General features: G+C 43.5%; 13 protein-coding genes across 24 annotated transcripts; 6 read left to right on the top strand and 7 right to left on the bottom strand.

The window, feature by feature from the left end:
* The first annotated feature begins 12378 nt into the window (after positions 1-12378).
* Positions 12379-24063, top strand: LOC148820244 (chitin synthase chs-2-like). The gene is made up of 19 exons (XM_088934098.1): positions 12379-12444; positions 12921-13056; positions 13544-13726; positions 14080-15143; positions 16319-16411; positions 16856-17023; positions 17218-17401; positions 17828-17929; positions 18023-18164; positions 18563-18763; positions 19701-19985; positions 20077-20256; positions 20576-20993; positions 21390-21415; positions 21596-21660; positions 21929-22039; positions 22360-22577; positions 22944-23058; positions 23445-24063. Exons 1-19 carry the CDS (start codon positions 12410-12412, stop codon positions 23457-23459), a joined length of 3741 nt encoding a protein of 1246 aa, XP_088790224.1. The 5' UTR covers positions 12379-12409; the 3' UTR covers positions 23460-24063.
* A 6778-nt stretch (positions 24064-30841) lies between these two features.
* Positions 30842-34109, bottom strand: vsx1 (visual system homeobox 1 homolog, chx10-like). The gene is made up of 5 exons (XM_088934224.1): positions 33722-34109; positions 32851-32932; positions 32507-32630; positions 31819-31999; positions 30842-31492 (listed from the first exon to the last, which is right to left on the bottom strand). The coding sequence occupies exons 1-5, from the start codon at positions 34107-34109 to the stop codon at positions 31242-31244; spliced, it is 1026 nt and encodes a 341-aa protein (XP_088790350.1). The 3' UTR covers positions 30842-31241.
* A 21394-nt stretch (positions 34110-55503) lies between these two features.
* On the top strand, positions 55504-69701 carry entpd6 (ectonucleoside triphosphate diphosphohydrolase 6). Its single transcript, XM_088933755.1, has 14 exons — positions 55504-55615; positions 56172-56504; positions 59250-59326; positions 59718-59861; positions 61699-61774; positions 62846-62881; positions 63647-63735; positions 64150-64229; positions 64951-65015; positions 66376-66477; positions 66796-66936; positions 67143-67199; positions 67508-67620; positions 67719-69701. The coding sequence occupies exons 2-14, from the start codon at positions 56246-56248 to the stop codon at positions 67812-67814; spliced, it is 1335 nt and encodes a 444-aa protein (XP_088789881.1). The 5' UTR covers positions 55504-55615; positions 56172-56245; the 3' UTR covers positions 67815-69701.
* Positions 69702-69830: 129 nt separating this feature from the next.
* LOC148820241 (barrier-to-autointegration factor-like protein) lies at positions 69831-72652 on the bottom strand. Its single transcript, XM_088934095.1, has 3 exons — positions 72439-72652; positions 71803-71947; positions 69831-71633 (listed from the first exon to the last, which is right to left on the bottom strand). Exons 2-3 carry the CDS (start codon positions 71926-71928, stop codon positions 71487-71489), a joined length of 273 nt encoding a protein of 90 aa, XP_088790221.1. The 5' UTR covers positions 71929-71947; positions 72439-72652; the 3' UTR covers positions 69831-71486.
* Positions 72653-73020: 368 nt separating this feature from the next.
* On the top strand, positions 73021-99463 carry pygb (phosphorylase, glycogen; brain). The gene is made up of 20 exons (XM_088933808.1): positions 73021-73475; positions 77526-77627; positions 79729-79807; positions 80629-80732; positions 81604-81735; positions 82522-82633; positions 84136-84218; positions 85277-85420; positions 85998-86090; positions 86394-86540; positions 87596-87759; positions 88981-89095; positions 90404-90505; positions 92339-92486; positions 93240-93298; positions 93631-93772; positions 94638-94845; positions 96834-96968; positions 97423-97489; positions 98402-99463. The coding sequence occupies exons 1-20, from the start codon at positions 73233-73235 to the stop codon at positions 98552-98554; spliced, it is 2532 nt and encodes an 843-aa protein (XP_088789934.1). The 5' UTR covers positions 73021-73232; the 3' UTR covers positions 98555-99463.
* A 3541-nt stretch (positions 99464-103004) lies between these two features.
* On the bottom strand, positions 103005-130001 carry abhd12 (abhydrolase domain containing 12, lysophospholipase). Of its 4 annotated transcripts, none has more exons than XM_088933813.1 (14): positions 129826-130001; positions 129072-129219; positions 118417-118538; positions 113743-113848; positions 112692-112811; positions 112173-112203; positions 111850-111895; positions 111559-111688; positions 110771-110808; positions 109033-109112; positions 108549-108631; positions 106994-107072; positions 106366-106493; positions 103005-105903 (listed from the first exon to the last, which is right to left on the bottom strand). In XM_088933813.1, the coding sequence occupies exons 2-14, from the start codon at positions 129215-129217 to the stop codon at positions 105870-105872; spliced, it is 1143 nt and encodes a 380-aa protein (XP_088789939.1). In that variant the 5' UTR covers positions 129218-129219; positions 129826-130001; the 3' UTR covers positions 103005-105869. The 4 variants fall into 4 exon arrangements, with proteins under 4 accessions (XP_088789939.1, XP_088789936.1, XP_088789935.1 ...); XM_088933810.1 differs by having other exon boundaries at positions 129851-129992; XM_088933809.1 differs by having other exon boundaries at positions 129764-129948.
* Positions 130002-130740: 739 nt separating this feature from the next.
* Positions 130741-135277, top strand: gins1 (GINS complex subunit 1 (Psf1 homolog)). Of its 3 annotated transcripts, none has more exons than XM_088933815.1 (7): positions 130741-130991; positions 131545-131609; positions 132040-132120; positions 132251-132341; positions 132764-132880; positions 133862-133936; positions 134651-135277. In XM_088933815.1, exons 1-7 carry the CDS (start codon positions 130917-130919, stop codon positions 134717-134719), a joined length of 573 nt encoding a protein of 190 aa, XP_088789941.1. In that variant the 5' UTR covers positions 130741-130916; the 3' UTR covers positions 134720-135277. The 3 variants fall into 3 exon arrangements, with proteins under 3 accessions (XP_088789941.1, XP_088789940.1, XP_088789942.1); XM_088933814.1 differs by having other exon boundaries at positions 132040-132138; XM_088933816.1 differs by lacking the exon at positions 131545-131609 and having other exon boundaries at positions 130826-130991; positions 132040-132138.
* Positions 135278-135359: 82 nt separating this feature from the next.
* On the bottom strand, positions 135360-164014 carry ninl (ninein-like). 2 transcript variants are annotated; one of them, XM_088934295.1, is made up of 27 exons: positions 163826-164014; positions 160461-160664; positions 159529-159625; positions 157395-157597; positions 154191-154257; positions 153351-153538; positions 152563-152715; positions 152047-152214; positions 151075-151211; positions 150222-150362; positions 149688-149862; positions 149184-149294; positions 148858-148947; positions 146905-147046; positions 146183-146304; positions 145567-145907; positions 143140-144360; positions 142341-142445; positions 141400-141469; positions 140601-140873; positions 139419-139532; positions 138957-139103; positions 138200-138349; positions 137973-138086; positions 137390-137602; positions 136753-136866; positions 135360-136162 (listed from the first exon to the last, which is right to left on the bottom strand). In XM_088934295.1, exons 2-27 carry the CDS (start codon positions 160641-160643, stop codon positions 135971-135973), a joined length of 5031 nt encoding a protein of 1676 aa, XP_088790421.1. In that variant the 5' UTR covers positions 160644-160664; positions 163826-164014; the 3' UTR covers positions 135360-135970. The 2 variants fall into 2 exon arrangements, with proteins under 2 accessions (XP_088790421.1, XP_088790422.1); XM_088934296.1 differs by lacking the exon at positions 143140-144360.
* Positions 164015-169510: 5496 nt separating this feature from the next.
* On the top strand, positions 169511-209196 carry cul9 (cullin 9). 4 transcript variants are annotated; one of them, XM_088933802.1, is made up of 42 exons: positions 169511-169688; positions 171751-172431; positions 178473-178627; positions 178928-179458; positions 181255-181396; positions 182435-182625; positions 182848-183235; positions 184273-184465; positions 186032-186233; positions 186590-186780; positions 187005-187216; positions 188469-188706; positions 190309-190414; positions 191149-191376; positions 191660-191750; positions 192067-192238; positions 193056-193161; positions 193259-193354; positions 193543-193718; positions 193846-193979; positions 194150-194335; positions 194625-194651; positions 194908-195026; positions 195570-195752; positions 196300-196457; positions 196667-196868; positions 197053-197224; positions 197587-197732; positions 197894-198020; positions 198368-198570; positions 199618-199880; positions 201523-201898; positions 202070-202210; positions 202298-202462; positions 203088-203251; positions 203580-203673; positions 204399-204473; positions 204779-204889; positions 205439-205556; positions 205838-205971; positions 207226-207317; positions 207783-209196. In XM_088933802.1, the coding sequence occupies exons 2-42, from the start codon at positions 171765-171767 to the stop codon at positions 208000-208002; spliced, it is 7695 nt and encodes a 2564-aa protein (XP_088789928.1). In that variant the 5' UTR covers positions 169511-169688; positions 171751-171764; the 3' UTR covers positions 208003-209196. The 4 variants fall into 4 exon arrangements, with proteins under 4 accessions (XP_088789928.1, XP_088789930.1, XP_088789931.1 ...); XM_088933806.1 differs by having other exon boundaries at positions 169516-169688; positions 194622-194651; XM_088933804.1 differs by lacking the exon at positions 194625-194651.
* Positions 209197-209667: 471 nt separating this feature from the next.
* On the bottom strand, positions 209668-213424 carry dnph1 (2'-deoxynucleoside 5'-phosphate N-hydrolase 1). Its single transcript, XM_088933807.1, has 4 exons — positions 212598-213424; positions 211255-211326; positions 210338-210448; positions 209668-209845 (listed from the first exon to the last, which is right to left on the bottom strand). The coding sequence occupies exons 1-4, from the start codon at positions 212737-212739 to the stop codon at positions 209724-209726; spliced, it is 447 nt and encodes a 148-aa protein (XP_088789933.1). The 5' UTR covers positions 212740-213424; the 3' UTR covers positions 209668-209723.
* A 34-nt stretch (positions 213425-213458) lies between these two features.
* Positions 213459-218095, top strand: mea1 (male-enhanced antigen 1). The gene is made up of 4 exons (XM_088933801.1): positions 213459-213577; positions 215079-215420; positions 216947-217055; positions 217647-218095. Exons 2-4 carry the CDS (start codon positions 215106-215108, stop codon positions 217808-217810), a joined length of 588 nt encoding a protein of 195 aa, XP_088789927.1. The 5' UTR covers positions 213459-213577; positions 215079-215105; the 3' UTR covers positions 217811-218095.
* A 100-nt stretch (positions 218096-218195) lies between these two features.
* Positions 218196-249131, bottom strand: ppp2r5d (protein phosphatase 2, regulatory subunit B', delta). Of its 2 annotated transcripts, XM_088933799.1 has the most exons (17): positions 249014-249131; positions 247858-247941; positions 236338-236518; positions 231546-231745; positions 230817-230927; positions 230456-230548; positions 229551-229681; positions 228831-228890; positions 228629-228737; positions 228474-228527; positions 227448-227618; positions 227070-227197; positions 224639-224740; positions 224165-224237; positions 223633-223695; positions 222867-222983; positions 218196-222171 (listed from the first exon to the last, which is right to left on the bottom strand). In XM_088933799.1, exons 1-17 carry the CDS (start codon positions 249038-249040, stop codon positions 222034-222036), a joined length of 1842 nt encoding a protein of 613 aa, XP_088789925.1. In that variant the 5' UTR covers positions 249041-249131; the 3' UTR covers positions 218196-222033. The 2 variants fall into 2 exon arrangements, with proteins under 2 accessions (XP_088789925.1, XP_088789926.1); XM_088933800.1 differs by lacking the exons at positions 227070-227197; positions 227448-227618; positions 228474-228527; positions 228629-228737; positions 228831-228890 and having other exon boundaries at positions 249014-249116.
* A 2967-nt stretch (positions 249132-252098) lies between these two features.
* znf318 (zinc finger protein 318) lies at positions 252099-269307 on the bottom strand. Of its 2 annotated transcripts, XR_016094201.1 has the most exons (11): positions 268580-269307; positions 267193-267362; positions 265843-266587; positions 263806-265461; positions 263322-263421; positions 262846-263147; positions 259404-259595; positions 259029-259122; positions 258515-258633; positions 255375-258017; positions 252099-255269 (listed from the first exon to the last, which is right to left on the bottom strand). XR_016094201.1 is itself a non-coding variant. In XM_088933798.1 (10 exons), the coding sequence occupies exons 1-10, from the start codon at positions 268859-268861 to the stop codon at positions 255609-255611; spliced, it is 6069 nt and encodes a 2022-aa protein (XP_088789924.1). In that variant the 5' UTR covers positions 268862-269307; the 3' UTR covers positions 252099-255608. The 2 variants fall into 2 exon arrangements, 1 of the variants encoding a protein (XP_088789924.1); XM_088933798.1 differs by having other exon boundaries at positions 252099-258017.
* Positions 269308-271522: the final 2215 nt, after the last annotated feature.

Raw genomic sequence — 271522 nt, 5'->3', positions numbered from 1 at the left:
GAAATGGATCCGAAGAGGGAGCCTCAGAAAAGAAGGAAGGCTCTTGAAGTTGTGGGAGATGTTCTGTTGGTCTACATGGACACTCTTGTCATGCTTGGTTTGTGGAAATTCTCCCCATGGGCCAGGAGACATGTCATTGAAGGCCTTGTTTACACTTTATTCGTTTTTTTCACAGATACTACTATAATCCTTTGTATGGGGTGTTACAACGCGGAGAATGTTCGTCTGTATGACGGGCTGAGGAACCCACTCGTTAGGCAAGCTGACACACCAGAGCTGGGGATGCGCTGGGCTGACAAACAGGACAGGGGATGAGCTGGGCAGGCGGACTGAGTGCAGACAGACCAGGGAAAGCTCAGTGCAGCTGGGTAGATCACAACAGGGACACTGCTCAGCCTAGCAGGTCAGGTTGGTTGCTAAGGACGCCAACCGTGGACACATACTGTAGCGACAAGGAGGCAAACGGGGATCTGGCTGGCTGTCCGGTTCTGTCTCAGAATCTGGATCAAGGAGTCAGACTGATTGAGGTGGAGTACTAAAAGCATAAATGGCAGGCTGGTTCCTACCATATACTGGTAGGAAGCTCAATGACAGAGTCTCTGACTGTGAACATGGCAGGGCTTATGTAACCAGCGCTGATGAGGAAATGACCCATTAAGGGCAGCAGGTGGTATGGACAGCCTCCCCAGTTACATTCGCGCTATGCCAGGAGGTGTCACGCCGTCTGTAGCCAGAGGGCGCTCCTTCTCTGTCCTGTCCCTAGTTTCTGGTCTGCTGTCCTTCCGGTCTCTCTCTTTCCCTTGGGCTATATATTTCCGGGTCTTGCACTCTGCCAGCGCTCAGCATTGATGTTCGGATGTCCTGAGACCCGCCTAGCACCAGGTCGCCCCACGTCCGCTCCCTGAGGGCATAGGTTTCTATACGGCATTCCTGAACTCTTTGCACTATGAGCCCGGGCCTTTTTCCCGTCTCGCCGCTACGCATATGGGTCTTTTTCCGCTCTCCTGCTTCCCACGGTTAGTCCCTTTGGACGCCCGTGACAGGAGGTGTGCGAATATGGCAGGTTGCCTTGGAGACTGTGAGCTCTGCCTCGCCCAGACATAACCCAGAGTGTGTTGTCTTCTCTTCTTCTTTTGTTTCCTGCCTCTGGTCACATTACTCCAGCCTTAGCTTGTGTACACTGGTTTTTAGGTCCACCTTTACTGTCATTCTTTTAATTTGTTTTTTTAAAACAGATGATTGATATCATCATACATTTTGGTATATTAGGGTATAGTTCCCGTCAGTCATCGCAAAAATTTCACAAATCCAAAGAATGCATTCACAGTACATCCATAATTAAGCTCCTGACTGGAAACACTTTAATTCTCCTAAATGTAAATCAGGTTTGTTGTCACCTCAATTAAAAACAAAATGTCATTCTGATTACTCACTCACCAGTCTACTATATGACTTATCTCTTCTTCAACCGATAGTAAGGTGTTATTAGATCTCTGCAGATAAGTGATTTGGCAGAAATGATTGCCAAAATAGCTTTGATAGTTGTGCGTGGTGACTAATACCTGTATTGTATGTACAGTAGCTTCCTCTTGTAGGGATGCAAGGAGTCACAGAGCAGTTCAGTGAATGTCTGAGATGAACTTATTAGTGAGATTTCTAGCCCCTCTTGTTTCTTTGAACATTTGTTTTTTACAGTTGTACAAATCGAACAACTAAATAATTTATGTGGAAGAGTTATGGGTGTAGTTATTATCTTGATTTTGACATACAGTAATTCTGACATTTCCATCACAAATATATTGTCAACAAGATCTTAGATACACAACTGATGCTATTGTGGACATCAGTTGCACTGTGTCCTGTTACAAACGTCTCGTGCCCTCACCACCGTGAAAGGCCTTCAGACTCCCTGCTTCTTTGTGGATGAGCTCAACCACCAGCCTCTTTTTACACCTCCTCCACCTCTGTCTTGTTCAGGCACTGTGTGAGTACAGACATATTGCTTTGTTCACGGCCTCCTTCACTCTGGCAGGCGCGGTACTGTCTGTCTCACAATCATTGTCCCATCCTGGGAGTGACGGGAGTTCCTTCTTTGCCCCAGGATGCTTTCCTCGTGCTCTTACCTGGACACAGATGGTCTGGGGCTGCTGATTATACAGTACCCAATCCCCATGTATATTTGAGTGTCCCTGTTTCACATGAGATTCCAATGTGGCTGCATTGCATTTGCATTGTTTGGGAGGTCCACTAAAAGCAACATCATTTACCAATATCTTGCTGCAACTACATAAACCACAATGAGTTTTAATAATTTAGTGTTATCTGCAAATTCACACTTTTTGTGTTGACTGTGGCACATCACTCCATCTTTGTTTGGAACTGTCAAACCTTATTAACCTTTCATATATATTTCTACATTCTCAGGAATACATTAAAAGTAGTTTTATCATTTCAAACGTTGATTTTTTACAGTTTTACATTTTTCCTTTTTATTAACTGGAAGTATGAGCAATTTTTGCAACAACCTCATTTATTTTATGACACAGTTTCTTTACACTCAAATCCGGACCTATGATAATTACAGTCCGCATATGTAACTGTACCAGTATTTTTATTTGTTTGTACCAGTGTTTTAGGGACAAATTAATACCTTCAAAAAGAGAATTCAAATATTTTTTAAACACGATGTTTTACCTCAGCACTTGTCAGATGTCATTCACTGTCAATGTACAGTATATAAAAATTATATTGCGGTCATCGCAAAGTATTGGATTTGTATGTGCATTTTGTACCACTGTCATCTTATAAAATAACATTTGTTAAACATACGTTTACAATACTTTAGACATGTTCACATTGTTTAACATACTGAAAAAAAAAACATTTAAAAAAACAGAAACAATACCGTCCTTAAAATCGACACGGTCCGCTTGCGCCCGGTTTGCAATAACTAAGCACAGCTGCATTGCTGTCAGTGTTAAGTTCCTTCTTTTCCATGAAGTTTGGTGAGTCTCGATGACAGTCCTTATGGTTGCACCGATCCAAATTCTCGTTTTGACTTGATGCTTATACGATGAATAATATTCTTGTGCGCTGTGAATTATGGAGTGACATCTTATTTTTTTAATTAACTTTTAAATCTTTGTAACGCTTATTTTGTCAATAATATAGATATATCACGCTTATCAGTAAAAAAGAAACATGTTCGTTTTTCTGGATAAGAAGGGCACGATTGGTTACAGTACATTGGCTTGGTTCTGTTACTAGTTGCAACCTTATTGTAGCTTTACGGATTTAGTGCATCTAATTTAGTTTTTACATGGTAATTCTCCCTTAGAAGCTTTTCGCATTGGTGAGTTAGTATCTCTTTAATACTATAGAGAATTCGAGTTCTGTGGCTTGTGCCCTCGTCACTAACTTGTCTACCCCATGGCTTCGAACGCGGGTCTCCGGCGTCGCTCAACAGGGGTATTGCCGACTGAGCTAAAGAAGACCTTCCTCAACCCAGGCGGCCAACATCCCTGTTATGAGCAGGGCGTATTCGTTACGATACGTATAAACAGCCTTTACATTACTTTGTATATAACTCCCGTATTATTTTTTACATAACTCTAATCTTGTTTTTGCAAAGGTCTGTTATGGTACCAAACTAAAATAAATTGGGTTGTTCTACAGTACAGGTTTTGACTTAAAATAGTTCCCACACTGCTTGTAGTCCAGTTCAACTGAAGTGAATTCTCTTTAAGTTTCTGTAACTTGTATTTTATTACACCTCTCTCTAATTCGTTCTCCTGTACTGTGAAAACATAGAAACAGACTTTAGATTTTTCTCACATTCCATTAGACAATTATAATCATCTCATTTCGTTTAAAACAAAGTTCTGCTTTGTCTATTTAATCTTCTGTTAATTCGACTAAGTGGTTATGACCGGGGTAAAGTTAGCTTGAAGTTCGAAAACGATTTTGGCACGCCTGTAGCGCTTTCACGAAACCTCCTAGGGTTACGAAAACACTTGCTTTGTGTATAAAGTACATTGTAAATGTTTTAACAGCCTTCACGTTGTCGTTTTTATGACATTTTTTTGACCGCGCACGAATATTCTTTTGTCCATATCTTCGCAATGGAAACACAGAACGTCTTCAGACCAAATGCATTTTAAAGACCACGACTTGTGAACATTTCCACAGCCTCTACATCACACTATCAGTGAGCTAATTATCTTTTTTTAAACCTCCGGTTTTTCATCGATGCGTAATTATGCACTAACTGGAACGCGGGGGACCGCTGTGTACACACGTTCCCTACGCACGCGAGAAATACTGCTCAATACGGCTTCGGAATGCTGTTCACAAGCCAATAGCATTTAAACCACAGCACCCACAATGCTGCAAGTAAGTGTTTCACATACTAGGCAGGTCCTCTGACCTTTCACAGCTTTGTTTTGGGTTGTGAAACATTTCTTTATTTTTTAATGATTTTTTTACTGTAATCAAGTGTTGTGCTCACTAGGCAGGCCTCCTGACCTTTCACAGTCACGCTTTGTTGTGTGAAACTTTAATTCTCTTTTTAGGATTTTTTTAACATGGCAACTTCCACTGAGAGGGGTGGGGGGTGGGGGGTGCTCTTCAATAGCTTTTTCATCTATACACACAAACGGATGTAACCAAGACACTCAGAACCAATAGAATAGAAAAACAAGAATGCCCCCGAGACACCTGCACCCCCCTCCTGGACCACTCTGGTATCAACACCCCCAAACCCATCCATACCAGCTAACAAGACTCAGAATCGGTGCAACCCTCCAACCTGGACCAAGAGCAGGATGGGACAAGAACCTGCACCGCACTACATACCCCTCATCCAGACCAGCAGGACAGCCGGACCACAGACAGCACCATCATGTAACCCCCCTGTTCACTCCAACAGAAAAGCCGAAAAAAAGAAAATTAGCTCACTGATAGCTTGATGTAGAGGCTGTGGAAATTTTCACAAGTCGTGGTCTTTAAAATGCATTTGGTTTGAAGGGGTTCTGTGTTTCCATTGCGAAGATATGGTCAAAAGAATATTCGTGCGCGGTCAAAAAATGTCATAAAAACGACAACGTGAAGGCTGTTAAAACATTTACAATGTACTTTATACACAAAGCAAGTGTTTTCGTAACCCTAGGAGGTTTCGTGAAAGCGCTACAGGCGTGCCAAAATCGTTTTCGAACTTCAAGCTAACTTTACCCCGGTCATAACCACTTAGTCGAATTAACAGAAGATTAAATAGACAAAGCAGAACTTTGTTTTAAACGAAATGAGATGATTATAATTGTCTAATGGAATGTGAGAAAAATCTAAAGTCTGTTTCTATGTTTTCACAGTACAGGAGAACGAATTAGAGAGAGGTGTAATAAAATACAAGTTACAGAAACTTAAAGAGAATTCACTTCAGTTGAACTGGACTACAAGCAGTGTGGGAACTATTTTAAGTCAAAACCTGTACTGTAGAACAACCCAATTTATTTTAGTTTGGTACCATAACAGACCTTAACCATAACAGCAAGTGAATGCTGAGAAAACATTTACAATGTACTTTATACACAAAGAAAGTGTTCTCGCAACTCTAAGAGGTTTCGTGAAAACGCTACAGGAGTGCCAAAATCGTTTTCGAACTTCAAGCTAACTTTACCCCGGTGTGTTACCGGGGGGGTGTTACCGTTGCTGTAATCTTGTTTCGTCTTGTTGGCGGCTTCGCTTTTATGTTGCTGTTATAAACTGTCTCTTGTCCTTTGGATATAGATTTTATTCTGACTATAGTAAATACTTTATAACCAGTTTTTGCTTTTGTAGAATTCCTTCTTAAAATATTGGAGGTTTTTAATTGTTTAATGACTGTAATTGTAATATGCAAAGGAAGAAGTAATAGGTTTATTCCATGCTGAAAAAAAGAAGAAAGAGAACACAACGTTTCGGCCGTGGAGCCTTCTTCAGGTGTGAGAGAGACAGGGCAGTAGGCAAAGGTAAAGTAGCGGGAGAACAAAGGTTGGGAGGGAGGAGGAGTGAGAGCCGGGAGCAGGGGACAGAGAGAGGCCAATCAAGAGGTGTGAAGTCAGAATGGGTGCAGAGAGGTGTGAAATGAAACTTCCAATTAATGGAGAAAATTTAAAAGAACAGTAGTCTGTCGTGAATTGTAATATTATTAGTTGTTAATGTAATTGAAGATTACTTCACTGTCGAAGTAGTAAAAGACTATTACGAAGTAGTAATGAAACGTTACAAGCGACCTTTTTCTTGTGTTGCAAACTACGTAGTAATGGTTTAAAATTAAAATCATGTAGTTACAAGTGCTAAACGCACATCATGCTTGGAGAAAACGAAACACAGAAAAGAACAGCGATCTCAAAACACAGTTCGCCAGATCAGATCAGTGTAACGCGTACCATTCAGTTTTGAGTCTTTCAGATCCATTTACTAGAAAACAGTAGACAAGCCACATTTTCTAGCTAGACTTGTAGACTGCTTGAGTTGATTTATTAGAGGTTAACAGATTCATACTTCACGTTATTACTTTTCAATCTTAAAAATATTTCATCTTTTAAAAATATTTCAAAATATTTCATTGTGAAATGTGCGCTTCTTGTTCTTGTTTGTAAGTTATTTATCTGCTCTTCAAAGCTGGTTAATAAAAAAATTCTAGTTATATAATTCATTTATATAATTGTTCTTAATAGTAAAATAAGTTTGGGTGGGCAAATAAATGTAATCTGGGGGCCCCATCCAAGATCTTGCCTTGAGCCAGCAGAAGCTGGGCTTGGTTTACCACACCAGTGGACTTGAAAGTCATAGCTGTGCATTCACATACCTGAGATGAAATTCAAATGTTAAAAATTAAACCACTACTGTTTGTGAATGGATGGGTGCCAGTGATAAACTTCCATAGAAATTACAGAAAAACTCTTGCATAATAATGACTGAACAGCTGAAATAGTTCCTAACCCTGGTGTGACGCAAAACACAAAAACTGTACTGCAGCACGCGATCAGCAAAAAACGAATATGAGGTCAAATCACATATGAAAATAACTGTTTAAACATAAAAAGGACCAGATGTGGACACATGCTGTTACCAGCATCACATGAGTTAGAATCCATATGTCAGTCCAGCTTCTTTTCCTGGAGTATCAGGTTGGTTGGTTGTAGTTCATTTTCAGCCAGGCTCCACTTGGAGCACACTCAAGAAAGACTAGTTCACCCCACGTGCCCCAGATTTGGTCATTCCTGCTTGTGAACAAGCCTGGTTTTCTTACCAGGTTTTACCAGGAGTAACATGGGCTGAACCAGTGCCAGCTGTCTTCTGTCAACATGCAGTTTCAACTCTCAGAGGTGTTTAGAGTGGCACCGACAAGTCCACAGCTTGCTGCTGTGATTCAAGGGAATGTCAGCGAAGCTGATGTTGTCTGAGACAAGACGAGACATTTTCACTGTCCTACCTGCAAGACAAGCTTTTACAATTTATTTTATTTTATTTTATTTATTTTAATTGCTAGGTCTTGGAAGCTACAAATCTCCATAAAGATGCTCAGATCTTTCTGTCCTGGAGTAATCCCTACTGGCAAGGTTTTTATATTTCTATTTTAAAAAAACTTTCACAAAATAAAAATATACCTCTGTAAAATGATTAATTCCTCTTCAAATAAATAACTGAAATCCCAAAGCTCAAAAATATCTCCAATCAGTAGGTATAATTTGAGGCAAATGAGTTCTGGCACATGAGTTCTCTATTCTCTGGCACAGCTCTGGTGAAAGAGTATTAAAGGTAACTAGGATAAAAAAATATTTATTAACAATATAACAAAACTAAACTACAAAAAACATTCCACAAATACAATATTACAGCGTTAAACTATTTACAAAACAAGCCTATGTTCTTAAAACCCAGAAAACCCAGGATGCTAAACCTGTAACCAAAAATCCAGTATGATATCTACTCAGTGCTAATTCTCCCTTCCTCTATAGGCTTGATGCCCAAAAGCGAATAGATACCCATCTTCTTATTCTAAAAGTGGACTGCCATACAATGGGAGAATAGAGAATTAAGCCCGAGGATTCCACAACAAAGGAAATTATAATCTCTTTAAATAACAGGGCAGCAAGCTCTCTTAACAAGGCTCAAATTACTGAGCTGTAATCTGATCTTCAAATTCCTCTAACCTGACTAAAACGTTCTTCCATCTTAATTTTTTATTCTTTACAATGATTATCCAGAGTACTTAAACAGAGCATTCTTCTTGACCCTCTGTCTCTCGGCTGACCTACAGCTAGGCAAACATCTGCTCTTTTCATCTTTGTTTTTAAGATAAAAAAATTGTTTACTACCCAAAATGGTCTTTTTGCAGTTTTCACACAGCTGTAAGGATCATGCTTACTGTATATTAAAAGTCAAATTCCTAATGACTAGGCTCTGCTTTGTGGAGTCTAGTGGCACATCTTTGTCAGCTCTTGTTTTTCTGGCTCTAAATGAAAATATGAAAAATGTAAGAAAGACCATCCCAGCAGAAACAACAGATACAGCAATTTTACATTTACACATACACAATACACGTTATTCACTCAGTCAGTTTTGGACTCACGTTTACATTTTTAAAAAAGGATTTTATTCACTCCCCTATGACGCTTGCATCAACCAAGAGATGCATGGGGAGGTGTTTCTAGGCCTGCATCGAGATTCCACGGTCTTGAGGGGATCATGGACAGAAAGTGCTTCCGCACCGAGATTGTGCAGCTCCCTGACGATTATGAGCAGTGCGCTTCTGAGTCAGGGACTGCTAAGCCTAATGGCGGCTTTTTCATTCTCCCTTCCTTGGGTTCTGCTCTGCCTCCAGCGACTTCAGGCACGGTTCTTCACCTTAGAGGTACATCTGCTGAGAAAAGAATGTTATGATGGTCCCAGTTGGCAGCCAACCTCTGCTGCAACTTCTGTCAATAGCAGATCCCTGCTGCAACTGCAGCGGCCACTGCCCCCAGTCCACTGCCGCAGTTTCCTCAGTCCGTCTCCCCCCTGCAGCCAGTCCCTGACCCAGCCTGCTATGGCCTGCCTTCACCAGTCTACTGCGGTATCTTTATTTTCACAGCCTGCCACGGCCACTTCAGTGCCACCCATCAGCCTAGAGCCTGCAGACAACCCCTGGTGCAGTCTCTACTGCCCCACCGGCCCACTACAAACCAGCAGCTCGGCGCCACATCGCCCTGCAGCCCCATTGCTCTGCAACACACTCACAGCGCCAGTTCTGTGGCAACTTCTACAGCTTCCCCAGTCAACTATCAGTCTTCTGCCTATCTCTGACTGCTTCAGCTCAGCTGGAAACCTCCAACCCTCCCAACCCTAGCTTTTTAGGAATTCCTCCTGAATCCCTCTGTGGCTACCTTCAGTGTACAACCGCAGCATAACAGATGTCCCATCAGAACGCAGATACCGACTCCCTGGCTCCAAAACCAAGAGATTTAAGGTCTCATTCATACCTGTAGACATATCCTTACTTAACACTCTATGCAAATATCTATGCATATTGTTCTTGTTGGTGGTTTGTTTCTGTCTGTCTGTACACCAACCCTGCTGCTGTAAAACAAATTTCCCCCTCAGGGATAATAAAGACTCTGGACATGCAAAATGGACATGTAATGATTAAGAACGGCTATCTCAGGGTTGAGCACAGATCTCAGAGCTGCTTTTGACTCCTTTGATCATTGAGTCATATGCTCTATTCTCTCTTGGTTTAAACCTTATTTAGCTCATAGGCACCAGTTTATAACCTCAGGGTAATATTCTCCATTAAACAATTCAGTCATGTCAGATGTTCCACATAAGTTCTGGCAGCCATTTCTTTAGCATTTACTACATATGATGAGATCAAGAGATCAATCAGATCTTGACTATATAATTTTTATTTACATACACAATTCTCCTGACCTCAACATCATAAGCAGAACTGTTTCCTTTCAGCAGAATAGTCACACTTTTGAACAGTAGTTTTTAAACCCCATGTGTAAACAGCACTTCTTGTTCTGTAACACAGTATGTACAAACATAGAAGATAACATGTGGCCAGTAGGTCTGTAGAATTCTATGCTTAATATCTGAAACGTACCTGTTTAATTCTTTTTTTTTTACTCTCACTGTTCAACTTCTGACCATAAATCAGGGTTTCTGATTCCTTCTGTGGATGCACTGCTGTATAATATGCATACTTGCACTAATTCACCTGTGAAGAGCACATCTGTGGCTTAGTTGGTGCAATCACAATGTTTAAGACGTGAGCTACAGGTCTGTACTTTATTCACACAATGAAACTGGTTTGCATGAGAACAGCAGTTCTGTACCTTAGTTTTGTAACTGCTGTATTTAATGAGTGAATGTCAGTGCTTTAGCTAAGTGTTCAGAAGAGCACATCTGCAGATAACACAATCATGAAGTTTACAACAAGGTGAGCAGCAGATACAGTATGCTGTTCTTTCTTCTCACACTGACACCCTGTCTCCACTTGCTTGTCTCACCCATGACAGTGCAGAAAAGCTTGTATGTGTTTTAATGTTTTCTTCCACAGACTACTGTAATGTTAGGCTGGGTGTGTTCTTCTAAATCTATTCTCAACAAGCTGCATAAAGTACAGCCCAAATTACAACTATAACTCAAACTCCTAAGCACATTATTCCTGTGTTAGCTCCATGCACTCAGATCATCTTATTGTCATTCTTTTTAATTTGCTCTTTTTTCTCTTTTGTGACATACTTTATGATATTTCACTTGGAAAAAAAACCTAAAAATGAACTAAAAATGAAATAATTATTCATATTAGTATTATCATTACTGTTTACAATGCGAATATTCTAGTCAATAAATTCCATAATTTGAAAAATTCTAAAAACTGTAAGGATGAAGGATGTATTTCTGGATATGAATAAACATGTTTACAGGTAGCACTTTGTTTCCTCTAAAAGTAGATTAGAGGAAGTGCCACTTTAATGTTAATAAAAATCATATTTTTCTGTTGACTCACACTGGGAAGTCAAAGATATGATCTTTTTTCTTGACAAGACTTGGCAAAGCAATGAGAATTAGTTTTGTTCTAGTTCATGTTATGTCCTGACGTATTTCTCCCGAATGTAGCTTCCTGCATGTATTATTATAGAACCCATTAAAAGTTTAATCTGTAAACTTAGAATTATAAATCAATGACAGGCTGGATTTTCCCTTTTCAAAAATAACCACAAAATTTGATGAATATTATGCCAGCTTGAGGAGGTAGTCAGGAACATGTAAAGGCTTATTCCATCCTGAAAGGAAAGGAAACACAACGTTTCAGTCTCAGACAGCTGAAGAAGGATCCACAGCCGAAACATTGTGTTTCTTTTCTTTTCCTTTCATCATGGAATTAAACCTATACTGGTTCATTATGCCAGTTCTGTCTATTTATGAACTGGAGGACATGACTTTCTAAGCAGGCTTTCTTAGACATGACATTTCATGACACTTCTTCAGAATAGGCATAGCCTCAAACTTGTTTTCCATGTATTCATGGTTTTAGAAAGGAATGATTTTGTTGATCTTGTTTTAAGGCAAACAGAATGACATTTATAAGACAATAAAAATAACAGGCTTTGTAGATACAAAGCAAGGGATGTGGGGTAAGATATGGGCATGAAAGGTTTGTTATAAAGCTGAATTTTATTTATAATTTTATTACAGAATTCTTTATTTTTCTCTGAAAAAAAAGTTTAAATCAAAGTTCAGAACAGCCCCAAACTGTAAAACTGCACAGAAGGGAATAACAAATGCATATTCGGGTCGAACCATGGATCGATCTGGAGTATTCAAATGAATCAAATCGCTGTGTTTGAATGGATTCAAACAGCCTGATTAGCACCATGACTGCCTACGGTTAATTTAGGTATCTTGGTTCAGGACAAGGGATATTCAGGGCTATTTATCTTTTTAAAAAAGAATTGATTGGGGAGGGAACAGAATAGTCAATTAGACACTTAAGAAATTACAGAAAAATTATAAAATTACACTCCATTGTATCACTTCGAGTGACGCTATTTTAAAGCTTTAAAGCATTCTCCCTCTGTATTTTAATCCTTTTCCCAAAAGCATTCTTTCTATGTCTAACAAGAGACGAGAAATGCCAGCTGTCTGGGAGTCTGCAGGGACTTTTCTTGGCCTGGCAGTCTTCGAATGGGCATGAAATAGATTTCATAATAACTGTGTAGCCACAGGAATGTTAGGGTATGGCAAGGGCAGGGATTATTTAAATTAAGATGAGCATGTACACCCCTTATAAGCAATCATTTCAATCAGGTCTTACCAGAGGAGCGCCACTGATCACCTACTGTATAGAGCAAACTTGTTGTGCTCAAGACAAGCAGCCATGAATGATGATAAGACATTCAAAGAAGAATTCAGGTAATTTTATTTTGTCATAAACATAGATCAATTAGATTATTCTGCTGTTTCTACAATTACTCATTTGTTAATAGTATTTAATATGATATTATTAATATTATTGTTGGTATTAGTAACCATGATTACAATATTACAGTGTCCTTGCTCAACAGTCGTAAATGACCAAATCACAATTGAAATATATATCATGTAATCAAAAAAGCATAGACATGAACTAAATAAACATACAGTAAAAACAAACATCTTTAATATTTTCCCATGAGAGTATGCATTAAAGTACCTTAAGTGAATAAGGACAGGCATAACTGTGATTTTTTAAATATGAGAAAAGGAGAATTTATTTACTCCTCAATTATTGAACAAAACAAATGTTATTTAGTCAATACCACTATCAACAATATAACTAATTATCCATAATTATTTTTTTGCCTCAATACCATGATCTGTTTTAACATGGGTCTCTCTTTATCAATCAGGCAGTCCTGGGATCACTTCAGAGAGGTGCCCGACATTCAGGATGAACAGAAACCCAGGAAGCTGTTCAGGTTCATCCACTATGTTATCTGCACTCTAATTGGACTGACAGTCTTTGCTCTTGGCTTTTTCAGCAAGGTAAGGCAGTTACTGTCGATTCCCCTCAATCCACATGATATCAAACCTGATTCTCATTAATTGCTTCTGTATCTTTAGGGTGGAAAAAGTGCCTGCTTTGTAATAAAACAAAGACTCATAAAAAAGCAGATTTATATACCGGTGTTATCAAACTTTTGCACACACAGAGGAGGTTTAAAATCTTTAGAAGTTTCTTTGTGAAAGAGGAAAGAAGTTACAGCAAATGTGCTCCCAAAAAATGCTAAATCAAACCTATTCATATTCTTTGGTAACAGCTAGTGTTGTATACACTGTGCTTGAAATTGTGGTGTAACACAAAGCTACTGTAATTAAAAATAAATTAACTGCTAAATGTGTATTAGCAAAAATATTTACCAATGAACTAAAAATGCAAATTCTTAGCTCTTCTGACAGAATTTCAGTTTTGCTAATATTTGCCATCCTTGACTGTAAATGAGACGCAACTACTGTGCTCTTTTTTTTACAGTCCTCCCTGCTCCTCCTAATAACAGTGTCCAGCAGCTCTTCTACCACCATCTCAACAAGAGCCTTCGGACTCCTGCTCTTAGGCTGCACTCTGATCGTTCCCAGCATCCTCACGTTGACCAAGAGCCTTTGGAAAATTGCCTTTAAAGACTCAAAGACACCCTCAGCAAAGACCATCTTCTGGGTAAGACAATAATCACCACAACAAATGCTACTGTCTGTTCTACTAATTGTATATCTGGATTATTCTTATACTGCATGAATTGGGAAACTGTAAAGCATGCAACAGAACAGGTTATTGATCCAGCTTCTGAGTACATTTTATTTGTATTTCCATTATACCATACATGAGCACTTTTAAGAATCATTCAGAGTAGAGAAACATGCTGTATATAAAGTAAGAGTGCTGAAAAGTGATTGTAGTGATGTGTGTTTGTCTCTCTCCAGTTTTCCAGTTTTCTAACAAACATAAAACCAATTTTTCCATATGGTCTACTGTCACAGTGTTTATTGCTACTCCTTGGTTATGTCTCCTAGGTGCTTGCAAGTGAACTTCTTGTGGCTGCTGGTGCAGCGATTCTCACCGTCGTCGCTATGCCTCATTTAGACATCCTAACGAATGTGATGATACTGAATGGTGTTTGTGCATTGCCTGCAGTCCTGCAAGTGGCCAGTCGGGCTGTAGAAAAAGATAGCTACAGACGGTTCATAGCACCTCCTCTGTTAGCTGTTGTCCTGCTGGTAGCTGGTTTTGTGTTTCTACTTATTGGTTACCAAATTGAGATCAGTGGGCAGAAGGCCAGCAGAGATAAGTACATGTATGCTGGCCTTGCTATAGGAGGGACATTGATCGTTTCCCTTAACTGGTGGGAGAATTTTTCAACCAGGTTTAACATCAGATTCCTTCAGGGAGTCATTAAGGACATCCACCACTCCAAAAACTTCTGCTATGTCATCTCCAGCACTGTCAGAATCCTGGTCACTGTGGCTGTTGTAGGGATCTATGTCCCCCTGTCAGGACAAGACTGGGCTTCTGTCAAAGCAGTATCAAGAAACACAGTCATAGTCACTCTGAGTCTGTTTGGCATCCAGGCCATTTCCTCAGCCCTCTGCCACTGGTTTGTGGTGGTGGCCTGTAAACTTCACGCTCTCCGGCGTGGCTTCATCGTGCCCACGATTCTCACGTCCCCGGCTGTGTTACTGGCTTTCGTGTTGGTGTTTGTGACACGTTATGAGACAGCTCTGAGCGACTCCGGTGCAGGCAATTTTTCTCTGAATTTGTTCTGTCAGACTTTTCGCAACTTCACAAACCAGGGGATTGTGGCAGTAGAAACTCTGACCAAGGACATTACCCAGAGTATGTGTAACAGGAATGCGATAGTTCAGGTGGATAAAGTGGGCTTGTCACTGCTGGCAGCTTCAGAATTCAGCTGGTTTGTCGGACTGCTGCTGTCCACAGTCCACGTCTGGAACACCTCAATTCAGCGCATCGAGAGGACCTCAGAGCTCTTTGTGAGGCGCCTGTATGAAGCTGCCTTCATAGACCAGTCCCTGCTGCTCAACATGCGCTTTGAGATTCTGAAGAAAGATTCAAGTGACAGGTAAGACACGTCTCTTCACTCCAATATGATGGGTAGAGCAGTCAAGACAGCACAAAACTCTTGAGCTTAGATTGTACTGTTTCCATGCGCTGGGTACAAAGTTTGCCACTAATAAGATTTTATTTTACTTTTATGTAGACTGGGTGCAATGTAGTATAGGCAGTATGCCACTGACAGGTTGTGAGGTTCTGTCATTGTACCCTTGAGCAAGGAATCTTACTAGTTTTACTGGGGTTTGATATTATTATCATGAGAAACAGATGTGAAGAGTCCAAGCATGGAAGTTACACTGGAAAATGGAAGGATTATGATATTCTAAACTATTTTAACTACTCTCAAAAAAGTACCCTTTTTTGCACTCATGCACTGAAAACATCTGAATAGCTATGTGAGTGTCACGGAACAGTTCTTTACGGGCCCTGTGAAGACGACACAATCCGGAGAAGTGAGGAAACACTGGGGAGAAAGTCATGCAGGAGACGGAAATGGAGACAGGGGGCGTGTCCTTGGTGCGCAAGTGTCCAGGGGGTGTAAATCCGGGACGAACAATCCAGGAAGAAGTCCAAACGTGGAATCCAAAACACAGGCATAAGTCCATGGCCAGGCGATCCATCCAGGAGATTAAAAATGGGAACCGGGTCAGGACCGGTGGGGTCGAACAGGAACAGGAAGTTAAAAACATAATGGAGGCAGACGCATCAGGACCCGGGCTCGCGTGAACCGGGAGTCGATGTAGAGCCCCGATTATCGTCTGCGTCTGGCTTTTAAGGGGGAACTGAAAAGGGGCTGGAATAAGGAACAGGGGCGGGGAATGAGGCAGAACAAGGAAGGGCTGGAGCGTCCTTAAGAGGAGAGGTAGCAATCGTGACAGTGACAGGCTATGCCTAATAATGCATAATATGTCTGGACAAATGTTTTAACTGAAATATCCAGGTAGATGGGAGTCAAACCCCTAGTGAGGATCAGACAGAGAGACTAACTTAAGTTAATTGGCTTAGAAGAGATGCAATAGACCCAATTAACCTTCATGCACTTTATCAAGCAACTGTAACACCTGTGCAAGAGCTCACATCTCTGATTACCCTAACCCTAACCCCACCAGCTGCATCCCCACATGGACTCAGACACCCACAGGTGCCTCTAGCTGTCTTGACTGTATTTCTTTGTCTCACCAGGGGTAACAAAGACCCAGTGAAAGTTTACCTGTGTGCTACAATGTGGCACGAGACGTATGATGAAATGATGAAAATTCTCATCTCAATGTTCAGGTAAAACAGTGGAAAGCAAATTAAAACAAAAGAATATAGAAGCACAGAAGAAAACCGCTTGTTTTAAAAGATTTGCCATTTACTCATATATTGGAAAGTGGAAAACTCAAATTTCAAATTTTGAAAATAATGGTAATAGTATACTTTAGAACTAGTTCAAAAGTATTATGCTCAATACTATCTTTGGGGTGTCACATTAGATAGCCTGCAATGTACTGTATAAAGTGATGTTCAAAACCCACAGAAGGAAGCGTCATTCTTTGATCATCTCCTGATATCTGAGGGCAGCCAGGTGCAGACACTGATACTGAGTGGCGTGGGTGTGCTGGAGAACATTGTGCTGTTTGCATTGTGGGAACCAGGACTTGAACATTTAGAGCAACTGGATTCTGCGTTGAGTGCACATCCACACATTAACAATAGTCTTCTGTTCTTTGTTACAAGGCTGGACAGACACAGGCCGAAGAAACATAGGAGGACAGACATGATATTTGAAGCCCACATTTTCTTTGATGATGCCTTTGAGGAGATCGAAGATGCACAGGGTGTCAAGAAGCACTGTGTGAATGAATACGCCGAGACCTTGGTGGAAGTTATCAAAGAAGTCTATGTGTGAGCACCAACCTCCTAGTGTTTGTCACTGAACTGTATTCCTGCCCTCTTTGTCAAAGATTATAGCTCCACTGGGTCTACTCAATTAGTAAAGTGCCACCTTAGTGATAAAACACATTTTTACTGACTCCCCTCAATGCTCTTATTGACAAATAATTGGTAAAACTCTACTAATATGCTTCTTGTTCTTACAGGGTGTTCAGTGATGAAACACACAACATATTTAATGGAGCCAAACCCCTCTCTGATGCTGGAGAACAGAAAATCATACAAACTCCCTACGGTGGCCGTCTTTGTTACAAACTTCCACGTGGAAACCTGCTGATCGTCCACTTCAAAGATAAACAACTGATTCGGCACAAGAAGCGCTGGTCTCAGGTACGTCGTCCACACCTGACCCTTCCTGTTTAACTGTAAGGATTGTTGGTAATGAATAAGATGGTGCTGTGAGAATAGATTTATACTAGCACTAGAGGAAATGTTAATCCAGGTTTAATAATCATCTTTAGGTATTCTCAAATTATGTAGACATACAGAAAAGTGTTACAATATAGTAAAATCAGGTCCAGTGAAACAAAGTGGGATGATCCAGTTTTTGTACTACACCTCCAAGATAGCAGGCTTTGTCATGATCATCTACATCAGGCTCTGCATTTTGCACACATACAAGCCACTAGATTGTGCTATGTCTTTGTCTGCCCCAGCCTGTGCTTGGTGTTGTGTCATACTGTATATACAGGATATTATCTCCCTTTATATAAACAGAATGACAGTAAAAACCAAACCGGTGTGTATTTCTTTCAGATCATGTACCTGTACTATCTGCTGGGCTGGAAGCTTGACAGGAAGTACTTTGAGAAGCAGGAGAACGGCGAAGATGTGAAAACTCTACAGGAGCAGCTGAAGGTATGAATGACTTGAAAACACAGGAGAACCCTGGATTTCTGGATTTCTCAGCAGACTTCTGTCTCGTTAATCACTGCATCTTCTGGCCCACAGAAAGAAAGACACAACACATACATTCTAGCCTTGGATGGAGACACTGACTTCCAGCCTGCGGCAGTCATGCTGTTGGTGGATCGTCTCAGGCTGTATGCTGATGTGGGAGCAGCCTGTGGCAGGATTCACCCGACTGGCACAGGTATGAAGGGCTGCCTCTCTCGAGGATCAGACAGCTTCACTGACTGCAGGGACAATGTCCTGAGCTCAGAGCGAGGCGTTCCCTGTGTTTTCATTCTGCCTTTATGCACCTTAAAATTACATTTTTAAATAGTGTGACAATGCATATGAGCAGGTCTTTAAGGCATCATAACAAATTGAATTAACCTCGAATTTTGAAACTCATGTTTTTATTTTTTTATGTTTTTTCTGTTCAGACAATATAAGTATTTCTTTTGGAACCCCTCATTTGCATGTAAGAGCATATTTAATACACATTCATGCTGTCAGTTATAATTGTTGAAGCTCCAGGTATAAGAGTGGCTCTGCAGGGGTTTTATCCCTCCTGAGATGAAGCTGCAGCTGGTGCTGTTGTTCTAGGCCCTATGGTGTGGTACCAGAAGTTTGAATACGCTGTTGGCCACTGGCTTCAGAAGACAGCAGAGCATGTGTTTGGCAGTGTGCTCTGCAGCCCAGGCTGCTTCAGTTTGTTCAGAGGAGCTGCCCTCATGGATGACAACGTCATGAAGAGATACACCACCAAGGCCACAGAAGCAAGCCAATATGTGCAGTATGACCAGGGTGAGTGTCTCACAGGGGTCGTGAGGGGATCTCACATTTTTTTAGTTTTACACAGCAGGTTCATGAGGTACAGATACTCTTAAAGAGAGAAATAAATTAATTAAGAATTAGTCCTGCTAACAGTTTGAGTACAAGGAAATTAATAGTGTAAAAATATAGATCACTCCTACTGATCAGGAAATACCTCTTAAATGTACAATAGCTTAAAAGACCAAACTAACACCAGATTTAGATCACACAGATTAAATTTGCATACTCTGTACAGGAGGAGTGAATTCCGGAGAACAGGACGCGACCAGTCCAATTTCAGACATTCATTCTGGCCAGTGCTAATTCGCTAAGAGCTAATACAAAGTGAGACTGTTCCCATGAAATACTTAATTTTCCAAAGGAAAACATATACTTTGAACTGAAGATAAATGGAGACTACTATCCGTCCATTTACAGAAATGCTTCTTAATACTGTATGAGTGACAAATTGCACAGCAGATTTACAAAGAAAATTAAAAATCTCCACAAATCTGAAAAATACAACTCTTTTTGTTAAGCTCAAGTTGAGTCCATTCAGTGCTCAGTAGTTGATATGTTTTGGTTCATCAATGTGGATTCCAGTAGGTGAGCAATTTCAGGAGTTTTGGCTCAATATTGTCTTCTTTCTTCTCCTCTTTCCTAAATCTCTTCCACTCCTGCGTAGAGAGTACACATGAGCCTGGCTGGTCAGAAAGTTCACGTCTCAAAGTCGGCCAGATTTCCGGTGTGCCCACTCACTTAGGGGCTGCTAACAGACCAGATAATGTGAGCTGCTCATACACATTCTGTCTAGCCACTCAGACGATCACCATTGAATTGTTTCATGCCATTCACTCCAGCGCCACATTGGGCCTCTAAGGAACTGAGACCATGAAAGTAACAAACTCATCCCAAACGTGCTCACCAGGTGAGGACCGCTGGCTGTGCACACTGCTGCTGCAGCAGGGCTGGAGAGTGGAGTACAATGCTGCCTCAGATGCCTACACCAACGCCCCCCAGGAGTTCAAAGAGTTCTACAACCAGAGGCGCCGCTGGGGACCCTCCACCCTGGCAAACACCATCGACCTTCTGGGCACGGGCTCACTGACGGCACAGAAAAACAGGTCCATTTCCAGGCTTTACATTGTCTACCAGGTATTCACCATGATCTCCACCATCCTGGGGCCTGCCACCGTGTGTTTGATGATTGCAGGTAAAGAGCGCTTCACAGCACACGTGTGCATTTGCTGGTGTTCTTAACAGGAAGAAGGTTTAATCCTGTTCGCTTGATTACTTGCTTGCAGGAAGCTTCTCGTTTGTCTTCAACATCGATCCTAATGGGGCCCTTGTTTTGGCTATCGTGCCCCCTGTCATCTACCTGATGCTCTGCTTCAGACTAAAATCTGACACCCAGATCTCCATCGCTGCCTTCTTGAGTGTTATCTACGCGTTCCTAATGACAGCCACTGTCCTCTCGATTATAGGTAAGTGATCCGGCAGGAAAACAGTATAATGAGCTTCAATCAGATTTTTTTATTCTAAATGCTGTCACCAAAGATTCAAACACACTAGGAAAACATATTTTTCAATAGAGCAAAATAAATCACACACAAAGGTTAAAGATGCATGTTTCTGGTATGGTTGTTCTTCATTATCTTGTGATCTGTTATGAATTATCCTGTTACTTTCCATCCTGCCATCAATTCTCAAGACAGGTGATTCATCACAATGTTCTGACTCCTCATATTCTCACAATCTGCATTGCACATCCAGTGATCAGAACTTTTTCTTATTGTTCTTCAGGAGAAATGGTCAAGGAGCAAACGTTTGTGACTCCCAGCGGTCTGTTCTTCATATCTTTAGTCATTCTCAATCTAGTAACAGCAGCACTTCACCCACAGGAGTTCCCTTTGCTTGTACACGGGCTGCTCTACTTCATCAGCATCCCCAGTGGATATCTGCTGCTGACCATATACTCCATAGTGAACATGGACAATGTATCCTGGGGAACTCGGGAAACTGGCAGCCAGGCCAAGGCAGGCCCCCGCAGAGCCCCTCAGAAACATGTGGCCTTTGAGAAAACATGCAAATGCCTCTGCTGGAACATCGAGATACAAGTGAACAGAGATGAGAAAGTAGAAGCAGCTCCAGAGCTCCAACTACAAGCCCAGGAGGACAGAGCTGGAAGTGGAACCAGCCCATCAGAGCTCCACAACCCCAGGTGTGCAGGGCGTCAGACCTGGTCTTTTAGAGCATTGACAGTATGTTTTGGGGCAGAATATTTCTTCACTTACTCTCTAAAAATGACTAAATCCTATGCCACCTACTTTGGCAAAAGTAAAAGAAAAAAATATTAATTTGGTTTCAGAAATCAGACATAAAGGATAACAGAGCCAATTCAAAAATCTTATATAAAATAATTAAAACCCCCTTGTGTTTCTACAAACAGATGAAGAATTCACAGAAAAGCACTGCATATTTGTATTGCGTTAATTTTTATTTGAACCCTGTGGATAACAGGAGATGCAGTATGAGAGTTTTGAGAGTGTTACTGGGTAAATGCTGTAATTTATGTCTATATTTCATGCTAATTTGTTCTATATATTTTTTGTTTTAGTGAAGAAGATTCCACCCCAGAAGACAGTAAGTGTGAAAAACACCTACAATGTTATTCTTTAGTGTACACATAAATAGTTACTGTCAATAGATAACATTATTCTTTGAGCCACAGAAATATTATATTTGATTATTTAGCTTGTCACACAGTAGTTCTTCTCTTTATATCAAAATGCAATTCTTTGACCTTCCTGTGTTGTTTTGCAGTATGGATGACACAGCTACAAGAGAAGTCAGATGATCTTGAACTGAAGGAAGACACTCTTGACGATGTGAGCTCCTCAGTTTTAATCTGGCTTTCACGGTTCTTGTGTATTTCTCATTCGTTTTAGATCCTCAAATCTATATGATAATAATCTAGATTTTTAGATAATTCCTTTCATGATTTGTCATCTCAAGTCACTTCATAAAAAATCTTCAACAACAGACAGATTTAGAACAGTAATCTGATGGAAAGAATTTGATGGAGAGAAACTGGTTGATTCTACAGTTTTGCATTTATTGCCACCTTTTCCTTTTCCTTTCCCTGTTTGTCCCTAGGATGAAGTGCTCTTCTGGGAGGATCTCATAGAGAAGTACCTAAAGCCACTGTCTGAAGACAAAGCCAAGCAAGCCCAAATTAAAAAAGACCTCAAAAGCCTCAGAAACAAGGTACAGCTCTGTGCAACCTGATGGAGACTGGCCTTTTCATTTGCACTAGGAGAGAAACAAAAGGACAAAGAACAGTTTGCAAAGTGAAAAGAGTATGACTACAGCACAGTGACTCCCTGTCATGTGGTTCTTCCAGAGACAATCCGTAGTGGACAGCACCATCTTTCCCTACAGATCACTCACATCACAATTCATCATGCACTGGGTTCAGTTCCGTTCCACACATCACAGTTTTACCACTTTCAACAACATAGTTTCTCTGAAACACATTTATTGCATTTACAGTAATTATGGGTCTTTTCTTCTCTATTTCTTTACAGGCCACTTTCACTTTCTTCATCATCAATTGTTTGTGGCTGGTGGCCACATTCTTCCTCCAGGCTATTGGCTCTTCAGTTAGTATCAGGATTCCAAAGATTTTATCAAATGGATCAATAGCAGGAGGCCAGAACATTTTTATAGATCCAATTGGGCTGATGTTCCTGTTGTCCTTTGCTGGCCTGCTGCTCATTCAGTTCATTGCTATGGGATACCACAGGTACGTCTGTTACCACTTTCCCAAGGTTTAGGCATTTTATTATTTTTCACATTCTGCTCTCATTCATTACTGTCCATCCTAGAATCTCTTTACCATTGAATGTAGGTCTTCCAATTTAATAGAACAGCCATCCCAATCCCAGTTTCTTCCTTGATTTGCACTGCTTTAATTTGTTGCAGCTCCTTGTCCTTAATGCAAATCCTTGTTGTTTTATTTTTGTAATTGTAGTAGTTGCAGTCTGGCCGAATAAGTATATTTAATTCATTACTGCCAAACTAGTTTACACCCCATCCAGAGTGAAGAACTCTTAACAGCCTTCTAAGATCTTTATTAACTTCATATGTCCGTATCTTCTGGTTCCTTCAGAATCTACACACTTATACACTTCATAGCCTACACGGGAACAGAGTCAAAGGCATCAGGAAGAAAACAGTCCCAGAAGTCCCAGAAGACCCTGAAAAATGCAAATCTGATAGAAAACGTAATGTATTTTCTGAATCGTTCTATCCAGTTTGCAGTTTTATAAACTACCAAGCCAAGAAGTGTAATGTAATGTCGATAAATCTGAAAAGAATATATTGCTGTTAAATCAAATCAAGACTGAATAGCCCCTTTTATAAATAGAAAATTGTAAATCAATTTGTTAAAATAATTATACCTATTACACATGAGTACAGAGTGTATTGTTGTGTATTTGTGTTTTGTGCAATTGAACTCTATTACTGTATATTATTACTGTATATTTTCAGTATTAAAAATAAAATATTTATCAGCAAAAAAAATATATCATTGCAACACGTTGTATTTTCACTTACATAAATTATTCTTTTCAGATAAAAGATTAATGTAAACTTTATGTTTCTCCAGCAAACATGTCTTTAACTGGAGTTAAAGAATCTGAACAGCAACTCTGACAGCTCAGCTCAGTCTATGCAGTTGACGTCAGCTGGGACTAACATCGCATCTCCCAATTTCACCTCACAGTCTCTTTCTGTTGAACCGCAGCAGAGCTAAAAGACATCAGCCGAGGGCTCGAATATTCAAGGAAATACCTCCTATGACAAGTACTTGACAATGGAGATAAAATATATTAGCATTATATTTCCAGTACTTTGTAAGTATGTAGAATTTTAAGGATTTCAAGTTTTAAATCATACGTAATTTTAATTAATATTGTGTGCAAATATTGTGTGTTCTGTTTACTCCTATTCTGTGATTTCAAAACATTGATTGTATTTAGCTATATTAAATTTATGGGTTTTGAACAAGTACTGCATTGTGTGTTGTACCAGAAAGTAAATTTGACAAATGCAAAAGAATCTGTTTTTCTACAAAAGCCTCAGAAAAATAAGGGAACGTAGCATAATTATAAAAATCACAGATACTGTAAAGTCTATTATCCTATACTTCTGTCTCATTGATGAAAAATAACTTCACAGTTTTACAATGATAAACACGTAGAATATGCTATGTTATTAATACTTATTCTATTATTATATTCTATTATATATTTTGCAAAAAGTAACATTATTTATTTATAGAACTTCCAAATCCATAACAATAAAATATTGAACAACTCCTGTCTGTTACCATTACTTAACTAACCTGTGTCTGTTGTGTGGATTCTTGCTCTAAAGTAATGCGCTACAGTGACTTTTTCATGAACGTAACAGTAATTTAAAAAAACAGTTTGTTTCACATCATTTGCAAAATCTCATTCTGAGTTTCATAAATTTTATTGTAAAAAGAACCGAGTTTGTACAGTATGTGTTTATTGTCTGTAAAGTCAAAGGTTTAATTTAAAAATAGGGGTCACTGTCCTAGAATTGTCACTTTGGGATCTGGAGATATCCTTGTCCTGATCGGAATCCCTCCTCTTAAGGGCGCTCCGACCCTTTCGTATTTTACTTTATTACATGCACCTGCCCCCTGTTTTGTTGTTCATTATTTGATCCCGGCGCTCCTGCTATTCCCGACTCTGCATTGGAAGACGGACACCCGGAGGCCCGCCTACCACCGGTCGCCCTACGTCCGTGGCTTGAGGGCTTAGGCTTCCGATCGGCGTCCAGACCTGCTGAGTCCGGGGCCCGGAGCGTCTTACCTAATCATTCTGTTTTTAGCCTCCTGTTCCGGATCCCGCTCAGGATTTTCACCCAGTCTTGTCTTGGATGGATCACTCGGCATTGGATTTTGGACTGTGCCCAGATTTCCTGTATTGGACTTCCCTGGACTTGTTCACCTGCGCCTGACCCCTGTCGGCACTGCCCCTGTTCGCCATTCCTTCGTTTCCTAACTGTTTTCCCAGTAGCCCTTCTGCAGATTATAGCATCTGCACAGGGTCCGAAACTACGCACTATGTGGGAGTCAGGACCGGCTCCCGTTACAATCCTGTAGATATTCCAGTAAACTGGAAAGACTGGATAGTGTCCGAGTGTTCTTATCCACTTCAGTTTGTTTAGGAATCCTGCACTAACACGGAATCATTCACTGGCCAGACTCTCTGCAGACCTACTAGTCTTCTGGTTGCTTTTGCAGATTAACCAACACTTGAGCCTAACCCAGAGTACTGTTCATCACAGAAAAATAGTGTAACAATTTTAAATTTACATGCTACAAAAGGTCTAATTCTTCAGGAATAGTTTCCTGGATCTGTGCACCTCTTTCACTTTATGAATCCCAAAGATTACCTCTCGGCTGTGGTAGTGCTGTTTCTAATCATTTGTTATCCCTCCCAAACGTCAGTTAACAGATTCCATTTGTGAAGAAACTATGTGAAAATGTGGCATTCCTAAATCTTCACCGATTAACTAATAATTCTCCTCAAATTAGCCCATATACTGTACGAGCATGAGAGGCCACATAGCTGCCTCTAGTGGCGAGTCGGTCTACCGCAGCACTGCGCACGATACAGTTTCTGTACCACTGACACTGTACCGATTCATACTGACCACTGACAGGTTTACATGAACCTCAGTTTGAACAACGACTGTCTTTTATTTATTGTCAACCACAGATTTTAAGCTGAATGTATATATCAACTATTTTACTTAAGTAAAAAAGTGTTTCATGCTTTTTTACACAGTAATACAATACACACACGGATAACATCGGTTAACATCCGGCCGATAGGTCTCATTCATTCTGTACACTTGTAGTGCATAACACCTGAAGCATCTTTTCACTTATTTTTTATGCTCACACTTTTCAACCTCTGAACATAGGTCAAGGTCTCTGTTGATATACTGCTATGTATTATATGAAGAGCAGTTGAAGCTCTGTACCTAAATTAAACACATTAATACACCTGTGAAGAGCTCATCGGTAGTTTAAATGCATTTCTTACGTGCGCTGCAGGTTTGTAATTCATTCCGACACTGACACTGTTTTTAATGAGAACAGCAGTTCTGTATCTTTGTTTTGTAATTGCTGTGTTTAATGAGTGCTTTAGCTGAGTGTTGATGACACCATCATGATCTTTACAACAAGGTGAGCAGCAGATATACACTTTAATATAATGAAGGCTTCAAATGCAAACACTAGAGTAAATATCTTGTATCTCCTTTCCAGTGCACGGTATTTTGTGATTAAAACTGTTCCCAGGCTTTGCAACTGAGAGTAAGCCACAGTGAGGTGTAGCACTGACACCTAGCTGTCATGAACAGTTTCTACAATAACAAATAACGCGGAAAATGACACAAGAATCCACAGCGTATTTACACGGGGTGTATTCTGACCTGAGGCTAACATTTTAACCTGTGTGGAAAGAATATCTTTGAGCAGTTTAACTGGACAGCTGGAGGGCATCTGGAATAGTTTGATAGCATATTGACGAACTAATTGTCTGAAATCCTGCCAGTTTCACAGATTATCCCCTGAGTTCATTATAATTATTTTTTTCGGCTCAGGTTGAGCAGCAGGGATGACTGAGATTTTGACAGGCGATACGCTCATTGAAACATTAAAGAGTCACAAAGTATTTGGAAGCTGTATTTAACTTTTACTGTCTTATTTATACGAAAATAGTATAGCCCCTGTGAAATGAATGCCGTGAATGGTGGCTGATTCATCTTCCGTACGAGATGGGTGTTGATAACAGAAGGGGTGCTTCCTGTAGGTGGGCTTGTCTGCACACTCACCCACTTCAGCACGGTGGCTCACACTTCTTTCATTTTTACGAAAGAACAAAATAAAGAGTAACAGCCTGCTGTTTGAACTGAACATTTTTTGAGATGCATCATACAGTATGACTTTATAAAATGAATGACATTAAACACAATAAGTGTGTGCAGTTCTAATGTGGATGGTGTGGTGGTGCAGTGGCCAGCATCCAGCATCCAGCATCCAGCATCCAGCATCCAGCATCACTGCCTTGCAGTGCTGTGGCTCTGGGTTCAATTCCAGACCTGGGGTGCTGTCTGTGTGGAGTTTGCATGTTCTCCCTCTGCTTTCATGGGTTTCCTCCCACAGTCCAAACACCTCCTGGTAGGCTCACTGTCTCCTTTTAAAAACATGCCATGTTGTGAGTGTGTGTTGTGATGGACTGGTGTCCTGTCCAGGGTGTGTCTAGCCTTGCTCCCATTGATTGCTGGGAGCTGACTTCCCTGTGACCTTGAGTTGGTTGAAGTGATTGGAAAGTTAGATGGGGAGTAATTAAGATCAGGGGTGGAATAAACCCAAAGAATGGGCACAGGTGTGTTGAAAAGCAGAAAACGCAGAACAGAGTAAAACCATTTTTTTAATTTTTTCCAAAATACCAGCGGAGTGTTGCTCATAATCAGCTGAGTCAGTGAAGGCCAGTTCAGAGCTCAAGACAGACAACATTTTATTGCCTGTTTTCTTTCCAAGCTGTAATTAGTTTAGTACACACTGGAAAACCATACCCATAGTTTATCCCTTGGAAGATGTGTTCATTAAGGAAAAGATTTGTTCGCTTTTAGTATATGTTTAGAGGGAGTGAAGTATTTACAGTTTTGTCTCTGTATCATATTTAATTTTAAAAAGAGACTCTATACCACAGGTTTTGCACAGTCAAGAACAATTTTATTATTGGGTTGGGGGTTGAGGAGTGTACATTAATACTTTGTAGATTTGTAGGGCGTTTCGGTTTTTGGCATTTTAATTTGATTTAATATTCTTCATTTTGAATAATGTTATTAGTGCCACTAGATGAAGTGTCTCTAATCTCAGATTTTACTGCTAATCTGTTGTTTTTTTCATCCACGACAAAAACAATTACTAAAATAACTTGTTTTCTGATCAGTTTATCCTGCCCTGTATTTTGAAATTGCCTTGAAATTCCCATTGATGTATTCTAATGCACTTTAATGTTGATTAATGTATCAGAGAATTTGTATCCGGAGCACTACAAATGTGCCTGTGTGCCTGCGCTGTATCATTATGTGATTAAGAAAAAGAGGGAAAAAATATCTAGATCTTTCGAAACAAAAACATTTGAAGAGGTGGTAAAAACAAATCAATACTGGAAACATGACTGTAAGACATTTTATTAGTTTGTGGTTCAATATATTATATGATCCAGATGTAATTGAATAAAAATTAGCCTGAGATAATTGAAAGGGAACAAAAATCTTAATAAGTAACTCGCTTTACCATTGTTGTTGTTGTTGTTGTTGTTGAGAAAAGGCAGATTAACATAAAAAGAGGGCTAGAAATATATCATTCGTATACTCTAATGCCATTATTGACAACAAATCAAGCCAGAATTAAAAGTCGATTCCATACAAAAGCTCATGACCTACGAAATTAAATTAGATTAGATCTCTGTAAAGCCTACTGTCCCTTAAAGAACAATAGAACTAAAAAAACACAGTTATGTGATTTGTGACCATTAAATGGGAATTAAGTATGATTACAGACAGGATTTTAAAAAATCATTTAGATTAACTTCCCACACAACATGACTAGAGATTAATGTTAAACTTTAAAGCAACAAATCAATTAGGGTAGTGGCAGTGTTATCTTGTTTATTTAGCAGGGGGACTCTTAATTCTAATATCCTACAGATATTAGATCTGTCTGGAATGAAATGAAAATGAAATGTGTTTCATGGCTTTTGGTGGAATTCAGTGGAAAACATATAGGTTATGTACAGTATTACTGCCACTGGAAAACTTTATATACTCTCCAATCTGTCAGAAGAACTGAATTTATTTCACATGTGGGACCTTTTGTTTTCTCGAAAATGAGCCCTGAGTTGCTCAGAGCTGAAGAAGACAGCGAGTGAGAAACCTATTTAAACTGTTATTTTACTGAAGCCAATTTCATACTGACAAAAGTTAGCGACTGGAAATGTAATTCCCTTCGCATTCACCCTCATCAAGCAATGGAAGACATCTATTGTGTGTGAAAGCAGAAAACGATCTGCTGGATGCGAGGCTCTTCAGTATGATCTTGGCACGGCAGCTCTGTCTGGGAGGGGTTACCGTATTTTCTACCTTAAGAATCCTTTTACAGGCCATTAGGAAATTTTAATTGACATCTATATTTAAACTGATATGACAGTAAATTAAAATGTAGCACAACAACAACACTGCTAAGAAAATAAGTAACCTTCTTTGTTTCATCTATAGAATTCTTGTGACTGAAGAAAATCTGGTTTGTTTTTATTTTATTGTTTTTTTAGACCTAGACCATTTGTTCTTCAGTGATCATAATATTGCAATAAACCTCACATGGGCCACAAGTAGCTGAGAATATATCTTTGTCAGTAAAGTGCCATCAGTTGACCCCATTATTTAACTCAGACTTAGAAACAGTAGACACACAGCAGGCTTTAAGGCGCACAACAGCTTACATGAAGTAAATTACTATCAGAAAAGTAAAACAACAGAATTGTTACACATGAAAGAATGGCATTTGGTTTAGCAAACTTGTCTCTTTGCTAAAATCGAATTAATCCTAAAATTGCATTCAGCTTTTTTTAGGATTCTCTATCTTCTTAATTCCAGAAATAATCTTGATCATTTGTTTTCATAGTTAGAAAAATGTGATTGTTTTATATTTGCTCTACTGGGAGCATTGTGATCTGTCTCTACTTAAACATATGATTAAAAAAACATGTCTGTGTTGTGTTGAAAAGGAAGCCAAAATGATTCAGGTTCTTACTTACTCAATGTCATTCTGCCAGTTAACAGCTAATATCACTCACAGCTGAGTGAATGCCACCATACTATCCTCACTGCAGCACTAAAGAAAAGCTCCAAAAATTAGGTTTCAGACCAAGAATGATAAGGAACACATTCTATAATGTGCCACAGCACAGGTCCAACAAGATATTTAAAGGGGAGAAATCCAATTATTTAAACATAAACTTGAAAGAGCTGAAGTATACATACATCATGATGATAAATTTGAACGAATTATTTGAGATTGTCAGAAAGCAATTTCAAAACGATGGTGTTTTTTATAAATTACTGTATAAAAAAAACTTTCATCTTTAAACCGACAACTGCTTTGCAAATTACAATTAAATAGCCTACCTGTAATCTCTCCTAGTAAGTTAGAAGTAAAGACTCCGGGCTCGTTTAAAATATGGATCAATAACATTTCAGATAAGACAAGATTGCACAAAATATTCTTTATTTCTGCTTTTCAGGCTTATTGCTGTTGTTGACATTGATTTTACGTTAATCCATATTAGATGACCTGATAATAACTTTGAACATCCACACAAATAAAGTGCTTGAGATACACGTATCTTGTGGAACAAGATATGTCGTTTATAAAGTTGCATTCTTTTTAATAAATCTAAACAATTTGTCTGTCAAATATATGGCTTTCAGTTTCTAAAAATAAGTCCCCATCGTGTAGTGCAGAATAGTATAGCATATCCAGAAATCTCTTCTGGTAAATTCGTGTTTTTTTTTCCTTTCAGTAATAATTTCTTGTGAGTTCACAAGAAGAACTGGATAGAAAATATTGTAGTGGATAATAACTCAATGCTTGAAGAAGTTTAAAAAGCTTTTAAAATACTACCCTTTTATACAGTGGACAAAACGTGATCAGAAAAAAAGACTTCACATTTTCTAAAAATCTATGTCAAAGACTGTTGATTAACATGTGCCTGATATTCTGTTTCATAAGGAAGTGCATTTTTCCAACGAAAATTTTTAAATTAACAATACAACGCAAGTATATAATTCACATTTTTAAATTAATAAACTTTAAATTATACATCATATTATTTTCACTTCATATTCTTTGCAAATAAGAATACAACCTGGGGAAGCTGATGTAAACTTGGCTTGCTGTAGTTCATAGACGTTTCCGCATTTGAAGCCTCTCTTCATACAGTTTTTAATTGATCCGCACCTCAAATGTCCAGGACACCTGCGTTATCTCGCAGAGTGAGACACGCCTTGTCCAACAGCTTTTGTGGGTCACCCTTAAACCATCAATTTCTTGTTGCTCCACTTTTTTGTTGTACCTTTCACCTGTACGATTAGGTAGCTAAGAGATCGTTTGAGATGTAAACTCCAAACTGTTAAGGATTACAGCGAGCCATTCCTAATTTGATTACACTTATTAAAACTCGCAAGAGTTACGACGTCTTTACAGATTGACGGTGTGAGGGTGACCTTTCAAACGTGCTGGGTTTACAGCACTCCAGGAACAGGTCTGGGCCATGCCTGATCTATGGGAAATTTAGGTTTCGCTGTCTGTCTCATTGTGGGAGTCCTTGGAATGCGCTGTTTTCAAACTGCAGTTTTTTTCCTGCTTGGCCGTGCTTGAAAGGTCTATCGCCATGTCTTCGGGTTCATCGGTGGTGTTCGCCTGATTTGACCACTGGTTGTCGTTCCCCTTCGTCCTCGTTTCGTCCGAGGAGGAATCGGGTTTGCCGGCCTCTTCCGTGCTGTGGTTTTTCTTCGTTATCTCCAAGGACTTCTTGTGCATTCCTAAACGGGTCAACGGGCAAAGAGTAAGTCAACCACCGAACTGGCGCCAACACTGTGATAGTGACATCAAGCAGGCTGCTACACGTGTTAGAAAAGTAAGCTGGAGGTGTGATACGTGTTTAAAATGTTACTGGATAGCCACAGCTGTCAAACAAAATCCACCCCGGTAAAGCAGTGGACGCGAAGAGTTGGGGGGTATTTATGGGTAAATCTTAATCCTCCATTTCCCTCCAGCTGGCTAAAACAGACCGCCTAGGGCTAGTCTGTGGTACTACTGTACGTTGTCAAAGCACCGTGGGACAATGAAGGACAGGCTGGTCCCTCACCCAGTAGCCAGGGAGCGCAGGAACCCATCATACCGCTCTTGGCCGAGTTGATGATGGACTCGGGCAGGGGGATGGAGTGCCGCACCATGGCGCCGTACAGCCCGTACTCCGCCATCACGCTGCTCCGGCCCCAGCACTTCTCTCTCTTCCTCCACTTCGCACGCCGGTTCTGGAACCAGACCTGGAAAGCAGGAGGCGGGAAGGTTACTGCGAGAAAAAGATGCAGGTTTGCACGACGGCCGCTGCTCATAAGCAGTGGCGGGAGGAAAAAAAAAAAGTGTAGGACGAGTTTATTACATCACGTTTCCTAATAAGGTTGCGCCGAAAGGAGTTTTGTAATTATACACGTTTTTTCCTTCAATCGAAGGCAAAATAAAGGGGATACAGGATTGAATTAATATGTCTAGGGATTATTTCGAAAAAGTGTCAAATTGTGTCGTGCGGGTTAACATCAAAGGGTATTTAAAATCAATAAAAAAAGGTTCTAATAGAAACCGCCGCGGTTTAAAAGTGTTCAAAGGTAAAATCATGTTTACCTAACGAAAAATAAAATCGCTGCACGATAAACTCAGTTCTTTCCGCCTAATTCTGAGGATGTGCTGAACATGTGAAGATGCTGGCGTTACGACGCACTTATCGACGAGGGCGGCGTTTTCTCAACGGGGGGCGGCTTGGCGCCTGGCCGTACCTGTATCCTGTCCTCAGGCAGTTCGGTTTTCATCGCTAGCATCTCTCTGGCATAGACGTCTGGATAGTGGGCTTCCTGGAAGGCCTTTTCCAGTTCCTCCAGCTGGTGGGCGGTGAACACCGTCCTGCAAGATTGGGAGCGAAGGGAATTCGCCAACGCGCTCAAGAGTAGCGCTGTTTTTACCACACAGCACCGACCTGCCGAGAATGCCAGCGCCACTTCTTTTAAAACAGGACATCTCGTTGTGTTATTTACCTCACTATTTTAATTATTCTACGCCTCGTTTATTAATTAAAATAATATTTTAAACTTTTTTTTTTCCTTTTTAATACAAAGGGAAGTACCTGTGTCTCCGTTTCTTCCGCTTGTTCTGCGAGTTTGCTGAATTCTTCGCGTCGCTTCGATCCCCAGATAGACTGTCGTCGTCTGAGGGTTGGAATAAACATTTCATTAAAACATTACAAGTCGTTTGACTAACTTCATCCAATCATTGAACACAAACAGGCCACTAAACGCGTAGACTCTTCGACACAAAAAAAATGGAAAAAATAAATGTTTGCAGATAAACCATTTTTTTCTTAAAGCTGTTTTTAAAGTAACCCTTTCTCATTATTTAACACCCCCCATTAAATGTTCATGTTTAAATGTAGTTTAATACAATATTACAAACTATGCTAGTAACTTTAGTTTACATTAAAATATGGCGTTTCTACAAACGAAATTATTCAATAATTATTTGGTTTTAAAATTATTTCCTAGTCCAGACGGAAAGGGTAAATAAAAGAAAACGGTTTGTAGTTCGCTGTATTGATGAGATTAATATTTTGACAATGAAGTACGAATTGCTGACGATCATAGTGTGACTTTTCAAATGATCTGACCCTTATGAGCTTGTGAGCGCTTTCTGTTTTGGTAGCATTTTGCAACTCTATCCTTCTGTACATTTTACCCCCCTGGGATAACTGTTGTTACTTCGCTGGCAAATATTTAAGAAAAAGAAAACGTAATGAAACAGTCTGCTAGATCTTCATGTCACAACTTAAACGGGTGCTGGAAAGTAGTAATACGCCCAACGTGTTGATGGCCATTTTTAATTTTATTTAATTGTTATTTCAGGAGATGGGAAAAAAACACATGTATTTATTTAACTTTCCCGTTAACTTGAGTGGCGCATTAAAAGATGTCGAATTAGATGTATTTAAAAAATAAAAGTACCGGAGTAGTTTTCCTTTTGCTGATCCATATTTTGCATAAAATGGTTCTCTGTCCTCGACTGCAGAAGGGTGAGATGACTCGGGAGAAAGCAGGGACTCCCTGGAGGTTGGTGAGCAGCCAGGCTGCACAGAAAGCCCAGCCCGAGGGGCAGGGAGCCACCGGCGAAGGTGAAGCCCCCTATCGCGGCACTGTGGCTGTCGCCAGAGGCAGCGGCTCCGGGACCGGGCGAGGGCTGAAGCTCCGTCTCCAATCCCAGGAGGTCTGTGATAGCAAAGCCTTTGGTCCTGAAGCCAGATCCATTTACCCGCGCTGCTTTGTCGTTTCCGACACTGGGTGCTAAGACTTTTCCCTTGACTTTCCCATCCGTGGGCTCGTCTCTCCCGGTCATGGTGCTCGTCTGCGCTGAAACTTTGCCCTTCGTGAACCACAGCTCGGATGATGGACCGGGAGAGGGCACAAGGAGATCAATTTATCCTCGGTGCGCACTCCACGGATAGCTCCTGGGCCCAATCAGCTCCGAGAAAGGATCTGCTACTGTTAGAAGAGGCGTTTCCCTTTTTTCAATCCTAAAGGATTAATTGCCACCAATTTTCCATAAAATCCGATCAAGATTTTTCTCTCTCTCTCTGTCAATTGGTTGCAATTCTCTCTATCTGAAACCGGCAGATTTCACTTACCTATGTGTCTGTTTGAGACATTAATTCAAAGATGCTACAACCTTAAAAGTTTCGAAACCACACGGCTGTAAAATCCACTTCATAAATCCTCCTTGACATTATAACTAATTTTAACTTAATGTTGAATGCCAGTACCATATCAGTTTTGAATTAATCTGTCATCTAACCACTTATTCCATTGTTGAATTCAAAGGGGTTTTCAGAATATACGAAGTTTTTATTATTTATATTACTTAACACTGAGGCCATAACAATAAAGAATTCTATCGAAAGGTTGAGTCAGCGCAACACGTAAAATTGTTCACAATAATATACCAATTAACATATACTGTATATTCGGTCGATATGATGTTTAACATTCAGAACAGAGAACTGGGGAAGTCCAAGTGTCTCAGAATATTTCCAATATTCCATTTAACTCCTCGAGTGCTGCGTGTCAAAGTGCTAGATTTGATTTGTGCCTTTAATTTTAGAGAAAAGTGTTCATTTAACTGTAGCGCTGGCCTGCAAATGCAGCAAATTCGTGCTGCTCCGGGAAACTGAATGTGAACTCTAGAATTATTCATTAGACTTACTGTATTTATTCACCCCACATCGTTGAACCACCCACTACTGGTTTACATTACAAATATATCTTATCTTCATCTTTTTTTTATTTAAATAACAAGTTCAGATAAATAAATGATTTGCCTAGACTCTTATGCATTTTGCTTCACAGTCTCGTCTGTTTATGCCAGCAATTACAAACATCTTACATTAACCGCTTCGCAGATCTCCATTCGGTCTCTTTCCGCTAAACGTCTAGATTAAGCAACAAGATAATTACAAGGGAACCCGCATTAACTTTAACATTATTAAAGACGGACCCCAATCTCCCTTTACAAGCTGTTCCCGGGATTAACGAAATAATAACTTTCATTTAGGATAATTGTAATTTGAATTGCAGGGGTATTTGTGGTTATTTATTAATGGTAACAGCTTATCTTGGGTCAAAAAGGAGAAGTTTATTTTGCGGGAAGTTTCAATATTAGTGTAAGCCTTAAAAGAGCCCTCCTTGCAGTACAAAATCAGTAATAAAGTTTTCAGGGCCCTAATTAATGATCTTTAGTACGAAATATAACAAATAATTTTAGCATTCCTTTAATAGTAAGCACGCCAGTTAGGAATTATGCCCGGATCTAACACTCGTTGCTTGTTGATTATTTTTCTCCTGTCCAAATAATAATAATAATAATAATCAGAAGCAGCATCGAAAAGTAGGTTTGTTTTTTAATCCATTTTCGAAAAAACGACAGTTACCAAATTAAAATGAAAGGATATTATATATGGTTTGCTACGTTTTGAAATATACTGTAAATCATATTTGATTCAATATATTTTAACACGAGTAGGCTTATAATATCTGCAAAATTACATTTTAAACGCTGAAAAAAGCATTTTTCAAGTCGCTCATTTCTAATTACGTTTATAATCCCGTATATAAAATGAATGACGATGATCTTCATGAGAGAGCACACTGAACACCGTGTGCGTCTAAAATACTGTAAAATACTTTTCTACTTTCGGTAGATTCAAGCTTTCATCGTATTCAGCTTCTTCATCAACAGTTTAATATTAATTTATTAGAATAACACTCCGGTTTCTATCTTAGACTTTCACTTAGTGCACTAACATGGAGAAAATCTCCTGTTGTAATTAGAGTTGGTAATCCGACCTCCCTCCCACTACCAAATTTCCTGTCCGATCAGATATTAGTGGATAAAACCCTAATTTTTGACGTGGCCCCGGAATCAGCTTAATTTCAGCCGTTTATGTTAAGGCTTCTGCTTTAGTGGATGATGAGGCCTTTAGTATGTTTATGGAACAGTCATTTTTTTAAAAACTGCACCCAAATCAATCAAACTCCCCTTGGTTTCCCTGAGGAGTGAAGTCTCTCAGGTGCGACGCGACGGGACACGTTGCACACACCCTTTTGCACAGCTGTTGATTAAGAAACTAGCCCCTAACACGCTATTGCCTTTCAGTCTTTTGGAGTGTAAAACAGTTAGAGGATATCTTGATACATGCTCATCAGATAGGATTATCCTGGATTAAACTAATCAGTCAATGTTTCTCTGCTCATTATTTCCCAGAGAAGATTTTCAGGCGATTCTCCACCGCCAAGATTATTAATCTCTTAAAGAGCGTAACATCAAAAAATCGCTTTTTGCTCTAATTTTCTTCTCCTCCGCACATCACATGTAGCGTGCTGTACGAACAGACGGGCCACGTGCCCCCGTTGTGTTGTAGATCCCTGGGGGAATGGAGAGCTATCCACTATGCTATCACAAAAGCACAAGGAATGGTTCCATAAGGGTCTTGTCTGAGGAATTAGATCAATTTAAACTCATGTATGGCTCGTCACTTACAAACCGATTGTGCAGCAAAGTACAATGGAACTGCAAAGCCAAGATCTCATGTCCATTTTGTAGAGCTGTTTTATTTTCATTCTTGAAGCCTTTATTTTTCCCCTTCCATAATATACTCGTGTTTATAGCCCATTGCTTTCCAGAATTCCCCTGGTTTACCTCGCGGTTTTTAAAATACAGCAGGTTGGGGTCCCCAAGAGACTCAGCCTGGGGACGCTAATGATGCCGGTGTAGTTTTCATTATATATGAATTAAAAATATGATTAAAGATAATGTTGATACATATTTTAAATATAAATGTATAATGATGTGGTTTTTTTTTACAAATAACTTGGAATAGCAGCATGCAGGGTATTCAGTAACACAAGGATTCTGCAATTATATGCCCCTCCCATCACCTACTTCTGCCACAATTGTGGTCTCTAAGAAATTCTCCTGAAACCTTGTACTCAATGATAAGCAGTTCAGTCTTCACAGATGTTTAATCTGTAGTACTGCTGGAAGATGTTGTGCAATTAGAGGTCAAAATCAATGCCTAAATGGATTACAATGTTTGACATTGTCCTCTTTTTCTTATTTTGTATAGAAAAAGACCTTTAAATACATATTGACCCAATTCCTAGAAAGTCAAACATGCGTCCATTCATTTCCACACAAAAATCAACAAAGTGCAATTTTCTGCCAACTTCAAACTGATTTATGTCAATTCTGTCTTATATAATTAAGCGATATGACACTGTCATTTAGATTGGAAAGAAAAGAGAGATGCCTGCATGTAGTTGTGAAAATAGAAAATGGTTAAATGTAACATATGAATGCTTGCTTGCCAACCAGAATTGGAAAGTTCTTCTAATTCCTTACTGTGATTTTGAACATGAGCCTAACCTTATGTTTTAATTCAGCTGGAGGATTATAATTATACCAAGAAAGGATTTATCGATTACTGCAGATAAATAATATTCTTTCAGATTAGGGTTAGAGCCCTCAGTTCTTTCCTGATGCTTATCCTGATCCTGGATTGCGAGCTTTACTTATTTTTTGTGTGCATCTATTTTTCCTGTTATGTTTTGAAATTAATTATTCCTCTGTGTAAAAACAATTTTACTATGCTTGGTGAAAAATATTGGGTTTCCAACTTGATCTTATACAATTTTGTGACAAAACCTTAATAGAAAATGAACAAAAGTCTTGTCAAAGTAACAGTTACAGTAAAAATACAGTACAGTACAGTCCCTGGACATTCATTCTAGCATCACTGTATGTCCACCACTGTTGTGGGTTTTGTTGCATGGTCTGAGTTACAAAAAGTCCTGTTGAATGCAAAAGGCAAAAGCGAACTGTACAAGTTCCAAGACAGCACTTGAGATTTTTTATTTTATAATGAACTGAGCACAGATGGCACAGTGGTGCAGCGGTTAGCATCGCTATCTGTGTGGAGCTTGTACGTTCTACCATGTTCAGTTGGGTCTTGTCCAGGTGCACCGGCTTACTAGGTCGGTAAGATGTGCTGCTAGGTCCATTGGCTTCTGGGAAAAACCGACTCTGGTGTGAGTGTGTTTCTGTCTGCCCTGTGATGGACTGGTGTCATGTCCAGGCTGTATCCTGCCTTGCATCTGTTGTATACTGACATAGGCTCTGCGTTCTCCATGACGGTCTTTTGGATGAAGTGGTTAGAAAATGGATGGATAGATGAACTGAGCACACAGCCAACTGCGAACAGTTTCCTTTATCTAGCATTTTGTATATTTTGCAGTATGTATCGATGATACACCTGAATTAACACTTGAAGCTAGTAGGATAATCTGTTTTTTTCTGCACCTCATCTTGGCTGTTGAGGCTGCCCGTCAGCTGTTCTCAAACTGAAACCACAAAATGTAAAAATAAAATGTTTCTTCCTTTGTCTTTCAGACTCTGATATGGATGACTTTCACTGTCTTGACTGAAACAGCACTGCAGGCCTATAGCACCGGAGATCCTGAGCTGAACCATCGGGTTTGTTCTGCGAAGCCAATGTAGCATCAAGCATACAGTATCTGTTCCAGAGAGCATCAGGTGAGAGAGGGGAACAACAGCATTAAAAGTGGCTTGATGCTGACTCTTTAGAAATGATCACCTCCAAGTGCCCTTAAGGGACAGTGAGTCTTAACAGGCTTTGCTTTGATAAGAAGAGAGTTATACGTTTAGCAAAATCTCTATGCACAACTGATTTTTTAAAAGCATCTTATACATTGCAATAGAACAATTTAATTTATTAATTTTAGAATAAAAAAGCATTGGCTGATGTTTTTTATGCACTGGAGTTGGTGAACATAAGTCATCCCACCTTATTCAGACCTCTGTTCACATGTAACTCTACTGCACTGAGGATGCAAATGTGAGTTTATGTTATGGGATAGAACTATTTAGCCTTACAGTTCTATATATTATTTTAAACAGTATTGTTTTGGATGTTTTGAAACCTTGATCCAGCATAGCAATGCACCATGATAAATGTAAGTGCTTGTCTGGTGTATTGACAAACAATTCTCAAAACCTGTATTCTTTATTAAATCTTAAATTTGAATGCCATTATTCACACATGGTATTTTCTTCATTGTGGAAAGATTAGTTAATATAATTTTGACTTTACTGAGAAATTTAGGATTTATTCATCCGCCTTTCTTGATTCATAGATCCAGATATTTCTCTTGGGTGATAATATTTTCTTATGTACAGTACCAGGTTACCAGATTCATTGCTGGTATTTTATATTTTGTGTGTCATTATTCAATCCCTACAATTTCCTACCCTTCCCTTCTCTTTATATATACCCAGATATTTTGTGATATGTTTAACACTTTCCATTCATTGTCATGGCAGTGTAGAAAATGTAATCCCGTCCTTCTGAAGAAGGTCATTCTGAAAAAAGGGTACTGTAAAAATCCCTTCCTGTTTCTGTTGGCTGTCTGGTCTCGACCTTTTCCAGCGCAACCTTTTGTTTACCATAAAAATAGGGAAGACAATAGAATTAGCCACATGCCATACTACTGCCAATCAAACAACACACCCTTCCCCATCTAAACATAGACTCATTATTGTAAATGCAAATGTGTAGAAAGAGACGAAGGAGATTAACCTAATTCACAAGTATAAACACAGTTCTCAGACCAGGATTAAAGTTCACGAATGAAGCAGTTCCTGATGATTGCTTCTAGTCTGTCTCGGGCCGATCTTTATTTCTTTTTTTAAGTTTCATTTCTCATTCCTTGCAGCAGGGCTATGTACTGTGTCTAAAAGGGCGAAAACCACAATTAAAAAAATATATTATAACCATCCAGAGTGAACAGACATGGTGGTTCATAAGTTGAGAAAGCTCACGTTCCGTCTATATTTCACTTTGCGGGACTATTATGGAATCAGTTTTGGAAATGGACTTGAGCTCAGAGCTGATCTTAACTCTGTTGAAAATATGGTCTGTTATGTAACCTCTTCACACACCTGACAGAACCCAGCTTCCAGTGCTGAAGAACCCAGTGGAGCACAACTGCGGAGCAGACAGCAGTCAGCGGACTGTGCCTGCAAAGCCACGGTTCTTATTGGCTCACAATGTTTGGCTGAGGGTCATGAGGGGCCACCTCCTCTTTTCCCCTGAGCTCCTGCTGTTGTGTCAGGATGGAAACTGACATGACTCACGACAAGGTTTATTGTTGTTTGCAACGCTCACTAGCTCATTAGGGCTGATTGATAGGGCTGTAATGGCCGTCTCTGCTCACGGACGTTCCCGAACCTCTCGAGCACCAAAACCTGTTGGCCTGGGTGCGTCCTGCAGGGAACGGGCCACGGACTTGCTGAAAGAGTGTCCACTTCAATTAGCTCCACAATGCCACTATTATTTTTTCTGCAGCATGCTTGTCTGATTGACTTAGCTTATTATGTGGTGATCTCGCGTCCAAAGTGTGCTAATTAAAAAGAAATCATCAAGTCAATTAGGAAAAACTCTCATTAAGGGGCATGCTGCATCACAGGGAAAGTTGTGCGAGCCAGGCTCTCAGCTGTCTTGAGGAAATATTTAGAGGCACAAACTAATTACCCAATCACAAGAGAGGCTCATTGTGTGGGAAGTGGAGCTTCTTACTCAGTAGCAGTTCTGAAGGCTCATTGTGGCAGGTGTGTAGACTAATGCCATAGCCTTTTTCCACTTGTCCTCGTGGGTTTTGTGTGCAGATGATGTTACTTTAAGACTTCCATCCATGCATTTTCTAATCACTTCTTCCAATTTCAGGATCGTGGGGGATCCAGAGCCTATCCCAGCAAGCAACAGGTGCAAGGCAGGGTACAGCCTGGACAGGACACCAGTCCATCACAGGGCACACACAGGTACGAACACACACACTTAAAGCAGGGCTAAGCACCCAGGAATTGAACCCAGGGCACCAGTGTTGCGAAGCAGCAGTGCTAACCACTGCACCACCATGGCAATCACGTTAAGACTGTTAACGTTAATGTCTGTTTTTTACTCCATACTCATGTGCACTTGATTTCTAATCCACAATAACTACTCGTGTCAGTGAAGGAGAGGGGTAATATTAGCATGAAGAAACAAAGCCTGTTATCTTACATCTTACACACGTTTTGTGTGCACATTGTACTTTGTCAACAATCAAAATGCTTCTTTCTTCTTCTTTCTGAGCAAACAAAAAGACCTGAAAAAAGACGACAAAATGGTCATTTTTACAATTAGGGTGTTCATTGATTCATTAACATAACCTGGAAGCAGGAATGTGTCTTAGGCTAAAGGACATAAAAATAGTAACATGTACCAGTTTTCCAGATTTCAGGAGACCTTCCCAATATCCCAGCAAGCAATGGGTGCAAGACAGGATACACCCTGGGTGGCACACAAATCCATTGCAGGGCACAAAGAGATACAAACTCTCACACCAGGGCCAAATTTCCCAAAATTAACCCAATTAACCTAGCAGTACAGGATGTCTTTGGAAACTGGGAGGATATCAAAGAACCTGGAGGAAACCCATGAGAACACAGGGAGACCATTCAAACTCCACACAGACAGCACTACAGGTCCAGCAATGATAACCACTGGGCCACCATGTCGCTCGTTCTTTGTAATCATTTAATAAAAAGGTCAAGTGTGCAGGGGACGTTCTTGGATTACTCATATCACCTCTTTTTGTGAACATACGGTGAGTGTCACGTACGTTTCTGCATCCTTGTAAAAATGCAGTAAACCATAGCGAAGCATGGTGAAAACATAGCAAAGCAGAAAAGTATGTTATAGCATGATAAACTATCTAACATATGCAAAGATGTCTCAATATCATGTGTTTTTGTGTGTGATTGACTTTTCTGATTGTCATTTCTGATTATTTCTGATCAAAAAACAATTTTCACGTGGTTTTGTGTCTCATTAAGTCAACAAGTCATTTGCCATCTTCCGGGGACTGTTTAAAAAGCACTTTTGGGTCACCTCCTAAAAAAGTACCCATTCAAACAGCAGCAAAATGTATTTTAACATTTTATTACTGTACTCCTAAGATATGGATAGACTGCACAACAGGTAATCAAGGGATCTGTCGAACTGGATATTGAGTGGTTAAGTCTGCAGATTTTCAACGGATCTTGATGTGGTCAATGAACATCAGGTTATTGGCCCAATTAAGTCATTTAGAGATCAGATGTACTGCAAACCTGAAAAGCCTCTGGCTGTCAGTGCCCAGAGCTCCAATGTCCTCGAAACAGGCTTCATTCAGGGGAGAAGAGCTGATATAGCCGGATGAAAGAACTTTAGAAAACCAGTTTTCAATCTTCAACATCCATAATTCATGCTTTTCTCCATCTGGGAGTGTAAAATAAGTCTGAAAAGAACATCTCATTTTAATTTGAGCAGTAACTGTAATATTAAGAGGCTTCTTTTGGATGAAAATCTATGCATTTTTTCCTGTCTTTGCTTCCAGTAGGACAGCTCACATATGGTATCAAGCATATGGTGTGTGTTATGAGTGGGAACAACTGGAAAGTAACATTTTACCAATGGATTAAAAGGTTATTTATGGCAAATATCTAATTTCCCCCCCAGCAATAAAAAAAATCAAATATTTCAATGTTTAAGCATCACCCGGGACAAGGCCAAGCCTAAGCTTTGATTAAAACTTTATGATTGGTAAAAAACAGATTTTTTTTCACTTTTTCAGGCATACATGGTCATCTGGAGATTTGTTTTCACTTCAGATTGTGTTCATCATTAAAATTTGGAATAATACCTGTATCTACAGAAGGATTTACACGAGATTGCGAGGGGGAAAATATTGGGATTAATGCTAAGCACCGAAACATCTAGGAATAAACCATTTCTTCGTGCGATTATGAGTCCTGAAGCACACTGCCGCACTCCGATCTGCGGGGAAGCTTCTCGTGCAGTGCAGCCCCCTGCGACAGATGTCTTGTGTTAACATTCAATGATTAAATGTCATCGCCAAAGCCACTCCTCGTTTCTGTGACACTGAACCCGCTCTTCTGCGCAATCTGTCTTCAATCTGTTCTTTCTGCTGAGAGCCTCCGCTCCAGGCTGCACTCCATCTCTCAAGGCCAGTTTTCCACACTGGCAGAGGCTGATTACCTGGTACCGCGATGCAACTTGTCTGACAGGTGGACAGATCTTCGGCTCTCCACTATTTGGAGGACGATTGCAGCTTTGGCGAGTCTTAGATTTGTCTACCTCTGTATCCAGTGAGCATCACGCCCAGACCCTTGAAGTGATTATCCTGCGCCCCGAAAGGTGCACGGGGGAGAGCCGTTTAATAGGAGTGTCATTGATCCTCGTTCCTGGGAGGGTCGTTTTATTTGGTCCACTTTGCAAGGCCTCGCCAACTGTGGTGGCAGGATTAGAGCAAATGGGGCTAAGAACAGATTGGAAAAGAGGGGGAAAGGAAAATAAGAAGAAAATCGGTTTAAAAAATGCAAACATTAATTCACGTTCTGACATCGGGTTTAACCCTCATCCCCGGGCTCCGTTCAGGACTGGAGGGATTGGAGTAACATTAACATAAAACAAATAAACAAAGTGGAAATGATTTGACTGTAACAGTGCTATTTTGAGATAATTTTTATTTATTTCCCTGTTTTTACATTCAGACAAAGAATAAAAAAGGAGAGGGCTGGCCGAACCTCTTCTTCTCCTGGCACCAAATTGTCATGAGTCAGTTGCACAGTTGCACAGAAGCTCAATTTGCTTTATTTAAATGAGAAAATGTTAGCTTGCTAATGACATTTAATAATGAAACAAAAATGTATTGGACTCTCCCAAATTTTCTAACTTAACCAAACTAACTTTGGAGAAAATGATTATTACTTCATCTAAAAGCATTCTGAGATGGATTTAAACAGCAGTTCGATCTGCGAATCTAGATGAATAAGGTGCTGTGCTGAACAAGGCAGTGCGATTGTTCTGCTCTGGAAGAACTGGAGAGGTGTAAAGCGCAGAGGAAAGGCATCTGCTGACAGTCCCTACTGACACTTCTGCAGGTTGAAAGTTAGCTTTGTGCTAACCTTGTGTTCCTGTCCCCTTAGTCAGAGGAATTTTCAACAAAGTCCTCTATTTATCTCCTTCAGTGTAATAACAGTCTGCAGCATGGTTGTCAATGGCATAGAGGAAACCACGCAGTAGAGCATCAAAGTGCAAGCTGCTGTCAGACATAGAACAGAAGCAGTTCTTTACCTCAGGTAAAACAGTTGCTTCCTAGCAAAATGACAGCACATGCTTGGTGACAAGGTTCCCAGATGTCACCATATACAGGGCACATTGCTTTCTATTTATAGCACGGGGTAAAAAACACATGACCTCTATTTCTGGTTACATTTGAAATCAATGAAGTTTTTTTTTTAAAAGGAATACATTCTCAGAGGTGTTTTAAATAAAGCTGGACCTTGTTATAAAATTAGCAATATTTTTACTGTATTTAAATATATTTAAACACATCTCAAATTAATGTAACATTTGTGGGCTAATAATAAAAACCAATTTCGCATAAGAATAGTAATAGATTAAAAAATACTAACATTAACATTAACATAAATTAACATTTTAATAATATTAAAAGAATGCTCCTATAATAAACGCACCACCACATTTTATCAGTTGTGTTCCTGCCAAATCCTGAACTGAAACAGACAGATTAAAGACCTGTGAATGGGATTTACTGTATATATATATGGGTCCTTTAATCAAAGCAAGGTGTCATGGGATTCAAAGATACTTGTTGTGCTGTAAATAAATAATTTGAGACCTTCTAAGGAAAAACCACTTCTCAACAGGACATTCCAGGAATCAGGGCCTGGTTGGGTACAGCGCCTTAGAAATTAAATATAAAGACTGGCTTACTGTATATCTGTAAAGGGCTTAAGGAGAATTTGCTGTTCCCAACAATAAAATAACATAGATGAAATTGAAAATGCATTTGATCACAGCACATATGGGTTAAGTTACACACTGTGTGTGTCATTCTTCATTAGCATCATGGCTTCTATGGATGTTTATTTCCTTCGGAAATAAAATTGCTAATGGAGCTGGACGGGTATGCAAACACAAACCTAAATGCTCTGTGTATGATTAATTATCCGAGAAATCACCGCTTGCAGCTACTGTACAAATATTTTGTTTGTAGAGCATGTTTCCTTGGGTGGAGAATTAGAGAGGCTGGGAGAGAAAGTCTCAATTTAGGCTTAAAATGTACTTGAATTGCTGAATTATCATATTTCCATTAAACAAATCATTGCTTGGGCTATATGAAGGTTCTTGCCTCCATGACAGCACCTTGACATCTGAACCTTTCAGAGTGGTGGAGGATGCGGGCATCTGTCTCCTTTGCCCTGTTGAACACTGAATTGGGTTACTGGGATGGGTGATATGCGGAACCACAATTTGGACCAGCATCACATATCAACATTCCCAGTATCATTAATTGCAGTTCAAAGGCATCGTAAAAAGTTCAAACAAGTGTCAGTGTGAGAGCAAATTCAATTAGAAGTACTGTTTGATGATTTCTGATTAACTTCCCATCACCTTATTTGATATTTCTGGACATTTACCAGGTCTCTACAGCCTAAAAATTGAAACAGCTAATTGTTGCAGTTTATACACTTGTAAAGGCAGACCAATGAATTATGAATTCTAACGAGACTTCTTAAACAATCAAAGCCTCTCAGTTGAAAATCTGCCAAGCTTTGGAGTACAAAAATGCATGCAATGGTATGTATTTTCAATGTTTATAGTGTAAAAAAATCGTTCTGTCCTATTAGTCAACAGGCTTAAATAATATATGATTTAAATGCATAAAATAAATGTTAATTTTTCAGTGCCGTTATTTTCATCGCGATCAGCAGACAACAAAAGCAGTGCACTCTGTGATGCAATGGCATCCGATTGATCCTGCCTCCACTTCATTTTGCTGCTTATCTCATTGTAGTCTTAAGTCCAAGTTAACTCGGATTTATCTCTCATGCAAAAGCTTTAGGAATGAGGATAACTGCTGCTTTGAATGAGTTAATCTAGTGGCACATTAATAAGTCTTGTACTGGGTTGCTTAATTTAAAAGCAAACGTAAACAGTCATTTGGCTTAGGGACCAGCGCTCTGCATCTCTAAATGAGCCATGTTTATCTGAGTAATGCATTAAGTGATTTGAATTGTGCTTTCATTACGATTCCAGTTATCTTATTTATATTTAATGGAAAACAGTGCAATTAACAGGCAGCCATTAACTTAGAAATCCCAGATTCTGTATCACGATATAACTTGTACCTAAAGCTGTGCTCCCCCCATACAGCTAGGGGCAGTTTCATTAGGGACTGAAAGACAACCTTCACCTGTAGAAATGCCTTCACCTGTAGAAAGATTATCTGGCAGACTTCCATGCCCAGGGAACTGCCCAACTCTTACAATTTCACTAGACAATGATGCAAAATTGTCTGACAATTGACAATTGACAATTCCCATTCCTGTCTTTACCCCAAGGAACTCCCCATCTCTTACACTTTCACTGGACAATGATGAAAAATTGACACAATTCCCATTCCTCTATTTACTACTGTGAACACATTCGGACACTTGTTTGCTGTGCTTTTAATCAGCTTTACCCTCACTTCTGCTCAAATCTGATTGAAACAGATTTAGCAGTAAAATCTTTTTTGTTATTATGTTGATATTAAAAGGTCACGTAACTGTGACTTGCTTTCCTAAACTTAACCTAAGTTGGCATGATGGATCATTTAATAAAGAATCCAAATTCAGCCCAAGAAACCTGAAATATGTTTCTGTAACAATGGAAATTAAACTTTGTGATTGTGACAGCAGCCTGCCATTATTCAGGTGTTGCTTTTTTTCTCAAGCCAGTTGACCAGCAGCAGATTTCTGAGATTTCTCTCATTCTCTCTCTTGACTCTCGTTCTCCTGTTAATCAATTCATACGTGTAAGACATGTTAATCCTTGTAATTTTATTGCTTGTACTATCATTTGTTTCCAATTTGTTTTTCCCTTGTTGTATCATGAATTTAGTCATTGATTTCCTTCACACAGGAATGCACAAACCTTTCTCACATCAAAACAGTAAATGCTGATCTACATACTGTGGGTTTAAAGAGTGGTTAAAACATTGGTTTGAACAGAAAAATGTTGACTTGCATGAATTCAAATGCTGGTTTATGCAAGTCAATGTGCTGGTTTTCATTGGTTAAAACATTTGTCTCTATAGCTAGAATGTTAGTAGGTTTAAAGGCTGGTTTATATATAATAGGTCAAACCTTAGTTTATATGTTTTACAAATACAGGCTTAAGTATTGGTTTACATGAGTTTCTGTGTATATGTTTGGTTTGTTTTTGTATACATTTCAAGGGTTTAATACAAACATATATATATGTATCTCAATATAATACTAAATACATTTCTATAGTTGTCATCTGGAGAACAATTGTAAATGACTGATTAATATAAACAGGCATCTGCCATAATGGAGAATACAGGAACCTGTTTCGCCTGAAACAACCAAATGCAACATAGGATGTGACTTTGATCTAACCATCAGTTCAGCAGTCAAGCAACAATCGGAAAAAGACAGCAAAAAAATTGCATTGCATCTCTTGGTTTCTGCAGAAACATGCTCTGTTGCTGTCACTTGATTTACTTATTGAAAATGTACATTTTCTAAGTAGATATATACTGTAATTGGCTGTTTCCATGCTAGTGGTCACAAGGTGAAATACCAGGAGGTATTTGGTCCACTTTAAAAGTCACCACAGTGAGGAGGAGTGTCAGGAGAGGACGACAGGGGTGTATTATTAAATTATTATACATACAGTATCAACCACATTATTTTTATGCAGAAAGCTGTTGGTTGTCCTGTTCAAGTTATTTAAGGCCATTTTTAAAGAATGAGGAAATATTCCTGTTGACAGAGAATTATTTCTTACACTGATCCATCCATCCATTTTCTAACCACTTTAAAATTGAGTTTGTTATCCAGTCCTTTGGATTTTAGAATCTGCAAAACATACATCTGATATGTCCCGTTTCCAGACAAACAGAAAACAAGTTGAAAACACGTCGTCTTCATTTTAAATTTACGTGGCGAGTCAATCAATGTGCCGAGTGAGTGAGAAGTGCGTTCATAAGCTGATTTGCTTATTGTGCTTTGTGATTATATGCCATAAGGTTTTTGGAGCTATTTGAAAGTGTTGTATTCCCCTTCTCTCGCTTAGATTTGCGCCCCGTGGGACACACATTTTGAAGCTGGTCGGTTTGAAAGTTGGCCCAGTACTTTTCTGGATATTTTACTTTGATTTACTCAAAGCCTCATACCGCGAATTCTAATACAGGAAGCTTGAAGACGCCGGGGGGGAGGTGCTGTATGTAGGTCGTTTGAAACCTACTAGAACGCAGTTTCTTACTAGAAAATAAATGCAGAATCGCAGTAAGGGTGCAGTCTAAGTGGGTGTAGGTACTGTAATTGGAGGAATAACACAGGAATTTGGTTTTGCTGCTTTTTACGATTTACCGTACATAAACAGTCTGGATTTCGATGATGATCGGAAATCTTATGAATGTGGTGAGACTACAAAGCAAGTGAGAAGAGGCCCAACTGAAGCGGTGTGGGTCCTAGACCGGCAGTTGTCTTTTCCGACTGCTTTTCAGTTTCCCTGCCGGTAAGACCCGAGAAAGCCTTGCCCCCCTCTGTAATTTACTTCTCGGCTTTTTTTTTTTTACTCGTCATCTTTTTATAACTCAAGAATTTAAATCCACAAGATAGGCATTAACGTTTATTTTTTTATTCTGTAATTCTTTCAGATTAGCGCGGAAATCAGAGCACGTTAAAATTAAATTATATTAAATTATCCCATTATTTTTATTATTTTGTCTACTCTTAAAACATTATATAATGTTTGGGCATTATCCACTTGGTATTATCGTCTTGTCGGGTTTTTTTTTTGTATCTAAAAAGGTACCAGTAAATGAAAATTGGATAGGGACAAGATGATAATGCAATCAGCCGTAAATGAAATTCTGTGACGCTTTGTGACCGCTAATCTGCATTTTCAAACGGGGGTTATTGTGCTGTAACTACACAGACCTTGGGAATCCGAATCAGTGAATTTGTCTGCATTCCAAGTAAAATGTTAGACATCTTGAAAAGACTGCTTTAAGACACTGGGGGAATTATAAAATGATATACATTCTGATGAACGGGAGAGTGTATATAAGACCCAGCCTCCCACCCCAACTTCTGTGGTTTTGTGACATTTCCTCTCGCTGCAGAATCGGTTTTTTTACAGGAACCTTAAATGTTTCGTTGCACCTCGTCACACGTGTGCGTGTGCGTGTGCGCGGCAGAAGCCAACTTGACAGACCGACACTGCTGCGGCCCTCAGGCGTGACTGCCTCCACCTCTCCCGTCCCGGCGGCACCGGGACCCCTCCCTCTTCTCCGCTGTGCTGGTCCACAGGCCCGGGGCGGGGAACTCCTCAATCCCACTGCTGTCTGACGGGGATTGCTGGGGCTGCTCTGTGGTTTGGGAAGAGGAATGCCCGATGGGTTGGGGAGAGGGGTGTTATCACCTGGGGAGGGAGGCAACAGGCAGAGGAGCGCATGGAAGAAAATGAGATTGTTTGGAGTCGTTTTCTCCTGGGGCTTCTCCCAAAAAACACGTCTCGCCAACATCGCCCATGAAGACTTGCCACCAGATATGTCAGCAAGATTAAAAACTCAAGAAATCTTCAAGAAATTACTCCCACATTTTCTTGTATCCCTCTAAAGGGGGTGAAACAGGAGAGGCCAGCCGCCCTTGCGTCATTAACTTCACACATTGCGTTGCAAGCCTTTTCACTGAAGTTGATTTTGTTCAGAGAGAGAGAGATCCGGGCTCCAGGAAACCGGTGAAAATGAGGGAGGACTTCAGTGAAAACATGTGACCTATGTGGGAAATACATATAGGGCATGTACAGTAATTCCAGCGGGATTATTATTAAATAATGTGAGGGACTTATAGAGATATAAGGCAGGGTAAGTATATTACAATAATTATTAATAGAAGATTCCACTTTCATCAGTTAAGTCTTAGATGCCCAGTGGATTAGGGAGCAAAGATGAACATCTGGAGGCTGGACATGACGTCCATTTTTTCTTGTAAATTTATTTGAATTATCCCTGTCCCTTCATTGGTGAGGAGTGCAAACGACGAAGTACATTATGTATACAGAAAGTGTAGGGTTCAGCCTTTTCAAAACTTCATAATACAAATCATGACACTGTGAGTCAATCATGAATTCAATACAAATTTATTTGAGTTGTGTAACGTATTCTCTGCGGTTTATCTGGCATTTTAAGGATAGCAATATTTTAACAAGCAAAATAAATGAACACACTCTTTGAGCTGTGGCATGAAAACACTGCAGCCGTGACGTTAATTTTCATCCATGTGCCAGCTAACTTGCTGATGAGACCAAAAATTGCATTAGTAGCATTTCTTTGAAGCAGCAGAAATCAGATAAAAGAAAATTGCTTAATCTCATTGGATTATTAAAGGTGAGTTGGGGGCATTTTTGTGTTGTAGAAATAAAATTAAAATTTATGTTTAATGGGATTTTCAGGGAATTTCACTTGTGTTCAGTGAAAAGCTACTGTGGTAATAATGAACAATACCTAATTCTCCTAAAGAAGGTTTAATGTTTTATCCCAAAGAAACAAGTCCCTATTTAATATAATGGGTTCAGGCCCTTCCTGAGTAGAGTGTATTTACAGTAACCTAGAAGGTCTGCATTATGCACTCTTTAAAGAAGATTAAAGAGTTTTCTTATTACTAAGGTTGTACTGTCCAGGGCTTAGTCTGGTCATGAATTGGAAAACAAGCCATTATGGATTAATAAAAGGTGAAGAGTGTTTAAAACTCTAAACTGCTCTACCTGGCACTTGATACTGAAGGATTGTGTTGTGTTTCCAATCTCCGACTCTCATAACGACTCTCACCAGGGGAGGGTTTTACTGATGGTTAATCATGCAGATCGCCCCATACCAAACAGCTAGCATTCACATTTAACATCCTACAAAGATTACATGAGCTACAATTATTGCACTAGAAATATTCTTCGAGACCTGCTCCATGATTTCTGCAGGTTACTACTGTGCCTTGTCTTTGTTAACTTACTGTACTGTATATTGTCATTATATGAGCAATGTAATTGTGGTTTAGAAAATGCCTAACATGACCTAAGCACCACAAGGGGTCATTGCATTTGCTGTTACTGATAGTCCATGGAAAATAAATGATCAATTATTTATGTTCTGTCCTTTGCTGGCAGACCTTAATTTAAAGTGACACTCAAGAACTGTGCTATGTTCATACCTGTGACACAAAGTGGACTTGGACAATTGGACAAACGAAATCCCGAGACAGGTGATGAGGTTGTTCTGTAGTTCCCAGATCCGGACAGCAGAAAGGTTGCTGGATTTTTAGATATTCAGAATTGAATATGCGTCTGCAAAGGACAACACATGTGGAAACTTTTTTTGTGTTGATTTGTTCCCCCATCCAATCGTTCATTTAACTGAACTTTTTATCACTTCAGCACACTTCATCTTATTGTTGTACACTGTGGTGAATTAAAGGCTTCATATACACCTGTGTAATACTGATATTTTTACTCTCTTGTCAAGAACCACAAGCGCTTTCATATGATTTAGATGTTTTGCGGCAATTTCAAGTGTTTGACTGCAAAGCCTTCTCTGTCTATCAAAATGTTAAACCAGCAGAAATAGGTCTATTGTTTTAGCACCTAAAAAGAAACAAAGAAGCAGATGCAAATTACGAAACAAATGTGTATGTGGGAGGTCAAGAAGGAGGTGGGAGAAGATTTAGGGGGGTAGTCATTTTCATTTTCTGTGTTAAGCCAAGTCCTAGATTTGCAACCCGCCTAACAACTTAGTTGGATTAGTGATCTTTTTTTTTATTGAAAGTGACCCTTAGTGACCAGACATAATTGTTTATAAATGTCATTTGTATGTAAATCTCTTGTCCGATTAGAATCCACTCAGTGTGCTTTTATTGTTATTGTCATTATTATTATTAAAAAAGTTGCTCCTGGAGAAAAAGATTACCAAGCCATTAAACATGTTGTCTGACCCATTAACTGACAAAAACCTATTAAGGGCTTAAAAATGAAATTACATACTGTACATTGAAAAACGCCTGACAGCACTAAAGCACCACAGATGATGATGTCCAGGTTAAGATCTGTATCATTTTCATTGTTACATTTGAAAAATAATCAGACCTCACTGTGAGGTAATACGGCATATTGGTCTGAAAGAGAGAATAAAAAGAGAATCTCATTGGTTCCATCTTTTCTTTGTGAAGAATTCCAATTTGTTTTTCAAGTCGAAGACGAACACTTTGTGCAACACCATTTGCCTTTTTATTTAAAACAAGAAAACAACCCAAAGTTGGATCATCACCATCGCTTACAGTCGAATGCAGAGCCGGGGTTCTTTGATTTATTTTACCTTGTTTCCTTTATCTGTTTCTTTGATTGACGTTGCCAAGTCGAGCACGAAGAAATCGGCAAACCGCCACTTAACAAATTAATTACCGCGGACAATATAAGCTGCTGGTTGCCAATACAGGGGGCTGCGGCCCATTGTGTGCTGGCTGATAATGGGCATCTGTAATGACTGGTAGCTGCACAATAGGCTTACTCATGTGTGCAGCTATCTGGGGTGAAGCTGCCCCGCCCACCGAAAAGACAGCAACAGTTTGTGCTGCGCACTCCCAGCAGCTGGGCCTCATCATTGAAAGCAGATAGATCCTGTTCACGAGACAAAACAGTTTGGCTTTCCTGTCCTCGTAGCCCAGATAGAGACACACCAGGAGCATATGGTCTTTTCAAGGCATCCACTGCGTCTAGAAACGTGTTGAATAAGAAACTCATCTAATACCCCCAACCCCACCATTCCCTGGTGTGTGTATTCCCCAGACACCTCAATCTGCGCCATTGATTTGCTAATCTAGATCTATTCTGTGCAAGTGTGCGTGTGTGTGAGTGGGCGGGAGAGTGTACACACCGCGTATGTGTGAAACAGACCGAGAAAACAGACTGGCCTATATTTCAAGCCTAATGATTGTTAATTGAGGTAATGAATAGAAAGCTTGAGGGGCCTATTGCCCCAGCCTGGTAAATTTTAACAAAACTATTAATTACTGGAAGGAGAGGTGAAGTGCTTCTGACACAAGTCAGCAAGAGACAGACCAACTGGTGCCATATTGTCACAAGGGAAAATTTGAATGTAATTGGCTTCAGTGTCTTTCTTCCAGGAAAAAAAAAAAGGGAAGAACTAAAAGGTCAAGCTTTTGAACCCTCGAAGGCCTTTGACCACTTTGCAACCTGTTGTGCTCCACTCATAGACACGAGGCACGGATTTCGGCACCAGCACAAACCTCCATCTGCGGATTGGCTTTGACGTTTAATTTTTCTGTCTCTACCAGATTTAGAACATTATACAGATAGAATGCAACATTATTTCTCTCATTGTGTTAGAAAATATATTATCTGGACTGGATACATACCTGCCATAACAGGAAATACAGATGGACTCTGAATGTATTTAATATTGTTACTATTTTACCATTTTCACGTTACATTCCTAGAATTGATCGTCATGCATTCCTCTTTTCCAGTGCCTTAACAGTAGTTTTCTAATACTGTGTTATATAAGAACTACATCTTGCAACATTACCACATACAGCATTACTGCACACAGACAGTGACAGAGGCCATTCAATTAATTGTGTGACTCATAAAGGTAATTTTGTGAACCTACTTGTCAGTATTTTTGTCTTTTTCTTTCCCACTAATTGTTTATGTCTATTTACTTTTTCCTTTTTGGTTTTTGTTTTGAACGTGTGGAGTAGGTTGTGAATCACCTCTTCAAAGTGTCATGACTGCAAGCTCAAAAGCAACAAAATGTGAAAACTGTGAAAGGGTCTGAAGTCTTTTACAAGGCACTGTAGATGGCCTATAGTTTTCTATAGAAAAGTCTCCATCCAATATAGACACCAACCTAAAAAATCTAATATAGAAAACTAAATTTAATAAGGGACACCTACTAAATATAAACTAATAAAAATTACTGTACAGTATAGCCTAGTGTACTACAATTTCTATTGCTTATAACCATACAGTGTACAGTATATTGTAATACAGTAAATTAAGGTTAATTATCATTTCTGTATAAATTCCTTTTTTTTGTTTTAGATTTTTTCCAAACTGTTCCAAAATTTCTTAACAAGACTGGGAAGACCTAATGCAATCTTAAAAATCAAGCATGATAAAAACAATTCCCAAGTGCGGGAAAACATTTTGTATTGTTGATGGAAAATATCAAGAAAAATCAGCTAGTTAATTACTCTGTTATTTCAACAGACTAAGGAACTGACATTCATATTGCAATTTATTAAATTCATATTATTCAAAATAAAAAGCAATATAACATTAATATCGAATTAGTTATGAATCGGAATTTTATATAAATGGCCTCATCTATTGTTCCTGAAATAATGTAATAAATCACGTTCGTGTTCGTTTTGAAAACGCGTTTATTAAATAAGAGAAAATAAACCACATTAAAATAAGCGAATCCCTGTACTTTTATAAGAGAACTACACGATCATAACGATATTAGATTTTAAGATCACTCTCATTTTTCTGTCACTACACAATTATGTATTACTTAAAGGAATAAGATAAAAAGCATAGGCTAACATTTTGTAAACGGAGATCTAGTAAATGTTTAATGATCTGGTGTAAAGGTGTCCATGGTAATTTAACTGATATCGTTCAATGATTTCACAAGTTAGATGTCTTGGACCGGCTGTCCATCCTCACGTTTCACTAGAATTCCTCCAGCGGGCGTCATTGGGCTTAGGATCAATACCGCCCCCTGTCATTCAATGTCTGTAAGATATGCTTTGGAAGACAAGTGAAAGCGTTTTAGCGAATACAAACCCTCTGGTATGACGTTCACCCTTTGAGAGGCGAGGCATTAAAAAAAAATGTCATTTAGCCATGTGCAAAACTGTCGCACAGCACGGTTTATCGCATGCAGCTCCTGCGCTCGGCCTCGCCGAGACGGACGCGTCCGTGACGTCATCAAACGGAGCCGGTCGCGGGTTGGCTCTCAGGAGACCTTTAACTTCAGTCATCGCGAGGAAGACGGAAGTGTTCAAGTTCGGGACGTCGCGCCTGCAAGGACTTGAGAATAACGAGTGTACAGGTAATGATACATATGGTTGAAGATTGTACGGAATTGCTAGGTTATGTTCTTGGAGCCTAGGAAGGAACGAGCCTACCTTCTGTAGCCTCAGTTTTCGGAAAGGCAGGTAATGAATAGACGTTGGCGTGTGCATTTCTTCGCCGTAAAACGAGTGAAATATTTTCTAAACAGGTTTATTTTTATTATTTTGTTCAAGCGTGTTTACTTATTAATGTTGTGAGTATTTTAAGCATATCCTGTATGGAATGAAGTACAGCATACATCTGTACAGCTGTAATATACAGTATAATACGGTAGTTATTATTAAAGACGTTGTATTAAGTCTGAGAAGGTTTCACAGTTTTGAAGTGACAGGAGTTCCTTGTTGAATGTGGCCCACTCATTCATTTCCGTGCTGAAGCGTTCCTTTCTGGCAATACGATTAGAAATCAAAGGCAGGAAAAACAGATCTTGATGATAATGTTGATCTCTGAAGCCTCCGGTAACCGAATCCAAACGGAAAATGTCTCAGCGACCAATATGTGTGACGTGTCTTGTCTTGTGTTTTTCTTTTAAGGAAAGTATATTAACATGGCGGGCAGTGTTTAAACCCGGGGTGACGTGTCAGTATGTACCTCTCACTCCGGAAACATGAGGGTACCGAAGTTAGCCAGCGCGTTCCTCTTCGTCGCCTGTGTCGTGGCCTACCTGACGTATGTCAAGCGGCATGTTGACCTCGCGAAGCCGTCGCTGTACCAGGAGCTCCCCGGCTTCAGGAGCGCCGAGCGTGAGGGGTGCCAGCCGGCCTCGGGGGACCTCAATCACAGCAGCCTCCAGTATGGGATCATGTTCGACGCGGGGAGCACTGGAACCAGGATTCATGTCTTCCAGTTTGTGCAGGAAGTAAATGGTACAGTAGGTCACTGGCGTCGCAGCCAGATTTCTGTATTCTGAAAAGCAGTATAGTTGTTTGCAATTTTCTTTGAGCGATCTATATAGCATTCCAGTGGGATACTTCTGTTTTTTTCCTCACTATAAAGGTCTGTCATGTTAGTGTAGACGATTTGCCCCGGTACCTGTGAAAAATGATACATTGAAATTGGTGCTTTAATAATAGCGTATAGGGCTGGGTCAGTGGTCTGCCTTGTCGTGCTGTGGCCCTGGGTTCAATGCCCAGGGTGCTGTCTGTGTGGAGTTGGTGTGTTCTCTCCATGTTTCTCCAGGTGCTCCGGTTTCCTCTCTCACTCCAAAGACATGCTGTTAGGTCATTTTACTTAAGTAAAAAATTAGCCCTGGTGTGAGTGTGTGTCTGTGTGGGCCCTGTGAAGGACTGGTGTCCCATCCAGGGTGTATCCTCTCTTGCACCCCTTGCTTGCTGGGATAGACTCCAGCTCCCCTGCAAACTAGTACTGGATAAAGCACTTAGAAGGTGATTTGATGGTTATAGTATATAAGATAGATAAGATTATACTGTTGTTAGGAAGACTGTCAAGGCCTTTGTTATTTCTGTTAGGAGTTTTCCTGCTAGGGTAACTGGTAAAATACTTAAATGCAGAAATTTAGAAAAGACATAGAATTTTTTTAGGTTAATCACAAGCTGTCCATGCTGTGATGTGATGCCTACTTCAAGATAACCAGAAATGGAGAACGCTGCATTATTTTCAGGTCTAAAAAAAATAGGTTCGTGTGAAAAAAAATCTTTATTGGTGCAATCTCATCCGTCCTTCGGATGAGACGTGAAACCAAGTCCAGACTCTCTGTGGTCATTAAAAATCCCAGGGCGTTTCTCGAATAGAGTAGGGGTGTAACCCCGGCGTCCTGGCCAAAGTTTCCCTTGGCCTTTACCAATCATGGCCTCCTAATAATCCCCATCTGTGAACTGGTTTCATTAGTCTGCTCTCCTCCCCACTGAGAGCTGGTGTGTGGTGAGCGTTCTGGCACACTATGGCTGCCGTCGCATCATCCAGGTGGGGCTGCACACTGGTGGGGTTGGAGGGGATCCCCATTACCTGTAAAGCGCTTTGAGTGCAATGTTCAGAAAAGCGCTATATAAGTGTAAGCAATTATTATTATTATTATTATTATTACAATCGGTTCCGGTGTAGCATCATTTTTTGGTGTGTAGCCACTCTGCAGTTCTGCAGATGCATAATCTCTCTTGATATTGTTAAAGGATACACTAAAGGTTTAAATTCTTATTATCCAAGGTAAATTGTTAAGTTATTTCAGATCTTTAGTAGCAGTTTTAACCCGGATCTAAGGACAATAATAAAGCAAGATCTTTTTTTTCTCTTAGGTACTTAGATTTGACTTTGTTTGCACTCTTCCAATACAAGTGAGAAACATGGCAAATGAATGTTGGTGGCACCAACACACTAACTTACCAGATCGCATGGCCTTGAGGATCAGGGTAGTTATCATATTGAAATATTAAGCTAAATCACATAAGTGCTGCTTTAGCTTTAATGTTAAATCTGTGATTGTCATATTCCCGTGTCCTTTAAGGTCCTGGGCTGCCATCTGTACATTCAAGTAGTTAAATCCCTGGAATTTTGTGGTCACTGTTTTGTGAACGGTAAGCCACAGGCTCTCACATGGCCTGAGAGTACTGGCTCTGATCAGGCGTCCCTTAGACCTAGTACACTCTTCGCAATGCATAAAGGGATTATGGAGGCAACCAGCATTTTGCATTTAAATGCTGAAAAAGGCAAAGGCTGATTAACAGACTTAAAATAGATGAACCTGTATCCTACAGTATATCCTGTATCGTCATTCTTTGTAGGTTTCTGGTTTAACTGGTATTGCCAGAAGTTAGGAGAGGTCTGTATGTAAAAAGGATATACTATTATGTTGTTAACAAGTAAGAATGCAAGAATTGTTGCCATTCTGGTCCTTTGTGCTTGTTTGCTAGCTAACTCAGTTAATACAAAATTTAATCTAGCTGTTTCTTGCCGTTCTAGACACCATTAGCTGTTTCACTTCAAATAGAAAAATTGAATTTCCAAAGTAGTTTATATTCAGTACCCAAGTTATGTCAGTTATCAACTCTTCTTATCACCTCAGCTGAGAAAGAGCTGGGGCAAGTTAGAATTTGTGCACACAATGCTCTGACTTACTTACCTGTGAGAGCTTTTACACCTCTTATCATGCTACAATTTCCACACAGTCCTGCAGGAGCTTGTGCTCTGCAAGCGCAGCAGTTCATCTTTAGATAAAATTGCTGCCAGCTTGCAGGCGCCTGCAGGTCCCCATGAGTGGCGAGTACTGTATGTCAGACCCTGTCAAGCCCATCCCACTCTTCCAGGGACCAGGCTGGCTGTGCAGTGTTCCCAAGACATCCAGATATTGACTGACCAAAGGACAGTCATTCCCAGTTCATGTCTGAGTTAGAAGGGTATGGGAGAGAGTTATAAACCTCAGTCCATTGGGTTTTAATATAATGTCAGGACAGTGTGCCTGACCAGAGGTCTTCACTTTTCAGCCTTTCTGTTCAAGCCTATACAAATTGTACTGTGTGGACTGTGTAAAAAAAGTCAGCACGGCAGAGGCATTTCTACTGAGCTCACTCATAGTGTTGACTCTCTGCAGGGCACTTGAGCAATTATGGATCAGCTGAAATGAACACTTGCCGTGTTCTTTTGTTTTTGTGTGGCAGAGGCTCCCAAACTGGCCCATGAAACTTTCAGAGCAATAAAACCAGGGCTGTCTGCTTATGCTGACGACCCGGACAAGGTAATGCAATCTCTGGTTTACCTGCAGTGTTCTCCAGTGTTATTGACTTGATTAGAAGTTAAAATATTTTTTTTTAGAGTTAAGGCAGCCCTGTACAGACAATAGTAACACAGTTTATTTAACCAGAATGCTAAAAAGCAATAGTTACAGTACATTGCTAAATATATACCAACCTATAAAATCTATAGTTTTTGAGTTATTATGAAGTGTATGCTAAGGACAACAAAGATTTTTTTTCTTTTATTTTGACATTTATTAGGGTACAGTGGGGGGACGCTTAAGTAATAAATTATCTTTTTTTTGCTTGCTGAGTGTTCTCTTTGGACAGTATAATGAAGGGTGTTGTTTTGGCACTTGAGAGTGGTGAGTGCTATTTCTGGCTAATCCGCAGTGTACAGCTGGGCTCCAGGAGCTGCTGGAAGTGGCTAAAAGCAGCATTCCCTGCGTCCTGTGGAAAAGCACTCCTCTGGCACTAAAGGCAACAGCTGGGCTGCGTCTGCTTCCTGGAGAAAAGGCCACGCACCTGCTGGATAAGGTGGGACCTCTCACACCCTCGCTCTTAATATGCCTTTCTGTTTCAGTTGCTACTTTTAGACTGTTAGTCATTGAGTCAATTGCAACAAACTAAGAGCAGCATACTAACTTGGGATGATCCTGTGGTTAGTACACAGCCCTCTTCTGTACTTGACATATTTTCAGTTGCAACAAATCCAAGGTAACAGCTGCTGCCCTCTAGAGTGCAGCTCGTGCTGCTGCAGACGAAGCAGTTCTGTACTGGACTAACCAGAATGCCGAAGCACAAGGGAACGTTCTGAGTGTAGTAGCAGCTTATTAGTGAAATAATAGTTAATAAATAATGATTTAAAGCATCAGTCGCTGTGAAATTTATTGTAATAATCAATTAATTAAAAATTGCGTTCTTACTAATCACAGTTCAGTAGACCTCGTGTCCTTATCATGAAGGAAGGTACAGTATCATCAGCCCTTGAGATACTAATGCACATAGAGCATGAAATATGCCATAGCGAGCTTTAAAATATGTATTCTGTGGAGGTAAGCAAACTGAAGGTAAGGTAAATGCTTATAATTGAAAGGGACATTACTCTTTAGTGTGTTCAACATTTGCTAGCTCTTACTTAGACAAGCAAAATGCTGTTGTAAACTTCCAAAAGCTCAATGTGGGTAAACGGTGCTCTGGTGTACTTTCATGTTGTCTCCTCCACTCATTCACTAAAAAGAATCATGATCAAAAAGTGTATGGTTCCAGTAGCTTAATTTCAGTAATTAATTGTCCTTAAACTGTAGTGGCCCAACTACCCTGATTCACAGACATAAATGAGAAAAACTCACAACAAGTGCAACAAGGGAGCACATGAAGAGCATAAGGTTTACCTTTATAGAATTGTGTGGACATAAATATAGCCTATAATAAAAACACATTAACGGTGAGTACTCTTAGGCATCTAAAGTGTCTCAGTATGTCTCTGTATCATTTATCAGTGAAAAGTTGTGCTTCATGGTCTCATTCAAACCCACAGCAACATTTGTTGTACTGTACTAAAAACAGGATCAGCTGGTCTCCAGCTTTGTTCTGCTGGATTGTTCATTGCAAATAAACACACAACTGGGAATGATCCCTAGATAATACTACACTAGCTTATACTCTTACAATTCTGAACTTTGTGTAGCAGTAAAATCTCTACTTTTATTTTGAATACTGTTGTATTCTATAGAAAGAAAAAGGTTTAGTTCCTTCAGCCTGTCAGTGTAGGACACTCCTTTAAACCCTGGCATGTATCTGACTGCTGTTGTCTGGACTGATTTAAGAGCACCAGTATTGTCTTTTTATTGTCTTTGTCAGTGCAGTTCTTCCTTAGGTCTATGAAGTTGTGCATGCAGCCCATTCATAGTGCGACTCAATACTCTTATACAGGATAAACATAAGAAGAAATGATAGGAGGTCATTTTGCCCACCTTGATTTTCTTGTTTGCTGTGCCTATAACAATGATTGGAAAAATTTGATTAGTTATATAAAAATAATCCCACAGTTGGTTACATACTCCTATAATCCTCTGTGAAAGAAAAGGTCTCCTCTTGTCTGTCTTTGGTGGTCCTTAACATAGTCCGCTTGTGTCTTTATTATATTGGTGCTGACTCTTTCTGAATTTACACTCCAAGAATCAAGTGCCCCATACAGTCCTCTCTGTTCCAGTTAAAAAAAGACTGGGCTGTCAGATCTATACAGGTATGAAGTTCCCTTTTGTTGCTTAATTACATGTGAAACTGACATTCTGTCTTTCTATTTTGGTGGGTCTGTGCACGAAATAGTAAGATTGATGAAAACTGTGCTTTGACCACTTTGATTCCAAAGGTGAGAGAAACCTTCAAAGCATCACCCTTTCTGACCAGAGAAGACAGCGTGTCCATAATGGATGGCATTCATGAAGGTACAAGTTACTTAAGCTCGTGTGCCTAATACATACTCATTCAGGGACCTGTTGTTCTTGCAAATGGTGATGTAGTCTTGATAGTGTTAAGGAACACTTTGCAGCTCATCCTCGTGGGTTTTCTGGTTCCAGTGACATATATTTACAAAGATCTAAAGATGTAATTTTGATAAACCTGACTACGTGCTTGTCTCAGTGTAACCTAGAGTTACTGTTCTATTGATGCTGGGTTAATTAGGTGGACAGGAAAGTAGTAGTACAGTAGTAATCACCTGAACAAATTAGTCACAGATCTTATTTATAGCTTTCGACCCACTTTGTTGCAAGCTACATTTGATAAAGTTGGGAAAAATACATAATGGATGATTTTGTGGAAGGTGATTTCGGTAAGAATGCTGAAGCTTAATGGCCAATCTTCTTAACTGTCTGCTACAGTACATTAAAGCTAAGTTCCCATCTTTCCATAACCTGATTATCATTGCTGTATTACAAGTTAGTTTTCCTTTCATGCAAATCTCTTTATTGAAGCACACGGTAAGGGACGTTGACCTGTGTTTAAGCTTAAGAGAAAAGATAAACATTCTCACTCTAAAGCTCAAAGAATGAACGTTTCATCAGAACAGAAGGGCAAAAGTGCATTTTTGAACTGTGGTTTAGAGAAACTAAAGGTCATTATATATTGTGAGGTGGGGCATATGTTATCAAAAATGGTTTTTAATCATTCTTGAGTTTGAAGAATGTCAGAAATTCTCTTAATGTATTTAGAGAGAGTATCATTAAAAAGACTACAAAATGTACTGTTGGCCAGAGATAATTGAAAATGTAGATGGTAGTATAATGGCCAGTAACGACCAAATATTATAGCAACTGCTCTTATTTTTTTGTGGCTTTGATACCTTCCTCATTTCTGTATAAGTGTTTTATGTTCTTATTTAATTTTTTATAATCATCATATTATTGTAATGGATATTCACAGTGGAGTAAATCAAATTCAAAGAACATGTAATGGAGGAATAATAGGAATAGTATGTTATATCCTCAGATATGACTTTAATGAACTTCTCATTACAGGTATTTCAGCATGGATTACTGTCAACTTTTTGATAGGTAAGATGTTCTTTGTTATTAAATATTTGATTCCTTCTTTTTAATGACATCCTGAATAAGCTCTACATTACCTTAGTATTATAACAGAAACATTGGAAACCTTTTAACTTTATTTTTTTTCTTTTGATTTACTTGAATCGGAAGCTGTTTGAAATGGCCACATTTGTCATCAGCTCTTTAATACCACTGTCATATATTTAGCACTGTTCTAATAAAAGGCCTCACCAAACCCCTTGCAATGGTTTAAAACCACCAAGAGATCTTGTTCATTTCTTGGTGTCATAGTTTCAGGAGACAAGCGTTAACTGCCTTGGCTTTCTTAGGACACTAAACGCTGTGCTCGAACGGTCATCACCATAACCTTAAACCTTCAAGGGGACAGACTGGCTGACTAGACAGACACCCCTGTGGTGTTTGATTGTGAAACTACATCCGTTTGAGCCAGTGATTAAACTGCAGTCTTGTAAGTCTTATTTTCGTCTTGGCAACAGTAAGTGTTTTTTGACAAAGATGTTGTTATACTAACAAATGTTATCAAAATAAAGTGGTGAGCTGATATAATAAATGAGGGGGGAGGAGGTTTATTAATCAAGTTTTGTAGATGAACAAATGTGCCCGACCCCTCTGTCACGGTCTCCGCCCTGTCGGCACACGGGTCCAGCTGCCGGGAGAGTTGGAGAGGAGGGCGTCGCCCCTCGTTGGGTCGGGTCTGCGGTGTTCAGCCGCTCGGTGCTGTGGTGAGCAGTGAGTGTCTGTGTCCCACAGGTAGCTTCCACGGCCCCGAGAAGCGCACGGTGGGGATGCTGGATCTGGGAGGAGGCTCGACCCAGATCACCTTCTCCCCACGAGATGAGGCAAGTCCCATTCCGAGCAGAGCTGCTGAACGCGTGACCTTCCAGGGCACCTTGTTATCAGTCCTTAAATATTAGCTTAATGTAAAATTCTAACAACGTTTACCTGTGAGGCATTCTTATCAAAATGGAGCAGGCTTTAACAGGAGGATTCACAGGAAGAGTTCTGTACCACTTTCCCAAGAGCCTCCATGTAATAAAAATACTGTGTGCTTCAAGTTAAAATTGATGGAAAGAATAGATGTTCATTTTTCTGCAGTGGTGTAGCATGTGTCTGTCAAGCTCAGATGTAGTTGTGAGAAACAAGCTAGTGAGTGGAAAAACTGGTTGTTGTTTTTTTTTTTGGAGATTGGAGATACCTATAGAATCCTGCAGCTCGGCAGGTTCACAAATTGATGTTCTCTTATTTCTCTTCAGAAAACAATCCAGACCTCTCCTGTTGGTTACATTACATCATTCCAGATGTTTAATAGCACCTATACACTCTACTCCCATAGGTAGGTGGCATTTCGTCTTCAGAACTGGCTATGTGAGTACAGAAGGGTAAAGAGGAAAATACTGGGCTTTGAATAAAAAAAATATTAGGTTTTGGAAGAACTTACAAAGAAGGCAAAATGTGTATGTTAGTTACACTCACTGGCCACACTATTAGATATTTTCTGTCAAATGCACGGCGCTGATAGACAGGGTGGCTGTCCTAAGGAGCACAAGAAAGATTTCCATGAACTTCCTTGACCAAAACAATCCTCAGGTATCAGTACTATTGGAAATTGATGGGAAATGTATTTCAGTGCCTTAGACCGTTACCCAAATCTCAACGTGTTGACGACACTCCTGCTGGAGGAAGTGTTTAATGGGGTCATGAGTATTTCACAGCCCTGTTGGGTAGGGTGACTGTCCCATTATAGCCCATGGTTTCCAGTTGGTTTTCCAATTTCTTTAGCTCAAATCCTCCTGCAAAGGCATAATTTTAAAAGACAAGGTCATCTGCTGAAAAAAGTTCCCACACAATTGAGAGCACTATGTCTATGGTTCTGAAATTCCTAAATTGTCGTCTTTGATTTTTCTTTTGTAATTTCACTTTTGCTACTTGTGCAAAGGGAGCCCATATAACCCATTAAGTACACAGTCTAACAGCAAAGTACGGGCACATTCGGATTTTAAAGTGTGTTCTCTATCGTCATATGTTTCAAAGTCACAGAACTTCCTTTCTTTCAGCTACTTGGGTTTAGGTTTAATGTCAGCAAGACTTGCGATTTTAGGAGGAACTGAAGGGCAACCCTGTGAGTATTTTGCTTAACCTTCCTCTGTTAAACACCGTTAAATGAGTAAATCGTTATGTTACCTATTAATAGCACAGAAAATATGAATTATTTGGTTGGCAGCTGTTGTTTATTTTATGTAGCTCTTTAAACAACATCCATCAAATGCCCTGAATCCAGATTTGAAGATTTAAAGGTTATTAAATTAGTTTTTTAATCTGATTTGATATTACTGATGTTTGATATCTTTCAAGGCTTCGATGCTGGTTGACATTTCTTCAGTGTTCCAGCAGATGGCAATATTTTAGCTCTGCAGATTGCAATACTGCCAAAAGCCAGGAGCAGGACAACACTTAAAATTGCATTTGTCTTCCCAAATGTTTTCTTCCTTTTGTCACATTTTGCAAGCTTTAATTGTTCATAAATCATAGTTTCGGACTTTAAATATGAAATTTAACTATTTCTATATACAGGAATAACTCATATGTCGGTACTTTCAGCATTGATTGGCGAGGATGTTGCAGCTCTATTTATACCAAGAATCACTCCCTGTTGCCTGATGCCTTGATGATATATATATATAAGGCAACAGACAGCTGAAACTGTCTGGGAAGTGAATAAAAGGACACATTCCTGTTATTTCATAGAAAGTTAGACGTTAATGTGCTCATCGAATTGAATGTAAAAATAGACTTTTAACATGAGTCTTAAACTCACATCCTGCAGGATCTAGTAGTGTATTCTGATTTTTGTTCCATCCAAGATCTTGATTATCAATTTGTCTTAATTATTTAACTGCATAATTGTAATACTATATTTTTAACCAAATTCTAAAGTTTTGTATAGTTAGTTGTTCCTTCAACTAAGTTAAAGTTTTGATAAGTCAAATAAGACCCAGGCACTGGGCCACCTAGGAACTGAGTCTGAGACTCCTGATTTATAGTGTGAGACATATTTGGGTTAACATGTTCAGTGTTTTGTGTGTGGTAATGTGCTTGGTATGAGTGAAGTGTAATTTCATCTCTGACCCAGGGAAAGTGTGGTGTGGACGGCTGAGGAGAGAATGCAGGCCCACGCTGTATCCGTTATTCTTTCTCCTTCTTTCTTGGCCTGCTAGTTTTTTTATCAATAAAGTTTGATAATTGACCAGTGAAAGCCCTGTTTTCCTTTACATGAATGCCTAAAACCTGAAACCGAACCCAGGACTTTACAATAGGATTAACCATTGCGGTAGTTATTCCAGTGAACATTGGTGTAATGTTAAAATAAGTAGTTTTTATCAGTAGCACTGGTGACCCAGTACAGAGCCAGGCCTGACAGAGGACCAGGGGTGTTCAGGTTCTTAGCACTGAGCTTTACTGACAAAGTGATGTTTCAACAGTGGAGAAAGACCAGGAACTGGTGAGCCCTTGCTTGGCCCCAGGTTACAGAGGCCAGTGGGAACATGCTGAAGCCGTCTACACAGTGAGGGGTCAGAAGGCAGGTAGGCCGCATGGAACGACATGTCCTGCTAAAGTCTGGTGTGTGCAGCACTGCTCCTGCTGGGACCCCATCCCAGTCACCCTGGACTGTCCCAGCCCTGAGCCACACAGCAGATATTGTATCACCACAGTGGCCTAAAGGGCTGAATGAGCCTCCTTACATTCCACACATATTACTTCACAGGATGGATCTTTGAATTGTCCTCATGTATCCTTGTCCGATCACTTGCTGTGTTTTTTTTCCATTGGTTTTTCACGTTAAATAATAGTTCAGACCAAATGCGCTAAGAATAGCTTTCACTTTTTCGATTCTGTTTCAGGAGAACCTATATATGAGTCTTGCCTCCAAAAAGTGGAGAAAATGCTCTATAGAAAATTGAAAAAAGCAGAAGAGGCATCAAATATGGACTTCTATGCTTTTTCATATTACTATGATAGAGCTGTGGAAGTAGGTTTAATCGGTAAGTACAATGAATTTCAGTCCCTTTCTTTTCTTGTAAGAACTGTTGCCCAAAAGATTTATGTAGAGCTATGAAGTCAAATCCTACAAGAATGTGAGGGAGCAAAATACCCAGACCATGAATTGAAGAGCTTTTATATGCGTTATAAATGCCCTGATGAATAGAGATGAAAAGTTTATCCTTCTGCTTTTTTTTTCTCTGGGCAGATGAAAAGACCGGAGGGAATATAAAGATGAATGATTATATTGAAGCAGCCAAAAGAGGTATGAAAGCAGTTACCATCTTCCTTTATTATGTATCTATTACAGCTTTATTAATTTAAGGCTGATTGTGGGGAATATTCTGTTACATTGAGGAAAATGAATAATGCATGAATGTGGCTCAAGACTCTATTTTAAGAAAAATACACTGAAAACCAAATATTCTGAAGCCATGGGAAACTTTTCTCTCTTAACAGTTCTGATGGGAACAAAACACTGTATTGCACCCTTCCAAAGGGATAGGGAGCAACATTGGAAATCAGAAATAGAAAATGAACGTTTTGGCTTTTGTCGTCTTCTTGCCTTTTCAGTGTGCAATGGTATGGAAGTCACTGCCGGAGAAAATCCCTTCCTGTGCCTAGATCTGACTTACATATCCGTCCTGCTACAAGAGCTGGGGTTTTCCAAGGAAAACGTTTTTAAGGTGAGGGCCAAAAAAGAAGAGACGCGCTGTACAGTACGTGATAGAAACGCATTGCGCCCTGCCGAGTTAAACTCAGTGAAATGTGTGTTCGCTTGCAGCTCGCGCGGAAGATTGACAACGTGGAGACCAGCTGGGCTCTGGGCGCTTCTTTCCAGTACACAGCTCAGTCTGCGGAGCGATTCAGAAGTGTGTGAGGACAGCGAGACTGTCTGGGAAGCTGAAGCCGGGAAATAATTGATTGTAACTCACATTATGGTACTTCATTAATAGGGTTCTTTGTATTTGATGTTAATTTTGGTCCCGTGACTCCACTGTGAAATAAGCTGATTTTTTTCCCCAGTGAAGAACACTAGAAGTTGGCTAATTATTGTATATTGTGTTTTTCCACATCAGTGTCTCAAACAGTTCACAGGTGACAATAGTCACTCATCCCAGGGCCTGTTTAGCTTGAATCTCAAGCCAGCAGTTTCAGAGTTGAGATTAGAGTGTTTTCTTTTTTTATAATGGTTTTAGGTCTTTTTTACTGGCAGTTAAACAACACATGCGGACAAACGTTCTTTTCAGCAGAATGGAAGTCAATGTAGTGTAACATAATTACAAATACAGTGTTAATAATAAATCATCCTACATTCAGAGAGCACTGACAACTTTCCACTCAATTGTGATACCGCAAAAACTTGATTATGATGCTTACCATTTAAAAGGATGTGGGCAGTTGGAAAATAAGCACTGAATACAGTCATATTAAAAATGTGAATGAGTACTGTATTACATGTGCTGTTTTGGGCATCATTGACATTATCGATTGTTTTTTAAATTCTACATATGCAAATTCCAACTCATTAAACAGAGTGAAGTGGCTTTGAAATGAATTTTTACATGCTTGAGAAGGAAATGTGTTAATGTATGTGGTATTTGAATGTATTGGGAAATATACAGTAGTTAGTATGTCTGAAGTTGTACATACATGTCAGTTTCTGAAAACACAGAAGTTCAGATGTTTCCGTGGTCTCAGAGAGAGTGATCTCTTTGAGAAGGCCATTTGACCCTACTGGTTTGCTTGGTTCCTAGTAGCTAAGTCTTCCAAGGATCTCCTTCAGGTGCTTCATGAAAGTCAAGGTGTCACCTTTGAAAACATGGCTGGGTAGTGTGTTTTAGACTCCCACAACCCTTAGTGTAAAAAAGTGCCTCTTGTTCTCACTTCCAACTAGATTTTCCGCTCAGTTTACAGCTGTGCTCTCTGATGAGTGTTTTACCACTGGCTCTGAAGAGGTCTAGTGGGTTGAACATGTTGGTGCCCTTCAATGTTTTCAATACTTGAATCAGACTCCCTCTCTCTGCTCAAGTCTTGGAAGTAAGATGTATTGGTCTGTAACTGCTTAGTTTGGTTTGTTTTAATGGACTGGCGGTAGCAATTTTCCTGTCAGTGGTTATTTCCCCTCTTGAGTGACTGTTAAGAGTTTTGTTTATAGATTATAAATTATTTGCTTAGGTACAATTGGTAAAATACCTTCAGGCCCTGTAAATATGTTTATCCTGTATTTATCTAATGACTGTAACACTTTTGCCTCTTTTATACTAATACAATTGTATTTCTTTACTTCTTTGCCTGATGCATGTTGTTGATTTCTTCCTTGGTGACACATTATGTGAAATATTAAAATTAATATCAGCTATTTCTCTTTCATCATCTAAATGTTCATCATCTCTGAGATGCTTTACTTAAAACATTACTGTGCTGTTGTAGAACTGAAAAACATTTTATTTTGACCTCAGCTGACTTATCTTGTCACTCTATTTGTAATGTTTTTTACCAGAAAACGCAAGTAATTGTTGTCTGATGTAATAAGTCTTACATGTGGCAGTATTTAAATGTCTGATTACTGTACATGTTGATAAAGCACTATTCTGAAACTGAAAAGTCCACTTTGCAGACCGTGAATATGAATAATAAATGCATTTTAAATGTAATGACAGTGCATTATATCTGAAAGAAAATTAAAAGCTTACATTGTTTTGGGTGACTTTGGTTTGCTTTTTCAAATTAAACTTGCTAACTCAAAGCATGAAAACAATCATCAGTGCTTGTGAAGTCATTTCAGAAAAGTCTCTGGGTTTTGAAATTTACTAAAGCACCTACAGTAGGATGATTATGGTAGTGATGGTTGCGGTGACTGAAACAAAACTAGTATTGGTCTGAATTAGGCAAAGATTTATTAGACAAAACAGTTGATATTGTGAAGCAGTGGTCTGTATTTCTGATCCTGCACAGCCACAGTCCCTCAATGGGCAGTGAACAGAGATGTGAAAAGCATGTTACTTTAAGTAGGATGAATAAAGAAACAGATCCAGTTATTTCACTCAGAGCTTGGCTGCAATTTGAGTGTTAATATCTTATAAGGAACTTGATCAGAGGTCTTCTGAAACTTTAAATATACCATATAATATATTCATGTTTACTGGTGTTGCTTGGTCAAAGAGTTTTAAAATCTAGAGTACCTGTATCATTCAGAATCCATAATGTCTCAGCTGTACACCAGATAGCATTCTTGTTCCACACTTCCAAGACTTCTAAGGATCTCCTGTAAGACTTACTGGTCTATTATTACTTAGACTGGATTCGCCACCCTTTTTATGGACTGGCTGGGAGGGAGACTACAAGACAGTGTGGCTCTCCAGGAGGAGGGCAGACAATCCCTTATTGTACAATATTTAAGAGCATCTACGAGTGCTTTTACAGTGACACAAGCTTCATCACAAGTGGCAATAAGTTGCTCCCTGAGGAAACCGGATCTGAAAAGACGCCTTGTCCATCTGACTATCAGCCTGCAAGGCTCCAGTCAGTGTAGGCCAGGGATGGACATTCCGTTTTCCAAACTATTTGGATGAGGAACGTTGCCTGCTTTGATGTCCGAATTGGTTTTTGGTTCAGATCTACCTCTAAAACTGGGCTGCAAGGACTGCTGTTCCCCCACCCTGGTGTCAGCCTCTGCCATATAAAGACGCACCACAAACCTTGCATGACTTCACCCCCCCCATCCCTTTCCATATCCTATTCGGACATTCAGTGATGGATTAGGAGAGTGTTTTACAGCAACTTACATATTTTTACACACTTACATAATGGTTTGGGTCAGCTCTGCATTCATTCTGCCTGCAACAGTTATTCTTAGTTGCCAGTGACAGCATAAATCGGTTTACTGCCAAGCAAAGAATTTTAATCAGCAGTTGAGAGCCTGCAAAGCTGTGAACTCGGGTTCAGTAGGATAACTCTGCTTGTGCATGAGGTACACTCATCGTACTTGAGTCCTTTTTCTACCCTCTTTCACGTTCCCAAGGTGGGAAAGGAACATCATTACTGTGCTGATGTTACATGCAAGGGATTTTTAACAAATAGTATTAGGATGACAACTTTAAATATAAAAACAATAATCTACATACCAGTCATCGCCTATACTCAGCTCTATATTCAAGGCCAGTAGGCACAAGGGTTTTGACACTTCAGAACACTTTCACCGATGGTGTGCCAGAAATTGTTTATTACATTCAGTTAATGCAGACACTTATTACCTTCATAAAAAAAAGTGTAGAAGACACTTTGTGAAGGTGAGTTTTTAGCACTTTTACAGTCTGCCAACTGTACTCAACCAAGTTTGAAGGAGAGGTGGTGAAGCACTGTGCCACCCAAAGCTGAACTCAATGGTGGGTGAGCATGATCTTAAAACCTACATCTCACCCAAAATTGTGAAAATGCTTTATTTCAAATTTTAAAAAATACTTATTTAAAAGTTCAAATGGCTGAATCAGTTTCCCCAGTGGAATCGTACTCTTCATTTGTCAGTCAAGATCTGCAAGGACAGCGATCCTCACAGGAAGGCATCACACCACTCCTTTAAACACTGATAACAGGACGTTGCTTGTCTGTTGTTGGCGCCACACGCATCCTTGAGCCAGTCTGTGAAGAGCTCGCCATCCTTCCTCAGCACAAGGAACTGCCCCAAGACCACAAAAGCCTAGGAGAGACACCATGACTTCTCCTTACATGCCCAAATCATGGAAGCAGACATTAACAGTCACACAATAGTTCATGCTTGCAAGCGAGTACTTTTAGCCCAACTATGTGGACCGTTTATAAACTCCCTTACGGGTGTTCCACACTGATAACCACTAGCTTCGCCTTACTTTATCAAACCCTTGCTCTTCCAGCTTCCGTCCCAGAACTTCACCGATCCCCGAGAGGGCGGTCACAGGCTTGTCCCCCATGGGCTCGGCGATGAAGCTCCTGTGCTTCTGGGAGGTGGAGGACATGTCTTCAAGCACACGCAGGCTGCACAACAAGAGAACAGCTGGAGGTTTCTACTGAGGGGCAGACTTTCATCAAGACAGAAAGGCCCTCACTGGAGGACACATATGGATTACCTTTACAGATAAGAAAGCACTGAAAATGTCCATATGCAACACTGAGCCTCCAAAATAGCAGTCAAAGACTGGGAATGCAAATTAAAGCTAAGTCAGCAGGAGCAAACTGCATTTCTCCAGTTTTCAGGTCAAAGGCTTTAGCATTTAGACATATTCAGCATTACAAGTATAAATACAAACCATGCCTAAAGAATAAAATTTATCTTTTAAATACAAGACGCCCGCCACGGGCTCCACCAAAATGTCGGGGCTGTAGCTCGAGGACTCCCAGTACAGTACTTCACCACCCAGCTCTTCCGAAACTTTCGCTGGACAGCTGGCATTCCACGTGGACTCCTACATTATTCTGCAGGGTTAAATATTACACAGCGCGATTACAAATCCTGGAGCATCTCTTACCTTTTATTCCCCCTAAGTTTCCCCGCTAGTGTGACGGGAAATCAAACCACATTCAAGTGTCCTAAAGGCTGTCCCTCCCTCTCAGGGTCCATCTTTTATCGGGAGAAGACATGTGACCCCAAAATTAGATCACCTGATTAGTGTTTTTTTTCCCCCACCCGGCTCTCATTGGTTGCAAAGAGATGTGTATATTTACTTAAACGCACTTTACATAAAAAAAAAACAATTTATCACATCATCAGAAGGGACTGTTTAATCATACTAACTAATCTGAAGCGGGGCACACATGCGCAGATGGGTCAGGTTAAGTTATGCATATGCATATGGTGAAAAAGCAATGAAAAAAAAAAAGGGTATGATCGTTATTCCCATTTCAGTAGCTCCTCGTTTAGTTTGACGTGGTCTGTCAGCATCATGGGTCTGATAGCCAATACCAGCAGGTACTGCTCTCCGTACACGAGCTCGCAGCCGGCTCGCGCAGGCAGGGGAGAACCCGAAGGAGCGCCGCGCGCGCCGCCCCTTTAAACGCCGAGAGGGCCCGGCTGAGTGTGACGTCACAGGGCCGAGCGCCCCCCCCCCCCTGTCCCATCCTCTGCGTCAGCGGCTGCTCGCCCGTCCTCCTCGCACTGACAGGCAAGGCACCCCGCAGGAGAGCCGGACCTTCCCTGAAGCCCACCGTCGTGTTGCTTCACGCTCCGTTTTCTTCTTCCACCCTCCCCCACCCCCAAAAAAAAAAACAAAAAAAAAGGGGGAGCCGCTGACAACGTTAAAAACCAAACAAAAACAACTGAACCATGACCGCGCCACTGACGGACAGCGAGAAGAGGAAACAGATCAGCGTGAGAGGCATCGCAGAGGTCGGGGATGTCTCGGAGATCAAGAAGAGCTTCAACAGGCACCTCCACTTCACCCTCGTCAAGGACCGCAATGTGGCGACCCCCCGAGACTACTACTTCGCCCTGGCTCACACAGTGAGGGACCACCTGGTGGGGCGGTGGATTCGCACGCAGCAGTATTATTACGAGAAAGACCCCAAGGTAAAGCGCTCTCCTGCAAATGGCAGGAAGTCAGCTGTCAAGCCAGCCTTTCCTAGTGTAAACCTGGTGATTTTTTTTGCACGACAGACTCGTTTGTGCACGGAAACCGTTGCGTGTCGGGTGCAGCGAGCGCCGATGCGATGATTTCCCTCATGCAGCCTTTGCACTGGGGGAGCACAAAGTCAGTGCAATGCAATTGACGTCCTCGGGCAATTGCGATGGTGCAAAATTCCGTTTTGGGGTTGATCGATTCGTGCGTTTGTACACGATGGAAAATAACGATTTTGTGAACAGACACGAAAAAGCGGGCGGTCGTGAAACTATTTTCTACGACGAGAGAGTTCTTGGGAGATTTTAAATGCGAACACACCACATAATTGGCTTGGTATTGCTGGTTATACAGGTCAAATTAATTCTCTTCCTGTTCCCCCAAGGTCAGGAAGGACGTGATCACATCACTGACAGTCTGGCTTGAACAAATCGCGTTCCTCTGTTTCTTTCGGTGAAGAATGTTTTTTTTAAAGAGATACGCGGTATCTCTTTTATTTTCATTTGTTTTTCTGATTGCAAACAGCATTTTAGACCAACCTTCATGAATTAAACGAAGCGATGTGCCTTTCCAAGTTATCACTGAATTACATGTTACTTCCCCCAGAATAAAAGGTTGTCTCTTCATTATTTTCCACATGAATAATTGTGCAGGTGCGATTCTAAAGTACAATGTGGGGCTGCACTGATACTGGATTATCTGGGTAATCCAGACTAATGTTTTCTGCTTCCGAGTCTGCCACTTCTCAGCCATCGTCATGCCTCGCTGCTACACTCGAGAGCAGAATGCCACTGCTGGAGACCAGTCCTTTTCTGGAAAACATCATCTCCTTATCTCCTCAGCTCGGAGGACTGGAGTTCCACGAGCTGCACGTACACATCTTTCCCCCACTCTGTTCCCTGAATGACCGTATTATCCCTTTCATCGAATGACCAGTTTGTCTTTAATCATCTGGCCCTTCCCTGACGAGGCAGGTGCCGTCTCAGAGCTGTGGTCTTAGCAGGGAGATCTTCTTGTGCAGCATTTGTCAGTGTTAGGGGGAATCTGCCTGGTTTAATTACTGTCTGAGAATCCCTCGAGCCCAGGTTTACAAGAAGCGACGCGGCCGAAGTCATGGTCCGCGTGCTCCTCACAAACGTACAGGAGTCCAGTAGGTCTGACTGTGGAAAAACGTCCGTGAGGAGTCTAGGGCTGCACTGGGTGGTTGTTTTGGTTTTCCAAAAGGCACACAAGAAAACCACAGTGGCTGCAGTACGTGCCAAAACTGCAGTGCATCAGTGCCAGTGACCGAAGAGTCTGTGATTCGCCCTTCACAGGACGGGTCTGCACTGTGGCGGGCGCTATGCTCACATAGTAGGACTCGTTTTGAAAATTGCCTTCTCGATCTTTTTAAAATGTCGCACGGGTTCAGGAAGTTTCCATGGATCTTATGCTAGCCAGCAATCCCTGGATTTCCTTTGGATCAGTCCAGCCCAGAGACCTTAGATGGCACAAGCAGTGTGTATCTATACCCCACAGAGATCCACCAGCCTGTTGGCTGTTTTGAACCAGTGACAAGACAAGGGCTGCCAGTTCCCTGTCACTAGGGCTTACCGGGGTTCTGAGAGGCCTCTGCGTGCGCTAACTGAAGGTGACAGTGCAGATAAGAACTCTCACCTCTTATCCCAACACACTGTGTTCTTTGTGTAGAGACATCGTGACCTCAGTGTTTGGCATGCAGCCATTGGGAAACCAGCAAATGGAAGAACCTGTGTTTTGTGCAGAACCACCAGCTTCAGACTGTGGACTCCAGGCTCAGAGCCTAAACCTTTGAGCTCTGGTGCAGGTCACTGGCCCGAGCCAGGGAATCAGTGGCAGACCACGCTTATTATTTCCTCTCGGCCTGCATGAAGAATTCCTAAGAATGTGTAGGGCCTCCGTTTTTAATCAGCTCGCTACTGCAGGTGCAAAGCCAACCACTTTTTTTTGTATCAGTTATGAAAATGCCAGGCGTCTCACAAAACATTTGAGCAACAGATATTTCTCCTTATTTTATTATTAAGGCCGTGTATTTTTTTTATTGTTTAGTGGAAGTTAATGTCCGTGATTCATGCACATTGTATATACATAGACATTAAAAATGAAACAAATATTGTTGTTTCTGATATTCATGTATTGCAGTTCCTCTGGTCTGTATGGTTATGTTACGTTTTCTACTTTCTTCTAAGATACACTTATAGTTTTTGTTATATGCTAATAATTCACATGATTTGTGACTTGCATACAAATTGTTGTTCATCTCAAAACGTTAACTGTACCAGTAATGGTCTAAGGCGCATGTCATGATCCATTTCCTGAATAGCTGATACTGTATAGCAATAGAAATGTTATCAGTGTTTGTCCTAATGGCGATTTTTCAAGTCATGTTTCATCAGCAGGAGGAGACGGGTTGATCGATTTTTAGATGAAAGATGTTCGAGGAGGGTTAGCCAAATGAAGAAACTTTCTAATGGGGTTATTGATCTTGAAATGAACCAAGATCCTGCCACAAACGCAGTAAAAGGGCTAAAGAAAATACAGTGGTCATTGTTTCTTTGTAGGGGAACTTCATTAAAAAACTAATTGCGACACAACTCAAGCACTTCATGTTCCGCTTTGTTTATTTTACACTGCTGTTCAGCAGGAGGATTATTTTAGTGCTGAAGGGTGTGTTTGTTGTGCGCAGGTAGGAAAGGCAAAAGCATTTCGGACAAGGGGTTGATGAACAGAGATGGATCAGCACAGGTTCAGAGAGACCAGTCTATTCCCAGCACTTCCACACACATTTGAGGTTGTGAAATCCATATGTAGTCGTTATTCTGTGTCGAAACCGTCAGCCCTCCAGTTTCCTAGCTGGTCTTCTGCCGAAGGTGAAATCTGTCTTTACCTTTGAAATAAACATTCATTGCAAGTTTCTGTTTACTAACACCATCCATCACTGGTAATGTGATTTTCTGAATCACAGACACCGAATGATGTTAATTGTGGTTCTACCTATTATCTTGCAGTTCTCACTGTTATGGCCTTTAGTGTCTTTTAACATTTATGGATCCTGGCCCTGTCAAATTACGTCATTAGCAAGAGGAATCCTTTAAAAGAGTTCAGTCTTCAGTTCCAAACATAAAGACCTTCAAAACGGATTATAAGAAAATCATACCAGCGATTTTTCTGTCCATGAAACAGGAGGGCCAGTTTTAACCAAGCGTTCTGTGGGTGAATTCTGAGAGGTTGGATCTTTTCAAGTCTTATTTTGCCCTTTGAGATTTCCGAAGGTTTGCTATCATGGTCATATGGGCAATGGGAACGACTGCTGAGGTAGACTGGTACAGTACGTTCCAGTCCTTGTTGATCTGAGTGCCAGAGTCGGCTCACATGCAGACCGTTACTCAAACAGTATGCGTATGGTGTGAGCAGAGGATAGATGGTTTTGTTTTGACATTAGGTTAGCTGCAAAAATTATTATTTAATCCAACTGAAATATATTTGATCTATCTAGGCAGTAATATCAATGAGTATTCAGGTTACCTCCTTAAAATGGGTATTCTTTCTGGACCTCAGAGCAGATACTGCAGTAATTATAAATATGCGCAGCTGTGTGACACTGTGACTGAGTAGAGCCAACTTTGACATTTCTCCAAAGGAATGATTTCTGTAGACAAAACGTCTGTTTTGAAATACAGCAGCTCGGGAACTAGGGTGTGCTGAGAGAAAGTGCCACAGCGACTGAGTTTTGCATCATTATCCGTGTAGAAATCTCTATGCTTCAGACTTCCTACTTGTTAGTAGCTTCCCTGATCAAAACCTGCAAAGTAAAATGAAATGACATGGCTGAATTGCTTTGCCCTGTGTACTGCAGAACTGTATTAATATCCTCAACCTTGTATCAGATAAAGTAAAATGTATCCATAAAATGTTGTTATGCAACGCAGATTCATCATATCAGTGCTGTACTGTACATCAGATGCCTTGTTTTGGTCTTGCAGAGAATCCACTACCTGTCTCTGGAGTTCTACATGGGCCGGACGCTGCAGAACACCATGATAAACCTGGGCCTGCAGGGTGCCTGTGATGAAGCCATCTACCAGGTAACGATGCATCTGACGCTCGTCGACTGCCTTGCGTGAGCTAGCCTGCACGGCCCTCCTGTTCCAGACCGCCACTGCGGGCTCCTGATCTCAGGTGCTTTCCTCCCAGATACTTGGTGAATGGCTCTGGGTTTTAAATCCCTACTCCTTCCGAAAAAGATTTCCTATCCATCGTGGACACAAGGAGACTTCAGACACACAATAAAATTCCTGCTAAGAAACCTTTTGTCCCTGTAGAAACAAAGCTTGGTGTCCTTTTACGTTTTATTAGATAAATATTTTATCATGTCTGCTCACATATTCAAGGTATACAGGCTGAGGTGCCCTTCGTCGCTGCTCCGAAGAGCTTAATGCCCTTGTCAGTGGTTGTGTGAGGGCCGTTGTGTTAGACTGACACCACATTCTTTCACACTTGCCTTTAACCAGCATTAACGAGCAATAAACCTCACCTAAAATACAAAGTTGTTTTGCCTTAAGATTACATTTTTACAGGTGGGCTTTTTAAATCTTTTTTCAGTCTTCCTGTTAAACAAACGTTTGGAAAACGTCTCCATATAGATAATAAGGAATTACTGGTATACATGAACAGAAATGCTACAAAGCCAGCCAGTCTGAGGTATTTGAACAATGCACACACACACTTCTCCTCGAAAAAATGGTGAAACTTGGAAAAGAGTTCTTTTTTGTTTTCAAACAAAAAGCAATTGTTTCTGAAGCAGGAATAATCTTGAACTCTGCCGTTATACTGGTTTCTGGAGACTTTCTACACAGATATTTTAGACTTTATAAGCAGACTTTATAATAATAAAAGGTGGGGCAAACAACATGCTGTAGTACAGTATTCTCACATTGTTGCATTTTCTTTTGGAGATAAAGTAGTATAAAAGGTTGGTACAGTATTTCTGTACACCTGTTACAAGTTAATTTAATCTACATCCCCACTGCATTGGTTTAGTAATTAATAAGTGAGGAATCCCAGAAGGCGTTGTGTTAGTGTTTTACAAGCATGTACAGAGAGCCCAATAAAGATGAAAGTTTCTTGCAGTAAGTCTTGCAGAGTACAGCTCTGTGTCTAATGTTGCTGGGAAACTGACCCTTTTATGCAAATGTGTGGGGAAACTTAGACAGCAGCCTATTGCCTTACACCACTTTGCAAACTAGAGGAAGGCGTGAGCTTTTGTGTTTGTACAGTGTAAGCTCAGAGCTGCTCACAGCTAAATTCCTGTTAGCGATGCAGCAAGCACAGATCCTTTGTGTTGTGAAACAGATAACCCTTGTTTCTGGTTTATATTGTATATGTAAGTCTGTATATGAAAATATATTTCTAAACCATTTTGTTTCTGTAATGATATTTTTCCTGAGAATTATCAATGTGAATTAACTGAGAAGAATTAATGATAGTTCAAAATTTGCCACAGGAACAGACAATTGATATACTGATTGTGCAATTTATATGATCTAGAAATCTAAAAATGAATGCTTTTTACTTTACTTGAGAAGGTTCAAGTTTATTGTTTACACTTATTGTTAGATGAATTCATAAGATTGTTGTTTTAATTATTGGATTTATTCAGCTAAGAACAAAAATGATTTCACCATTTATGGCGGCAGTTTTTAGCATATGCCTTAACTACATACATCTTCTGCGAATCCTGTACATGGACTCTGCCAGTTCATAGGTGGGGAAGAGTTTTATTTGTCAGAGTAGTCCCTTCAGACGTCTGCCACTGCATTGTGAGGTTATGGATGCCCTCGTGATGATGGTGTTGGCTCAGCCTCCTGCCTCAGCCGGTGTCCTCCTTTCCATCCAAATGGGTAGAACGTAGACCATGTGAGACACTGGCTGTGAGGTCACACTTCAGCACAGGCTCTTTGACACGCTGAGCCCTCCCCACGCTGGGGCACGGCCAGAGCCCTCGCCTCTCTTGAAACATCTTTGGTGGAAAATTCAGGGATTCGCACTTCTTACAGGCTTGCTCTCGCGTGTGTGGGTCTGTTCGGTCTCCCTGTCTTTTCCATGTCTTATTCTCCTGGTCTCCCTCTGGTCTGTATAGCGCCCGTCACGCCTGTGCCCTTTGTTCTGTGTCTTTCCCACCGCCAGCTGGGCCTGGACCTGGAGGAGCTGGAGGAAATCGAAGAGGACGCCGGGCTGGGCAATGGAGGACTGGGCCGGCTGGCGGGTGAGGGGCGCCTTCACCTCGCAGCAAGTCTTTTTACGCACTATCCTGTTCCTCACATGCCTCGCTGTTGCAGTTAGAGAAGAACTCTTTCCATACCTCGCTGGGCAGAATGATAACAAAAATAGAATATCAGGAAGCAAAGTGGAGAATTCCCCAAAGAAAATGGCAAAATGTGAACAAATTAGCATCAGAGGTTAATAACTTGTTAAATAGATGTTATTCTAGCTGCCTCAGAGGCGGGAGTCCATAGCTTGTTAAGGGAAAGAACTCTGTGTTGTTGACTTTTTTTAACAGTACTAGCACAAAAGTGCAGGCACAACAGAAGGATCTTTTCTGGTTAAATGCTGTCATGTAGATAGATATTACACATTTAGTTTTGCCTTGAGTGCCGTTTTCTGAATTACAATGCTACTTAATGTTGCAGTGAGCTGTTGTTGGCTTTCTGTGACCTTATCCTGGCCAGGAAAGAGGGTGTCACCCAAATGGACTGAAACTGAAAACAGAACACTTTCATTTTAATGCCTAGTAATGAAGAGAACTGCATGAAAGATTGATGAAGTGCAAAGCTTGTGTTACTGACATTTCCAATGAGAAACAATATTTTGTTCCCACCTCATTGTTGTGAAAGTACTGTCACATTTGAAGTTCAAAAAGCAGGGAATTCAGGTTTGTATCCGTTTTCAAAAAGTAAACCCCTTCATCTGAAAACTGCTCAGCATGTTTATGTTTTTAATGAAACCTGATATATTTTCCTGATATTTGTGAGAATGTTCTTTCTGACATCTAGTCAGTCGTTCATTTGATCCATTCATTTTTTCAAGCTTGCTTCCTGGACTCCATGGCAACGTTGGGCCTAGCAGCCTACGGTTATGGAATCCGATACGAGTTTGGTATTTTCAACCAGAAGGTCGCAAATGGATGGCAAGTAAGTTATGGAAGAACCAGCAGAAATATTCTGACAGAAAGAACTGGGTTAAAGTTGGGCCTGTCTGGACAGCTGCCCAGTGTACTGGACTCAACCTATTTCGGGCTCTGTTGAATTATCCTGTTAAGTTTGGAGTTACAGCCATATTCAAAGAAGGTTTTTAATTAAATCCATTTTTACTTTATTTTAGGATTCATACTTCCGCTAGTTTAAGGCGTGGGATGTGATTTTATTGCCTTGGTAACATAACCCTGAATGGTGGACTCTTGAATCAAATTGATTTAAAAAACGGCAAAAAGTAGACATAAGGAATAGGAAAATTGGGAAAAAAAACATTTTCCTGAGAAAAGAAAACCATGGTTATAATAAAAATGTAGCTTCCAGTGTAGTATTAAATTTAAATTTATTTATCAACTCATCTTGGGTGTCAAAATATAACCACATAAAATCAGAGATTTTATCCGTTTTCTTTTCAGAAGCGTACAAACAGGCCTAATGTGACCACAAGTCACTTTGATCTGAGTTGAATTTCCAGTGGTCTGTTGTATGAGGGTGTGTGTGTTTGTGTCTGTGTGTGTCCTGCGATGGGCTGGTGTCCCATCCAGGGTGTGATCTGTGTCTGTGTGTGCCCTGCGATAGACTGGTGTCCCATCCAGGGTGTGACCTGTCTCTGTGTGTGCCCTGCGATGGGCTGGTGTCCCATCCAGGGTGTATCCTGCCTTGTGCCCACCGTTTGCCGGGATAGGCTCCGGCTCTCCCGCGACCCTGTGAAAAATAAAGTGGTCAACAAACGTGGAAGGATATGCGTGGCAGTGGTTCGCCTGACATGGACATACTGTGTTTGAGGCTGCAGCTGCTGTTTTCCCCTCAGGTGGAGGAGGCAGATGACTGGCTGCGCTATGGTAACCCCTGGGAGAAGGCCCGCCCAGAGTACATGCTCCCAGTACACTTCTATGGGAGAGTTGAGCACACCGCTGAAGGAGCAAAGTGGGTGAACACTCAAGTAAGCAGAGGGCCTTGACGTCCAAGAGGTCCCGGTCAACTAATTCAGTATGAGGCCGCTTTTCCTGGCCGCATTGTTGTGACCAACAGCTTTGAGTGAATGGGCTGTTTGCACGCAGCGTACGACGTGGTGACTCTGCCATGTCGAGTGGCAGAGCGGCTTCACACAGACTGTGTCACCGAAAGCCATTTGCTAGTTGCTCTGCTTTATGGGTCCCAGAGGTTTGAGCGTGGAATCGCTGTAATTGTAAATAAAGAATTCTAGGGGGAGGCAGCTGGATTCAGAGCTTTCATTCAGAACCCCCTGTTTACTCAAACTCAGAACAGTGACTTCATATCGCAGAAGAAGAAATAACCTCTTCTAACACAGCATCTTATTTGTATCTGAAACATAAAGTTAACACACACAAATGAAAATTAATATTGCTACCAGCTGTGTCACTACATAAAAAGAAACTTTACATATATTAATAGATAATTTTGAAGTTTACAAACTCCAACTTCATGTACAGTACCACCGTATATTAATAGTTCAGTGAACTCCCAGATTATTACAGGAATCAAGAATACAATGTTATTTACAGCAAATATATTCTAACCAACCTGTAAATGAAGAATAGTGCTTTTTTCCCCCGTTCATGTGTCTGTTCTCCTAACTAAAAGGTTTTCAGTCTTGTGCTGCACTGTAGTAGATGGACCCATTCAGCACTACCATACAAGCAAATCAAATCTTACGTATCTGCCCCTTCCATTGTGTGTTACCTGAGCTGTGTTCCCCTCCTCACAGATAGTGCTTGCAATGCCCTACGACACGCCAGTTCCTGGGTACAAGAACAACACTGTCAATACTATGAGGCTCTGGTCTGCCAAGGCGCCCAACGATTTCAACCTCCAGGAGTGTAAGTGTCGTGACATGTTGTTTTTATATTGGTTGAAGATGGGATTGAAGGGGACAAAGGCAACTGGAGTTTTATTTCAAGGCCTTAACACCTGACTAATTTCTGGCCTTCTCTGGGAGCTTGTGATGGATGTTATGTAAAGCGGACCCAACTGGTGTCTTGTCATCAAGCAATAAAGCTCGAACACCAATAATATAAATGGCCTGGTGGAGTTTTAAAACATTGCAGTGGACTGTACAGTGTAGTTTCCTCACATTTTGCCAAAGTGAAGATATGTTTGAGACTATTGAGCAGAACAGATGTCAATGAGTAACAGATTTTATGTTGTTATGTAGAAGAGTCTTAGAGTTAGTTTTGAGGTTTGTTTTTGTCTGTGAGAAGAGCATTTAAGGGAAAAATGAGGTGTTCATTTGTCCTTTGCTGAAGTGATTAGTTAAAGATGAGATGAAATGAAATCTCAGAAGAAGACCTGTGGATCTTGTAAAATTAGCTTTTTTTTTTCCTTACAAGGATGAACAGAAATGGGGAGAACAGGCTCATAAGTAAAAACTTGACTTTTTATATTGTGACATAACTGTCTTGTCTTGTTTTTGGAGTTTGTTTAGCCCTCTCACGGCGAACGCCAGGAACATTATGCTAATGTCTGCTTCCCTGCAGCTCGGCTGAGACTAATGGGTTTATTTGTGCAAGGAGGAATGTTACTTCAGTTAAGAGCTGCTTGGAATATCAAGTGGAGCTCAGTGGGATGGCAGTGGTGCACTCTTAGGCATCACAATTTAATGGCAGCCTGCCAGTGTAACCGTTGGATACTGTACATTCTGGTGTGGTTTGGTGTGTTTAGTTTGGCCCTGTATTTGAGAGCTCCCTACGCAGTGTGAAGACCTTCACGTCGCTCCAGAAATGGCCTCCCATGGCCTTGTGCTGCTTTATTACTTGCATTTATACAGACACCTTTTAGTGTCTCTGTCATTTTTAGATGAGTAAAGATCCAGGTGGCGAGCCCTCCTTTCTGTTTTGTGAGTGTGTGTACAAGGTGGCTCGGTGGCGCAGTGGTTGGCAGTGCTGGCTCGAGTCGCAGTACCAGAGGGGTTCAAGTCTGGACAGGGGTTACTCTCTGCTCAGAGTTTGTAGGCTCTCCCTGCGTTCAGGGGTTTCCTCCATGTGCTGTGGTTTTCTCTCACAGTCCAAAGACACACTGGCAGGTTAATTGGCTTCTGGGAAAACTGGCCCTGGTGTGAGTGTCTGTGCATACCTGTGTCTGTCTGTGCCCTGCGACGGACTGGCGCTCCATCTAAATGCAAGGTCCACAGAATAGATTCCTCTGCTGAGTTCTTCTTTTCAGCTAATGTGGTGTGACACATTTCTCAACACCAGTCCACAGAACCTTGCAGATGCTTTCCGGGTACAGGTCAGTGTGGCTTGAATCAGGGTAAAGCAATATCTGAAACTGCTGGTCAATACATATATTAACCAGCTCCTTCTGCCTTTTTTCTTCTTTGCAGTCAACGTGGGTGACTATATCCAGGCTGTGCTGGATAGGAACCTGGCTGAAAATATTTCTCGCGTCCTGTACCCCAATGACAACGTGAGTGTGAAAAGCTGTCTTCCTGTATCCTCAGGCTGGCAATAGTAATAAGCTAAGACTGAGAGTGACGGTTCAGTAACAAAAGCTCAGTCAGAATGTTGGCTGAGCAACAAACACACATCCTTGCTGAAAAATCTGCAATTGTATTAAAACATGTTCTGTTTGAGTGAACTTGTGATTTTTTTTCCAACACAAGCAAAGGGATTAAAACATGTCTCTTACTACCCAAGCTTTTGTTAGGGAAACAAGTTCGTACTTGAATTTAATCTCACACATAAAGCATGCAAAGTAATCTGATTATAAAAGTATATAATTATATGTCAGGTTTTTTTGCATTCTTAAGCAGATATACAGTATCTAAGTCGGTTCAAAAAAATCGAAAACATCACAGAAATGGCAGTGTACAATATATCCTTCAGCTTAAATAATGTATTTCTTTATACAGGTCTTTCAGAAAATAAGTATAAAAGTATTGTGACCAGTAACAGGTGCTAACTTGTTGCACAAACCTCTTCTTATGGTTTCTTCTACAACAACACTTGCAGACTCTATAGAAGCTTGTAGGTGGTTTTTGTGAACAACCAGCGGTGGTTTGATCCAGGCCTGTAAAGCCTGGGGTTCTCTGTGCCTGAAGAAACACAGTTCAGAAGGTTTTCTCCAAATACAGAGATCAAAGACTGGTCAAAGACCTGCAGCACAGTGTCTTTACACAAATTATCCTCAGAGGAGCAGGACCTCAGACTATACTGATTGATTGTCCTGTTTTGTTTAAAATACATATGATGTACATGTTTTTATAAAGTGAGGACCTTTACATGAAGGCTCAGGGCTGAACACTAAGGCATGTATGGAAGTTCGTTGGCGTCTGTGAAAACTGGCCCTGGTGTGAGTGTCTGTGTGCCCTGCGATGGACTGGCCTCCCATCCAGGGTGTTCGCATGCACTGCACCTGCTGCTGCAGGGCGGATGTCCCCAGCAGTGGCTAGGGGCTGGTAAATGTGCTGATTCATGGGCTGTGGCTTTGAGGGGAGGCAGGAAGTAACTTGGCTGTGTGCTCAGTTTTTTGAAGGGAAGGAGCTCCGGCTGAAGCAGGAGTACTTTGTGGTCGCCGCCACACTCCAGGACATCATCCGCCGCTTCAAGTCTTCCAAGTTCGGCTGCCGAGACCCCGTCAGAACGAGTTTCGAGACCTTTCCGGAAAAGGCAAGGGGCTTTACATCCGCGGGTGCTCCTGGTTCTTGGGAACGCCAGCGTCACTGCTCCTCGCCAGGGGCATTGCCCATTGAGCTGAAGCTAGGACAGGCCTCGGCCATCTAGAACTCTACCCTGACTAACCCTGGCTCAAGGCATGTGCCTGGAAAATCGTCAGCTTTCTTCTCTGCAGCTGTTGCAGAGGCAGCATGGCTGGATTTCATCATTCAGTTTAGTTTAGAGATTAGTGCGCAGCAGTCTGGTGACAGGATACACAGAATGCACATTCTCCTTGGCTTACATGCATGCATTATTTCCCATTGGCCCTTACCGATCATGGCCTCCTAATAATCCCCATCTATCCCCATCTCAGGCCAGTCATAAATTTGTACCACAATGTTCAGTGTAACCCTTTGACTACGCTACCTCAAGTGCCGCCTCACATATTGATGATGTGAAACTGAATTTCTGCGTGTCTTCTAGATGTTCAGAGTCATAGCCCACAATACTTGACAAATGTGTGTTTGTAGAAGACATGTTATTCTGCTTTACGTAGCAGCTGCTATGATGTCCGAATTCCTCATCCTAGGTTGCTATCCAGCTTAATGACACCCACCCTGCCCTGGCCATTCCGGAGCTCATGAGGATCTTCGTGGACGTCGAGAAGCTGGAATGGGAGAAGGTGAGCCGGACTGTAGGATAGAGATTGTTTGCTGTTGGGATCAGCATCCCGCGGCACCAGAGCTGTTTCACACCTGCATGTGAACACCAAAGTTATTTTCCCGTCGTGTTTATAAGAGCCTGTACTTGTGCCGAGTCATCAGTAGCTCGCAGAGCGCCTGTAGCGTTAAGCCTTTGTTTCCCACTGAATTCCCAGAAACGCAGGCGTCTCCCTTGCTAGCTCTCTGTTTCCCGCCCCAGTGTGTCCTAGCGCAGGCTCCCAGCCCGGCGGCTATTGAGAGGCCTCTGCTGTTCCTTCCCGCAGGCGTGGGATGTGACGGTGCAGACCTGTGCCTACACCAACCACACGGTGCTGCCCGAGGCCCTGGAGCGCTGGCCCGTCTACATGTTCGAGAAGCTGCTGCCCAGACACCTGGAGATCGTCTATGAGATCAACCGCCGGCACCTGGATGTGAGAGTCGAGCCGCACGCTGCTCCCCTGTCACTGCAGGGCGCTTGCATTTACACCGCTGCCGTTAGCGGCGTGGATAGGGGCGTACAGCGTCCAGAAACTCATCTCGTGCCCACAGCTCTGTCTTCCCACGCCACCCTCCGTGTGTGCACCTTCATTTCCAAGCACACAGAAAAACAATTGTTTCATAATGTCATCATCAGGTATTTTGCGCAAAAGTGCTTATTATAATCAACAGTGGGTGTACAATTTTCATTCTCGTACATATGTTGCATTCACGATTAAGTGGAAATAAATCTAAAGCATTTCACTTTGACAGGACAGTTCACGTCAGTGGGATGTTGCTGTACACCAGCTACTTTGTTCAGATTCCTGCAGTGAAATGCAAAGTTGTGTTCATGAGTAGGTTAGCATCGAAATGCAAATATATTTCTCAATTGACATGCTGCGGTAAAATTAAGGAATAAAACCAAAATCTGGTGCTAAACCAGAATAAGTCATTGTGCCAAATTTGTTGCAGAACTAATAGTCCTTGCTGTTCCAATGCAGGATGTTAAATGTTATTATTTTATAATTAATTCAGTCTAGAAGTAAGTAACTTTGTACTAGAAGGTTGTGCTAATGTAGATTAGGAAGCCTCGCATTTAGTTAGGCCTCATGAAGAGTACAGCGGTTTTAAAAATAAAAGGGGAAAATGTTAAAGTGAGCTACACGGTGGTGCGGGGATTAGCATTGCTGCCTCTCAGCGCTCAGGCTCCTGGGGCGCTGTCTGCGTGGAGTCTGTATGTTCCCATGTTTGTGTGAGTTTCCTCCGGGTGCTCCAGTTTCCTCCCACAGTCCAGAAGCACACCTTCTTTAAAGATTAGCCCTGGTGTGAGTGCGTGCAAGCCCTGCGATGGACTAGCGTCCCGTCTAGGGTGTACCCGGCTCCCCCGCGACCCTGACCTGGCTGACGTGGCGATCGGCAGTGGTGTGAGGCGTGAACGTGCTGCAGGGGGAGCCCGGGGTTGTACCCCACCCCTGTGTGTCTGACCTGGCTGCCTTCCTCCCTGCAGAGGATCTCCGCCATCTACCCAGGCGACATGGACCGGCTGAGGCGCATGTCTCTGATCGAGGAGGGAGACCCCAAGAGGATCAACATGGCCCACCTGTGCGTCGTGGGCTCCCACGCGGTCAACGGCGTGGCCAGGATTCACTCTGACATCGTCAAGAGCACTGTGTGAGTTCCCCTGCTCCGCCTGGCCCTCAGGGAGAGCGCAGAGACGTGGCCGGTCCCAGTGCAGCTCCAGTAGCGTCAGACACAGTACTAACACTGTTATTGAGCCCCTTTATCTAGGAGGGTTACTGAAGAACAAAGAGCTGCAGAAAACTACTGGCGCTGCAAACAATGCAGCGTAGAACAGTATACAAAACTATATAAAGATTTGATTAATTCTTTTAATTGAAATATATTATGGGAGAAATGGCACAGTGGTTAGCATTACTGCTTTGCTGTGCTGGGGCCCCGGGTTCAATTCTGGACCTGGGGTGCTGTCTGTGTGGAGTTTGCATGTTCTCCACGTGTTCGCGTGAGTGTCCTCTGGGGGCTCAGCTTACTTCCCACAGTCCAGAGATATACTGGTGGGTTAATGGACTTCTGGGAAAATCAGCCCTGGTGTGAGTGAGTGTGTCCCACCTGCCCCATGATGGACAGGTGTCCCATCCAGGATTTTAAGTTTCCTGCCTTTAGTCCGTTGCTTGCTGGGATAGGCTCTGGCTCCCCCGCAACCCTGAATTGGATAAAGTGGTTAGAAAATAGGTGGATGGATATATATATATAATATTCATATGAAGGCATTTCCCAATGTCTTCAGAATTGTTCAACATAATACAGTATCTGAATACAATATACAGTATACAGTGTCTTCAGTACTGAGGTCAGCCATGGGCCTTAAAGCTCAGTGGGACAAAAGCAGCTGTGGGGGACACAGACTACAGCTGCACAGGAGGAGGTGGGGGTCGAAGATGCTCCAGTCCTGATGTTTCAGGGCGTCTGGCTCCACCACGGGGCGCCGGATGAGCCGTGAGAGAGGCAGGAGAGCGAAGAGGCGCGATGAAGGGGCTGGTGGGTAAGGACGGTGCCTGTCACCGGGGCTTGTGCACAGAGGGGGTGATGGGAGGGTGTTGCACAAGAGAAACTAAGCAGTGAGAACACTTGGCCGGTCAGAGTCACAGAGTCGTGGAAGAGATAGGGACGTACCTGAAGGCTGACAGTAAAGAGGTTAAGAGGGTCAAATTTAACAAACACTGATTTGTTAGTTTGGAGGGGGGTCGCTATTGGGGATTGTGGAGTGTCCAGAAAAGCTCTGTATAAGGGTAAGGGGTTATGAGAAGTAATATGTTGTTCTGCGGGCTGTTTTCTTCTGCTTTGCTGATGCTGGGGTGGAACGCCGGCGTGCAGTTTTAAGGATTTCTGCGACGTGGAGCCGGAGAAGTTCCAGAACAAGACCAACGGGATCACGCCCCGGCGCTGGCTGCTGCTCTGCAACCCTGGGCTGGCCGACATCATCGCTGAGGTAGGCTCTGGACTGGCCGGCCGGCGGACTGTCTGGCCGGCACCCCAACGTCGCAGTCCCGGGGGGCACGGCGGTCCCAGTGCAAGCCCCACAAACACGGGGACCGTCCTCGAAAGGACACGTCTGCATCGCACATATCCAGCACTACAATATCGCTGCTTAACCGCATTGTGGGAGGCATTGGAGTAACTGCTGAGGTCTGATAAGACAGAATAAAGCTGCCTTGTTTTCTGCAGCGACTGATCCCCTTCAGTCAGGTGTTAAGGGGTAGAAGTAATTGCAAATCAAAGGACAGGACAAACACCCACAGTGTGAAAGCAGCTTCTCGCTGAGCCTGTGCTGTGCGTAAGAGCTTGTGGTGTGCCTGTTCTGCAGACCCAACACCACATCGCTGTGCTTACCGAGCTCAGTGAAGACTGAAACCGCACAGAAGGCTATCTTCTGCTCTCTTCTGATGAGCAACTTCCCACAACACACTGAAAACACAAGTATTTTTGCTTTGCAAGAGCCTCTATGAAAAGATTAGGTGCCAAAACATTGTCTCTTTACTTAATTTATTTATAGTCTTCAGTTTAGAAGCAATACTAAGCTACATTTTGTCAGTATCAGTTTTGTCTAATTTCTAAGAATTCCCTGATTCCTCACAAGCAGAGTGGCCCTTTCCCCCTCAACTTTCACTGTTTGAGATCCTCAAGCTCCAGAAGGCTTTGTCCTGTACGTAAATCCTATTCTATCAGAATTATTAGACCAAGGTTGGGCTCTTGTACCATGTTAGTGACTGGTGTGAAAAATAATTCTGGTGCCAATCTCTGTCAGTAAATACAGGTGAATGTTTAACACTAGTAGTTCTCCTGTGGTCTGGGGATGCCTGTGGGGTCCTCAGAGACTGTCCAGGCCCCCCAGAATCATAGGCAAACTTTTCATCCCAGGGCAGCCTACTGTGTAAAATCAACTATCGCCCCCAGCAGATCTGTGCTGTGAACATTTCTGACAAGCAGCTATGTTTTTAATGTTTTGCAATTAATAATAGCACCATTTTTGTTCAAGCTGGGAGCCCCTAGCGATCTGTTGCAAAAGTGTCTTCTGTCCAGAGGAGGATTAGAGTCTATGTTTTACATTGCATGTTGTAGAATATTGAACCCAAACAATGTGACCATGTACTGTAATTTGTAGTCCATGTAATTTATTTTATTTCAGAGTGGATTGATGAGATGCCAAAATGCTGAGCAGAAAAAAAACCCAACCACGTTCCTAATAGTTTTTCAATTTTCTAATATTGTAAAAATATTAATGGGATTTTCTTTTTAGAAAATCGGAGAAGACTTCCTCACAGACCTGTACCAGCTGAGGAAGCTGCTGGACTTCATAGATGACGAAGGTTTCATTCGAGATGTGGCCAAAGTGAAACAGGTAAGACTGGTGGAAAGGGAGCCTCTGCTCGGAAACGTTTGGTATGTCCTGACCCTAAGACAGAAGCAAGCGAAACAGAGAGAGGACTTGTTTCACTTTATCAAACAGCACATTCTGAACATTATTGAAGGAAACTGCAAGAATAACTGATAACTTGCTGGAGGACGTAGGTGGTCATAAAAAATGCCTGCGGGGTTGATTTCAAGTGGAGTCAAGAGATTTTAAAGATTTGAAAGGAAGTGATGTACTGTAAGCCTTGATGAGAAGTTAGACAAAACAGAGATAAGCAGCATGGGAGGAAAAACTATTTGATCCTTTTTATATCGCAAAATTGTTGCACAATGGCAAAAAAAAAAATCAAATGCATTATTTATGGCGCATTAATGCACTTGTGGGCATAGTCATCACCCCCCACATTACATTATCAATATGGGGCGCATGCCATCTCTGTTTTCAAAGAAGATATTTCAGGTTTTTTTTTCTGATTTAGTATTTCCTGAGACGTGAAGATGTTTTTTTTCAATTGGCTGTTCGCGAACGTAGGCAGCTTTTCTCCTTTCACATTTGTCTTGGGTCAGTTAAAAAGTACCCTTTACCTCGAGAACAATCGTAATATGCAAACTTCCACCCACAGTAGAGACCTAAGGCTCTTAATGTGAGCGTACTGAGTCAAAGCTAGGTTTGTCTGTGGGGATGATTGTAAAGCACAGATTAAATTGGTCCACCCTGAGACTGCTATTGTCTTCTTAATAACAGTTTAAAGGCAACAAAGGGACAGCTAGGAAAATAAAATACACAGTTCAGAGCTTATTACATAATAATTGTCTTCAAGGCACTCTAAACAGTTGTCTTCAGACATGATTCTTGAACCTGGTTTTATACTCATCTTAGCTCTTTAGTGAGCATCATTTGACACAGACATGCCTCATCAGGAACCAGGTGTTCACACCCTGCACAGTCCCTGTTGAAACACCTGCCAGTCTTACAACACTGTGGCTTGCCAGTGCTGTGCTAGAGGCCACAGGGAAATAAGATTCAAGATGGAGTGCAATTGTTTTATTTTCCAAAAGCAGGTTTAAGGTTCAGAAAAGTCTCTTAAAATCCAGATTTTTCTGTAGAACTGATACTGTATGTACTGATCAGTGAGCAACTGAAGTTGCCATGGCAGTTCTGTGATTGTGTACATTGTATTGTAGAAAATCCTAAATCCAGGGGGTTCTGGTTCTATTGGGAAAGTTTCAAAACAGAAGGCTTCTTCAACATAAATATAATACAGCCTTTACATAGGGTGGCTACAGCTACCTGCTTCTCTAGACTCAAGTTGTGTTCAACACTGAACTCAGTTACTATCTACTTACATTGACTCCAAAGACTGAAGTCTCTTAGTTTGCCAAACCTGCTCTACTGACAAAGGAAGTGAAACAAAAACATCCCTACACACCCAAAATGCTGTGTGAAAAACCTCACATCCCAAGCAGTAGACCAATCTAACAATTTGAGCACACAAATGAGGTTATTTACACGTGAACAAGTCTTGCTGCTACAAGCAGTCTCACACACATTCATATATACACTTCTACACACATAGAACACATTGTGGTGTCATGACCCTTATTAATACTGTTTTCTGATCTAACCAGGGTTCAAACTTCATTCCAGTTGCGGGTGTCCACATCCTCCAGGAATAAAAAGATCATAGCAATTGTACCATGGCAATTAGTCCCTCATTCGTTTTGTGTTATATTTGAGGAAATGTTTAGTGTTTGCTCTGTTCATGCGTTTGGAGTTATGATGTCAACATCATGCATCATGCATCATGTCGTTTCTTCGCAGGAGAATAAGCTGAAATTCGCTGCTTACTTAGAGAAGGAGTACAAAGTCAAAATCAACCCAGACTCGATTTTTGACATCCATGTGAAAAGAATCCATGAATACAAGAGGCAGCTGCTCAACTGTTTGCACATCATCACTTTCTACAACCGTAAGGTGGTTTCTGTTTTTGCCAAAGAGCCAGTGAGGACGATTTGCAGGTAGACGTGCAGGTGTGCGGTCCTGGTCAACAGGAACGTGGGGGTGAGGCGTCTGCCCCAGTGGAACAGTTCATCATGTGTTTGCAGAGCTTATTTCATTCGAGAGCTCTTTTGTGGCAGGTGACTTTGATCTTGACATTCCTTGCCTGTGGTTTGGTACGGTATGTGCAAAAATGTGACCTTCCAGTTCAGAAGCTTTATGAGATGAGAATTTATGATTTTTCTCCTCTGAGAATCACATTAAAGCTTCTGCTAGCAGAAGGGCTCATGGCAGGAGTCCAGAATTAATGACATTTGGGTGCTGCATCCCACAGGGTGGAGAAGCAGTGACTTCTATGCCTTTTACGTGCAGTGGCTGTGTAGTGAACACTTTTATTCAAGTGGTAGGTGGGTAATGTCAGTAGTCAAGCCATGGTGGTTCATGGAGTCAGAGGTTATCCTGATTTCCATGGAGTTAAGTACACGGAGAGCATGCGATTCCCTCACCCCCAGATGAGACGCCAGTCCACAACAGAACTGGTCTCCATTCACACAGCTGGGTGGACTGGAGCTATTGGGCTAAATTACCTCATTCATTGTGCAACTGCAGTGTCTGCAGCAGGGACTTGAACCCACAACCTACCAGTCATGAGTGCTACACTGCTATGAATTAAAAATGAATTGCAAAAAACATTGATTTTCATTAATATAGTGCCTTTTTTTAGGTATTAAAAAGGATCCTAACAAGCACTTTGTTCCAAGAACTATAATGATTGGAGGAAAGGTAAGTAACCTTTGTACGTTTTTAATTTTTTTTGTACCTTCAGTCTGTTTAGGATAATGATTAACAATCCAACAGAGAAACCACCTGGATTGAAGGCAGAATGCCTCGACACTTTCACTATATGTGAAAAACAGATGCAAACTTTGGAAAGGACATTCACAAAAATAACTATGACTGCTTGAGGTGATTCAGGGCTGTTGCGTTTGTCATATTCGGCTTCTTAGGTTTGTCTTTGCAGCATGAGCAAGAGTATAGTCTGTCTGAGCAATAAGGGGGGGGTCTCTCAGCCCCCGAGAAACAGCTTTTTGGTGACCTGCTGTCTTGGTTTCCAGGCAGCTCCTGGCTACCACATGGCCAAGATGATCATCAAGCTGATCACCTCGGTGGGCGATGTCGTCAATAACGACCCTGTGGTGGGAGACAGGCTCAAGGTCATCTTCCTGGAGAACTACAGGGTGTCCCTGGCGGAGAAAGGTAGGCAGACCGGGGGGGGAAGATGCTGAGGAGAACCTAACACTAAAGGATGCTATCCTGCAGAAGTAGTTTCCAGGCGCGTTTGTCTGACTGCCCTGCTCTGTCCCTCTGTCGAGTGTTTATTTCCTACACAAAGGCCTAATCAAAATGGAGGGAGTCTGAAATATTTGAGGATGAAGACAATATTCCCTTGTCCTTTGGTCCTTTTGCCGTTTTGTTTTTCTTCCTGGTCTCACCCAGGGTCAGTCAAGAGTTTGTTTGAAGCCCTAAAAGACAAACAACCATAAGAGAGCTTACAAACAAGACGAGACCAGCTTATCCTTCTCGTTTGGTGGCTAGCGTGTGCTCATCACCCATTGTTGTGATATCAACTAAAAACTTAAAAAATCTTAAAGGGAACCATTAAGATAGGCCAGCACACTCGCTTAAGGGTGGCATGCAAACAATTGGCTGTTTCATTTCTCACTATAATAGAAACAGATCCTCTGTTTTTCAAGTACAGAAGGTACCTGTGTAGTCAGCACACGTAGGTTGCAAAGGAACAGATAGAGAATTATTTCATGCAGAAAAGAGAAGAGACGCAACATTTCGGCTGTGGAGCCTTCTTCAGGTCTCACAGGTCTCACAGGTGTCACAAGAGGGCTCCACAGCTGAAATGTTGTGTCTCTTCTCTTTTCTGCATGAAATAAACCTGACGCTTGTTTTGGCTTTTAGATACTGAATAAAATTAAACAGAGCTCATTTTCGAGACGGCCCGGTCGTGCAGTGGTTAGCATTGCTGCCTCACAGCGCTGAGGCCCTGGGTTGCCTGTCTGCGCGGAGTTTGCATGTTCCCCCCCGTGTTGACGCGAGCTTCCTCCCGCAGTGATCCCCGCGGCCGACCTCTCGGAGCAGATCTCCACGGCGGGCACCGAGGCCTCGGGCACGGGCAACATGAAGTTCATGCTGAACGGCGCCCTGACCATCGGCACCATGGACGGCGCAAACGTGGAGATGGCGGAGGAGGCGGGCGAGGAGAACCTCTTCATCTTCGGCATGAGAGTGCAGGAGGTGGAGGCCATGGACAAGAAGGGGTAAGGGGGGGCGGGGCGAGGCGGGGGAGCCTGGATCTGCAGCTGCTGCAGCTGCTGGCTGCCGTGTGGGAGGGGAGGTAGAAACACTGACCCTACTGAGCAGCTTGGCAATGACGTTGGAAGAGAGAGTTTCTCTGATATCTGCCGCTTGAGTAACGCACCAAGACCAGACTCCTCTTCACATAGTTATCACACATTTAAAGTCAGGATCTGCTCTGCATTTAACAATGTCTAGAAACCCTTAAGACTGTTTTTAAAAATCACAGCGTCATCTTCTTTCCAAAGCCCCTGCAGCACAACTCCTGGGCCTGTCTAGATTATGCAAGCCGAAACCCCAGTTGGGAGGCCTATCTGAGAGCAGGTCTCGCCAAACACAGTCCTCGAAAGCAACAGCCCAGCAGGTCTGAGGGTGTCTTTAAATCACTGGCACCTCAAAAATTCAGGAAGAGGGTTTTGGTAGTTATAAGGCTTACTTGAACTCTGCATGAGTCTGAAGCAGCTGATGAAAACTCTTTTTGCGGGTCTCAGACGCGGGAGTCCGGGGGTCTGGGCCTGTGGCACACAGAAGAGGAAGCTCAGGGACGCTGGCCAGCTCTTTGTGAGAGAGGGGGCAGCCACGCAGCCCTGGGATCCCCAACCCTGCATGAATTAGCACCAGCCTTTTGATTTCTGGGGTTTTTTAAAAAGGTTTCTGCAAAAGAAAATGCTGGCACAAACATCAGAGTTCTGAACGTAGCGTAATTAACTGCAGTACACAATGGAATACAGTATTGATTTGAACACTTGTTATTTTAAAATTTTCATTGTTCCTTACAAAATCTTTTGACATTTGTTCAATTTTGTTTATATTGGATAGTAACAGATATTCAGCCCTGTAAACTGATTCTGCGCTGTCCTGAAGGCCACTGTGACCCAGGGAGCAGAGCACTGGCTCTCGGCTGCTGTTCAAGCCGAGTTTCCCCAAGCGTTAAAGCTCTTTTCCGACATTCCTTTATTTTCACTGAAGAATATTTAAACCAGAAGTATTAAGTGATACTGATACATATCTTCATCTTTCTTTTATAAGTAGACCTACAAATGAGAAACATGCTTTTTTATGTTGCTTTTTGGTTTAAAAATATCTGCAAAATCTTATCAACTATTCGCTGTAAATTCTCAAGAATATTATTTAGTGTGTTGTTTAAGCCTTCATTTTTACTTGCGTTGTAATGTCCTCTATTTACCACCAGATGGCAGTACTTGTTAGCCTACAGCACGCCAGGGTTTCCAGTCCTAGTGTTAGAGACTGGTGTGTCTACAGGATTTCTCTTTAAAGCTACAGCGTCTGATGAGCTTACAGAAACTGTTGAGTTGGTGCAGTTAAGCGAGCTCACTGGATGACTCAGGTTTTTAAAGATGAGTTTAGGCTCGGACTCCCCCACGACCCTGTATTGGATGAAGCAGTTGGAAAATGGATGAATGGAAGAAGAGTCAAAATGAAAGCCTGCAGACACGCTTTCCTTCCGACCAGGCTCAGATCTGTAAACAGGAGTTGAAATCAAAAAGGATTTAATGAAAAGTTTAAACTCACAAGTCAATATGGGGGGTTTCATACAGTAATATGTTATTCCAATCTGAGAACTATGACACTTTTGAAATATTTTCTCTGAAGAAGCACAAGTAATATAAATGACACGATCATTTTGCAAATACTACTGTATTAGCTGTGGTCTGAGTTGTTGGTATTGTGTCTAAGATAACAGGTGATTGGAATCTTAAACATGTGCATGAAACCATTGATCTTCATTCAGTTGAGTAACCCCGGCCACAGGAGAGAGTACTGCCGGGTCCGATGATGTCACCAGCCCTCGGAGCCTGAGAGCGATCTGATTGGCCTGTGAGCAGTCGGTAACCCCGGCGACAGGAGAGAGTACTGCCGGGTCCGATGATGTCACCAGCCCTCGAAGCCAGAGTGCGATCTGATTGGCCTGTGCTGTGTGTCTCTGCAGCTACAACGCCAAGGACTACTATGACCGCATCCCAGAGCTCCGGCAGGTCATAGATCAGATCAGCGGCGGCTTCTTCTCCCCCAAACAGCCAGACCTGTTCAAGGATGTCGTCAACATGTTGCTGTACCACGACCGGTGAGCTGGGGAGCGTTTCCCTGCAGCTGCTGGCTGCCGTGTGGGAGGGGAGGTAGAAACACTGACCCTACTGAGCAGCTTGGCAATGATGTTGGAAGAGAGTTTCTCTGATATCTGCCGCTTGAGTAACACACCAAGACCAGACTCCTCTACACATACAGTAGTTACCACACATTTAAAGTCAGGAGCTGCTCTGCATTTAACAATTTTGCAAGATTAAACCCCAGTTGGGAGGCCTATATGAGAGCAGGTCTCGCCAAACACAGTCCTCGAAAGCAACAGCCCAGCAGGGAAGAGGGTTTTGGTAGTTATAAGGCTTACTTGAACTCGACCGATCATCCTGCATGAGTCTGATGCAGCTGATGAAAACTCTTTTTCCAAAAGAAACATGTAGCACATCCGTTGGCTCATGTCAGGGAAAGCTCCTCACTGACATTTTTCCTGTTTTTCCCAGATTCAAAGTGTTTGCCGACTATGAGGCGTACATCAGCTGTCAGGAAAAGGTCAGCGACCTCTACAAGGTAGGGTTCAAACTGTGCAGGGGAAGAGCACTTCTTACGTACTGACAAGAAACCTCATTCATACTTCTTACCAGTCCAGGTTAGCAGTTACAGTATTCAGTCACTCTCACTTCTCTGATTCTGAGGTATTTTGCTTCAGCTGGGGATGTGGTAACCTAGTAATGCAGCAAAGGTATTGTTTGATCTGGGAACTGAAGCTCAGCTCTATAATAGTACTCTGTACTTCAGTTCCCCTTCCACTGCTGCTGGCTCTTCAGTGAACCTAGAGCGCCTTTCAGACGGGCCTACAGGAAGTGACTTGAGCTTTACTAATTCTTCTGCAGAGCTCTTTATTACTGGTGCTGCGATTTTTAATATATTCCAAGGTAATTGGGAAAACACCGAATGGCGCTGTTTCTAATGTCACCACACATCGATTCAGTCCATGACTCTGGGGTTTGTGCAAACGTGATGCGAGTTAGAAACCCTGAGGAACTGTGAGGCGTGAGTGAAAGTCAGACATCTCTCCTCCCCGGAGACAGAGAATCAATAGTTGTGTGGATCCGTCTTGTGCCTCAGCAGTGCTCATTGAGTAAGCTTTTGGTGTGGCTAAGTTAAACACTAAGCACAATGCTTGGGATCAGTTCTCTTCTGATTGAATCCACACCTTGTATTCGGCACCATGTGAGGTTTCAGAGGTGAACTTCCTGCTGCAGTCACCGTGTGGGCTGTGGTGACATGAAGCAAGAACAAAAAAATGGAGGCAGTAAATGTTTCAAAAGGAAACATTTTATTAAAGGTTAACAGCAATTTCCCGTACAGGGCTGAAGCTGCATAGATGTGCTTTCTAATCTACAATCCCCCTTGTGCCGGAAGGTTCTCGGAAAAACCAACACAATTCAGTTTTCAGCTCCTTTTTGTTGCTCTTCCCAGAATCCAAAGGAGTGGACAAAAAAAGTGATCAGGAACATGGCCGCCTCCGGCAAGTTCTCCAGCGACCGCACCATCACCGAGTACGCCCGGGAAATCTGGGGCGTGGAGCCCTCCGATGTCAAGATCCCCCCACCCACCGTACCGCGTGAGTGAAGGTTCCCAGGAGGCAGGGCTCCTGTCCGCTGGCCTCTCCCTGGCTTGGTTTAATAATGCGCCCAGCCTTCGGCAAGACAGGGAACGGGGCGGTAGGCACCGGGTTTGAGCGGTGGAAATCGGCTTCAAAAGTATAGTAACTTTACAGACACGGTCTTGCATTGCCTTGTAGCAGTGAGATTCGGCTTTTCCCTGCCTGGCTTTGCACTGAAGTAATCACGCCTGAGTTACAAGGGAATGGAATTCAATGTAGCGTAGCTTGGAAAAAAAAGAGTTTGTCAGCAATTTCCTGTCCATATTTACAACCAGTATGAAGGAGTTATATTCCCCAGAGAAATTAACTTGCACTGAAAATAAAGCTTAATTGAGTTCCATTGCCTGTAAATTGTTGGACATTGCTCTGTACTAAACATTTCTTCCCTGTATGCTTAGTTAGTGAATGGGTTTCGATCTTCTTCTGTACACAATGCTCAGACGGCATGGTCTGAGGCTCAAAGGAGGACCATAGAACTACAGCCAGGGATGAACGTAAAGTCAGTGACTTAGAGATTTTTAAGTACTGTACTCTTCAAGAGCATCTTGTAGAACCAATAGGGCTTACTTACAACCAATGGCTTTGGACTGCTATCTGTCTCAAATGATTATTGCAACTAAAAAAATGGAAATTGAATGTGTTTTGTTCTGCTTTTACTGTATTTTAAAAAAACAGCATTATTTTAGCTGTGTGCTTGTGAATGTGTGTGACACTCTGGAATCTTCTGTTGCAGCTCAAGGTTTTCTCACCTTACCTTAACGGTTAAGTACTGTACTCTGTTTTTATGCTGTGTGGTTCCGTGATCTTATGACAACTTGGACTCGCAACAATAAACAGATTGAATTAAAGAGGTCCACTGCATTTTGGGCGGAAAAGTGTATTTAATCAGAGGATTTTAAAATTGTTCCGTCAGTGGAGTGGAAAATGAAAGCTGGAGTTTCATTTTGTAAGCTGTAAGTTGGTAGCAGTTGACATTTTTGTGTAATACACAGAGAGAATGATAAAAAAGGCAACTTGCAAAATATATTTTCTCACCAGTGTATCTCGCCAGATAAAGTGAAAATACCAGGCATGGAGGGCCGGCGGGAGACTTGTTTTGTTGCTGTGGGCTGGGTGGAAAACACGTCAGACTCCCTCTTTAACATCCCGGTCCGCCACGAACATCAATTTAAACGTTTAAATGGAAGTTCCAATCTCACTCACCCGGTTTCAATCACAACCATAGCCAAAATTCGCTGCGTCAGTTTCTCACGCAAAGCAACTCCTTTCACATGCGTGTTCCATGCCTCCAGCCCATCTCCACCTGGGTTAACCCCGCTCTCTGGGGCTCTGGAGCTCCTCGTCCTGAGGCTAGCAGGCTACCCCTTAACCAAATGGGTTAAGCCAAAACCTATTATACTAAAATACTCAACAAACATTCACAAGTCTTCCGACTGGATTGACTTCGTCATGAAGACCGAAACGCACAATGTGGTTAGCATTGCAGCCTTGCCATTCCACACCTGGGGTGCTGCTGTCTGTGTGGCGTTTGTTCTGCCTGTGTCTGTGTGGGTTTCCTCCAGCTGCTCCGGTTTCCTCTCCCAGTCCAAAGACATGCTGGTAGGTTAATTTCCTTCCGGGAAAACCGGCCCTGGTGTGAGCGTGTCTGTGTGCGACCTGCAGTAGCCGGGTGAACCTTGCCGTGGCAGCCTCTGGCCTCCCTGCTGCTCTGAACTGGGAGAAGTGGTTAGAAAACTGGACAGATGGATGTGTAGGTGACCCCGCAGTGCCAGCCCCAGGAGCAGCCTGCATGGTGGCACACAGAGGAAGACGGCCAAAGACACGGTTGCTCTATGCTGTCATGCCAACCAGGTTTTGCTTAAACAGCCAAGTGCCTTCACTTCCTGAGATCACAGCAGCAAGGCTTCCTGTTGGACTGCAGAAGCCCACGTATCCAGATCTTTTAGCACAACCTTACTGCGGTGTCCATGCTCAACACTCAGAACGGGCTGGGACACTACAACCCAGGAATCTGGATACACAAGGACCTCCTCTCTAGAACGGCATGGTGCTTCCAGTACTGGTCATACTGGTACCAAAATTACAATCTTGTTTGACAATTTTAGTTTCAGTGCAGCTGTGCAAAAACTCAGTCGTATACATTCAGCTCCCGCTGCATAAAGGAGGGTTTTCAGCTTCACATAGGTAAAAAGTTTTCCAAGCCCTCCCTTCCTCTGTGTGCCCTTTGTGTTCCAAGTAAATATTCTCAGAACCCAACGGCTCTGCAGTGACCACATGCTTCATCTGACAATTCTCGTCTGGGCCACTTCACTCCCTGCCCACCCTTCAGCTGGAGGGGTGCCTCAGGGCTGCTTTACAACCCCCAGCAGCCCCGCCTCCCACTTCTAGAGACTTCTGGTGGAAACTGTGAACTGCTTTTCTCTGATTCCGTTCACAGTTTCCACCAGAAGTCTCTACAAGCTGTATTTACTAGGCAGAGAGGGTTACTGGACTGCATGTAAAACGGACCTAGAGCTGCAGACAAGCCCTGTGCTGTAATTGCAGTGAAACGGGGTGGAACGGCTCGGATCTCCTTCCCCCTCTGCACCATTAAAGACGAAGAATGGATCAAATACATTAATTTGCCGCTTGAAAAGGAGTGCTGAAACAGCAGTCCGCCCTGGCATATAGATTTGCAAAGCATTCGTTCAGTAAGCAAAAGCAAGGTCCACTTCACTGGCTTAAACACAGAGCCTCAACAATGGATCCCACACTGGTGCCGGCAGTGCCGCTCTGCAATGCTCAGTGTCAGCCCTGGACAAGCTCCACTTCTAACAGACTGACGACGTGAAAACGGGAAGTAAGTCTTTAGGTCGATCACTTCGCTGGCTTGCAGTCTGAACAGGCTGTGTTCTACTGGGGTGCTATATTGTGTACATTGCGGATATTCAAGTCCCTCTTATTTCATTCCACTGCAGTTGTGACGTGGATGTTGTGTTTCAATTAAAATCACTATTCTCACAAAAGTGAAAGGGCTGTAAAGATGCATAAATTGTGCCACCATTTCTCAGCAAGTATAGTGCAAATATTCAAAGACAGTGCTACATGTGCAGATAGATAGCTGCTGTTTTATTTCATGCATCCAGCCATTTCCTGATCCGCTTTATCCAGTACAGGGTCGCAGTGGAGCCGGAGCCCATCCCGGTGAGCAGTGGGTACAAGGCAGGGTACACTGTGGATGGGATGCCAATTCATCACAGGGCACACACACACACACCAGGGCCCAATGGCCCAGAAGCCTATTAACCTACCAGTATCTCTTTTAGACTGGTGGAGGAAAGCGGAACCTCCTGAAAAACCTGGAAAAAAACCACAGAAACACAGGAGAACATACAAACTCCACACAGACAGCACCCCAGGAATTGTACCCTGGGCCCCAGCGCTGCAAGACAGCAATGCTGACCACTGTGCTACCATGCCACCCACTATTTTATTGCATCCTATTTTCAATTATATTGAGACCATATTTCTGACTTGCTCAACTATGGCCAGTCACACAAAGCTGAAAGCCCTTGAAGGTGATCACAGCGGTACTATTGGAGTCACCCAGCTATTCCTCAGCTGCTGTTAAGGAAGTACTAATCTCATCCATGCTTGCAGAAAGCCACTAATTCCTGGCAGTAATTGTGTCAACCCAGAGCTTTATCAGGATATATAAGGCCGAACGTTATACCCCAGATACCCAAGAAAGGATGTTGTTATCCTAGCCAGAATGCCTCTGGGAGGTGGTAAGAAGATAAAGCACAATGACAACATCTACACGGACACAAGAAGAACATGCAAACTCCACACAGAAGGTGTTCCAGACCAGAACTGAACCCAGAATCCAAGAGCTCTGTGGCAGCAGAACTCACAGCCACCTCATACAACCCATTATTCATCTAATTTCTCCTGGTATCCTTGCCAGATTCAATTTCCAAAAGGCATGATATCTAGAGTGATATTTTAAGTGTAATTCTTTTTTAAAATAAACATTAAAAACTCTAGAACTGTTTTAAAAAAAATTAACAGGGCTGGGAATGGTCAGCAGTATGATACTTTTTCAGATCACTGTCCATCACCCACCAACTGTTTTATTAGCCATTTCGGCTGGTTAGACACAGCAAGTCTGAATAGAAACATTCACACAAAGCCCACAGTTGAATACCAGAAAAGTCAGAAGTATGAATGTAGTGAGACATGTTAGTATAAAATGCCAATATAGCAGGTAGCTGCTGTAAATTTTTAGATTAAACATTTATAATAATACTAATAATGGCAGTGTCTTTGCACGTTAAATGAAATTCAGTTTCAGTGTTAATGTTCCACGCTTGTAATGTGGATGAAGATTTAATGGCTACTCAGAACATATAATTAAAAGACACTGGCCTGTTATAAATATATTCATGAAAGGTTTTCATTATGTTTCTGAACAATGATAAATTATAGCTGACATCAGGCAATACAGCAGTAATACAGTATCAGTAAAGAAACATCAGAGTCATTGTATTTAATGATCTGTTGTTAGTTACAGTACATCTTCCAGTAAATGCCCATTAGTGGGTCTTTAGAGTAAGATATTGGAGTACATGAATGAAAGACCCTGTGAGTCTCTAAAAGAACCAAGTGAGACAGGAAAACAAACACAAACCCTAGAGTTTTAAAACATCATCTGTGGTTCATCCAAGGCTGCCAGCTGTCCAGGACCATCCTGCAATTTCAAGTTTTTATTTCCTGTTTCTCTGCCCAGGTGGTTTGGTACGTACAAAGCAGGATCTGTGGCATTTCCTTTTTTTTTTCCACCAACTCGTTTAAAAAATAAAATGTGTCCAGAGCCACCGAGGACAAATACAAGTCGTGTGCATGTCAGCTGTTTCTTTTTTCTACTTGCAAAGGAGTTCTGCAATGAAGCTTGATAGACTGAATCCTCCAGGTAAGCAAACCACTACAGCTGGCACTCCACTCACTGCATACTGCCTCTCTGCATGCCTGTCTCTCTTAGACTACAAAGAAGTGCTCACTTGTCAACTCCTTAAACTGGAAAAAGAGATTTGCTTTAATGTATAAGAGGTTAATAAATTAAACAAGACTTACCAGTGGAAATCTGAAGCATGAAGGATATTATACAGTAGGAAGCTGTACAGAAGCTACAGCCAATGGAGAAAAGCTGTAGTTGTTCAGAAGCAATTTCATGCTGTCTGCCACTTTTTCATGACAGCAGGTGAAGTGCAGGGTTAACAGAAGCCGTGGCTTTTCTGCAGAAGAATCTGCACTGTCACAAGGAAAAGGAGCATTTACATGATCTATCGCTCAGCTGCTGTTTGCTTGGCAGGACCTGCACACGAGAGAGATCTTAACCACAGGGGTGAGGAGCCTCACCGTGCCTCTCTCACACCCAAACACACAAGGCTGTTCCAGCACTGTGTAGAACTCCTTCATGTTTCAAATCACTTACTGGTACATTTCCCCCTATGCCATAAAAAGTAACGAGATTTAAGCAAGTAAAATAAAAAAAATCAAATTAAAAAACACCCTTTCCTTCTAAACTACACATTAAACCCAGATCTGACCTTATTTTCATCTCCTGTAGATTTTCAATACTAAGCTAATTTTGTGAGAATGTGACACCTGTCTGAAAAGTACAGGTGACTATTGCACAACAGAACCTGGAGAATTCCTACTGAGAAGCACTCAGCATGTGTAGTGCAAATTAAATTGTTCAATTCCAACGAAGCAAGATGGGTTTTGCTCTCCATTAGTACCTCACCTGCAGATTATTACTTTAAGGCTATACAAATTCAGAAGAGTTGTACTAGGAAAACAGGGAAAGGCTGAAAGGCAGCAGCTCAGAAACTCAATCTCCTGCCAGGTGTTCCTGTGTGTTCGAAGAGCTCTAGTTATTACGAGAAGTTATTGTGGTGCTTGATGCAGTTGTGTGACCTTGTTTGTTACACAGGTGCCTTTGCAACACTTAATTCTTGAATGAAATCTAAACTACTGCCCTTCTATAACTGAGGGGGTAGTTTATGACAGGTCAGTATCGCAAAAAGCATAAATAACAGTCTCGCACATATGTACGGTTTGAAAAACACAGTAGGGAAAATTAATGCCCACTTAGAATACAAGACAATTTATACATTTTAGATAGGTCTACTTTGCTGCACTTATCATTTCAACTACAAAGTTCTATGGATTTTCAATTATATTTCCCAGGGCATCTAAACTTTCCAGCACTACTGCTGTTATTTGTCAAGCTTTGAAAGTCTATTCTAATTTGAGTCACTTCTCTGGCATGGACAGGGGATTTTATCCAATTAAAGTATTTGCACACAAACAGATTATAAGAGTGACAGTCTGACACTCAGAAATTACAATTTGTAACTTCCAGAACACTTTGTTTAATTTGGGAACTCTTCTTAAAAGAGGTCTGGTCCACTTAACAGGGATTCTGTTGGTATCCCTGGCAACAAGGGGTAAGATCCTATGGAAAATGAGCTAAGGATTGGACAACATACAGTACGCCTGAACCTTTGCCAGATCATTCCCTTGTCATGCAAGGGAATAAGTTAAGGATTAGACTCAGACACAGCCGTTTGTAATGGCCTCTAAACAGACCAAGAGAACATTACCGATAAAATCCATATATTCAGAAATATATAACAAAATGACATTTTTATAGTGGGTACCGTTGACATATCCTGCTGAATTCTAACATGCTCTTGCCTGGATCTCTGCGCCTGCCAAATTCTGTCGGAACCGGAACCAGGTCCGCCAGCCGACGACAAAGGCTCAAGAGTAAAAATCCAATCCAGCCAAGTCTAGTCCAGTTTCCGGGCTTTCGCATCTGCTTGACCGGTTGTGAAACCTTCCTGTTCAACAAGCAGGCGAACTGGTTTCTCATGTCTAGATGTAACACGTTGAGATTTTTAAGAAAAGAAAACTTCCTCCCCGTTGTTGCGGAGCAGCTAAAATTCCCGGGCGCCCTCAGATCCTTTGTCCCTTTCAGACTTGAGGTCCAGTGCCAAGGCGCTTGATAGTGCAGGTCATCGTCTTTGTGCTTGAGCTGTTTCTCACTGTTGCATCCATACAGACCCAAACGCGGTTTCTGTCGTGTTGGCTCCCATGTCCGGCTCTGAAGGATGACAGAGATGAGCAGAGCGGCTCGACCTGCATGCGTGGATCACTGTGTGTGTCGGGGGCCGGGGGGCTGGCGCAGGAAGAGGTGTGGGGTGAGGAGGAACAGTCAGGCGCCATGGTGGCAAACTATACTTGCGAATGGGAGGTGCCTAGGAAATCACTGGACAAACAAAACACAAGAATCAAATTAAAAATGAGGTCTATTTCAATAATAAGATCTAGAACATTTCCTTTTTCACAGAAGTATATACCTTGACAGATCCCTAAAATCAATCCACAAAAACAAGGGCTTGTAAAGATAATCTTGTAATCTGATCTGTTGTAAAACGTAACTGCTTCATGACCCAGGCAAGCTGCAAGAGTTAATTGATTCCTTGTTCACCGGTTTCATGATGAGGCTTAAACTAATGTGGTGAACAGCAGCAGTGGATCATTCTGAAACAATATCAGTGTCGCTTATTTTATGACCAAAATCATCTAAAACACACTTCAGCTTGTTTTAATACTGCATAATCACATAACAGTGGACATTTCTCAAATACGCAGCTACAAAGTATATTCCCCTCTGACTATCGCTGCCACTCAGTCGGTCCATGGTCAGCTCCAGGAGAGAGAAGGGTACCTCAGTATATGTGGCAGCTCTGGGCTCCTGTAGATGAATTTGTGCTTGTAGCCCAGGGCCTTGGGGAATGGAATGAACTGAACTTTGTGTCCACTCAGGCCTTTGGACTGTGTCGCGATGTTATAAAGCTGTGGGAAGACATGAAGAAACAGCTGAAGAACAGCAGCAGCCGTGTCAGGCTCAGAGCAGCAGCCTGTGTGCACAGGAGTGACCAATCGGTGCTCATGTGGTGTGCCTCGTATCATCCCACATGTGTGTGACAAAATACCATTTTAAATAGCTTGAATGTGTCATGTAAATTCTACTTTAAAATACCCCTGCTGCCGCTTACAGAAGAGCTATAACACTTGTGCTCCTGGGTTTCCTGCAGTGCTGATGATGATGGTCTCTTTTGACCCCAGATGTTTTTGTAAATACATTTTTTTTTCTATTTAAGCATTTCTGGAGCAAATCTTTAAGCACACTGGACAATACTATTTCTCTTTTTTCCTCTGACTTTTAAATTAGTTTTAGAAACTCACGTGCTGCAAGTGAAACATGTCCCACAAGCCTCTGATATCATATAGTTAGAGCTGCTGTGACTAGGAAAACACAAACACCTCCATGATCCATGGGAAGAGAAACACACCTTTTTTCCTAGGTGAAATGGCACAACAGTGTCATCTTCTGCATGGAGAATCAGCACCGGACATGAGATGTGGTTCATACTGGGGAAACAAGAGGGAGCTGACTGGGGTACTGCTGTGTTTTTAAGTGCCGAGTACAGAAACAGCGATTATCTAAACTGGAATGAGTGCAAAAGTCATAGGGAAGAAATCTTAAGAGCCATGGCTTGAGCCGTGACAACAAAGACAGTTCAAAGGTCTTCAAAATCCATATTTCACACACATCATCCACCCCAAACATATGCCCACGCAAAAACATTAAAGGCAGGTCTAAAATACGACTGAAGCCACATATAGGTAATCCCCAGTTAAAACACTGATATTGCGTCTACCAATTCAAATAATAAAATCTGAGCCCGAAACCGCAATCAGTTCCAATACCGATCTGAATAAGAAAACTATAAGGCTGTGAGTAAAACTAATATTCCAGTTGTATTACACAAGTTTAAACTGAGTGGGTATGATGAAGTTTGATATGGACCTATTGTTAGGCCTAAAAAGAGTATGATGCGTTTACTTACTTCACAGTACAGGACACAATAGTAACTTGCTTACTGAGGGTTAATTTCTGAGAAGAATGTGTGGTCTTGATGGGGTAAAATGTAAAGCAGAGGGATTTTTTGTTCCCTATACATCAACAGAAATGAATACGTAGGAGCCTCTGAGATTCTGGACAACAACTGTCCTTTTTGTACAACAAGCAGGTGCTTTGTGAGTTTGAAACACCTTCAGTTTTGTTGCTTCAATGCAGGACATGTCTCAGCAGCTGAAGACAACTGGTCAGTTTACCTCAGCCTTAATCCTCCAAGAGCCACACTTATTCTTACAATTATGCGATTATGTGACATTGTATGCAAAAAAGAAGCATAACAGAAGGTAAATGGTGTGAAATGTTATAAAAGCTTGTGTTTTCATTAGAGCTGGTACAAAGGTGCTTATTAGGTGCGCAAGATAATGACAGACCTGCACGCTTGTGTACTGGTCTCCATGACTGCGTGCACAACGCCATTGCATGCAGTGCCACTGCCGACTACAAGGGCGTCGGCTGAGAAGAGTGGATGTCTTTGTTTTAATCATCACTCTCAGTGACTTGGAATCATCCCAGACCTTCGAAATTCCACACAATTCCTACTCTACACTATTGCTTAAATTGCTGCCCTTGGGGATGAAAGAAGTATTCAGAATTGAATTGAACTGAACTTCAAACCAGACTTCTAAGCCCAATTTAACAAAATATTTTAGCGCCCTACCATCTAAGACAGAAAGCTGTGCCATTAATCAGTACCTGACATGGTTTAGGTACCTGGAACTGCTGAGCTAACATTTTAAAGAGTCATTAGTCATCACTTGGCATGTCTGAAAAGTTATTTAATGATGATTTTGTGACTTACAGGGAAAAGCTAGCTTTTGTTTCAGGCTCAGCAAAAATTCGGTAGCTTCTTGTCTAAAACCAGCAGGAGGTTTGCCAGAACCTGATCTCACACGACCTTCAGTTGAACGAGAGAAGCTTCTACCTACTTTTCATCGCTTGCAAACCGAATGTCATTGGCGGTTATAGCGTCCAGGAAGAACCAGTCAAATCCCGGCAAATTTCTGTAAATCTGAAAAGGAAAAAAATAAAATAAATGGAGCAGGTGAAAATGGTAACACCTCGTGAAAAGATTTCTAGTCCGCACCTGCACAGATCCTAAGTAACATAAGAATTTAACAGAGGTGACATTGATCTAGTGATCTCACTCAGATGTTAATATTTTATGTTCTTAGGGAGCATTTGAAAAGCACAAAGTAAAGTTCCTTTGTACGGAAAACAGAAGCACACAGAGTGATTGAAAGAACAAATCAACTCCTATCATAGCATTTCCCAGCAGAGTGGCAAGCTATATAACATATAACATATAACAGTTCAGGTCGAGCCTATTGTGACTAGACGACAGCACCCAGTCACAGTCTGTCAAACAGGACGCGAGGAGGGAGAAAGACGAGATGGGGGATATGGACTTGCCATAGAGAAGGGGTGGCTTTTTGCTTCTTCTCTTATGTTGGTGAAGGGAGACTCTAAGATCAAGGCATCAGGAGGGCTCCCTATGACAAAGACACATCGCAGTTATCAGTCCATGGAACAATTTCAGGATACGCAACATTCAGATTCATAGATCTACAATGGTAATTATCAGTGAAAAACCAGATCTGGCTTATTTAAGGCTCGTCATGTAGGGAGGATTATGTGACACTTAACACATCACTTATAAAACAGTGCAGTAATTAGAGACGCCTGTAACAAAAGGCATGAATTTTTAATCTCTAATTATTTAACAGCTGTCCTCGCTAAGGTCCCGTCAGCAACATTAACAAGTTGGGAGTGTGGATCACTGTCTTGGTGCCTGTGCAGAGAAAAACTTTCTTTTGGTACTGCTGGTTCCACATAGTGTTGCTAGAAAATTTCACAGCTCTGTTTCTCCGTATTTTCGTCTTTGGTAAACTGTTCCCGTTTCTATTTTGATTTACAATGCCAGTTAGGCTCGTTCTGGGTGTTACAGTCAATGACTGAGCTGATCGAGGACATGAGCTCAGATCTACAGTACAAGGCACTGGACAGAAAACGCAAGAAGACACAAGAGCAGCTGGGTATGAGTTTCCATTACCAGACAGACACGTGAGCCTGCGTACAGTGTCCATTTACCCTCATTCTCTTTAATTCCAAGGTTTTGTCTAACCTTCAGCACGGTGCAAAGGTTTGAGTTATTTGATTAAAAGCCATGATGTTCTTTGTGCTTGCTTTAGATAGATAAGTCTTTATTGATCCTGAAGGGAAATTGATCATTTATATTGCTAATACTGTCTGTACAGCTTTCACTTGTCTGAAGGACAGAGTGAGAGATTCCCTGCTCAGACACTTGATGACCGTCACACACAGACCACTCTAACAAAGGACAAGGTCTCTCAGCAATGGCCCTCCCTACACACAGTTACACCGGTGTGCTAACCAACTGCTGCCTCTACTTACAGTGCCCTGTGGACAGATACAATTATACAGCTAATAACCCAAAGTCTCTCCTGGATGAGGAGACCTTTTGTCACTACAGCCCCTCATTCTGGATCCACAGGATGATGCACCATAACTTCCCACAGTTCAAAGATATACTGACAAGTTAATTCTGGGAAAACTGGCCCTGGTGTGAGTGTGTGTGTGTGTCTGTGTCAGTGTCTGGTGATGGACTAGAGTGCTGTCCAGGGTGTACCCTGCCTTATGCCCGTTGCTTGCTGGGATAGGCGGTTGGAAAATGAACGGATGGATGAAAATCCTGTGAAATGTTCCATAAAGCTGCCAGCTTCTACAGACTTCATACATATCGCCACATCTACTTTGCTTTCCCAAATGTACCTCAAACTGCTGTCCCGGAAGTAAGTAAATCTCTATAAATTAAAAATAATTCAAACATTTACGAGGTACTGTATAATCTGTGACATACTCCTATAGCGGAGCCTCACAGGTTTTTTCCCGAAAACTAGAACAAAAAGAAATTTGTCAGATAAGAATCCCAGATGAAGCAAAATGCCCTCTGTGCAATAGAGTGTGACAGAACATTCACTCTTCATTTTCATGCTTCACATTAATTCTGTCTAAAGAGCACTGGGGATCTAGCAAGCCTGCGATGACAGACCTGTTCCTTCAGCCAGATTAGATTTGGGGTATATTTAGCTTTGCACAATGGGTCTTAACATAATGAGTGCATGCTTACCTGTGTCACACAGATATCTTACTAGGTTTGTTGCCACACTGGAAAAGACAACAGGATAAATCTCATTAGTGATGAAGAGTTTTCCTTAGAGCCAAAACAAAAGTAATATCCACCCTGCAGAGACATCAGTGGACCAGTAAAGAAAACACACATCGTCTGTTCTGAATCAGTGAGGTGAAGCTCCATGCCTTAGAATCAGGCTCGAACCCCATCCAATGCCTGTAACACAGGGGGGGATTAGTCAGTCTTTTCTAAATCCAAGTATTATCTGTTATTTGTGGATTAAACAAAATTCAGAATTTTGTCAAATTCAGCTGAAAAACAGCCTTTGCAAGTCAGCACTGTGCCGTCATGCTGCTGCAATCATGCCTCCCCATTAATTTAACAGCAAAGCAAAAATGTCATTCTCTTTATCCTGGAATTTTAAACAGAACTGAGCCCCCTAGCCAGGATATAATGGCTTTTCTCTAAACTGTCCCATGTTCGGTAATGGCAGGAAGACACCCAGGGCGTTTCTCAAAACGAGTAGGGGTGTTACCCCAGTGTGCTGGCCAAATTTCCCATTGGCCCTTACCCATCGTGGCCTCCTAATAACCCCCATCTATGAACTGGCTTCATCACTGTTCTCCCCACTGAGAGCTGGTGTGTGGGGAGCGTTCTGGTGTATCATCCATGTGGGGCTGCACACTGGTGGTGGTGCAGGGGAGACCCCATTACCTGTAAAGCGCTTTGAGTGGAGTGTCCAGAAAATCTCAGTGTAAGTCAAAAGGAATATGATTAAGACTCACCCTGTCCCTAAGGAATGGCCCCAGATGTATAAAGGACTGTTCCCGATCCTCTGTTTCACCCAGTTGTAGAGCACGATGGCGTCGGCCGTCATGGCTCTCTCAGAGGGGCTGCCCTCAGAGTCTCCCCAGCCTGAAAGAAGCAGTCACACCTCTGACACCCCACTGCCCTCGTGCTCCTGCCACCAGCCGCTCCAACACACTCGCAGAGCCACTGACAGGAAACACAGGCAACGGCCTCATTTCAGAGCTTCACGCTACTAGAAGACAAATGGGCATGTCATTGCTACTTACCTCTGTAATCAAATGTGACTACATGGTAGCCCAAGGAGCTGAGAACCTTTGAAGAAAAAGAAAACCACTTCACAAAACGGTATTTTAAACCAGACAGAAAGCTGCCTGATTCCGAAACACTAATTAAAATAATTCACATCAGCAATTTACAAGTATCTTTCAGACACAAGAATTTCCCCAAAACTGTTTTTAAAAACTTGAAACATAGGTTTCTGTAAATGTGTTACTCACTATGATTATTGAGACCAAACGGAGATCAGAGCTGGTTTTCTAATTCTAGATGACACGGTCAGAATTGTAAGCAGCGGGCCTACAGGTCTTACCTTATACAGCTGTACTCTGTGGTCTCCTCCCCTGCAGGAAGACAGTGACATTGTGACATTACAGTTCATTACATTGTGACATTACAGACTGTACAACTCTCCTCACAGCTCCACCGTTTCACACAACGGATTGAGGGAGTACGGATCAAGATGCCCAGCCCTGTTGTCGAAGCCGATACTCTGGCTCCTTCTCAAGACACAAATGGACGAGAACCTCCAGTCAGGACAGGAGGCACTACTGTACACAAAGAGTGGAGGGAGCGTGGAACAAGCTGACTAGTCATGTTGTTGAAGACAATGCTCTGGCTCCTTTCAAAAATCACCTAGATCATGAGATCATGTGATGAAATAACTGAATAGCCTCCTCTCATTTATAACCTTTCTAATTTTGCACTTGCGCCTTATTTTGATTTTGATGTGATTTATGTTTCTTTGTAAGTCCTGTAAGTCTCTGTATATGAGGGTGTCTGCTAAGCAAGGGAATCAAATTAAGAGCAGGTCAGTGCAGTGAGGCCATACCTGGTCCCTGCGTTGCCGTGCAAGTACAGCATGGCAGGATGGGAGGACTCTAGAGTGCTTTCGTACCAGGCCTGGTCCTTCCCTTGGGCATCTTTCCACAGCACGGCAGGGACTGTGTGCCTGAGGACAGGAGAAGGACACCCACAGGTTACCAGACCTCAGTGCAAATCCAACCTTCGAAACACTCCAGCAGCCATAAGTTGTTATGTGACAGATAAGAAGATGTGGAGCTACCCAGGCCTCTCTGTGCTGGGGCCCTGGGTTCAATTCCAGACCTGGAGTGGGTGCTGTCTGTGTGGAGTTTATATGTTATCCTTGTGTTTTCTCCGGGGGCTCCAGTTTCTTCCCATAATCCAAAGACATACTGGACTTGTGGGAAAAAGTGGTCCGGGTGTGCCTGTGTGTGTGTGCCTGATGATGGATCCTGTTTCTGGCCAGGATTGTCTCCAGCTGCCCCGCAGTCCTGATGCGGAAGACGTGGTTAGAAAATGGATGGATAAGAACACGTTGGAAAATGTTTGGCCACCTGAGTCTCCCAGGCAGAGTGTCCTCCAGACCTGAGTGCAGGTGAAGGCCTTGACCACAGCTGGCCAGAGCCTGGCAGCAGTGAGAGAGGAAGAGCTGCCAGAGGAATCCTCGCTTCCTCGCTTTGCCACTCTGTTCACATCTCTGCGTTTCTCTACCAGCCTCTGCACTGAATGTTTCTCGTTGTGTTTCCAGCTCAAAGCTGGCTTGGTAATTCTGCCTAGGAGGAAGACTGTGCTTGTCATCAGCATAGAATTGTGGCTGTCGCGTTGAATTTGCTTGATTTAATGGGATGAAGCTTGGTACCTCCTGGGAGTGACTGCCCTTCCCGCTGTCAGGGAGGAGAAACTAGCGAGCAGTCCAGGCGAGACCCGGAAGGGCCCCGTGCTGCTGGCACACAGCCCCCTGCGAGCGTGCTCGCACTCTTGGACACAGTCAGCGGTCTGGAGCACTCCCACGCTCTTGCAACAGGAGGCTTAGGCAATGATCACAAAATGTCCCAGAGCCCCCCCAGCGTTTCTCTTACCAGACCCCGACGTTGACCCCGTCCTCGGGCTGGAAGTAAAAGTTAAAGGTGTGGTTTAGACCCTGGTCCTGAGGCTTCTTCAAGTCAATGAAATATGGCACCCGCACTGGAAAAGACAGGGCACAGCAAAGTCATACACAAGAGCCTGTGCTCACAACACTTTTAATTTTGTTCCATACTAACCATGCCATCTACAGCAACTCAAAAGTTAGCCACCCCACTATTCTCAGAACTGTTTTTATTCTGTTCTCAGAACAGCTGTTATCCTGAGCTGTAGAATGAAGTGCTCTGCAAAGAATGGTATAATATATGAAAAGAGAACTGCAGATTTACTTGGGAGAAAGACAGGACAGTACCAGATGTCCCAGAGGACTTTAAAGGTGCTCGTCCGAGTGCAGTCTGAGCAATTTGATCAGGAGTTCGAGCCTGAGTCATGTTACTAGCTGGTTGGAATTCTTCAAGTGGATCCACCAGGACGTACACCTGCCTGAATACAGGTTGAACTCTGTGAATTGTAGGTATGTGTCATGTCACTAGCTGACTGTGACTGGGATTCCTCAAGTGGATCCACCAGAACGTACACCTGCCTGAGTACAGGTTGAACTCTATAAATTGAGGGTATGCGTCATGTCACTAGGTGACTGTGACTGGGATTCCTCAAGTGGATCCACCAGACCGTACACCTGCCTGAGTACAGGCTGAACTCTGTGAATTGTAGGTATGTGTCATGTCACTAGCTGACTGTGACTGGGATTCCTCAAGTGGATCCACCAGAACGTACACCTGCCTGAGTACAGGTTGAACTCTGTGAATTGTAGGTATGTATCATGTCACTAGCTGATTGTGACTGGGATTCCTCACATGCCCGCTCGCTGTTGGCTGAACGCTGCTGAGGGGATGAGTTGGCCCGGACTTTGTCGGCTCTCAGTGTCAGAGCGCCAACCGCAGCCTCCCTCAGGCTTGCAGGCATGCTGTGCTATAGGGGAGGAGTGCGCCTCCCTTCCAGTCAGTAGTCTGTGTCGTTAAAAGACAGCTGGCTTGAAGGTGGGTGGGTCAGAGGCGTCTGCCAACCCTTCCTCCTTCTCTCCTGTGTGCAGTCGCAGTGATTGCCGCCAAGATCCGAGTCGTGAAAACACACACGACCGGTGATCCCAAATCAGGTGGGAATAACATGAAAACATAATTTTCCCAACAGATTCAAGATACCCTCAGAACAAAATGGAAATAATTGCAAAAAAGCTCTCAAACCCCCAATGTTATAAACAGCACTCTCTAAAAGATTAAACACCTAAGGAAATAAACTGTTTTTTTTATTGAGGAAATTCTTTCTTTCCCAGTCTTCCTGTCGGTTAGCTATACAGTGATGTGAAAAAGAAAGTACACCCTCTTAAGATTCTATTGTTTTACATATTAAGACATCATCTCATATCAAGGCTACTGAATGCTGACTTTTTTTCTTTAATAAACAATGACAAAGTAAAATTTGTGTGTGTTATCTGTCACATAAGGTTAGATTTCTCTACTGTTTGGACCTGGTGAGGACTACTGTAGGTGAAGGTCAGATATGTCTTAATATGTAAAAACATAGAACTGTAAAGGGGTGTACTTTCGTCCTCACATCGCTGTATATGTTCCATGACTCAAACAATCTGAATGAGAAACAGCCTCTCCTTTGGCTGGAGTATTAATGCGACACAGAGCTCACAGTTTCCCCTCATTTCTCATCATGATGCTGTGCAAGCAAACCATAAAATACTTCCTATACGCTTCCTAAACCTCTCTGTAATCGACCACGCTTCACAGCACACTCATGCCAATTCAGCAGCCCTTCCATCTGTAACAAACAGATCAAATAAAAAAAATACACTAAAACATAAGAAAACAATGTAAAGCACTGTGTAATGATTAAATCGACAGTTTTCAATTTTGGAACAAGTAACAGGTCAGGGAAAGGGACAGCCTTCGTTTACTTCGTTTAAAGCCCTGCGCATACAGAACCTAAAGTTAGCGCTGAAGTAACAGTAGCCATAACTACTTCATTGAGACCATGGCTCTTCAGAGACAGTGGAAATCTGTGGCTGCCTACGTCTCTGAGGGGAACACAAGATACACCCGCTGAAACGTCATCAGTGCTGCAGTGGCTGTAGTGTGCATGTGTAATGTAACCAGCTCAAGGGACACAGTAGGTTTCAGAGCTAGATAATTAAACTCTCAGGCATTCAAAAAAATATTGTCCTAATAAAAATTAAAAATAAAAGGCATATCATCCATTTAATTATAGCTGCTACTCTACTTGTGGCAATACCAATGAAAGCCTTTTCAGAATTTTGTTAGAACCAACACCTTAATGGTTATATTGTTCATGTTGATGACCAATTAAAACAGTAATTACTGAGCTGCCTGGGGTAACATTATACAGTGGGCTATACTTTACTTTTATGCACTTTTACTATCCGGTTACCATAATGTGGTAAAAAACCTACAGGGATCAAAAGGTTTACAGTTAGGGAGAAAAGCATGACACAGAGCTCCACATTGTGTTATATTTCTTCTGCCTTACAGCTGGTGACCTGCACACTCTTCACTGACTGCACTGCCCTGCCCGCATCATCCCCTCGAAGATCCTTGTCCTCTAGACCCTCCTTCCATCTCTCTCTCACCTCATACCCCCTCTCATCTTCTCCTGGGGCTGCACACCTTGAAACCATGAAGCAGGGCTGCCCCATCTCCAACCCCCTGTACAGGCTGCACCTCTTTCACTTGCTGTATTAGTTGGATTGCAAACCTGCGCACCACTGTGTACTAGTCAGCTGGTGCTCTGTGTAACTGTTTCTGTTCAGTGATTGCTTTGGACTTAAGTCATCTTGAATAAAGGTGTCTGCAAACTTAATTATTTATTGTAGCCAATCTACAACTTCAGTGCTACAGTATATCTCATTAACTTGCTGCTGTGTTGAAGCAACATGTCTGACAGTGCAGGGGTATTACTGGAGCTGATATGTCTTTTATATGTGCCCTGCATTCAAGACTTTCTCTGGGGACACACTTCCCATTCATTGATCTCTGCTAGAGTTACAAGGTTACTTAAAGCGCACACACGGGCAAAATCATTCCCAACAGCCGTTTCACTGTTACCACACCACATACAGCTCTGCCCTTGCAATTCTGCTCCCTGTACATGGTCTGCTAGCAAATACCAGGGTTCAAAAAAGAAGGCACAGGAAAACGATATAAAGAATGATCTTAGCACAGCCGGCTACTTTCACAACAGTAAAATAACTGTCTATTCAGGAATTTGTTTTACATTTTTGTTCCTTTTTTTTCGGGTGTTTCTGATTTATTGCTGGGGCATCCTTCAGCACTCAAAACTCAAGAAAGAGAACTGAGACAAAAGACATTCTGCTGGTTCAGCATTTCCTGATTCTACTTGCTGATTAGATCAACGTGCAGGTTTATCACGTAAGGAAAACTAACACATATCACTAACTGAATATGATTCTGTATGGTCCTATTTCCTGCTGGCTTTTGTGACCTACTTTGGGATTTCAAATTTTTGCACGAAACAGAATCAAGGTGACACACCTCCTTGTTTTAAAAACATGAAGATTTTTTAAAACATGAGCAGACACTCCAGCACCTGATTATGCAGTTTAAAACCATAACCCTTTTAAATTGAAATACATTTGTGAACACAAGTATTTAATGGTATCTAATGGACACTCTGTATTCAGTACAAAACTAATTTGAAAAATGCAACTAAAATTATGTGAAATAATTTGAATCCTGCTACAATGTTTCCTACCTTTCCTGCTAAACTGGTCTTCTCATTTGTTGCCATTTCCTGACAAATTAGATACTTTCCCTCTCAGAAACATTCCTGGTGCTGACCACTGTGCTAAGAAGAGGGAATTCATAATTATTAGTCATTTATCTGTCTGACTCTATTATGCAAATCAAACTACATTTGAGTTACTTATCTTACTGGAGTGGGTGGCACAGTGGTGCAGCGGTGAGCAGTGCTGGGGCCCAAAGTTCAATTCCCGTCCTGTTCCTGTGCTATATGTATGGAGTTTGCATGTTCCCCCTAATTTGTGTGGGTTCCCTCCCACAGTCCAAAGAAATGCGGGTGGGTTAACTGGCTTCTGGGAAAATGGCCCCGGTGTGAGTGGGTGCCTGTCTGTGTCTATCTGTGCCCTGCGATAGACTGGCGTCCTGTCCAGGGTGTATCCTGCCTTTTGCCTGTTGCTTGCTGGGATAGGCTCTGGCCCCCTGTGAGCCTCGTACTGGTTAGATTAAGTGGTTAGAAAGTATATGGATGGATCTTACTGCAGCAATCTGTGTGAAGTACTTTGCTCTACTTCATTAACAGCATCTCAGCTGGGAATTGAACGCACAACCTACAGGTAAAATCAGAATCCTCACATACATTACTTTTATGTAAAGGGACGTGTAAGAGCCTTTGAATGGTGACACGAGAAATGAGGGCTGTTGGTACACTGTGGTTCGAACGAGCCCTGTGCAACACATTTGAAAGGAGTGACTCATGGAAGTATAAACAATGAGCTTGCAGTTTCTAACACCAGCAAAGCAACCCGCCACCCTCACAATGCACTGAGCTATTGACACACAGAAATCATAAAACCAATAAAACAGGAGGCATGGCCACTGACTCACCAAAGTTTAAAAAGACCAACTTGGCCTGAATTGATGGGCACAGTTTAATGATGAATGGAATGGCTATGTAGACTCCCAGCATCCACAAGAAAAGCCTCTTCACTTTGTACATTAGTCCATTTCTGAAACAGGAGAAAAGAACTACTTACATCAAAACAGAAACAAACATTGTGTTCAAACTCTTTTCCCCCCCCACATGGTTGCGTTGACTTTATCTTACCAATATCCTGGAATAAATATGATTTTATCCACCAATAGGGACCACTCTAAAGAAGCACTTGAACTGCAAGAGTTCAAGAGATGTGACTGCAAGATGCACCTGTGCAAAGTGCTTACGGAAACTGGCAAGAGAGACAATTAATCCTTCAAGGGCTGCTGACCGACTGACCGACCGGCTCCTTATCCCAGGAGACACCAAGTCGTCCATTTGTATACACGATGGCCTAATTTGCCATATGTTTTTTTTTCCCCCGATTCCTGACGAGAAATTAATAAATAAAACTTGCGCACGCACACACGCTCCCTGTCTATCACAGTGTGACGGCACTGACCGCGCTCTCATGTTTTGTCCAGCCACGTGATAGACACCCTCACAAAGCCCTCTTCAGTCCAGACTGGCAGAACGGCCACAATCCGATTCATCCAATTAGCAGGAAGTCGCACAGGCTGATTAAAATACATGACAATACTTGCCTCAACCGCAGCCTGAGCACAAGGCTGGAGTTACTGGGAAGAATCGCTCTGTAAGAAACAGACTGCGGCCCTAATTTAGGCTTTCCTGAGATTAAAAACTCTTTTCATGACGATAAAATGTGCTGAAGGAGTAACAAACCAATGTTGCACAACATGCTGAGGTGTGCAGCTTTTCTAGGCTTGTGAACCTCATGTGAGCACCAAATGGGAAACAAAATGTTGAAATGGAAGTCTGAAATTAAAAACGCATGACAGAATGGTGAAACTGTCCTACCTAAAGCAGGCTGCCTTGGGGTGAGAACATTCTGATAAGTTCTCAAATTCACTGAGTTTTTTATTAGTACTGACGCAAAGTAAACCAGTATAGTATCATAACTAGAGCGAGGCAGAAAAACGAAGCAAAGCTGAGCTCCTCTGGTCTGGGATTGCACGCCTCTGCATTCCCCTTTCGATAGCTGACACACCGCGTGTTGCTGCGCAGGAAAACGCTTGAGGAATCATTCTGCCAAAGAAGTTTCTTCCCCCTCACGAATAATGCATCTCTCCTGAAAGAAACAGCAAGCTGCCTTGAGACGCCCCTGAGAAGTCCTGACAGGACAGGACAAGGGCATCTCGAAGAACCACAGGACTGCCGGTGCGCCGATTCGGAGACACTGCAGGGCCAGGCGAGCTCCACGCCAAGCACCTCCACTCTCTCATTTACTTCAGCCTGGTGGATAGGAAAACGAATTCTACAAATACAAAGCAACAGGCTCTTGCTTAAAACCTACAGTTCTCTCTTTTTAGTGCTCAAATACATGGAATTTCTTTATACAGTACCTAGTCTAAAAAGGAGGAAATTCTCTCGCAGTGTTAATTCCTTCTGTTTCTGTTTCTGAATGCTCATTATCCCTGGTTTGCTTCCCCCTGGAAGTGGACAATGATTTAACTACAATTATTTTAATCCTAGTTAAAAAATCATACAACTGTTTGGTCATTGTGACTGCCTCGAGTGACAAAATAAGATATAGGGATAATTTGCGCAAATAGTCCAGAGACTGCACATTGCTGTGTCTTACAGAACAGAGTAATTATGGCAGGAAATGTACACAATTGGATACATCTGATGCATAATAAAAACTTGCATTAAACTGCAGTTTCTAAGTGCAACATCTTTATCAGTGGAGATCTTTGGTGACTGTCACTGTAGGGCATTTCAACAGGTTGACCATCAGACTGATTCAAATAATAGGCCTACGTTAACTGAGGTTCAGTTAACAGATAAATCTTGCTGCAGTACACACTATCGAGATTGCTTTATTGCAAACCAAGGATATTTATACTATAGGATATTTGGACTTGCCCTTTATAATTGCTATACACCCCTGATATGGAATAGCCAATTGTGTGTTTTTCAAGAACAGAATATTTTTGTCAGCTCTTCCAGAAATAATTCTGTAGCAGTCCATACAAACATAAGAAAAGCAGACCAGATGGCAGTCTAGTTTTAAAAGCAGAGTGACACTCTTTGTTGAAGAAGTAAATTAAGATTATAGTAATCACTTCTTTCAACAGGGTTTGGATTCCTAGCATGCCACGCTGCATTCTTCTAGAAGATGACTTACCCTTAGCAACTGCAACCATGCTAACCAACCGTGAAAACCTCCTACCTAATTTCCATTCAACATCCTTCAAAATTGTGCCAGGCTCTCCAGTTGTTGTGAATTTTGTCCATTCATTCTGTAATTCTAGTCTCATTATGCTTTATTTAATGAAAAGAAAACCTGCATAGAAGATCAAGCATTAAACTATACGGACTCATCAAACCCATTGGTCGATTCCCATGTAATTCCCATATTTTAACACCTGAGACAAACTAAGCTACTTACAGGAGCTACTGTGAGCAACACTTTTGAAACTGCTGGGCGGCTGGCATACTGTATGTTAATGTGGCCCAGGAATGAGAGAGTGTGAAGCAATGGGGTTGCTCTGTTTCCAGATGGCAGGCGATGCTCTGCAGTTTGGCTGCTCCGGAGCGTCTAGTCTGAGCCAGAGAAAAGAGGTTGCAGGTTCAGGGCATAGTCAGGCTTCTGTGTGGCTGGATCATAACCAAAGCCGCAAATTCAGGCAGTGTGCCCGGCCCGCAGCCGGAGTGATAGCCCAGGGCAACGTGCTTCACCCCACGAGCTGTCCCCGATTTAAGGAGAGGCTTGGATGCCAAGTCCTAGTGATGCCCAAGACTGGCAAGGATGAGCTCAATGAGAGGGAAGAGAGGTCAGATGAGGCTGCGGGCAAGAGCACAGCGACTTACAGACTGATTTACCACAGCAGCTTCACTGTTTCAGAAAGTGTACTGAGCCCCAGTGAGAAATGGCACATTTGAACAAAGTAAGGATCTCAGAAGAAGACCGTCCTGCAAAGGACAGAGGACAGGACGCTTCAACAGCCTAATGATTTTCCCTTCCTCCTCACTGGGTACGACACTGAGATCTTTTTGTCGCCATGCTTCTACATCCAAGGTATGAGCCACTGCTGAGTTTTAGTGATTGACGGGGAGCTGCAGGAATGGATGTGGTAAAAGGCAAATTTGATGCAGTAAATTCTAAAACAATGATACAGTAGCAAGGCTAACTGCGGCCTCATAGTTCCAGGGTCCTGGGTTCAATCCTGGTCTTTGGCACCTATGCGTGTGGGGTTTGCATGTCCTTTCCAGGCTCATGTGGGTACTCCTCAGTTTCATCCCACCCCGTAAAGACACACACGCCAGCTTTAAACAGCCTCTCCAAGGCGGCCCTGATCATTACTCCACCGTGAGCAGAAAGACTCTGCGACACATCCGGCTCACATGGCAGTTCTCAACAGCAAGATCAGAAAATAAAGGCTTTAGGATGATGCATCAAGCTTTCACTAAAGAAACTGGCAGATTGATATGTGCTTTAAACAAAGTTAGCCCATGCACATCAGCTGATATAAACCTCCTCGGCTGTAACCCATCATTTGACTAGCAAATTCCACTGCTGATCTACCTCCCACTCCCACAGGCAGCGATTCTTCATGTTCCAGCATTACTTGCCAATGCTGCTTGGTAGCATTAATCAGCTCAAAGTGCCAGCAGAACACCCACTCTGTCGCCACACAGAGGAGAGCCGAGCAGATCTGCAGGAGGCCGATCAACCAGCAGACAGACTGATAAAATCACAGAAAGCACCCAAGTTATGCGCTCCATTATTAGGCATGAGCGGGTTTCATTGTTAAAGACCAGAAAAACAGCAATCTGTAACAGAGGAACACTCACCAGTGCAAAAACAACTCCCTGAAATACTCGATTGAGTTACCTTATACAACTTGCACTGCTCTGACCAGTGGAGTCTCGAAGCAAGATTGGGACATCTAGCTTGGTCGGACACAAAGGGATTTGATGAGGTCATCGAGCTCTGCAGGGCTGGGGAAGAGACGCTCCTAGCAGCGATTCTCACTGGGCCTGGAACGCAGCCCAGTGGGTCTTGCAGAGCTCTGTCTGAGCCTGTGTGTACCGCACAGTTCAGTAGCTCACATTGTTTCAGCTGGCAAGGCCCCACCAACACCCAGCAAGAGTGTTGTCTGCGAGCACCTCTAATAATCCGAAATGAGTGAAGCAGACTTGGTACAAGAACTGCTTTTTTTCCCTGATAATACAATACAATGCGGGACAGCACGCCGATTTTCTCACTGCTTCATCCAGTTCAGGGCCGCCAGGGAGTGGGAGCCTAGCTATGCACGACCGAGCACGCCCTGCACAGGGCACACATAGACGCAGACACCCACATTAGCTCTGCAAAGCAAGATAAGAAAACATCATGCTTTCACTAAAAAAAATAAAAGATTGTTAAGCGCTTTTAACAACGATTTTTAAGTGCTTTGTCAAGTGCTTTTAGCAAAGTTGTGCTCAGAGCCAAAGTATAATCTTTGGACCGAGAGAGGAAACCAGAGCACCAGGTGGAAACCCACACGAAACAGACAACACACCAGGAATTGAACCCGAGATTCCAGCACGGTGAGGCAGCAATGTTAACCACTGCACCGCCCGGACAATGCATAACAGTTTCGATTTCAGGGAAAGAAAAAAGAACGGGAGAGACACGTCACCCTACTGCAAAAATTCACTTACTTACATCCATCTGCAGCAGGAGTTACAAACATCATTTGCTGTATACGAAATTACTGTATATTTAGAATTACACCTTTATCTTCTTGCAGAATGGAACGCAACAGGATTTGCTACAATTAAGGGGAATAAGAAATAAGTATCCATTGCTTGGAAAAGAGGAATGCGGCATACTGAAAACACATAGATAGGCTGAGCAGGGACACAAAACAAGAAGCCCAGTTTCTGTCCTTTGTTTTAATTTGACAGGCAGGCGACTACATGCGACACTATGTATCTTCCTTGAGAGGTCAGAGACAGAGAGATCTCAGTAATCAGCCTGCGGGGAGAGGGACTGCAGGAAAGCCAGAGAAGGAGATAATTTCCCAGTGGGCTGTCACTGCCAACAATCCCAAGGGGAACAGGAAGTCTACCGAAACCCCTCACTAATGAGCATCGTGAATCTTCAGCCCATGGACTGGAAAAGGCCCAGGCAAAGATGCCAAGGTGTGTCAATTGATTTCCATTGCTGCTGCTGCTGCTGCTGCTGCTCTGTGAGACCACTTTTTAAAATTCTCCAATTAAGACAAACAGAATCCAGGTTAGGACAGCAGCCCCAGGAATAAGTACCAGTTTCAGGAAGAACATTCTTATTTCGCCACATCACACGAAAGAGAAATGTGTGTGTACATATATAAAATGATCTTTTTCAACTAATGGGATTCGCACGAGGAAGAGATTTTGGTTAAATCAGTCTACTGGCTGCTAAACCACATGTGATCATTATCCACATTGAATGACAAATGAGAAAATCTTTTGGAGAGCCTCCTAAAAGTTGTTTTTTTTCCCCCCAAGAATGTACAACCTAGGGATACTCTCTAGGAAGAATAATTCCAAAGTCTTTACACAGTCAACTGAGGTAGTTATAGGCAGGTTAATGAAACAAGAGCTGCATCTTGTCTGAACTACATTCCCCAGCAAGCTCTGGGGAACAGCCTGCTGGCCGTAGTCACCTAACCAGCTGGGGTGCAGGCCATTCCTTGCAGCTTTCTGGGGAATGGTGATTAGATAAGAAGGCAGCTCTTGTCTGAACCTACCCTCCTCTCACAAGATACAGCCCTGTCAAGAGCTTTGGACTTTGCCCTTAGTGTTGAATAACGTGCCTCTGCATCCTGTCTAAGCAGTGTTTCAGGTCTTGATCATGCTCAAGAAATCCGACTGCTGTCAAACATCAAAAGCCACAAGTCCAAACAATAAATGTGTCGATTGCTCAAGTCAGAGAGCTATGGGCAATCAGGTGTTCTTGAACAGTAGAGGCTGTTTGCACAGTGGATAGGATCACACATGCAAAGGACAGCCTCACTAGGCAAACGATACTTCATCGACTCTTACTGCAGATGGTAATCAAGTCACCATTGATGTCTCAAATTTCAGAACACACTCCAACCTCTTCTCTAGCGTCCAAGTCTTTGACTCTAGCAGCAGACACCAGACCCCCCCGATCCCCCACAGGCCTCATAATGACATTAAAATGTCTCAGAAAGACATGGCCTTTCACAAACTGTCCTGACCTCAGGGTTCTCAGTTCCTTCCTTCATCACTATTAGAGTTCCTACACTTTGTAATCTGCCTGTCGTGCATTCACCTACTGTACTGTATGCCTACACAGCACAGGCCTTTCGTCTCCTCCACCGCCTTGATGATTCAGAGCTCCCCGTTAGTCCCCCGTGCCTCCCGTTATCCCACCTTTCCAACGAATAAATTAACATTCCCATATCATCACTCTCTTCATTAAAATGAAAATCCGGCTGAACCAGCTCTTCCTGCCATGCTGTAGTATTTACCATGACATTTCCTACTTTACAGTTTGCCAATGGCAATATTTTTCTTTCTGGAAGCGAGACCGGGTAGAGGTAGGTGACATGTCCCTGTGCATCATGTTTCTCCAAGTCACCAGCCTGTCTTAACCTTCACACAGTCTTGACATTTCGCAGTACAACTGTCCAAATAGTGACAAGAACGCCACTTCCTTCCTGTTGTTTCTGCCTGACTGGTGCTGCACGTGACAGGAGGACCCGCTCCTGAACACACCTGAAGCCAGGTTACAGCTCAGTGCTCCTGGCGGACAGCAAGGTGAAACGAGGGCTTTCGAGTCACATTTCACTTAATTCTGTGAGCTGTTGCTTCATTTCCAAATTCCAACAGACGGGGGTGGGGGGGAGGTCACGTGTCTGTGAGCTTGTACCAGCACTCCCACAGCACGAAAATCAGAATTCCCTCAGCAGTTTCAGTTCTTAGAAATTGGAGAGGACAACTGCAGTGCTTTCTTTACAATCTGGCATGATTCTGGTTTTAAATAGTGTAGCTTGAGCACACACCATACTGATGATCATCAGTTCCTGTCTTAAACATAAAAAAAATCAAGACACTTAATGTTAATTGTATTTGGTTTACTGAATCTTGTAAGAAATACAGTAGTCCTCTTTCACACTCACTATAAAAAACATATTAGAGGTGGTTATGTGTTGAAACGTACAGTCTCATACAGTTTAAAATGCATTTTTGAAAGAATTCAGTGGGGTAAGCCAGTCTCATTCCCCATGTGCAGGCCGTCTATCTGAACGTGACCTCCTGACACTTCTGACAACTCTGCGCAACCAACGACATGCAACAGCTCAGACACTAATGGATGCCACCTTTTCTTGTTTTGTCACATTTTGAAAACGTTCAAACCTCCCTTGTGCTATTTCCCCATTTCAGAGGTGAACTGGTGTTGTTATTATTAAGCAAGGGCAGCACCGTGGCGCAGTGGCTGGCACTGCAGAGCTGGGCCCTGGGCTCAGTTCCAGACCTGCGGTGTTATCTGTGTGGAGTTTGTATGTTCTCTCCATGTTTGCAGTTCACTCTTAGTGCTCTGGTTTCCTCCTAGAGTGCACACTGGCAATACATCCTGGTGTGCGCGTCTGTGTGTCTGCCCTGGGATGGACGGGCATCATGTCCAGGGTGTACCCAGCCTAGCGCCTGTTGTTTGCTGGGATTGCTCTCAAGCGACCTTGAATTGGAAGCAGCAGTTAGAAAACGGATGGACAGGCGGATTATTACGAATTAGGCAATGTGTGACTGTGGAGCTGGCTAATGGGGACTAAGGAGCAAAACCAATTATCAAACCATATGAGCACAGGAAGAAGGGAAAACATGCAATGCCCCACATACAGCAGCCTCAAGGGGCAGGGCGCTGATGCGAGGCAGCAGCACTGACCACCTCACTGCCACGGCTCCCCCTCAGGCGAATAAACATATAAGGTGCCAAAACATCAGTGGATGACATCAGCACGCAGTGCATCAAAGCCCCATATTATACTGCACCCTAGACTTTTATTTTGAGCTCTGGCACAAACTTTGCTAAATTTAATTTATATTTAATTTATTTTCTGAAGATTGCTCACACTACTTTTATGGATGCTCAGACCTTTCCAGCATAAATTAGGATTTTAGCCATATACAATTAAAGAAGACAAAACAGTATTTTATTCGCTCCTCGGTGAAGCAAGTTGTATGATAATCAGCACGTTAGCTTATCACATCCACATTTCTGCATGTTAAACACTAAAATTTCCATGAAATTTTATTTGGATAGATTTCAATCTAGGAAAATTACAAGCATTCGATTTCTGCTCAAATATTTCAAGTTAGATGTTAACCTTGAAAAATGTTGAAAACCAGTGCTTTTTGCAGATAAAACACAACATACAACACCTGACAAGCAAAGACACCATCCAAAGTTCTTTGAACTGTCTGGCTACAGGATGACCTCTGATGTCATCCGTAAAAGCAACATCTTGTGTCCATCATCCTTTTAAACACCTGAGATAACAGCCATACGTGTGGTAAGGAGATCTTGCTCAGGAGCTAAAGTGCTACTATAGAGAAACGAGACAGACAACAGCCCTGAGGGACATTTACAAGAGGGGAGAAAAAGGACTGAAAACTATAAAACATCCTCAATGTCAGGTTTTCTGCTCTTCCAAAACCCATCTGTGATTTCTAGTTATTTTACTGTAAAACACATCTGTCTTTACTGAATTTGCATCCATCTCTTAACCATTAAACAAAATATGTTCTAAATAACGGCTAACTTTGTACATCCCCCCCCATTTTCTTGCAAAATACCTTGATACACAGGTATTGCCAAGGCAATGATGATGTGATATGAGTATTTTCATGCAATAGTCAACATGCTTTTGCCTCTTATTCCAGAGAAAAACTTGTAACCATTTACACAATTTAACATATACTGTAAAACATATACTGTTGTGTCCTCATTTTGTTCTGTTTTGGAAACCTTGAAGTTCAATAAAAATTGGTTAGCATAAAGATATTTTACATGTCAGTACCAGCAGGACAAGTATGACCTTGGTGTAGTTTTTAAAGGGTGTTCACATTTTTTGACTGCAATTTGGGCCAAATGCTTTCAGATTTTTCCTTTGAAGGTGAGAACATAAATGTTCATCACATCTCCAACAGAACGTTTTCCTTACATGCCCAGGATTCACACTAGAGACCGAAGGAGCATTTCTCCACCTGGTGTTATAAATAGGTTGGTTCCGTTTGCTATTCCTGCTTTGCTGGTTTTTCCAAATACAGTAATTACAATGAATCTGCATTCAAATGACTTCACTCTGTGATTACTGCAAGCTTGGCTGACATGGTGCAAATCCAGCAAGTCCCTCACGAGATCCTGGTGTTTTCATCCACAACGTTGACTGTTTTTCAGTTATCTTCTAAGGTGCAGCAGAGCCATGAAGAATTCAGGTGCTCTGAGAATTTTGTCATGAATAACCTACGACAACATGTTTCTCTCCTGGAATGCAGCTCCAGCTCAGCAAATGAATATGAAATAATTTCTCTGTCCCCATTACATCCAAATAATGGAAGTCTCTTTTAAAGAGAAACGACAGACTTTGCAGAAAAGAGATGATGAGTCAGCAGAATATGGATGTATTTTATTGTAAGCTCAGAGCACAATGACCTTCCTCTGTGGTCTCCTTTAGACTAGGTAACACATCAAGCAAAGAAGCCTTTGCTTTTTCCAGCCTGTTATTTAACCAGTGTTAGATTAAACACAGTTACAAAAAACGCAGGGTGATACACATGCCCTCGGCTGATATCTTGTATCACAGCTGTATTGATGGTCAGGTGTGTTATTTTTTCTAAGACTTAATACTACCACTACTAATAATTATAAGTTTAAAATGTAGAATAAAGAGCTCTCCGCTTAACAACGGTACTCAAAAAGACATAAACCTCTGTATTTACATAATATCATACAGATGATCTGATGCTCTTTCGCTGAACCGAGATGCAAAACGTTTGTCACCTGGTCCTAGGGGATTCTAAATGTACTGAGAACCGCTGTATCCGGAAAAAGACTATCACAGATATAAACAGCAGTGTTACTGCTGTTAACTATAATATAATACACAGACGTTTCAGTGGACACTTTTTTTTTAAAATACTGCTGCAGTATAACAGTAAAAGGCTTCGCGGCGATGCGCCTCATTTGGTTGTAGGCAAAATTTCACACTTCCACGATTGCGGTGCCTGGTTGGAAAGGGACTTCTGAGTGACAGCCCCCGCTTGTCGCGCTTTTCATATTGGGACAACGTACTCCTGAATGGCAGTACGTGTTACCCCTATTCCGAAACGTGTTTTACACCCCAAGAGGGGACGACTGCATTGCGCTGTTCATTCGTTATTTAGAGCACTGACAATTTTACCGGTATGTTTGGTTTAAAAACAAACAAACAAACTCCTGGGCTCAGCTAACCCCTCAAACAGTCCCGAGTCCGGACCGCCTCACCTCAGTTTCCGCAGCATTGCTTTGTCTGGGTCGGGCTCCGCCGGTCTCCGGCAGCACCTCAGATGCGCGCCGCTGTCCAGCACCGTGCTGGTGGTGGTGACAGAGCTGTCATGATCCACGGCGGGCGAGTTGTTCCTCTTTCGCATCCCTGAAATTCGCAGGACCAGATTAATCTACACTGTTGTGCCGTAAAAAAAAAAAAAAGAAGAAGAAAAGGCAGTTCTTCACGGCGCGGAATTGCTCGGGATCTCTGGAGGAAGGAAAACGAGTTGAATTTGCTGCGACGTCAAAGCCCTGGTCCCGGGTCCTACAGAGGTCAACCCCGAGGCTGGAAGAGAAGCCGGACACGACGCTGCTGCTGCCTTCTCCCCCCCACCAGCCCAGCTGATGTTTTAGCAGTTTGTCGGACTGTACTGTCAGCAGCCGAGCAGGAGGACCGCAGCGACCAGCTGATCTGCACAGCCAATCGGCGCAGCCCCGTCCGCCATCTTTGTGCGGGGCAAAACAAACCTGCCTGACAGCCGAGCCGAGCCACAGCCCCGCCGACAACATCGCGGAAAGCAGCGCTAAACACGGTGCACATGACTTATCTTGGGGCTGTTTCCACGGATTACATCTCAGGCGCAATTGAACCGCTGGTGTGAGGAAACGCAACGGAACAAGTCTTTATTTAAAACCTACCCGCCGCTCACCTACATAGTCGTTTGAAGGAACCTCGTAAAATACCGTTTAACTGTTTCGACTTCGTTATTACATTGTGGAAATTCAGCTTTCTTTACGTTTGAAAGTCCGCTCCTGGCTGGTCGAGCTCCCCTCCCGTGTCTCCAGGTTGTTGTTTTTTTGGTGTCTTCAGGGGAAGCGGTCAGTTCACCCAGCAGTGATGGCGACTGTGATTTGGGTCGGCAGGAGATGTGATGACGGGTAAACCAGATACACTAGTTCTGCAGGTCCCTGCGACACCCTGGTCGACTCAATCCTTTATTTCCACCAACACAAAAGACACACACGCACGCCCCTTCCGCTCACAGAAAGCCATGTGTCCGTGAGGGACTGGCTCAAGGCATATGAAATGAATACATGAAGCCACTATCCCTCTCTTCCACATGGTAGTCTTCACCAAAGACACACGGCACGGAATCCCCGTGATTAGTTTAGCTAGAAAGGAGTAGAAACTTTCGATGCTTTCTGTTTCAGACTATCCTTTAGCTGATTCAACAAATCTTCTACAAGGAGAAAAAAAACAACTATTATTTCCTGTAACGGCACGTAGCGAACCCATAAGATGCCCCCCCCCCCAATAATTGATCCCCACCGCACGCTTTTGGGTTTGGGTTGCATACGAGCATCAGAACAATCAGGAGTGGGTTCCTATTCATAAAACTGTTTTTTTTTTTCAAACATCTGATTGTAATGTCTTTCTCCTAACTCCAGGAACTCGCGGAAGCGAGTCATTCAATCCGGCAGCAACAACCCTTTGACGATTAACCCTCCGCCGCCCGGAAGAAATGACTGCACCCGTGTCTTCAGATTGCTCCGATTAATCCGTACTGTAAAGACGAGCAACAGCAATATCAAGAGAAACAACGGCATCTCGGAGGCCTTCCTCAAAGGCCACGGCTGGTATACATATCGTTCAGCAAGCAAGACGGTTTGTCCCCGGCTGGGACCCGTAGTTCTGCGGCCTGCGCAGCAATAACAACCGTGCCCGCGAAAATCGCAGTGCTGTAGGTTTGTGCATCACGCTCGAAAAGTAACATCCCTTGATGAAGAAACCGGGAGTCGGCATCGAAAGGTCGCCGTTTCTCTGAACCGATTCATAAAACCGGACGCGTTTTCTTCCGCCACATGTTTGGTGAAAAAGCGATAGAGCTCGTCAGAGAGCTGGATCGTATCGGCGATGGCCAGTTACCGGCGTTTAATGTAAGTTTAGCTCCGTGTTCGCACGCCTCGTCTGCCGTTGTTTCATGTCTGATATATCGAGTCTGGAACAAGATATTCAGCCGTGTTGCTGAAGGTGACTCCCTTGCGTCCTTTAGTAACCGACTGGATGAGTTACTTGGTTCAAGTAGATTAAAAACTAAATGAGCCAGTTTACCTCATATCGGCGGCAGACGATCTTGTGTTCTTTGTCTCTCTACAAGAATTTCAGACGAACGTTATTATAATCTCTTGTATTTGAGTCATTATAGTCATTTTCACTATTCCTGGGAACATCAAAAGGCTCTAACAGTTGTTTTTTTCTGATTTTATGTGAGCTGCATGTCAAACAATCTACTTTGTTGACATGGTAGGAAAGTCTTGAAATGAGCAATATCATCTGCAAAATTATTGTTACACCTGACGGACCTCGATATAGCAATTTCAGTCCACTCGTTGAACATTTTTGTCATGAATGTACGTTAACAGTGTAAACTGATTTAACTTCACAGCATATTCATGTATAACATAACAGGCTGATTTTCTGTCGTTGCAGGAAGATGGGATTAGACAGGTTCTTGAAGAGATGAAGGCTCTCTATGAGCAGAACCAGAGTGATGTGTGAGTTACAGCTGTGTTACAGGCTTTGCTTTGTGGTTTTTATTTCGTTATGTAAAAGAGGTGGCAGGGAGCCCAGTATTTCTGTTCTGTTGCAGAGATGATGTTTTGTATGCATAAGTAAAATAAAGACAAGCCTAACCTCGGTATTCAAGGGCTGCTGTCCAGTTTGCTTTATTGGTCCTTAGAAAATCCACAGCATATATATGGAAAACAAGGAAAGACGGACAGCAGTTTATTCGGTTCATCACATAGTGAGTGAATTAAGGGCTCAGACAGAAAGACCACCAGAAACCCTCAGATCCTGCAGGACTGGAGTACTGTAATACGAGATGGGGGGGGGGGGGGGGGGAAGGGTCTGGTTGATAGACTTAATAGTCTTTTAGACAGTAGTTTTTAAACTACATTTTGTGTCTAAAATGCTCTGTTCCAGGAACGAGGCGAAGTCGGAGGGAGTGAGTGAACTGATCCCCACCATCAAGTTCCGCCACTGCTGTCTGCTCCGGAACCAGAGGTGCATCGCCGCCTATCTGTAAGCGCCGGGCTGTGCGTCCGCTCTTCTTCACACCAGTACTGCTGGCTCTTAGTCTTGCTCACGCGTGCTGTCAGTGACGGACCTGGCTTTGTTTCACCTCTCCACTCAGCTACGATCGCCTGCTCCGCGTGCGGGCTCTGAGGTGGGAGTATGGCAGCGTTCTGCCCACATCCATAAGGTTCCACATGAGCGCCGAAGAGGTGAGTGCAGGGACAGCGATGTCCTCCCGGTCCCGGCTGTGATCGCAAACCTGTTTCAGATTTTAAGACCCACGCCTGCCTGAGTGTGTAGAAGGAGAAGCTGGTGTGAGTGTGTGTGCGTCTGCGTGTGCCCTGCGATGGACTGGTGTCCCTTCCGGGGTGTATCCTAAATTGTGCCCGTTATTTGCTGGGACAGGCTCTGGCTCCTCTGTGATCCTGAACTGGATAAAGCAGTTAGAAAGTGGATGAATGGACCTTCTGTGGAGTTTTGCCTGGCCAGTGTCAGACGCTGTCTCCTAGGACCTCTGTTGGATGTGAAATGCCCTTAGTGCAGTTTGCTTGTGAGCCTTGATGGGGCAGCTTGCTGTCAGCTGGGAAAAATGCTGGCCGACAGCTTCTCGTAAACCTTTGTCCCCACTTAGCTGGAGTGGTTTAACCAGTACAAGAAGTCCCTGGCTACCTACATGAGGTCTCTGGGAGGAGAAGAGGGCCTGGATATCACACAGGACATGAAGCCCCCAAAGAGTCTGTATATTGAGGTAAGAATCGGACAGCTGTACTGGGAGAAAAAGCCCGATTGGAATTGAAGTTTTGTGGGCTGTGTTCGCCTGGTGGGCATTGTTATATATAAAATTATTGTAACTTTTCTGCCTCCTTACCCCCAAATGAATGAAAACTGTATTAAAGCTTTGAGAGCTGTAGTCACCTTGCAGGAACTGGACCCACAGTATATGAGGTGAGAAATGTATCAACAAGCAACCATTGTAAACTCCTGTTTTAACCACCAGGGGGAGGTGCTTCCCACAGTAATCCAAAGCCCTGGCCTCAGTTGCGCAATATTGACATTCAATATACATGTATGGCCGCAGACAGATTGAACCCTGTGTTTCTGGCTTCAGAAATGCCTACGTCCTGTGTGTTTTTTGTATAGGAAAGGAAATATGGTGAAAAGAATTATTTTCTCTGCTTGATCATTTGAAGTGGTTGCTGCTTCTGTCCACACAACCTGTAATACACTGAAGGAAATTAAGCCAACACTCCCACTAGAAAAAAAGGGACTGCTCCACAGCTGTCTGACTTCCTACAGTCCAGCTATTGGACAGTGAAACTCAAAAACTGGTTCAGCGTTGATGGTAATTAATGTCCCTGTTCAGCTTCGTTAGAGCTAAAAAAAGTAACCAGAGAACTACAGACCTCTTAGCCTAACTGGTCAAGAGTGGGGACCAAAACTGCATGAGACAGAGTAGAAGGTGAGAGTCACTGCTGTGGGGCACCATGGGTGGGTCAGAGGACAGTGGACGCAGCCCTTGTTCCTCCTAAGGTGACGAAGGGTCATAGCTTTGAGTGGAGTCCCTGAAATATCAAGTACAAACGTGGAGGGTGAGACGCAGGAACATGATTGGAACAGATAACTACTTCAAAATTCTCCTGCTCATCAACAGTAAATGTGTTCGCAGGCAAGAACCCCTGAAAATCTGTACGAGATGTTTTCTGATAAGGCTTGTGACTTTTCTCCAAAGGTCCGATGTGTTAAAGACCACGGGGAGTTTGAAATCGATGATGGAACCATCATCCTCTTGAAGAAAAATAGCCAGGTATGAGTCCACCGGGGAGACGAGAGGGCGTGTTAGATTGAATTCCTGAAAACAGGTGTATTTATTATAATTCTCAATATTCTACAGTATTATATAAAGTTTGGAAACGGTATGTACTTAGTCCGTTTTCTAAAGGCTTTATCCAGTTCAGGGTCGCCACAGCCTATCCTAGCAAGTGATGGGCACAGGGCAGGCTCCAGCCTGGACAGAGCCAGTCCGTCACAGGGCACACCAACACAGACATGCACTCTCACACCAAGGCCAATTAACCCACCAGCACGTCTCTGGGCTGCGGGAGGAAATTGGAGCACCCCAACTCCACACAGACAGCACCCCTGGTCGGGAACTGAGCCCAGAGCCCCAGCGCTGCGAAGCAGCAAGGTTTAAGTGTTTGATCACTTCTAACAAGAATAAAAGGCAACTACCTTGGAACAGTTCCAAAAAGTATTTTAAATGCTTTATCCTTTCATCCAATAAATCCCTTGGTTACAGGGTTGTGTATTAAGCATATAAAACACATGATATTATTAAGAAAAATGAACTGTTAGTTTGTAATAAAAGGATATGCAATTTATCATCTTCTAACAAATGTATTAATGTCATTGCATGAAAAGACGCTTAGGAAGTATTCTGCAACCAGTTTCTCTTCCACCGTACAGCTTTGGGAAAACCTCGTTAGAAAGCTGTAGCTGGTAACAGTCTGGTCTTTTCCAGCACTTTCTTCCACGATGGAAGTGTGAGCACCTGATCCGACAAGGGGTGCTGGAGCACGTGCTGTCCTGACCGACAGGGGACCGACCCGCAGTGGCTTTTAAAAGGTCTAAAATCCTACATTTCCAACACCGGTGTGGGGGGGTTGTCCCGGCTTCAAACATGGACACTTGTGCTTGAGGGACTGTCCCTGGGACCCAATGGTAATGGTGTTTTCCAAGGTCAAGAAAAACAACCTGTACTTTAATTCCATGGCATTCACATGAGCTGAACATTTACACTGTGGTCTTGTATGTGTTGTTGGAACAGCAGGATGGGAGTGACAGTATTTGATAAATGCAAGGTTAGAAAACTAGTGCCACTCTGTACCCTTTCAAAACCCACAGCTCCTCTGCACCAGGGTCAAATTATTTAGCTCTTTGGGAACTGCATCTCTTCCTCATGAAGGATAGGGGCAAATAGCTTGATAAAGGTAGGGACTGCACTTATTTTACATGTAACATTGTCTTAATGGTTTTTTTGCATGTTTTTGTTTAACATTGAAATATTCTTCTCATGGACTGATTTTAAAACCTCTGACAAATCCTAGAGATTACTGGAGAAAACCAAATAAAATTGATTAAATACAAAGCATCCATAGTCTTTTTATCCTGAAGCTACCAGTCTGTAAAACACACCACCGAGGTCCAGAGGGTCTGAATTAAACTTCCTCTTTTACTTCAAAATATTTTAATACTTAAAACATGAATAACTTACATACAACAAGGTCTTAACAGCAGTGCATTGAGTTTAGAAAGGTGTGTGCATATATTCAAAAATATTTTCAGAAAAACCTAAATGTTTTATACACACTTGTATAAAAAAAACTGTACACGTTCCTGCACATTATGAGCCAATTAAGACTTTTGTAACACTTCATTGAAAAGGAGAAAAATATTCCCCTTCTATGCTGGTTGAATTATACATTATCTCTTCAGTTGATTTAGATACTTCACAAGTGCCTGTCTCATGTTGTCTAACCATAATACTTAATGTAATTTTACATCTTTACATCAGTTTTATTTTGATATGGAAGTAACATCACACAATCTCCCAGTTTTTTTGAGAAAATAAGAATGCTGTGAGATACAAGGTGGAGCTGTAGCCCTGTCTGTCCAGGCTGAGACCCGGAGCAACTGTGGGGAGCTGTCCAGGGCCGGCTGAGCTCTGCTGCGTCATGGGGCTGTTGGCGCACCAGCTGCCTCACATAATGACTTCGCTTTCTTGCAACACCTGTCTTCAGACAGAAAAACGATTGCCCAGCCCGGGTGACCATTCGGGACGCTAAGCCATGAGCGTCGCCGGCGCGATCTTCCGCAGCAGCCTGTTGAGGGCGGCGATCTTCTCCTCGAGCACGAAGTTCGTCTTCTCCACGCTCTTCTGCCGCTGTTCGGTCACCTGCAGCGCCTTCATCAGCTGGGAGTTTTCCACATAGAGGTCCTTCAGCAAAACATCCGACTTGGCATTCTTGGCCAGCTGGGAGAGCCAGGAAAACCTTGATTAATCTCTTTTCCTCATGCGCGCTGCGCTGAGCGCGGTACCCGAGGCCTGCTGCAGTGGATTACACTGTACATCGCAAGGGTAAGGCTAGGACTGCATACTGTCTAATGTTCTGCAATGACTTTAGAAAAAAGCAAACCAGTCTTATTCAACAGTTCTTAAACCAGCCAACTTCCTCAATGCTTCATCAGAAAATCAGAAGGGATAGTTCTACCATTTGGGCTTATTCACTTGATAGCCTTCCCGAATACAATTGACAGAATAACCTTTTTTTTTTAAGTTGTAGCACAATTGTTATTCGAGTTCTGTCTCACCCGTAGCTACAGCACATTAGTACTAGTTAGAAAACAGAACTCCTTTTGTATTGTAAAGTCCTATAAGGCATCTTTCTAAATGACAACCACAACACAAAACATTCTGGCAAAAGGGCGGTTGTGAAGTGTTACTTCCTGTCAGATACGATGACAGTTCCCTGACCCCAAAGGTTTATGCCAAAGCCAGACTTTGCCTGCCATCAGGTATCCCAGAGTACCGCGGCCCTGCTCTTCTCCCGAGCTGGGCCTCACCTGCTCCTTCAGCTGCTCCACCTTCTCCTGCAGCAGCTCCCGGAGAGTCTTCAGTTTGAGCTCCACCTCCTTCATCCTCTCCTCCGTTCGTTTCAGCACTGTCTCATAATGGTCCTGCGCAGGAAGGAGAGATTTCATACACCCGTCACCCCACTCTTTCCAAACCTTTCAAAAAGAACATGACTGCTTTCTAGGATTTGTGACAACTTTTATGCCACTGGAATCAGGAATTGTATCCAACCTGACCAGCCACCCCAGCCTGGAAGGGACCAGGTGCAACCGTGACGCACGTTCTTTCCCTTTCACTGTCGCTGCAGTCTGCAAGCAGCACAGGGCTTGCATGAACAGCCCTCTCAGATGGTGACCCCTCCGTGCGCTCGTCTTTACCCAGCCCCCGCAGGCGGTTTCAGGCTGCAGGGCGGACGTTGTAGCACAAGCAGTCGAGCTGTACGGTCTGGATTAGGAGCAGCAGTCGCTGTGAAGCCGCTTGCTCTGGGAAAGCCGCTCAGGAGCTCCCCTCCTCCCCCACGTCACCGACGTGTACTCGAAGAGCTGGAGGACCGCTGTCCTGACAGCCCAGAACAGGAAGCTCCCAGGCCAGGTTCCCACTGAGGCACGGTGCCGCCCGGTGCCGTACCTGCTGCAGGCCCATCTGCGTGCTGGCCTGCTCCACCTGGGCCCTGAGCTGCTCCTGCAGCTGCTGCCCGCGCCGGCGCTCCTCCGCCAGCCGGGCCCGGAGCTCGGCCTCCTGCTCCCTGGACAGTGCCGCACCCGCCCGCTCCCTCAGCTGCTGCGCCTCCCGCGCGTGCTGCGAGCGCGCCAGGGCCAGGGCCGCGCCAGCCTGCAGGAGCTGCGACACACAGACACACACGCCCTTACTCCCCGCAGACCTGCCCCTCTCAAGAGCACGTCCCTCCTATTGTCGCAGTTTGCTCCTGCCAGGAGCTAGCTCTGCTTCCGACATCAAAGAAGAGACCAAAATAGTGTAGCTCCTAAGAAGCAACAACAGTTGGAGACTTCCTGTGAGCCTTTTACTGATGCAGTTTTACACATTTAACAGTCGCGCGACTAGGTAAACTCTACTTAAATATTTTTTAGCAAAGCAGAAATGTAGACCAAGTCTATCTGCAGCTGCAGAAGATATTTGAGACTAGGGCAAAAGAATCGTAGGCTGCACCCTAAAGGTTCAAGACAACACTTCTCGGTTCCCCAGGCAGTACCTGATCCTGAGATTCCTGCAGCTCTGCCTCCAGCTCTGCCTGCTTGCTCTTCAATGCCTGGCACTCCTGCGTCACCTGGCCCAGCTCTGCCTCATGAGCCTGCAGCAGCTCCACCTGCAACAGGCACAACCTAACTTGTGCATCCTGAAAACCGGACTCCACATCCACACGCTGTCAGGGGCAGCCGTCCAGCACGCAGCGTCCATTTCCTGCGGTGCCTGGCTTACCTTCTGCAGGAGCTCCTCGTGCTGTGATCTGAGGGCCTGGTGCTCTTTCCTGAGGGACAGGACCTCCTGTTGCTCACGCTGCCGATGGGCGATCTCAAGCTGCTCGTTCTCGTGACACAGCCTCTGGACACTGGCCTCCAGCTCCTGGACCTGCTCAGATGCACATGCAGCCTTGAGAAGTGTCATAACTATGGAAAAGCTACTCCCATGGGTATAGCCTGGGTGCTGAAGATAAAAGCACCCAGTTTGTAACCCCAGAAAAAAAAGTTCTATATGTCCGTCCATCCTCAAACAGCTTAATCCAACACAGGGTTATGGTGGAGTCAGGGTAAGCAATGGACGCAAGGCAGGATTCACCCTGGATGGGACGCCAGTCCATTACAGTCCAGACAGACAGAAAAACACACTCATACCAGGGCTAATTTCACCAGAAGCTAGTTAACCAACCAGTATGTCTTTGGGCTGTGAATGGAAACTGCAGCATCTGGAAGAAACCCATGCAAACACTGGGAGAACATGCAAACTCCACAGCCCAGAGCCCAGGAACTGAACCCAGGGCCCCAGCACTGCGAGGCAGCAATGCCAACCACTGTGCCACCCTGCTGCCGATACGTTTTCTATGTGAAACAGAAAAAACATTTCAGTCGTGGCCTAGAACTGCTGTGGTTTGCAAGTGCACGGTGCTTCTTTGGAACAGGTATGGCTGCTGCCTCCCAGCTACCTGGTGCTCTTCCAGATGGTGTAACTGTGTCACTACCTTGTCCTTGGCCTCCTGCAGCATCTCCTGACTGGCTGCGGCGTCCTCAGCGAGACGGGTTTTATCTCGGCCTGCTGCCCGGAGCTCAGAGTGCAGCTGCTCTGTCTGGGAGTCCAGGGCTTGTAGGGAGGCCTGCAACGTCTCCATCTGTGGAGCAAGGCCACACAGTGCGAGGTCAGAATCCCTCCGAGGTCCGACACCTCAGCCAGCCGCTGTATTTGGAAAGATCTCCGCAGCTCAAAAGAGTTGCATCATTATTATAATACATGACTGACCGTTTCACTCTAACAAACCGAAATGAGTGCCTGACGTCAGACCTGAATTGCAAGTTTGCTTAGGACTGTTAGTTGAGTTTTGTATACTTTCAAGTCGTTATTTTAATTTCACTGTGTAGTGGGTGTGTAACTTATTTAAACAGACCCCACACCATGCTGTGTAACTGTGCTGCAGCCAGTGCCTTACCTTGCGGTTTCTCTCCTCCGCCTCCTCCAGCAGCCTCTGCCGGTCCTGCTCCAGCCACTGGTGTTTCAGAGCCAGGCTGGACAGCTCCGACTCCAGGTCCCTCAGGCGCGACAGCTGAGGCATATTTCAACACCCAATCAGTACTTCAAATGTGCTTTCACAGCTAATTCGAAACAGGTATAGAGTTACGACTCTAATTAAAAAACTGTGCCAATCTTGAGAACATGGAGTTGTTTCACTCTGGTGCTTCTCTTGGGGTTAGAGCTGACAGAGCAGTAGAAGATATAAAAACGTTATTAGTAATTCAGCTCGAAGCAGATGATTAAAGGTTCTGTCCTGACATCCTATCTTCAGGCTTGTCTCAAACATCTCTTCTAAGAAAGGGATAACTGCTGGTAGTAGGATCTGCTCACGGTCTCCAATGGAAACCTGTCCAGCAATCAAAATGAGTCCTGCATTCATGGACGATGGTAAGGACCAATATATAAAATAGTTATATTTAACTTTTTTATTATAAAAGCTTTATATTTTTCAGTTTTGTATGAAGGTGGATATTGGGTGTTTGAGGGAACATTTTTGAGTTGGATGGAACTGAAGGAACCTGTGCCTGTCATGAGTTAACAATGAAGGCCTCAAGCCTCTTTTACCGTTTCTCCAGGGCCTCTCGACTGGAGGTGTAACTCCTGTATCCTACTCTTGATTTGGCAACATGAAAGGGAACGGGGGTCTTAGCTGATTGGGGTCTCGGTAAATTGCCCAAGGATGACCTAACTGCCTAACTTTCTGACGTTGTCTACACCTTACAAGGTAACAAACTGTTAATGACCAAACATTTAATGTTTTTTGTGAATGGACATTTTGCTCATTTTCAAGAATAAATGTCTGTGGCTGCCCTTAGGAAGGTTAACCTGTAAACCCTGTCTGTCCTCCTTTCTTCATTGCAATAAAGAAACCACCAGCTTGATTTACCAGAGTCGTCTGCTTTACTGAGGAAAGGGTCAGACAGAGCCGATCGCGGACTATAACACAGGAAGTAAGTGGAATTTAGTTTCTGTTCTACGAGTTTTCACCCTACGACTGTTTTCGAGGAACGAATTAGGCCTGTATGACAAGGGACTACTGTGCAGACAATAACGACTGCGAATGGCCGCCACCCTGCTCACGGCGCAGTCCTGGGCCCACCTTCTCCCTGGCGGCGCGGAGCTCCTGCTCCATCAGCTCACGCTGTCTCTGCCAGCCGGCCTGCTCGCCCTCCAGCCTGGCGACGGCCTCCCGCAGTTGCCCGGCGACCGCGGCCTCCTCCCCTGTCTGCCGGGAGGCCTCGGCCAGCCTCTCGCTGAGAAGCTGGATGGCGCTCTGGTCTGCCCTGATCTGGGAGGTCAGCTCGGCGTTCTCGCTGCTCAGCTGCAGGTTCCTGTTGCTCAGGTCCATCACCTCCTCCCTGCACCTGGTGTTCTGCCCAGGCACACACACATAAGCACGTCCTTATTTACTGGTTACTTCAAACAAAACCTAAATGTCACAGAACTATGCTGGCTTGCAGGATATTATACTTCAAGATCAAATTAACAGACTTTCTCCAAATTCTACTTTAACGACGGGAAACAAAAGAAAACTTAGACCGCACTTGGGCAAACCGCAGTATTTTCTGGGGGTTTTACAAACTCTAATGGACAACGTAGATTCTCCAATCCCAAATGCTTCCTGTCAGATGTCTTCTCTCTTCCTCACATTCCTCTTTCTGCATCCCTTCTTCACCTCAGGTCCCCCTCTGCAGCTACCCCTTGGTCAGCACGGGGATCTTGACCTCCTCATCCTACCCCCAGACTGTTAAGCATGTTATGCCAAAGCTTCTTATGGCTGATTCCTCAGTAATTCCTAAACACATGTTCCTAGAAGGTCTTGTCATCCCTCCTGAAATGCCATTAAAGTGTAGTCTCTAATGCTCTCTATATAACAGTCTACTTTGGAATTCACTTGCCTCTTGGGATATTAGCTCCGATTTAGCCTGAATTGTCTCCTTCTCACTCGTCATCTGCTCCAGCTGCTTTCTACAAAGTAAAGAAGTTGTAAAAACCTTTTAAACCTGCAAACAAAGACGGAAACTGCTTGAAGGGATTAAATGTTTCTGGCAGTATTAAAGATCTCACAAGACTCAAATCTCTCACAAGATGTTGGTTTATTACGCAAACACCCTTCTGCAATAAATATAATAAAACATCTTGCTTCAGTGCAGCAAGTTTTTTTTTCAGTTTGTACTTCTTATTTAATCAAAGAGGGTAAAACAGAAAAAGCACAGGGAAGGTTCTTGAGGTTAGACGTGAACCGGACGAGGTCATCATGAGCAGCATTTTATTTTTTTTTGTTATTTCTGCGGTAACACCTACTAACGCTTTTTACATGATCACCAAAATCTCATTTGACAGTTCATCTATTAGTACAATCTTCTTTAAAACGAGTCTCCGGGGCTGTAAAGTGACTCGAGGTGTTAAGGTGCTAACTGGTGCTCACATTGAGCTCCATCATCTAGACCTCCTGGGTTTGAGCCCAAGTCACGCATATGGGTGACTGGGACCTGGGTTCGTTCCACAAAAGAAGGGTTCCTGAAATCGCCCAGCTTTTGAAATATCTCAGGCAACCGCAGGCCTGTGCCGCCATCGTCGAGCGATGCTGCTCTTCCTCGGTGTCCAGTCCTGCCTTCACCGCAGGACTGCAGGAACCCTGAGGGTCAGTGGGAGGAGTCACGCCTCCCGTTCTCCTCTCCTGTGGTTACAGGGCTTCTGGCTGTGAGCCGAGACGACTCCAGACTGGGCTGCTAAAGGCCAAATGAATCTCAGAGGCGAGGGACCCCTTTTACTTTAGGAGGAAATTCATTACGCAAATTCATCGAATACAAACTGAAACAGCGTGTCTGAAACATACCGTTTTCTATTGACATCCACCTCTAGCTTCTGGGAGTCCTGCTGCAGTGCAGACAGCCTGTCTTTCAGCGTCGAGTTTTCACTGGTCAGCCTGTCCAGTTCCGCCCTGCAGAATAAACATGAGGGAATATGTGAGGAACCACAAGTTTCGAGTGCCAAATGCCAAGTAAGACTACGGCAGGAGAGCAATGTGTGTTGTGTGGCTTTCACATTTCTTTTCAACACTAAAAATGTTTTTCATTATTACAAGAATTTGATCATTCTCTAATGATAAGGCCTTGATATCATGCATTGTGCTTTGAACCTGCAACAGACTTTAAGGTTCTACAGTGGAAAACGTTTTTCAGGTTTCCATCAGTTTGTAACAAAAGGGATAAAAACGCACAAATGGTCTATTAATTATACAACTTTGTGACTGTAGAAAGTGTGCACCCTCTTCAGCTTTTAAGTTGTTACAAGGTTTGCAGTTTTCCAGCTTATGATGTAAAATTAGCTATTAACAAAAAATCTTTTTAGCATGCTTTTTTGTAAGAAAAAATAAAAGTCTGTTAGTACAGTGCAATAAAAAGTTAATACGGATTTCCAAAATGCTCATTGGTACACGTCGATGCTTGACAGCAAATTAGAAGTTAATGATTCAGTCTTTTGCTTTTCATCTTATTAGTTAGTGGTATAAAAGTTACCTAAGAAGAAAAGGAAAATCACATACAGGATGCAGTCTCTGTTAGTTATTAATATGATCCAAGGGTGCATTTCAGTGCTGTAGATTAGTCATCCTTCAGCTATCAAAGGTCACAAACCTGTGTGTACCGTCTTCACCCATTACTGCCTCCAAGTCAGTTACCAGTTTTTCCATGTGAAAGAGCTGTTCCTTCAGTTTGTTCTTCTCCATCTCGAAATCTTGCTTTGCCTGACGTAGCTGCTCCTGTGCCTCCAATTCTGTCTGCTGCAACTTTATGACCAAGTCCTCCCTTTGCCTCCTCAGCTCAGACAACTCATCTCCTCTGGGCACCAGCCCAGCGAACAATGGCTGGTTTGTGTCTGTGGGGTTTCTCGGGAGTTTGTCACCGATTTTAAGCAAGTCCTCCATCTTTCTGATTTCGGACATTAAACGGTCTTTTGCTCCGATCTCGGAGTCGAGTAGGACCTGCAGTTCATTGATCAGGCTGTCCTTCTGCTGTAACTGAAACAACAAGCCTTTAGTTTCTCCCGTTGGCAGTGACAATTCTCCATCTCTCACTAGCTGATTTGAAAGACTAGCCAGCTTTATGTAGACTGGTAGGAAACACCTGTTCTCTTCCATCTCTGAGTCCACATCTGTCACAACCTCAAGAATTCCCTTGTCTTCCTGCTCCAAATGGTTCTGAAGGTTTTGTTTGCTCTTCCTCAGATCCTCTAAATCCTTATCTTGATCTTTATTCTGGGCATTCAACTGCTCATCAACAATACTTTGATTTTCCAGCTTCTCCACAAGTCCTCCTTTGTCCTCCCCTACAAACGTTAGTTTGTCTGTTGGCAGAAGCAGTTCTTCTTCTGTGTTTTTCAAGAGATCCTGAGCATTTTGCAACTTTCTTTGCAGAAGAAGTAACTCATCTTCCTGGGCCTCTAACTGTGTTTCCTGCTGGTGACAGACAGCGGACTGATCACTGTAGTTCTCCTGAAACATCTTCTTTCCCTTCAGCTGAGATTCAGGTCCGGCCTGTAAGAAATTCCGATCATCCGTCTGCTCCACGTGCATGCCGAGAAGCCCGCCTTCTCCCTTTGCCCCCGTTTCCAGTTCCTCTTCCTGGAGTTCCACAGTGAGTTGTTGGATTTCAGTGATCTGTTTGTTTTTCCCGCTTTCCAAAAGTGGCTCCTGCTCCCTGGATTCCCACCGAATCCTCTCCCGGTCACAGTGCTCCTTGAGGCTTTGACGTTGACTCTTTTCGTGGCACAGCTGGTGCACCAGTGTCCTCAGGCTTTCAGCATGCTGGGATTCCCTTTCGGACAACCTTTGCTCTATTTCCTCCGCTGCTTCTTCCCTACAGACAAACACTCACGTCTTACACGTTGACGATTATTAAAAGGGAAATATGAAACTAGGCTGCATGCAACACTCGGTGCTGAAATAGGCGGAACAAGAAACCATCCTTTTTTCCCCCCGAGTTTACCCTACAGAGCTCCTTTTCTCATTTCTCATACGAAAAACAAAAAATATAGATCAAAATACTGAGATTTTTCATTTGATGTTCTATTCTATTGTATTTTATGTTCTATTTCAGCTTAGTCAGGTATAGCTCGATGCTTAAATTAGGCACCACATATTTTTGAGGTTGACGTGACTACAGTAATGTTCATTTCTACAGCCCAACAAACATGAATTAAATGTGACATTTCTTTAAAGTGGATCCTCTCAGCAGTTGAAGGGGGTAATTATTTAGCATTTTGTGTTATGTGATGCATTTCAGAGTGTCCGGACAAGAGTATTCTGTTGTGATAGTGTGTAAAAATTAATGTGGGTGGTACACTGGTTAGCATTGCTGCCTCCCAGTGCTGCGGCCCTGGGTTCAATTCTAAATCTGTCCGTGTGGAGTCTGCAAGTTCTTCCCGCCTTTGCATGAGTTTCCTCCGGGTGCTCCAGTATCCTTCCACAGTAATACTATGTACTTTTTACTCAATAAAAAGTAATACTGGTAGGTTAATTGGCTTCTGAGAATATTGATTCCGGTGTGAATGTATACATGTCTGTGTCAGTGTCTGCCCTGCGCTGGTCTGGCGTCCTGTCCAGGGTGTACCCTGCCTTGTGCCTGCTGCTTGCTAGGACTGGCTTCGGCTCCCCCATGACCCTGAACTGGATGAAGTGGTTAGAAAATGGATGGACGGAAACTAATGATGTCAGATTTCTCACACAACCCTGGCAAAAACCAGTGAGACGGGTCCGTCAATCCCATTAATGCGTCATCAACGTTAAGTTTTGGGTGAGGAATCAAAACTGCAAGAAAACGGTGGCATGCAGTGAAAACTGGTCAGTGTAATTTGAACTCTCCGCGTGGGTCGATCTGCATTCAGCAACACTAGGGTCCAACATGCACCGGGGATCTGCGGTCCTGAATCTTCAGCTAAAGATTTCATGCCTTGGGACACTCACTCCATGGAAAAGCTTTCTTGGTTTTTCTTAGCACAACGCCAGGATAAGAAGTCTGCCCATGTGTGCTGCTATAAGGAAGGAGAAAACAACGACCGCTAACCTCATCTGCTGTAACTCTCGCTCCAGCTTCCGCGTGAGCTCCTCCTCCAGCTGGTCCTTCTCCGCCGTGAGGCTCTGGACCAGGTGGGAGATCTCCTTGGCGTAGCTCTGCTCCAGCTCGGCCCTCTCTCGGAGGAGTCTCTTGTCGTGCTCCGGCCCCCAGGAGGGCAGCGGGGACTTGAGCCCCGCCACGGCCTCCTGCAGCCGCTCGCTCTTCTCCTCCAGCTGCCTCTTCTGCTCCTCCAGCTCGCTGATCTCCATCTTGAAGCCCTGCTCGATGTCCTTGCGCTCCACCTCCATGTTCCTCTTCATCAGCTCGATGCTCCGCTCGTAGAAGTTCACCTTCGGAAAGATGCAGACTCAGGCTTCTGTGTCGCAAATTCCTTTACAGTGGAGCTGCTGCATGAAGCCACTAGATGTGTCCTACAGGGAGAATCCCTTTCTGCTTATTAACCTTCTAAGCCCCCTCAGAATACACCAAGAATTTCTTAGCCGACAAGCACGAGCCACTACATGATTTTAACAGAAGCTTTGGAGTATCGATCATGTCTGCTGTTTCATGGCGACAGCATCGACTCAAGCCGCAGCGCATTCCCAGACCCAAGCTGTGTTTTCACCTTGGTCTCCAGCTGTATCTTCAGATCCTGCAGCTCCTGCTGGTGCTTTTCCTTCAGCTGCTGCACTGCCAGCTCTGTCTCTATGCTCATGTTTTCCGGATCCTTCTCAGGAGAGATCGGACCTACAAGACACGTCCAATACTATGACAGATAGCAAACGTACTTGGTCTGCGCTGCACATCAGCCATAACTGCCTGAAGTGATGCTCTGTTTTCAGACACAAAATAACACTGTACTCTTACGTAGCAGCACCCAGACTCCAGCAACACCGCCCAACAACCCTCCTGCCTCAAGAACAGCCCTTCTCCTTTGGACCCGAATCATCGCATGAGGAAAATAGTACAGAAAAGTTGCACAACACAGAATTATTCCAGAGCAGTGGTTCCAAATCCTGGTTCCAGCTTTTAAAACAGGTTGGAGCTTTAACTGTTGTATTTTGTAAGTGTGATAAAATCCCAAACCTGTGAGTAGAAAAGAAATGCAAATATTCAATTGAAGCAACTTCTCAGTTCAATTAAGGCTTCAATGATCTAATGAAGGGGGATGGAATGAAAACCAGTAGGTGTGTGAGAGTCACCCGGACCAGGAACTGGGAACCACTGCCCTAGAATGAGCTATCAAAGGTAAAACAAAGGCAGGGCTTCAGCTTTCACCGCTGTTTATGAGGGGCTCATAGCTTTCACATATTGCGGAGGGCGGAGAGCACAGGCCGCGAGGTTTACCTGAGTCAGTGAGCGCTGCCCGGCCCGCAGCTCGGGGGTCGCCGGACCCGGTGTCCTGTCTGTGACGTGACCTTCTGTCTGCCACCTGGCCCCGCAGGATCTCCAGCTCTGTGTGCAGCTCGTCATTCCTGTCCCGCAGCTCCTGTGTCGCACACGGCACAGACAGTGTCAGCGGAGCTCAGACTGCACCGCCAGGCTCACTTATCCTTTCAGCATTGGTCACCAGCATGAAATAATGCAGACTACTCGAAAACCACAAGGATGCTTCCAGGTCAAATCACCTCAAAGGTCTGAAAGACAGATCCTAAGAGCCACTGCTGGGATGTGGTGGGGGCAGGAGTGTTCTGCATTTCTAATGTTCGATTACACAGTTTTGTCAAATATTCAGAGCATGGGAAAAATGTGCACTAGTAAGCACAGTGCTTGTGAGCTGAGTGGCTTGTCTCATCGGAATGGCAGAAAAAAGGCCTTGTGCCATTAAGTGCAGAAAGCTGCAGCAGTTCTCTGTTCGCCATTGCATCAAAAAATGTTTAAAAAATGCAATGAAGAGCTTGAAGTGGCCAAGCAGGAACTGAGGAACTTCAGCAGAGAGATTCCCTGCCTTTTCTTGACTGATCTTTGTGTGAACAAGCATTTTGCGTACTCAACAGTTTAGAGGAATCAGCTGAAAGAAATACAGATTGTTGAAAAAATAATGAAAAAAATGTTAAATCTCGCTGCAAAGTCCAAGGTGCTCACCTCCCCCAAAATGTTTACAGACTCCTTTTAAATGATCAGTTACAAATATGACTCAGCTACTGACAGTCAAATAAACAAAAAAAGACAAATAAGACATGACACAATTGCACAACACCAATCTAACCTTTAAACTAAAATCCATAAACAGTTGAAAAAGCTGGTTTTCTCAAAAGTTATTTTCTTCCCAACCAGAATGAAGGTTACGTCATAAAGAACTTTTGAAAGGAGTGACAAACCTTTCTAAAAACTCAATCCTTTTTCAGAAAACAGAAAGGCAAACAGAAATGTCTCAGTCTATAACATGCAGAACATTCACAGTGACTTTTTAACATCTAATCTTATGCTTCAATTTTACTCAAAACATTAGGGTCGACATATTAAATAAAGTGTAGCACATGACGCATGGCACAGAAAATCAAACTGCTCACCTTCACCTTCTAGACTCCCAAATAAAAGCAAGCATTAGAACAAAAGAGAGAGATATAAGGAGGATTGGACTTCCGACCAGTGAAGGTGGAAGAACTGTAATGATATGGGTGGGGTTTTGATGATTTATGGGTGTAATCTTTAACGATTAAAAGTGGCTTCAGTTTTTAATCCGTTTCAGCACACATAATGAGAAAAGAGAGAAAAAGTGAAAAATAAAGTCCTAACAACAATGGAAAATTAACCAAAACCAAGAGGCTAGGAATTCAGATCTGCAGCACATGCAAGCTATAAATGTGCAAGAAGGTCATCAACTGGCCTTCCTGGCTTTTGTTCAAAGCAGCGAGTGACGCCTCCGACATGCCAGGCGCCTGCGAGAGATGCACTGCTCCTCCAACCAGCACTGACTCTCCTGTCAGACACCACAGAGGTCACCCTGTGTCAAAAGATGACCGGCTCCGTCAGCAGAGCGTGTTAGAGGGGCAGGTCTGAAGATCCACTTCCCAAGCCTGCGGGATCACTAGAGCCAGATCTTATCCTTTATGTAGAAGGAGGCAAAGTGAGAGAACAAGGCTCTCCATTGGTTGGGACGCTGGTCAACTGCAAGGTAACTCCATAACAACGCTGACGCCTGTTTACAGAGCCAAAGGAGCTGAATCAACTGTAGTTAACTGCCCTGCTCAAGGACATAACAGATGTTCACGTTGGCATGAACAATCCTCCAGTAATGTGTCCAGAGCTCTCAGCTCCCCAGAACCCTGAGGGCTCCAGCTGTGTTCACACACTTACCCGGCACTGCAGCTCGTACTCCTTTATTATCTCCGCGAAATGCTCCTCCTGACCCAGCAGGCCAGAGCCGTGGGGATCCAGAGCTCCAAACTGCCAACCGATAAAAAAAAAAAATTCAGTTGTCTAAACAAATATTGGACAGAAAAAGCAAAATCATCTTAAGACTTTCTGTGAATGGATATCTAATTCACGATTACCATCAAGAACTTCAACTGCACAGCATTTAAAGTCTATATATATGAAACGGCTGACAGTAACATGAAAAACTGAGCATCCACATCAACACACTCAATAAACAAACATAAGAGGTGGTGTTTTATGTTTACCTTCGACATGAGCAGATTGTCCAGGTCCTTCTGCAGTTTGGAAATGGTTTTCTCCGACTCTGAGAGTTTTTTCCTCAGTTCATTCACCTCCTTCTCCAAGTGGCTGTTCTCCTGTTAGATAAATGGGGTAGGGAACACGTGTGGGTTAATCCAGATTACTCGTTACACCAGTGGTCAGTCTGTAATCTCTTTCAGAACGAAACATGGAAACAAACGTCCCTCTGAGCAAAACACAGCCTGTGCTGTACAGCAGCAAACACTGCCAGATAAAACTGGGCAAAAGACTGAGGCTGCAGTCACAGCCTCATAATCCCTGTTCCTAGTCTTATGACTTTATATCAAGGCATCGTGAATATTAAAGACGAAGTAAAACCCACCAGGCCTGTCTCAGCATTGTTGTGCCACACATACAAATTGCACTACAGCCTCTATAATAGACATCATCAGCTGACAGCTGATTCGCCAAATGATGCTGCAGTGTGCAGTCTGCCAGCGTGACCTCACCTCAGCAGCTGCAGTAACGTCTGCTCTCAGGCTGGTGTCCTCCGCCCACAGAGTCGCCAGGTCTTCCTCTAGCTTAGCCTTCTGCTGGTTCGCCTGCTGCCAGAGCAGCTCATTCTCTCTCTCCAGGTCACTCCTGATGGCAGACAGCTTGTCCCTGTAGTCCTGCTCAAGGTCTCTAGAATTCAGGGGAAACCACCGAACGATGGAGGGTCACTCTCTGCTGCCCCTTCTCTGTGGGCAAACCCTCCATTTGAAATCAAAAAGATTTCTCGTCGTTGAGGATCGCTCCAGGTTCATCTCCTGCAAGGTGAGGAGAAACCCTGCTACAGCTACAGCCCCGCAGACACCATGTGGAACCTGAAACCAGCGCAGTCTCTTCACCCAGAGCTCTGTGCCACGTATCCCCTGGTGGAACCAGTCTAGCAAGCAACCAGGGTGTGTTGCTTTAGTCCAGTTCCCGGCGAACCTGACGAGCGGGACAGGATGTCAGAAATGCCTGGCATGTTTAAGAAGGAGAAGGAACTCAGGTCTTACTTGATCTTGCTTTCGTTGAGAGACTCCATGGCAGCGTGCCGGTCGTCCACCTCCCTGACCAGCTGCAGGTTCCTCTTCTCGGCCCGCTCCAGGTCCGCCTTCAGCTTGTCTCTTTCCTTGCAGGCCTGCTCCGCCTGGACACTGCGCCACAGACAGACACGACAGCAGGACAACTCCTCAGCCTCCTGCTCCCACTGCAGCACAGGATCTTCCCTTCTCCAGCTCGGAGCCATTTAAACAGCAAGAGCGCCCCTGCCGGTGACACTTAGCCAGCGTGGCTTGAGCGCCACAGCGATGCTTTCAGGCCATGGTGATTGAATCTTGGTATAAGTATATCGCCAACATACTTGCGAATCCACAGAAAGAAAATCAAAGTACAGCAGGGTGTACCTGTGCTCTTTTTTTAGTCGGAAATATGTGTTGAATACAAATATTAGCGGCTCTGAGCTTAGAGATTGGAGAAAAAAAGACCAGTCCTGCCGAAGTGCTCTGTCTGTCAAATGAACAGGCATCTTTGCCAGCTGAGGCTCTGGAGCAGCCAGAAACAGTTGGGAAGACTCCTTATAACGTCACTCACTTGACACCAGATAAGACACAGAAATGAATGCCTACTGGTAGCAAACATCCTTTTATTATGGACATCCTGGTTAAAGTAGGAGAGTAGACATTCTTCTACTATGGACCTTAATCACTTTGGTGGAAAATGAAGTGCTGTACATTTATGATGAGGGCTGCTGTATACCAATTGCAGTTCGATTTCTTATTGCTTTTTTTTCTTATAATATAAAGCAAAAAATTATAACCTGCAAATGCCCATTATTAGGTAAAAACGGAACAAAAGGATGAGTCTTACTGCAGGAACTGGATTTCACTTTTGTATGAGATGAGTGCAGCTTGATGGATTCCATTGGCGCTTGAGAGCAGCTCATTATCCAAAGCCAGGGTCAGCTCTGCCAGGCTGAGCTTCTCATCCAGGGGGAACTCCAGGATCTAGGGAGACGCGTGACAGGATTATTCCACTCATCCCACAGGGCTCAGGTGAAGGAGTGAGAGAGAATGGAACCGGGGGCAGTGAGTGCATGGACTATTCAATCTCTAATCGATTGCTGCGCTCGACAATAAATGTGATCGAGCCACTAACCTATCAAGCAAAAACTCATTTTCAAATAAAAAGGTTTTAGGTTGATAAAGACTACAAACCAATTTTTTTTAAAAACTGCACGTGGACAATTCCTTCTTGCCAGGTGAATCAGCTTGTTTCCTTTCAGCCCGAAAAGTGATTTGATGAACACAAGGATAATGTAGCATTTCAAGTGAAAAACACCTCAGTCAGACTCGCTCAACCAAATAACAGATAATCACGTCTTGCATTATTAACTCTGAATCAGAACAGAATACGATTATTATGGCCCCTACATCTGCTCCAGTTCTATTTAATTTCCTTTCATAGATGAAATATTGACTGTGGAGTCTAAAAATAAACACATAAAAGCGTAAAGTGACGTCACTGGGCTCTATGAATACAATACCATTACAGCCACAGAATCTTTAATTCCTGGAGGACACATCCAGAGCTCATCCCAGGGTGAACGGAACTTGTCTAGCTGGCACCGTCACAGAGCAGCCTGACCTAAACCAGCTTCCGTGGAGTTTGAGCCACACAGTTCCTGACAAACTGGCTGAGAGACTGTTGCCGCAGAGAGGGGAAAGAAGGGCTGACTGAATGACCAAGCAAGTTGGAAATGAAGGTCTTTAAGACTGCAGTACCTAGCACTGCAGTGCGGACTCTTCCGAGGGGATCCTGGGCTCTGGGCTGGGAACGTACCTGCAGGATGTCCTTGCCGTTCCTGATCCCCTCGCTGCTCCAGATGCCGATGACCTGCTCCGCGCTTGCACCCCCAGAGCCGTCGTCCAGGCAGGACAGTAAGCGGGGCCCCACGGTGGTGGAGAGGACAGAGGGGCGGGCCGACCTGCTGGCGCTGTCCTCGAAGGCCTGCGGGCAAGAGAAGACCCACCGCGCTGTCAGGAGTCCCGTCCCACCACCCACCGGACAGCCGCAGCAACGCAGGCGCAGGGCTTTACTTCCACGACTGCGAGGCCTGTTACAAGCTCATTAAGAGAGAATCATGCAATCTGGAGAAGTTAAACAAAAAACTCTTCCAATTGGCAAAGAGTTAACTTGAATCTTAATATTCCGCCCTATAAATCAAGAGACCAGAGTCTGCACTATTTCTGTTATGTGTCTCGGCCTTCCTCGGGACCCCGTTGCATTCATCTGGCTGGCCATGTGCAGAGTGATCGGGCAGCGCTGGCGCTCGTACAGAGAAGGGTGGGCTCAGACCTGGCTGAGGGAGCCCCACTGCTGGGGTTTGATGGGGGTGGAGGTGGTGGGAGCGGACAGGGGGGCGGGTCTGAAAAGCCCCTCCTGGAACTCCTTCAGGCTCACTCTGCCATCCCGGTCCTTGTCCAGCCTTGCGAACAGCGCATCCAGCTCCTGGAATGCAAAACGGTTCTTAATGCCTTATTCGCTTGGCACTCCAACAGGAATGTCTACAGATTGAGAGCTGCATTTTAAAAGCATCTGATTAAAGTAAGTGGAGCTGGAATGAATGGCTGGAACACTAAGCACAGCCATAAACTACAATAAATTGCTTATAAAACATTTCAAAATTCCTGTGTGATAACTCAAACCTAAATTTAACACCAACATGCATTGTAATGCTAGATTTTACAAATCTGAATGATTAAATTCCGCAAACAACATACTTCCTTCCCTTTATAAAAATCACCTTGGACGGCATTTTAAAATCAGGTACTGAAACCCACCAAGGAAGCAAAATGAACACAGACCGGAGTGAGAGAACAGCCACCAATTAACTCCTGACAGAAGAAAATTGCTTATTCCTACGCCAGAAACCTGAAGACATATTTCACTGACCATAAAATAAACTTAGAGATTTCTGTAAGTTAAGAGTTCTTTGTGTTTTAGCTACAGGAAATACTCCTACCAGCCAGAATATTAGTAAACCCCACCCATTAGTGTGTGAGGCCTCAGACAGGGCAGATTCCAGCGGTCTGTAAGAAAACCCAGCTCCAGGGATGGCTCTGGCCGGAGATCAGCTGGAGTACCTCAGACTGCAGGCCGCCGAGGCCAATGCTGTCGCACACCAAGGACAGCTCCTGCCTGTTGAGGTAGCCACTGCCGCCCACCCCCAGCTCGTCCCAGATGGCCTTCATCTGCCCGTCCGTCACGTCCCGGGGGCCGGCGGTCTGTCTCGGGCTGCCGACGGCGTCCGGCTTCCACCTCCTGGACTGGCCTGAGCGCCACGGGACAGGCAGGAGAGAGGTAACAGCGCGCCGAACCCAGAACAATGCACCTCAGTGTGGGGCAACAGGACAACCGGCCTCTGCTCTGAGTGAGGGGGGATTCAGGCAAGGTCAATTCTGCTCCATCGGACACGTTTGCCGAGACTGGAGTGCGGAAATAATAGAAGGGATTCTATTAGGAGATTCTGGAGTTTGGAGATTATTCAGAGATCAATACAAGACGCTTGTTGGTGGGGGTAGAATTTGTTTTCTCAAAAACCCTTTGGAACAATCATCCATCCACAGATTTTCTAACCGCATCTTCCAATTCAGGGTCATGGGGGAGCCGGAGCCTATCCCAGCGAGCAACGGGCACAAGGCAGGGTACACCCTGGACAGGACACCAGTCCATCCCAGGGCACACACAGACACAAATACACCGACATTTAGGGCCAATTTCCCAGAAGCCAATTAACCTACCAGCAAGTCTTTGGATTGTGGGAGGAAACTGGAGCACCCAGAGGAAACCCCAGCAAACAAAGAGAGAACATACAAACTCCACACAGACAGCACCCCAGGAATTGAACTCAGGGCCCCAGCGCTGTGAGGCCCTTATGGAACAATGACAAACATTCAAATACATTCATATTGAAGAATCAGTACCTTGTGACTCAAATGTCTCATTATATGCTTCCTTATTGCCTGCTGTTTCTTCATCCGATTTCAGACTCTGAAAGGAAGAGGACGTAGGGTTAAACACCTGAGCTGTTTATTGAATTACTGTGTGGTTTAAGCTGTCAAAAACATTCTCGTGTTGTTACCATGCATGTTTAAACTGCAACAAAGCCACATGCTTTTCTTGCTGGAACACTGCATTGTTATGCAATAACTAATAAAAAAAAAACAAATACAAGCTTAAGCAAACAAAATCAAGAGGCCGGCTTACTGTACAGGGCAGTGCCAAAAAGAATTCCATTCTGTACATTCGCGTGTACTCCACTGAAACTCCCGGGTGGTGTCAAGTTCAGTCAATTCCAGCCCACTGGACAAAAAGATTTGGTTTTCTTTCGTTGCTCAAATGCGGTTGCTTTTTTTCTGCAGCTTGCAGGTCCCTGCCTTTCCTTCGGTGAGGTCTGTGGTCTAATCCACACATGTGGCCTTTGAATGGGCTCAGGGGTCTGCGACACCAGCCCGGCAGGTTTTCGAAGCGGCCTTTAATGTGCAAAGTGGAGAGGTCTGGATAGCATGTTAGCTCATCCTAATCAAGCAACTGATTGATCCAATTGTCATTCAGTGCTCGGCTGGAATGAATACCAGAAGAGATTCTGAATCTTCAGGACCACAGCTGGAGATCCTTCAGTTAGCTAATGCTCCAGGGACTGCAGCCTTAGTCCTAATCCTGGGAAGCTGGTTACAGGTTTTCAGTCCTGCTGGGATCTCAACGGCCTGAATCTGCTATTGGCTTTATCTGTTTCACAGCTTCTCCCAGCTCTTCAAAGGTGCTTTAAAAGAACCTAAAAACCTGTAAGACACAGCAGGCCTACTGCTGCAGGAGTGGGGACACCTGCTGTGTGATTTATAGCTCTTAAGATTGAAAAGATTGTCCTGCTGTCGCAATCTAATGGTTCTGAAAGTAAACCTAGTTTAGCACCATAAGTGCTCTTCACATTCAACACATAAAAATCCACGTTTCTTTTTCATTTTATTCTATTTTTTATGAAATATCTCCCTCTAGTGTTAAACAAAATGTTCTTTTAACTTTGCTTTTTTATTCTTCCAATTCAATCAGGTGCTATTGTACATACAAAGCTCTGCTGCCAAAATGTCAAATGCATGGTCACTGAAACAAACAATAAATGAGAAACAATTTCAATAATAATTTACAACCTTCTTCTTCAGGATTATAAATCTCTGTTTCATCCCTTCTTATTCCACTTTCATTATATTTTTGCATGTATTCGTTTTTATCCTTAAATTTCTGACAAATTGCTTTTCAAGAAGACCATTTGTGTGCTTTCTGACTCTCCACTCTATTACAATCCAGAACATCATCAAGTCCCAGCTCTCTCGCGCGGTCTGAAAGTGCTTGATTGAGTCTGTCCTGACACAGGAATCAGGATCCTCCTTTGAAGTTATTCTATAAATTAAACATGCAGACATAAAAAGATAGCTTGCCCCTTATAGAAAGCCTGCCCTTATGTCTATAATATGCGTAATCCAAGATTACATTCTAGCCAGATATTCTAAGTAAGCTTTACATTTCTAATGGTAAAGGGCTGGGTGTGGTCCTGCAATAGACTTGTGTCACCTCTCGTGAGGACAGAGCTTGTGTGCTTGAGTCTCACCCTGGTCACTTGCTGCGACACACAAGAGTATAAGCCTTCTTGTAATACTGATTACAACACTGAACTCCTTTTTCAATTCAATCTTTAAATGTCACAGATGCATGTGTACCAGGGACTAATCTGCAGCACGGATCAAAGGAAACATCAAAAACAGCACACAATTATGCAAATGCTAACTATCAAACAGCCCGATGCTTCGCACTGGCTGAAACAGCGTGTTTTACCAATGCAAACAGGCCTGCATGCTAAGACTCTGGAAAACATTAACTGTTGTGATATCTAGGGCTTTCAGCACCAATCCGGACTGGCAATGTCGTACTGCAAAGTTACATAATGCCATACAGATTAAAATGAAGAGAACATAATCTCTAGAAACAGAGGCGTATTGAACGATGAAAAATATCTGTAAACACGCTCAGCAGCTTTCAGTTAGACGACATCTGCCCAGTTTTTGAGAGGTAAGCAGTATTATTACAATAACAGTGAATTCCAGAAATGTGCTGTTGATGCTTAGTAAGCAGAGTGTAACGAAATGCACTCATTTCACTAAGAAGTGCAAAGAACCTGAAAAGGCATGTTTGCAAGCCGTTCAGCAGAAAGGGAACTCAGGAAACACACAAGAGAGTATAAAAATTCCAGGGAAAATCCAGGGAAAAATAGATTCTGGAAGCCCTACACTTGCCCAGTGCTTTGTGGTATCAGATCATTAAATGCTTCCCAGATATACATGTTCCTCCAGCTTTTGACTCCTGCCCTCATCTACAGTATATACAGTCCACTTCAATTTTCTTAAAATCATAGGTGCATTCAGACTGGTTCCTATATCCCCTCCTTAGCAGCACAAGGTCCCCGGGATGCAAAAGAAATGTTCATTTAAAACCATTCAAGAAATCAAACAGCAGACACTTATCTACAAAAGGGATTGGGGGAGAGACTGAAACCAACTCCCCAGCCATGTGGTTGAAGCCGACTCAGATATTTCAAGAGACTTCTCAGAACATTACTCTAGTAGCAACCAAATGAGCCAGATAGACTAAATCTAGTTTATAGCATTCCTTCCGCCCTGAGGAGAAGTACAGTTTAACAACACTGCCCTGGTAGAGAGGGTTTTCAAAACCACACTTCTGCTCCACAGAAGGGCCGGAGCCAGCGTCAGCTGGCATCTGGAGGACAGACATTCCTCCGGAGTGCAACACGCGGCCCCGCGGGGCTGTCTGCCCTGCAGTAGGTGCCTTTCATCCGACGAGCCAACTGAGTGAAGGAGCACAGCTGCCCAGATTTCGCTGAAACACTTGGAATCATAACACGATCCAGAGCAATAAACTGGCAGCCCACCTCTAACTTGGCAAGACACGTGGATCGGTGCAGGCTCAGGGAGCGCGGAGTGAAGCGGAAATGAGTCACGGGAGAAACGGCCCCCGTGCCCCCCGGAGACGGGCTCAAACACAAGGGGCTCTCTGATGTGCAGCCAGGAGCCGCCCGGCAGGAGGCCGGGGGCGGCTCTGGGCTGCCTCCCGCTTACCTCCACACTCTCCAGCGAGGCGGAGCGTCTCAGCTGCTCTGTCCGGGCGCCCCAGGAGAAGGGCTCGCCCCTGGCTGCCCTGGGGCCGGGGGTCTCGGGGTCCTCGGCGATCTCCACTTCCGAACCGCGGGCCTCGGGCCGAGACCGCCGTCCATACCTCTTTGTCCCCTTCACGTACTTGGGCCTGACCTCCTCTGCGAGCACTGGGAAGGGCGCAAGGAAGAGCCTCAGAAGTCTGGTGCCGTTGGCAGAGACCCTGCAGTGGTTATTCCTTCCTTCCTGGATTCTGAAGTATGTCGGGACTCGAAACCTTAACCCTTTACTTTCATTCCTTCATGCGCAGAGCTCACCAAGAGATGAAACACGGAGACCATCAGAACAGAACCGGGAGGACTGGGTGTTGTTTTCTTAAACACCATCAACTGACAACTGGAGGTGGCAGAGTTCCACAAATTAACTGAAAATCTGCAGCGTTACCACCTTTGTATTAAAATGATCAACGAGATGACAGTAAGCAGACAAAGGATTCGGGAGTCTCCATCTAAATAAAAAATATATTGTGACTAACAGCTATGCTCACCTAATGCCCTTAACAACACAAGATCACACATGGCAACAATCACCTGCAGGTCCAGACTAAGCTTTGCATCGTTACACTCAGGGAGAAGTGTGCTTCTTAGTTTTTCATAGTTCATAGTGACATTTTTCCTTAAATACACAGAGAGCGTCTTATAACCTGATAATGCACTGGGGAATTCTTGTGTATGGTATGTGAAAGATACCTCTATGCAGAGCTTTCCTTCAAAGGACAGTGCTCGAGTAACATTGTGAGTAAAGGAAACAGAAATGCGAGTCAGATTATCAAAGGCAGCTGGGGCAAAGTCTCTCCTATTATGTACAGATTTCTGCTCACAAGTTATTTCTGAAAAGGCAGCCTGTGATTCCGGTAGAATTATGCTATAGACAGGGGAAACTCAGTAGATCTCCCACATTCCAGAGACTTAAACCCTTCCATATGGTGCTGCATAAAAATCAACATAAATTAACTTGTGCTATTTCATTCTTCTAACATTGCATAAAACAACCACTATTTATGTTGCCCAGGTCATGCCACTATTCCCATTTTTTTTACTCTAAATAAGCAACTGTTGTATGGTCACTCCTTTCCGCTATAGAAATAACATCTTGTATTCATTTGTCTTGTACCATGTGATGAGGTTATTAGCTAAATACAAGTAGCAGCAATTACCCAAATACCATCATCTATTTTTTTAACCGCTTCTTCCAATTCAGGGTGGTGGGGGGAGCCGGAGCCTATCCCAGCAAGCAACAGGCACAAGGCAGGATACACCCCGGACAGGACACCAGTCCATCACAGGGCACGCACAGACACAGTATCGCACACATTCACACCAGGGCCAGTTTTCCCAGAAGCCAATTAACCTACCAGTATGTTTCGGACAGCGGGAGGAAACAGTAGAACCCGTAAGAAACCCAGTAAACCTACGCAAATGTGGGGAGAACGTACAAACTCCACACAGACAGCACCCCAGTTCCAGAATTAAACCCAATTCCAGGACCTCAGCCATGCAAGGCAGGGGCGCTAACCACTCTGTCACCATGCCGCCCTAAACCAAATACCACTGGGTTTAACTTGAGCTCCTACACGTCCGCACAGTGAATGGCAGGAAGTATGCCTTCTATGAGAAGCACATGTCTGAAAGCATTGGCCGGGCCTGCTTACAAGACTCAGCATATCCACTGGAAGAAGTGGTTAGAAAATGGATGGATGGTATTTGGCTCACTGCTACTACTTGTATTCAGCTAATAACGTCATCACGTGGTAAAATATAAAGATGATATAATAAATTTTAAAACCCAAAAGAATTCAATGCATTGTGCAACAAACAGATTTTTCTCTCCTCTCCTATATTTTCACCAAATAAGACTTTAAGTCCATTTTTAGGAGGAGACAAAGAATACTTTTTACACAACAAATCTCAAGTAATTTTAGTATACCAAGGACACATTGTCTCAACTGTGCACCTGATGGCTTAAACTATCGAGTCTGGGAACTAACCAAGGTATTTCTACAAAAACCTGAATGGACTGCACACAGAGAACCCCTGCTTACCTGGCTCGAGATAGCTGCTCTCTTCCTCTGATGTGCTGAGCTCCAGGGAGTGTGAAAGAACCGCTACGAAGCCTTCTTTGAACTCCTCGAAGTTCACCTGCCACAGACAGTTTTAAAAGCACTTCCAGGAGGTGGGGACACTAATGACACAGCCCACCCACCAGAGCACCGACTGGATCTCATACAAGTGATCGTGTTGCTCCAGGTTTGGAATCTTTACACAGGCTTATGGTCGCATTCAATCCATTAATCTTAATCACTTCATCCAATACAGGGTTGTGGGGGAGCCAGAAGCTATCCCAGCAAGCAATGGGCACAAGGCAGGACACACTCTGGATGGAATGCCAGTCCATCAGAGGGCACACACAGACACAAACACAAACACACACACAGACATGCATGCATACACACACACACGCCAATTAACAAGCCAATTAACCTACCAGTATGTCTTTGGAATGAGAGAAGAAACCAGATCACCCAGAGGAAATTCATGTGATCATGGGGAGAACATGCAAATTCCACACACACAGTGCCGTAGATCCAGGATTCTACCCAGGGCCCCAGTGCCGTGAGGCAGCAATGCTAACCACTGTGCCAGCATGCTGTGCTACATTCAATATCAACTTTTAAAATCCTTTAGTGGACATTTAAAGCTTTGAACTTCTCCCTGGCTCACAGTAACTACAATGCTGCTGAATGCCTAAAAGTCTAAAACCTTAAAAAGACCCTTCCCTCTTTCCACTGGCTCTCCTGACTATTGGGCCTTCTGTCACTAGAGGTCTTCTCCCTCTCAACTAGGGTTTGACCAAACTACTGAAGCAATATTTTTAGCGATTGTACTATGGAACCCAAACACATGTGCACACAGCACGGTGCCCTGAGCGCTTTTCACCAGGCTGGTCCAGCTCGGGAGAGCGAAGTCTACATACCCGCGCGTAGTGCCCGGGGCCCAGGAGCGTGCTCAGTATCACCGGCAGGTGAGGCTCCAGGTGCAGCTTGCGGCACAGCTCCGAGAGCTCCTCCTTGTCCAGGTAGCCCGTGCCCGTGGTGTCGCAGCTGTCAAACACCTCCCTGAGCTGCGAGACGTAGTGGTTCTGCTCCTCCTCGTCCATCCCGCCGCATGCTGCAGCCGCCTGTGGAGAGGGGGAGGCAGCTCGGTGACACACAGCCGTCGGCCTGCTGCTCCTGCGGAGACTCGCTCACTCACAGCCCCGCGCTGCCAGGAAAGAGAGGCTCCAAATCAAACAGCGCACACCTGCAGGAGCGCTGGAGCCGGCCCAGCCAGGAGAAATACCACACCGAAGAACACAAACAGGACTGCCATGCCCTGCTTCAAAACAGCAGACTGGAAACATTTACATGGTGAAAGTATTTTTTTTTAATTTGACTCCTACAGTACAACTTCCACACCCGTCCAGGGCAAAAAAAAAAACCTCCAACACAGCAAAATGGTTTCTCATAATTTATTTAACAGCCACGTTTTGGCCCAACCGCCTGTCTCACAATAAATTCCAGCGCTTGTTCTGAGCTCCCAGCTGCAGTTCTATAACCCCCAGATCTGCTGCAGAAGTCGAGGGCTGAGGCAGCAGGCGCACAGAAGCTCGGCATGGCACCTCATGCACTTTTCTCTGCACAGATTCCAACCTAAACGCACTCTTCCCAAGACTTCAGCAGACTTCAGCCCACGACAATTTACACATGATGGATTCCCCCTGGGCAGGCATGGGGGCACGGAGGTTAGCATCGCCGGGGTCCTGGGTTCAGTTCTGGGCCTGGGGTGCTGTCTGCATGGAGTCTCTCCCCGGGTTCACCTAGGTTTCCCTCGGGTGCTCCGGTTTCCTCTCACGGTCCAAAAACATGCTGGCAGGTTAACTGGCTTCTGGGAAAACTGGCCCTGGTGTGAGTGTGTGTGTTTCCGTGTGTCTGCCCTGCGATGAGCTGGTGCCCTGTGACAGCGAAGAACTGAAAGTCAATCATGTTGCCGATATTTTGTTGTCTTTTTCAGTAGTTTTTTTAACAAATCTACAGCACGAATGAATCGACCAAAACAACAGGGATGGATGTCCATTACAGGGCATGCTTGCAAGTCAGAGGCACCAATTAACCCCAGGGGCATGCCTCTGGGGGGCTGGAAACCAAATGCTCTGGTAAACACCCACTTGACCACAGGGGAACATGCAAACTCCACCCAGACGGCACCTCGGTCTAGAATTGATTCCGGGACCCAGGAGCTGTAAGCCAGCAGCTCTTAACCTTATGCCTCTGTGTCATCCTAATTAAAAGGGACAAGTTACTTTAAAAATACATTTTAAATGATCACAGCAAAAAAAGGATGAGCTAAGGAGAACTTCTTAGTTGAACAGCTGTACCTAAGCAAAGTTACAACGTGGCAAATGCAATGTTATGATAAACAATGATGTGACAGTGATCACCCGCGCCCTGTCTTTAAACAGACGGTCCAAATGAGAAAACCGACAGTACTGTGTACCGAAACTACACAGCAAACACAAAAGAGCACAAGCTTCCCTGTATCAACACAACTACTAGATTGTATACAAATCATCTTAGGCATAACTTAAAAACATGTACAGGCTTGCAGCTTGGTATTAAAAAAACTCTTAAAAAACGAAAGTCTGCAAACATATAAAATCTGTAAAGACGAGCTTCCAGCAGAACAAAACCACATTCATGAAGGTATGTAGACGGGGCATAAGAAAGGGAGGTCATTGCCTCAAGGATTTTGAATCATGGATGTGATTATTGACTGAGGTGCTTCTTTGAGGAGCTTGCATGTTCTGTCCACGTTGGTGTGGAATTTTTGACTGGGCGCTCATTGGAGACCCTAACAGCACAACCCCTCTACGAATTCTTTTGATTTACAGCAAAACTGTCTCAACCGTCCTGTCCAGTACTACACGTGCAAGCCACTTATTCCAAAGAATGAGTTAAACTGTCCCCAGCTCCAAACAGAGCAAGCGGATTGAAGTCAAGTCGTGCACAACACATCCGCAGGAAAACAAACAAACTGTCGGGTCCTGTCCTACAAGCAAGCTTCCGCTGCAGGTTCTGTTCCCATCCCATCCGGTCAGTACCGAACCAGCACTGACAAGAGCGAGCGAACAACACGTTACACACAGAGCAAAGCGCAGTTCTGTTTCCGAACCAGAACACCAGACAAGATCGTCGCCCGCACCTGGCACCGTGCATCCCGCTGGCTTACCACCGATTTCTCAAAAAAAAAGTGATGTCCTGATCTAACAGGTAAATGGGTGTCATGTAGAGTAAACCGGGTTGTTCCCACACGTGGGTTTTGAACATGCAAACCCATTTATTTATAAATGGGTTTATAAAAACCCATAATATTATAAATATAATATTACATCTATATTTATATTCATATGTGTGATATGAGTGTGATACGATTTTCTGTGTACTGTTCTGTTCTAGTTTGTTCTTGTGCGTCCGGACTGTGAGTAACTCTTGTATTGTATTGTATGTATTGTACTATTATTATATAATTCGTTACACTGTGGCTGTGTTGTGTGTGTTAAGCTGCTGTTGCACTGCAATTTCCCTCACGGGATCAATAAAGTATCTATCTATCTTATTCAGGCGTCCCACAATCACGCAACCCGCCCGCCGTGGCACGTATCCAAAGGATGTAAACGCTGCGTTAACGGCTGCTGTTGCGAGAGCAGTGTGGATATGGAGATTTAAAATACGAGTCGGATTATACATTACACAGAGCAGTCACACAAGACGCACTGAACCACCAGGACTGCGATGCGTTACATAACTTGCATTAATCTGAAAGTACAGAAAAGCAGCGGACAGGAACGGCTCGCATACCAGAGGCTTGAGCAGGGTCGAGCACAGAAGAGGATTAAGTCCCCAGAGACAAAGTGATAAGGCGGTATGGCTTCCTCCAGGAAAGAGCACACTTCAGCATTGCAAAACCTCAATGTAATAACACCCATCACAGCTGCGGTATTCAATGCATCTGTTTTCTCCTGCCGGTCTGTGTGCTGTTCTCTAGACACACAGCACTCCCGGCAGCTCTCCACCACCTCGCTTGAGCACACACGAACAAGCGTGAGCCAACACACAGTACGCTTCACCATGGGAACGGAGCCCTACAGCAAGCCCGGCTCACAAAAAAAGACCGAACCAGCGAAAACCTCACAAGAAACAAACTTTATCGAGACCCCGCGGCACTTTTTGTGCGAGGGAAACAGGTATTTAAAAATCTGATGCATGTATGTGGAAGGGAAACAAAATGAAAAACGACACTTACAGTATGCTATTGCATCTCACCGCTCAGTTCTCCCCCCACCAGCGCTCCCAGTAAACTTCACAGGGTCCGGGTGCACATATACTTCGGTCCCATCACCGTTCACCGGCTGGGGTCATTGCAAATCCCGGGGGGGGGGTCTCGCAGCCCCGCGTCTCGTCTGCTCGACTTGACCGAGACGATGTCGCGTCTGGCCGGAGCCGCTACTCCTCCTGCAGTAGCGCCGCCGTCCGCCCGGCGCGCCTCCGCGCACTGGCTGCTCGGCCCGGGCAGGCGCGGTGAAGGCGAGGCTGCCTGCCTGCCAGCCAGCCCGGGGCCAACTCGGGCAGGAGAGGCAGCCCCTGCTGGCCGGGCGGGGGAGTGCAGGCGGCGGAGGGCCCTGCTATAAACCCCCTGACCTGCGAGCCGGGGAGAAAAATGCAAAGGTCTAAAAGACGAATTTACCCCCCCCCCCCTCCTCCCCCACCACACACACACACCTCCCCCTGCTGGTAGCGATACGCCTTCCTTATGGAGTAATGCGGTTCATTTGAATATAATCGCCTTTTTTTTCCTGTACGGTAATCATTGCGAAAGTTGTGATCTTTGACATTAAGTGTGAACTCTGTTATCCTAAAGGGGGAAAAAAAAAAGAAGGTTCCTTAGCAGAAAACGTGAAAATTGATTCCTCTCCTGACGGTCCTTTCCGTTTTCTAAATGTGGACACTCTATTCAAATTCGACGAATACGTGATGGTCGTCTAATTGTAGAATTGCTCTATGTTCTGGTTTTCTTTATAAAACTCAGTGCCGTTTTTTTTTTGTCTCGTAACCAATGTTCACCAACCAATCCAACGCAGATTTATCGCTATAATCTGGTAAATTTGCGCTCACTGGTGAGTAGTCTGGCGATATCACAGTGCGTGGCGTGTTACACTGGGCTCGTTGATTGTAAGCCTGGTGCGCTGCATGTATTTCACCTTGGGGTCGATCATTTGGACAGAATCCGGTGACATTACCGCCTGTGTTCACGGTGGTACTGTGTTCTGTTTGTATATTCAATGTGAGAAGGGAGGTGGAGCAGCTTGTGCCCTGAGGGCTCTAGGATCCTGAACCTCTCTGGAACTCTAGTTTGGAGGGAGTTTGTTATACCATTTACCCCTAGAGTGAAAACCGTCACACAAGTCCACGTCACAGGACCTAAAAGGACCTTGTCAGGGAGCACAAATATGGGGCCCTTGCAATGGGCTGGAGGGGTCTATGGACTGCAGAGTCACGTGTCTTAAGCTGTGTCCGTTATGGTAAAAAAGCTGTTACTGTGGTTGTGAGACTGATCCAGTCTGATGTGCATGATCTCCGCTCTCTGTTTTGAAAAACAAAAACGTAAAAAGTGTCGCATTGGTGTCAGCTGTGGGATGACGAGATGACACTGAGTTCCAAAAGGAGCGAAACTCCGACAGGAGCAGCCAGTGATGGCGGGAAGGGATGTGAGACGTAGACAGAGCGACGAGGGCAGACGGTTCATCCACTACTGCCCAAGCCTGGACCTGCAGGCAAGAATATTCCATCTCCAGGCTGGAGATTCAAACTGAAATCTAGACAAGGTACTTTTCGAATGGCTAAACTAGTAAAGATGTTCACCTGGGTGCAGGCTGAACTCTTTGACCAAGGGTTCGAGCCTGGGTCAATTCACTAGCCAACCGATTCTACGTTCCCAAAGCAGTGGCACACGACTGGGGACCACTGCCGAGGGTAGGGTGGGATTATTCGGCCGGGGGTCTCGTGGCTCTCGGTGACATGTGAGTTCTATAGCCTCCTGGGCACTCATGAGATGCAGTGCTGACAGTGAGGGACACCGCTTGTGTGTGATTTAAGACGAGGAACAGGCAGGTTGGCGGAGTCTGACAACACTTTCTCATTCCGCCCGGTGTGCATTCGCAGGGCGAGTAGCTCCTAGTCAAACAGCGAAAAACAACAACAAAAACTGACGATTTTATTAAAATACTTTAAAATGGCAAATAATCAATTCAGTATTCTTTAGCAAATATTTCATCATAATGAAACAAATCTAAAAATAATGCATATAAAATAATTTTTAAAATAATATAAATGTATATATAAAAGGTGGCACGGTGGTGCAGTGTTCAGCATTGCCGCCTCGCGGTGCTGGAGTCCTGGGTTCAGCTCCTGGGGTGCTGTCTGCGTGGAGTTCGCATGTTCTCCCAGTGATTGTATGGGTTTCTTCTGGGTACTCCTTTGTCCTTCCACAGTCCAAAAACATACTGGCAGGTTAATTGGCTTCTGGGAAGGTTGGCCCTGGTTCTCCCCTGGCTCTGGGCTCCCCTGTAACATGGAAGAAGCAGTTAGAAAATCGATGGATTTTTAGTATAAACAAATACATATGAACCAGAAGTTTAAAATGTTAGATACCTATCAAGGACAATTATAAATGATTGGTAATCGAACTCCACATTGTGTTAATCAGATGTTTATGGAGTAATTTCACAAATCATCACTCGGTAATCACAGAGATCAGCAGAAATGCCGGAGGAATATAACCTCACCTAAAGGAAACCTGCTGCATGAGAAGACCAATGAGACATTTACAGTGTATCCATTTTAGGTGTGTCTGCAATTCGAGCTCTTTGTAGGAAGAAAGAACCTGGACCACACATCAGAGCTGTGAATTAATATCTGAGGCGGATTTAAAATTTACAAATGGACAATCGACACCAAAAAAAATCAGACTGTGAGCCTCCACAAAACACAAAACACAGTGCATCTGATGAAGAGAAGGAAAATATCTGTTTACACCTTGCATTCACACACTATAAACGCTTGGGGGTTCACATCATCCAATGCCAATGGGAAATTAAGACAAATCTAAAGGCATCACAAATAAAAACGAACTGACCCAACACCGTGCTTTACTGTCTAGAAAACGATTCTGGTGTGAAACCTCACCTTTTCTTCATGGCAGTGATCCAGAGCATATTACTGTAAAAGTAAAGACTTCACTAACAAAAGACTTGCTGGGGTATTTTCCTCAATTGTAACTCTGAAATATTTTGCAGCTTGTAACACATCTTGTCTTTGCAACATTTTTAACTTCATCTGATAACAGTGTTATTGTTTTAACTCACTGCAATCATAAAAGCAATAACCATCAGGGGCCTTATATCTGAGTAGTAAAAATGATGTAATTCATTATCACTTCAGTAATGTTTGTATTTAGCACAAGAGTGGATTTTTTCCTGTATTTGAAAGCAGAGGTAGCTTTAATGTATGACAGTTGTAAGATTATATACATGCTTGAACTTGAACTTGAACTTTATTGCCATATGTAACCGGTACTGGTACAATGGAATTCTTACTTACAGAAGGTCTCTCGATTGTAAAACAAGTGTAAAAAAACAAGACAAAGTGCAAACAGTGCATCAAGACAATGTACAAACAAACAATAGACAATGTGCAAGTAAACATGTAGACAGTTTGAATGTAAACAATACAGACGTGTAAACAATGACTGGAGATGTGCAATAGATAAGAAATCATAAAGAGGTAGATGGTGATGGTGTAGGTGTGGTCCGAGGGGGATGGCTAAATGTGTTCGCCAGTCTCACTGCTTGTGGATAGAAGCTATTGAAGAATCTAGTGGTAAGTGTCCGTATGCTGTTGTATCTCTTGCCTGAGGGCAGTGGGGTGAAGAGCTCATGCCCGGGGTGTTGACTGTCCTCTGTGATGGCCAGAATTCTACCACGGCAGCGGTCCTCATAGAGCTGTTTAATCTCGGTGAGACCGCAGCCGATGATCTTCTGGGCCATATTGACCATTCTCTGCAGTGCCTTTCTTTCTCGAGAAGAGGAGTTGCCGTACCACACGGTGATCCCGTTGGTGAGGACGCTCTCGATGGTGCAGCGGTAGAAGTTCACCAACACATGTATTGGCATCCCCCATCGCTTGAGGCACCTCAAGAAATAAAGGCGCTGCTGAGCCTTCTTCATGATAGAGTCAGTGTTCACAGTCCAGGTTAGATCTTTAGAGATGTGAATTCCCAAAAACCTAAAGCTGGTGACTGTTTCCACTTCCGTTCCATCAATACTGAGTGGGCTGTGAGTGTATGGCCTGTGTCTCCGAAAGTCCACTATTAGCTCTTTCGTTTTCTTTATGTTCAAGTCCAGGTTATTGCTATGACACCACCTAAGCAGCTGTACAACTTCATCCCTGTAAGTGGACTCGTCATCATCACTGATCAGTCCTATTATAGTGGTGTCATCGGCAAACTTAATGATGCGGTTGTTGCTGTGTCTTGCTGTGCAGTCGTGAGTAAATAGGGAGTACAACCTTGGACTCAGACAGCAGCCTTGTGGGGTTCCAGTGCTCAGGGTGAGTGGTGTTGATGTTTTATTGCCTATCCGCACCACCTGTGGTCTCTCGATAAGAAAGTCCAGCAGCCGACAGAGTTGCACAGACCTAATCCCCTGAGCTTTGTCACCAGTTGACTGGGTATGATGGAATTGAATGCTGAACTGTAGTCCACAAACAGCATTCTCACATACGAGTTCTTAGTGTCCAGGTGTTCCAAGGCTGTATGCAGAGCCAGGGAGACAGCATCATCCACTGATCTGTTGTTCTGGTAGGCGAACTGCAAGGGGCCCAGGGACTCTGTGATGGAGGAGTTGATGTGTGACAACACCAGCTTCTCCAGGCATTTCATCACCACAGATGGTAATGCTACTGGGCGGTAATCATTCAGGCATGTCACTTTTGTCTTTTTGGGGGTTGGAACAATAGTGGTTTTTTTTATATGATAGTATAAGTTAAATCAGTGTTTCCTGCCTCCAACCCTGGAAGTCTGCTGTGTCTGCTGGTGTGTATTAGTCTCTCATACTCTCATACTCTTAGTCTCTCATACTCATTGATTACTTTAATTGATCTGCTTGCTTGTTTAGACTTTTGGTAAACTTGTTTCTACACTCAGGCCCGGGTTTCAAAACTCACCCCTCTTCAGGATCCCAACAGCTTCATCATACTCAGCTTTAAGCAGCTTTGTCTCAGCTTGTTCAACCCTAATTCTGATTTAACAGCTTTTAATAGTCGATTACATTCTGTTGAACAGACACGGACAGTTATGACAATGTATGAAACACTCCCACAGTGAGTTTTTTTTTTCTCCAGAGATTCGGTTTGCTGGATTTCAAGTAACAGAGCTTAATTAGGAAAGTTCTGAAAAGCAGAGATTGGTACAAGGCTGATACCGATGATATTTCCCATTTGACCCTGTAAGAGCTTAAAGAATATGCCTGAATAGATAACTGGAATCAATTAGTCTGCGATTAGGAAAAGGTAATCGCAGAGTAAATTAGAGTTTTTGCCCCACGGCTGGAGCAAAACCCTGGAGGTAAGGTGACCCCTCTAGGACCAGGGTGTGGAACGTACCTAAATCTCCTTCTGTTGCGTTTCAAAATCCTTGAAAATGCTGAGCAATATCTTGACAAACAGATCACTTTAGAGAGCTGAGATTTGCTATTCGGACTTGTGCAACTACACGGATCTATGATAAGCACAAGCAAGTTGCATGGGTGTGGGATTTCAATGCTGCAGTGTGCTGTCTTGTGAGAAGGGGTGTGTGCGCTCCAACGGAGGGCCCTTGCGCGCGTTTTCCCACTGCCGTTTATCCCACTCGGCGATCCGTAGTGACGTAGTGCGCGATAAACTTGCAGAAGTCGCTTCCATAGTCCGGTTCGATACGGGTTGCGTCCGCCGAACCGAACGGAGCAGGCTCGGGGATTGTAGCAGGCTGGGAAAAGCCAGTTCGAGGCGAAGGGCGAAGTCTTGTCGGCTGAGGGGATCAGCAGAGAAGACGGGAAGGCTGCGAGTGACTGGAGGTAGGGGAGACGCAGCCTTGCCCCCGTCGTCGGGTGGTGTTGGCTGTAGGCCGTGCCGCGGCTCCGAGCTCGAGTGAAAGCGCTGCCGGCCGAGCGGAGAGCCGCGGGCGTGTAGGGGGGGACGGCGGTGACGTGGACCGCGTTAGAAGCGCAGTCCAGTTGCCCTCACTCCATCTTATCCCGTCCCGCCGTGATTCTTTATTATATTCATTTGAGCTGACTCATTTAGCTGGGGTTGGTCTGATGTCATGGCAGGAAAATGAGCCACACGCAAGGAATAGAGGAAAAAACAAAAAGAGCTGTTGGTAACTGTCACAAAGAGTAAAACGAGGTTGTGTTACAACTGCGTTACCCAGCCTGTTGGACGGTTTTTCTTCGAAATCTGCGCAGATGTTTCCCCTCTCGGTAGCTTCAGTTGCTTGTCGGTGCTGAAGCCGGTAGCGGCATCTCAAATTATTTTTCAGCAGGATTGGATCAGCTCCCGGGTCAACTTTAACACAATCTCAGACGGAGCACATCAGTGTCGTTACTGATCTTTGCTGGGTGTCGTGACAGATTTTTGCACCATTCATACATGTAGCTGGCTTAAAAAAAAAAGCTACGCTTTCGGTTTCCATCTAATACAACTCTTTGAACTAGAAGACGGTTTCTAGTTTATAAGTGGCGATTCAATTAAAACGAGGGATGTGTCTGAGTGAAGGGGTAGGGTTTGGCACGGGGTAATGACACATGACATTTTAAGTGAGTTTCTGATGACTTTTTGAGCTGTCTGTTTACAGAAAACAGCTTGGAGACGGGGCTGAATCGTCGAGGTGTTGAACTGAACGGAAATGCGGCCTTTTAGAATCGTTTTCGTCTGTTTCGTTTTTTGTTGAGGAAAGTTGGTGATTTTTCAGACGTTATTCCATGCAGACCTGTTGAAGTACCGCTCCAATCGGTTTTTTAAAAAATCATTTTCCAAGTTCCAAAAAAATGTTTTTTGTTCAAATACCATTTTAATAGTTTATCACGCCGTCTGTAACCTCAGAATGCGGGGTTTAAAATTACATGTATAAATTCAAAAAGGAGAGCTTGTTCTTCAGTTTCTGATAGCTTTTCATTGGTTAGTGTTCCCTGGAGAACTGCACCTTAGATTGCTGAACATTCTCGTGTTTTTGACTCGATTAAACGAGCTTTTATTTCCCACTGTCTGCGATGTAACTAATTTTAGAATGATCATCATTTGTGGAGAATGTCCCTTGTTGCTGCTTGAATGTTGTGTGTATTTGGGACAAGAGTGGTTAACAGTTCTCTTGGGTTACTGTCATATTTAATAGTTAACAATAAAGGATCACATACACTGCACAGATGGGAGCCCCTGAATTGCAGTACCTAACTGGGTGATCTGTGTGAGTACCCCCACTATGCAGCAGGTCTGGGAACAGCGCCATCTACTGGTCCACCGACAAGCACTTGTCATGGCAACCTGGTTTGCCCTAGCAGTGTCCCTTCCCAGTAGTGAGCAGGCCCAGCCTTGCTTGGCTACCGAGTCCCGATGAGGTCGGACTCCAATGTGATGACGCCGCTGGACACAGCAGCTCCCACAGCTCCCTGTTTGATTCCGGCTCGGGAGTCGAACCCGGGTCACCTGCTTGGAAACCAGCTGTTGCGAACCACTAGGCTTATATCATCAGTAATATTTTTTTTTTCCATTTGCATTCATATGCGAGGGGCCACTCAAGCATCTTGTTTGGGAAGCTTTAAATGTGGGTTGTATCCTGTTGCTCTCTTGCTACCGCTGAAAACTTGTCTCATTGTATTTGTGTATAGCCTTTGTGCTCGGTTCCGCAATATGTATAGATGCACTTAAATGTGGTCTCGTAAGAGTCCACACTGCTCTTGACCATTCAAATTGGTAGCAATTTGAATGCTCTGGGCGCTATCAAGCATTAAACCTGGCGATAACGTGAGCCCTATGTGTTTAAGCTCAGTGCTGCACAGAGAGTGGGCTGTGTGCAGGGAGGGCGTGGCGAGAGCCCGGAGTCCTGTGCTGACCTTCTGCCCCCCCCCCACCCCCGCGCAGGTCTCAGGCCGGCCATGGTGGGTGAGCGCAGGAACGGGAACCTGCTGGTGCAGCTGGGGCCCAAGCTGCAGGCGTACCCCGAGGAGCTGATCCGGCAGCGGCGCACGCACGACGGCCAGACGGAGTACCTGATTCGCTGGAGCGTGCTGGCCGTGGACGAGGGCGGCGGGTCGGGCGGCGGCGTGGGTGAGGCCGGCGGCGGCGGCGGGGTGGGGGGCGGCGGCGGCGGGGGCAGCGGGGGCGGCGGCTCCTCCAGCGACAGCAAGACCGAGAACATTCTGATGTGGATGTCGACGGAGGACGTGTACGCCAACTGCCCCACCCTGCTGGGCAAGCGCAAGAGCGACCCCCAGAGGGCGGTGAAGGAGGAGCAGCCCAGCAGCGAGTTCCCCTCCGACGTCACCTTCGACGAGGTGGAGCTCTGCGACATGAAGAACGACGTGAAGAACCTGGTGCGCCGGGCGCACAAGCAGATGGCCAAGAAGAGCGAGATGGACACCGCCATCAGCATCACGCACACCATCCACGTGCTCAGCGCCTACGCCAGCATCGGCTCGCTGGTGGGGGTCTTCAAGGAGACGGGCGCCCTGGACCTGCTCATGGAGCTGCTGTGTAACAAGGAGCGGCAGACCCGCCGCAGCGCAGGCAAGATGCTCAGAGCCCTGGCCTCGCATGACGCAGGTAAGCCCAGCACAGTGCCATCCATCCTTCTGCTCCTCTCGCTGGCACGTCCCTTACCGCTACCTGCCCACGTCTGGCTTTGTTCTTCCCCTCTGGCCACAGCACCGATTAGTCCTTGTGACTTGTGAATCTGTTTGGATTGGATTTTGGTTTTTGCCACGCAGTTTTTTTCCCCATTCTCTTTAGGCACGGTTGGTTAGTATTGACTTTTTCCAGCGCTGATGGAGATGTGCTAGAAATTATACAGCTGATGTGCCGTATTACAGACCCACATCTCTAATCTAAACTTCATTATGTTCAGTGAAATTCCCAATACCTGGACTGAAATGTTGTCCTTTTGACTTTTTTAATTATTCTGTAACTTTATTAGTATTGAGGGTGGTGTTGCTTAGTCCTCAGTTGTGCTTTATCTTGCCTTTTTCAGAGTTTCGTTTTCAGCGAGTTCAGGCATTGCAATCACTAGAATGCATCTCTGTTTCCAGTCTGTGCTTCTCTCCACAATGCACAGCTGCATGGTTGCAGTCTGACCTCTTCTCTTTTAATGTGTTGTTTATTTGTCAGGATGTTGCACACCCATTGTCAGATGAGGCCTTATTTTTTTTTTTAGTTGATGCGTTTTTTTAAAACCCATCATAGCCCGCTCTGTAGTTTATAAAGTTTTAAGAACTCTAACCCATGCAAGTATACACTATCTTAAGCTGCCTAAAACAGATTTAAAATAAGAAAAGGTTTTATTCACGATTAACAATGCAAATGGTGAAAATAAGAAGCAGTAAATTAGTCAGTCACTGTGACCCACGTACTTGCACGTTATGAATGTATTCTTGAAAACATAAACATCTTTCATTTCTTTAATTACAGATACTTTAAATACATAACAAAAGATTATTGCCTCGGGGCCAGATAGTTTTATTGATGAGTGGGGGTAGCATGTTTTTTTCCCATTTACTTGGCCCCAGCTCGTCCGATGTTGATATCTTTTAAAAGCATAATTATAGGTGTATCATTTTGTTTGGCTCATATATCAAGCAACCTTTGAGTTTTAGTAAAGACTAATATGAAAACTCCAAAGAAACTGTCAGTGGAATAGAAACTAGGCTATGTTTTGGATTGTGTTTTTCTTTGTTTTGTTACATAACTGTCACAATAAGCTGTCATTTTTGTCAATTTTATTTGCTGTAAAAGATTAACTTATTCAGAGGCAAAGGTGCTTTGGCTGCCCAGTAATTCTTACCGTGAGAGAGCACTTGCAGTGTTTGGAGCTTGTTAGTGATGGCTGGGAAAACCGCCTAACTGCTATCTCCCATGAGTCAAGAGTTGTTAGGTACTGTATTTCTTTATCTCTAGATAGGATTGGTATTATGAGGAAAAATATTTGTGAATTAGTATTGCTTAAATTGTTTAAAGTTTTATACAGCATTTTTCCATCTCCGGAAAATACAGCTAGATTGAATCCTGTGCCTGGCTTAAGAGATGTAGAGGTATTGACAGAATTCTGTGAAGAATGGTTACAACAAATGGCTTTTCACAATTCCTTGTTTGCTCATCACCCCTGTGCTAAAATCAGACTGTTTCCGCATGTTCACAATGCGGCTGCAAGACTAACTTCTCACACTAAGCAAACCCAATGCTTAACATACAGAGCTCTTCAAGGATCAAGGTCCTTTCTATTTTCAGGAGCTGCTTGTTCGATGTCTTGCAGTGCACACTCTCAGATCTGCAGATTATACGTTTTTCTAGCACAACCATTTACAAAGTCTATTGCAAGAGTTTTGCTGTTGTCCTTTCTGTTTGTTTAAGTACATTGTACACCAGGCAGACCAGCACTCTTGAATTCTCTTAAGTGTAAGTTAAAAGCATTATTCGAATGCAGTTTTAATCCATTTGAGATATGTATTTGCAAGTATGTACATGTTTTTTCATGTGGTTTTAACTCTGTAGCTCTGAGTAGCAGTGACCTAAAGAGTAGTTAATGAAAATAAACTTGCTTCGCTGCAGCCTCTGAAACTTTCAGTGCTTTGCCATTGTATGTCATCTGGTGTGGGATTTATCAGGGAGTTCACATTTGTTGTTTTGGAGAATGTTTGAGAACCTTGGACTTGAGTGAATTTTAGTTGGATCAAAATTCTTTAGTAATGAAGCATCTGTCCTCTAAACTGAGAAGGAGAAGGGCGCATGGCCTGTCAAATTTTCATTATCAATTGTAGTGTGCCCACACTGGGAAAATATGTGGCATCGGTTGAAATTATTAGTCACTGACTTATAAGACTAATTGGAATTGGTCTCTAATTGGAGGGGGCAGCCTGTGTTTAAGCAACAGCAGTGTCTTGATTAAATGCCTTGCTTCTTAGCCATAAGCAATAGTTTGCACATTCACACGTTGTCAGCATGATGTAAAATTGTAGACACTCCTTTCTGTAAAACAGAAACTGAAATGAGATTTTCAGTTGGCCAAACAATGAGATCAAATAGTGTTATTCTAATGCTGAGGTGCAAACCTGCCTTGTGAGAAGGATCATCATTCCATTTTATCTGTTTTTGAAATGTCTTTTGCATAATTATCTAGCCAAGAAAAATACCAGTTCTCAAACCATTCATGCAAACAGACTACATAAGCCAGCATGTCTGCCGTTTGAATTTTAATTGGTCTACCTCATAGTTTTTTAGGAATACCCGTGAACTATGGGAAGCCTTCTTTTTTTTAATTTAGTATGTTTGTGTTCCAGCCTTAGGCAAAGAACACATTGCTCTGAAAAAATAATTTAATGTGCAATGCTGTTGTGATCAGCCCATTTTCAATGAACCACTCATAATGCATAGTGTACTGCATGTGCTGTACATCCTTGAGGAACACGTATAATTTATGGCTTTCAGACATTTGGAGAGACGGTTTCTTAAAATTCCCCTGTGCTTGCTTCTCGCCAATGTGTTAGCCTCTTTCACATCGCCACTGAAGTGAAATCTAAAAGTGATGACTTCATTTCCTTTTCTTAATATCTGTTTGCTCTGTTACAAATGGTGAACAGTGCAATAGATAGCAGTAAGGGTCCTATTATCCTGATCGGAGTTGGTACTATATCTATATATGGAGCGGAGCAGTGGCTCTGTGGCTCAGGATCTGCACCTGTGGCTGGAAGGTCGCCGGTTTTAAATCCTGCAGCCGGCAGAGGAATCCTACTCCGTTGGGCCCCTGAGCAAGGCCCTGAACCCCAACTGCTCCAGGGGCGCCGTACAATGGCAGACCCTGCGCTCTGACCCCAGGCTCTCTCCCTATCTGTGTATCTGTGTGTCTCATGGAGAGCAAGCTGGGGTATGCAAAAAGACAAATTCCTAATGCAAGAAATTGTAAAGGGTTAATAAAGTGATGTTATTGTTGTTATCTGTGGTTTAGATCTGAGGTGGTGATGCTGCTGCTATTGCAAAGGTGAGGTTCTGTACCCACATTGCTCCAGCAAATACACTGGTTTGAGTATATACCACAATTTTTACATAAATACATAATTTATTCTCTTTATTTAGTTAAAATCGTCAGTCAAGTAAAATGAATTTATTAAAACATCATACACTGTCCTCAGATCTGGAACATGCAGACAACTGTAGTCTGTCACTGTGTTGTTTGTATTTCAAATAACAGATACACAATCCAAAAAGCATCCTTCCTGATCAGACTGCATGGACAGCTAACCGTTGTTTCTGATGTGATTGAAAGCACATTTATTCATTTAGAGATCAACTTATTTGTGACCGAGGGGGAACCATAAGCTGATTATTTTTCAGACGTTGCCATTTATATTCTGATCGTTTATATATCAGACTTTGTATGATCACAACCCAGTCGATCACATTCAGCAGATGGGTCTCTCCAGTCAGCTGTTTCACATCTGCAAAACATGTCATCTTTGTTACCTCTTACCAGTACTACTACTTCCAGGAAAAACAAAATACCAATATCAAAGTGAAATGTAGCAAAAGATCTAGACCTATAGGTAGTATCCAGTGTGCTGGCAGAATATTTTGCGATAGTCATGCAAATATGCTTTTCCCAGTATTACTAGTTAGGCTTAGACAAAACCAAACTGACCGTCATGTTTCTAAAATAAAAATGTAACTGTAACCTAACTGAACTGAAATTGCCAAATCACATCTCTAGCAGGTACCCCAGTAATTCATGGCTTGGTAGATGAATTTTCCGTTGGGGTGGCATACAGAGTTGCAGAAGAGATCTTTCTCATTCCTCTGACGTGTGAAAGTCAGACTTGAAGCTGTTTATGGTCTTGGCTTGTGCACTTGATATGGCCATCTGTATTTTGTAGTCTGAAGGTGATCTCTTTCCTTCTCTGGCACTGAGCCATCTTTAGGGAGTATTTCAGATCTTTGCATATGCACGTTTGACATTATAGCTTGTGGTGAAAAGTGGACAGGTTTTACACTGTGCCTACGTTATCACAAATCTACCAGATCAAATCTCAAGTCCTTTAAGCTTACTTTTCACTGCAATTAATACGTTTTACATACACATACAGTAGTCTAGCACTGAGAGAACTCGCTTGTTGACAATGTTACCAAACATTTATTATGTTATTGTTCCAGCAAATACTTAGAAAAAGACTGAAGTTTCCAAGAGGTGTGCTTCGAAACTGAAAAACACATTTATTCACAACTTCCCATGAGCCACTCTCAATAACGTGGGCACCTTTCCCGCATTTATGATTAGAGTGTTACAGGCTTGTTTGCATTGCTGGCTCAGTGGAGAGTTTTGGAAAAGGGGGACTTAGGCCTGTAATCTTTAAGAGTTTTAAGCGATTTTTTTTTGTCGATATTCGTGCACATGATTTTTTCAGAGGTTTGGTTATTTGCCAGGTGAGTTGGTTTCACATGAAAGAAATGAGCCGTTATCTGAAACGTGTTTTGAGACTTTGGTTCAGGCTCTTCAGTCTGGTTGGTGATGTCAGGCCCTTCCTCCCTTCCTGGGAGGCAGTCATGCTGTTGTGAGTCACGGCAGGGGGGGGTCAGTAAGTGTGCCATCTCCACCCATCTCCGTGATGATTCATTCCTGAATCAGTTCTGTCCATTGCAGTCCTGAAGCCTGCACTCCTCTGATGCCCCCCCTCCTCTTGACTCAGTCAGTTACAGGAAGTATGCATCACCAGTTAGACTTTCAAGTTTGACACACCCAACTTTTGCATAAAGGCCTCATAAAACGTGCTCAAGACTTTACTGTGTAGTTTTATTTGAAATGGGATAAGTCACCTTTTTAATAGAATATTCATGAAACATAAAACTATTTATCTTAAAAAGTGTCAGTATCATAATTTTACCAAAACCTTTTGCGTATGAAGGGATTAGAATTCATCTGAAGCTGGTTATTCATTTCAGTTGGCATTCTGATTTCCTTAACCTGTAAACGAAATTGTTGTTTTTTTTCACCATCTACACTAGATTGTTTCTCGGTTCACTCTGAAAATTCCGGTGTTGTGCTTTTCACTTAACATAACAGCCAATAAGCTCTTTGATCATGAAATCCAGATTTCATAGGTGATCCTGTTTCCTAATCCCTGAGTCCTTTTAACCCACATTTGCCTGCAGTTGCTAATTGATGTACGTGGCTGTGCAGTTGTCCCGTTCAACAATTGTCAAAAACAAGCAACAGTGTTCTTTTCAACAGAACAGAGATGTACGTAATGTACAATCACATTTATGATATGACTAATGGTTAATAATGATAAATCATGCTCCCTTGGCGACATATTCATTTTGTTACCTTGGGTCTGGCTAAATACACCGACCACTAATTGCCTTTTGGTGGGAATTATGTTGTGGAGAAACTGTACGTTGTTCTCCTGTATTAACTTGTGAAATTTAAAATAAGTCAGTGCAGTGCTTACGTATTATTGGCATTTTCTTCTGTTCACCAGGGTATCTGGACTTTGTTAGGATTATTTATTTTTTCCACTGTCTGGCTGCGCTCTTTTGCGCCTATGCAGTTAGTCTTGAGCAGTATGGGCAGTTGATCTCAAACAGGTTTGCCTTTCTTTCTTTAGGGAGTCGTGCTTATGTCCTCCTGTCCCTCAGTCAGCAAGATGGCATTGAGCAGCACATGGATTTTGACAATCGCTACACGCTCCTTGAGTTATTTGCTGAAACCACCTCTTCAGAGGAGCATGGCATCTCCTTTGAGGGCATTCACTTGCCACAGGTAACACAGCCTCATCACCGTGAAAACAGCAAGAAGACGTTGGCATATCGCTCTGTGTATATTAATGCGGACGTTTTAGTCTGAATATGTCAAGAAAATGATTTTTTTAAATTTAAATATCTGGGATTTTAAATTAAACTGGGTTTGCTAAACATCTTGGCACGCCAATCCAAAATATGCTCACTGCATTGTGTTAGTGTTACTTAATGCATGCAAGACTTCAGGGTTTATGTAACTCGTAAATCAGATGTGTTTGTGGGGTAGGAAGAGGCGTTGATGTTGCTCTGTCCGCGTCTGCAGATTCCAGGGAAGCTGCTGTTTTCGCTGGTGAAGCGCTACCTGTGCGTGACGTCGCTCATGGACAAGCTGAACAACAGCGGGGTGGAGCAGAGCTCGGAGCGGCAGGACTGCGCCTCCGCTCCGCACCTGACGGAGCAGTCCCGCGTGCAGCGGGAGTTCGAGTTCACCATGGCCATGGCCAACCTCATCTCCGAGCTGGTCCGCGTCATGGGCTGGGACCGCAACCGGCAGCCCATCCCCGCCGCCCTGCTGGCCTCAGCCGAGGAGGAGCAGCAGAAGGTCATCCGCTCCATCTTCCAGCCCCGCAGCACCCCGTCCCCCACCATCCTGGCCGCCTCGCCGCCCAAGAAGAAGGCGACCAACGGCTTCAAGACGCGCACGGACTTCGCCAGCCGCTCCGCCTACGTGGAGTACGTGCAGGACAACCTGAAGAGCGGCATGCTGGTCCGCATGCTGGAGGACTACGAGGAGGTCAGCGCTGGGGACGAGGGGGAGTTCAGATACAGCAACGACGGCTCGCCTCCGGTACAGGTGCGTGGTCTCTGCGCCTGCTCCCCCAAGATGGCTGCAACCAAGAAAGTCTTACTGTTTTCCAGGATTTGTAAGATGAGCATTTGGATATGTTTTTCTGCTTTTTTTCAGTTCTTTTCTACCCTAAGGATTTACATTTTCAGGTGTCTTGTCATCTCTGGTTGCCAGGACCTTCAGCAGTCCACTGGCCCATCTTGGGGTGTCACTGGCTAGTAGCTTAGTGAGCCGAGACTTGCATCGTGCAGTTTCTAAAGATTCCTACATTGTCAGCAGCTTCAACAGTGCAGTATGCTTCCAGGATTTCACGATGTAAAGACGTTTCTGCTGTTTTCTGTCCCGATTTTTATTAAACTATATTTTCGTTTTGTGCTGTGGGGCGCGCGTGTCTTTGGTCTTAATGAAGTCCCTTGGATTGGCATGGTCAAGACCTTTTGTGATTTTAAATACGTGAATTCAGTTGCTACGGAAATGCATTAAGCTGTCAAGCAGTATAGATACAGTGGATACATTCTTGGTACATGCATCTGAGGTTGTGCGTTTCACACCTTGAGTCAAATTCTTCGGGAGTCTGGGGCCAGCTACTCAAAGCTGGATGTGTTGATCGGCTCAGCTTGCCTCTAGTGAACAAACTGGCTTCTTGAAGCGAGTAGCCTTCTCTTATTTGTTCTCATTCTTGTTCTTATGCTTTCGAGTGGGATTAAAGTACTTTTCCACTTAAGGGACACTATTCCAAATAAAGCTTGAGTGAAAGAATGCATCTTTCATTATTACATTTTGTAAAAGTATATATTACAGAAAGTATTAAGAAGCCTGCTTTCATTGCAAGCTGATTTGAAATGGATGATTCTTCATTTTAGAAGGACTGTGGCTAGGTTCCTGATCCGATTACCTCTAGGCTATACCAGACCTCCGCAGCTCTCGTGTGTGAAGTTGATATACCTAGAAATGTGCTTTTCTGTGTAATAATGAAAAGGAATATTGGTCTCACTTGGTACCATACTAGAATTTCTCAAAAGGGTGCTGTCTACTCTTAAATCTTTCCCATTATGTGCCTGTTAGTCCAATATCAGTTTAATAATTAGCTCTTTATCAATATTAAGTGATTCTTTATTGAAAGATTTGGATTGAAGGTCCAAATGGCTCATGATTTTCTGCTACTATAATTTGCATAAAGAAAGCTAACAAGATTCCTAGAAAGCATCAGTATCATCTAAATGCTTGCTGAACAAACTATTAGAATAGCTTTTAGTAGGAATTTTAAGGTGCATTTGCACCTTAAAAATTCATCCACAACTTTTTCAGAAAGTTTAATAGTATACTTTTTTTAGTTCCATTTTGGAAAAAGACTTGTGAAGTCCCGTGTTTCATAGTAAGGCCAAGCAGTGCCATTCATGATTAGCTCAAGTCATTTAGTTCTCTCTGGCTTTCAGCCATTTCAGATTTATGATCTAACTGGGGCAAGTCCCTGGTAGGGACTCTCATTTAAACATTTTTATACATTAAGAAACCACTTGACCTTTCAGATGCACAGCAAAGGTTTTAATTAATCTCTCTTGATATTCAGCTGTGAGTGACCTCAGATTGGGATGTTTTCTTCAGGTTAATGAAATACACATTTAATTTTTATTCTATAACACTTATCACTTATAGAATCCTGTTAAGATATGGGCATTTCTAATGCCAGCCTGCTTGTCCAATTTCAGATTTTTCAATATTCCCAACTTTATAGAAAGTGGGGACCTACTTTAACTACCATCAGGTTTGATTCCTCCGTTTTCCCTCCTGTGTTGCCCCAGGTGTACTGGAATTCCCTGTCCAGGACGTACTGGGTGCACTGGCACATGATCGAGATTCTGGGCAGCGGCAGCAGTGGACAGGCGGAGAAGGAGGCTCAAGAGAAGGCCTCCTCCCTCACAGAAACCCTGAAGCTCACCACAGGTAAGAGCACCAGCGAGACAGCCTGCCCCATCTCGGCTTCACGCCACTGGAGTCCTGCAGGTCTGCGCAGGACAAGCAGGCTCCTTCAGGGGCGTAAAGCCTTTGAGACTTTTTACCGAGCAAGATGTGAATTTTAATGTTTTCTAATCGTGGACAAAGTTTCTGCGTACCTGTGTGGGGGAAAAAACAGGCACGTCTTTTCTGTGGTCCGTGATTGCAGTGATCTGTTGCTGGATTTATTATTTGGTATGGGAAGAATATTTGTGAAATGACAGAGTTGTCAAGGCCTAGGGGAAGTCGATGGGGTGAAAATGAGGGTGAGGGGTCACGTGGTTTGGTGGCCATGTTGTGTTTGCGCTCAAATTCTTCTCAGAAACAATTACCTCAAAATAAGCACACAGAGCCACAGCTAGGTGGTCTGTCAAGACTGTTCAAGGGAAGTAGCTACATAAAACATGATGACTGTGAGCTACACAAATGTCAGTGAAGCTCAGTTTATATATTTACATCTTCCAGTATTAATCCTTGCAATTCTTCCCAGAGCATGTGTTTTCTGTCTGATATAATGTCCGTATTCGTATTCAGTTGAGTGTTATATCTTTGATTGTGACCTTTGAATGAGAAATGCAAAACTTATAATTCCTTACAGTGCAGAGCCATGACCTTGGACATTTGACCTTGAAGTTTAACAGGGTCATGATTAGCCATAGCAAAGCCATGACCATAGTAAAACATTTCTTACACATTGTTCTTTTCATTCATTGTTCTGTCTGTTCTTTAGAAGCCTAACTGTGATATTGCTTTATTAGAGTATTTTATAACTGCATAATTTGTAGCTGCTTTTTAGCTTCTATATGTGTGAAAATCTAAATAATTAATATACATTCTTTGCTTTAAACCCTACACTACCTTCGCTGCAGCATTGCTTTGATATATTCTGAAGCATCAGAATTCTGCTTGCAGGTCTACTTAAGGTAATTAAGTTTTATTGAGGAAGTTCCTGAAGAGTGTTCCTTCTTTTCTGGCGGTGCTTGGCAGTGAGTCAGATGTTCTTCTACAAGCCCCCTGGCGGTCTGTATTCGTTGCCCTACCTGGCAGAAGGGACAGGGGAGCACAGCGGGGCTCTGAGCCGGGCAGAGTGGTGGGAAACGCTCTTCTTTATCAAGAAACTCGAACCAAAGCAGCAGCAGGAGGTCAACAACATCATCCAGCAGAGCCTGGACGACCAGGTGAGTGCAGTTTCCTCCTGGTGTCCTCTTGGGGGAAAAAAACAAAACCCAGCTATTTTGTTTATTTTAGTTTTCTTTGCCTTCTCTTCTGTGCATGTCCTGTTGACTAACATAAGCTATACGTGCAGTTCTTTTGAGTTAATCCCAGTGGTCATGTCTGTGCCCATGCGTCGAACCTGTGCTGTGATTGTAATGACTCGGTGTTGCCTGTGTGTGTTTTAGCTGGCGGAGATCGATGACGCGACTCTGATTCAGCTGTCCGTGCCGGTTGAGGTAGCTCAGAAGCTGTTGCAGTATCTGACTCAGAACTTGCAGGCCTCCTGCCTCAGTGACCTCCAGAGCTCGCACGTCTACATCAAGCACTACCTGCGCAAGGGTGGCCTGGAGCAGGACCGCCTCAACGGGCCCCTCAGCCCCATTGACCTGGGAGATGAGGGCACCTCCTCTTCGTCCCTGGGCAGCCTGGGCTCTGTCTCCAAGAAGCCCAAGAAGGAGATCATTCACGATGCCACCAGCTCGTCCAGCTCCTCCACCTCTTCCAAGCCCGAGAGCGAGCTGCCGAAGGACGACGAGCTAAAGTATCCTGAAGACATGGAGGAGAAAATGAAAGGTGTGCTGATGTTTTCTTATTTTTATGTGAAGGATTCGGCTAATATTTTTAAAGATTATATGCCAAGGAAAAAATGTCCTTTCTGCGATTAAACTGATTTTACTTGAGAGTTTATTTTTCAAAATCATTGCTCGGTTCAGTTTATCAAAAAAGCAGACTGCAATCCACGCTGATGAATTGGCTGCGAAATCAGTTTTAACTCAAGTGCACAGGCATCACAGATGGCCAAAAACTTGGTTGATATCCTTGGTCCGCGATACTGGTCTAAAGTCTGCCATTGGCAAAGCTTAGACTAAACTTGGTTCATGAATGACTTTCACATTTTGTCAACAAAATTCCCTTCCTTTGTCCAATGTTGCTGTGCAGCATTTTTATTAGTAAGGATTTCTCCATGATAAGGCCCACTGCAGGCACTGCAAACCTGCGAAACAGACTATTATCCTACTAATTGGCCCGTGTTGAGTCCCAGTTGTCAGCATTTGCTGAAGCTCTGGACAACTGAATCTGGTTGAGGAGGTGTTGAAGATGAGTGTTCTGCTCCTGTCTGCTATGTTGACACATGCCCACATGCTGGGCAGACATTTACAGGACCTGCAACCAAACTGCTTCATCATTCCAGGCACAGTATTTGGCATGTGAATTGCAGAACTACTGTGGTGTTTTAATAGGCTCAGGGCATATTCATGATGACATTCTCACACACAATGTGATAGCCCATGGATTTGGGCATTTTTCACAGTGGAAAAACTACACTAACAAAAACACTCACCAAAACACTCCCCAGTTGTTCATTTTTAATTGAAGTTTTTGACAAAAGTGACCTGATGATTTTTTTCATTGAATTTCAAGAGGCTTTCTTGGGTTTTTTTCTTGTATCTTCTTGTCATAGGTGATTATACAGTCTCTCATATTTGTAATTGTCAGAAGATTTGTATATGTAGAAATTGTCAGAGGTAGTGTTTTTAAAATCATAACAAAACAAAAAATCACTAGACGGACATCGTATCCTCTTTGTGTCACTCTGCCTTGGTGTGCAGTGTTCAGTAGTCCGAAGATCCAGGGTAAGAAGAACTGTCTGGAGAAGTTGGGTGAGGTGGCGGACATCATGAAGAAGAACAGCTCAGACATGGCTCAGCAGCTCGCTGGCCTGAGGTTCCTCACCAAGATGCTAGAGGAGGACAGCAGCCAGGAGAGAAGCACTCTGAGAACAGACTCTGCCCAGACCATCCGGTAAGGCCCTGGAGTGATCACGGTTGTCCAGTCCATCCTGGAGCATTTGCAAGGAAGGCAAATTGCAATCTTCTCCTCAAACAAGGCTGTTTACTTCTTTCTGACAGCTTTCTGAAGAGGAGCTATAAGTGAGGCTTGGCCATCTTTTTACCACTGGCAGTTAATGGGCTTATCACGCTAGGGTATTCATGTGTGCAGGTTTCGCAAGATCAGGTTCAGAAACCTTGGTTTAAAAGAAGCAAGTCACATTTGGAGGTCTACATGGTCGGCATACTTCACATTACTAACTAGGTTTTCAGATCATTTATTATAAAGGTGTCCCGTTCCGCTCCTGGAGGGCAAATGTTTCTGCCGGTTTTCCAGGTCTCTTTAGAGCAGCAGCACTAGAAGAGCTGGGAGAAGCTGTTACATTTGTCCAGTTAAGCCAGTAACCAGTTGATATAGGTTAAGATCTGCGCTGGGATAAAAATCCACAGAAACACTGGTCCTGTTGCACCACAGTTAAACACCCTTGAAGTAGTAGAATCTGAAGTTGTACATGATCTCCTTTCTTCACTGACAGGGTGTGCCATGCAGGCTGTATTGACAGGGGCCCTCAGACCATCAACCCAATGAGGAATTTGCAGACCCAGAACCGTATTTGTCTGGTGCATCCTTTCCAAGTCGACTCCTTTTCTGTTCCCAGGATCACGGATTGTCAAAGATGACCTCTCTGTTTTACAGGATGACCCCTCAACTGGAACCTTTTTTCCCGACCCTACAGTCATCTGACCTCCTAATCTGTGCACCCTTCTTGTCCACAGGTCCATTAGCCACCCACAGCTACTTTTCACACCAGACATCTTTTCCTGTAACAGAAGCCGCTGCATCGCCTGCAAATAGGCATCTAGTATCACCCAGAGAGCTTCATATGTGTCACTTTATCTCATTTACTGCATCCCTTGTAGAAAATGCTCTGCCATTTCCATCGGCAAGACGGGAGGAAAACTGGCTGACCGTGTCAAAGCTGTGAGGGTCCATGACCTCTCTAAGCTGATAGCTCCCCATTTCAGCTCGCTTGGACATTATTTCCGGAACCTTTCTTTCTGCATCTTTTTACAGGGACTCTTTTAGGATTCCTTCTCCAGAAAAACATCAGAAGCCAAGATGATCCTTAAACTTGGATCGCACTTTCCAAGTTCTCCCAATTGCAGACCATTTTTTTCAACCCTCTCGATCCATTTACAGATTTCAGTTTTTCGCACCTCTTCTCCAGACCTCCTTTGTGTGCACACACTCATCTGTGTGAGCATTCTCACCTACTCTGTCCTTTGCTCTCCTGTAACTTATATTCCCATCACCTTTCTTACACCTGAAGAAGGTTCAACAGCGAAAATGTTTCTTATGCTTTTCAGAATGCCTTTAAAATTTTACTTGTTCCGTTATCTTTTCTATGTTTTACAGCAGCTTCACATTAAAAGGGAAATGCTAACTAATGTGTGTCTAGGGAACTGTGATGTACGAGTTTTGCATTGAAGGAGCAGGATAGTGTAGCTCAACTCTGATCGCGCTCTGTCGTGTGTCCAGGGACAAGGTGCTGAAGATGCTGGTGGACATGCTGACCAACCAGCCGAAGGAGAAGGTGGTGAGTGCTCTGCGGCTGATCCACGCCCTCATGCTGAAGTACGAATGGAGGGTCACCTTTGCCACCGAGGGAGGTGTGAAGGCCATCCTGTCCTGCATGCAGGAGCACTCCAGCTGTCCTCCAGTGCAGCAGGCAGCCCTAGCGGTAGGTCACCCAAGTGCTTTTCTGTATTCCCTTTGTTCTTGTGTCCTGTTTTTCATTTTGTCATTGAGCAAAACTGGCTTGTTTTCTTCTACCACTAACGATTTTTTTCGGTAGCACAAATTAGCGCTTCTGGTGTTATTTTTAATCACTCTTTCTGTTACCTCTACAAAGCTGATTGCCACTGCTGCAGTGTTTTAAAAATATTAACCTGAAGTATTAAAAATGCATTGCATTAAGAATGGAATATGTAGGGGGGAAAAAGTGACTTTTTCCCCAGTCTGATTTTAGGAAGGTATGTTCCTACAACTGAAAAGCCATGTGTTGTATTAATTTACCGGTTTTCCCTTTGCCTGCAGGCTTTGAAAGTCATTACTGGTGCCAGCAAGCATGACATTCGCAGCATAAGCAGTTGCCCTCCCCTCTCCGAATCAGGGGCTCAGATGATGCTTGAGATCTTTGCCAGTATTGGCTCAGCAACCCCTGAGGGCTCTAAGGGTCTCCTTGGTGTCATTCCAGCTGCCGTTGAGCTCATGTTGAACACATCTGGGTACGTAAAAAAACTGGAAGTCAGTTCCTGCTTTTTTGTCTTGTTAGGATCAGTTTTTTTTAAATACAGGGAGATAGTCTGTATGTATTGTTAGATGTAGCTGTTTGCCTGTGTTTCTGGTCCCACCCAATTCATATCCATTCTTCAAATCGATCTTGTGTTCACGCTTTAAAACAACACTGTTTCAACAGGAATGTTGACTCTTCATCTTTCTTTTCCCCCAGGTGTACTTATGCAGTGCGCAATGGCCTTCTTGTCATCATTGCCCTGATTACAAACCACAAAAGCCTGGCTGAGCAGCTGGTGGCCTCTGATGTCTTCACAGTCCTCAACCACTGTGTTGGGAAGAAATGCATCTCAGCCTCCAGCCACGAGAGGATGCTGGCTATCATAGCCCTCAACCACATCTCCATGGTCCACAAGATTGAGAAGAAAGGTACCAATCCTCATCCTCAACCTGGCTTAGTCTGTGGATTCATGAAGCCTGCCTCCAAACCATTAGCATATTTCTCCTATATATTAAATGTAAAAAACTAGGGTGGCCTTGATTTTTAGACTTGCTATGATCTTTTATTTAACTCGCAAGGATTATTTTTCACGACTCAGTCTTACTGATGCATGTGAGCTAAAGGCCCTGTAATCCTGTTTGCATTTGACTTGGAGAATTCAGAACAACTGGTGGGGTAAAGTAAAAATGGCCAGACTCTGATGATGGGGCTTGCCTGATTTGTTTATTTGATTTATTTCCAAATGTGAAAGATCCTCTTGGGCGTCCTGGGTTATTAGAATCCACTGTCGCACGTTTTGACAACAAGGTGAGCACGAACTGTAAGCAGTTTTACTGTAGTGATGGAAGTTTCGCTCACCAGATCCACTATGATCTTGCTGTGCTTATTCCAAAGCCCAACAACCTGCGGGCTTGTAGATGGTTCAATGACCTGTGCACGGTGTCTAAGTTCCAGCTTGGAACATGAAAAATTTCTCTCACAGGTGTTTTCAAGTTGAGTATAACATCCAAATGAACGAGAGATGTGTGACCTGGAGTGTTGTAAAGAAATCCTTAAATATTTGCTCTATATAGTGTGCTTGACCCCAGTTAAAAACACAACCATTATTCTCCTTATCTTTTGTTTGCCTTACTACTATGATAGGATGCACTAGAACACGTTATGTGGTTCTTTCCACTCTTTAAGATGATTTAGTGTGGAAGATTATTTTTCTGTCAACTGTTGCTAACTAGACCAGTTCTGCTGAGCACAGTATATGAAACCTGCCATTTCACTAGGAATATAACTGCTGTTAAGTACAATAAAATTACCTAAAATAACTAGTGCAAAAATGATCAAAAGAATTTAATCGCTTCCGATATGGAAATTATATTTTTTTAAACCGGTCACATAGGAATGATCCTTATACTTATAGAAAGTAAGGACACTTCTCTAAAAGCACTTGACCGGTAATGGGAACTTCCCCCCAGCAGCACCAGTGTGTAGCCCCCACCTCGGTGATGTGGCACACTGGCTGCTGTCGCTATGTTCACCACTCATCAGCTATCGGTGGGGAAGAGAGCAGAGAAATGAAGTAAGTTTATAGATGGGGATTCCTAGGAGGCAAGATCAAATTTCTGCTGGAGAAGGCCTTTCATTTTTTTTACTACCCTTATTTTTCTATGCTCTCCTGCACACCAGAATCGAAGGAAGAGTTGGATTTTAAGGACATGGAGCTGAAGATGCTGCTGGTGAGCCTGAAGGAGATGACGGCCACCAAGGAGATCATCCTGGCCTTGGAGCGGCTGATCTGCGATGACGTGTCCCAGCTGGAGCAGGAGCTGAACGACATCATGAAAGACAGGGACACCTACCAGGCGCTGGTGAGGGCGCTGGACCACCACCGCTCTGACAAGGCTGTGCAGCTGGCCATCCTGAGGTAGGAAGAGCGAGCCTGGGTGCCTGGAGGGGAACACTCTTCTTCAGGGCATTGATCAAGACCATGGTGGCATAGAGCTCCTTATTGAGGGCCTCGGGTTTTTCAGGTTTTCAATTCACCTGAGCTCCTTGCAACTGGGGCTAAACCTGGTAGCTTAATATTCAATTCAAGCTTAATTGTCCCCTAGAGGAAATTTGTTTTACAGCACAGTCAAACACAACACAATGACAATACACATTATCAAAAGGGAAGAGAATACAGCAGTGTTACAGGAGAAGGAAACAAGAGATGAGGTAGTGACTTTGCATTGTTTAAGAGTGTGATTGCATTGGGGATGAAAGATTTCCTGAGTCTGTTGGTTTTACACCGGGGGACACAGAGGCGTCTCCCAGATGGGAGAAATGTGAATTCCCAATGGAGGGGGTGAGACACGCACTCCCTGATGCTTTTGGCTTTCTTAGTCACCCTCTGTTTGTAAAGGATGCTTAAGTTGATTTGATTATTCCCGATTATTTTGCCACTTATTCACTAATTTATCCAGCCTGTTACAGTTGCCGGTACTCATGTTGCCAAACCAACAAGTGAAGCAGTATGTTAATAGGACCAGTTTTAACTAGAATGATGTCATGTGACAGAACAAGCCACATTTCACTGCCATAAATATGAAGACCAAGGGACCTTGGTTTCAATAATGATTGCCTCAAGTATGGGATCACATTTCATGTAGTGAAAAAATAATCACGTTGGCTGTTTAATAGTGAACTGAATGTGCTCAGTAACTGCGGTGCATTTCACCATCTGTGCCATAGGCTTAGACACAGGTCTGTTTGTTAGGACAGTAGAAAGTAATTCCTTTCGTTTGTAGTTTTATCTGATTGGTGCTTTTGTTTTTCAATTTTTAGAAGAGTGATCACCATGAAATTTGTAAACGGCTTTTTAAAAGAACATAACCGCCTTCTGTCACATAATCAAGTAATGTTACCCGTGTTGATAGCAGAGGTTTCAGTCTTCACTGGATGTTGTGATTAGAGCTTTTTTCATGCTTTGTGGGGAAAATGTCTTAAGCAATAAAAAATCAGATTGCTTAAGCACCAGAATTGTAGCCTGTAGCTACTTTAAAGAGTGCGTCTTTATCAGTAATCTTTCAGAAGAAAACATGTATCACATATGTTCTGGCTACTTTTTTTCTGTTCCTTTTAACTAAAAAGTCACACTGTGCATGTGATCATGCTCAACCATGGCAGAAGACCATAAATGGATGAGACTCCAACATCTTTTGTTTTTGTAATAGTAGTGTCATTAATTTTTATGTTGATGAAGTGATGACGGGTGTTATTGAGAGTAAGCCAAATTGAAATAGTTCATATAAAAAGTAACTGAGTTAAAACGCTTCTCTTGGGACTAAAAACTGAATTTGTCGTGTGTGTTTCTGATCATTTGGATGTTTGTCCTCCAGCCCTTTCTTGGGCTTGTTCTGAGGCACTACAAATCTTCAGCGTTTCAATGCAGTTTCACATGTTGCCTCTGTGAAAGCAGAATGCAGACTGCAGATGTTGTATACAATCAGGTGATGTGCGATTTGTTTTCACTGCTTTTTAACAGGATTTTGAATAAGTTTTTAGATAACTACCAAGAAGATGAGCTGCCATGGCATGAAAGCATTGAGCCTTGCTTGTCATCTATGACAGCCTACATCAGCGACAGAGAGGTAGGAAAAATCACTGGCACAGTATCACTATTCATGTGAGAGCCTGAGAGAATTCATTTACCGAAACTAGGAATGACCTGGCACATTACCCTTGACTTGGAAAGTTTCATTTCGCGTTTCAATTTAAACACAAAACATTGTCATTTCAATAAAACACTTTGCCCGAACTCTTTGAGAATACATCCTTACCATGTCTGTGGTGAAGTTATTTCATTAAATGAATGAATGTTTGTTGTGATTTTATGTTAGACAAAGAGGTCTCAATTTTGAATGGTCTTTAATTAATTTGTAGAAGCTGTGTAGGCGATTTTGTTAAAACTGTATTGCTTAAGAAATTGTTTTCATTCCAGTTCACTATTGCTGCTATGGTTTTGTAACCATCTAAATTGCAAGAGCAGTTTCTGCAGCAGTAGGTTAACCATGTTTTGTCACAATGTTAACCTTGCTTAAGCACAGCGTATCTGTATCGTCTACATGATACTGAGCAGTAAACTGTTTGCTACAGATCTGAGGTTTCTATTTGTCGTAATTTAAAAGGTTTATCTTTTAAATAACATCTGTTCTGCAGTTTATCAGTTTTAGCAGCGATTTTTTTTTTTACAGGGGAAAGCTAATATTGCCTTTCTTGCTCTCCTGTTTTAGGCTAGCTGTACTGTTTTGTGCTTTTACTGTGCAATCTACATCTCTATACCCCAGAAACCTGCGAATTGAAACAGATTGTCTTCCCCATTAAGGTTGTCCAGCAGTTCATCAGATTCCTGTACCGCCTGGCCACAACAAACAAAGATTACGCAGTGGTGATGTGCCGCCTGGGCACTAAGGAGGCGTTGATCAAAGCTCTGGACAAACACAGCACCAACTTACTGATGGTGACAGAACTCCGGGACCTGGTCAGTGACTGTGAGAAGTATGCCAGCCTCTACAAGAAGATGACCACAAGTATATTGGCAGGATGCATACAGGTTTGGGATTATTCTTTGGATGAAGAAGCTCTTTTTAAAATTCTTCTGCTATTTTGTAGCAATGTGTTTTTGTCACACCTGTTTGTGCCATAAAGAGAATATCGAGGAATGAACTAGCTCAAGTCAACCATGTATGAATAGCTAGATATAAATGCAAAGTTACCAACGGACTGCTGATCACAGATAGACAAAAGTACTATTGTTTGCAAGTGTGAGCGTCTCCTTGTGGCATCCAGAAGTGTCACAAACCTTTTATTGTTTTGGGTTTGTACACGTTTTGCAGATGGTATTGGGACAGATCGAGGAGCACCGTCGTAGCCATCAGCCCATCAACATCCCTTTCTTTGATGTCTTTTTGCGAAACCTCTGTCAAGGTTTGTGTGGTCAGACTTCAGAGAGCTTTCTGACTTGTTAAAATGTCAAAAAAGTAAACGAACGAAGCGCAGTAATAAAAATGTATTATTATTTTTGAACCGTAAGAGAGGTCACAGTCAAAAGGACTCATTTTGGTCAAGAAACATGTTAAAGACCAAAATAAATTTTCCATATTGGTAAATGTGTTTTTTTTTCTTATGGTATCTAATTTAGTGCTATCTGATGGCATATTGAAGAATTATTTTTTAACTTGTCATATGTCCACATATCCTTTGCATTCCAAGTCTCCTGCTGACTAAGTCCTGTGCTCCTCAGGGTCCAGCGTGGAGCTAAAGGAAGACAGGTGCTGGGAGAAGGTTGAGGTTTCCTCCAATCACCATCGGGCCAACAAGCTTACAGACAAGAACCCCAAAACGTATTGGGAGTCCAACGGCTGCACAGGTTCCCATTTTATCAACATCCACATGAACAAAGGGGTGGTGATTAGGTATGTGTCTTTACCTTTAGATCTTTAGATATTTACACCTTCTGTCTACAAGAGAATTTATCCAAAAGCTTTATTGATCAGCAGATTAATTATTAACATTTTCTGTCACAAGTATGTATAAAAACATCATTTATGCCAGTGATAGCTGCAAGCAATTACAGTGTTACTTTTTTTTAGTACCCCCATGTTTCATATTTTTTTTATTTCAAATAGGGCTTTTTTGCAATTGGACATCTCTGAAAGACAAAAGATCTTTTTGCTGAGTATTCTTTCCAGTGGAGAACGAAAAAACTTTTTTCGGCTTAAATTGAGAAGTCATTTTTTTTTTGTTATTCCGCTTGCCCAGTTTGCAATGACCAATTATACGTTTTTCATATCTCTACTCACGGCCACAAGCCTGGCAAGCTGAGCCAGAGGAAGCGTGAGCAGACTCCTCCCACCTGCCCAGCCGAGAGCCACTCCTCACTGGTTCAGCGCTGATTGGAGGAGAAGCATGTTCCCCGCCCACAGCACCGCGAGCCAGCCAAGCGCTCACAGCGAGCGCCGGCCAGCTCATCTGCCCTGCTCTCGGGGGAGCTCAGCCAGCTGTGTGCTGCCGGTTGGAGAATCTCAGGCACAGTCAGCTAGTGGCGGCACCCAGTTAGAGACGTGTGCCGCCTGGATCATTGAACTCCACAATTACTGGGCAAGCCTCTTGGAAGCATATACAGACCCATTTCTTGCCACTTTATTTGCATGGTTTTTTTTGTGGCGTTTGTTTTTGTCCCACTTATTCTCAAATGGGAAAAAAAATAAATTTGTATTTGTGGAACCCCAGGCAGCTAGCAGTCTTAGTGGCCAGTGAAGACTCGAGCTACATGCCGGCTCGGATTGTAATCCTGGGAGGGGATGATGCTTCGAACATCAACACGGAGCTCAACACGGTATGTGGGGTTCGTGCTGCGTTTCCTGTGCTCATTAATGTGGATTACTTATTGCAGCCAGGAAAGGTTTTCACACCATGTGTCTCTGCCCTTACAGGTGAATGTGCCTCCCTCAGCCAGCAGGGTTGTCCTCCTGGAGAACATGACCCGCTTCTGGTCAATAATTCAGATCAGAATCAAAAGATGCCAGCAGGTAGGTTAAAGCAAGGTTGCATTTTAACACAGATGAGTAAAGACGCTTGAATTTCAAGTGTTTTGGGAAGGCTTCTTTTTCTTTGAATATCTTTCTCTTTTGGAGAAAGGTAATGACTTTACTCGCGCCGAGACTGTGCTTAAATGCATTTTTAGGGGTTGTTGGTAATTGCCCTCTTTTTGACACAGGGTGGCATTGACACGCGTGTTCATGGGTTTGAGGTGTTGGGACCCAAGCCCACCTTCTGGCCAGTGTTCAAGGAGCAGCTATGCTGTCGGACGTACCTCTTCTACACCACGAAGGCTCACACCTGGTGCCAGGAGATCCTGGAGGACAAAATGCAGCTCCTGCAGCTCTTCAACAAGTAAGCACTGTTTTTAAACCCAGATTTGCTAAGGTTTGGCTTGAACGGTCCTGCTGATAGTGTGCACGTTTAGGAACACATGGTTGGCAGTGGCAGCCTCTGGGCTAAGTTTCCTCTTCTCCTCCAGGTTGAACAGCGCACTGAGACACGAGCAGATGTTTGCAGATCGTTTCCTGCCAGACGCGGAGGCAGCAGAGGCCCTGGGCAGGACATGCTGGGAAGCTCTGATCACTCCCATAGTCCAGAGTGTCACCATCTCAGGTACCCTTGGCAGGGAGAAGGCCCTGCAATTTCAGTCTCTGAGAACAAACATCTTAATTACACCACCTGTGAACTTTACTCACATTACTTATACTTTCTTCAGTTCCCAAATATTGGTGTGGAGCTCTTGTGGTTGCTTGAGCTCCTGTTCCTTTGCCTTGCGTTGCCAGATCACCAGACGGTGAGCCCCCTGTCCTGGCTGCTGAACGAGTACCTGGAGAACTCGGAGGGTGCCAAGAGGTGCAAGAGCCGGGCCGCGGTTTTCAATTCCCGTGTGCGCCGGCTCACTCACCTGCTGGTGCACGTCGACACCAGCTGCGTCGACACGGAAGAACTGAAGCCGCCGGTCAAATCCAGTGAGTCTTTCATCAGTCCCTGTTACCTGCAGCGCCTCATTAGTGTCGCTGCAGAGCGGGTCACAGTTTTATGAAGTCTCCCTAAAATGCTGAAACGACAATGTGAAAAAAACTTAACTGAATTTTAAATAGTTGCATAAGTTCGACTTCCCTTTTACAATTGCTTTGTTATCACTTTAAGAAGTTTTGTTTTTGTTTTGTTGACCTGCTACAGACAAAAACACTCTTGAAAGTCAGTTAGCGATGTTTACACCTTCTGTATTGAAGATATCTTTCTTGTTTTCAGAAGGTATCAACCGAAGCAAAGATTTAAAGAGTAAGTACATTGCAAGTTACAGCTTAGAAGCCCACTTACTTTATTTTGTTAGTTGACCTCATTATTCCAACACTAACCATTGTGAAAACCCAGCATATTCTTTTGACGCACTCCCAGAGATGTTGCATTTTATTTGGAGTTTTCAGGATGCACGTTATTTATTTTTTTTCTTTAAAAACAACTTGGCAGCTAATCACATGAGCTGGAACGCTTGCGGGATGCATCCGTGGTCTTAGCAAACATGCGTATTTTTCAGATGGAAAAGATGGAAAGAATAAGGAGGTCACTTCCTCGTCGGCTGTGAGGCCCAAGGTCAAGAATGCCAGCAGCATTGCGGGTATAGCGCAGTGCTGGCAGGGTGTTGTGCAGCGCCAGGTAAGTCGGAGCAGGCGAGACGGCTAGCTCTTCATGACAGTGTACCAGCCTGCATGGCCCATACAGATCCCCCGTTTGGCCACCGATTCATTTCTCATTTGTCTGCTTTGTGTATTTGCGTTCTTCAGGACGAGAGTTGGTTGCATGTTAACCTTTTGGAACTAATGTGTTTAACAGCTGCAACAAACGTGATACTTGTTTTAAAATTCTAGTACATCATTGATCTTTAATTTCATTTCAAGATTAGTGTTTTAAATACTTTCTAGTGTTCTGTTGACTTTTGTTCTGTAGTTAATTTTACGGTGGTCCAAGTCAAGCTGGATGTGAAGAGACTACAGTTTGTGTTTTGTTGTGTGAAGTGATGGATTATGGATGATTTTTTTAGGCACAGAATCTGCTCCTTTAACACAGTGGTTTACAGTATATTCTGCTGACAAGCATGATTTATGGGTGTTATAGTAGAATAACCGTGTCCTTTCAACCACCTTTGTTTTTAGAAAAGGTGTTGCTCCTTGTCTGAGTTAATGTGACCCTTGTGTACAGGTGAAGAAGTTCCTGGACACTGCATGCAGTTTACCAGACTTTGTGGAGCGGTACAGAAACATGTACCTGCGCCTGAAGAATGCCATGGAGGAGCTGTTTGGACAGCAGACGGCGTTCGTCCTGGCCCTGCGGCAGGGCTTCTCTGCGGCACTGCTGCAGCTTTCCATCCTCACCGCCATGCATGTGAGTTTTACCCACTGTGCACCCCCATTCCGATCCTCTGCGTGACCCCAGGGTTGGGGGGGCTCACCAAGAGCTGTTACAATACCAAGTTTCCGAAACCCAGCATGTTTGCGTCTGCTCAGGAACAAAGACAGTTTATTTTGTATACATTTGTGAGCCAGTTTTTTTGCTGTAATTTTTTTTTTCTAGAAACAAAGCAAAACGGCACATTTACCCACTGCCTCCACGATTGGGCGTACCAAAAAGACTCTGACTATATTTGCACCCCGTGAACCTCTAGCAGTACAGGACGCCATATGAATATCCAGATAGGATTTGTTTTGAAATTTTAAAAACCTTTTGTCTTCCACTGTTGACTGAATATGATCTGCAGACTTGTCTGTTCCCCTTTTACTTCAAAAGAAGCAACCTGGAACAAGGGTAAAGGGTACTAAGATACAGAGTTTTAACAGGTAACTCAATCTGGGCAATAGTGAAACCCTTTCTTTAATGTTTCTTATACTGTGCTGTAGCATACCTGTCCCACCATGTACTTCTCCTCATGCAGGTGAGCGAGAGGTTTGCTCAGTACATCGATCTGCTGATCCAGGAAAGTGGCGTGGACTCGGGAAACGTTGAAACGCTAAACCAGCTGCAGCAGTTCCTGGAGCCCATGCTGTTCCTCTCAGGTCTTGAACTGGCCAACACCTTTGAGCACTTTTACAGGTAACTCCCATGGCCATTGATTCCTGTACCTCTGAAATGCCTGCTCTGGCATTTTAATCAGGTGGCAGATTTTACAGAGGTGCTCCAAGAAATTTAGAGACTAGACATACTGTGGTAACTAATTTTGCAGAGCTGGAAGGTGTCCCTGTGTTTTCACCTTTACTCAGAACTGATTCAGATACAGCTGTCTTGTTCAACCTGTACTGCAGGTACTACCTGGGCGATCGCCTCTTGGGCCAGGGCAAAGTGTGGCTGGAGAGTGCCGTGATCGATCAGATCGGCACATGTTTCCCCAACCGCTTCCCGCAGCAGATGCTGAAGAACCTGAGCGAGTCGGAGGACCTGCAGCAGGAGTTCCACCTGTACAGACTGCAGCAGCTAGACAAGACCCTGCAAGACCTGGACGAGGAGGTGAGCAGTCCAGAAGCCGCACGGGACGCAGGGCTGAGTGCCATTTGGAGATCGATGCCTTCCAGGCGGTGCTAGTCCTGCATTGGCGCGGACTTGGTCCCGCGAGGACAGGAGTGCCGCGGAGGGGGTGTTGTGGTTTTTCGGCTGATAACGCAGGCGGTGTTCCTCCTCTTGTCTCCCGCAGATGATGGAGGACCAGCCATCCTGCCCTGAAGAGGAGAGCGAGGTGAAGGTGCTGGTTATTTCCCCACGCTGCTGGGCTGTCTCCTCTCTGTGCTACCTGGACACCCCCGCCAGATACTTCCCTTCCCAGCTGTGCAGCTACCTGGGAGAGTTCACAGAGTTCTACTCCAACAGTAGGTGGTCTTTTTATTACTTGCTTATTTGCTTTTCCCCCATAAATATTTGTGGAATACTTTGAAAAGGCTTTAAAGAGGAAAATCTGCTACCCATTATTTGAAAGGGATTAAAAAAATGTCAGGTATGTAACAAAAAAACTAAATAAAGTATATTCACCGCTTACGTAGCTTTGGAGGTTCAGCAGGTGTTTATTCAGCATGAGAAAAATACAAGGAAATTCGTATATTAGTACAAAATCGGTTTTGGCTTTTTGTCCTCTCAAACAGTGCCTGTGCTTCGCTTACTGCCTTCACTGGTCTTTCACTGCTTGCTCAGTACCTGCGTGGACCCTGAGTAAAGCACCTTCTCTTCCTGCCAGGTCAGAGCATATACTGTCTGACTCACACCAAACCCCGGCGACTGCAGTGGACCTGGCTGGGACATGCGGAGCTCAGCTTCGGTGCCTTCACTCTCTATGTGTCTACGCTACAGATGTACATCCTGCTGCAGTTCAACCAGCAAGAGGTACGTCTGAGCTGGTTCTTCTGGTGATTGAGACTTGTGTTCTAACAAAATGCTTCTTGGACAAATGAGACCCGTGACGTAGCAGAGACTGGATTAGCCTGGTGTGCTGAGCTGTGGTGGTGTGCAGGTCGCCTGAGGGCTGTCTCGTGTTCCCTCCTCAGGAGGTGACCGTGGAGTCTCTGATGCAGTCCACGGGGCTGTCTCTGGTGGTGCTGGGTCACGCACTGAAACCGCTGACGGACAAAAGCATTCTGATCCAGACCAGCCCCACACAGGACCCAGTGAGAGGTAACATCTCACACGGGCCATCTGGTCTTCCTCTTCTGCACAACCTTTCAGAACAAATAGAAAACTGGGTTAGCCACAGCTGGGTCATTAATATCCATTTTTTTAAAATTGAACTTAATGCATTCATAACCATCTTAAAAATCACAAACCCCTCACTGGCACAAGTCCCGCAATGATGTGAAAGCATGTGGTCAGCTTTCTTTTAGTGAAGTTCAAAATAATCCAAACAGGGCATAGGAGGTCATTTTACAATCTTGATTTATTACAGACAGATGGCATTTCATACTGCTGCATTGTAGCATACGTCCTAAAGTCTTAAACCAGTTGCTTTCCATTTCTGAATGCAGGCACTCTGAGGCTGAACAAACAGGCTCTTTCTCAAGGTTCTGATGCGCAGAGTTACTGCTATCTTCTGCCGAAGCAGACCTACCTGAATGTTGATGAAGATGCTGCCAGTACACTGGAGAGGAAAAGAAATTTCATCTACTGCTTGATTATTCAGATAATGAAGGCTGAGAAGGAGCTGCATATTGACAACCTTGTTTTTAGGGTAAGATAATAGGTGGTATGTAATTACCCCATGACCTTAACATGACATAACATAGGCCTCTAAAACTTATTTTACTGTGTCATGGCAACACAGTGGGCTTAGTGTTGCAGGTTCTGTGACTTTTGTAGGAGAAACATTGAGATCTTACAATTGTACCACGTGTGTGAAATAATGCAAGCAGAGAGGAAGAAGCACCATCTAGGAGGAAAAGAGGGAGCAAGAGCAGAGTAAGAACTTTTGCAGATTACCTGCTCAGGCTGGTGGCACAGGAGTTAGCTGTCCTGCACAAAGCTAATGAAGCTCTGCATGAAGCTAACAGGCAGCTGTGGACAAACGGGCCTGCTTGTTTCTCACGGGTATATGAGAATCCCATACATGTGGTTTTGTACTGGAAGAAACTGCTGTCCAGAGCATAGAGCAGACTGTCCGGAGTAAGCTACTTGGTCATTTCTCTTTTAAGTCAGGTTTTGTTTTCTGTTCCGCTAAAACTGGAAAACAAAGCCAGAGCTCCTAGACCTTTGGGCTGCATCGCTATGATGTGTGGTGTGTGCAGTGGTCACCAAGACGCACTGCCCATACAGTGGATCTTCCACTTCGACAGCCCAGTAAACAAATCTGAAATATTATATACACTGGAACACGTCTGTACCACACACACATGGTATTTGAATTGCAAGCTAAACTATAAGCCTGTACCACAACAGAAGATACTGTTCCCATCTGTAACATTGCTTATCTTGAAAAAGTTATGGTCGCATATTCAACAGAACATGCACACCTATATAGACAAAAATGTCTCTATGTGCATGGTTACAGGACTATGTAATTACACAGAGTGCTCATAACTCTGGGATGCCAGATTGTATTGTAGAGTGCCTCTCATCTACTTGTAGGTTATTTTTCCCAGAGCTGTATTGAAAGCCTGTTTTACACTTGTTTTTCCACAGTTGTGTGAAGACAGCAGTGCTGTTTAGATGCTTTTCTGCTTCTCAGTGTCTCTAGAAAGTCCTGAAGGCTGTATTGTAACCCTGGCTCTTGTCTTCCCAGGTCATTGACTCTTGCCAGCAGCAGGAGTCCTCCAGTTCCCCGCGGTTGGTCCGTTTCAGCTGCAGCAACACGGATGTGCTGTCCTGTGTGATGCACCTCATTAACAAGGGCTACATCCAGCGCAATGAGGACAGCCCCCATATTCTGGAGTTTGTGCCCGAGGACCCCACCACTCCCCAGAAGGGTCAGGCTCACATCTCCTTCAGCAAGCAGGACCTGAAGAAAGCGAGCTCCAGCAACAAGGAGAGCCTGTCTGCCTTCAGGTGTGAGGAGAGCCTTTGACATTGTGGGAGTGGGGTCTGTGGATGGTCTCTTTCAGCTGCAAGGTGTAGCAGCAGCCAGAACGGTTGATGTAATTGAATTCCTCAAGACTTCATGGGTTTGGAGAGGGGGAATCCAGAATTGTTTGCTTGCTTTAATGAATTATCCTCTAGCTTTGAAGAATGGTGCCTAAAGATGTGGATATGCTTTCTCAAAGATCTTTGCATTCCAGCTAAAAGCACTTCTTTTGCAGCAACGAATTAGTGCCTTTGTCAGATACATGTAGATCAATCTTGAATTGGATTTTCCTTACCGTATCCTAAAACACACGATCCAAGTCTTTGAAAGACATTTGCTTCTGCTGTTGCAGACTGAAGCAAATTTAAGCGACATAGCTGGACCTTTTCTAAATGCAGAAAAAGTGCAGTTAATGTTATGTGCCATGCTTAATGTTCTTGTAGTATGCAATACACAAGTATGTTTTATTCTTTTAAGAAATAAAGAGAACCAAAATGCAACCTCTTTTGTTGTTATTTTGTGTGGCATATCATATTTTACCGGTAATATCAGTCAGCAGCAGGCTATATTGGCAGCAGAATTTTGCTTTGGTTTCAGCCAGATGTCTCCTAGTTCAGTCTGCAAGGGCCACAGGGTTTTCCATGTTGGAAGATCTCCTTGTTAATCAACAGATTATAAACTGATTAATAACCTAAAATGAACATCTTTCTCAGGCCGTTACTAGGCGATTAATACCAAGACACATGAAATGCCTACGGCATTCCAGCTCTTGAGAACTCAGGTCTGTCCTCACCTGATCTGGCTAAATAAGGGGTTTTCATTTTCAAAGAAAAGTAAAGATGTGTTTCAAATGTGATTTGTTTTAAGGATATATATGTATTAGTGCTGAGCTGAATATGGGTTCTTCATATTCAGATGTACCCTTCACAAATCATCAGGTTAAGATATTGAAGTTATTTATATTGATATTTAAGTATAAATATCTTATGGGCAGAATTATTGGCATTATAATGTTCAACAGTCTCCTGCATTTACTGACCAGAAGATGACATTGTCAAACTAAAACAGCACACTGTTCACTACAAAAACAAGATGTGTAACATATTAATTCTAAATTGTCTGCAATAATGTACTTAGGAAGTTATTGAAAATGCATTTTTTTAAAGTGTTGTTACTATTTCATTATCCCGATTTTTTTCCCCAATTGAGTGCATTTGTCATTGTAAGCAATTGGAGTGCTCCCATAAATTCTGATAAAAATGTGTTATGCACCAATAAACAAGCTATTTACTGCTGAATGACAGTGTTTGGACACCCAGAAAACTCCCTGGTTTTGCTTGGTTAAATATAAGCTGCTTTGCTTATGATACTGCAATGAATTTTTCAAGCGAGTTGTCCTCTTGCATGCTGTTCTGAAAGGATCTATTTGGATAAGTGGGCATTTCTTTTCAGCTCTTAACAGGTACCAGTCGTGTCTGTTTCAGACCTTGTACTTGATCCGAAATCGTCGGTAATGAAACAAGCCCAAGAAAAGAACCAGAGACGCGCTTTGCGCTGATTCTAAAATGCGATCCGGGTTGCGGGCCCTGTTCTGAGAGCGTGTGCTCCTGTCTGTGTCTCCCCCAGCGTGGACGGCTTGTCCGCGGCCCCGCGCAGCGCCGAGGACGGGGTGCTGGAGGCCGTGCTGTTCTCCATGGGGCGCACCATGACGCAGGAGGAGGTGCGCCAGCTGATGCGGCAGACGGTGCTGCAGGTGGCCGACACCCTGAGCGTCGCCACCGACCGGGCCGAGCACCTGCTGGTGCACTGCAAGTGGAACGTGGACCTGCTGGTGCAGCGCTACGCCGAGGACGCGGACACCCTTGTCCTGGCAGCCGGGCTGCAGGGCAGGAACCCCGAGCCGCCGCCCAGCCCCATCACCCACTGCCCTGTGTGTCTGATCCCTCACGCCGGGGAGCCCGACGTCACGCCCACCCTGTGCTGCATGCACTACTGCTGCCAGGTGAGTCCTGCCTCCCATCCCGCCGTCCCTGGCCCCTGCTTTTACACCCCGTCCCGTCTGCTCGGCTCGGCCGCCTCAAACATGTGCGTGCCGATGCATGAAATGGGTCTGTGAGAAATAGAAGCTTTCAGATTAGACGAACCTGGGAACGTAACTCTTCCTGTCTTCCAGTCGTGCTGGCAGGAGTACCTGACAACCAGGATTGAGCAGAATTTAGTAATGAACTGCAAATGCCCCATCACTGACTGCCGTGCCCAGCCAACTTCGGAGTTCATCTGCAACATTCTCACGGACAAAGATATTATTGCCAAGGTAGGTGCCGGTACCGCTCCCTGTCGGCTGGGACGCGAGGGCGGCTCGAAACGGGTGAGCTGACTGCTGCTCTGCTCCCCCCCGCAGTACGAGAACGCGCTGCTCCGTGGGTACGTGGAGTGCTGCTCCAACCTCACCTGGTGCACCAACCCGCAGGGCTGTGATCAGATCCTGTGCAAGGAGAACATTGGCAGCGTGGGCACCTGCTCCAAGTGCTGCTGGTCCTCTTGCTTCAACTGCAACTTCCCAGAGGTGAGGAGCCGACCAGCCCTCTGCAGCAGAGTGCCTTAGGTCTCCCACATCATGGTATTTCTTCTGCTGTGGGGAATTCCTCACCAGGGGAGCAGTGCACAGTCTTTGTGCAGATTCAGTTTTGATTGAGCTGAAAAAGGACAGCAAAGTCCGCTGGGTCTGCCCCGCAGAACAGACCAACTGCAGGGGCTTCCCCACTCATATACAGGCTCAGAAAAGTTTGTTTCACAATCTGAGTGCTTTTCCTGTTCTTTGTTATGTAACAGAAGTCGTTTTGCTTGCAGCTCTTTGGGGAGTTGTCCTGTTTATATGGGTTAATCCTCTCCTTTGATATGTAGTTTAAATTGCTGGTGCTACTAAAGCAAGTCAGCTTTATTCTGTCCTAACAATCTTTAGTGGAAGCTAAATTAACAGATCCCAGCAATAATTCTAATACCTTCCACAATATGGTTAAGTTGTGATCTTGTAGTGCTGGATATGTGTAATATTTACATATCCCACTTCGCTTCTCTCTTCTCTGATGTAAATGTTTTATTAATGCCTGTTGTCCCGTTAGCAGAGAGAGATGACATTTGTGGCACAGTGTCCCTGCAGCACAGCTCATCTTTTTAATGCCCGCTCTTAGGCCCACTACCCGGCCAGCTGCAGCCACATGTCCCAGTGGATGGATGATGGGGGGTATTACGAAGGGATGAGCATGGAGGCTCAGAGTAAACACCTGGCCAAACTCATCTCCAAGCGCTGCCCGAGCTGCCAAGCCCAGATTGAGAAGAACGAGGGCTGCCTGCAGTAAGTACTCGGGACCGGGGATCAAGCGGCATCATGGCAAAGCGTACAGGGGACAATCTCAGGGCCTGCACGTGCTTTACTTCTTTGAAGATGGCAGTTTTCCTAGTCTGAAGCAATGAAGCTGTCAGTTCCAGCGTGTACCCTTGAAATCCCACTTGGGAAATTCTGTGCAGGGAACAGGCTCATCATTTCCAATTGGTGTGGTCACAAAGCCTGACTTAGTATTGCTTACACTTGAAGTCCCGCTGTCGAAAATACAGGAAGCTCTTGAAGTCGGATCTCTTTTCTCAAGTGGTGTATTCGTTCAATAGTCTGTCTTTTTTCTCAGTATGACTTGTGCCAAATGTAACCATGGGTTCTGCTGGCGATGCCTGAAGCCCTGGAAGCCCACTCACAAAGATTATTACAACTGCTCTGCTATGGTGAGTGTTTCCAGTGAAATTCACTGCTAGAAAGTATTTTTACTCTTGTTAGTAGACCAGAATTAGTGTCAATGTACCTCACTCGGATTTATGGTAGGGGAGATGTAATTTGTGATGACTTTGACTGTAAAATTATGATGGTGTTACAGCTTGTATTGCTCCTGCATTCAAGCTGTTGCGAAATGTGTTTTGGCTGCACAGTGAGTTTATGGTATCAGGGGCATTTTGTTGTATCTATGTTTTGGGGTTGAAATATTGGGCAGCGCGGTGGTGAGCATTGCTGCCTTACAGCTCTGGGGCCCTGGGGCAATTCCTGGGGTGCTGTCTGTGTGGAGTTTGAATGTCCTCCCCCATGGTCATGTGGGTTTCCTGCGGGTGCTCGTTCCTTCCCACAGTCCAAAGACATGCTAGTAGCTTAATTGACTTCTGAGGAAAATGGCCCTGGTGTGAGTGTGTGCGTATCTGTCTCTGCCCTGCGATGGACTGGCGTCCTGCCCAGGGTGTATCCTGCCTTGTGCCTGTTGCTTGTCATGATAGGCTCCCCCAGACTCTGAGCTGAGTAAAGCTCTTAGAAAACTGCATGGATGCATTGAGATGTTGATGGGCTGTGGACTTACTGCTAGATGTTTATCACATTGATACTTAGGCTTTGAGTAGTTTGGATCACGCAGTGGAAAAATCAGTATTACAGTAGAGTGGGCTAATGATGTCCTTTGTGGGAACAGGTGAGCAAAGCCGCTCGGCAGGAGAAGAAATTCCAGGATTACAATGAAAGATGCACTTTCCACAATCAGGCAAAGGTAAGGGATCTTTCTTCACTGTTTCACTCTTTAAAGGTCAGCATCTCTGTTGTGCACATTTATGACTTTAATGACCTTACAGAAGGCAGAATGTTTATAGCCAAGCTTTTGTTTGTTTTGCAGAAAAGGGACATGAGTTTTTGAGTCTGAATTAAAGCAAGCATGGTCTTTCAGAGCCCATGCTCTGAAGGCCATTCTTAGAGGTCGATGCCCAGGGTCGGAATGGATGGACTGTATAGAAGTCTACAGAGGTCAGAAATAAACAAGGCTGCAATTTTCCTTCTACCGTTTTTATTCCCTCTCAGGACTTTGCCATCAATCTGGAACACAAGGTGTCTTCCATCAATGAAGCCCTGCAGATGAAGTCCTTGACTTTCGTGATTGACGCCTGCAAGGTCCTGGCCCAGGCCCGCAAGGTGGGAGAACAGGGGGCCTGACCCCTTCACCCAGACTCGCTGCGGCCACAGGGGCTCTTTCCAGAGGCTCATTTCAGCCTAAGTATTGCTACATACCTTCCTCTGTCTTGTTTAAGTCTACACAAGAGGTCATAAAGTCATGTCCTGTGACCTTTCTCGTTCCTTACGGCAGAGCGAGTCTATATGCACTCTGTGAATGGACAGGCACACGTTTATATTCAGACATTGTTTGAAACTGCCCTCTAGAATGCAAAGTTTTGGGAAGCAAAAGAATCAAATGAAATAATATGGAGATCCTGATAAGTAAATGTACGGATATCATTGTTAAAAGAAAAAGAAATTATTGGTCTTCATCTGATACCATCTGATTGGTACTGATGAAATCTCTGCGTCGATCAAATTGTACAGTTTGAGTACAGCAGTGCATCTTCACATAATTAAATTGGTTTCTGTCTTAAATCCCATGCTTATGTGCTTCAAAGCTACTGCTTAGCATAAGGACAACCAAAACAAGACTAGAGGTGTGATGAATGTCACTGGGGTTTCCAGGTGCTGGCCTATTCGTGTGTGTATAGTTACTACAACCAGGACACCGAGAAGATGGACATTATGGAGCAGCAGACGGAGACTCTGGAGCTTCATACTAATGCTCTGCAGATACTGCTGGGTGAGTAGGAAAGAGATGCCCACATTCTCCTCCAGACATCAACAGAGCTTTGTAAACTGAAACCCCACTGGGTTACTTGCACATAATAGTTGTTCTTCCACAGTTTTATTACAGGAAAACCCTACAAAAGCTATCAGTCTATCCTCATGAGGTCCTTAAATCTAGTTTTCCAAAGTCATCTAGTGGGATTTTGAAGTCTTCCTTGTTTGTTAAAGTGCCCCTTGTTACTTGCTCTGAAGTGGTGTCTTGTTCATCATTCATACCTGCTTTCTCGCCTCCAGAGGAGACTCTGCTGCAGTGCACTGATCTGGCCTCCTGTATCCGACTGCTGAAGCCAGAGCACCTGAGCACAGGGCTGGAGCTGATCCGCAGGATTCAGGAGAGGCTGCTGGCCATCCTGCAGCATTCCACACAGGTAAGTGCTGCTGGCCACACAGCTGCCTGCTGATGGCCAGGCTCGCAGTACATGCTGCCCCTTTCCGCCCGTTAAGGAGTAAGTGTAGAGCAAAGGTTGTAACTATCCATTTGAGAGTAGGAGTCGTTCAGTTTGCTATGGTCCTTTTTGACAGCTAACACCAGATTGCTGGATGATCATCGATCATTGCAGTTGATTGGATTTCAATAAATCTAAAATTCTAAAAGAAATGCTAAAGCTGTCATTTCCTCCTGTTTAAACTTTTGTTGAGGAATAATTATTTGAGAAATAGCCCCAATCAAACAGCAACATTGATTTCAGCAGAAAAAGCAGATGGTGATGTTTATGTTCTGATCAGTCCCGTTCTAGGTATATAGTTAATTAAACCCTACTTATATTTTTTATGGTTTGCTGAGTACTGTTCCAATAATTTAGAATGATGCTAATGCTTCCAGGTGAACTGGCAGTTTTGACGGAGGTGCAAGTACTGTTGTTAATGGATGTGTTTAATGTTCTGGTTCAACACTCTTCCTATTCAGGAATATCAGGCAGCCTATATCAGATAAGACCAGTGAAGTGCATTAACTGATGAACTCTTCATCCACTTCAAATATGATCTAAGATGACAAAACTGTGGAGTGGAGTAATAAAGTGAAGTCAAGTAATTTGCACAAGATCAATAACATTGCTGCTTAGGGAAGATGTACAGACTCTTTATATTAAGGCTCTACACAGACTGTACTTCACTGTATTAAATTTATTCACGTCTAGTTTTCTGTACAGGGCAGCTCTGTGTTATGAAACCTGATCATTTAAGATGCATTTGCTTCACTGGTATTACACCTCTAAGAAGATGTTCTAATCTATCAGTATTAGCACTGCTGTGTGTGCACATGCTGCATTTGTTTTTTCGCGGTGAATAAACTATAGAAGTCAAACGCTATCTGGGACTCACAAACGCTGATGAACCAACTCTATATGACTTTCTCTTTATGCACAATACCAGTGCTTCAAAAGTTGCTTGACACTTCAGCGAAAAGGCTGACTTGGGCTTTCCTGCAGTCCGGCTGGACTGTTCTCACCAAGGTGAGATCACTGGTTTGAATGCGGTACAGCTATAATCCTCTCTGGTCAGCTATATTGTTCCCCCTAAGCCAGCCTCCTTGTACCTGGCAAGTGACTTTTGATCCAAGCGGTATAACAGAAGTTATATATAAATAAGCACAGAGGCCTGTTTCATGTCTTGAATCGCAGGACTTTCGAGTGGGCTATCAATCGAAAGCAGGACCCGACCAGGAGGCGGCACAAGCTTCCAATATAGCTAACCAGTCAGACTCGAACAAGGAGTGAGTATCAGAGGGGCAGTGTGCAGAGGACCGAGGGGAATCGCATGCTGCTTCGGCCTTCGAGCTTAGCTGCAGTATCTGCTCTGTATGTCTGAGGAAGACGGCATGGCTGGAAATTAGACTCCCTTCTCTCTCGTTTCATTAAAATGTCATTGATGATAGATAAGGCTATGGTATCTTTTTTTGTTACCTTAGATCACTTCTATTTCTAATCTGAAAGCCTGCCTGAAGGTTTTAAATCGCTGCTTTTTGGCTCTGTAAAATATTCTGATGTAGTGGCCTTTACTCAGTCTGTATATTCAAGACCCACAGTGATGCAGTCTATTGCCAGACTCCCTGTGCACTTACTGCTTACCAGCTTCTTTGGAAATGCGCATTCTAACACATCGCCACTAGGGGACGCACAGGGCGGCACAGAGATGACGGTGATGACGGTGCCCGTCGCTCGCTCTCTCCCTCTGGCAGGAAGAAGTCGGATGGCGGCTCGGACTCGGGGGACTCGGACAACAATAACAACGGCGGGGAGGAGGGCGGGGACGGCGAGGAGGAGGACGAGGAGTACGACGACGAGTACGTCCCCGAGTGGCACGAGGACTACGACGAGGACGACATCGACGAGGACGACTTCTTCTCCGACGACGACGAGTCCGAGAACCTGGAGAGGGACTTCAGCCCTTACGACTAGGGCGGCGCCCGTCGCGGCCTCCGCCGGCACACAGCCTTTCCTTTCACTGACACCTTCAGCTATCGCCGACTGGAAGCGCGCTCCGGGAAGGCTTCTCGGAAAGGAAAATCGGATTCAGGTTTTACACAGGGGCCTAGTCGAGTCCCGCCGGCCCTTCTCTCGAAGAGACGATGTTATTGGTCTTTCTGTCATCTTCCCTCTTTCTGTTGTGCTTTGTGGTGAAAAGTCACTTCATTCCTCATTCCTACCCGAGATCTTTTGAAGGTGGTTCCAGGAGTAAAACTGGAATCCTTGGGAGCCTGATGTGAATGTATTTCAAGTGTACTCTTAAAGGATGTGACTGAGATGACAATCACACTTGAATTTGCCACTTCGCATTTTTCTGATTCAAAGTTGCCTGAACTTTGACTAGAGACGTTTGTTTGTGTAAACACTTACTAAAACGTGAAAAGGAAAACATTTTGCAACAGATAGCTCCTGCAGAGTCCTTTTCTACATTTGTTTAGCTGGAATTTATTATTTTTTTTTACAATTGCATTGCCTTTTTTAAATTTGGCCATTTTTATTGAAGTGCAGAAAATTCTGTGTGAAGACGTCCACCCCCTACAGGCAGTGAAAGAGCTAAATCAAAGCGATCAAAACAGTGTATTCTGTCCAGACCCATGTGAGAAATGTGCATACTAGTTTAAGTATTTTTAAAGGGCTAACCTAGAATCTCAAAATGACCTGTGTAAAACCTGACCAGGAGCAAAGCAAAAGGACAAACAGGCTCAAGGCCTCAGAGCTAAGAGCGCACCAAAGAGAGGAGAATCTGATTTTTAAACTGCAAAGTCAATAATGTATCTGTCACATCTACCAAGATCTCACTGCAATAATTGGAAATTTACATGGCTTATAAAGTACATTCTTTGCAAAGCAGCGGTTTGTGTAACTTGCTTCTTGGTTTTTTTTTCTGAAAAAAAGGAAATAATACAGTTTTTTGAACATGTTATATGTTCACTTATCTAGAGAAATTTGTTGAAAGTTATCTTGCTTTGAGTTGGAATTTACAGGTTAGTTCTAGCAGAATGTTTAAATATCCTTATATATTCATATACTGTTCATCTATAATGTTCTATCTTTCTGGGAAAAAATGAAAATGAAAATTGAAGTTATGCAACTTCAGCTTACTAAATAAAAGAGCTTTTCTGCTAATATCTTGTTTTTGGATCTTTCTAAATACTGTACATGGGTACCCTCTGACCCTCCACAGTCTGTGAGCATTTTCTCGGTAAAACAGTCAGGAAGGGAAAATGAAATTAAAGACATCAAATACACTGATATATTGGTTTTAAGAAGTAAAGGAAAGATGATAAAATACCATTTAATTAGAAATACATCACATCAGAACTGAAAACTCATGGCAGGGTTGCAGTAATGCCATCATTCGCCGAGTAGAATGGGGGGACTATAGACGACACCCTGGAACCCCTATAGAAAGCCACAAAACCAACACGTCAATTAACCAATTAACCCATGCCAACCTGCAGAGAACATGCAGATTCCACACAGAAGGCATCCTAGTCCAGAATTGAACTTGGGACCCAAGAGCTGTGATGCTGCAGTGCAGAGCACTATACAATTAATAATTTCTATTATTAATAGAAAGCACCACAATACACCTGGTGAGAGCCTGGTCTTTACTGGAAGCTTGGTTACAGAAACTTGACCACAGCGCAGCTTCAAGAGGACAAGCCGGTGGCTGTGAAGTAGTCCTCCACGGTTCTCTCAGCCTCCTCCTCCGCGTAGTCCCGCACCTGGAACCGGGAGCCGTCTGCTGCTCCGCGGATCATCGCGGACAGGACTGTGGAGAGAGAGCGGTCAGGCAGGGACACGCCTCCACACTCTGCTTCCTCTGCCATGATGGACAAAGGGCCTCGTCCCTTACGGGCTTAAAGAAGACTGGTGTTGAGCCCTACAGCCCTACACAAATGCTTCGTGTCCACTGAGCATGATTTTGCTTTGAAATGCGTTTGCTTTACAATGCGCTATAAAGATGAAAGGTCTAAAGGTCTCGGTTTCTCATAATTCAGCACTTCGCCCCTTAGTTTCAAAACCCCCTGGTATTCATTTCAGTATAGTTGCCGAGAATACTCATCGGCTCAGGACATAAAAGACTGACTTGAATATGCAGACAAGCTGTTATGGACAGCTTGCCTATGGTAAAATAACAGATGAGATTTGGGATGATAAGCTAGTTTATGATCCTCTGGCACCACTGTGTCTTGGAAAGAAAAACATTATTTTGCGTACTAGAACGCTTTAATGGGAACAGGCGTTTTCACACATACTGTACCTCGGCCCGAGGAAGGTCGGAAGAGGCACAGGACCCTCTTGTCCATGGCTACAGCTCTGCCCAGCTCGTATCCCACTCCCAGCGAGGGCTGCGTCACCTCGGCCACGATCACTGCCAGACAGACCAGGGTCACACACCACGGGCCCGTGGACAGACCGCCCCCGTGTGTTAACTGCGTTGGGCCGCAAGAACCTCTACTGCTCGTCTTCTAGATTTGTTAATTGAAGCTCACATTAGAAACAAAACGATTATCTCTTTATCCTTTGGACTAAGTTTTCCAGATTAAGGGCCTACCTCTCTCTTATGCTGAAAAAGTGATACATACCTACAATTTATCAAGAGAAGCACCTTACGGGTGTCTACTACAGTAATGAGCTTCACTGTGTGCAGAATTCTGAGCAGCCTGTGAACATGACTCTTGCCTCAGCATCCCATTCCCACCCTATGGAAACTGCTTTAGCTTCCTGTGAAATTTAAGAGCGGATTTTAAACATCCCCTGCTGATATACCGAGAGGCGTTAAGACCACCACAAATCAGTATGGAAAACCTCAGTGTTCCCCTCAATATTTAAGGAACTCAACAGTCTGTCCACAGATGGGGATTAATTCTATGAGTGCAGCACTTCAACAGAGATCTCTTATTTGACCAGGCTCCAAACAACAGGTGAAAGAGCCTTCTTTTGTGCTACTCTGGAACAGGAGTCTGATTCACTGCCTAACACCTACCCAACTGTCTACTCTCACTACAGACTCTGCCACTGTAGACGGTCTAAGAACTCAGTTTAAAGATTTTAATGTATCATTTATTTTACTCTCCATGTGATTTGGTCAGTTTACTGCAGGATTTTGCACTACTCGACTGCTTCATTGTTGGTGTCTTTATTGTTGCGGCTGCTGTAATGATCGGATGGCCTCACCATCAGCCTGCTTCAGCCAGTCGACGTCTCTGTCGTGGATAGCCTTGTCTCCCTCCAGCACAGCATCTTCCCCTGACACAGCCAAACACAGGACAGAGGGCCAGTCAGTGTGGTGGCACAATGATCCCAGATCACAGGAACCATTCACTATACCCAGAAGCCAGCAGGGATCTCCAGCTCTGGCCCTGCAGAGCCCAGTTCAGCTGCTGTGGAAGGTCACCACCGATGAGAGAGGTTACGAGAGGAGGCTGTTCTGTCCATCTGGCCCATTTAATAGTAGCTTATCGATCCCAGGACCTCATCCAGCTGTTTCTCGAAAGAACCCAGGGTATCGGCATCAATCACGTCTGGGTAGCTTGTTCCACATTCCCACAACCCTTTGCATAAAGAAGAGCCTCCTCCTCTGGGTTGAAAACGTGCTTCCACACAGTCGACCCTGGTGCCCTCTGGCTTTTGTTCGACAGTTCGTTCTGAGATATGGTCAGTGAAACACGCGATGTGAGTAATTCAGGGATCATTTAGGACCAAAGTCTCTAAATCGATCAGATTACTAGCTTAATTCATCGATCATGCCCAGATGTTGCCGATCTGTAAAACCCCTGGCTTATGGGACCCTCCAGCTCCAAGGCTGCGACCTCTGATCAGAGGGTCCAGGTTGAGATGAAGTTTAGTTGTCCTTTACCTCATGTAATGTGATTGCGCGGTCGGTACGTCTGCGATTTGTTTGCAGTCCATAATCAAAGCATTCATATATTCTAAGCACCATTAACGAACCGCAATACGTTAAATGCAAACAGGCGTAAACAGCGTAAGGTTTTCGCAAATTTAAAACCACTCAGTTCAGTACCGTACAAAGTAACCTCGTCATATTTTATTGTACGCCTATTTATATCCGCCCTTTCGCTTCAATTTAAGTGTTACTCGATTTGGATTAAAGCACACACATTGCAGTAATCAATGGAAGAGCGCACTGGGAGTAACTATGACGATGGACACTTGAGCAAAACCTCATCTTAACCGAAAACGAAAAGTTCACCGAAAGCTTAACCGAACAGTTAAAGCTTAACCGAAAAGTTCACCGAAAGTTTTTTTTTGTTCAAAGGAAAATAAAGGCCCATCGTCTTCATGCTCGCACGCACTGCTGGAATCGACACACCTGCAATCTGGGCTTTTATCAGGTAGCCGTTAGAGATGGGAAGCGTACAGAGAAAACACCAACCACGTCAAAACAAATAGTTCAAACAACTATACGGTCATGCGGTTCAGTGAAGGAGTGGAGGATGGAAAAGTAACATTCTCAACACGGGGAATCAACAAGAAAGAATATATAGGAGGGAAAACACCTTTTTCTGACAATGCAGCGTGGCTGACATGCTCCGTCAGAACGGTGCCGTACTTCTGCAACTTCTGCACAATCTTCTGGTAGACTGCCACGTCCTGCCTCCCTCCCCGAATGCTGCCACAAAAATAGATGTTCAAAGCCATGCTGCTTTCAAAGGATGCAAACCCGATGTAACTCCGGCCCTGCCTTAATTCGGGCCGGACCCCCTCACTCGGAGCTGAAGCGTCCGGTTTCAGTTGTGCGGGTCAGAGGAGCCTTCCGTCGCGCCGCACCACAGCGCCACCTGGGGGCGACAGCGCAAAACCGCAGCATCAGACTGGCCTCAAGGAGGAGACGGGTCTGACACGGGACTCGGGTGTGTGTTATGATGGAATTGAACCCGACTAGTATCATATGTCTTTAGCACAGAGGGCAGGCAACCCCTTTTACTCTTATGTCAGGTTCTGCTCTCAGACACAAATTAAGACTTGAAAAAACACAGCTCATTTTCAGCGCTGCGCCGTAATTAAGCACTTCCCGAATGCGGTTTTAAAATGAGAAGCGTATGTTTAATACACATACTGTCGGGAAAAGCAGAATATAAAAATAGTAGAATAAAAATAATATAAAGGAATGAACAAGAACTCCGTGTCGAAACTTGCAACATAAGCCTTATCGGTGTAGCTTTCATGTCAGAAGCAGAAATGACCACAGTCTACGTGTCTGACACACCAGTGAGGTGAACAGTTTTTCCAGTGCTCCCTTGAGCCCCGGCTGAAGACCCAGTGTGTAAAGAAAAGAGCTCTGCAGGGCTTTGTGTTGGTGCAGGACGCTCCAGCTCCGTGTCTCGTTATAGTGACGTATTGACGCTGCGACCGCCTGCGACCCATTTCCGGGAGATACAGGAAGTGGGCAGAGGTGTCTGTGTGTAAGGCGATGGAGAGACGGGGCTTTTAAGGATCTTTGAGCAAACGTTTCTCTCGTATCCAAAGAAAGAAGCAGGTAAATCAACTCAGCTTCAGCTTGGGGGGTACTAAGGGGGCGATTTTTATGTGTGTGCACACAATGTCAGCGTATCAAATTCAAAAGCAAATTGTGCCGTATGTTTTAGGTATTTGTCAGCTTTGAGCGTAGTTACATTAATCGACTTGCCTGTTCGTAAAATGTTCGTTACTAGATGTGACTGAAATTTTCCTGCTGGTGGTAAAAGAAACGATTATAATATCCTTGACAAGTGTTGGTGAAGATGCTGTCAAGTACATTTCTGAAGTCGCGAGTCCCCTAGTAGACCCAGGAGCAGCCTGCAGTCATTACTGTTCGGTTGCCGTTGTAGGGTAGCGTCTAGTTTCCTTACAGAATAGCGATTTCACTTACTTAATATTCAGAACAGAATATTGTCGTCTTACTGTTGTCAAAGTGTCACTTATTTTGAAGTTAGTTGTATCACAATGGTGTTTCTGTAGGCTCAAAAAATGCAGGACTTGAGCTTTCTTCTAGAACGTCTTTACCGCAGAAAGGATCAGCACTAACTTTGCAGGAGGTTCGTCTCCTTGTACTTGTACTGGCCAGTAGGACCCAGTGCCTCACTGTGCTCGCACGGCTCTACACACAGGTGGATAACACGAACAGACTATTAGTCCTCTGGTGTACTCGGAGCGCCTTCAGCCAAACTGGAAGTCCCGTCCAAGCATGGTTGTGCCACAGCTCCACCCTGCATGTAGCCGCTGTCCCATCTGAGCTCCAGACCCCCCATTGGACCCGGCTCTTCTGCCTGACAGCCTTCAGCTGCAGGCAGGTTACGCACCGGGCAGCGGGTCCTCTGAGCCGGGCTCCCTGCGGAGGTGCCAGAGTGCTGTCCGACCCAACCAGTCCCAGCCAGGCCCAAGGCCCAGGCCCTGAGAGCTCAGGCTGTGGTTCATTTTCTCAGAACTGGAAGGCCGTGGGTTCAAATCCCAGGTGGACTACTGTTTTTGTGCAGTCCATTTATTCAGTCATATGCCCTGCTGTGTAAATGGGTACAAATGTACGTTTCTTTGAGTAAATGTGTAAGACAGGTTTAAGAAGAATAAATTAAAAACAGAAATAGTGCATGGTAGAGATAAATGTAAAACTGTGGTGTTTGTTAGCCTTCGATATCCATTATATGCATGTACATATGTGGTTACATTGAATGCCACCGAAACAATGGCACAATGCAAATAATAAGTACTTTAAACAAAACTGAAGATGTATTAGGGGAAGTGGGGGACTGTGATGCAAAGGGCCGGCAGATCTGGGAAACAGACCCCATCTGGAGTGGCTGCAGCTTCCTGGTGCAGGAGTGTCAGACCTCTTGGTGAAGTAACCTGGTTACAGCTGTGATTCCCCTGTGGCCACTGTCAGACTGGTGGTCCCAGATAGAAAATGGGGGTCAGGCCATGCTGGGATCTTGGGGAATGCCAGCTGCGTGTCGTGAGCTCTGCTGCAGCCCCTGACCTGCCGCCTCGCGCCCGCTGTGCTGCAGCTCCGGCCCCGGCCCCGGCGCCTGTGCATGGAAGTGGAGAGAGCCACGGAGATGGGCCCGGAGAGGATCTTCCCGAACGCAGAGGAGGAGCTGGGGCAGGAGCGGCTGTCCGACGGAGGGGGGCTGGAGGCGGGAGGCGAGTGGAGCAGCGAGGAGCCCGAGGAGGACGAGGAGGAAGCGGCGGCGGCGGAGGGAGAAGACGAGGATGGAGTAGGAGGAGGGTATTATTACCAGCCCTTGAACCAGGACCCAGACTCTGGCTTGCCCAGCTCTCAGCAGACAGACCAGCCCGAGGACTCCAGCCCTTCAGAGCCGGTGGAGGACATACAGGACAGGATACAGGTACTTGTCTGGCACAGCAGGCAATGCTGAATGACCGCTGGGAGACAGCGGAGTCTGCAGGCTGCTCTGGTGCTCCTGCCAGCTGAGTGGCTGCAGTCTGTGGAGGAGGGTGATGGGGTGAAGGGCTCAGTGTGGCTCAGTGGTCAGCAGCCTTTTTGCATCTCCTACTTTTCACTTTCCTTAAACAGATGAGGCACTGGAATATCTCCGGTAATTGTGGTGTTCACCACTGATGTGTTTTGAAATGAAAAGGTAGCCAAGTCTGGTGGTGCCTTTTGAATGATGCCTCATGATGGTAGGCATTAGTTTCAAAACTATCATCTATATATACATTGCATATACATACAAATCACACAGTGTGGAGGACTTCTAAAAACTGTTTTACAGGCATTGGGATGTGCCTCCACCTGTCTATTTTCTAAGCTCTTCATCCAATTCAGGGTCGCAGGGAAGCCAGAGCCCATCCTGGCAAGTAATTGGTGCGAGGCAGGATACACCCTGGGTAGGACGCCAGTCCATCACAGGGCAGATACACAGATACGCACACAGGGCCAATTTTCCCAGAAGCCAGTTAACCCAAGTGCGTGGTTTTTGGCTGTGGGAGGAAACCCACACAAACACAGGGAGAAGGTACAAACTCCACACCCACGAATTGAACCCAAGCCTCCAGCGTCACACCCCTCTGCCGCTGTGGCACCCCCACTTCGGCCTTCTGTCCCCGGATGGGAGGAAGTGTCCAAACAGCTCTCTTCTCATGGACTGTGTGCAGACAGCCCCGGGGGCTGGCTTGCTGCAAAATCTAATCTGTTGAAGTATTCTTCTGGCAGGTTTAGCGTGACATTGGGTTAACTGCTGTTTGACAGAGAGAATGAGAAACCGTCCTTGCTGTTCAAATGCATTTTGGTCAGCAACACTGATGCTCGGGTTTTTTTTTTGAACTCTTAAAATTGAGGGGTGCCGTGTGAAATAGGGGAATGACACTGGGGGTGGAGCATTAAGCACGTCATCTGGAAACACTGATGCTGGTGCTTTCATTTTCACAACACAGACTCTCGATGCTCACGTTTCAATATGGAGGGCAGAGGTCTTGACAGCTTGTCAAAAGAAGATGCAGCACTGTCCAGGATGAGCCATTACATTGGATAAAGTTGTCTTCTCAGATGGAAACTGTGGCTGGCCATGTTCTAGAGGGTATACTGTAATCGTGAACTACAGCCTCTAATATTAGAAGCACATGAGCCTATAACCACAACGCTGTCTTAAAGGTTTGCTTTGTCTCACAGGTGTGTCCAGCTGTTGAAACTATCGACCTTTCTGAGAAAATCCTTTTCTTTGCATAAGTTTTGAATTCTGAAACCTTTAGTGTTCCCAATGCAGTAAGCACTGTTAGGAACCAACATGAGGTATAGATAGGAATTTGTGGTCTTGTGACTCATAGAGGTATAGTTAGTTTTATTTTGGCGAGGGTCTGAAGCAGTACAGTCTTCCACCTGCCCTGTGACGGCAGTGTCCTGTGTGCTGTTCAGGCGATGGGCCTGTTCCTGCCCCAGCCACCTGCCCCCGACAGTGACGAAGAGGAGGACCCTGAGGAAGCAGCCGCCCAGAGGAGCCGCAGTTCCATTCCCATGGACGCCAGTGAGTTCCTGGAGTCCTGCTGGAGCGCACTCCGGCTCCATGTCTCCCAGTGCTCCATCCCAGCACCAGTGTCTGGTTTCCCAGAATGCAGTATTCAACTCCACACAGGACCAGTTATTTTGAGGGTCATTATGAGCACATAAAGTGTCATAAAACACTGGCACAGTGAACAACACAGGTTTACTTTAACCATCGCCCTCAAAATGGGCGATGAACATTTTAAGAAGTTTGAAAATATAGCTATGAGGCTTTAAGAATTCTATGTTTAGAAAGTAAAACCATTTGGTTACCACTTTTTTTGAAGTCTAAAAAGCCACATCTCTCCCACAATTATGATTTGAGGCCACTTGAATTTTTACAATTAATCCACATGTGCAAAAACAATGGCTGGATTAAGTAAAATCAAGGAAGCAATTAGGAGATGTCAGCTAGTTTCAACAAAATGTAAAATGTCAGTGCCTTGTTATGTTTTCCTGCATGAAATAGGAGAAAGTCTGGTCGTGATTATAGAGTATGCATGCTGTTCGTATACGATGCCAAGTAACAGAAGAGTGTTTCTTCAACTAAGCGTGCGTCTCCTGCCTTCACTAGACCACGTGGAGCTGGTGAAGAGGACCATGGCAGCCGTCAGCCTGCCCTCGCTGGGGATCCCTCCCTGGGCCCAGGAGATCTCAGATGACCAGTGGAAGGACATGGTCCAGCGGACACTCCAGTCCCGGCAGGCCTCTGCCGGCCTGAAGCTGGACCGCAAGTGAGGGCAGCCCTGCGTCCTGCACCCAGAGCCATGGATGACGTTCTGTATGCCCAGCTGAGTATACCTTTATGGCAGTCTTCACTACAGCCGTGTAAAGTTTCTTTTCACACGATTAACTCTACACCCTACTCTCCAAATTTCAGACTGCCCCCTTTCAGTTATGTTCATGATCATTCTTTAATTCATATGTAGTATTTTTTTAATTCTTCATTTTTTTCAATGTGTTTATATTTCAGTGATGATTTTAATAAATGCAACAGAATCTAAAATAAAGAATGTAAGGATATTCCTTGTGGATGCATTTTCTTTTATATGGTAGTCTGTTGAAAGGTTAATATTCTGCTTTTTTTATAGCATAGCATTTTTTTTAAATGCACACCTTCAAGTTTGTTTCAAGAGACTTTATTTTGTTCTGTACATACATGAACATCTGTACAAAATATGACATTTTCATACTATGTAATGCTCTACCTAAAGTACAACATATGTACATATGACCTGGAAAGCAGCTTAATGTTAGTGTCAGAACTGGGGGGTTGTGGTAGTGGAGAGACCCTTAATTCTTTCAGCCCTCTAGGCATTATGCTCAGCTCAGCTGCTGGACAAAATGAGCACCCTGTCCTCTCCTCTGGTTCCCACAAAAAGCTGTTCACACCAGACACTGCTCTGAAGGACACAGTTTCTCAAAAGCTGCTTGAAGGAATGTCTGAGAGGGACTGAGTCTGTTGGACTCGGGAAAGCAGGCCAAGGCAAGGGAGTCTGCTTGTGGTAGATGAAAGCAGTAACGTTTACCGTGGTTGTGTAGACAACAGCCCATGTTCACTGATCTTTGGTACAGCCCAGAACGAACATGCTTTCTTTATAGGTAAAAGATGTACTGGTCACAAGACACCATCAAAACTAAGACTTTCAAAACCTATCTGTACCTTATAGTAGAGTATGAAATGTAAATACACCATTAAAAAAGTACTATGACATTGTATTTAAAAAGCTGCCTGTTCTATAGTAACTGTGTACTGTTTTGGAATGAGGGGGTAAGTATTGAAAACAGGGTCTTAAACCTAACCAGCCAGAGAATGGTTCCACAGTTCCAATAAATCAGTGCTACAGCCCTATATATTCCGAGGTATTCAGTCATTTGATCCAAATGAAAAAGCAGATATTTGATAGTTTGTAAACCAAGTAGAAAAATAAACCTGACTTCCTCTTAGCTTTACAGTAACAAAACAATTAAGTGACCAGTTCATGACTGGGGAAAAGGGAACCTCAAGCCATTTTAGGATCAAACATGTTTTCATGCCTAAATTTAACTTAAAAAAAAACATTTATACAGAAATGCCACTTTAGATATTTGCAAAGTTGAGTAGTAGTACAGTGTATGTGGTCACTTTGTCCAGCAGCTGCCCTCTGAGAGAAGTGTTCCCCACCGTTGGAATGATTAGAAAGAGAACAGAAAAGGGAGATCGTGCAGCAGGACAGGGGAGAGGAGGGGAGGAGTCCAGACCAGGCAGGGAGGACAGGAGGAATGAGGAGGGGGACTGCAACCCTAAGCAATATACATTACAATATACAGTACACAAATATTCGCAACAGTAACTGCAGGCTTTCTTTTTTCTTATAATGAGCCTGAATAATAAGCAAATCTCACCTTTTTACTTTCGTGTATATTCCTAATAAGAGGATTGTATAGCGCTCCCGTACACCAAGTGCATGTTTTAAATTGTTTTTTAAATATTGCTTCGGCACCATAAAAATGTTGTTCACAATCTATGACAGAGTCTAAATAATAAATCACACAGGTTTTCAAGGGGCTGGGTGAGATGAAGAGATTCCCTATGCTTGCAACGGCAATTACTAGTTTGTTTCTAAAACATGAGTCAGCATTTTCATTTCCAGTGACTGCAGCCTTTGAAATAAATAGGAACAAATCTGTAAGTAGTGTAACTTGGACACTACACTCAAAAGGTACACTGCAGGCAGTTCATGCCTTCACAAAACAAACAGCAACCAGCGCATGCTTTGTACATGGCACTGATTCCTTGAGATCCAGTTGGATCACAAAATAGATCCACCCATACTGTATGACAACTCCCTCTCTAAGCGTTAGTACTAATGCAGTCTGTCTACACAAGCTCAGCTCCCTTGCCAACCACAAAATCACCAGACTGAATTGCTACACAAAACCCACTGAGACACAGAACAGGAAGCTAGTCCTCCAGCTTTGGTGAAGCCAACAGCTGCTAGAGAAGATGACCGCTCTGCCCTTGGTTAGAACTGAGCCTGAAGTCCGCTTGCCAGAACATAAAATAATGCTCAGCGTGGGAACAGTTAGTTGTTCACAATGCCATTCTCTGCATAACCAAAAATAAAACTATGAAGGCAGTTGATATTTTCACATCCTTTACGAAAAAGCCAACAGCAAAGCCAGTATTTCACCATTTTTAAAATTTGGCAGATTGCTCGATAAGTCTTTGTAGGTGACAACATCCTTGAAGTGTAAAAGACATTCTGCCTTCACAAATGTTAAATTATTAAAACGATCTTAAATGTAGCATTTGGAAAACTGTAGTTCCACATGGCATCTCCTTTTGTACAACCACTAGATGGCCACATTGGTTACAGTCATAATCTAGAATACTTAGTCCAGATAAGAAACTAGTCCCAAAACCAGAGCTAGTCCCATTCATCACAGCAACAGCTACCCCAGAAGATTAAATTGAGCACTAAAGCATTTAAAACAGACAGCTATCAAGCTAATGTACAAGCTCTTTCTGTACAATACCATGAAACCTATCTACATTAAGGGCAAGAATGCTAGCTCAATAAAAATGACTTATGAGGCGTCTCTAGCACAAGGAGGTAGCTGTGACTAACAGGTGTCAAGAGACCATGGGAGGAAAAAAAACAAGGATCCTCACAACTGGGGACACTATCTGGTGCTGAGGTAGCAGCCATTACCAATGGTGACACTTTCTAGTGCTTTTTCCACTGTCCTTTGGACAGCTTGAATGAAATTATAGAACTGAACACTAAAGGCAGAGAGGATGTTGTAGACGGAGTACAAATGACTTAGATTTAAATGTAACACTTTCCAAAAAAGGCAGATGGGTGTCAAAGACATTCTCACTATAATTAAAATACTATGACGTCTGTTCAGGAGGTCACGCCTTTTACACTTCCTGAGTCTCTTAACTACCTCTAGAACTGGCTGAATTAATCATATCTGATCTTTCTAATCACCTGTGCACAAAACCCAAGAAAATAATGCCAAAATGGATACAATACTGGAATCTTTCACAATATAGCAGAAATTATTTAAGCCCTGATTCTTCAAACCATTTGGAATGAGTGTATTGACATTTATAGCATCCAGGAAGGGAGTATGTATATTTGTGTTCCTCCAGCTCAGAGCCAAATGACTACATATACTGCCCAATGTCACATGGCCTTAAAATATTAAAAACTGAAGGCTCAAATCCTTTCATTCAAGATTCTTTCAAAATTATGTAATAGAAAATCATCCATTTTGAATGGAACAAATACAGTACAGGAGCAAATGGTGCAGTCTTTTCAACACAGGCTGCTACACAAGAAACTCTCAGCATACAAGTGCAATACTTGAGGTGAAGGCAATGATTCAGAAAACTCATAATCTTTAGAAGCACAAAACCAAAATGAATCACACCCAATGAATAAACTAAACAAGCAATAGTACTGCCTCTTTAAAAAAGAACATTACACATTTGGATAAAAATAGGGCTACTATATATGTTCCTGGAAAAAATGTCTACAAGTAAAATGGATAGCTTTTAAAAAAAACACAGTGAAGGAAGCCTGTGTTTTTAAGTGCTTTTAGTTTCTTCAATACTAATAAAGTGACAAGTCTTGTGACCTACTAACACCTTCTCTTCGGAGCTTTACGGTGGCTGCAGATTTCCTAGTCAGAGGCTACACTCAATGAAAGGGAAAAAGCACAAAGTGGGAAAAGGAAAAAAACATGAGGAAAGAGACACAAAAACACTGCTGACTGATTTTTTAGGATCTTCTTTCCTTGTGACCCAGCTTGGCATACCAATGTTCTATTTGTGTGCGTGCGTCTTGTCTGTCCGGTGTGTGTGCGTGGGTGAGGATGTGTGTGATAGCTAGGGTCTTTGCAGACAGGGCTCTCCAGATGGGTGGAAAGCATTCGGGGTGCAGAGGGGGGAAGTGGGAGGGGCTCCCTAGTCAGAGAGCTTCCTGATTGGCTGTCAGATACTCCTCTGCACGCTTGTGAGCCTCCAGGGCTTTAATAGTGTACACATCCTGCGGCAGCTCCGACTTCCGGCGCATCAACACCTTGTCCTTCTTCATGTCCTTGGTCACCTGACACACAAGAGGGGGACATTCATCATGCTTTTATTCAAAGGGGAAAAAGAACAGCTGACAACTATTTGTGTCAATGCAAAAATGATCCAAATTACTATAAATCATCCAAACTGAAGCTGAAAAGTCCTGAGGGGTTACAAACAGGGAAATGAACGGCTGTGCATCAACCAGAATTTTCAAAACCCAAGTATAGTTATATACTTCAAATAAAATAAGCTATACACGTCATGCACAAAACTATGCATTACCGGTACTTCACAGAGATAAGTGATGATTGTCTGCAAGTGCTACTGACGCACAATAATCTAATTTTACAGTAATAGTATGGTTCTGCAGCACTGGATAGTGATTGGACAAAGCCAATTACTATTTGTATCCACTATTCAACTGCTGCTCTTAACTCTCACCCTAACCTTAAAGTACGGCCATTTCTAATTACTGTGACTGTCATACAGAAAGGCAAGGGGTGAAACAACAGCATGAGCTTTAACTCCAGCTGTACAGGCAAAACGCAAAGGCAATGCAAGCCAATACCAACTGGGAAAACCAGCTGGCTCTGCAAAACTGCTCCATGTTTGCCTGCCCAGGCCTTAACAGTGGCACTCCACAACCTCCAGCAAAGACAGCCAACAACAGTCAAAGAGAGCCCCTTGACATCATGGGGAGCAGATGCTCTGGTGGCAGTGAATTACCTGTGTGGCCTCAGTTTCCACAGTTTTCTTCAGCAGCTGGATATCCTCAGCAGTTGGGGTCTCGGTCTCCATGGAGTATAAAGGCATCAGGGCTGAGCTCTCACTGTACATCATGAACTGCACAGAGTCACAACAGAGACAGTCAGAGGCAGCACCAGCACAGCACCTGTGTGTTCCATTCAGAGTCCCGATTTCCTCTGCACGTCAACAACTAGAAATGTATTTTTACCTCGCATCCAGACAGACAACACAACACCTGTGTTTATCAGAAATTAAAAATGTGTGTGATCAAGATACAGTGAGTCGCCTGGCCAGAGTGTGTTTATAGGAGCAGATGGAGAAGAAAGGGTAGGATGTCATGTGTCCTCTATTACATGTGACAGTTTAAAGACCGCGTGACAGTGCAAGCAAAAAGAGGAGTTAAGATGCTACTTGTATTATTAAAAATGAACAAATATCCAAACTAATGGTTTTTGTGGGCCGCCATCAAAAAGTACATCCATTTGTTGCCAACCAAAGCGGGTAAAACATTTTTTTTGGCAGAATCTTCAACCATTAATGACAGCTAAAGTTTATTTTATTTTAAAAAGCTATTTTCCAGTCAAATAAAGAAGTTAGTTTGCTTTGGCTTGTGTGGTTTCAGAATTCAAGCTACACTTGAGGTCTTTCCTGCCAATGCAGTCGTCATATTTCACAGTGTGGACAAAGGCATGTCCACGAGGAAAAAAAATACTCCATTCACTTCCAGAAAAAACATACAACTTGCCTCATCTTGAGGGTGAAAACCAGTGACACATCTGGAGGTCATTGAGGGATAAATCTTTGCACTCTTCCAGGGGAGACAGAAAGAGAGAGACAGCACGATCATTTCCGTGTCTTAATCCAAACCACATCAATACACAGTCAGGCCAGCTCGCACTCTCTCAAGCTCGTTAGAACAAGAAAACTGCAGCCATCACACAAGGTTCATCTACCGTATCCTCTTTTCAAACTTAACATTATTTTACAACAGCAGAAATGCTGTACACTGTATTCACGACAGACACAAAGGGCAAGAGATTAACAGGGATAATTATATTGCTCAGCAGCAAGAAGATCTCTATTTAAAATTAGCAAAAGAATGAAGTTCCTTACACTGGTAACACCCCCAAATTACACCATTAATTGACGGAAACCCCAACATTGTAATTGCAGACTAACTGCACATACAAGTTGCGATGCTATTCTTCCCGAGTCTCCTCACTTAACGGGGCAGTGCAGGGCTGTCCCAGTCATGCCCAGGGGCTCCTGCCTCTCACCTGCGGGTTCTGGTGAGCCAGCTCTTCAATCTTGTGCCAGATCTCTTCACGTTCCTTCAGTTTGTACTTTTCTCTGAAATTGAAAAGAAAGAAAAAAAATAATATATCGGTATCAACGAAACTGGAAATTTCAGAACGAAATGTTTCAGACAAAGAAATGGCTACCATTCAAACTTTGGAAAAAAAAAAGAGATTTTCTTTGGTGGACAAAGTGTGAGCATTGGCCTTTACATAAAGCACATCAATAAAACAGTAGTGCATTTGTGCTACACTCAATTTGGCTTTTGGCACTACAAGTTATTTCAAGAACATGAAGCATTTTGCTATGAAGCAAAATAAAAATAATGCAGCTTCCTAACTGTGGAGTCCAATCACACAGTGCTGCCTGCTCCAGCATGGTATGTTTTTCTCCGACTCCAGCTGGATGCCCGTTGGGTTTGTACAGTACAGGGGACTCCTGTGGGCGGAACTCACTTCTGCTTCTCTGCTTTATACTGCTGTGTGCAGTCATCAAACAGCTTCTGATTCATCTCCATGAAGAGCTTCAGCGCATTGTAGATGAGCCCATGGATTGTCCTTGATGGGTAAGGGAAAGAGGGGACTGTTAATCCAGGAGTGCAAATAAAAACTCATCCAAGCCAAAAAGGAAAGAAGGATGAAAAAAACACAAAGCTGCTGAACAAACAGCTGCTCTTGACAACAGGATTGTGAGAAATCGTTTATGAGCTCTTAAGAAAATCACTCCATACATAGTTTTTACCTTTATAATTATTTCTGTGTTTCTTGCGCTGCTTTTTCATTGAGACCGATGTTTCATCCTAGTGTTTTCATATTCTAGCAGCCTTGATCAGAACATTTTTGTGTCAACTTCGGCATTGACCGATTTGTCTGAACTACGGGTGGGAACTTTTAGGTCTATGAAAGGGGGGCACTACGGATGGCAGGACGGCGGTGGCGCTGCTGCCTCTCTGCTCTCGGTGCTCGAATCTGTTGGCTCGTTTTCTCCCTGCCTGCCGGGTTTAGCCTCTGGCTCACTGCAACATCTCTACACATGAAAAAGCTACTGAAAATGGATCGATGGATTTAACTCTAAAACTATTACATATCAGAATACTCCATCCCAAAAGCAACAAGCACAAGGCAGGGTATACCCTAGACGGGACACCAGTCCACTGCAGGGTGGACTTGCAAACACGCACACACTCACACACGGGGGCACATTTCCACAATGAGAACACAGCACAACAGGACTCAGAAGGCAATTAACCCCCCAGTATGTCTTTGCAAAGCTGGAGGACTGGAGCACCTGGAGGAAACCCACACCAACAAGGGGAGAGAACATCCTAAGTCCATACTGATAGCTTCAGGATCCGGAATTGATCACAGGAACAAGGGCTGCGAGGCAACAATGCTTACCACTGTGCGCCCATCCCACCCCCCTCTGAACATTACAGGAGTGATTCCATCAGGACATACTGAATTAATGCAGTACACCCTTCTATCACAGGATCCTTGACACCACAACCTTAATACTGCTATCAGCATTATTAATGCTTTCTTTATTTCATTTTCCACACCAGGTTGGCAAGATAATAACTGTTCTAAACTTGATTACTGTGACTTACCATCCCGTCAGCTGTGAGCCACATAACAGCTGTGTCTGGACTTAAGAGACAGTGCCATCGGTAGCTACTATGTTACTACTCTGGTTATGCTGGTGTACTGAACAAAACTTCACATTCCTAAACTAATCACAAAATTTAATTCAGCATACTGTATATGTTTATGCTGTATCCCATAACATTTTTTTCACGTTTTAACCAGTAATGGTAAACATTCCTGGATAATTTGTGTGTACCGATATAGTGTATTAATAATAAATACACTGTTCGCACTGCAAAACTGTTTTATTTCACTTTTACTTTATACATTGCATTATCAAAAACATTGAATTAAATTTTAAATGGACAGAATACAGTACTGAGATGGTCACATACACACACTTTTAAGTGTGCTTAATAATGTTATTTTAAAAAATGTCTAGGATTAATGTCCTTAGTCCCAAAAGCTGGGATTTCTTTAAGGCCTGAGATTGGCAAAGCAGAAGTGTTCTTAAAAGAAGGCAAAAAGATCTCACTCCTCAACATGCTGCACACCTCACAATAAGACATAGGAGTAATTATTGTTTTCAACCTTTAATGCACAGCCTGAGAAATACCATGCTGCAGAGGTAACACAGCAAACCAGCAACTTTTCAAACAGCTGCCATGCGCTGCTTTTCATGAATTCACTTGAAGATGACATTACTACTTTACGACACGAGACTCTTAACACAGCACAAATAAAGAAGTTAAGCACCTGCCTTAAGCACCTACCAATCATCAGAAAGTTGGAAACATATGAGAACCACAGAAGCTCCCACCTGTCACATTTCATGAATACACTGCTCTATTTGTTTCACTGAACATTCCTCCCAGTCCTCAAAAAGAAAATAGTTTTGAAAGACAACACAAAAGCTCCCATTTCCTCCAAGTCCAAACACATATGTAAAACATGGCAGGTTAACCAGATTCTGGGAAAACTGGTCCTGATGTGAGTGTGTGCGTGTCTGTTCGTCTACCCTGTGATGGACTGGTGTCCATTTCAGGGTGTATCCTGCCTTGTGCTCGTTGCCTGCTGGGGTAGGCTACAGCTCCCCTGCGGCCCTGAATCAGAGGAAGTGGTTAGAAATTGGGTTATTTAGTGGTGTTTTATGTATATCAAATGACAGATAAATACAAACCTAGACATTCTCAGCAAAAAACCAAAGTAATCTTTATGCTTCACATCAGGGTGAGGAAGACACTAGAGTAACACAGAGGTGGTGCATGAACAGCTCTTGACACAAGACAAGAATGATACATACTTGTTCCAGTGGCTTTTAGAGTTCTTGTATAGGGCTGGGAACATGATAGGAAGGATCTTGGCTGCATTATCACTTATCAAGCTCATGATATATTCATTGTTCCAGTAATAAAGAGCTCTCTCTGCCACCTGAAAAACAAACAAGAGTTTTACCCACTAGTTCTGCCCGGTTCTCAGAGTGCGCATTTCACACTGGTATCAGAAAGTTTATCAAAGACAGCCTCAATAATTACCTCTCCAGAAAATTAAAACATAATAAGCATGAAACAAAATTCATGTTATTTCCCAACAACCACATTTTGAATGGAAAACTGCACCCTGCACCTCCAATGGATATTATATACATTTCACAACCCAAGAACTCACCATCGCACCTCACCTGAAAATGTGGACTTGACACACACTTGGCCAGCTGTCTGAATAGAGGTTCCATGACTTTTACAAACTCAGATGGTTCTATGACATCCAGGATCTCTTCCAGTTCATTGAGGAACATCACCTCCTTTGGGCTATGGGTCTTTGGCCAGAACTTCAGCAGGCCCATAATGACCTGGGGGACATGCGACTCATGAGTCAAAACTTCAAGGCACTTCAAAAACAGGATAACTGTACCACAGAGGGGCTATTGTATGCACCAGCAGTTTGCTCCTGACAGACTGAATAGTCACGGCCAGAGAAAAATATGAAGTTCATCAATGCTGAGTTTTACATAACCACTGAGGAAAACAGTCCGATCTCTGTTTGCTATATTAAAATAGTTAACAAATGATCCTATCCAGTCCTATCCCAACTTAACCTTTTCAACTACATTATGACTTACAGGGTAACAATCCCTGGATTCTGGGATTCTGATGCTCTAATTTTTAAACGCACTGATCATTTGGCAGGAACTGCCGTATCTGAACACCACTGGCACTGCACTGAAAGCGAAGTCTCAGTTAAAAGTGTAGCACAAACCAGGCCGGGATCTAGAGCCATGTGTGAAAATCTGCAGATTATTTCTTAAAATCAGATTATGAAGAAGGATCTTTTTATGAAACTTACTGTAAACTCATGCAATTAAAATGCTTTCATTTCTGTGCTGAACAGTCGATAGTTTAAAAAACAAAAGTCTAAAAGTCAGCAAATTTAAAATAAAACTAGCAGAAACTGACAAAGAAATCCTTGCTAGTAGGCCAAGGTAAAAATACTTTAGACAAACATGAGTAAACATTTAATAAAAAAAGAAATCACAAAATAATACATGGTCCTGCTTAGATTTTGATACATCTTAGAGGAGCCACAAAAATGAAGTTTGACTTCTGCACCATTCAAAACACCCAAACTGTAAAACTGACCAAGTGACTCAAGGTTTTAAAGACCTCTCTTATTCCAATGTAACAAGCACACAGAGATCTGTACTTACTGGTTCTGTTAGACTGCTGTCTTTTTCCAGAAACTGCACCACACAGTAAGCCAGCTATAAAAAAAATGAACACAAGCTGAAAAAACTGCAACACCTGAAAATGTACAGTACTCTGTTTACACAGAAATGGAGCATTTTAAAAGAAGTGTTATTACCTGTGGGTGGTATACACTAAGTGATTTCACTTTGTGCAATGGCAGCAATACTCTGATCAGGAACATTTTATGCTCTTCTTTCAACGGCAAAGCAAAACCATTGATTATACTAGAGAAAGAAAGGAACAAAAGAGAAATTTTAAAAACATCTACAGACTTTTTTTATTTCATTTTTTAAATCAGGAATGTCCATACTACTCACCTTCCTAATATTTCTAAGAGCTCCGCAATTCCATTGTGATGCTCCGTTTCATATATAAATCTAGGAAAAAAAATATACGCAATCTATTGGTTGAAAAATTAAATAAAAAAAAACCACAAACACATTCATCATTATCATTTTAATCTCAAATCTTCTAAATCTTAGCACAGCTCTGCTGGAGTCGTCCAGTCTTTGGGAGGTGGGAAGAAACATGAGCACCCGAAGAAATGTATACAGAGAGCATTCAAACTCCACACAGAAGGTGCCCTGGCCCATGATCCCAGAGAGAGCTATGAGGCACCATCACCATCCAGAATGCCACTGTACCATCCTTCCTTTTCCTTTCCTAATCTTACTACAGCACACATTTATTTATAAATTATTTTTATCCATGAATGTCTTCATCTTTCCAATAATTTGCTTAGTTGATGTTCAAAAGCACAAAGCTCTTCAGAACACCATTTCATACTCCACAGAAAAAATGTCAATGCATCATTTTGTCTCTCGCAGGACAGAGCAGCGAAACTTTGTTCTTTAAGCACTGAACAGAAGCAGGCTTAATTCACATCCCTGCCAACATGTTTTTATATTGGACAACTCCCTACAAGGAGCCATATATTATCCCTAAAGCAACACATCATGAAGCAAAACCACATGCAACAAAACAAACCGTGCCTCACAATTCTAAACATCTGCTGAAATGTGGTGCAATTTTCTTACCTGTAGAATATATTATTGATCTGTCGTCGTATATATGCTCTCAGCCCCAGAAATTTGCCATAGATCCTGTGGAGAATGGTCTTAAGGAAATCTCTTTCTCTGGGGTCTTCACTATCAAATAACTCCAGTAACTGTCATGGAGGATGGAAGATGGAAATGGGAGATCAATTCCTCATACAGTATTGCTCAGACATGACTGAAATATGAGGGTGTAGATACGGCTCTAACCATAAACAGCAACAAAATGCTCAGATCAATTTGTAACACCATTCAGATCAAACATCGTTACTCCACAGCCTGCATACTTCGAACCCCTGTGATGTTATCAAAAGTCAGAAGATAAGAGCCATGTGGGAAGATAGGGAGCAAAGAACACTGTACCCTTATCTATGCTAATGCATAACAGTTTTATACCATTCTCTGAATCACAATGTAATACAGTGTGATTCGTGCCTGAAGACATGTACAATTGCTGGGGTTACAGGGTACTCAGAGACAAGCCCCTCTTGTATGTTTCACCTTCACTATGCAACACAACCACATTTAAAAAAAAAGTTAAAACTTGGTTAATATCTCTTTAACACTAGACATTGAGGAAAAGAGCATTTTCAAAAAATTCCCGTGTTTTTGTATTGCTGCCAACACTGTGACATTATCTTCCAAACTCCAGGAGCAACATTAACACCTCCTTTCTTAATAATATCAGCTGAGGCACAAATAATTCAGTGATCATGCATAACAAATTAATCCAAATCCAAATTAATTTTCTGTTGTTTTATATGAATCAGGGATACAGCAGAGCACTGAATCACCTTAGAAGCTTGATTTAAACACCATTATCTAAAAACTGCCTTAACAGCTATAATATTTAACAATCAAAGTTATAAATGGTTTCAGAAACTTACCGATAAAACAAACTTTTGGTCAATGTGTTTTTTTGCAATGTTTGGCTGGAAGTCTGGTGATTCCAACAGTCTTAAGAAAAATTCATATACAAGCTGGAAAAAAAACATGTTGGGACCACTGTAAGCAGGTGACACAGCATACATGGGTTTTTGTCCTAATGCATTGCACTGTTACTGCAGATGCCATTAACCTTCATCATAAAAACACTTAGAGAATGATAAAAATAAGTGACAAGAAACACAAAAAAAATCCTACTGGACCACTAACCTATACCCAGCATGTTTATTACAGAGTTGCGGAATTTGTTTATTCTAGTAGGATTTTTCTACAAAGAAAAAACTATGGAAGGGCCCCGCCTACCTGGAGGTGTGGCCACGCAGCTTCCAGTGTTGGCTCATCCTCCTCGGGGTCAAACTCCGCCCCCGTCGGGTTAGAGGAAGGCGGGAGGGTCCTGAACAGGTTCGCTGAGAACTGGCAAAACAAAATAAAAGAAATCAGAAAAGTTCAAATAAAAACATTTAGACAATGGTACCTTCTTAATCAGCTGCATTTTACATATTCAAATACCTAGGATTTTCGGAAAATAAGTCTTCTTCTACTGATAGCCATGAAGCACTGGGTAGCTTAAGTAAATTAACTACTTTGCTGCACATATCTATGTCCCCACCTTCATGCTTTCTGCAAAGGGAAGGGCTGATGTAATGGCACCCAGGCCTCTCTCCATGATCAGGTCTAGAGCGGATCAAGCAGGGCCAGTATTAAAATGAAAGAGACAATACCGCTGGCAAGAGGAGCACAGAAATATAGGACCAACATTACAACCAGATGCAGCTGTGGCAGCTGGACATCAACTGAAAGAGGGTCACATGGAGAGCAGGTGTCATGAACAGATCTGTCTCAAGGGGGAATTCAGCAAACTGAATCTCATCTCAAACCCACATATGAAAAAGAGCGGCTGTATCATGTGATTCAGACAGAGGAGGGTATTGCCTTGAGTTATGAAGGTTTTTTTTCAGCTGATATTCAACTAGCCTCTAACTCAGGAGCCCCTGCAAAGATCCCGGCAGCTGTTCTTGAGTCTGGCCTCACCATAGCAACAGCCTCAGGGTAGATGGCCTCAGTGACCACGTCGCGGTTGTGCGTGATGTACTCCACCATCTCATTGAGGCCAGCGCGCTTCACCTCCTTGTACTTCAGGTCGCTGAGGGGGTCGGAGACGAAGTCGAAAAGCACGCAGCACTGCCGCAGTTTCTCGACGAAGAGCTCCTCCCTCTCGTGGGGCGGGGTATCTGCACAGCACAGCGAAGACAGCAGGAGAAGGAACAGGTCGACACCAAGCTCAGCCACTGCCTCCCACCCACCCCGAACACGAGATAAAGCAAGAGGCGGTACTGCTTTCAGCTAGCTGGGGGGCTGGTTTCTCTCACAGTGTGGAAAAGTCCTTTCAGTACGCAACACCGTGCTCATGGATGACGGAACAAGTACAAGTGTTCTGTCACACTTGCACTGAATTGTCCTTGCTGAGGAGGACCACGTGGTCCTACGGCATTCACAAAACTTTTACAATGTGTTGCTGGCCTCACCTTTTCACGAGCACATATAAACAAGTGTTACATTACGGAAAACAAAAACCTCCAGCACCTCAAACACCAGCGACCTTGACATCCGTCCGTTCGTGTTCTCTCATTAGGAAAAAGCAGGGGTCAACTAGTATGATCGTAGAAGTTCAATTCATACGGCTCACACGCTTTATAAAACAGCCAATTTAACCTATTTTCGAGGCAGTGGCACGAGCTCCTTCACCATCTCAGACGTGAGTTATTTAGATACATTTAGATGTGGTGGGAGACAACGCAGAAAGGTCAGCACAGCCTCCTGGAGGGGATGAGAAACAATCCGCCGTGAGGCAAAGACAGTCTGGAGAAACTTCACGGTTTTCCGCACCCCTCTGCTCAAAGCGCACACTGTCAAGATCACAAATGTCATTACAGCAGACAGGAGTCCTGAAACCCGTCCGACGCCAGGCAGGTGAAATGGGTCGAGTGTGAAGCACACACTCCACACAGTCCTGGAGATCAGCTGGCACCTGCCACTGCTTCACAGGGCTCATGTCGCGGACGAGCCAATTTCAACATGACAGGCTAAGCTCCAGGCCAGCCATCCGTTTAATTGAGTCTTTAAACTAGCGCCTGCAAAATGAGAACAGTGATCAAATAATTTTTATGGCACAGACGCATAGATTCAGACTGTCATTTCTGGTTATAGCTCTAATATTCAAATGAGATTTGTGAGAAATATTCCCAACAGTTTATTAGAATGGGATAAAAAAAGAACAATTATTGATGCATACTCTGAAGCTTGTCACTCTAACAATGGTGCACAAAACACGAATTTCTTAATCCCCGCAATCAAGAAGCCAGCTCCAAGAGTGCATGGAACCTGTCTTTCAAATAGGGACGATGATAAAGGAGAATTACCTTAATTTCACTTGATGGCGGCAGGACACTTAAAGAGTATCCATACAAAAAGGCTCAGATAAATATGATTGCCACGTGCACAAATACTTATTTAAGTCGCTCTAAGGATTATCACACGGGCTGCATAGAAAACTGAAAATGTACGTTACCGTTCAACATATGGAAAAGTATATTCTAAAAATATTTACTACACGCACTGTTGATCTACAACCTGCTGTACAACGCATCCCAATAGTGTGATTATGAGCACACAGTAATGCACTAACAGTAAGAACTTTGTTTTGTGCTTTTTAGGACATGCTAAAGGTTACATCTACCAGCAGAAAAAAAAAAACGATAACGCAACTCGATAAAATGTTGACCTAAGAAACAGTACATACAGATAGTGGACAAAGTATGTAAACGCCTTGGTAAATGAAAGATATAAAGCACACTACACTGAAAGCAAGGCCTTCCAGACAGCTGTGGCTCATGTGTTAATTAAGCAAATAACATGGGCAGGCCTGGCTGCCCATAATTACAGTTAGCATGTGGCAAGAGGCGGCCTTGTGACTTTGAAAGAGGGGGGGGAATCACTGGAGCTCGTTTGGTGGAAACTCAGTTTGCTGATGCTTCAAGAACAACGGTGTCTAAGGAGTTTCCATTATTCGTCTACTACCTGTCAAAATAAAATGTAGAAATTAACAAAGACTTGGAGACCATGGTCTCTTCTTAATAATAATGGCCTTAACAATCTAAAGCTGATCATCAAGAATTACGAGAACCAAAGAATACGTTTTCTGATTATGTTCTTAAGCCACATACAGATAAAATAAGGAGGGATTTTAAATTTCCACAAAATTTCTCTAGAATAAAATCTAAAAACCCACACCCGTCTTCAGATGTTCATCCTCATTTTTATCTATAACTTATGCTGAAATTAGCTTATGAAGAAGACACCGCAGGCTGGAGAGTGACGTTTTAGGGGCTAAGGAAAGGCGGGCAGGTTGTGGCTGCCGGCCGACTCCAGAACTCGTACGGTGAGCTACAGGGGCAGCGGCGGCAGCGATGCAGACTGAAATTTGGAAAGAACAGCCATCGCCATGCAGGCCTGGGGGTCCCATTCACACAACACAAAAGAGGGAAAGGAGTCCGACGGCTTCCCGCATTTGTTTCCCTCCGATTCCGAGGAGACGTCCCAGCACACTAGAATTCAATCGAGGCTGTGGCTTCCCTTAGACCAGAGCACACTGAGAAACCGGTCAGGAGGAAACGAAAAGCTACCGGGACACTACACGAGACGTTTCCAACCTTAATAATAATGACACTTCGATTGGTTTCAGATTGCACCGATCTGCCGAGTTCAGTCAATGGGCTGAGAGGAGAGGCCGCATAACAGAAAGGTTATGGCAACGCATCTTCTTCCTTACAGGGAAGAGCCAATGCAATGCAAACTGAACTCCCGTACACAAAATGAGATCACTTCCCAGAAAAACAAACTGGTTTGTGTCTTTCAGCTGTTGATAATCAATGCAACTTTCTGGTTCCTGTCATTTCCGAAAAAATAATGAAACAGCACTGAAGCCATGAACAATGATATATTTAAAAGTGAAGACACTGCACAGCTATTGTATTATTCTTGGCTCAAGAAATATTTCCAGAACTATTTCAATCTTATGCAATATAATGACAAAGACTACAATTGAACTACTTGTAGGCAATACCTCTCAACCTAACAACAAAGCTAAGATTTTCTAGACAAACTGTCAGGATAAGATAAGCAACTGTGGTGGTCTGCACACCGGAAAATTGTACATGGTTTACAAGGTGGGATATGCATGTGGGGTTTGCTGTATATTGATCATGAGGCATTTTAGTTAGAGGGAAGTCATTTTGAATCTGAGAGTCCAGATTGGAAATAGCATATGTAAGGGAGTTGGTAGTAGCCTCTCTGTCTCGAACTCCTGTAAAGTCTAATCTCATGGTGTCCTTCCAAAGACGTCTTTGTTTTATTATTTTCACTTTGAAATTGGAATCTGCGTTAAGTTTATATGTTCTCCCCATATTCATATCTGATGTCTCCCAGGTGCTCCGGTTTCCTCCTACAGACACACTGACATAATAGCAGGTTAAGTGGCTTCTTGTATAACTGGCCCTGGTGTGAGTGTGTGTGTTTGTATCTGTGTGCGCCCAGCTATGGACTGACGTCCTGTCCAGGATGTGACCTGCCTTGGGCCAGATGCTTGCCGTGATAGGCCGTGAGCCCCTGCAACCCCGAACAGGGTAAAACACTTAGAAAATGGATGGAATTTGTGCTGCAGAGTACATTCTGACCTAACAACAGATTTTGAGCACTACAGCAATTAACAAATGCTAAAATACATGTGGCTGAATTAGGGATGTTCTCATGAAAATTATTATGATCTTTTAAGTCATACATTATGTGCAAAACCTGTTAAAAGGGGAAAAAGGCTAATTCAGAGATGTTTCAATTAATCCTACTCATCACAAGTGGAATTACTGAGGGGCTGGCGGACATCTACCTACTATAAATGAAAAAAACAACACCCCGAGACTAAAAAGTCTGGTTACATTTTATCTACTGCAGAAATAAATCACACCTTTCAATAGACTAAGAAAAACTAAAAATGTTTAGCTCAAAGTAAAAATTCATTCCATCAAAAATAAGAAAACTGGCAGATTCCATTTTGAATGCTACTACAGCTATTAAAGAAAATATTGCAAACCACAAAGAATTTAGGAAAAGTCTTGAAAAAGATATTTTACAGGACAATGACATTTCTCTGCTTGTGCCTGAAACCATGTGTACTTCACACTTAGATATTACAAGCCTCTTCAGATAGGGATGAGGCGCACATACAATACATCAGGAATGAAAGCTTAATCCAGTCAGCGAAGTGTGTTATGAAGAGGTTTTCTGACCCCTGTAGTAAAAGGTGTTGTCCAGTTACTGGATCAAACACGTGTTATCACAGCCACACCAAGGACAAGTCAGAAATCCAGCACATTAGCACTTGTGGCATTGAGCTTTTCCTGAGAAGCCTAATAAATTCTCCCCTAACAGTCTGCCGAGAGAGAGATTTGAGTTATCATAAGAAGAAAAAAGAAATCCTTTTGAAAAACTGAAAAATCCTTTTCAAAAATGTCTCCCAAATGCTTATAGTTAGGCTTCTTGAAGGTTATCGTTAAAGAGTGTTCTGAAGGAAGTAAAGAAGGAAAAAGATATTTTGTCTGCTGGCGCCACAGTCATATGAAATAAAAAGCATTCAGAATGCTTCTAAACAGAGTATAACACATCCCTGTGGTTTTGGGAAACCCTGCACAACCTCCGTGAAACTTGTACTTTCACTGAGGAACAGCAGAGCTCTGGAAGTGGAAGGGGCACCGCGATCTGACAACCCTACCTTTCAGAGCTGGGAGTTTCTGCAGCTCGCGGTTCTTGCTGAGGTTGAATCGTGACGAGCTCTGGCGCCTTTCCTTTTTCACGATCTGCGGGCCCCCCGAGTACTTGATTTTGTTCAGCTGGGTAGGAGGCGGGGTGCTGTTGCTGGGGCGTTTGCTCGCCGTCTGCTGCTGCTGTTGGGCCTGAAGGAAAGCACAAGCTTAGTAAACCTGCAAAACACCTCCATACACACAATACTGTTCACACACATGTTCCACTCGGACATCCCGTACTGCGCACCTCCACATTGGTACAGGCAGAGCTCAAACCCGCCGTTTCCCTCCACCTGCAGTCCATCAAACACAAACATGTCGTCTTTCTGCAAAACACTAATTGTGCAATCCAAACTATTTACAGATAATCAAATATTATCTAGTACTTAGATAATACTGTAATTAATCACACCCCCACTGGCAGAAATCACAGCTTCCAAAGGTTTCCTGTGACTAGCTCCAAGTTCTTCTATTCTTGCTTTTGGATTTTTTTCCCCACTTTTCCTTCCAGAACCCTTCTCATTCCAAAACCTTAATCCTTCATTCCTCTAAGTACTTCATGGTTGATTTTGAGGTATCTTTCACATCTTTATCTGGTTAAAACATACAACCTCTTTTCAGCTTTGATTTCTTTACTGACTCTGGGACACCAGCTCCTAGGATTTGTTGATGTTTAATTGAATCCGTTCTTCCTTCCAGCCGCACAATATCTCCTGTCTCACTGGCTGCCATAAATCCCCATGTCTAACAGCTGCCAAGGCTTCTTCAGATGCTTCACCCATTCTTCTTCAAATGCATCTTCTGTGGTTATGGCTAAAAAGGTCAATTTTCATTTCATCAGTGCAAAGCACTTTGATCCAAAAAGTTTCTGGCTCATCAAGATTCTGTTTTGCATACTTTTATACGTTGACTTTTGTGATGAGGTTGTAGGAAAGGTTTCCTTTTGACAGCTCTTGCATGCTGATCATTTTTGGGCAAGCAATGCTGTACTGTGGAGCTGTGAATAACTACTCCAGTCTCAGCTAAACCGTTCTGTTGATTTGTAGTCAACTGTGGGTTCTGCTTGCCAGATCAGACCAGTTTTCGAGCAGTTCTAGCAGAGATTTTCCTAGGTCTTCCAGATTTTGCCAGTTTAAAATAGTTCACTTTAACTTGCATTTCTTAATGTTGCTTCTGACAGGTGAAATTGCAAACTGAAATCTTTTACTGACCTTTTACAGCCTTCCCCCGATTTGCATGAGTGAATTATCTTTATTTTCCAAGACCTCAAACGCTGCCTAGAGAAGCCCACGGTTGTTGAAATTAGGCAGAACAACAGTCAAAACGTGAGAGGTTAGAAGTGTCAGAGTATTTGTTCAACCCTGGAATTGTCTTCACTTGAAATAATTCAAGGCATTGTGATTTAACCAGGTTTTGTGGCCTTTGAAAAGCCCAAATTAAAAAACTAGTAATGAATCAACTGGAAGGGTGCCCAAACATTTGCACATGCCACACTCGCTATTTTATTTTTTTCAATCTATTTAAATCAGCACATAAATAGTAATTTTCCATTATGATCTGTAGAAAGACGTTGGGTTTAACTTTGTACCATGCAGAGATTGCGTCACGTTCTGCTCACTCAGAGATTAGTGGAAACACAATTTAACCAGGCGTCTGAACTTCCTTGCTAGCACTGTCTTCAGCTTTCCATGAACTAATAACATTAGTTAAAACATATAATTCTCCACTCCCTTCAACACTTTTGAAAGCCTCCAAACATGCATACATATGTTAATCTAAAGAAATCTACACCTGTAAGTATTAATAATTCATTAGACAGAATTCACAGGAACAAGACAGTTATAATTCTGTTCACTTTATGTGGAGTTGTAGTGTAATTTGCGATGACAGATTCTCTTCACAGAAATACACAAGCACATGTGAAATTCAAAGTTCTTTACAAGCAAAGCTTAATGCAGTATTAAACCAGACTGTCAAGACCCACAGACTATACAAACATTTTGGCAAAACACAAGATAGAACCTTTATCAAACACCAGACCAGTAACAAATATGCTGAGGATGTGACAAAAAAACAGCTACTCAACACAAAATAATCAACCTGGGGAAGAAAGAAACAGAGGAGCTCACAACCCAGATGATGACTAGATAATTACCCTAAAGTTCACCATGTGTAATGATCTGTTTATTAATTTATTCAGTAATATGCAAGTATCTGGACCAATTATGAAAATCATCTGCAATTAGAAAAAAATTAAAATGACTAAGGGAAAAACAGACGATTTTTAGGCCCAACACTAGGCTGAATAGTGTTTGAAATTAATGTGATCATTTTATCTTGTTTCTACAAGTCCTGATGGATTTCTAGAGGACCCTTCAGAGTCTTTGTTTAACAAATTCCAATTACTTCCCTCAGAATGAAGATACAGATTTCCTCATCTAAAAACAAATAGGTTTAAGTTTGCTATAATGAGACTATAACCTTGCTTAACAAATGATTATTTGTGTAAATACAAGTGTATTGTTTGTGGGTTTTGTAGACTGCATGTTGACTGCATGCTTTAAACCAAATTGCCCCCTGGGGATAATTAAGGCTCTGTCACATTTGATATAGTATATAAACATACCTTGCTGATTTTTTGTTGTTAATCTCTACTTAACCATCAGCCCGGTAGAACAAAAACAGACAACTCAGATGAAACAGTAACTCAGTCTGGGATGGCACCAGCTGATTAAAGGCTACATGAATATTTACAGCTGTGGACAGCAAGCCTGCCACACTTCATCTGGAACAGTGCTATTTGCAAATCCATGTATTTTAATAGGCGGTTCTTTATCTTAGGCAGATATTACATACTAGAGACAGGCCAAAGGGCAGAATATCCAACTGATACATATCACCTCAGTAAATAAACTTTACGTATCTTCTGGTGGCAGGCTGGGTGACTAGGTAAAAACAGGTGTGTTATAAAACGGTCAGTGGGTCTGATTTGTGAAGGAGCTCCCAGGTGATCTGCAGTTCGACACACTGCATGAACCTGAAGAGATCCTTCTGGGTTTTACTTTTCTCTATCGGGGATCCTCTACCACACCCTCATTAGAGTGACCTCGAGAACGAATCTCTCTGCTGCAGTCCGGCGCCGGAGCGAAACTTGAGCAGGGGACAGCAGGCCTTGGGCTCGGGCATCACGCAAGCCAGCTCCTGCAAGGACCCCTGAGCCTGAATAGTCCGATCCAAACGGCCCGCTGGCCCGCTGAGGCGCGTGTGCTGCGGAGTGACGATTTGAACCCATTCAGGATCCTAGCGCGGGTCGGCCAGAGGTGGCACCTAGCAGCAACAGAGACGCTCCTTGCCGTGCAAACGCAGAAGAAGCTGTAGCTGCACTCCGTTCAAAACCTGTCAAATCCCATCAGCAGCACCCCCATCCAAGGAGGCAATTGTGGGAGGATGTTAAAGTATGGCCTTCAGCATCATAAACGCTCTATATGCAAGGCTCTACACAGATGGTATTCAGGTACACACAAACACTAAAAAGACCAGATGACTTTAATGTTGCACACGAGATGCAAAGGTATACACCTGGTGATGGCGTTACATTTTCTATAGCAGCATTTACCCTTGTAAATGGAAAATGCACAAACCTTTAGTGAAAGATATGTTTAATTGGGTGCTACTTATGTGAACACCCGCGCATAAGATGACAAAGGCGATGGGTGACAGTTAGGCAAGAGGAGGTGAGCACTCTTCTGTACTTAAGAACATTTGTTTTGTGGCCTGGAACACCTGCCCTCTCCATAAGAGCTCTTGTCTTGAGAGATCTCCTGGCATGTTGGCAGGGAATGAAGGATTTGACCAGAAAGTGTGACTCCATCTCCCGAGACCCACCAACTATGAGGACCCCCGCCTGCTGTAGTGTGTCAAGTCTCTTGGCAAATCAGTGTGCCAAAAATTCTTAAGAAGCTTAAGGAAGAATCGTAAGGAAGAATGGGGGCAGTGATGAGTTTGAAAAAGGTGGAGAAGAAGTGAGAGCAGAAAACTTCATGCATGAGGAGCAACAGTTCATATCCTGAGCACAGACACGAGTCTGGTCCATCCTCTCTGGAGATTCTGTGTGGACAGAGATGGCAGAGAGTGAACCCAACACAGTGCTACACCACTTGGAGATCTGTCTTCTCTTTTTGAGCTTCCCTTGTTATTCTTTTAAAGGATTTAAAAGATTGAAGTGGGAAGGGGGAGAGGTGTATAAACTGAGCAATGTGCACTGATTGGCGAGTTGGGATAAGCAGAGGGCTTGACCACACTGAACAGAGGTCAAACAGATGGCGAATCAAACCACACATTCTTCCTAGACAAGAAAACGATGGCAAAACAATTCTCTACCATAATAAACGGAGTAAAAAAAATACTGAACCATTAGGCACTCTGTCACTGTTTTTCTGACCTATTTACATGATTTAATTCATGATCAAGTTCTAGGAAAGAGTAACTGCTTACAGTACTGTTATTAAAAAAGCAGTATATCAGACTTATGACTGGTCACGTTGCAAACAGCCATACACAGGAATGATCAATGCCTACATCAAACAACAGTCTTCTTGTCCTGGTTTGACTCAGAGTGCCTCACTGCTGTCAAGAGGTTTAGGAAAATTCTATCTATGAAGCCAAAAACAAACTTTCAGGCAGTTTGATTTCTTATCTTATGATGCAATGATCAACGTTTAACAATGAAAACGTTGCAACAGGATTTCGTTTTTCACGGAAATGTCCGATTGCAAAGAATGAAGCGAGATAAGAGATCTGGGAGTCTCAGGGCTCTGTGAACAGGGACAGACGCTGCACAATTCCAATCTCGCTGCCAGAAGTTTGGAACTGAAAGACTCAAATCTAGTAAGTTATTATCCAAAAGTTCATATTCACTATTCCAGATTTAGCAATGCAAGACTTGGGGTAAGTCCAGAACTACTGGTGTGGTAAAAGCAAGCATTAGATAGGCAACTTGGAGACTGCAGGTTTGAACTCAAATTGTTCTGGGGCAAAAGTCCAAGGCAAGAGTGCAGAGCTGACTCATTCTCCCACTGACAAGTGCCTGTTCTGAAACTGCAGATCAAAGATCCACCACCAACTTAACACATTTCAGAGTATCTTTTGTTTTTCTTTGGATCAAGTATGATTGTGCAGGGCAGAACAAAAAGAAATGAATAAAAAGAGAGTCTTGAATAAGAAAAGGGGAAGCATCTTGAATATCCATCACCCTGACAGGGACAGAAAAAACGTTGTTTTTCTAAAAAATGTAGGGTCTTCAAGAAAGGATTCTCATTTGCCTATGCTTTTTACTTTTCCCCAAACATTTTAAATCCCCAAGATGTGATTTTTGTTTTCTGGGGGATAAACATTTCCACATGTGTGCCATGAAAAACTCATACCAGCCTTGTTTTGATGGTATATACACTCACAATGAAAATGCCCACCCAATATCTCTCTTTTCAGATCATGATCTGTCCAAAGAGTATTCTTTTAAATTTTACTAAGTACAAAAAAGAAAAAAAATCACAGGGGTTCAAATATGAAGAGTATGGATACCACTGGTGACCAAAGGGGACAGGTTGCGATGAAGACCAGTAGTCACTGTGCTTTACAGTGCAGGCTGCCATCTTGAGAGTACTATAAGCATTTAATTTCCCTGTTGTACTAATCCCCCAAACGTGAGAGCAGTGTACAGCAAAATAAAGTGATCAGTTCCTTCCTGATCATCATAGATACTGCCTGCATCGAATAAGCGAGGATGTGACAGATTCATTAAGGCCTGACAGATTTCATTTGTGTTTCAGAAATTGTGGAGAAATTCTAGAGTATTAGGGATGTAAGTATGACAAAAAGAGCACCAAAGCAACATGATAAGAACAAAAATGCATGGGTTTTAGCTCTTCTCAGTCCGATCACAATAAGCATGCTTTCACCCCTCACAGGATATATTAAGTAACAGAAGAGCCAAGACAGCTACAAATATAATGAAAACATCATAACCTTGCAAGATGTTCCTGATCGATCTGGGAAACATAAATGGTGATCTATGGAAAGAAAACATTTTCCTGAATAAAAGAGAAGAATTCTGGCCTGTTGAAAGTATCATACTGTTCTCATTTAGGACCACAGAGACCACCTATGGGTCAACAGCTATAAAAAGATCCTCCTACACTCCACCAGGATCAATAAAATTCTGAATATGATTACCAGCTTTTATAACTCTTACCAGATTTAAACACATAAAATCAAAAGAGTTCTAAAAGGATGATTTAAGAGTGTTAAATATGAACTTGCACTGAGATTATTAGTTAAAAATATTTTTCAGGAGAAATGTGCAATAAAGGAGGGTTTCAATCTGAAACAGAGATACTAAAAATAAAAGCCATCAAATGGTACACAGCTATCCAGCAGTCAATCCTAACAATTCTACAGCTTTACAGGCACCTCGACTAAAAGAAGTAAAAGAACTTCCAAGAAATATAGGAGCTTAAGCAACCAGCCTGTATTAAAAGAGCTCAGTCATGCTTTGGAAAATATTTATAATTCAATATATATAGACTCTAAAACTGTATGGAAGTGAACATTTATGAGCCTTGATTTATGTCAAATGTTTTTTTCTTTGAAAAATCCACAAAAAGCCTCTTTGACGTGCAACCTCTCACACCTCAGTGTGAAGAGCATTAATGGTAAAATATAAAAACAAACAGGTAAAATGAAGACAATCAGACTGCCTAAACACAAATAAAAGGCACTGAGCAAACCCATAGACTGATGTTCCTTTGGTACTTGAAGGTTAATAACATTTTTAACAGAGCTCCAAAATGCACTGAAAGAACATCTCTTTCCTCTGTTGAGGCAGACTACAGTTTCCATTTCCTTTATCCCCACAAAGGAAAAAACTGCAAATTAGAAATGTTTTAACAGAAAGAATTATAATGGCTTTCTTTTTAAGCTTTGTGACACGTTCAAAAATAAGATGAAAAGACCTCAAAACCACCTGTCACGAGGGCAGTACACAAAACATTTAACTGAATAAATTTACACTTCTATGCCATGATCTGTTTGGTTTCTGCTTCTTTCACAGAGAACTGTTTAAAGTGTTTAACTGCTAAATAAGATGCTACTATGTGGTAAAAATACACAAGTTCCTGACTTAAGACTCATGCCTTAGGACAACAGTCAGGAAAAACAAGCAGATGCACGAGGAGAACAGCAGTAGAAAACACGATTATGAGCTTAAACAAATACTAATGATATTTAAACAGATATGGTGCAGGCAAAATACTTCATAGTGATAATTTTCATCAGATAATTTTAACACCACATTATGCACAGAAAAAGGAAGCACACATGCCTGCCAGTCTGAGTTACTGGGATTTATGACACTTAGGGCCAAGTAAACAAAAGGTTTTGCAAACACCAGAGAAGCATTTTTTCTTGAGTTAACAGAATATCTCCTACAAGTGTTTGATTTCACACCTGATCCTCTGACTACTTTTGGACAAATTGATAAATGGATATCTGAATCTTTCTTAGAAAAGGCAGATGTTATTGCTTGCAGATTACTGTATTTGTCTGTTTGTTTTACTAATGTTCATGTGCTGATGTGTTACTTTCAAAGATGCCATTTTGCTCCTGTATCAGTGTAAACTGGAGGTTGGTGTTTAATAAAAAGCCTTGTTTGGTCCAACCTTTAACAAGAAACATTTAAAGCCTTGAATTAAATTTTTTGGATGAGGATATGTTATTTTCCCAAAACATTAATTATGCAATAGATCAAATGTGTACAACACACATACCTTTAATTACATTAACAATGAAAGGTCTCTAGATGTCTTTTGATCTCTGGATTTGTCAACATCTTGTGATGCTTTGTGTGCACAAGGCATGCAGGGAGTGGGCTATTCTTCCCAGACCAAAGATAAAACCACTGAAAAGCCTGAATGCGTTTCCTAACAGTGGATATAGCTTTGTGCTAGGCAGGGTATCACAGTGCTAATCCCAAAAATAGACTTAATCAATAGCATTACCTTTGTAGCAAGAAAAATACTGAAGGCACTATGTCTCTATTATCTATAGAACTGCTGTAAACTGCTGTTGAAAGAAATGTTCGTGTTATTAAACTAAAAATATTAAGAATACAACATAGAATGAAGGATTTCCTCGCATAAAGATTAAAATGTCTGTTTACACTGATATTAGATTCCAGACAGTGTGCATAAAGGTATTTCAACCCATTGCAGGGAGGATCCAGATACGGTCTCAAGCCTTCCGGGCCTCCAAGTCAAGGCACTCACCTGATCACAGGTTGAGCCCTATGATCACGGGTTCGAAACTGGGTCATGCCACTCGCTGACTGACTGGAAATCCCCGCGATCCAGCAGCGCGTGAGGGTGGCACAGTGTTCAGCATTGCTGCCTTGCAACGCTGGGGGACCTGGTTTCAGTTCCGGACCTGGGGTGCTATCAGGGCGGAGTTTGCATGTTCTCCTTGTGTTTGCATGTGTTTCCTCCTACTGTCCAAAGGCATACAGATAGGCTTTTTGGCCCTAGCCATGAGTCTGTTTGCGATGGACCGCGGGAAGGGTGGGGTTAGCTGCCATGGGTGTGAAAGGGACCTCACCTCCGGTGTTCAAACTAAAGATGAGCAGCTCAAAGGAGGGCGGGGAGGAAGAGTCAGCCTGCACTTGCTCGTTCACCCCTACAAACGGTCACGGGGACTGCAGCTGACAGTCAGGAAGGGGAAAAACACTCCATCGGCAATTCCAAATCAGGCTGGCATCATAAAAATAACTGGTCGCTCTCCATTTGCAAAGGGGGAGCTTCATAAAGCTCTATTTCAACAGGGAAGCTACTACACACAGACAATGCCTAGGCAAACACTCCAAGCATTAAAGACCCAAATGAAAAGTGAATAATAATGCAGAAAACACAGGGAAGATGATTAAACAAAGTTTGGGGCAGATTAAAAGCATCAGATGCCATCGTACCATTTTGATTTGCTCGAGATTAATCAAAACCAAACTGCTGTCCTCCATGCCAGACTCCTACAGCTGTGTCCCATTCATCAACATGTTACTTAATCTACAAGGAAGAGACTGCAGAAGGATTAAGAAGAGTGCTAGCTTTCTAAGAATATAGCATCCGTTCATTAAATGCATACAATGATGAATTGATGGGAATAAGACTTTTAGGCTTAAGAATCCAACCATTTCAAAACAACACAAGCTAACTGCTACCTCAAACGGGGAAAATGTCCTAAACAGAGACAGGCAGCGTCAAACCCAACATTCTGCCTTGCCTCAGATCTGTTCATGTGAACATCTGCATTCAGACGCACTTTGCATTTTCAGGAGAAACTTTCTCAAAACATCTGTATTGCTGGCGAACACGTGAAAGGGGTCTTAAGGAATTATTGTTCCAACAGCTGTGCAAAAAAAAAAGAAAGCCTTAAAACAAAATGACAAAGGAACAGGAACCTGGATGTCAGAGAAGACGGTGCAGCTCTGTATTATATTGCTCTGTTCCCTTTTCCTACATTTGGATTCTAAAACCCATTCATGGACGCTCTTGCGGACATGTGCAAGCCCAGAGTCTCCGACATTTGAGAGAGGGGCTTGTTGCATGATATGATGGGAAGCATCTGAAATTGAACGTTAGCATGTGTTACTATTTAATGCAAATCAAGAATGTGGAAAATTCTTTATTACATTTGCTTAATCTGAAAAACAGGGGCTTTCTAAACTGCAGTACACCCCGAATAGCAATACCGTCATGACCCCCACCTGGTCCTCTTTTCTCAACAGCTGTAACTCTAGGTGTCAAAGTGTGGACAGAGTGAAGTGAAACACTGAAGCTGACCTCATTAAGCCAGCTGTCCTTCCATTCCTGCTTCAGTTGCAAAATTCCTAGACATTCAACTACATAAAAAATAATACTTTCCGATAAGCAAGAAGGATTCCAAACCTTGTAGTACACACAATTATAAAGTCATACATATGCATAAGCCTAGAAACTGCTATACACCTTTACAATGAAGTAGTCTGAGCAATCACAGCTGGAGAGAGCTTTGCTGAGTGCAGTTAAGACACACTGTTGAACACAGAAAGCTACATTTCCCTTCCAGATCAATGCAAAAATCTGGATCAAAATAAAGTGCTTTGCCTCCTGAAGATTTCTCTTGATATTGCAAAAAAAAACTTTGCCAGTTCCACCGCTAAAAAAAAAAAATTAGATCCATATTTCAGTGGATTACTTTTCAGTCCAGGAACATTTTCAAAAGATTTCAGCACAGCCATGGATCTGGCACACATTCAAAGCAAACACTTTAAAGCTGTCTTTTCAATCAGTCCGTGTTTTGTGTTTCATATAACCTGCTCACAACTCAACACAAACTCTGAGGTAAATCAATAATGTACTTTCATTTCAGTGACTGTCATCGATAGAACTTTGACCACCATTATGTTTTTGGAAATCCAAAAATGGTGTCTTGACCTAACCTGGTTTACACACAGGTATCTGAACCAGGGGAACGAAACAGCGATTACTAAGAATTCAATACAGCTGGTTCACAACATCTGACAGAGAAACACAGTGGAACTGTGCATAAGGTGCAAATGTAAACACTCTGGTTTCGACAAAGATCTCAGTTTGTTACATGAAAACAAAGAGCTTTCTTGAGAACAATACTGATTAATGCAGGTACTCTTAAAACTTTTGAAAAATGTTTTTTGCCCATATACAGCAACAACAGCCTGAGTTGTTGTAAGTAACAACTTACAGACACCACAATGTGTTAAACACACACAGCAATCTGTCAATCATCGTCTAACCTATACAGAGTCATAGGGGTACTGGAGTCTATCCCAAGCAAGCAACGGGCGCAAAGCAGGGTAACCCCTGGACAGGACACCATCCATCTCAGGGCACACACACACAAACACAAACACTCACACCAGGGTCTACTTTGCCAGCAATTATCCTGCCAGTACGTCTTTGGACTGCGGGAGGAAACCAGAGCACCAGGAGGAGACCCACGCGAACACAGAGAGAACATACAAACTCCACACAAACAGCACCTCAGTGCTGCAAGGCAGCAATGCCGACCACTGGGCCACTGCGAGACGCAGAAACGCACCTATGGACTTAAACACACACTTACCCTGAAGAACACTAGATGGGTAACCAGGAATTCGTAATACAGTAACATACAGTATTTCCACCCACCAGTTAGAGATCAGCACTGCGTTTTAAAATTGTTTGGGGGGGGGGGGGGGAATCAAATTAAGTTAACCCTGAGTAGTACATACTGATTCTAAAACCCTGTTGTACAAGGAATATATTTGGCAAGTCTTTTACAACATGGATAACTGATGGCACAGTTCTGAAAATGGACCCTACTCCGCCAACAGCACGGAAAAAAAAAAAGCATGGTATAACATATTATATCAATATATACATCTTTACCTCTTCTGAATTCTCGGGTCCGGTGTCCTTTGCCCCGCCTGCGACACTGTTTTTAGTGCCACTTTTAGCAGATTTCGCGGGCTCCTGCGGATGACAAGTCATAGAGCACATGAGCTTCATCCCGAGCACGGTGGCCGTCGGCACCGCGCCAGTCCATACGAGATGGGAAAACAAGCGCTTCTCAGCGCTTTGCGAGAGCAACAGCTCTGGGGTTTGGGGTTTTTTGTGAAAGCACATGACAGAAATGTGATTTGCGCACGCAGCCTGGATGGATGTCTTCTACAGGTGGGGGATGTGGAGATAAAGGCATTCCGGGGAGAGGGCATCGCACACACTCGGCGGTCCTGCGCTAAAGCATCCTGTTGGCAGGTGGTCGTCGCCTGCACACCTAGCGCCTACACGGTGCGTTTCTCGGCGGTGACATTGAACACACGGGGAGGGAAGCAGGGAGCTCCTGGCGGAAACGCCACAGCGGCACAGCAAGGCTGGCGGGCTGGGTAAGGAGACCGCGTTTCCCATCTCCACTCCGGGCAGCGGACACCGGCCGATCTCCTCCGACACAGCTGGGGTGGGGGGACGGGGACAACAAAAACTTGACACTGAAAACGTGCATTTCATGTCACACGGCCGCCTCGAGTGAAACTGCATCTTCCTTCGCCCGTCCATGGACCCACGTCGGGCGAGCGACCCGGGTCGTTTAAACACGCGAGTTACAAAAAAAAAATCACAGCGTTATTTCTGCAACAGACAAGAGAGAGAGGAGAGGGAGGGGGGACCAACTTAACACTCGTTTCCCCCTGCCCCGGCCAGTATCAATTTCTCACACGAAACGGTCGGTAAACAATGTAGAGGCGCTTTCGCGACTGCCGTCCGCCCCGAAGGCCTCCCGAATATGACTATTTACATTTTCTTTAAAGCGATGCATTATATGGTGGTTGTTTTTTTTTTTTGCTTTCCCAGCGAGTTAAATCTACCAATAATATACGAGAGTGGAGAGGTGAGGTACTGTAGGGCTCTTTCTGCAGGGTCTCTAAGGTAGGCCTTGCGAATAAAAAAAAAAAATCAAGTACAATCAATTCCCTCTCCCGTCTGTCCAAAAACAACATATTTTTACTGTGCTGATCAAATTCCCCCTCTAATATTTTAATTGCATTACCTTTTCTTTTTTAGTTTTATTCGGCATTTTGCTGCTGTTGTTGACGTTTTCCACGGTGACTCCGTGACTCGCTTCCCCGGCACTCGCTCGCTCTCCTCTCGGTTACCTCCAACTCCCTGCGCCCTTCCAGCCCAGCGATATTCTGATTGGCCCGCGAAACGTAGTTCTGCCTAGTGACAAGCCCAGAGGAATTATTTTATTGGGCAACTACCGTTTTTATAATTAATTCTTTTTTTTCCTCCGCTCTGACGTGACGAAGTATAACTCTGCCTAGCAACCACACCAGCGAAAAATGTCATTGGTCTGAAGGCTTCAGCAGATAGTACAGACGGCTTCAGCAGTTCAATATAACGCTGTTTCCGGAGAGATGCGCTTGACTTCAGTGAAAAACAGTTATTTTTCTATATTTCTAACGCGGAATAAACATCATGGGTACTACATTTTGACGTTTTAATGGATCAGTTGATTCACGATTAATAACCTAAACACAACCATATAAGCTGCCATTGGTGTAGTTAGAAACAATTGCTCTATGCAGTAAATTGGATTTCACCATCAGTTTTTAATTACATTTCCTCATAAATACACTTCATTTACCTCATGAACAATCTAATATCTAAATTAATCTGGAGCACTTCACCTCACGATTATCAAAATAATAATAATAGTAAAAAAAATGTTAAATGTATGTACAGAGTAATTGTTGCCACATCTGGGTTTCTCAACACTTTAACAGGCAGCTCTGCAAGAGTGTTATCACAATTATGTTTAAAGTGTTATTAACCTATGGCATTATTTTATTAAATAATGCTATTATTAAACAATATATAATCAGTTTGCTTAATATTTCGTATTCCTTTCTTAATATTTGTCTTTTCAGTTTTTCCTTGCATGTTTTAAGTGTTCTTTAAGCATATACTTGGAGTACTATTGCAATAGTAGTGTGCTGTGTAAACAAATCTGGCTGATATTTCAGGCTGATGAGGTTGCTTGATACCTTTTCTTTTCTATGATTGAGGTTAGTCCTTTATCACTTGATTTAAGTCTCATTTCAGGTCTGTACAGTGTGTGGGCCATTCAAACATCTGCATTGTAAGTGAAGTTTAAACATAGCATGATAATCTAAACCTCTGCACAATGTTAACAGAATTGCACATGTATACAGTATGTAGGTACTGAGGATCTTATCAAATGCATTCCCTCTGCTCACAGAAAGTAACGCTAGGAGACTACAGTTGTGACTGTGTTCAAATACATGTACACCACTGGGCAGCATAATCCAACACTTGTGCATGTTTTACTTTCAGGAGTTCTGTGTGATGGTGGGAAAATAATGCTGTGGTCAGCATTACTGCCTCAAAGCACTGAGGCCCTGGGTTCGATTCCAGTCCTGGGGTGCTGTCTGTGTGGAGTTTGCATGTTCTCCCTGTGTTCTTGTGGGTTTCCTCCAACGGTCCAAAGACATGCTGGTGGGTTAATTGACTTCTGGGAAAACTGGCCCTGGTGTGAGTGTGTGTGCCCTGCGATAGATGGTAGTCCTGTCCCAGGTGTATCCTGCCATGTGCCCATTGCTTGCTGGGACAGGCTCCAGCTCCGCCACGACCCTGAACTGGATCAAGTGGTTAGGAAATGGATGGATGGAGGTCTATGACTGACGTTTACAGTTCTGCCCCATAGCTCTCTTTAACTGTGAACGTCAGTCACATGATACTGGCTGTGTTCTGTTTTACACCACATGAAAAACGAGTATAAGCCTGTGACACACTTCTCCAGTTCTAGGGATTCAATTGCAAAAACCGAGGTCATGCCTTTGTGTGGCCTGCAGACACACTGCACTGCTGTTATCAAGGCTAAAGGGCAAGATCAGTAATATATAAAACTGCCACCAAGAACAATTGCTGACAAAGTCTAGGTTATCAGCAGCACATGAATTAGAATTCACACGCTTCCCATACAATGGGCCCATGTCTTTGTGAGAGTGACATGACCTAGGTTATCTTTTTCCAAGCACTCAGAGAATAATGAGTTTGGCTTCTGTATAAACCAGCGCCCTCTACTGGCCACTTCTCACAATGCCAAATGCCTTCAGAGTAAATGAGCCCATTAGTCTAGTCAAGGGGCCTCCAGCTCATCTACTTCAGAGCACCAATCCAGCAGGGTTCATAGGTCACCACTAAATCATCAATTGTCTATGACGTGGAACAATTTAATTCCCAGTTCAATTAAGCAGGTGATTTTCTAACCTTTGTAGCTTTAAGATCCTCTGGGACCAAAATCTGAGTACACTCTACCCTTCGAGGTCCCGAGTATGGATCACCCGCTAATTTCCTCAGTCATATCCACATTTTGTCAATCTCTAGTAACAGGCAATTTAAGATTAACTGGATTGGGTCTCTCCAGGACCAGGGTGGTAGACCCTAAATCTCTCACTTTCAATGTGATCTTTGGCTGCAGATTGTAATTACATTACAATAAGAATACATTTCTTAATACTGTAGCTGCAGTAGAAAAAAAACAGGATTAGATTCATGGCCTTAATCTGTCAACTTTCTGGACTAAAGTCAACAGTTTGATTTTTCTATTAATGAATTCAAGTAATGCCAAATGGATATCCAAAATGTCAGATCATTAGTACATTTCCAAATCACTTTGAGTACTGTACAACTTAATACAGCACAATTCCCGTCATATATCGGGGGGGGGGGCTGGAGCCCTAGGTCCAACACTGAGCCTGGGGAACTATCTGCGTGGAGTTTGTATGTTCCCCCCAAGTTTGTGTGGATTTTCTCCTACAGTCCAAAGACATGCTGGTGGGTTAAGTGGCTTCTGGGAAACTTGGCCCTGGCGTGTGTGGCTTTGGTATCCAGGGTGTATCCCGCCCTGCGCCTGTTTCTTGCTGGGATTAGCTCCAGCTCCCCCACAGTCCTGTATTGGATAAAGGAGTTGAGAAAGGGTCACTGGAAACAATTTCCTAAATGAAGCCCTCAATGTAGACTCACAGAGGCTACTGCTGTGTACCTCCATGAGTAAAAATACTCATTTACAAACACCAGTAGCAGAACACAGAAATTACAGTGCCAGATCATTTTCAGTAAAGACTTTTTATTTAACTTAAAAAATACATTCATTTTTAATATATACTTGGTTATTCAATAAAATGGTAGACATTTATAAAGCACAAACTTTTAGCCATCTTTTTTTTTCTCTCAAAGAGAAAGGTTAAAAACACCATTTAAATAGTCAATACAAGTACAACAGTATTACTCAGGAGAGATGGTGACTTCATACCTCCTTAGAACACAGCACATTTAAGAATCTGAGCAGATGAATAGGATTTAAATTCTGATTCCGATCGTGCCAAGCAGGAAAAATCTTCATGTTACCAGAGGCCCAGCCATTTTCAGATTTGTCCCAGTCTGACCAGGTTACTTTACATTTCTCCAAGATTAGCGGTGAAGAAAACGGCTGTCTACACATTTCTGTCACTGCATTGTGGCAGCAAAATGGTCTTTTTCTACCATATTAAGAATCGTTCTTACCTGTAGAGGAGTATGCGCCTGCAGGTGTCCCAGGGGCTTCACGCAGATTTATAAACCCACGCTTTCACAAGGAGAGACGAGAGGCAGCTTTCTCCACAGTGCAGTCTCTGTGTTTCCTTTATGGGAGCAACATCCCAGCATCCACCCCATTTCCAACTATTCTGTCACCAGTCCTTCTGACACAGGCGTTAGACCAACTACACGTCAACTACACGGTCAAGTTCGGGACGAGAGCTGAGAAACAATTTTAATGAGAACCTGAGGATGGTTACACGCAGGAGGAGGCCTTGTGGCCCATCTGGCTCCATTAGTGACTAATGGATGCAAAGAGCTCATCCAGCTGTTTTTTTAAAGGAAGCCAAAGTCTCAGCTTCAACCACATGGCTGGGTAGCTTGTTCCACACTCCCACAACCTTTAGGGTAAAGAAGGTCCTCGTGTTCTTGGTTTTAAGTTTTCATTGTATACACACAGTATATTTAGTAAAGACAATAGTATTATCACACGAACAATTTAACGAAAATACTTTAACATTTGAACACTTACCATAAGGCCTCCAAGCCATTTTCTTTGAATAATACACCACTGTGCCAGCATCTAGCCCGATCCCTGTCAGATCTCAGAAGCTATGAAAGGATGTACCTGGTCAGGTATTCCTTCGTATCCCACAGCCGGCAGAGGAATCCTACTCCATTGGGCCCCTGAGCAAGGCCCTTAACCCCAGCTGCTCCAGGGGCGCCGTATAAATGGCTGACCCTGCGCTCTGACCCAAAGCTTCTCTCTCCCTGTCTGTGTGTCTCATGGAGAGGAAGCTGAGGTATGCGAAAAAGACAAATTCCTAATACAAGAAATTGTATATGGCCAATAAAGTGATCTTATCTGAATATGATGACCAGGGACACTGTGTTGCTGGATGTGTCAGTCCTACAAGTAAGATGTCATATCGACTACTTTGTCATTAAAGATCCCAGGGCACTGTTTGAAAAAGGACGTCCTGTTCACATTCCATTGAGGTTAATGCTCTCTGGCTTGCAAATCGTGGCTGAAAAGCACATGAAACATGTTAGAAAATACATGGCATGTTACATTTGTATTTCATATATTAATAAGAAACTATTTTCAAAGGATTTCAGCACTCTTAGTTATTGTTCAGTAGCAAAAGACTGGAGGAAGTAAAGAGCTACAGAAAATGTAAGCATCGATGCCTCTGCTAAATGCAAATGTTCGAGCTGAGCAGCATGTCAATCAACATTCCAACAGGCAAGAAGGACAAAATCTGAAATGTAAATGTTTCAAATCAGACCTGTAGTGCGACAACAGAAAAGAACTACCTATAGAATTTGAATCAGAATTTCCTGCAATGTCCTCAAGGTGCGCGGAGTTTGGTTTCAGTGTTCAGTAATTCAAATACGGCACACAGGAATCACGCAAACGTTTATCACAGGTACGCTGACAAAAGATCGTCACGGCTCCAATGCAAGGTTGACGACTCACTGAAACTCCCTCCAGATCTTTATTTTACAACAGGGCATCAACCATTTTGATGAGACCTGCCGAGTTCTGCCATCAATATTTTTGTTCTAAAGCAGGACTAAAAAGCTAAAGGAGATTTAACTTTACAATCATCTCCAAGATTATAGTTTGAATTTCTGCCTTTCTGTGTAATTACGTTTCAGCACCTTAAAATAAAAACAAACAGGGAGACCTCTTCCTGAATTAAGAATTCAAATTTAACTGTCCATATCGATACTTTCATACATTGAGCATGATCTGTAAACATCAAACCCTCCTGCAGCACCTTGATCTCCCTCTCATGTCCCCCAGTAAAAGGACCAAGACTCAGTTTAAGAAGCATGGTATACAAACATTCTGAGGCAAATGTTCCCTCCTTGCATGGCTTGGCATGTATTATAATAAAAAAGTGAAAAGTATTTCAACTCAATAATAAAAAAAAATTTAAGCTATTGTTTTGAATGTTGTATGTATAAAAGCAATGCGAACTGTTCTGATACCACTCTGAAATTGTTCATGATTGAATTTTTAATTGTTTAATGAACAGAGACCAAGTACTTTTTAGGCTTCAACAGTTTAAAAGTTTCACTTATCGAAACTATACAGTTCAAGAAAAAGATCTTTTCCTTATACAAATATACTAAAACCATTAAACTAGATCTTTCATTTAAAGTTCTGTCAGAGGACATATTTCTGCATAGAGATCCGTTAAGCTTTTATCCTTAAACTCACAATCTTCCCAACAGTACCCCTCCCAACCACCAGGTGAACAAGCACCTAAGAAAGACAACACAAGAACTTACAATGCAGTGCATAAGGTTTATTTTCACATGATTTCCAAGACAAAAAATACACGTAGGCCAAATGTCTTCATAAAATCCAAGTAACAGTTTTACATAAGAAATTAAAATTGGCAAATTCGGATCATTCTGCAACAGCAGAAACGGTTCAGAAACAAATATAAAAGAAAAATAAAATATTTCAGTATCCCATAGGCTCTTCAGTTTCTTCCACCTCTTCACTCCTGTTCATTATTTGCTGTAACAGACAGCAAGACACTTGGTACCAGCAGCTGGAAACGTGTGCACGTGAAACATCTGTGAAATCCCTTTGGTCCCTAGGACAGTCCTCTGTCTTACCAATGCTGTCTTCTAGTTCTATCCAAGACGATTTTTCTTTTTCGCTTCTTACCAAGCGTTGGGAGTTCCTGTTTTGATGCGCCAATCATAAAAAAATAAACAAAAAGCTTAATAGTCTTACTTAACAGCAAAGGGTAGATCATGAAAATAAGCCAACAATGTTTGTACATTACCTTTTCAGGCAGTTAAAGGGGAAGGGGAGTTGCTGCAAATGAAAGACATTAGCAAAAGATCTGTTTCATGTTCATGTCTGCTTCCTCTACGCAGTAAGCGCATCTGAAAAGGACTTGTTTTCTTTAGTTGAGCTTGTTATTTTTGAATTGTCTAACGTAAAGAAATGTGTCGAATTACGGAATCCCACAGACTCAAAGTACAATCTTTAGTAGATTAGATACGCTTAAGTTTAATTACTGGCAACCGCTATGCTCGTCATCTCTGGGCAGATGTGACTCAAGTACAGCGTGCGGCTTAAATTCGATTGGACGTTTCCCTTCAGATTCCAGGGATTCAGGAGCAGTGGAGTCTGCTATTTTAGGTGGCTCGGCTGCCTGGGAGGATGTTATTGCTGAGGTGTCCGTTTCCGCAGCAATCGAGTCGGCCGCCTCATCAATATCATCCAAAATAAGACCACTAGAAATACCGTGCATTTCGTTTTTTATGTCCCTCTGGCTCACTGAATCCAAAATATTTAACTCCACTTGCCGGGAGGAAGGACGTAGATCTCCTTCTGAACTGCCAATCCCTAAACCTGCAGTTCCCGCATTCTGTAGCTCTGACGTTGCTACGTCTGTCTCAGGCTCAGGGACACTTAGATCTGCAGTTTCGAAACCCAACTCATACGATTCAAGATTTAAGACAGACGCTTCCAAGCTTAAAGCCGGATTTTCATAAATTCCCAAATCCACGGGCACATCACATGCCCCTTCTCCTAGTTTCAGGGACCCCGGCTCATCTGTAGGATCACTTAGCTCAAGAGGGTCATGAAGGTCTGAAGCCTCGAGAAAAGCCTGCTCTTGATTTTTGAAGTTGTCCTCCTCACAGGTGTCATTAATGCTGAACAGGGAAGCATCAGAGGACATCCAATTGCTGGTTTCGAGGGGATCTACACCTTCCTGCCTGCGGAGCGTGTCTAGTTCGATTTCAGGGGTCAGCGAGACTGTGGGTGTGGCAGGGCTGTCGGTTTCCACGGAAACAGCGCCGGGGGCGTGCACTTCATGCTCCTGACCAACTGAGCAAGGCCGCTCTTTACCTGATATTTTACACCCGTTATTCATAGAACTCGTCTCGATACCTTTATCTACACGTTCAAAATTAGAGTTAACCGCACCGTCCTTCGCTTCTGAAGTACCTATGCCACTAACGACTTGCCTAGAAGCCTCTTTCAGACTTCGAATTCCAATATCTTGGTTTTTGTCACGCGAGATACTCTGGGAGTTGTCACTGGTGGGTTCCTTAGTATTCTGGGTACCAGGCTCCTCTCCATTGTTTACTCCTATGACTGCTTCGGTATTCTTGGAACCTGTTATATCCCTAGTGTCTGAGCTACTGTTTTTAGATAGCTGCCCTTTCGTTATATTAGGACACTTGGTCGTTTCTGCTCCTTCATTTTGGGCCTCTAGCTTCCCCGTGCTCGTTTCATTTTTGCTCTCTTTAGCTCCGACACCTTCCGTGCTGCCAAATTTGAGATCCGAGGGGCCCCTAGTGCTGCTGTAAAAGATGTCGTATAAATCCTGCGCTTTCGCTGCAGCCAGACTTGATCTGGGTTTGTCACTCTTCTTCACCGACTCTTTCAAACACTTATGAAGAGGAGGAGGGCGGACAAGCACAGTGAGGGTCTGTTCACTTTCAGGCACCCCGGGGGCAGCCACGTCAGACTCGAAGCTCATTACACGCATGGCTGGAGGAGATGGGGCTGCAACAGAAGTAACGTTTATCTTGGCCACGGAGGGCGTTTTCGTCTCTGCTGCGGCGGGGGATTTTTTTTCGGCTGTCGTGGGCGCCTTTGCATCGGCGACGACAGGAGAGCTCTTGTCTGCCAGGGCGGGGGATTTGAGAACCACCTCCTCGCCACCGAAGGCCTTGGAAATAAGGTCAGGTGTGAGCACTACATCCTTTTTGGGCTCGGCCTTCACTACCGGCAACGGCTTGTTGGTGCTGCTGCCAGAGGGCCTGATCGACAGAAACGTGTTCAGGGGGGCGGGTTTATTCACGGCAGCCGGGCTGGTCTTTCTCAGGAGCATGGCCGGCGCAGGCAGGTTGGGTCGGATTTTTGCTGTTGAGGTCACCGGTGGAGAAGAAGCCAGTGGCACCCACGAGCTGGAGGGCGGGATCACCGTCTTCCCAGACAGCTTAATCTCAATGGTCTTGGACTTCCCAAGAGGAGACTTCCCATCGTCCTTCTCTTTGCCGTGATCGCCGCTGTCCTCCGCTTCCGCGGGAGCTTCGGCAGCGCTTTCCTCGTCCTTGTCGCTCTTCTTCCAGCTGAACTTCCCGAAAGCGGGAGCAGCAATGTTCCTGGACGGCTCCTCGCTCTTCTTTTTAGCCTTGGGCTGCAGCGGCACCTTGGGAGAGCCTGGCACCTTCTGGAGTGCGGGCGTCTTTTCCCCCAAGCCCGCGCGGCCCCTCGGCTCCTCGGCCTCTTCTTTCACCACGCCCTTCTCTTTCTTCTCTTCCTCCACCTGACCCTGGGGATCTTCCTCCATTTTCCGTTTCAGCTCCGTCTGCCTCCGCTCTTTGTTGTCCATGACCACAGCCAGCCCTGCTTGCCGGTCCAGGTTTCTCCGTTGCTCATACAGCGGATTTTCATCAACGTATTGCTGCCGAGGATGAAAAAGACACAGTTATCACTGGGCGCCAACAGAACCGATCAATACTTTACCACCTACTGTGCGTGCAGTCTTCTTACAAATAAATACAAGTTGCATGTCTAAAACAGCAAAAGGTCTAATTCTAGGCTTTGAATCAGCTATTCAATGGGGCCATGATTACCCAGCCCATTCTAACATTTTGACTACAGTCAACCACTTGGGATTGAGGAACACTGGCAAAAAAGATACTTCAATTATATGTGGTTTAGCCCTTGCTCTGTTTACATCATAATATTACCCTATCACTCAAATGGAGATGGAAATCTTAAATGAGAAACAAATGTTTGCAAGACGTTGATTTCACAGAATGTGCTTCTGCTTTACAGGATGAGCAATTTCAATGAGTTATCAGTTTAAGCTGCTACCTTACAATTCAACTAAATGCACAACATTCACATGCTTGTGTACTCAAAGTCACAAGTGAGCCATCCTTTTCCAGGGATTACCTTGTACTTTTCATTGTGACTATGACATGTAACATGATCTTCAGCACATAACTGATCTCCAAAAAAGTCTTCACACAGCTGGCAGTAAAATCCTATCACAGGGATCAAAAACTCGGAACCTGAAACAGCAGCAACAGGGTGAGGTGTTAAACATTACTAAACACATAACCAATAAATAAAGAATACAACAAAGATAATATCTTAAGTGTTATAACATGCATGTTTTTATAGTAAGGCACCAGACACCCTTCATAGATTTCTAAAGAAAGGTATGTTACATTTTTTCCATCTCCTAATCCTTAATAAAAACCACAGTGAAACACATTTCACTGACACTTGAATTCAGTGACACTTTTATGAAAGAAGGAAGACTTTACAAAATCAAGTTTTAGAATGACATTACAGAAAGTAGGTCTTTGCTCATCACACGTCTGCAGACTAGAGGTGGGGTACTATATTCTAAATCTGTTCACCATCAGTTTACTACAAATGGCATTTCAGAAGGCAGCAGTACCTTTGGCAGGAACAATAATCTTCTCCCCTGTCAGTCGTTTGTTGTCGTTAGAGGACGTTTTTGGAGCCCAGGGTCTATCATACGGATCCTGTGTCTACGTGTACAGTGACAAGAGTACATGTGCCAGTATTACAACAGAGAAAGCACAAAGTGTAACACCACCTGCATTTACAAAAAATAACTTTATACACTTTTCCTTTATCTTGGCACCTGTGAAAGAGGCAAAATAAAGTGTTAAGCACATTCTTTAGAGACAGAAAAGGCAAAGATGAGAGCCAGAATATTTGGAAAACTGAGGTCTGCCCTTTCCTGCTGTTTACTCTGGCACTGTCAGAAGGGAGTCACACATGTGACTAACTGAAGGGCGAACCCTACCTTTCTGTGCGTCTTGCTGTGCATGTGTGTGAAAAAATCAAACATGGATCCACAGATGGTGTTGCAGTTTTTGCACCAGTGGTTACCAGCATCATAATATTCATACTGATGTGCAGGTATCTCTGACGACTGAGAACGAGTAGGACTTTTAGCCTTCTGCTTTTCGGGGTCAGGCTTCGAGCTAGATGGTTCCTAAATTAAAAATGGGAAAGCAAAAAGTTACTTTTACACATTAATCCATTATGAACATAGAAATTAAATGAAAAATGAAAGTCACTAGTGACACTCATGTATTTTGCAGAAGATACGATCCTATTTATTAACATTAAGTTTTCAAAATGGCTTTACCTTTGCATCTTAGCAGGCGTTCCGACTGAAGATCTTACTCATACCGTAAATTATCTGCTTTTGAACTTTCCGATTCTTCGGGAAGAAAATCATCCCTACAGTCACCACGAAAATGCAAGTCTACATTGGTTACAGTGAAGACTGTCAGTATCAAGCCATGGGTCAGACTACCACCGCAAACGAACAGGGAATGAAGAGGCACATCAGAGAAACATTTTTAAAATGACAGACGAATCCAGAAATCAAATTAAAAGGCTTTTTAGTTTCAGACTACACCTGACTGGAATTCAATGTTAGTCTGACTGTCATTTGCGAAGATTTCCTGATTTAGTTTGAATCCTCCCACCTTTTTATTTTTTTACTACATTATCTCTTCCCCCATATTAAAAAAGCTGACAAATTTTAAAATGTAAAAACCAAAATGCGGTGCCTTGCCGAAATCCCGAAGAAACTCTATGTGCCAATTAGCTTGACGCGGAAACCAAGACATATTTTGAGGTGCACAGACAGTACTGCTACGATGCTCCATTATCATTTTCCTATTGAACATTGGCTTATAATAAAAAATAAAACTCAAAACTTCATACACCATGGAAAGAGCAAAAGAGCATTTTTTTTAGAAATCAGAGAATGTTCTAAGTGTACAACCATTGTATTTTGCTTGCTCCCCAAAGACCCTATGTCAGTGAAACACCGAGGAAAACACAAAGTCAAGAAACACGTTGCAAGGCAGGAACATCTGGACAATGTGTGACTGGCAATGAGGAATACAAGCACATTTAAATACACGAAGGTAACAAAGCATTCTTTCAGTGGGAAACTCATTTAAAATAGAGGTGTTGTTTGTCCAGTTTACTGCCGAACATATTTGGATTCAATATTGGGGATCACATCACATCACAAGTATACTTTCACACGCAAGTCAAGGATTCAGATGTACAGATTCATAAAGAATGCAAAACATCAATTTCATTAACGTGACATGAAACATTATGAGATGAAACCATATTACTTGCTGTGGCGTACGAATACAAGTGGAGTTTCAAAATGTTGTATTTGACTGTTTTACATATAAGTGACGGTGTGATCCATAATGCCAAGGATTATACAGGTATGCTGTTTTTGCCATAATTTATATAAAGTATGCTAAATTATCTCCCTCTTTTCTGGTACATGTAGACTGATGACATCTGACCATTTCATTATGCTTCAACTTGAAGCCTCTGCATTTGACACTTATGAGAACAAAATGCTTAGCCTGTAGAGGTTATTTTTTATCTGTTTAGCTGTATTCCACCTACATAGCTCTCTCTCCTTTGATGAAACACCAAAAAATTAAAACCGCAAAACAGGGTCATCACAGAGTCCCAAAAAAGACATTTGCTGAGTGGAGTTACCACCTCTAAATACAAACATTCATTTGATTATTATATTCTAATTGGATTATTTCTGAAGGATTAAAATAAAGATTCAAATATTTTGATAAATGTATTTTTATCCTACTTAACAATGACCTTTTCTGTGTAAATATTAACACTTATTCAATTTTTTCCCAGCACTGAATCAGGAAGCATGTACACTACCCAACTCCATCTGGAAGCTCAAAAATATTAAGAGGGCAATAATACGGTAGTTTATTTTGGCATCGTAATAAGTATGACAATGGGCAACTGCGGGGTGCTGGGAGAAACACAATTTTGCGTACTATAGTGGACAGCAGCTCTCCCTGCCCCTGCTGGGATTCGATCCCGGTCACTCGTGGGCTACAGCGCCTCGCCCTAGGCAGAGGAGAACTCCACCGCGCACATAAACCAAGTACTCTGCAGGCAGAGACTTACACCGTGTAGATTTCACACGAGGGTAACATCACATCTGTACCTGGCTCAAAGCATGAGCCCTTGCTACTTTACAATGCAAAAATGACAACAATAAAATAAAAGTTATAAAAATGAGCAGCTTTTTGTTGCACATTCAACGGCATGTGCTAATCTGTTTGCCAACTGTATAAATGAGGGTTCTGGGGAGGGGAAGTTCTCTTTTTAGCCTTCCGCTCTGCACAGATTTGCATGGTCGCTCTCACACCTGCAAGGCCCTGCATTTCACCCCACCCTTCGCTGGAGCACGTTTTTAAGTTTCTCTCCAACATAATGAATTTCTTTTGACGTTTCCATTCTGCCTGCAGCAGGCGGTCAGCCAGCCAGCATACGTCAACTTCCGAATGTGGTGCAGAACGTCCTGAACGTGACTGTGACTGTGACACACACAAAACCCCCTCCACGACCGCAGAAAGCCACATGGCCGGTGGGCACCATACGGGTCCTCCTTTGGACAGCTGGAGTCTGAATCCCAACCCCTGTGATGACCACTCAGCGCCTCACAAGCAGCAGAACCAATCACCAGGGAGAACGTCCCCCCACCCACCGGCTGAGCTCTCCCATAGGAGACCCAGCCATTAACTGACCAAACAGCCTGCTTCATTCTGAAGTGGTCCTCATTCTGATATGCTAAAGGAGTTGCAGGACTGAAGTGAAGGAATTTAAATTTAAACATAAGGTTTAAATTTTGTAACAGCTTCTAGGCTGGAAATAAATAAATAAGTACAATAAGGGGTTCAATGAAAAAGCCTGAGTGCGCAGCTGCAGCAGAAAGCATCAGACAGTGGGAGCGCCAGGATACAGGGAAGGCCAAGGGGAGCAGGCAGGTCCCAGTCCTTCCTGCCACTGAAACCTCTGTCCCATTAGCCCTACATGGACCTGCGCTCGGACACAACCACCCGACAGGCCCCTCTGCTTTCGGAAAGGAACAAATACAGTAAAAGCAGACAAAAGAAGAAGAAGAAGAAGAAGACCATGCCATCAGTCCCTTACATCAAATCAGAAACAAGATAACAATGGAATTCAAGCCGAAAACAATGTCAAATATTCAAGCGAAGGCTAGGATCAACTGAAATCTTGCACAGGTTGAAAAACATGACAGTGCTGGTCTAAAATAACGTAGCACAGAGCCACTCTAAACCAAGACTAATGAAGATGACATGAAACTGGGCTTTTACCAGAACCCAGGTCTTGGGCGGGAGCCACGTCATGAATTCTACCTTGAGGGACGTGCCGGAGGAGGAGGAAACGGAAGGTTTCTCGGGGCTCTTGGGCTTCTCTTTCCTCTTCTCCGGCGGCAGCTCCCTGCCGTCCCTGGGCTCCTTCCGGTGCTTGTCGGAAACGTGCAGCCCCAGGATCAGAGCCACCTTGTCCAGCTCGGCCCGCTTCTTCTCCGCGGATTCCTGCTCCTTGCGGATGGCGGAGATCTGCGCCATGACCTCCTCCTGCAGCCGGCCCACCTCCGCCAGGAGGGGGTCCTTGTGGCCGTCCTTCTCCCTGCGCTTCTTCCGCAGCAGCTCCCCTTAAAGGCACCAGGGCCACACAAGACAGGGGTGAGCGGGACCCCGCGCCGAGGGCCTCCTGCCAGGCCAAACTTACCCGCCGACAGGGGGAGCGCCAGACAAACACGCTCACAGAAGACCAAGCGAACAGCGAGGACTCGGCGCTGTGAAGGCGGGACAGAAAGGGCAGGTACCTTGCTGCTTCCGCAGTCTCTCCAGCTCCTTCATGAGATACTCCTTCCTCTTCACGCGAGCCTCTCTGTCCTTCCTCAGCTTCTCCCTTTCTTCTAGAACCTGGATGTGCCAGACGGCGGTTTGGAGACGTGAGTGGGGCGACACTCCCCCCCGACGAGCAAGACGTCGGCCAGCTGTGAGGAACTCGCAGCCACGCCAAGGGAGCATCGTAACAAACAAGAGTGTACCGAACAGGTGGAAATAACACAAAATGCTCATCTGTCAGCAAATTGGTAAACTGACAGAAGTTGTGATGAATAAAACCAAGTGGTAAATTAAATTTAGGGTTTAAGGAAGAGAGTGTGTTAGGCAACCACCTACAAAAACTTTTTACATCTCTAAAATGATATTAATATTAATTTCATGACACTATAAATATTTTTACCAAAAAAAATGTATTACATTTACCCCGCTGATCAACCAAGCCTGCACGTGAAGAAATACCTTTTGTTTTTGCTTGGCGTTATTTTTCTCCTCTGCTGCCCTGTGCTGATGGTTATTCCCTACTGCCACGTCAGGGGATTTCTTGTCTAGGTTTTCCATCACCGGCACCTGTACCAGAGCAGACTCCTCCTTTGAGGAACACGCTGGCTTTTTTTCCATGGGCACCGTTTCGATGACCCGCAGGTAAGGGTGGCTGGATTTCAGGGGGCGATCTTCCACTGGGGGAATAACGGGTATTGGCGCCTGGTGGGTACCAACCGGCTGCCCCTGTGAGGGAGGTGGGTACATTGGCCATCTGGGAGGCATGTAAGGGATGTAGTTCCCATACTGGTCATAGCCTGGCAGTGGGTAGTTTGGCATGGCTTGCTGATGCTGGTACTGAGAGTATAGAGGTGCAGAGTGGGCAGGACTGGGGCCTACAGGTGCAACAGGCTGAGACGCTGTAGGGCTAGTGGTAGCAGCTGAGACCGACACAGAGGGCTGCTTGGCACTTTCCCCCAGGACAGGGATTCCCCAGCTCGTCTTCTCCCCGGCCTTGATTCCAAACTCCGACCCGTACGCGGACGCAGGGTCTGTGAGCGAGGCCCGCTTCGCCGGCGGAGGCGAGGCCACGCGGCCGTACTCCGAGTCCGGGGACCTGGTGTGGCTCTGGCTGCTGCTGCTGCTGCGGCTCCGCGGCTTGTCCCAGCTCCGGTCCTGCCTCCGCTCGGCGTACTGCGAGCTCCCCGCCGGCGGCTTCTTCCCGTGCAGGCGCTCGTGCGTGCGGGCTGCGAGCTTGCCGATTTCAGCCATGCCGATGTCGAGCCCAATCGTTTTTAGCAAGTTCTGAATCTTCTCGTATTCCTGGGGATCCGGAGTTTCCGCGTCGCCCTCTTTGGCGTCCTTGTGAGACGCGCCCGGTGGGTAGCCTCCTGCTTGGCCCTGCTGACTGCAAGCTTTGTCCGGGCGCTTCAGTGCGTGGGCAATCCCTGCCTTGTTGTCCCCGCCAGACGTCAGGCCTGACAGGCTTTGCTGGCGATGCATTGTGCTGGACTGAGAGCCACCAGCCGTACGGTCCTCGGCGGTGCCCAGATGGTGATGAAATCCAAAGACATTCTTGCTTTGCCGCTGGTGGGTTCCTCCCAGCTGGCTCATCTGACACTCCCCTGCTCCAGGTTGGTTATCCCCATATTGTCCAGTTTCAGGTTGACTTTGTTGGCGGGCAATTCCCATCTGAGACAGAGACTGGATCTGGGCTGGCTCTCGGTCATCTTCTTCATCTCCATAAAGGAACTTCTCCTCATCCTCAATATCTGTGAAACCCTTCCTCTCCTCCTGTGGGATGGGGAATTCACCCATCATACCTAAAATTCTAGAAAACCCACTACCATCCTGGCTAACCCTCTCATGCGGAAGGAGAAATTCACTCGCGCTTTCCAATGGCTTTTCCTGATTAACCCTGAAGAACGATTCTTCAATTTGCTCTTTATAGGAACAGGACTCTTTTGAGATCTGCTTCTGCAACCTGTGGCCATGCACCTCCTCACTTGCTTTCTTCAGCGAACAAAAGATGCCGGACTCCATTCCTTTGCTCAGAGTGTTGAGGAAACGTTCAGTCTGTTTAGAAAGATTGCTGCTCGGCTGATCTAAAGAGGCTTCGCTTGACAGTTCACCACCCTGTGAAAGACAGTAACACCATAAGGAGAGAAACTGATAAAAGTTTCAAGGACGGAAGTTCATCTGCAGTTAGATGGCCAAAATTAGTGAACCGTTCAACCATTAAGTGATGCAAATTTAACAAGGCTGGCAAGAAGTCTAAGAATTTTTCTGTATCAAAACATACTGAACACTTTTTGAAACAACAGATCTAGATTTCAAAATAATTTTCTTTTTTCCTGCAATGGTCACACTGACTTCTCACTATAGTGGAGGTAAAAATAAAGCCAGAAAATATAGATTTAATAAAAATGTGGCACTGCAGATGAGTGCCATGCACAACAGCTGAAATGACAAAGGAGCAGTAAATCCCAGCTGAGAGCCACAGAACTCATCTCTAACCTGAATACTCAGAGAAGTATCCATGTCGGGATCAATCCGTTTTTTCAGAATGGATTTTTTAGGCATGGGGAGCCACTCCTCAGCCTGGTACTGTCCTGGGATGCTGGCGGCCATGACGTTAGGCGGACCGTGCTGAGAAGACTCGTCCTCCAGCCTCTCCAGCTCCTCCTTCTCCTTCCTCCTGCGGGCCAGCTCCAGCTCCCGGAAGCCCTCGCTCATCTTGTCTTTGAAAAGCGAGGCGGAAGGGCTTCCCCTGCTGCTGCTGCGACTCCGGCCGCGGCTCTTTACCGCGGTGTGGCCCCGGCTTCTAGCCCTGCTCTTGCTCCGGCTGCGGCCTCGGCTCCTCCCGCGGCTCTGACTCCGGCTCCGGCTCCGCCCACGGCTTTTCCCGCGGCTGCGGCTCCGGCTCCGCCCACGGCTCCTGTCGCAGCTGTGGCTCCGCCCGCGGCTCCGCCCCCTGCTGCGACTCCGCCCCTTGGTCTCCACAGTGCGCTCAGAGTAGCGGGACCTGTCTGTGCTGTAGCCCCTTTCGTCGGGTTCCAGCTCATAACTGGGCCTCTTCGCATCCTTGGGAAGGTAGGAGGGCTTTCTGTACCTGTCTCGTTCTTGGCTGCCTCCTCTTGAGCACTCCTCTGGCCTGGGAGGAAAAGGTGGGCTCTTGCCATGGAAATCAACGTCACACTCATGCACTGGGTATCTTCCTTGACCCACAGGGGCCCTGAGATAGTCTTCATCCACTTCCTCTCTGTAAGAAAAAGTTCTAAATGAGATGACAGATCCCTCTTTCTTTACGGTTCAGATGGACAAATCCACGAAACCCCAAATGAAACGTGAGCATAAGGCAAGGCTTGAGTTAGCCAGAAGGACAAGATGTATTGATTTTTTACACTTTTTCACATCCGAAACTTAAAAGAGCGCTCAGGACTGAAAGCTGTTGCATTGCTGCTTTTCACACATAAGTGAAAATCTGATATTGTCCTTTATGGCTGTGCTCTTTTCTGCACTAAACAGCACTGAACCATGAACAAAAGGCCCACAGTAGCTAGTTTCCATCTGTTAACCCAGGGCACCTGTTCAGCTGAGGAATACAGTAACATGGCAAAGATAAAGACTCCAAAAACTTGTATTCCCTTCATTATGAGACTCAGACAGCTCCAATATCCACGGGTTATCACATTCCAACATGGCAATATCATTAGATTCAGATAAATTCAACATGTTTACGGCTGCTTTCTTTGTCCAAGTTTACAGTTTAAGAATGCACGAGATACTCAAAAGACATCAAATATTTTTTCAGGATATCTCAAGCCTCAATTTTCAACTACAATAGGCTTTCATTTGCACACATACCTCTCGTAGAAGTGCTCAGGAGGCAGCGCTTTCCGGGGATCCACTCTCCTGTGATCAGAGGCTCCCCCGGGATCTCGGCCCGATGAACCGAAGGTCAGCTCGTTCCCCACTGTAATGACCAGGCTGTGATCTATTGGGATCCCACCAGGAGGGGGAGATGGCGTGAGCCTCTGTAGACGTAGAACAACGAGAGTTAACAGATTAGACTGGGGATTCCCTAAATCCATCCAGCCAACTCAATGGGAAAGCATGGTGCATTGATTCTATAAATTACTGGCACTGTGGTCTGTCCCACCAATGAATAGCGAATTTCACTGGCAATCTGAATATACAGGCCTCCCTTACGCTACTTCCTGTCAACAATTAGGGTCAGCAAATTGAGGAGGTAATTCCAGACGAGCGATGTAGCCCTGGATACAATCACCTAGTTTCTTTATCCAGTCCGGGGTCACGGGGAAGCCCCAGACTCTCCTGGCAAAGCAGCAGGTGCAAGACAGGACGCCAGATCACACACCGACACCAACACACTTACAGCAGGGCCAATTTTCCACAGACACCGATTAACCCACTTGTACGTCAAGGAACAAGTAACGGGTTTATTCCACGCTGAAATGAGAAGAAAGGAAACACAACGTTTCGGCTGTGGAGCCTTCTTTGGGTTCGTCACTTTCTTCTCTTTTCGGCATGAAATACACCCAGTACTTGTTCCTTTGCAGCCTGCTGACAAAGCTACCCACCTGAACTAGCTTGTATGTCTCTTGACTGCGGGAGGAAACCAGAGCAGCAGGAGGAAACCCAGGTGAACACAGGGGGAGCATACAGACTCCACACAGACGGCACTGCAACCGTACACAGGGCCCCAGTGCTGCGAGGCCGCACTGCTAACCACTGCTGTGCCTGCCTAATCCCATGTCTATCTGAGTTCATAACGTTTACAATCTCCCGGTTTTAAAATGTTCCTAAGTAATGCAACGCATATGCTAACACAGGAATTTAACAAAACAGACACAAAAGAAGCACATAGAGCATATAACGTGATAAACTTCCAAAGAGCATGACACCCCACTCCAGAGACCGCACGCTAAGGACCTCACCAGTAACCACTTCACTAAGTCAACTACGGGTCGGCTTGGAACATCACTAAACTAATTCTTCGTCCACTTTTGTCTCAGCCTGGCCAGCGCATTCAGTTTGGGTATTAACTGCGTCATATAGCGGGATTCGCAGCCCAGGCACACGCACGGTAACGTCCTCCCCCGCGTCGCAGCTCCGTGTTTTATGCCCACGGTGCACGCAGCTCCGCGTTCAATCACTCCACGCAAGATCGGCACAGACGCCCCGCGTCACCCGCCCGGTCGCCGGGGGGTCTCCGCCCGAGCTGGCTCACCCGCACGGGGGGGTGCTCTCTGGGCGACGGGCCCCCGCCCCGGAACTCGCTCATCGGTCCTCGGCTGCCTCCTCTGTCGGGGGAAGGGTAGCCCCTGGCCGGCGGGGAGCGCCGGTAGCCCCCGGCGTGGCCGTGAAACCCGGGGTGGAAAGGCTGGCGCTCCCGGTCCCTGTCGTCCCGGTAGGGCCCGGGCGGCCGGGAGCGCCGGGGAGGCGAGGCGACCGCCGGACCCCGGGGAGGGTAATTCCGGGGATAACCTCGGTGCGGCCGCCCACGAAACATCCTAGCCCCTTCAGAGCCGGCGAAATCCAGAAAGAGCTATTGCCGCGGTCTGAATGATGTCAGCGGGCGAGCGAGCTGTGCCGCAGTAACTGACAGGACTGTGTACAGCAAAACGGCATTTGTCTCGTTCAGCGCGGCTCGCTTCCTCTCTCCCACCAGCCGTGACGTCCCGACCCGCGGTGGCCTACCGGAACATACCGGAGTTACCAAACTTCAAGGACGACGTGTTCTTCGCAGCATCAGGTTTACAAAACGCAGCGAAAGAGATGGAACAGGACTTCTATCCAGTTCTGAAGGGTTAGGCATCAGCGCTGAAACCGCATTACGTGTATATTTTCTACGCCGTAAAAATGTAAAATGGAGGTGTGTGTGTGTGGGGGGGGATAAAAGATGTCATTAAAAAAAGTCCACTTCATTTTATTATTAAAGGGTTTAGAGTCTTTCGTTCAGAAACTGTCACTTTCCAACAAGTTTTCTGTCCATTAAAAGAAAAGATTTTCTTCCCTTTGGTTTGCATGTCAACTCCGTGGCTCTTCCAGCTGGCCAACATGATGCGAACGGACCTGTTGCAGAATGAAGACCTCCACATGTTTTGCATATTTACAGCAGTAGCACGTCTGGACAGTCAGTTAAAAAGGCTGCGTAATGTAATCTTACACGTAAATGTGAAAACTAGTAGCCAGATACACACACTCCAATGCGTTTTTATTAAGTTGTTAAGGTTTGTGGAGCTAATGATTATGAAGTTTATCAAAAACAGCCAGGAGACCGATATTAATGATTCAACAGAAGTGTATGCGACGATCTACTGCAGTATTAAATTTGTATTTTACATACGGAGTTCATTTAGGGAAATACTTAAAAAAGTTAATGCAGAAACACTCAGTACACTTAGTGTATTCTTGTTGCTAAGGATCGGTTTAACAGAATAATCTTGTACGATTATAAAACACGATTAGGCTATTTGACTGCTTTTGAACTCTTTAGTTGATTTGTTACCACTGTACCGCTTTCTTGTGAAAAGTTATTCCATAGAGATGAACGTGAGGCGAAGCATTAAGATGGAGCTAATTTCTGTGGTAGGGGACAGTCACGTCTGATATGGGTGAAGAAAAAGTGCAGTATTTAAATTTAAAGCAATTCGGTGGAAATTCCATTCTACAGTTTATTCTTGCACAGCTTTATTTTTTATTTCTGACATTTTTTCTTGGCTGGATGACAACCGAAGGAGACTTAAGTGTTATTGGTCAAGGAAAAGCTGCCGAAAACGGCAGACGACGACCGGACATCCAGACACCCTGCTGCTGTCATGGCTGACATGTTGGACACATCCACGATTTCTACAACATCGATGGATTCCGAACAGAATCAAGTCATCACATCCTAGAAATCAGCCAACCAGCTTTCATACCTGCCTAGTTGGGACTAGGGACATTATCATTAACCACTGGGACCCTCAAAACCTGGCAAAACCCATTGCAGTCAAAGCACCTTTCCAAAAAGGTGCCACAGTTGGCCACCAGCATAAATGATCTTGATTACTATTATGTGAAATTTAAAACAAAGTTTTAATTTCCACTTATATGCATTAAGTAACCATTCCAAATGGAGTGCTCAACAAAATTAAGCAATCCATCAAGCAGGAAGAAAAGCTGACTCAAGGTGTGCATAAATCCTGTGGAGTTCAAGCCACCATTCACAAAAAGGACTTCAAGCAGATAATAATAATAATAATAATAACTTTATTTATAAAGCACCTTTCCATACCCAAGAACACTGAACATAGTGAACAAGAAGTAAAAGAGGGGAAAAATACAATAAAATTAAAAAATAAACATGAACATGCAAGACAGAATATAGGGTAATCAGACATATGTAAACATAGGTTTCCATTTGAAAAAAGCCAAAGAATCTCTCTCCAAGAGTAGGAGGGAGGGCATTCCATAACAAAGGTGCAGTCACAGAGAAAGCACAGTCACCAGAAATCTGAGTTAGTCCTGCGTACAGCAAGCAAAGGACCAGCCATTCTCTCCTACAAGCGCAGAACTGGCCCTGAGCCACTATTGACAATTATGAAATATTAGTTTTCACCTTTGTCATATGTGGCCCAGTTTTAAAGACAGACTGAAGAGCTCTGCTATGCAACCACAGGCAGTTTTCAAAAGAGAAACAGGTCATTTGCAAGTGGTCCAAATTCAAATGTTATTAGCGACGCCTCGCACATCTGTTTTAAAAAACAACTTATTCTGGAAAATTACTGCTCCACCCTCACTGACGAACTACTCCCCGGTCATACAGAATGTTCTTTTTTTTTTTTGCAAAAAGAAGACAGATGTCATTAAAAAAAAAAGTCTTTATTGACATGGTACAGGTGAATTTATAGAAAATTAGAAATAGAAAATAGAAAGAATGAGAAAATCTGACCTTGATTAACGGGTGGGCAGCAAGCTGAAAAAGTCCATCTCCAACCAAGGGAAGCAATGACTCCTACGGGGAAGAGAGAGGTCAGTGAGAGATCCATTTCGTCATTTATTTCAGGCAGGAAAGCCTCCTGCAGAGCCTGTTCTGTGTCGGTTGGCACTATTCTCCTTGCACCCCCGAGATGTTCCTTATCCTGATTTACGGATCATGACAGTAAAATGCTTGGTCCATCTCTAATTG

This window comes from Atractosteus spatula, chromosome 15, assembly GCF_055471065.1.
Source record: "Atractosteus spatula isolate fAtrSpa1 chromosome 15, fAtrSpa1.hap1, whole genome shotgun sequence".
Classification (NCBI taxonomy): domain Eukaryota; kingdom Metazoa; phylum Chordata; class Actinopteri; order Semionotiformes; family Lepisosteidae; genus Atractosteus; species Atractosteus spatula.
The sequence above is the reverse complement of the archived record's forward strand: the minus strand, read 5'-3'. Positions and strand labels throughout refer to the sequence as shown.

Coding starts and splice junctions, on each gene's coding strand:
- ppp2r5d (XM_088933799.1), bottom strand. CDS start 249,040: ATGCCGAATAAAACTAAAAAAGAAAAG. Junction 228,891..229,550: donor ATCAATAATATATTCTACAG/GTAAGAAAATTG, acceptor TTTTTTTCCTAG/ATTTATATATGAAACGGAGC. Junction 228,738..228,830: donor CTCTTAGAAATATTAGGAAG/GTGAGTAGTATG, acceptor TTCTTTCTCTAG/TATAATCAATGGTTTTGCTT.
- abhd12 (XM_088933813.1), bottom strand. CDS start 129,217: ATGCGAAAGAGGAACAACTCGCCCGCCGTGGATCATGACAGCTCTGTC. Junction 112,204..112,691: donor CACGGCAACGCAGGGACCAG/GTATGGCCTCAC, acceptor GTCTTCCTGCAG/GGGAGGAGACCACAGAGTAC. Junction 111,689..111,849: donor AGTCACATTTGATTACAGAG/GTAAGTAGCAAT, acceptor TGCTTCTTTCAG/GCTGGGGAGACTCTGAGGGC.
- LOC148820244 (XM_088934098.1), top strand. CDS start 12,410: ATGAATGATGATAAGACATTCAAAGAAGAATTCAG. Junction 17,402..17,827: donor ACAAGAAGCGCTGGTCTCAG/GTACGTCGTCCA, acceptor TATTTCTTTCAG/ATCATGTACCTGTACTATCT. Junction 22,578..22,943: donor ATTGCTATGGGATACCACAG/GTACGTCTGTTA, acceptor TGGTTCCTTCAG/AATCTACACACTTATACACT.
- pygb (XM_088933808.1), top strand. CDS start 73,233: ATGACCGCGCCACTGACGGACAGCGAGAAGAGGAAACAGATCAGCGTG. Junction 79,808..80,628: donor AGGACTGGGCCGGCTGGCGG/GTGAGGGGCGCC, acceptor CATTTTTTCAAG/CTTGCTTCCTGGACTCCATG. Junction 82,634..84,135: donor CGATTTCAACCTCCAGGAGT/GTAAGTGTCGTG, acceptor TCTTCTTTGCAG/TCAACGTGGGTGACTATATC.
- entpd6 (XM_088933755.1), top strand. CDS start 56,246: ATGAGGGTACCGAAGTTAGCCAGCGCGTTCCTCTTCGTCGCCTGTGTC. Junction 56,505..59,249: donor GTTTGTGCAGGAAGTAAATG/GTACAGTAGGTC, acceptor TTTGTGTGGCAG/AGGCTCCCAAACTGGCCCAT. Junction 63,736..64,149: donor CCTTCTCCCCACGAGATGAG/GCAAGTCCCATT, acceptor ATTTCTCTTCAG/AAAACAATCCAGACCTCTCC.
- dnph1 (XM_088933807.1), bottom strand. CDS start 212,739: ATGGCTTTGAACATCTATTTTTGTGGCAGCATTCGGGGAGGGAGGCAG. Junction 211,327..212,597: donor CGCTGCATTGTCAGAAAAAG/GTGTTTTCCCTC, acceptor TGGCTGTGTCAG/GGGAAGATGCTGTGCTGGAG. Junction 210,449..211,254: donor CTGGCTGAAGCAGGCTGATG/GTGAGGCCATCC, acceptor TCTGTCTGGCAG/TGATCGTGGCCGAGGTGACG.
- vsx1 (XM_088934224.1), bottom strand. CDS start 34,109: ATGACCGGGAGAGACGAGCCCACGGATGGGAAAGTCAAGGGAAAAGTC. Junction 32,933..33,721: donor GCAAAAGGAAAACTACTCCG/GTACTTTTATTT, acceptor TCCAACCCTCAG/ACGACGACAGTCTATCTGGG. Junction 32,000..32,506: donor TGCCTGAGGACAGGATACAG/GTACGGCCAGGC, acceptor CCTGCTTTCCAG/GTCTGGTTCCAGAACCGGCG.
- LOC148820241 (XM_088934095.1), bottom strand. CDS start 71,928: ATGTCCTCCACCTCCCAGAAGCACAGGAGCTTCATCGCCGAGCCCATG. Junction 71,634..71,802: donor AAGAGCAAGGGTTTGATAAA/GTAAGGCGAAGC, acceptor TGTCTCTCCTAG/GCTTTTGTGGTCTTGGGGCA.
- mea1 (XM_088933801.1), top strand. CDS start 215,106: ATGGAAGTGGAGAGAGCCACGGAGATGGGCCCGGAGAGGATCTTCCCG. Junction 215,421..216,946: donor ACATACAGGACAGGATACAG/GTACTTGTCTGG, acceptor TGTGCTGTTCAG/GCGATGGGCCTGTTCCTGCC. Junction 217,056..217,646: donor TTCCATTCCCATGGACGCCA/GTGAGTTCCTGG, acceptor TGCCTTCACTAG/ACCACGTGGAGCTGGTGAAG.
- ninl (XM_088934295.1), bottom strand. CDS start 160,643: ATGGACGAGGAGGAGCAGAACCACTACGTCTCGCAGCTCAGGGAGGTG. Junction 159,626..160,460: donor GCCCCGGGCACTACGCGCGG/GTATGTAGACTT, acceptor TGTCTGTGGCAG/GTGAACTTCGAGGAGTTCAA. Junction 147,047..148,857: donor AGTACGAGCTGCAGTGCCGG/GTAAGTGTGTGA, acceptor TGTGCGACACAG/GAGCTGCGGGACAGGAATGA.
- gins1 (XM_088933814.1), top strand. CDS start 130,917: ATGTTTGGTGAAAAAGCGATAGAGCTCGTCAGAGAGCTGGATCGTATC. Junction 132,342..132,763: donor TCCACATGAGCGCCGAAGAG/GTGAGTGCAGGG, acceptor GTCCCCACTTAG/CTGGAGTGGTTTAACCAGTA. Junction 133,937..134,650: donor TCTTGAAGAAAAATAGCCAG/GTATGAGTCCAC, acceptor GGTCTTTTCCAG/CACTTTCTTCCACGATGGAA.
- cul9 (XM_088933806.1), top strand. CDS start 171,765: ATGGTGGGTGAGCGCAGGAACGGGAACCTGCTGGTGCAGCTGGGGCCC. Junction 194,652..194,907: donor CCGAAGCAAAGATTTAAAGA/GTAAGTACATTG, acceptor CGTATTTTTCAG/ATGGAAAAGATGGAAAGAAT. Junction 204,474..204,778: donor CTTTCCACAATCAGGCAAAG/GTAAGGGATCTT, acceptor ATTCCCTCTCAG/GACTTTGCCATCAATCTGGA.
- znf318 (XM_088933798.1), bottom strand. CDS start 268,861: ATGTTTCGTGGGCGGCCGCACCGAGGTTATCCCCGGAATTACCCTCCC. Junction 259,123..259,403: donor ACAGCAAGACGCACAGAAAG/GTAGGGTTCGCC, acceptor CTGTACACGTAG/ACACAGGATCCGTATGATAG. Junction 258,634..259,028: donor GATTATTGTTCCTGCCAAAG/GTACTGCTGCCT, acceptor CTGCTGTTTCAG/GTTCCGAGTTTTTGATCCCT.